This window comes from Sapajus apella, unplaced genomic scaffold (genome assembly GCF_009761245.1).
Source record: "Sapajus apella isolate SASKATOON/1434 unplaced genomic scaffold, GSC_monkey_1.0 scaffold68, whole genome shotgun sequence".
NCBI lineage: Eukaryota > Metazoa > Chordata > Mammalia > Primates > Cebidae > Sapajus > Sapajus apella.
This window is the reverse complement of record NW_022437008.1, coordinates 7,051,377-7,300,375: the sequence shown is the minus strand read 5'-3', so window position 1 is coordinate 7,300,375 and position 248,999 is coordinate 7,051,377. Positions and strand designations below refer to the sequence as shown.

Sequence of the window (248,999 nt, the reverse complement as noted above, 5' to 3'; positions counted from 1 at the left end):
TGCCCATCTCAGCCTCCCAAAGTGCTGGGATTACAGGTGTGAGCCACTGCGCCCAACCTGGAGCAGTGATTCTTGACCTAGGTTAATCTTGTACTCTCAGGGGACATTTGGCATATCTGGAGGCTTTTTTCTAGGAGAAGGGGTCTCACTATGAGACCGACGCTGGAGTGCAGTGGTGTGATCACAGCTCACTGAAGCCTGAGTCTCCTGAGCTCAAGCAATCGTCCTGCCTCCGCCTCTCGAGTAGCTGGAACTCCAGGTGTGCACCACCACACCTGGCTAATACTTATTTTGTTTGAGGGGTCTTGCTATATTGCCCAGGCTGGTCTCGAACTGCTGGGCTCAAGGGATCCTCCCATTTCTGCCTCCCAAAGTGCTAAGATTACAGGCATGAGCCACCGTGCCCTGGAGACATTTTTGATCATTGCTACTGGTGGTGGTGATGGGAAAATGGTTCCTGGTATCTAGGGGATTTAGGCCAGAGATGCAGTTAAATATCTTATAATGCGCAGAATGACCCTAACAACACAGAAGCATCCAGGCCCAAATGTCCACAGTGAGTGCTGAATCCCCAGAGGCTAAGTCCTCTGTCTGCTCTGGGTGGAAGGACAGAGGAGCCGGCTAAAGCCCTGATCACAGGGCATTTCCTGGGGTGGTGAAGTTTGGGGCTGACAGTGAGACTGGAGAACGGGTGACTTTCATCAGATCGGGAGGACGCCAGATATCCCTACTGCTCCTGGCTGGCACACGGAGCCTCATCTGAGCCCATGAGCCAGGGTGCCTCCCACATCACACCCTACCTGCCCACGAGGCCTCCTGCCCGGCCCCTCCCCAGTGCAGCCCTGCACACACGCGCCGGCCACACGCACGCCCGTGTGATGTGGTGAGCAGCCCCCGTATGATGTGGGGGACGGGCATGTGGTCGTTGGAGCAGGCCAGGCCCTCCTGGGGGCGGTGAGGACATATCTCTGGTGCCATCTTTCCTGTTCTGATAAATAACTGATCTGTGGTTGAGGCAAGAAGGTCACCTCTGCCCAGGGAAGCTCAGGAACAAACCACTTGTGACCGGTGGGAAGAGCCCGGGGGGGCAGCGGGAAGTCTGTCTTCCCTGGCCACCGGGCTGCTGGGGGCAGATTTCAGAAAAGGGAAGTGCTGAGCTGGGGCAGTGCTTCCTGTGGTCGCGGCAGGCAGGGCATCAGGGCGGGCATGACAAATCAGAGGGGTGGCTGCCCTCGCTTGGAGGGGCAAGGAGCTGGGGTCCCTGGCTGGGCCCCGAGTGCTGCCAGCCTTCATGGGTTGGGCTGAAGGCCCTGGGGAATGGAGGAACATACTAGAAAACCAATAGCATGGTGGCTCCCCTGCTTGGGAGTGCCCTTGGTCTCCTCTCTGTGCTCAGAGTGAAATCCCCCAGGCTTCGTGATTTGCTCCTTGGCCCCTGCTTCTCCCCGGGAACCTTCTCATCAAATTCCCTCTGGAAAGGGCCCCCTTTTCCCACCAGCTCTGAGCACTGGGGTTGGGGGGCAGGTGCCTCCTGCCCCTTCCCCTCTGCTAAGCCTGAAGCCCCTGGCCTGGCTGCCCTGGGAACCTCTTCGTCCCTGAAGGAAGGCCTGAACCCAGAAGCCTGTGAGATTCCTCCCAGGCCCTGGCACCCCTCCGGTGGGCAGCTGTCTGCTCTCCTCTTCTTAGGAGCGAAGGAGTTGGCTGGGACCCGATAGCTCCTGCAGCTCCTATTTCCTCTCCCACTGAACTCTCAGCATCACCGCAGGACCCAGGCTGTGACCCCAGGGATGCTGGGTCAGGGAGAGGAGTGGAGACCGGCTCCCTTGTGTCCCAGCCCTGAGCACCAGCACTGTGGTTCCAGCTCCCTGCAGGCGCTTCCTGCCTGCTCTGGGAAAGCACAGATGGCCACCACACCATCACAGCCCTGGGGTTGAGCCCAGATCCCCCACCTCGACTGTCCAGCCCCACCGGACCCCATCAGGATCCATGAAGATCCCGATGGGTTGCTCTATCTCATTGGCCCTTGCTGAGTCCATGGACGCGGAGCATGGTTCCCTCTGCCCCTCTCAGCTCTGTGCAGCCCACAGCCCTGCCTGCCCCACCTGAGGGTTGGGGCTCCCTGGACTGGTCAGGGGTGTATGTGTTTAGGGGGAGGGCTGAGGCTGCTGTCCCTGCCCCCCATCCCAGCTGAGGCCTGTACCTGGCAGGGGCCGAGCCAGCAAAATCATGGTCCTGCCCTGACCCATAGTGTCCAGGCCGTATGGGCAGTGCCAGGAGGGCCCGGCCAGCCTTGCGCCCCACCCCTTACCCTCCTGCTCTCTCCTTTTCACTCCCTCTGTCTCCTGACCTTGGGTTGCCTCTTCTCTTTCTTGCTCTCATTCAATCCCTTCTGTTTTTCTGGTTCTTTTTTTTTTTTTTTTTTTTGAGACAAAATCTCACTCTGTTGCCCAGGCTGGGGTGCATTGGCGAGATCTCGGCTCACTGTAACCTCCACTTCCTGGGCTCAAGCAGTTCTCCTGCCTCAGCCTCCTGAGTATCTGGGATTACAGGCACGTGACACCACACTGACCTGTTTTTCTGTTTCTCTCTCACTTTAGTAAGTCCCTCCAGCCCCCAGGACCCCCAACCCCTCTCTGAATATGCACACACTTGTCAGTCTGTCTCCACCGCTGTCCTTCCTTCCTCCCTCCTCCTCATCACTCTGCACTGACCTCAGGGGTTTGTGTGCCTGTCTTCTTGTCTCCATGTCCCCATTATCCTGTCTCTCTGTCTCTCATTTTCATTATTTCTCATTCTCTCTCCCTCCCTCCCTCTATTTATTTATTTATTTTTGAGACAGAGTCTTGCTCTGTCGGCCAAGCTAGAGTATAATGGTGTCATCTCAGCTCACTGCAACCTCCGCCTCCCAGGTTCAAGCAATTCTCCTGCCTCAGCCTCCTGAGTAGCTGGGATTACAGGCACGTGCCACCAAGCCTGGTTAATTTTTGTATTTTTAGTAGAGACGGGCTTTCACCATGTTGGCCAGGCTGCTCTCAAACTCCTGACCTCATGATCCACCCACTGCGGCCTCCCAAAGTGCTGGGATTACAGGTGTGAGCCGCCGTGCCCAGCCTATTTGATTTGATTTGTGTGGGTCCACAGCATGTGCATCTATTTACAGGGTACACGACATATTTTGATACAGGCATGCAATGTGTCATAGCCACATCAGGGTGAACGAAGTCCTGTCGCTCAAGCATGTATCCTTTCTGTATGTTACAAACATTCTGATCATACTCTTTTAATTATTTTTAAATGTACAATAAATTCTTGGTGACTGTCATCACCCTGTTGTCCTGTCAAATACTAGATCCTTTTTTCAGAAAAAATGTGAAGTTCTGGGATACATGTGCAGGATGTGCAGGCTTGTAACACAGGTAAACGCGTGTATGCACCAACACTAGATCTTAGTGATTCCACCTAACCATATTTTAGCACCCATTGAGCGTCCCCACTGCCCTCCCCTCCCTCTTTGTCCGCTTCTCTCATTCTGTCCCCATTTTCATTTTCTCTCTCTCTTCTCATTCTCCCTCTCTCTGTCTCTGTCTCTGCAATCACCTCCCGTCTTCGCCCTCCCTCAGTCTCTGCGGCCCGGAGCCCTGCACGCTGCCTGACAGTGGCCTTGGTAGGACCCACTGGGGCGTTTCTTTGTCGCCCACGGGCCCTCATGCTGTTATCAGTTGAAAATGAATCAGTGATTAGGAAGCAGGGGGGGTGTGGCGTGTTATCGCCCAGTGCACACGGGGCTCTCGGCTAATCTCTGGCGGCCCTGGGTTCGAGAGGAAATGCAGTTGCAACACTGGGCCCTTCTTACTGTCACTGTCATGTCCACGGTGAGGCTGTGGGGGACACGGGCAGGGGATTGGAGAGGGGAGAGGGCCTGGCCTGAGCTCCCTGCCGGCATTTGCACAGGCTCACGTGTTCATGCACACACAGCGTGTACACCTCTTGGCCCTTGCATACCTGAGCTGTCGCCAGGCCTTGCCTGTCACCCTTCCATTGCCTCTGCATGCCTGCAACCGCCCACGTCTCCCCTGCCTCCCAATGTCCCCAGCCACCGTCACTCTTCACAGGATGGCAGCTCTGGCCTCATCCAGGCTGTTAGCTAACAGAATGGCCGTATTAATAAATGGCCATATGATCGGGTTCCTTTCCTAACTTCAACTTCCCATGGAGCATCCACCACAGTCATGGTGGCCTCCGGCCTTGCGTGTCCAGCTCCTGTCCTCCCTGCCCTCACCTCCCACACCCCTCGGCTTCCTAGCTCCTGCAGTTCTGCCTCGACCCCTCCACAGTGCCTGAGCTTTTGCAAATGCTCTCCCTTCTGCCTGGAAAACTCTCCTCTCCATGACAAGTCCCATGCATCCCAGGGCACTCGGCTTTCCACTCCCTTCCTGAAAGCGTCCAGGGGCCCCCGAGTGCCAAGCTGCAGCAAGACCCTTGACTTGGGGGTTTCTACCCTCAAGGCTCCCCCGCCTACGGTTTATGGGTGTGATTCCTACCTCCTGCCCACCTCCTGCCAGACTGTGGGCCTGATGGGGCAGGGACTGTGCCGTCCAGTCTGTCTGGGGCCTTGTCGCGCCAAACAATGATTGAATGAACGGACACATAAACAAACCAAGAGACCCCAGGCACAAACACACAAATGCTGTTACCAGCCTTGCACGGAAACTCCCACAGTGACAGACACGCAACCTCACAGACGTGCAAACCAGTTACCTAGAGAGGCACGTGGAGACCCAGACACACACATGCCCATTGTCTTCTGTCTACGCTCTGGGCTCACCGCCTCTCATCCAGCCCTGCACCTCAGGCAGGCTCCCGGCTGGGTGTGGGCCTCCTGAACTGCAGCCCCGGCCTAAGCTGGGGCCTGGCCACACCAGTGATTGAATGAACAGATAATTGGCGGGGGGACAAATCCCAGGTTATGGGTCCCTGGCAGGATTCTCTGGGCCCCAGCAGTAGTCTTGCCATGTGACTACTTACAGGTGGCTTTTATGCTAAATGCACGTAATATCATATGCACATAGTATCACGTTGGCATGACGTCATTGCCAATACTCACAGGTACTGCAGTTCACACAGGGAGCACGGGGTGAATCTCCTCTTACGGGGCTTTTTAGAGGAAAATTCCAACTCAGGCAAAGGCTTGGGACGGAGCGCACGAAGCTCCAGTTTGGCCTTTTCCTCAGCAACATTCCAGAATCACTGCTAAAGTTAACCCAGGTGAGGGGTTCTCTTCCAGCCTCCAAGAGGCTCCAGCTGAAGGCAAGCCACCAGCCTGGGAGAGGAACAGTGGCCAGGGAGAGGAAGGGCTTCAGGGTGGTGTGGGTGGTAGGGGCCGAAGGCAGGGGCAGTGGGGCAGGGCTGGCGGCCAGCAGCACAGAGGATCCCCACTTGGCTTCATTTTGGGGGCGGGGGCTGGGCGGGGCATCTGGCGGAGAAAGCAAGAAGGGGTGGTCTCAGAGACAGGCTTGTGGAGACAGGGCTGCATTCCCTGCAGCTGGGAATGAGGCTGCGAGGCTTCAAGGCCGTTTGTCATCTAGAGCAGCTACAAGCATCTTCTCTCTTCCCTCTTTCGTTTTAGAGACAGTGTCTCACGCTGTCACTCAGGCTGGAGTGCTGGAGTGCAATCATAGCTCACTGCAGCCGCAAACTGCTGGGCTTAAGTGATCCTCCCACCTCAGTCTCCTGAGTAGCTGAGACTACAGGTGCACACCACCACGCTCAGCTAATTTGTGGTGTGCACCTGTTTTTTTTTTTTTTTTTTTTTTTTGAGTTGGAGTCTTGCTCTGTCACCCAGGCTGGAAGGCAGTGGCATGATCTCGGCTCACAGAAACCTCCACCTCCCAGGTTCAAGCAATTCTCCTGTCTCAGCGTCCCGAGTAGCTGGGACTGCAGGCGCTGGCCACCATGCCTGGCTAATTTTTGTATTTTTAGTAGAGATGGGGTTTCACCATGTTGACCAGGCTGATCTCGAATTCCTGACCCTGTGATCCGCCTGCCTCGGCCTCCCAAAGTGCTGGGATTACAGGTGGGAGCCACCATGCCCGGCCTAATTTGTGTATTTTTTTTTTTGTAGAGATAGGGTCTGGCTGTGTTTGCCCAGGCTGACCTCAAACTCCTGGCCTTAAGCGATTCTCCTGCCTCCGCCTCTTAAAGCACTGGGATTAGAAGAGTGAGCCATGGTGCCCAGCCTCTCTTTCTTAAAGAGGCTTTAACCAAACCATCACTTACAGCACAGCTGTGTCTCACCTCTCTGAGTGTCTCATCTGGGTGCTTGCTCAGTGAGAGCCAGCCTTTCTGCTATAACCAGGCCCTGAATGAGAGAGAACCAGGGCCACGAGCTGTGCACCAAATGCAGTGGGAAGACACGCGGGATGCCTCAGTGACCTTTCAAACAGAGGGGCCTTTCCCTGGGAACCTGCCTCTGACCTTCCATCAGCCAGACATTATCTTCCCGAGGCAACAGTGTTCCAGAATTCTCTCTGAGGCAGCCCTGGCAACTTCTGGGTCCTTCTATTCTGATTTCCAGTTTTCTTTTTCCTTTTTTTTTTTTTTTTTTGGTGAGGCAGGGTCTTGCTTTGTTGCCCAGACTGGAGTGCAGTGGGATGAACACAGCTCACTGCAGCCTTGAACTGCTGGGCTCTAGTGATCCTCCCGCCTCAGCCTCCTGAGTAGCTGGGACTATGTGCGTACACCACCATGCCTGGCTAATTTTTTATAGAGATGGAATATCACTGTATTGCCCAAGCTGGCCTCAAACTAGTGGGTCCAAGCGATTCTCCTGCCTCAGCCTCTTGAGCAGCTGGGATTACAGGCATGTGTCACCATACTGGGCTAATATTCATATTTTTTGTAGAGACAGTGTCTCACTATGTTTCCCAGGCTGCTCTTGAACTCCTGGGCTCAAGTGATCCTCCCGCCTCTGCCTCCCAAAGTGTTGGGATTATAGGCGTGAGCCACCGCACCTGGCTCCAGATTCCTTTACAAGGCCCAGGCCTTACCCTTTCTCCAGACCTCACATTCACGGGCTCCTGGATGGGAGCAGGGTGCTTCAGGGCAAACTCGGGGCTCGGGTCTCCAGGTACTTGGGGTTTTCTTGTCCCCCAGCGCTGGCAGCTGGCCTGGCTTCTCTCGGCTGGAGATGCTGAAGACTCCTCGGCTGAGAAGCATGAGAACAGAGCTGGGAAAACCGGCCGTTTTTGTGGTTTGGGGGTTTGATGCAAGTTTCACAACTGATCTCCCAAGAACACGGTCGGTCCGGTCAGATGCGCTCCCCGGCCAGGGGCCCGCTTCCCTGCTGACACCGGTGCTGACCGTCTGAGGTGGGGCTCCACTCGCCCTCCCCACCCTGTTCCCCACTTTCCTTCTTTGGGGAACAGCATGGGGCGTGGAGAAGATGGCTTTGTTTTGGGGGCTCTAGTGGTTTCTGCCTCATCCTTCAGCCTTGGGAGAATTGATGGCCTGGCACCCCTCACTCCCATCCTGGAGAGCTTTTTCAGATGCCTCTGGGCAGCTGTTCTTAAAGCATTCATTTTGGGGGGACAGCGGGCTGAGGATGTCTTTCGTGGTGATGATCTTGGGGTGGAGCGGATGAGTGGGAAGTCCTGGAGAGACCTGCTCTAGGGCTCGGGGAGAGAAGAGGGACGCCAGGGAGGCGCATGCCTCCACACCCAGCCCACCCCAGGACCCCAGAGCTGCCTCCCCTATAGACAGCTGGGCCAGAGAGGGGGTCCTCCAGACCTGGCCCTGCCCTGCAAGTGGCCTGGCCCCCAGACCTATCCTTCCACCCTGGGAAGTCCCGAGCGGCCTCAGGCCAGCTGGGGCAGAACTGAAATTGGTGACATGTGCCTCTCTGGTCCCCTAGCTCCCGCCCCTGCTCCCTCGCCCCCAGAGTCTTCCTGAAGGAGCCTCCAGACCCAGCAAGGAGCCAGGGGCAATGACCACCCTGAGTGGGAGCCGCTGTCCTGACTTCCTCGTGGCCCCAGCCCAGCCGGCCATGCTGGGAGCTGCCCCAGCTCCAGAGGTTGGCGCGTGGCTCTAGATCTCGCCATCCCTCTGCTCGGGGGCACAATGCACTGGGGCCCATGCACGTTCCTCAGACACTCTCTCTCTCACCCCACAGAGCAGGAGGGGGCTGTACAGGGCAGGCTGGCTCAGGACACCGTGCGAGGCAGGGGCCCCCAGGGGACAGAGTCTGGGCCCCACCTCTGCTGAGCGGGGAGTCCTGAGTGTCGTTACCGAGTTGAGGCGGGGGCCTGGGACCTCACTTCATAGCTGGGGAAACAGCCAGGGCTGGGACTCAGTGGCGAACAGCAGAATGCAATAGGAAGCCGCACAGGCTCACGGCCAGGGGGCTTGGTCCGAGGTGGGCACAGAGGATGACATGGATGTGTGAGTCAAGGAGTCAGGCCAGTGCATAGGAGAATCCACAGGTCCACACTTGGCAGGGGGCAAGGGGAGATGCGTGGCCAGGCACATGTGGGCAGACAGAGGGGTTCCAGCGACCCACAGAGCCCTCTCAGTCAGAGACAGATAAGCCTGGGCAACTGAGCCACCCAGGCAGGGAGCTGGCCAGCATCCGAGGCCCCCGAGAGTTCACCCTCCCTGTGGGCACAGCTGGGCCCAGGTGAGGCCCACAGCATCGGGGTTGGGGAGAGACACCCAGACACGGCTGCTGCTATGGGGCCCAGAAAGGCCCGTATTCGGGGTGCATCTGCCGGGTGCCCACGTCACCTTCCCGTTCCCTATCCCTGTGCCCCCTCCCAGCTTCCTGTTTCTGTTTTGGGGCTGCAGGAACTTCCTCTTCTCATCACGGATCAAAATGGCTTCTTGGTCTCAGCTGGAGGCCCGGTGGGGGGCTGGTCATCCCTTCCCGAGGGACAGCCACACAGCGAGGGGGGCTCTGAGCCCTGGGGGGCAGTGGCATCTGCGGAAGGGTGAACCTCGGCCCCTTCCCAAAAGGCTCCCACAGCTCCTCCGATGGAGCCTCTCATGTGAGTGCCTGCCCAGGCCACGGAGGGCCTGGGTCTGCTGGAGGGACCCTGAACAGCCCCTGTGTGCCCTTCCTGCCTTGCATGAGGGACCCAAAAGATGGGTTGCCTGGCCTCCCCTTCCTCCTGCTTTCTCCCAGGCACAGGGTGCAGACACTCATGGGCACCGTGTTGGCCTATATGTGCAGATGAGCAAACACACACATACCCGGGGGGTGTCCTGAGCCTGGGACCCCTGCCCGCCAGGGAGCAGAGCTGCAGATTCCCGGACCCCGAGGGAGTAGAGGGCCTGGCCGGGCCTGGGCAGTGCATGCCTTGGTGAGGGTGTGTTTGCGTGTGTGGGATGTGCACACATGTGTGAGTGCACGTGTGCGTGTGGCTCTCTGAGTCAGCGTCCTCTATGCATATCTAGGGGGCACCATCCCTTTCTTCCCAGTCCCCCTGCTCCCGACCCTGAGCAGAGCTGCTCGCTTAAAGCTCAGCTGTGCCCTATTTAGCCCCTGGGCCCTCAGGGGAGCACAGGGTGAGAGAGTGGGCTCCCCTTCCTCCAGGGACTCCTCACTCACAGGGTGACTGTGGGGGAGGGCGTGGGAGGCGGACACACGCCAGGGTGGGTACACAGTGTGGTGCCCCGTGGTGCCCCTGATCCACTGGAGTTGTGATGCCCACAGGAGGGGCAGCTCTACCAGGCTTGGGGGAGCACCCTGAGCCTTGGGATGGGGTGCGGGGGTAAATATGGGGGGGCACTGCTGAGAGGCCAAGCCCCGGCCCATCTCCCTCCCCATCCAGGTGGCCCGGGATAGAGCTGAGGAACCAGATGCTTCCTCGGGGGGGTTGTGGCCTGGGTCCAGGTCAGGACAGCACCAGGGAAACTCCTGCCACCTGCTCCCCGAAGCCCCATGCTGCTGCTGCTGTCCAGAATTGACTCAGCACTCACTCCATGCCAGCCACCAACATGGACAGCTCCTTTAATGCCCGGTGCCCATCCTTGTCACAGACAGGTAAGTACCCTATGGCCAAATGGGCAGGAGGTTGTGGAGCCTGGGACTCACACTCACTGCAGAGATGCCAAACTCTGGCCAGCTGCCTCCCTCCCTAGGGCCCGCCCCACGGGGAGACAGTGAGGGGAACCCGTGAAGACTGGGGTCACTGAATCCCCCTGGCTGGCACCTAGCTTGTGCCCCCATTAGCATGGAGAGGAGGCAGTAAAACAAACACTCCCGACTGTTTACCCCAACGTCTCGGGGCCATAATTAAGCTTCTTATCAGCCCGGTATCTTGAGCAGCCTCTGAAGGGGAAACATCCCGGAGCATCTAACGAAGAAAAGTTGGACGCCTTTTTAGACTTTTTAAATCCTGAAGAATAGGCCTTTGTTGCCAGCTCCCCGCCTGTGGCAGCCTGCTTCGTCTCTGGACTCTGCCGGCTGCCCCAGGGGCAGGGGCAGGACCAGGCGGCACCAGCCCTGGCACCCTAGCCCTGCTGGGTTGAGTCCCCAGGCCCTGCCCACCAGCTGGCTCCTCCAATGGCAGGGGCCCTGCTGGCCGGCGATGGGGTCCTGAAGGCACTCTTTCCTCTGCCCTCAATGCCCCACCTCACCCTGCCAGATGCCAACATCCACCCTTGGCGGGCACCCTTGCCAGCCTGGGTCAAACCCAGGTGTTGGGTGGGGCTGGTGATGAAGGGTGAGCTCTGATTGCCCACAGCCCCCCATCACCTGGTTCTATGCACTCTCCACCAACCAGGTCGAAGCCTGCCACTCTTTCCCAGCCTCTGAGCTTTGCTGAAGCTGTTCTCGCCACTTGCAATGCTTGTCCCTGCTCCTTCCCCCTGGACAATTTCTACTTATATTTTAAGACTTAGCTTGGGCCAGATGTGGTGGTTCATTCCTGTAATCCCAGAACTTTAGGAGGGTTGAGGGGGAAAGATTGCTGGAGCCCAGGAAGACTGGCCTGGGCAACATAGTGAGACCCTGTCTCTACAAAAAATTAAAAAATTAGTCGGATATGGTGGTGCACGCTGCAGTCCTAGCTACCTGGGAGGCTGAGGCAGGAGGACTGCATGAGCCCAGGGGTTCCGGGCTGCAGTGAGCTATGATCACACCACTGCACTCCAGCCTGGGCAACAGAGTGAGGCTGCCTGCTTGCCCGCCCACCCGCCTGCCCTCCCTCCCTCCCGGACAGGTATGTACCCTATGGCCAAATGGGCAGGAGGTTGTGAAGCCTGGCACCGTGTGTGGGCCCAGCTCACACGTGGTAGAGGTGATCGGGGTGCAGAGTGGCAAGGACCTGGGCTGGATTTGGCCTGGGGGCTGTAGTTGGCTGATTCCTGGTGCAGAGTGAGAATCAAAGATATGTTTCTCCACCTGGTCCAGGGCCAGCCGGGTCAGTCCTGCCCCAGGCCCCAGCAGCTGCTGGGAGGAGGCAGAGTCACTCTACCCCAACAAGTGGAGGGCACAAATGAATGAACAGACTCACCTACTATCTAACCAGCTAACCAGTTAACTAAGCCCTTATCTCCTAGATTCAAAGTTACCCCCGCCTCCTCTCTGTTTTTTATTTTATTTTATATTTTTTAAGATGGGGTCTAACTGTGTTGCCCAGGCTAGAGTGCAGTGATGCAATCATGGCTCACTGCACCCTGGGCTCACGTGATCCTCCCACCTCGGCCTCCCAAAGAGGTGTGATTACAGGCATGAGCCACTGTGCCCGGTCCTCTGGGCTTCTCTGGGCCTGACTGACCCCTTGTCCTCTGACCTATCTCACTGCCCTCTGGCCAGGCCGCTTATCACCCCCTCAACCTGCCCAAGGTGGTGGGAACCTCAAGAGAAGCCCACTGAGCACTGGAAGCTGGAAGCTGAAGGCCATTCACTACTGATGTGGCGTGACCTGGCCTACAGCCTGGTACAGGCTAGCAGAGGAGCTGGGCACGCCTCAAGGCTGTGTGTGATGGGGAGGACACTTTGGGGCTGGGAGGGGTGTCTGGCTGCACCTGGGATGGGGAGGGGTTGGCCAACCAGACAGAGGAGACATTCCAGGCAGCTGAATGTCCTAGGCAAAGGTACAGAGGCAGGAGCTGGTAGAGTTCGGGTGTCTGTAAATCCAGGACACTAGACGCAGGGGGCTTCTCACATGTAGGGCCAGAGCCAGGGCAGAGCTGAGCCCAGCAGGAGCAAAGGCTGTGGCTCTACATTCCCGTCCTATGACCAAGAGGTGCAGGCAATGCTATACACCTGGGCAGGGACCAGGGCCGGCTTCAGGAAGGCTTCCCTGCGGAGGGGCTGTAGATCTTAATGAAACCTCAACAAGGAAAAGGACCAGCCAAGGAAGACTCAGTGGGAGCTGCCATGCGATGTCCTGGGGGCAGGAGGCAGCCGCTTGAGGGACAGAAAGGAGCCCCAGCAGCCAAGGGAGGTGCAGAGTACTGAGGCCGGTGTCCGGTGGGTGGCTAGGAGCACCTTGCAGAATTCATGGGGTGGCCGCAGGCAGAAGAGGCTGGAAAGCCTTTGGGGGCTGGGCCAGGGACTCGATCTGATTGACATTGCAAGGATCCCTGGCTGCTGTTGAGAGGCTGACGGTGGGACCTGCAGGACGGGAGGCTGGTGCTCCTGGGAGGCTGCTGTGTGGCTAGGGGCCGGGTCTCCTGCTGGAGCAGCAAGGAAGGTTGGGTCGGACGTGGGCGGTGGGCGGGCCCCGGGACTGCTGCTCTTGGCCTGGCTCTAGCGTTGGGGCCGCGGGGGAGTCGTGTGTGGGCACGTCCCATGCTGCCCCCCCACCGCCACCCCAGAGATGCAGCCACGGGTAGGCTGGCTCCCCTGGGCCCAGCTCACACGTGGTGGAGGTGATCAGGGAGCAGGGTGGCAACCATCTACAGGGCCCTGAGGCCAGCCCAGAGGACAGAGGGCTCCCCTGCCAGGCGCTTGTTCATTCATTCCCCCACTTCCTATAGTGAGGCCACTGTGAGCCACACACAGCCCTACCCCAGGGGTCAGCGGGAAACAAGTGTCTGTCTCTGGTCCAGGGCCAACCCCAAGGTGGGTGTCCCCTCCTGCAGCAGGGCTACGGGCACCTTCCAGTCCCAGCTCCAGGCCGGCCAGGCTCTGAGGGAGTCTGAGGCTGCCTCTCCTCCATCAGGTTCCTGTTTCCCCAGTGGCCCCAAAGACAGAAGATGGTGTGAGGTTCAAGGGCTCAGTCCCAGTCTCGGATTTCCTGGGCGTGTCAGATTTCCTGGGTGCTGTGTGACTGCTGTCTGCAAGGGAGGCCGCTGAATAACGTAAAGGCCACTGGGAAAGCATAGCAGAGTGTGCAGCGGGTGAGTGTGTGTGTGTGTGTGTGTGTGTGTCTGTGTGGGGTGGGGTGTGACTCACACAGGCCTGGGCTTCATGATTTCTCCTGGGAGCACGAAGGCCTGTGTGAGTCTGTGTGAGTCTGTGTGTGCATGTGTGTGTACCCGTGTGACGAGCATGTGTATAAGTGCACACAGCTGGTGCAGGTGTACCTGTGTGTCCGTGCACATGTGTGTGCATATCTATGAGAGCGTGTGCACGTGGTTATGAGTGTGTCTGTGGGCACGCATGTGACTACAGTGTGTGTGACTGTGTGCACGTGTGTGTATGTGTGTACAACCCTTTCTGGCCTGCACTCCTGGGGCCTGTTTTCCTCCTCCACCGGCCTCCTCGGCAAGTGTTGACTCAGGGAGGGACAGGCAGCCTGCATTCAGGATTTCCTGGTCAGGCAGAAGCGGTGTCTTGAAAAGGAGCAACTTCGTGCTAAAGTGGACGCTGCGAGTCCGCATGGTGCAGTGCTCTCTAGGGCCCCCAAGGCCGAGAGGGCTCGCGCCTGCCTTGCCTGGGTCTACAGTGTGGGGGGGGGGTCCCAGAAAGCCTTTGCCCCTGGCATGACCCACAGGACGTGCCCTCAGACCTTTTCTAAATGCTCCCCGAACTAGGCTGCCCGGGGTTGGGGCTCTGGAGCGGGACACTCCTCTAACTGCTGTGGAGGCAGAGACAGCACCCCTGCAAGGCATACCCCAAAAGAAAGGAGGCCCCTCAGTGTCCCCAAGCACTAGCTGTCCCAGGTTCCCTTCCGCTGTAGGCAGCTTTATCCCTGTATCACCCATCCGCCAAAGCCTTAACAATTAAAAATGAAGCTTTTGGAGGCTGAGGGTTGATTCAAGTTCGAAGAGCTCTCGGCCATGTGGGGCAGGGTGGGCGAGGGGAGACGTCTAGAAGCACTGCCCCTCTCCAGGGCTGGGAGGACTGACCTCACGGGTGCTCCTGAGAGATGTAGTGTCTTATTCAGCATCCACCTGCCACATCCACATCTGGGCTGTACCAAGGTCCCTTGGAGGCACCACCGTCCCTGAGAGACGCTGCGTGAGCCCAGGGCCCCCACACAGCGGCCACTCACTGTGCAAAGGCCGGGCCCTCCCCACCCCCACCACCTTGATTCCTCCCAGTGTGGCCCTGGGTCTTGGGACAGGCAGAGGGCATAGCTGCCCTGGGGCAGGGAGGCTGAGGCGGGTGGGTAGCCAGCATGGCCACCATGCCCTTGTCCCCCTGATCCACTGGGTGCTCCCTTCTCCAGCCCGGAGCTTCGGGCCTAATTCCCAAGAAAAAACAGGGGTTTGCAGCCTAAAAGCTGCTAATGCGGCGGCAGCTCCTCTGCCAGCACCTGCTCCTTGGAGAGGAAACATGCTCTTCCCCGGGGCGCGGGGAGCCTCCTGACTCAGCTGGTTATAGGGATGATAACCCTCCGAGCGGCATGGAGCTATGCTATCCCGGTCAGAGACTCCAAGGGGGTCCCCGAGATCCTCTAGCACAGACTGCTCAACTCTGGCCTAGGCAGCCTGTCTCACTGCAGACACGACCCCAACCCCCCCAGCCCCGAGTGCTGCCACCACACTTGTCCCCTGCCAGTGACGTGGACACGACCAACCCCTCGCACCCACTGGTTCTCTTCTCCTGCACAACGTCCCTGCCCTCACTGCCGCTTCTGCCCGTCCCCTCCCTGCTGGGTGTGACACCCGGAAACCGGGCTGTGGGAGGCAAACATGGGGCTTCCTTGAAGAGCTTCAGACCTCCATTCTTGCCTTGGTGCCCCCGGGATCCTGGCATAGGCCTGCCCTAAGTGGGGAAAGAGGCCGGTTGCAAGGTGGTAGGGACTCACAGAAGCACGGAGGCCCTGGGGCTGCAGAGAACGCAGTGTCCTCTGAAGTGAGCCTGGGCCCCCCTGGTCCGGGTGGCAATGGGGGGCAGTGCCTGTGCTCTGTGTGCCGGCCCCCACCATGCTGGGCGGCCATGAGTGGGGCTGGCTGGGCGACCATTAATGATTAACCTGGGGCCTGGGCCTTGACCTCGTGGGCCTCTGAGTAAACAGGCCTGCTGGAGCCTGCCGGGCCCCTCGTGGCCTCTCCGCCCCCTGCCCTCTCCTGCCCTCCTGGTCCCGGCCTCCCTCCCCCTCCTTTGCTGCTAAGCTGGAGCAGTGGCAGGTGGTCTGGACTCGCTGGTCTTTCTCACTGCCACCCTGGATCAGCCACCACTGATTCCTGCCTCTGGCCCTAGCCCCACTCTCTTTGCAGACTTTGAGGGGGCTTGCCCACTGTGGCGTCTCAAGCCCTGGCCTCAGGGGCTTGTTGAGACGGGCCGCATGGAGCACGCTGTGTAGACAGGACTGGCTGTCAGATGGCCTGTGTTCTAGCTTCAGCTCTGGTCTTATCATCTGTGTGACCCCTAGACAGTGCCCTGTCTCTCTGGGCCTCAGTTTCCCCATCAGCACAATAAAAAATAGAGCGGGAATCCCACAGCTTTCTAGCTCCAGAATTCTAGACACCAGTCTGGTTTGGAGTGAGACTGAGGATAGGAACAACACATGTCCCCACCTTGCCCCAGGGGACCACTTCCCACAGAGTCACTGGGGTGGGCCTCCACGTTCCTGGCTGCCCCACTCATTTCCTCATTTCCTTCTTGTGGGATAGCCCCCCACCCCCCACCCCATGTTCCCTTGGAGGATGAGCTCTCAAGCTCTCAGACCCCAGGCTTCAGGCAGGGCAGCCCCTGCTTAGGGCGCTGGAAGTGGGTCATGTGACCTGGGCCTGGCCAGTGGGTGTCTGCCCTGAGACTTTTGCAGGAAATACTGAGAAAACGTCATTTTCTCTTCTCTGGCAAAGCAGGAGAATGAGCCCCATGGCTATCTTGCTAGGCACAAAGGAAAGGCTTGCTGAGAGACCAACACGGGTTTTGACAACGGAGCCCCAGCTGTGCCTGAACTGGCACCTTCTGGACTTCTCCATGACAAGAAGCAGTGGATTCTTTTTCTGCTCAAACCAGTGAGAGTTGGGTCTCTTCCCTGATTCACACATTCACACGCTGGACTCCCACCATGCAGGGACAGATGCCACAAATGCACAGTTGTCACAGTTGCACACACACTGCTAAACATCTGCAGAGAAAACGTGAGTGAAGAAAAAGGATGAGGAGCAAACCCAGCTGGCCGCACTGGGCAGGGGTGGCGGGGTGGGAGAGTTGGGGCACAGGGTGCCAACCCAAGCTCTCTCCTTGTCACCTCACCCGCCATTCGCCCATCATCCCCGTATCCAGAACCCTCAGCCAGCCATCACGGATGATGGGTGAATGGCAGCTGAGGCGGGCAAGCTGAAGCTCATTGGCTAGGGACGGACATGAATGCTCCTGTTTGCCCGTGTGCACGCGTTCACACGCATGCTGATCTTTGCATGCAAGAAACACGCTGTGGCCCACTCGGGGAGCACTTTCAGTCCCTTCCCACTGCAGAGGCCTGAAGCTGGGGCAGGGGTCTCTGGTCAGTCAGGCCGTCCCCCACCCTGGGACTGCGTGGTTCCTGGGAGCTCAAGGACCACCTGGGTGGAAGCAACCCGAGGAGAAGAGACTGCCTCTTCTGCTCCATTGTGGGATAGGAGGGTTACCAGGGCCAAGTGCTGGTCTCATGGAGCTGGACTCGGGGAGAGGCTTTGTTCTGGGGCACAGGCTGCCTTTATGACGCCAGGTAGTCCACGGTCCTGGATGCAGATGGCTTCAGGCATATTGCACATACCACGTGCACATGCAGACACACACACGCATGCATATGGGAACATGCAGACACGGCTATCTTGTGTGAGCTCTGGGGATGGAAAAGGAGGCCTTTCTGTGGACAGAGGACAAGGGTGGCAGAGGAAGACTTGGACCTCCTGAGAAGGCCCCACCTCACAGCCTGGCTCCTATCAGGCTACTTGGGCTCTGGCCTGGGGAAGGGCCCTCTGCCAGCAGCAGGAACAGCTGGATCGGGTGTCTGGAGATGACCCTGGCTCCCTGCTGCTGGCTAGAGGCCCTTCCCCCAGAGCCCTGTCCTCCCCTCCTGCTCCTCTTCCTCTCCCTGCCTCGTTTTTGGAATTTCAGGCCACATCCTATTCCTCTTTCTTTTTCTTATGTTTTTTTGTAGAGATGGGGTCTTGATATGTTGCCCAGACTGGCCTCCAACCCCTGGCCTCAAGGGATCCTCCTGCCTCTGCCTCCTAAAGTGCTGGGGTGACTCTCTGTGACTGTTTCCTTCTCTCTCTGTCGGGCCCAGTTTCTGTCTCTCTAATGGGTCATCCCAGGAGAGGGACAAGGCTCAGGCCTCAGGGCTTAGGCCCCCGGCCACTGGGCTGGGCCTTCCTCTTTCTGCTGTCTGTCCCCTGCCCTGCTTCCTTACTCTGGCCAGAGCCGACTTGCCCTTTGCCCTGGAGCTGCGGTACCTCTGGTTGTGGGGGAACTGATGGCCTCACCTCCCCCACCCCCTGCAGCCCCTGCTCCTCCCCACAGGAGTCCAGGAGTCTGGCCAGAGAGTTGGGCCCTGGGGAGGCCACACAGCCAGGACACATGTCCTGGCCCCAGGCAGAACCCTTGCCCTGGATGCAGAGCTACACCAGCCAGGTCAACTCTGTCCTCTGAAATCCCTGGAGACTGGGGAAAGCCCCCTCCCTGGGGTAGCTTCAGACTCCCACTCTCCTCCAGGTTGGGAAAACTGACCCCCAACCCAGGGCAGGAGGCAAGGGGAGGGAGGATATGGAGGGGCCTCTGGCAGAGCGGAAGGCTAGCCGGCCATGCGGGGGGAAGGACGACGCTGCACCCTGTCATTCCCCTCACAGGGTGAGGCCCCAGGGAATAGCCTGCCCTGGCAGGGGAATGAGAAGCAGGGGCCGTTTCCCAGCTGTGGAGTGTGCTGGGTGGGAGCAGACACGGGCATCCGTGGGGGTGGGGGAGCCCTCCCTGCCTAGGCCGTCAACTGTCTGGGGCCAACACTTCCCACATTCTTACTCTCTTTTCTTTTTCCTTCCTTCCTTTCTTGCTTCCTTCTTCTTTCTTTCTTTTCTCCCTCCCTCTCTTCCTCCCTCTCTTTCTTCCTTTTTCTTTCTTTCCTTCTTCTTCTTTTTTTTTTTTTTTGACAGAGTCTCACGCTGTCGCCCAGGCTGGAGTGCAATGGCATGATCTGGACTCACTGCAACCTCCGCCTCCCGGGTTCAAGCGATTCTCAGCCTCCCAAATAGCTGGGATTACAGGCGTGCGCTGCCACATCTGGCTAATTTTTTTGTATTTTTAGTAGAGATGGGGGCTCTTCATGTTGGCCAGGCTGGTCTCGAACTCCTGACCTAGGTGATCCACCTGCCTTGGCCTCCCAAAGTGCTGGGATTACAGGTTTGAGGCACCGTGCCAGGCGCTTCCCACGCTCTCACTACATTCACTGCTGTCATCCAGGCCAGAGTCTGCCAGTGCCCGCCTCCAGGAAGCCCTCCAGAAGAGGGAGGAGCCTGAAGCAGCCGGCCTTCTTCCCCACCATGCACCGGACGTGGGCTTGCCCTCACCGCACTGGTTAGGCTGGAAGTCATGGGGACAGGGTCAGGCTTCCCACTTCTGGAAGACCCCACCTGTCACCCAGCCTGCCTGAGGCTCAGGGCTGCATTGGAAAATGCCGCCTTTCCATCGCAGAGTCCAGGGCAAGGCCCGACTTCTGATCGCCCTGGGCTGCTGTTGGAGCAAGTCCCCTAGGAAGAATTCCTCAGGCCTCACTGAGCCCGTGCTGCTATTGCTACAGCAGACGACCTGGGGCAATGTCCCTGGGAGCTGGAGAATGGGCAGGTGGGACAGCCACCAGGAGGCTCCAGCGGTGTCGGCTGCCTGGGTGTGCGGTCCTCTGTGGCTGTGTCTACCTGCTGCCTTCCTCTCTGGGTACCTCCAATGATAGCTGGGAGAGGCCACCTCTAAGTGTTGTGAGCACTTGAATGAGGCAACATGGGCAAGTGCCTGGCCTGCTGCTTGGCACACACTGAACCCTCAATCAATGTAGCCGTCAGCCCTGCTCAGGCCAGCAGCGTCGTGAGAACTGGAGGATTCAGGTCACCTCTGCAGACCCCAGCAAGGTCTGCTGCGGGCCAAGGGGAAGGCTGGGGACTAAATCTTCGCCTTCCTGGCCCCCAGAATCCACAAGGCACAAATGTTCACTTGCATGCATCACACACACACACACACACACACACACACACATACCCCTACACACACACACACACACACATATACATATGCACACACACACATACACATGCACATATACACACATACACAATACACACACATATACACATACACAATACACACATATGCGCACTATACACACATATACACATACACATATACATACATACACATATACACACACATACACACATATACCCACACACATACACATATACACACATATACACATACATACACATACGCAATACACACATACACACACATATACACATACACACATATACATATACACACATATACACATACATACATACACATATATACACATACACAATACATACATACACATGCACACGGACATACATATACACATACACACACATACACAATATACACACATAGACACACAACACACACACACCTGGCTTAGCTCCCCAGGACCCAACCACCTGCTGGAAAACCAAGAGCTGCCTCTTCAAAAGGATGACTAAGAACCAGCCTTGACTACTCAAACTGAAACTCCAGACCCTTCTCTGGAGTACTCAGCTCCTCTGGAGCCTGTGGGCGAAAAGCTCTTACCATAGTGGAAAAAATATTCTGCCGAAACGGAAGTCTTCCTCAGTTTAGCTGAGTCATTTTCTTGTGGTTAAGGAAGTCCGGGTTATCTCTGGCCCTTCCCCTGATGCCCATGGTCTAGCCAGCCTGGGGGACCCCAGTCCACCGTCTCGTCCTGGCAGGGGGCATGCCCATCTGAACCTACAGGACCTTGATTGTAAGTCACCCCACTCACCCCAGGCTGCTTTCCACAGCTGTTTCCGGTGCTCAAGTGGGAGTCCAGACCCCTGAGAACCAGGATCCAGGGTCAGTCATCACCGGGTCACCAGGGCAGCTCCTACAGCCCTGGGGTCTGCCTGTGCCTCCTGTTGGGGATGGTGGCACCTTAAGGATAGAGGCCTCGTGGATTGACACTGTACCCCTGTGTCCCCATCTCAGGCAGCTCTTAGCACGTGGCAGGTTTCAGGAGCCCAGTCTCCCAGCATACACGGCTCACAGATGCCCCAAGGAGCAGATAAGTCGTGATGAGTTCCTCGTGGATGGGCAGTAGAGGGGGTGGGAGCTAGGTCCTGCTTAGCTCTCGGACCCAGCGGGGCTCATGGCAACCATGGATGGAGCCTCAATTTCACTTTGGATCCCAGGAGCCTGAGCCTGCAGGCTAAGGCACCTGGCTCAGGTGTGGCAGACCCCCGCCCAGTCGGGGCTCCCGCTGGATGGAGGCTGGTGCTGGCGGCAGCCTCCTCCCTGGGAGACCCTTTGGAAGCTGCCAGGGGCCATCGTGGGGGAAGATGGAGAGATGACAGGGCGGACCACCTGAGTGGTGCAGGGAGAGCCTTGAAGGTGCCACGTGGCAGCAGTTGCAGGTGGGGCGGGGAGGCCAGCTCTGTGGGTGCTGCGTTCTCCCCGTGCAGCCACGCCGTGTGCCAGGAACCAGAGACCCCCTGGGCCGTGCCTTCCACCCGTGCCCTCCTCCGGCTGAGCCTGGGCTACCACAGAGGCAGCAGGAGACAGGGCAGGCTGCTTTTCTGAGCTCAGACTTCTGATCAGCTGACGGGGGTCACGTGCTGTCTGGGCTTGCCTGGGGCCTGAGAAATGGGGATGCGGGCCGCCCTGGCCAGGGCTGTTGGGGAAATTCAAGGAATGAAAGTCAGAGGGAGTCAGGAGGCCACGACTCAGGGTGTGTGCAGGGGCACTGAAAGCCCTGCTGGATTTGGGGGATAAAGGACCGCCCCATGTCACTTGTGGGGTGTCAGGGTGGCCGAGGGGGTGGGGTAGGGCTCAGGGCTGCTCTTTGCTGGGGAGGGCAGTGGCTAGCAAGGTCTGGGGCTGAGTGAATGAGGCCACGCTACACGGCTGCCCTTGTCTCAGGGTTTGGAGAGCCAATAGCCGGACTTTACCTGCGTCCGTGGAAGCGACCTGGCAAGACTGACGGGCACTGGAGGGGCCCGCGTGGGACCTGGAACTCAAAGGATCGGGTTCCCTGAAGCCTGGGCTTGCCTGCAGGATCTCTCTCAGTGGCTGGCAGGCATCGCCAGCTGGGCCCTGCGGGCTGCACTGCCCGTCGACTCCAGAGTCCTCCCACACCCACTTGGACTGGGTCCTCCTGGGGCTCTGGCAGCCAAGGTTTGGGAAATTAGGTGAGGGGGCCCTGGGACGAGGGTAAGGAGAGGAACAATTTATGTCCAAAAGTCATCTTGAAATTTTCAGCATATTTTTTTTATTTTTCAAAACAAAAGCTCTACATGTTGGTGTGGGGGGTGGCGGTGGACCTAGCTTTGTGGGAAGTGAGTCAGACGGCCATAAAATGTGTTTTTCTGAGCCGAGGGGATTATTTTACATCTTGTGGCATGGAGTTGCCGGGAGGAAGCCCTCCTCCTGGTCCCTGGTGGGGCTGCCTGCTGCTGGGCAGGGCTGAGTCTCAGCACTGATCTTCTTCCTTGAGATGGGGGCGCCTGCCCATCCAGGACACCTCCCCAGGCCTGCCCCTCTCTGACCTCACATCCCATTCTTTTAGGCAAGCGTGAGGCTGGGAAGGTGGTGGCCTCATGGTGGGGCCTAGTACTAGCTGTGCCATCTCAGAGAATCTGGGTAAAGTAGGCCTTGGGAACCCCCCAACCCCTCATCTAATGGACAGGCTGATGGCAGGAGACCACCTCCTAGAGCAGCCACCAGCATGGAAGGAAAGATTTGAGAACGTGCCTGGCAGGCCGTCAGGTGGGTGCCCTCCCACCTTCAAAGAGCATCCTTGAGTGCAGGAGAATAAATAAAGGGCAAAAGGGGCAACTGGGCTCTGTGGAGACCCTTCCCAAAGCCAGAGGGGCAGGGGTCCTCCCCTAACCTCCACTGTCACCAGCATCCTTTCCACCACTGCCCCACTGTGGTCCCAGGGAGAGGACGCTGCCTCCATCCGAGGGACCGGAGACCTCAGAGGGGCTAGGGTCAGGGACTCCAGGTGCCCATCGGGACAGGACCTGGTGGCTTCAGAGGCCTCAGGGTACAGGTCCCCCCACCCAAGGCAGGGACCGGGTGGGAGCCGTAGGGAGAGCTCTGCCTGGAGCCTCCCATGCCCTCTGCCTCGCTGAGGCTGCTGTCCGTGGCCATGTGTGTCCCCCGAAGCCCTGCCTCCCTGGGCTGGAGTCACAGGCCCCATGAATAGCCTGGGGTCCAAGGGCCTACGCTGCCTGTGAAGAGAAACCCTTGGTAGCCTGAGACCGGCAGAAATCGGGAAGAAATCTGGGGCCCAAACCACACTGGCTGCTTCCAGAAGCCCACTACCCTTCTCTTGAAGCAGCAGTAAAGGGGTGTCCCTGAGTCCTCCCCACTCACCGTGTCTCCGCGTCTTCCTGCGACCATGGCCAGGCACAGTGGACACCCACTGTTTTACCTGTCTCAGCATCCATTTCTTTCCTTCCAGCCAACACATGGATTTTCCTCGGAAAACCTCCCTCCCTCATGCTCATTCCATGCAGTGTGGCTGGGGCTGAGCCCCCAAACTCTGTGTGTGTGTGTTGGAGGTGTGGGATAAGGACGTGACTCAGGATTGACCAATCAGCATCTTCCATGCTCCTGGATACAGTGGCTGGTTCAGTGATGAGCCCATGGTCCAACAGCATCCGGTTCTGGAATTTTTTATGGAATTAATCAGAAATGGAAGTTCTGAGGCTGGGCGCAGTGGCTCAAGCCTATAAACTCAGCACTTTGGGACGCCAAGTCAGACAGATCACTTGAGACCAGGAGTTCGAAACCAGCCTGGCCGACATGGCAAAACCCTATCTTTACTAAAAATACAAAAATTAGTCAGGCATGGAAACACACGCTTGTAATCCCTGCTACTCGGGAGGCTGAGGCGTGGAGGTCGAGGTTACAGTGAGCTGAGATTGCATCGCTGCACTCCAGCCCAGGTGACAGAGTAAGACCCTATCTCAGAAGAAAGAAAGAAATGGAAGCTCTAGTCTAAGTTTCTGGGTGTCTGTTTGGAAGCTTTGAGTTACTGGGAATCCCCAACAGGTGGCTGAAGCCAGTGCAAAGGCTGGCAAAACCAGGAGATGGAATGAGAGAGGACTCCAGATGACACAGTCTGGGCTCCTGGGTCCAGCCATGCCTGAGGATGAGTCCTGATTGGTTTCCTCATTGCACCTGGCCCTGTTCCTGAATCTCCATCCAGAGGCAGCATTTTTGGAGAGATGTGCCAGTGTCGTGTGCCCTTCTCTGTTCAGGCCACTCGAGCTGGGATCCTGTGTGTATTTGTAAGCCGGTTACCGAGAGCTAGAACCTGTGTGGAACGAGCGGCTCGTCAGGACAGCCAGCGCACCGCTGAGCTCACCAACCACAGGAGCTGGATACGTGGGTGAGAATGGGAGTCAGGTAGCTCCCCGCAAAGGCCTCTCCTGGGGGGGGCGAGTTTGGGAGAAGACTTCATGAGAAGTAGCTCATGATTTTCCAATTATTAAACCTAGAAAAAGAACCAGCAGAACATTCTCTTTGCCTTCATCTTTCTGTCTGTCCAATGGGCACCTTGACACGTCCAGGGCACCGAGTTGTGCAGAACTGGTTCATTTTGTCAGACATCTGCTTTCCTAACACTGGAACATAAGCTCCCGATGGCAGAATTCCTGCAAAACCTGGCTCTGACACTGCTGTGTCTCCAGCTAAGGAGGGCTCTCAGTGCTCAGTGAAGACTTGGTGAATGAGGAAAAGGGGTGATGCTGTCACTCTCTCAGTACACTCAAATGCCTTCCTATTGCAGCGAAAACATAAAATCTAGACTTCTTGCTCTGCCCTGTTAATAGAGTGACTGTGTCATTTGTTGAACAAGCAGGGACATTTTTCTTTTTGCAGGTCAAAGGGAATGCTACCAATTAGGCTGAAACAATGGGAGTAAGCCAGCATTGTTCCAGGCAAAGTGGGATGCATGGCTTCCCCAGCTCCAAGACCCCCAAAATACTGATCCCCATCCCAGTCTTCAGCCTCATTTTCTGCCCCTCCCTGTCATGGGCCACACTGACTCTTCATCAGAGCTTTGCACTGTCTGTTTCTCTATCTGTAGAAGTCCTTTGTGCGACTCGGTCTTTTCTGGCACCTCGGTTTCCACTGCACACCACCTTCTCAAAGAGCTCTTTTCTGACCGCCCATCCTCACCCAGGCAGCCTCTACCAAGAGGCTGTATTTCCTGTTCCTCATTGCACTGGGCTCTATGCAGGCAGGCAGGTAGTGAGCGCTGAATTTCAGGACACAGCTCCCAAGCCTCTGTCATCCTCTGAGTAGGTGCTTGTGTGCCCAGCACGTGTCTTCAAAGGGAAAGTGAAGTGAAGCCAGTATCAGCGCAGGATCGGGGTGGGACGGATGGGAGGGAAGGACAAGAAGGAATGAAGCCTGTGGCAGGGTCACAGCTCTATGCACAGCCTCAAAACCAGTGAGTCCACTCCAGAAATCACATGCACTTTGACCTCAATCACTAGGGCGCCTCTTTTTTTTTTTTTTTTTTTAATTTTTTTTATTGCACTCTTGTTGCCCAGGCTGGAGTGCAATGACGCAATCTTGGCTCACTGCAACCTCCATCTCCTGAGTTCAAGTGATTCTCCTGCCTCAGCCTCCCAAGCAGCTGGGATTACAGGTGCCTGTCACCACACCTAATTTTTGTCTTTTCAGTAGAGACAGGGTTTCGCCATGTTGGTCAGGCTGGTCTTGAACTCCTGGCCTCAGGTGATCCACCCTCCTCGGCCTCCAAAACTGCCGGGATTACAGGGGTGAGCCTCCATACCTGGCCTGGGACACCTCTTTTAAGACCTGTTTGGAAACGGCATTTGAATGCAGTTTGCAAAACCTCCCCTTTACCCGCCCCACAGCTGAAATTTTTGTAGACATATGCAGGGATTGTGCAGCCAGAAAGGTCACCACATACGTTTCTAATTTTCCTGATTTCCTCTGTCCTTGATGCTCTTGGGGCTCCATAACATTGTCCCAGCTGTGTCTGTCACTTGGCTCTCGCTCTCCATGCACACCTGTGGGTGTTCGTTTATAGAATGCAGACACCACCCCTTTGGCTGCCACGAGGGACTAGCACCCCTCCAAGATGCCCAGACAGACATGCTTCTCTGCCTTCTTTTTCCTTTTTTTTAGACAGACAGGGTCTTGCTATGTTGCCCAGGCTCACTGCAACCTTGGCCTCCTGGGCTCAAATGATCCTCCAACCGCAGCCTCCCAAGTAGCTGGGACTACAGGCATGTATCACCATGCCCAGCTAAGTTTTGTATTTTTAGTGGAGACAGGGTCTCACCATGTTGCCCAGGTTGGTCTTGAGCTCCTGGCCTCAAGTCATCCGCCCACCTCATCCTCCCAAAGTGCTGGGATTACAGGGGTGAGCCATGGCACCCGGCCTTCTCTGCTTTCTTTAAAGCAAAAGAACTGGAGTAGCAGGGAACACGCAGGGTCCTGGATGAAACCAAATTCACCCCTGATGATTCCGATAAAGGGGTATTAACCAAAGGGCTAGTTTATGGAGGTGTGAGCAGGGGTAAGGGAATGAGGACGGGATGCTGAGGCCACCAGAAGTTGGCCGTGGCAGCTGTCATCACCACCTGCCAGGCTGAAGGGACGAGGGGAGGAATCAGTGCTACTGGAGCCCCGTGGAGGGCGGAGAACAGGCCACCTGACAGGGGCTGTAGTCTTGGGGGTGCCGATGAGGCACGGATGTAGGAGAGAGCGAAGAAGAAACACCGCAGCCTCTCTCTCCTTCCTCTGTCTGATTTCCTGCTGGTGCCGCCCATTGGCCAAACCCAACAGGAAGCCAGACGGCCTGGGAGGCCCTAAATGTGGCCCACGCAGAGCAGACTCCAGAGCCCAGGGCAGGATGTAGAGGGGTTGGGGGCAGAGAAACAGCATAGGCGGGTAAGGCAACCGGGAACAAGTCTGTGCTCAGTCTTGGGGCAAATCCTGCTTCTCCGTAGCCCCATCCACCTCTAGCCACAGAGCTGCCTCACTGAGCTGACAGAGGTCCCTTTACCAGCCACAACCCACGCTCCAAACACCAGCAGAGTGATTTTAATAAGCAAACCTGGCCGGGTGCAGTGGCTAAGGCCAGTCATCCCAGCACTGTGGGAGGCTGAGGTAAGTGGATCGTTTGAGCCCAGGAGTTTGAGACCAGCCTAGGAAGCATAGCAAGTCTCCATCTCTACAAAAAATTTAAAAGTTGGCTGGGCATAGTGGCACATGCCTGTAGTCTCAGCTACTTGGGAGGCTGAGGCAAGAGGATCGCCAGGGCATGGAAGGTCAAGGCTGCAGTGAGCTATGATCACACCACTGCACTCCAGCCCGGGCAACAGAGTGAGACCCTGTCTCAAAAGCAACAACAACATCAACAAGAAACAAAAAGCAGCCCTGTCCTCCATGTTCTCTACGGTTCCTGTTGCTCTTGGGATATTGGCTAGAGTCTGAAGCCCTGCACGTGACAGCCTGTGTAGTCTGACCCAGCCGATCCTCTGACCTCACCTCTTTTCCTCCACCTCCCTCAACCCCCACTCCCTGTTCTGTGCACTGTGGCCACACCAGATATTTTTCAGGACCTAAGAATGTCATGCTTCTTCTCACTTCTGAGTTTTGTATATGCTGTTCCTCTGCTTGGATTCTTTTGCTCCAGCTCCCAACTACTTATAAATCCCACTTCAGATCTTCAGATCTCAGCTTAAAACACACACACACACACACACACACACACACACACACACCCCCATAAGAGTGACTTCCCTGAGTCTACAAAGCAGGTGAGGACTCTGGGCAGACACTCTCACCACCCCTGAATTTCCTTACTTCACAATATGTGTCACAACTGTAATTAGCTAATCAATTGTGTCACTCTCTGTTTACCATCTGTCTCCCCAGAGAAACTAGGAGCTCCACAAGATCCCGCTCTGTCTGTTTCACTGCTGTGCTCACAGCACAGTGCCTGGCATATAGGAGGCACTCCACCAACATTTGAAGAATGAATGAAAGGAGGACTTCCAGTTTCCAGGACTGGCACACTATATATTTGGGCTTATCCTCTTGCTAAAAAGAACAGCTGGATTAAAAAAAATTAAAATGTATTAAAAGGAAGGGAGGGAACCACCAGGTCAAAACTGAGGAGAAAAGGAATCCAGACAGGTGAGCAAGAGAAGAAGCCACTTTTTCCCTAGGGCACATTCTGCTCCCCAAAAATGCAAATCTTGTTTTGATAGCCTCATGGAATGAAAGAGACAGAAATCAATCTTTGGGGCTCACACAAGGTGGGGCATATAATTGGACACCCATCCCATGTTGATGCAGAACTTCAAAGGGCTACACCCTCAGGATAAAGGTGAACCAGAAATAAACTGCCCTCACATAAACTTCCCATCTAAGTTCTCATCTCCTGGGTGGGCTAGGGACCACTAAACCTTAGTAGTTGATTAAGGTGGTCCTAGAATGTCAGTATTCCTCAGTGTTTGGCAGAAGAAAATGAAAATTATCTCCAATGGAATGTACCTTTGTCCTAAATCCTAAATTTTTCTTATAAACAATTTATCACAACAATGACTAGCACATAGTCAAAGATAATCAGACACACACACAAACAAGATACTGTGAGTGAAAACTGGAAGAATCAACAAACAGACTTCAAATTATTGACTATACAGTAACTGTGCCTATGATGTTTAAAGAAATAAGACATGCTTAAACGTAACTGCAGAAATGGGAATCTATAAAAAGTGAAATATCAGATCTGCAAAAGAATCAAGTAGGGTCTCTAGAAATGAAAACTACAATAACCAAGATCAAGAACTTTAATGAACAGGTTTAATAGATTAAACACAGCTGAGAAGAGAATTAGTAAACAAGAAAGGATGTCAGAAGAAATTATCGCAAATATAGCACATAAAGACAAAAATAAAATACAAAAGAGAAGATATGAGATAAAGAAGAAGACCTAACATATTTCATATTGTCCTTGAAGGTGAGGAGAGAGGGAATGGAGTGAAGCCATTGTTTTAAGGATGAATGTGGGTAGACGTTTTCTAGAACTGATACATGACTGAGTGAGAAGAAGCACTGAGACATTGGGCCTTGGTGACAATCAATCCATCTCCATGTTTCAGACAACCTAGAATTCAAAACATACTAATAGGAGATTCTGGACCTAGTCTACTCTTGGCCAAAGGCCATGGTGTTGTACAATACCAAGTGAAATATAGCAAAGGACACATGAAAACAAGATCAGGAGTGAGAAATCAACTCTTGCCTGTCTCCTGCCTCTGTGCTTCATCCCTGCCTTCTTAGGAGCTATTTGGACAGCTCTGAGATGACCACAGCTGCATCCTCCTGTCCCTTCTTCCCTCCCATGGGCCTTGCTGACCAGCACTAGGAGGTAGCAAGACAACATTCCACAGGCAACTGGGGGTCCAATGGCATGAGTGGGTGGGTGAGGAATGCCTCCCTCCCAGCTTGACTCAGTGCTGATGCTGATATGTTCCTCCTAGACACTGTTCCCCTTCTGTCCCCTGACCTCTGTCTCCCCATTCTGTGCCTGGGCCCTTAGGGGTACTTGGTGGAGACTCATTCACTAGCTGACTGATATGAATTGGTCCAAAGAAGCACCTATGCTCCCTTGCTTCCCAGTACACCAGCATCACCTAGGACCTGGCTGGCAAGGACCTAGGAGCTAGGTTCCAGGGGCAGGGAGGGCATTACCTAATCCTGGGTCCTGCCACCCTCTACCTCCCAGCCTTGTGCTTTCTTGGGCGAGCAAGTGATCTGACTGGCAGGTGGGTAGCTTGTTTGTGACTCACACTCCCCACCTTGACAGCCAGATGGCCTGGTCCCTGGCCTCCTCATGGTGACTCGTTCTGGAATCAGGTTCTCGCTGTTGCTCTGTTCTGGAGGGACACAATTCATCATCTTGCCTCTGGGAATCTCGGCACGCCTCTCAGACATGCTCAAACAGAGAGGCTGCCAAACCTGCGCCGTGTCACACAGCAGGTGTGTGTTGAGGCCGGGGCGCACACACGGTCCCACGCCCCCAGTGGGTGGGAAGGTGGGCCCAGCCCTTGTGTAATCAGCGTCAGGATCTGGGTGCTGTGAGCAGCTCCATGGTGGAGCTCAGGGAGGCCCTGGTCTCACCCTTGTCCTCAGGCATGTGCCAGATTCCCCCACCCCCAGCAGCAGCTCCCTTCAGGACCCTGTGCCGGGCAGGACACCAGACCCAGGGCGAAGGCAGAGAGGGGTAGCCAACTGGTGGTTGATCTCCCAGCCCTTGATGAGCGAAGCCTGGGGTATCATCCGGTCCCCCAGATCTGGCTCTGCAATGTCTTGGACATGCCATTCTGATTTTGAAATTCTCAAAGATGTTCCAAACAGCATGCAGTTGATTTAATTTCATAAATTGAAAATTAAAGGAAATTGAGTTGAGGAATGTTGAATGGAGGCCGTGGCAGGAGGTGTGATGGAATTGAGCCAATCATAAGAGCTTTGGAGAAACGGGAACATTTCACTCCCCTGCGTGGATCTGGGGGTACAGAGGGTTAGACTACGCCACTGGATGGGGAGTCTAGAAGCCCAGGTGCCACTCCTGCCTATGTCCCAGCCCTGGTCTTATCACTGCTCCCGGTGAGAGGGATCCCTGAGGGGCTTAGGCTCTGTGGCACTGGGCGCCTGGCTGGGGCACCTCCTGGGATGCCTGGCTCTTGGGTGAGCAGCTGGGACCCTGAGGAGTCTGGTCCCTCCCAAGGAGGCAAAGGAGCCCAGATTGACTGCTGTCCCTCTAGCATGGCTCGCACACCCCCCAGGCAGTGCTGCCCCACATAGCGACATCACTGCCTCACTCAAGATGCTCATCTCACCTCTGACACATTTCAGGCTCGGGGCCATTGTCCCCACCTCCCTTCGGCTCAGGGGCCTGGCCTGTGACTCACACCTCCACCTCACCCAGCCAAGATTGCTCCTTGAACAAAGGAGCCCAAGCCTTGGTGAACTTGGGAATTGCACATGGGGAGACTCTGAGCCCCGGGGTCTGACCCCTCCAGCCCTGCATCTGCCTTGAGCTTGCATGCAGGTGGCTTGTGGCTGTACTCACACCGACACCCCCACTCCGCCCCTCTCCCCGGTTGCTCCGGTAGCCACCCACACCCCAGCCTCTCCTCTGTCCTTTCTGCTGCCCAGCACCGAGCCCAGCTGATCCGCAGGATGAAGAAGCCGATGACTTAAGACCTCCCAGCCCCTCTTCATAATTGTGGCCCTCCCTTGGGTTAGCAAGTGGAATCCAACTGCTTTCTATGCTTGAACAGGGAGGCGGAGGGGCCTAAGAGCTGCCTGCCTTTCTCGTCTGAGGAGTTTGCTCATTAACTTGAATTACCCTCGTGGTAGCATTCCTGGCAGGGCAGGGAAAAGCAGGGTCGGTTTCTAGAACCTTTTCCTGTTGGTGGCCCCAGCACTGGGGAAGCTTAGACAGGGCTTTCTCCTGCCTGCCTTCGTGCCCCTCCTCAGGACACCCCAGGACCCCAGGGGCTTCCCTGGCTGTCGGAAGCCCTGCCTGGGCAGCTCTTCTGCAGGGCTCAAGCTGACCTCCTGGGCCCTAGTTGGGTTGGGCAAACGGAAATCAGCTGTGATGCCAAGCGCTGAGATGACCTCGTTGGGAAGTGAGGGGGCAAGGGAGCTGGATGTGTCCCCCACCCCTGACACACGCAGCCCATGTCTCCTGCTATCTTCTTGCCAGCAATGGGAAGGCAGGACCCCCCCAAAACCCCGCTGCCCCTCTACTTGCTGAGGTCACAGCCTTCCAAACAGAAGTTAACCAGGAGGCCCATGGGGCAGAGGACTGTCTCAGGGCCTGGGGAGGCCACCACCCCAGTGAGAATGGTTGTTTTCTCTTGGACACTTGATGAGTCATCACCTGGGATTCTGCACTTGTATGAAGAATATTTAAAAATAAATTGTAGGCCAGGCGCGTGGCTTGTGCCTATAATCCCAGCATGTTGGGAGGCCAAGGTGGGCGGATCACAAGGTCAGGAGATCGAGACCATCCTGGCTAACATGGTGAAATCCCATCTCTACTACAAATACAAAAAATTAGCCAGGCATGGTGGCACACATCTGTAGTCCCAGCTACTTGGGAAGCTGAGGCAGGGGAATTGCTTGAACCTAGGAGGCGAAGGTTGCAGTGAGCCAAGATTGGGCCACTGCCCTCTAGCCTGGGCAACAGAGCAAGATTCTGTCTCAAAAAAAAGAAAAATTTGTAGAGATGGGGGTCTGGCTATATCGCCAAGTCTGGTCTCAAACTCCTGGCTTCAAGCCATCCTCCCACTTCAGCCTACCAAAGCACTGGGATTACAGGCATGAGCCACCATGCCAGGCCCATGAAGAGCAAGTGGGGCACCTGTACCTTCTCATCTGAGTGTCAGACAGGGTTTGGCCACTGTGCTGAGCCTTCAAGGTCCCTGGCAAGGAGTCTCTACCCCCAGAATGAGCTTATTAAGTACTTTCTAAGCAAATGAAAGGCATTCTTTGGTGGGGGAAATCTAAGCAACATTAAAATGACTTCAGTTCTTTGGTTATTTGGATACAAGCATTTTGCCCTAAATTCTTAAGAAGGCTGTCTCCTTCTACTGGTGTTTTTCAGGGACCAAGGTGTGCCCTAGCCTCCCGCTCTGCCTTCTGCCCCAGCACGTGGGAATCGTTAGCTGGAGCCAAGTGTCTCACAAGTTTCCCTGTTTACCTTTCACAACTCCATGACATGCTACTTGTTTTGCATATATTTTACATAAAAGGAAACTGAAGCATGGGGAAATTGAGAGACTCAGTGCGGGCCACCCAGTCAGCAGGAGGCAAGGCCAGGATTCAGTCTGATGCCAGGGCGGCACGGCCCTCTTCCCATGGGCCATCTTCATGGGATGGGAGAAACGGGAAATGCCTCCTTGTCACCCGTGAACAAATTGCTTTGCTCCAGAAACCAGCTCAACACATACCTTGAGTGTGCACCATGTCAGGGCGTTCGGGCCTCATTTATGTGTCCAGTATGAGACTGAAGGCCCACTGTGAGCCAGGTTCTGTAGCCTTCAGCTCCATGCCTAGTGGTCCTGGCTCCAGGCAAGTAGCGCTCGCGATGCCAAATGAGGCATATATTTCAGCGTGACAGACCTCAGTGCCTTCAAATTGTTCTGGGATATGTCCTGTGGCCTCCTGGGCTAAGGCCAATTAAACGGCTGCCAGGTAGGGCTTATTCCCTGTAAATCAGTGGGAATGTGGCCACATGAATTTTAAATATCAGATTAAAATCAAATTAGTGGGAAAATTTGGAACAAATTGCCTCAAGTACAGTGAATGAGTCTATTTTTAAAACGCTGCTGCACCAGGCAAAAGAGTGAAGCAAACACACATTTCCTAACAGCGAGCAGACACCGTACTGGGAGTGCTCTGTCATGCTTAGTCACGGTAATTGCTCTAGCAAAACTCAGGAATCAAAAACGTGTTTGTAAATTGTAAATCGCTCCAGGAGGCTACTTCAGTCAGGTCCTAACCTGACACTGAAGGTCACGGCAGCTCTCTTTGGAGCAGACACCCAATCCTGACGCCCCCACCTTGACCCATCCCCACCTCCTTTCTCTGAGCAGGGGTTGAGCCAGCTGAGACCACTGCCCAACATGTGCACGGGAAAGGCCGCCGTAAATCAGTCACATTTCCGCATCTGCATGCTGGAGGGCACGGCATCCTTGCTGGGTGCCGGGGAGGGCGCTCTGGTGGGCTGGAGGGAGGTGAGGGGCTCCCCAAGGCCTCCATGGCCGAGGTGGGGAAGAGATGGCTGTGGTGGCTCAGGGAGGAGAGGCTGCATTTCTGGAGAAAGATTGGGCTGCCATTTGGCTGAAAAAAAAAGATCTTCAGATCCCAGAGGGCTTGGGGCGGGCAGTGAGGGCTCCCTCAGGTCCTGTCCATGTCCCTGAGTGACATGCCCTGGCTCTAGGCCACCACATTTGGTCCCCAGCGTCCCCACCCTCAGGCTGTAGTCCCTCAATGACAACCTTGCCGGTCTAGTCCTAGAGTGGAGATAGATAAGAAGAGAGACACGAACGCTTGAAATAGCTTTTAAAGAAGAAATGCAGCCCATCTGGCTCCCCTGTGCTTACCTGCGGCTCAGGCAGCTTGGGGGCAGATGGGACTGCTCCTTCCCTACTCTGTCCCCTCTTCTGGAAATCTCACTTCCTCCCCACACAGTCTCCTGCAGAGCATGACTGTCTCTCTAGAGCCCAGCCAGAACTCCGATTCTGGTGATAAACTAATCACATGATGGCTCGGAAGATTATCGAGGACTGGATGGGTTACTTTTCTTGGGATTCTTGCATGTTAAAAGTAACTTCATGGGCCAGGTGCAGTGGCTCACGCCTTGTAATGCCAGCACTTTGGGAGGCCGAGGAGGGAGGATGGCTTGAGCCCAGGAGTTCCAGACTAGCCTGGGCAACAAAGTGAAACCCCTTCTCTACAGAAATATTTGAAAATTAGCCTGGTGTAGTGGCGTGTACCTGTGGTTCCAGCTACTCAGCCTCCTTGAATCTAGGAGGTGGAGGTTGTGCCTGGGTGACAGAGAGAGACCCTGACTCAAATAAACAAAACAGGCCAGGCGTGGTGGTGGCTCATGCCTGTAATCCCAACACTCTGGGAGACCAAGGCGGGTGGATCACCTGAGGCTGAGGTCAGGAGTTCGAGACCAGCCTGGTCAATATGGTGAAACCCCATCTCTACTAAAAATACAAACAGTAGCTGGGTATGGTGGCAGGTGCCTGTAATCACAGCTACTTGGAAGGCTGAGAGAGGAGAATCATTGAATCCGGGAGGGGGAGGTTGCAGGGAGCTGAGAATGCAAAACTCCATCTCAAAAACAAAAACAAAAACAAAAACAAAAACAAACAAAAACAAGGCCGGGTGTGGTGGCTCATGCCTGTAATCCCCAGCACTTTGGGAAGCCGAGGCAGGCAGATCACTTAAGGTCAAGGGTTCGAGACCTGCCTGGTCAACATGATGAAACCCTGTCTCTACTAGAAATACAATAAAAATTTATCCAGGCATGGTAGTGCATGCTTGTAATCCCAGCTACTTGGGAGGCAGAGGCAGGAGAATCACTTGCACCTGGGAGGCGGAGATTGCAGTGAGCCGAGATCACACCACTGCACTCCGGCCTGGGCAACAGAGTGAGACTTTGTCAAACAAAACAAAACAACAAAGTAACTATAGAAGCTACAACATTTAAGGCCACCATAGGGGAGCCTTATTTATTTATTGTGCTCTGTGTTGCCTCCCACAATGGTGCAGCGTGTTTGGTGGACCTCGGGCCAACCCCAAGGACCCTTGGATAGAAAGGAGAGGGTGAGGATGTCTTGTAAAGAAGGAGAGAGTTGGAGAGAGAGTCTTGCATTCAAACGCATATATTCAAGACCTGCATAGCCAGACACTGAACGTCTGCTGCAGCCAAGTTCAGCAGGAGGTCAAGACAGGCAGGAAGGACCCCAGGAGCGTTCCGTTGATTTGGCTTTAGGAGTTAGTGTGACCTTGGGAAGCAGAGTTTCCAGGGAGGATGAAGGTGGAGGATGACGTCAAGGAGAGAGTGAGGATGAGTGTCAGTAAATGGCTCCCTGGTTATGTGACAATCACAAAGCATGTTTCTAAACAAGCTTGTTTCCACCCGAGCTTGATGGCTGCAGGAGAACCATGTCTTTAAGTTGGGGGGTGAGCCTGCAGACTAGTCTGAAGACCGGGGTGCTATAGAAGAGTCTCACTTCTCAGCTGTGCCTAGAAAAGCCTTCTAATTAGTAGAGAATTCTTTGCCTATAGTCCTGGTCCAGCCTCTTCTAGGCCCCTTGAGGCAGCCGAACAGTGTGAACCCTGGTCCCTGCTGCCCACCTGAGGTGAGGAGTTCGAGACCAGCCTGGTCAACATGGTGAAACCACATCTCTACTAAAAATACAAAAAGTAGCTGGGCGTGGTGGTGTGTGCTGATCTCGAGAGCTCTGCTGGTCTTGCCCGAAGTATTTACCACTTTGCATTATAGTTTTTTCTTTTTGAGACAGGGTCTTACGCCAGGCTGGAGTTCAGTGGTAGGATCATAGCTCACTACAGCCTCCAACTCCTGGGCTCAACCGATCCTCCCACCTCAGCCTCCTGAGTAGCTGGGACTACAAGCATGCGCCAGCATTACCTGGATAATTTTTTAAATTTTTGTTTGTAGACACAGGGTCTCACTAAGTTGCCCAGAGTGGCCTTGAACTCCTGGGCTCAAGCAATTCTCTCACCTCAGTCTCTCAAAGTGCTGGAGTTACAGGTCTGAGCCACTGCACCCAGTTTTTGCATTCTAAGGGGAGTTTCTGGGGTTCAGGCCCACTGGGGTTCCCCAACACTGTCTTCTGCTATTGTCAAGCACAGGCAGCAGATGTGGGGCACAGCAAATGAGGAGAAAGGGTGTCTATGCCAGCCATACACCCGGAGAGGCCTGTTCCTAGCGGGTGGGGCCAGAAGGCTAGAAAAATAATAAATAAAAACAAACTGAAGGGAAGCAAAGCTCTTGGGTGCCAGAACGGGGCTGGCCAGGCCTGCAGCTGTCTGAGTAATGGGTTCCACATTTGTCTGGCTCGGTCTGCAGCCACCAGGATCCAGGGTGCACTGTGGGCTTTGCAAGAGCTAGAGGGGACAGCCCAGCTGCAGCTGGACCTAGCACACCCCTACGGCGGCCCCATCCCCAGCTGACCACAACAGGGCTGAGATGTTGCTTTGAGCTTCCACTTGGCACCCCAGCTTCCCTCCCCCAACAGCCCACCCCTGCCTGAGGCTCCTGGGTTTCCCCCTGGCCAACACAGATTGTTCGTGTTATTAATGCCGTTTTCCCAGAGATTCCATCTGGCTTTTTAATTGCTCTGGGATGGGGCTAGGATGCTTTGATAGTGAATCGGTATCTTTCCTGGGCCTTGGCTTACGTCAAACACTCCATCCGCAGAGAGGGGTGTGGTGCGGGGAAGAGGTGGGGTTGTCCAGAGAGAAGAGATCGCAAGAGTCTTTCACAGAATCAAGAAAGAGCTTTCAAAGGTGCTGGTGGGTTAGTTTTACCTAAAGAAAGGAAAAAGAGGCTGGGTGAGGTGGCTCACTCCTGTAATCCCAGCACTTTGGGAGGCTGAGGAGGGATGATTGCTTGAGGCTGGGAGTTCTGAACCAGCCTGGGAAACACAGCGAGACCCCTGTCTCTAGAAAAAATAATTTATTTTTTTGGAGATGGAGTCTTGCTCTTGTTGCCCAGGCTGGAGTGCAGTGTTGTGATCTTGGCTCGCGTCAACTTCTGCCTCTTGGGTTCAAGCAATTCTCCTGCCTCAGTCTCCTGAGTAGCTGGGACTGCAGGTGCTCGCCACCATGCCCAGCTAATTTTTGTATTTTTAGTAGAGACAGGGTTTCACCATATTGGCCAGGCTGATCTTGAACTCCTGACTTTGTGATACACCCACCTCGGCCTCCCAAAGTGCTGGGATTACAGCGTGAGCCACAGTGCCCAGACTACAAAAAATAAAATTAATCCCAGCAGCTACTCGGAAGGCTGAGGCAGGAGGATTGTGTGAGTTCAGGAGTTTGAGGTTTTGGGGAGCGGTGATTGCACCACTGCACTCCATCTGGGGTGACAGGGTGAGACCCTGTCTCTAAAAAAAGGAAAGAACAGAAAAGCCTTCCCCTCCCCACTAGCATAGGAAAGAAACAGCTAGAATATCAACACCGTCTAGGCAAGGACTTCGCCCCCGTGCCTAGAGAAGGGCTGTGGGTACCCTGGAGCGACCCCTCAGCTGAACAAATTCGGGGGCTTCTGCTCTCCCTTGACCTTCCCCATGAGTGGCCCCCTCCCCTCCTATGAGATCAGCAGCTCCTGGAGGAGGCCTGGCAGGTTCCTGCCTGGGAAGGAGCGGGTGGGAAAGCTGGGAGGGGCAGACATTCCTCACCAGGCCCAGTGGCTCATCGCAGGTGTCAGGGCCAAACCCCACGTTCACAGATTCCCAGGAGATCCAGGAGATAAGAGTAATATCCATGACAGCACTAAACCATCAGGACGCATCTGGTGGCAGAGGAGATGCCTCCCTCCTTTCCACCCTTGCTTTTTCCTTGAAGGCGGGCTAACCCTGAACAGAGCTGTCACGGGACACAGGGCTCAGGAGTGGCCTGGCAAGGGGGGAGAGGTCCCCCGGTCAAAGGGAGATCAGACTAAAGGAGAAACATCTAGGGCAGGCGCTGCCTTCAGCAGTGCTACCACCTCCAGAAAGCCCTTCCTGGTGGATCCCGTTCACACTCTGAGCTCCCCCTCGTTGTACTTGGCACCCCTAAACCACAGCTTTGGGGCCTCAAGGCTGTGAGGTCCCCTAGAGCCAGAGCAGAGTCTGTTTGTTCCCAGCCCAGTGCCCCATCTTTGACGCAGGCCCTGGCATACAGTAAGCATCTGATAAATATTTGGGGTGTGTTCAGTGCTGGGCTCTTGGAGTGGTTCTTCGTGAAGGCTGCAGTCAGGAGGGGAACTGTGAGGAACCCCACAGGAAGCGGTGGGTGGCTAGGGGCGACTCTGTTCCCGGGAGTCCTCCACAGCTGGGCACGGGGTGCATGCTGGGCAGGTTCACCCCACGCTGCCCAAAGGTCCTCCCTCCCCTCTACTTTGGCCCACCCTGGGGCCTCGTCCTCCCCTTCCCTTTCCTGGGGCTGGATGTGATTGGATCCATCTTGTCCCAAATGAAGCCCATCCTGGAACTCAGGACCAGGAGGAGGACTCAGGGTAGGAGGGATCTCTTCCAGGAGCTGATAGCTTTGAAACAGGAAGCCCCCAGCAGGCTGGCATAACAGAGAGAAGGGGAAGGAGTGAGGGCAGGAGGGTCGCCCCTCCCCCACCCATCCTAGGACTTGTTCTGGGGGGAAACGGGGAAGCTAGGGATCAGCCCCCTCAAACAAGAAAAACTGGAATTAGCACTGAACTCAAGAGAGGGTTTGCTGGGACTTAGCAAGCTGTGGCCTGCCCCAGGCCTCTGGGCACGCGGCGGGGCTCTGCCTCCTCTGTTCCCAGGGTGGCGGGGCAGGCACCGCCTCCTCACTGGGCTCGTGGCCTCTTCTCTGCCAAGGGTGGCCGTGGGTGAGGAGGCAGCCAGACACAGGACAGAGCCGGGGGCCGGAAGAGGTGCCAGCTAATCACGGGGGCAGGTAAAGCTAAGCTTCCGAAATATAAAAGGAACGTGTAACTTCTCGAAAATGCTCCAGCCTGCATTGGCACATACAGTAAGCCGCTCAGTGAACACTGTCTTGGTGCAGAGTTAAACAAAACAAAACCAAAAAATACCCTGCAATTTATCTTTTACCCTCCGAGAGAGTAAAATCTGAAAAGCACTATCAACCTCCTGGGCCGCTTCCTCCTGGGCCTTGTTAGTTCAGAGATGAGGGCTGCCCTCCCTTGCTTGGCTGTCACTGCTGTTAAGTGGGTACCAGGGTGCCTGACCTCACAGGGTGCTCATCAGAGTTGGGGGCATGCCAGCACTCAGTCCCCTGCTGGGTGGGGGATGAATGCAGTGGGCAGTGTGGATGCTGGGGCAGTTCCTGAACAGCCAGTGTGTGGGGCAGGGCTGGATCGATGTTGCAGGTCTGCCTGGGTCCCCTTTCCTGTGAGGGCTGGGGCGGGGCAGGTGTGGAGGGCTGGATGGAGGGGTCTCTGTCTTCAAGTTGCCCTCGGGGCTTCACAGTGTAGGGTGTACCCACATGGTCCAGGGAAAGAGGGGAGGGTTGGAGGGTCCTACCACTGGGGGCCTCTTCCTGCTGGCCAAGGGTCCTGCTGGAAGCTGGAGCTGCAGTGGGTATGAGTGAGGCACTGGAGCCCAAGGTGATTTGGAAGGAAGTCTGGACAAAGGGCGCCTTGAGCCTGGGGCTGCTGAGCTCAGGTAGAGGACTCTCTTCTCCTCCCAGGGGCAGATGAGAGGCCTCGACAAGACTTCAGCCCTGTAACCCCCACCATGGCCCCCTCCCATGACCCCAAGAGACTGCCTTCAGGCTCTGGGTATTCTCCATTTGGAGACTTGTACTCTGCTATTTATTTGTCTTGCCTGAGGGAAGTAAGTCCCTCCCCACTTAGGGTAAAGAGGGGCTGGGGATGGATGGAGAGCTCATGAAAGTCAGGATCGCAGCCAGGGAAAATGCTGTATTATTTACAAATGTGACCTGGCCCACAGACAACCTTGGAAGCAGCTTCTTTCTGGTTTTAAAAAGACACCAACATTGACTTCGATATGTTTATATTATAGATATAATACATAAAACATCTAGGGTGAGACTCTATGTTCTCCCCAAAAGAAGAGAACCAAGCCGTCCTTCCCTGCTCCCAGCCCCAGTGATGCGTTGGCGGGAGGCCACCTCCTTCCCGACCAGAAGCCAGGGCCTCTGGGGGACAAGCCTTGCGGGCAGCCCAGGCTGGAGGAGCCGGGGAAAAGCTGAGGGCAAAGGAGACCCCCCCTCACCTCATTGGTCCCCCAGGATCCAAAGTAATCCCAAAACTAAAAGGAAAGAGTCTCAGACCCTTCCCCCAGCTGCCGACGGAGAGTCTCATTTTGGCAAGTATCCGAGCAAAACCAAAACAAAACAAAAACCAAATAAAATGGTGGTTTAGCAGAGACGCGCACATTCACATTGCACAAGGCACTGCTGGGGCACAGAGGCCAGATACAAGTGTTGATATCGGCTGATAAAGCAAAATATTTGGAAAGCTTGTCATAACTCCGGTCCCTCTGGGATGGACTGATCGTGCTTTGTGTTCCTATGGCAATGCTGAAGGCATACAGTACAAACAAGGCTGAGGGTCCCAGTGGCCCTTCACCCCCCACGCCGGCCCCACGGCCAGATCTCCAGGTCCCCCCTCTCCCGCCAGGGGAGCTGACCTTAGAGCTGACCCATCCTTAGAGCTGACCCACGATCTAGCTTTCTGGTCTGACTGGGGGTGGTGGCTCCCCTTGGTCACCTGGTGACCCCCATTTCAGTGAGTTCCGCCCCACGGGGAAGCCGAGCCTGTGGCAGGCTGGGGTGGGGTGTGTGCGGAGGGATGGGAGAGGTGCGGAACTAAAGACCCTCCACCTTCATGTAGACCAGCGAACCTTAGGTTCAAAGCCCCAAGTCCCTATGTTTCCACCCCTCTATAAGACAGACGCCGAGGAGCGGCTGGGGCTGGCTGGCTTGTCGGGATCTCAGCTCCCTGAGCCCTCCTCCTCCAGCCACGGGCCGCTCCCCTCCTTCTCTCATGGGGGCCTGCTGTAGCCTTGGGAAGGAGGCAGGAAACCTCCAAATAAAATGACAAGGCACGATTTGCTCCCCCTACTCGGTAGGCATCGGAGCGGTGAGTTTGCATTTCCAAGGCACAAGGTTATCCTTAATACTAGAGTTACCGGGCTCCCAGCTCAGCCCCAAGAATTCTCTCCTCCTCGCAGGGAGAAGCCACCGCCTGGCCCCCTCATCTTAGACGCACCAAGTCCGGCGCAGAGGAAGGGAGGGGACACGCGGAGCAGGCCAGGCTTTCAGGAGGCACCGGAATCTCCTAGTCCTGGCTCGCAGGTCCCGAGCAAGCCTCGAGATCCGGCGACCCCAAACCACTCCCCGGGTCCCCGCCAGAGGCTGGCCCAGGGCGGTCCCGCAGCCGCGCGCCTCACGCGCAGTTGCCCATGGCCTTGACTAAGGAGCTCTCTGGCAGCTGGCGGAAGATGCCCCGCAGCGTGTCTAGTTCGCGGCTCAGCTGTTCCACCCGCTTGCGCAGGCGGTCATTGTCACTGGTCAGCTCCAGCACTTTCTGCTGCGTCTCCACGTTGCGCTGCTTGGCCTTGTCGCGGCTCTTGCGCACCGCAATGTTGTTGCGCTCGCGCCGCACACGGTACTCGTTGCTGTTCTTGTCCACCGACTTCTTGGCCTTGCCTGCGCCGCCGCCGCCACCCGCTCGGAGGTCGGGGTGCGCGGCGCCCAGCCCCTTAAGCGCGCCGCCGGGGCCCGGCAGGCCTGCGGCGCCGAGCGCGGGCGCGGGGTGCGGACTGGGCACGGGCGTGGGCGGCGGCGTGGGGTGACCGGGCTGCAGGTGCATGGTGGTCTGGCCGCAGTGCGCGATCTGGAACTGCAGGTGCGGGGCGGCCAGATGCGTGGGCGGCGGGTGCTGGTGCGGGTGCGGGTGCGAGGGCGGCGGCGGCGGCGGCGGCTGGTAGGGGAAGAGACCGGCCAGCGCCAGCTGCTTGGCTTCGTCCTCCTCGCGGGGCTCCTGCTTGATCACAAGCGGCCGCAGCGCCGGCGCCCCGACGCGTTCGTACAGGGGCTCCAGCCTGCCGTCCAGGTAGCCGGCGGCCGCGCACCCGTAGCCGGGTGGGGGCCCGTGCGCTCCCCCGGGCATGACTGCGCCGCCGGGGCCCGCGGGCGCGCCCGGGTAGTCAAAATCGCCGCCGCCGCCGCCCGCGGGGCCCGCGGCCGCCTTGGCCTTCTCCTGCTGCCGGCTGTGCTGGAACAGGTCGGCCAGGAACTCGTCGTTGAAGGCGGCCGGGTCGATGTAGGCGCTGATGTCGATGGACGTCTCGTGCTCGCAGATGCCGCCCAGCGGCTCCGGGGCGGCAGGTGGGGCGGGAGGCTGCGCGGGGCCCGCGCCCCGGGGAAAGCCGAAGGCGGCGCTGCTGGGCGCGTGCGGGGGGCTCTGCAGGTGGCTGCTCATCAGGGGCTGCGGCTCCGCCTCGTAGAAGTCGGCCGACTCCATGGGGGAGCTAGAGTTCTCCCGGCATGGCGAGCCTCGGCGGCCTCCAGCCAGCGCGGGGCGCCGCCGCCGCCGTGCACCCGGAGCCCCTGCTCGCCCGCGCCCGCGCAGCTCTGGGTCGCGAATGGCCCAACCCGTGCAGGCCCCGCTTTTATACCCTGCAGTACGAGTCGCCCCCTAGAGTCCGAGGCGGCCTCTGTCCCCGGGCGGCGGCGGCGCGGCGTCCGCTGGGTCCTAGCGCGCAGCCGGGGGGTGTGGGGCGGCGAACCAGCGGGGCCCAGCATGGCTCTTCCCGGGCAGGCCGCGGCGAAACGCCCACCCCCTCCTGCTCATCCAGCCCGGCCGCGGCGCTCGCTCCAAGCTCCGCCCCAGGCCGGCTGTCGCCCCCGCGCCCACGTGGTCGGTGGCTGGGGCCCCCTCCTCCGGCCTCCCCTAGGCGCCCATATCCAGCCATGGCCGGGAGCCCCGGAGCATCCCGAGGCTGCATGGGGTAGGGGTGGAGCGCGGCGGAGGGCAAGTCTTGGTCTCGAGCTACTGCGGCGCGGACTCGCTTTCAAAGCTTAAAGCAGGCCTGTCTGGGACCCGCGTCCCGGGGAGGCTGCGGCGCAGAGCAGCGGGGCTGGCGGGGGCCAGTGGGGGGCCGTTTGGGACGCGGTGGCTCTGCGTCTCCTAGCTCGATCTGCAGGCGACCCCTGTGATTCGGAGCAGAGGCACCTCTCCGAGGACGCCGGGGTCCTACGAGCAGCGCAGCACGGCGCTAGGACCCCGCGGGGAAAAGAAGCGGCCTCGGCCGGGGAGCCCGGAGGATCTGGCCGGTCGATCCGCCCGGGCTGGAAAACTTTCTTTGTAATTACTTCCCCAGGCCGGAGCGCGCGGCTGCCTAGGCGCGCGGGGCCGGCGCTACTACTCAGCGTGGTGTTGCCGATTTTTTTCTTGCCCGGACGGGCGGGATCCCCGGACTAGCGGAGCTGGACGCCAGGGCGAGCACCGGGAGGGGCGCACCGAGGGAGGAGACTAACTCCGGGCCGGGATCCTTCGAGGCGGGGGCCGTAGCCCGCGAGGCCCGAAGCCACAGCTTCCTCCCCCAACTCCCTGTTCAGGTGGACGCCAACGGCTGGAGCGAGGGTGTCCAGGTCGCCAAGTCCGAGAACCCACGGGCAGAATTCTGCCCTGTGGTTCGCTGGACGCTGGAGTCCCCGGGATCTTGGGTGCTGTGGCGGCCAGGCTCTGGGGCCCCTTATGTGCGGCACGCTGACCCTCTCACCGCGGCGAGGGAAGGAGCTTGCCACCGAGACCCCCAGCCACGTGCGTCCCTCGCATTCTTTACCGCAGCCGGGGTGGGGGCTGCGGACTGTCAGCTGGGCCCCAGTGGGGTCTTGGGGGCCCTCAAGTGTCTCCTGCCCTTGCCCGCGCCGCCCGTCAGGACGGGCGCTGAGGCCGGACGCCGCCCGGGTCCCGGCTAGAGGCGCGCTTGCCTCCAGGTGAGGGAAGACCCCTTCGCCGACTGTGGCCTTCTTAGGCCTGGCAAGGCGCCACTACCCGCCCAGAAACCTCCAAGGGGGTGCAGCTAAAAACAACGCTGGAGAGGCTCCGAGCTTCCACAGCAATCGCAGTAAAGCAGCAGTTTCATCTGGGCAATGCACACTGCGCTTTAATCAAGTTCCTATTCAACATATTCCCAGTGATTAATAGCCCAACTGCTTCGTATTCGGTCCAGAGCTCATAAACAAGATATTTTTAGCTTGACGCTTTTGGACGGGAGGGAGTAAAAACTAGATACGTTAAATAAATAACCCGATCTGAGCCGAAGAGCTGCTTGCTGAGCCAAATACAGAACCGGTTCATACACCGTCCACCTGTGGAGGGAGACTTGGACGAAATCAAAAAACACCCAAAGCGACTTGCATTTTTTTCTGCGGTGCTAAAACTAATGGCTTTTCCTAGGTAGGAACAAAGAAACGCCGCTGTGCATGCACGATTCCTGGCCCGTGCAGTGCAGGGAGGAAGGCCATGTCTGGCCTCTTTTGCACAGCTTGCTGTTGCCTGCCCAGAGATCGAGAACTCTGCCGCTTAGGACTGGAAGAAACCTCAGTATGGGGAAAAGATTGTCCAATAAGGGGCTGATGAATGTGTGGGGGCGACAATAGCAAGGAGTGGAGCTCCCTGCCTGGGAGTCTCCAACTCCAAGGGCCCTAGGTCCTCCTACAATTGAACCAGAATTCACCCACCCAGGTCTGCACTGTGCAGGGTGCTGAGAGCCCAGGGATTCGTGAGAAGGTGGTCCCTGTCTCTAGGAACTGGAACAGTGGGAGAGACTAATAAAGTGTCACGCAGAGGCTGCTGGGAGGAAGGAGGAGGAGTAGGGGATGAGACTTCATTCATTCATCAAATGCACAGGAGGCACGAATGGGAATCAAGGGTGGATGTGCTGCCATGAATAGACGCCCGGCCCTGAATAAGGTAGCGCTATGGAGGAGGCAGAGATCAGATCTGTCTGGGGAGGTGCTGTGGATGGAATTGTGTCTCTGCCCCAAATTCCTGTGTTGAAGCCCTAGCCCCCAATGTGACTATTTGGAGACAGGGCTTTTAGGAAGTAAAGTGAGATGAAGTCATAAGGGTGGGGTCCTAATTTGATAGGATTGGTGGCCTTATCAGAAAAAGAATGTCACAGGAGCACACTGAGGAAGTGGCCCTCTGCAAGCTGGGAAGAGGCCCCTCACCAGAACCTGACAGGGCTGGCAGCCTGGCCTTGGGCGTCCAGCCTCCAGAACTGTGAGAAATCAATGTTTATGGTAGGTCTATTATGGTAGCCTGCATAGACTGAACCATGGGGTGAAACAGGGCTTCATGCAGGAGCAGACCTTTGAGCTGGGCCTTGAAGGCTGAGCAGGAATTTGCTGGAAGGATAAGGGAGGAAGGCTCTTCTAGGAGGAGCGAATGGTAAGTGCAAAGGTGGAGAGCCTGTGACTGCCTGATGTGTTCTGGTAACAAAGAACAAGAGTGGGGGGAGGAAGGGAGGGGCCTAGATAAGGCTGGATCCGCAGACAGGGCTGGGCTGATGGCCAAGGCCACTGCAGGTGAAGGAGGAACACTTATCTCCCAGGATTTTGACCTCCAGTTTTTAGCAGGGGAGCTTCGTTGTCAGATTTGGGATCCTGAGAGACTACTCCAGCCAAGACGGAGAGCGAGTGTTGACCAGATGGGAAAGGATGGAGGCTTGAGGCCCCAGTCTAGAGCGGGCAGGGTAGATTTGAACAAGATGTCAGGAGTGGGGGCTGAATGCCAGGCTTCTGGCTGGGATGACTACCCCCTGACATATGTAATGCCCAGGAAATTGGGAGCCCCTCTACAAGCCCCCATGAGGCCATGGGGGACTCATTCCAGGGTACTTACCTGCCTGCTTTGTGATTTAGGAGGGGAGGATCTTGGAGAAGTTGCTAAGATCCACCTACCTTGTTCTGGTTTTTCCTTGAAAGCCTAAGTGTATACCTTGGGATGAGGAGGAAATGGTTTTGAGGGCAAGTGGTAGGTCTCTGGCTAGGCCCGACTAGGTGCTGAGAGGACGGGGGTGTCTGGGGCCCTGAGATAGAAGTGTCCTGCCCAAGCCCTGAAGCAGGAATTAGCTGGGGATTTGAGGTGAGACCCCGGGGTCAATGGAGACACTTTCCATGGGAGATGCCCACGGGGTAAGAGAGGAGCAGGCTGATGCCTGGCAGTCTCATAGACAGTTGGCTGGTGGCAGGAGAAGTGGGAACGAAGGAGAAATCACCTTTGATTGAGAGAAGTGGCTCTGTGGCTTGTGTGCAATTGAGACAAAGCCAGTCATAAGAGCAGCTTGTAAATTCTTCTGTGATCACCTTTAAAATCCTTCCTGAGGCTGTGGATGTGGGTATGCACAGGCCAGGTGGGGAGGGGGTGAGCATGATTCCCTGGGAAATGGGGGTCCTGAGTTTTGGGTGCTCCAGGATGAAGCCTGGTTCCAGAATCAATCGCAGCTCTAACCATTTTGAGAAGACAACAGCCCTCTACATGTTTTACTTTACTTTGGTTCAATCTTCCTAAGGCAAGGCCCATGAGAGAATTAGTACGTAAGTCTGGAAATCAATCAAATTCTGAAGAGCAAAAATGGAACTAACCCTTCTGAAGTAGTTTTCTGACTTTATCTGAAGCTGAAGTGTGTGTGTAAGATTGGTCGCTCCAAACAGGACCAATTCAGATAAGATAAAAGTCCAGAACTATGATTTCAGACACAGCTGAGCTCTGGCTAGGGGCAGGAGTATCTAACATGGTCTGTCTGAGAGTGTTTCAATAAGATACCCTCAAAGGCCTTCCTCAAATTAGACAAACAAAACAAAATAAAAACACTAGTTACTTTTTGTTACAAATGAGTTTTATACTAATTCATTTTAGGCTTTAGATCTTGATGTGTAAAGCTATGCACTCAACGCACAATCAACCCAAACTCTAGTGTTCCCTTTTTCTTCTTCCTCTTCTTTTTTTTTTTTTTTTTTTTTTTTTTTGAGACAGGGTCTCACTCTGTCGCCCAGGCTGGGGGGCAGTGGTTCGATCTCAGCTCAATGTAACCTCCGCCTCCCAGGCTCAAGTGATCCTCCTACCTCAGCCTCCTGGGTAGCTGGGACTACGCACCACCATGCCTGGCTAATTTTTTTTGAAGAGACACTATTTATTTTGTTACAGTCAAGCAGGATGATCTGTTGATAGGTGAGTGGTAAGTGTCAAGCACAAAATCTATACACATTTGCTGCGGTGGACTGAAGGATACAAGCCACAGGCCACACCCCATAGGCAGAGCCCTCCACAGCCTCGCTATGACAGGGTGAGGGAGCAGCTGCCACATAAGAACACCAGGGCCAACCATTAGCACCAGATTGCTTTTCTATGAATAATAACAACTAGATACAGTTATGGATATTAACTCACTAGAATCTTTGGGTCCCCACTAACCAGACATTTCAGAGGCAAACAGGGGAACTGACAGGACAGCTGTGACTCTATGCAATTTGCTACAAGGATACTCGAATGCTATGTATTGCTATGTAGAAGAGAAAGTCCTAAAGACCTCAAAAGGCTGGGTACAGACACACAAATTGGATTATTCACATTTTACACACATATCATCAAAATGACCACAATACCGTATTTGAGGGCAAAGAATAACAGGTAAAAGCTCTATCAAACAAAATACTCTGAAATTCCTTGGGTCGTCTCCCTGGGGGAGGATGAGGGTAAGTGCACAGCCAGTTTCACCTTTTCAGACGTGACCAACATTCACAGCAAGTGACTACCAGCTGGAGAGGAGAAGGAAGCTTCACTGGCAAAACAGGGATATTCCAAGTTAGCAAGAGCTTAATTTAACAGGAATACACACTTTTGGAAGGGCATTTATCCTTTTGGCATTGGTAGGCTGCCAAAAAGGTAGTTTATTGCTTGCATCATTGAGCTTGCCAGTTTGGACGTGGCTCTATGGAATGCATTGCTGTCAATGTGGCCTGGCTAATTTTTTGTATAGACAGGGTTTCACCATGCTGCCCAGGCTGACAAAGCCAATGAACTCTCTCGAACTCCTGAGCTCAAGTGATCTTCCCACCCCAGCCTCCCAAAGTGCTGGAATTTACAGGCATGAGCCACTGTGCCCGGCCTAATGTTCTTTATCAACAGATACCCCAGCTCTTGGAGAAGCCATTCTTTTATCCATGAGATGACTCATCCTGTCTCCCCAGGAGGCTCAGTGGTGTTGGGGGCTGCTGGGGGGATTAGGGAGCATGGCATGCCAAGGCCAGTTCCTGGCATATAGGAGACACTTATTTAGTAAATAAGAGCTTGATGTGTTCTTCCCTACCCTCCTTGTCTCTCCATAAGCACACTTTTGAGGTTCTAGTTTCCCCCAAAACTTTGATTATTAAGCAACTAATTTCTTTCTTTTTTTTGAGATGGAGTCTTGCTGTGTCACCCAGGCTGGAATACAGTGGTGCAATCTTGGATCACTGCAACCTCTGTCTCCCAGGTTCAAGCGATTCTCCAGCCTCTGCCTCTGGAGTAGCTGGGATTACAGGCATGCACCACCATGCTCTGCTAATGTTTGTATTTTTAGTAGAGACAGGGTTTCACTATGTTGGCCAGGGTGGTCTCAAACTCCTGACCTCAGGTTATTTGCCCACCTCGGCCTCCCGAAGTGCTACGATTACAGGTGTGAGCCGCCATGCCCAGCCTAAGCAACTCATTTTAACACATAGTTATGGAATATTCTGGCAGTGTATTAGGCTGAGGTTCTCTGAGGTTTTGGGAAAAAGCACCTAGAAGTCATGGTACTCTCTGCAGAAAGTTCCAAGGCATAATGAATTCTGTCTTCATACACTAGAGGCCATTTAACTGTTAGGAAGAATAACTATATTGTATGTATACCATATAAAATCACAACCATACATACTCAAGTCCATAACAAGTACATTCTGTCAAATTCACAAAAATCAGCTGTTTCCAGTTTTTTTCTCTCTCTCTTTCTCTGTCTCTCTTTTTTTTTTTTTTTTTTTTTTGAGATGGAGACTCCCTGTCACCCAGGCTGGAGTACAGTGGCATGATCTTGGCTCGATACAACCTCTGCCTCCTGGATTCAAGCGATTCTCCTGCCTCAGCCTTCCAAACAGCTGAGATTACAGGTGCCTACCACCGTACCCAGCTAATTTTTGTATCTTTAGTAGAGAGTAGAAACGAGGTTTCACCATGGCCAGGCTGGTCTCCAACTCCTGACCTCAGGTAATCCACCCACATCAGCTTCCCAAAGTGCTGGGATTACAGGCAGGAGCCACCCCGCCTGGTCCCCAGTTTTCTCTTAATATTCATCTACTATACTATGTGTAATTTCTTTAGTCATTTTTTGTGTTTGTGATATGGTTAGGCTTTGTGTCCCCACACAAATGTCACCTTGAATTGTAATCCCTGCAATTCCCGTAATCCTCATGGGTCAAGGGAGAAACCAGGTGGAGGTAATTGAATCATGGGGCAGATTTCCCCCAGGTTGTTCTCATGATAGTGAGTGCGTTCTCATGAGATCTGATGGTTTTATAAGGAGCTCTTCCCTCTTCTCTTGGCACTTCTCCTTCCTGCTGCCTTGTGAAGAAGATGCCTTGCTTCCCTTTCGTCTTCTGCCATGATTGTAAGTTTCCTGAGGCCTCGCCAGCCATGACGAACTGTGAATCAATTAAATCTCTTTTCCTTTTAAATTACCCAGTCTCAGGCAGTTCTTTATAGCAGTATGAGAAAGGACTAATACAGTTTGTTTATATATTTTTTGCTTCCCACTGCTAGTAGGTAAGCAGTAGCGGGCATCAAGCATTCTAGAAAAAGAAAATTGAGTCAAAATTTTAAAATCAGGCCTGGGCACAATGGTTCATGCCTGTAATTGCAGCACTTTGGGAGGCCAAAGTGGGAGGATGTCTGGAGGCCAGGAATTTGAGACCAGCCTGAGCAACATAGTGAGGACCCGCCTGTACATAAAATGAAAAAATTAACCAGGCTTGGTGATGCAAGCCTGTAGTCCCAGCTACTCGGGAGGCCGGAATGGGAGAATTATTTGAATCTAGGAGTTTGAGGCTAAGGTGAGCTATGATGGCACCACTGCACTCCATCCTGGGTGACAGAGCAAGATCCCGTCTCTAAAAAAATAAAAGTAATTAAAAATTATAAAATTCTATCTGTTAATTTTGTTTAGCAAATTGGGAAGAGCCCTTTATTCTATTTTGGTGGAAAACTTCTTTGGTAAATGAGGGGTCCCCAAACTCTGCATCTAGCATTTGGGGAGCACTGCAGAAGGCAAGCATTGGATGTGGCAGGTTGCCCATGCTTCTGTGGGATCTGAGACAAGAGTACAAATGGCAGCCCCCATAACATCTGTTTAAATATGAAAAGTTACCAATCAAACTGAAAAACTGTTAGAGAAAATATGTTCTACCTTCTTGCCTTAACACATACATCTTTATAATGTCTTAGAAGACCAGATAGAATCTGGTTTGGGAACATGGTGGTATGGGGACAGCCAGCCACACCAATTCTCTTCCCATCCCATCCTTTGTCCCATTCCCTGCCAGAAGGGTCCTGGGTCAGGGGTGTGGATTCCCTGCACGGGGCGAGAATGCTGTCTGTGCCCGCTGAAAAATGCCACACCCTCTTCCTTCCCACATCCTGGGGCTTGGGGGCCTGACAAAGAGGCCCACGAAGGCCCAGGCAGCTGGCCCTGGGCTGCAAGGGCAGGAAACTCCTTGACCCATGGGGAGGGACAGCCAGAGGGGGACTGGCAGGTGCCCTCTCCTGTGAGCGTCCAGCATGGGAGCCCTCCTGCCTGAGTCTAAGGGTGGGACTACGCCAGCACGCACAGGGCAAGCAGGAGAGCAGGGACCCTGCTGGTTCTGTCCTTGTCTGGGGGCCCCTGGTTCTGCTTCTGTAGGAGGACACGACAGTTGGCAATAATCCCATGCCCATGCCCCCAGTTCTTCCCTTCCCTCCACCTCACTGTGTACATCCTGCTTCCAGCTCTGGGGCTTTCTCACCTGGATCACTGTGCCAGCCTCTGGCCTCCCTGTGGCTTTCCCTGCCGCCATGCCCGCCCTCGCCCACTCTCTCCACAAAGTAGCCCGAGTTATCCCTCAGACATGCACTCAGCCTGTAATCCCAGTGTTTTTGGAGGCCGAGGCGGGAGGATCACTGGAGGCCACAAATTGGAGACCAGCCTGGGCAACATAGCAAGACCTCCATCTCTATGAAACAAATTAAAAACAAAAACAAAAACAAAGCAAAACATGCACTCAGATCATGCCAATCACCAACCTAAACCCTCCTGTCAGCACCCATTGTGTGTGGGAGAAAACGCACGTGAATACAGAGGGCCACAGACCCTGCCTAAATTGGCACTCATTTCTGCTCACACCCCATCCGCTCTTTGATTCTCCGAGCAGAGTGCCCCCCAGCCACAGTGCTCCCTGGAATGCTTTCCCAGCTTCACACAACTCCTTCCTTCCTGCCGTTTGAGAAGAGGTTCTCAGGTGCCTCACGGGGACGTGCTGCACACTCATCACCCCTCCCCCATTGTTCCGTAAGCCACTGTGTGTTTTATTTTCCTCATAGCACTCTAAAAATGGTATTTTATGTGTTCCTTATCAGCTTCCCCTACTAGAGTGCCAGCTCCACAGACGCAGGGACCTTGTCCGTCCTGTTCTGCCCATTCCTAGAGCTAGGGCTGGCCTCGGCCTATGGGAGAGGCTCAAATATTTGTTGAATGCACACAGATGGATTTGACTGCAGAAAATGGCTACCCAGCCACCCTCCTGGAACTGAGTCTATTCCTAAGCCTAGAGTTGCTCAAGGGTGGCCCTGAGGATGCTGGAGAAGACCCGGATGACCCCCTGGGTCAGGGATCCCCACAGCTGACTCAATCCGAAGCCTCCTGAAGCTGTTTCAGGGAAGGCTGCCAGGGCCTGGAGTGCCTGCTTAGTGCCTTTGGGCTAACTCCAAAGACGGCCCCTTGCCAGGCAGCTGTGGCCCCCGGGAGCTTGGCTAAGAAGCACCTTTGTAGGGAAGAAAATAGGCTCTTTTTTGGGGGGGAGCTGCAATCCAGCCAGGATACAAGGCTTTGTGAGTAGAGGTCACCTGAAGTGCCCCCTCCACTGTGGCTCCAGAGCTCCCCCTACCTGTAGGGCACTGCCAGGATGGGCACTGAGGGGAGCATGGACATGGCTGGGCATCAGACCCACACAGGGAATGGGCCTGCTTCCCAGCTGGCTCATGGGGGTACAGGGGCTGCTCTATCCTGCAGACTTGGCAGACCCCACTGCTCCTTGGAGCCCATTCTTGCACACCCACCGTTCTGACTCTATTTCTTCTCTTTGCCGAATTCCAAGGATTTCTGCCTCAAGATGCATCTTTTAAAAAAATTTTAGCTTGGTGCCTTGGCTCACATCTATAATCTCAGCACTTTGGGAGGCCAATGCAAGAGGATCTCTTAAGGCCAGAGTTCAAGACTAGTCTGGGCAATATAGTGAGACCTCATCTCCATGAAAAATGTTAAAAACTAACTTGGTAGGGCCAGGTGTGGTGGCTCATGCCTGTAATCCCAGCACTTTGGGAGGCTGAGGCAGACAGATCACCTGAGTTCGGGAGTTGGAGACCAGCCTGGCCAACATGGTGAAACCCTGTATCTACTAAAAATACAAAAATTAGCTGGGCGTGGTAGCACATGACTGTAATCCCAGCTACTCAGGAGACGGAGGCAGGAGAATCCCTTGAACCCAGGAAGCAGAGGTTGCAGTGAGCCAAGATCGTGCCACTGCACTCCATCCTGGGTAACAGAGTAAGACTCTGTGTCTCAAAAAAACAAAACAAAAACAAAAACATATTTAACTGGGTGTGAATGTGGACACCTATAGTCCCAGCTACTCAGGAGGCTAAGACAGGAGGATCGTCAGAGCCAAGGAGGTCAAGGTTACAGTGAGCTATGATTGTGTCATTGCACTCTAACAGGTGACAGAGCAAGACCTCATCTCTAAAATTAAAAAAAAAGTCATAATAAGGCGAGAAGCCAAATCTTTTGAAAAATCAAAATAAGAGTGTCTAGGGGCTGGCTGCATGAAGGCCCCAATTCTAGCCCCTTTTCCTTGTGACTCTACTCAGCTGCCTCAAGTTTAAGCCCCTCGATACTGTGTAAAGTAGTCCCCAAGGGCAGACACTGAAGCTATGGGAGCAATGAGTGGGCCACTTAGACATTTCCAAAGGCTGCATCTGCTCTAGCACATTAGTTGGAACTCAATTTTTCCCAAAGGGAGCTGGTATCAGGTCCTGCTGTGCCTGTGGAAATACACTATCAACTTACAGGTTAAGAAACTGAATTGCAGAGTGTAAATTAGTTCAACCATTATGGAAAGGAGCATGGCAATTCCTCAAAGAGCTAAAACCAGAACTACCCCTTCATATACAGAGGAATATAAAGCATTCTATCATAAAGACATATGCATGCAAATGTTCATGGCAGCACTATTCACAGTAGCAAAGACATTGAATCAATGTAAATGCCCATCAATGACAGATTGGATAAAGAAAATGTGGTATGTATATACCATGGAATACTATGTAGTCATGAAAAAGAATGAGATTGTGTCTTTTGCAGGGGTACAAATTATCCCCCTTCTCACAAAGTGGGAACCACCATTAACAGTTTAATGTGAAGTCCTCCTAACTTCTTTCTATACACCTATACATCTATAAAGATAATAGTTTTCTATTATCTTTAGCAAACTAACATAGGGACAGAAAACCATGTTCTCACTTATAAATGGGAGCTAAATGATAAGAACTCATTAATACAAAGAAGGGACAATAGACACTGGGGTTTACTTGAAGGTGGAGGGTGGGAGGAGGAAGAGGAGCAGAAAAGATAAGTTTTGGCTATCAGCCTTAATACTTAGGTGATGAAATACCAAACCCCTGTGACATGAGTTTACCTATGTAACAAATCTTCACATGGACCCCCAAACTGAAAATAAAAGATAAAAAAAAAAAAAACAAATTGCAAAAGTTACCATTCCTGACATCCAAGATAAAACCTTAACTGAAACAAAGCAAGTTGCAGAACAGCTTGCAGCTTCCATTTTCTGGGGGAAACAAAAAAAACCTCTTTAAATATACATTTGTGGGTGTATAGAAAGAAGTCTGGAGGACTTCACATTGAACTGTTAATGGTGGTTCTCACTTTGTGAGAAGGGGGATAATTTGTACTTTTTAACTTATACACTTTTGTATTTTGGACTTTTTAAAACAGATGAGTCTATCTTTATTAATTTTATAGTTTTTAAGTTATAAAAATATGTTGTCACTTGGGTTTTATAGTTTTATAAACTGTAAACTGTTTTAAGTCACCTTAATTTACTCTACAAGTTATATAATGCCATAGTGGATGGTATAGTTTTATAACAACTTCAAAATGCTTTTCAGTGATCATATTTTCTAAATAAAAAAAATCTGGAGATCGGTGTGGTGGCTCATGCTTATAATCTTGGCACTTTGGGAGGCTGAGGCAGGTGGATCACAGGGTTAGGAGTTCAAGACCAGCCTGGCCAAGATGGTGAAACCCCATCTCTACTAAAAATAAAAAAATAAAAAAATTAGCTGGGTACAGTGACAGGTGCCTATAATCCCAGCTACTTGGGAGGCTGAGGTAAGATAATCACTTGAACCTGGGAGTCAGAAGTTGCAGTGAACCGAGATTGTGCCACTGCACTGCAGCCTGGGTGACAGAGCAAGACTCCATCTCAAAAAAAAAAAAAAAAGAGAGAGAGAGAGAACTTTTAAAAATCAGTATGAAAAAGAATTGCAATCCAAAAGAAAACTGGAGTATAGCGAGAGTTTATTTTTAAAAGTAAATGCAGGGGTGTGGCGGCTCATGTCTGTAATCCCAGGACTTTGGGAAGCCAAGGTGGGAGGATAGCTTGAGGCTTGGAGTTCAAGACCAGCCTGGGCAACATAGTGAGAACTTGTCTCTACTGAAAATAAAAGCTTAGCCAGGCGTGATGTTGCATGCCTGTAATCCCAGCTACTTGGGGGTTGAGACAAGAAGATCCCTTGAACTCAGGAGTTCAAGGTTGCAGTGAGCTATGATTGTGCCAGTGTATTCCAGCCTGGGTGACAAAGTGAGACTCTGTCTATTAAAAAGAGGGAAATGCAAATAGATTTTAAACATGCTTAAAAATGCTAATACTCTGAAAATGATACACAAATTTAAACTACACCATTGGACAGGTAAAGATGAAAACATTTAATATGCTGGACTGATCAATGAATAGGGCAAATAGGTAGGATTCTATATTGATACAACCTCTTGGGAGGATAATTTAGCCATACTTATCTAATTTTAAAATGTCATTTTTATTTCAACTTGCAATTCCACTTCTAAAAATTACATCCCGTAAACTCTTATGTATACGCAAAGGGTACATGTTGGATATTAACTGGGCTACAAGGAATATTGACTGTAACTTTTTTTTTTTTTGAGACAGAGTCTCGCTCTGTCACCTAGGCTGGAGTGCAACAGCATGATCTTAGCTCACTGTAACCTTCACCTCCTAGGTTCAAGTGATTCTCCTGCCTCAGCCTCCTGAGTAGCTGGGATTACAGGCACCCACCACCAAGCCCGGCTATCTTTTGTATTTTTAGTAGAGACAGGGTTTTACCATATTGGCCAGGCTAGTCTCAAACTCCTGACCTGAGGTGATCTACCCACCTTGGCCTCCCAAAGTGCTGGGATTACAGGCGTGCGCCACCGCGCCTGGCCAACATTGTTTATAATTATAAAATAGAACAATTGTTAAATGAACATGGGATAGCTGGCTCATAATCTTCTGTGTCTTCGAAAAGGAGGAGAAAAAGGCTGTCTGAACACTTAGAGAAAGATCTCTGGGCTGGGTATGGTGGTTCACGCCTAGCACTTTGGGAGGCCAAGAGAGATCACTTGAGCCCAGGAATTTGAGGCCAGTTTGAGCAACAGAGTGAGACCCCATATGGACAAAAAATTAATAAAATATATATAGCCAGGCATGGTGGCACATGCCTGTAGTACCAGGTACTCAGAGCTGAGATGGGAAGATTGCTTGAGCCTGGGAAGTTGGGGCTACAGTGAGCTATGATTGTACCACTGCACTCCAGACTGCTAGGTGACAGTGTGATCGTGTCTCAAACCAACCAACCAACCAACCTCTGGTATTACACGAATACATACATGTGCCTATGTAGATGTGGAAATATGCTCTAAAAATGGATTGTTTAGTGATTTGTGAGTTTTCCCATATGAAGAACATACACAGAGTCACAGATTTTTTTTTTAGATGGTGTCTCTGTAACCCAGGCTGGAGTGCAGTGCAGTAGTGCGATCTCGGCTCACTGCAACCTCCACCTCCTGGGTTCAAGTGATTCTCCTGACTCAGCCTCCTGAGTGGCTAGGATTACAGGCACACACCACCACACCTGGTTAATTTTTGTATTTTTTGTAGAGACGGGATTTCGCCATGTTGGCCAGGCTGGTCTCAAACTCCTGACCTCAGGTGATCCGCCTGCCTCAGCCCCCCTCAAAGTGCTAGGATTACAGGTGTGAGCCACTGCACCCGGCAAACAGTACCTTATTTTTATTGGTGGCCCTAAAAAACCTTATGCAGTACTCAGTTACAGTAAGGTTTTTCATACAACGTGAGCCCATTTCTCTCAAATATGGAATGGCGTTTCCTGTCGTGTTGATTTGGCAGTTCGGGGACTGTAGGTGTGGCAGGATTGTCCCATCCCACCTCTCTAATTACTCTCGTCTTTACCATTTTCAGTCAAAACTCCAAAGGTCACTTGGAAGGCACATAGCCCACAAAACTGTCCAGACACTCCCTTTTGGCCAAATAACACCCCCATGGCCCAGATTTCAATGCAGAGCCCTGGGGACCAGGGGCACGCTCTTTCCTTTTTTTTTTTTCCCCCCAATCCTTGTCTGCTTAGCCAAAAGGGAAAGGCAACACTGAACAAATAGAGTTTCAACCAGCATATCTTTAGAACCCAATTTTTATTATAATTGATCTAGCTAACATTCCAAATGTACTCTTTTTTCCCCCCTTAATCTTAGTCAAGGTGCAATAACAGTTAAATGAAAACCAGCATGAGTCATGCTCCTATAAAACTGTCTGCTCTCAGAGTTCAGCGTTTTTCTTGAGCCCAGGAGTTTGAGGCTGCAGGGAGCTATGATTGCGCCATTGTACTCCAACATGGGCGACAGAGGGAGATGCTATCTCAAAAACAAAGCAACAAAACAAAACAAACAAAAAATTCAAGAAAGTGAAACAACTAACACAATGGCAGAAAATATGTGCAAGTCATCCATCTGATAAGGGACTTGTATCTAGTATACATAAAGAACTCTTAAAATGCAGGAATAAAATTACCCCAGTTAAAAAATGGACAAAGAATTTGAATAAAAATTTCTTCAAAGAAGCTCTACAACTGCCCAGTAAGCACATGAAAGGATGCTCAACATCATTATTCTTCTGGGAAATGCAAATAAAAACACAATGGGATACTCACTTCACACCTACTAGGAAGCCTCTAATAAAAAAGACAGCTAATAAGTGTTGGCATGGGGAGACTGATACCCTCTTACACTGCTGGTGGGGATGTAAAATGGTGCAGCCCCTTTGGAAAGCACTCTGGCAGTTTCTCAAAAAAAGCTGCCATTTGACCCAGCAATTCCATGCCTAGGTATATAGGCAAGAGAAATGAAAATATGTTATAATAGTCTGCTTTCATGCTGCTGATAAAGACATGCCCGAGACTGGGTAATTTATAAAGAAAAAAAGAGGCTTAATGGACTCACAGTTCCAGTTGCCTGGGAAGGCCTCACAATCATGGCAGAAGGCAAAAGGCATGTCTTACATGGTGGCAGGGAAGAGAGGGCTCATGCAGGGAAAATCTCCTTTATAAAACCATCAGATCTCATGAGACTTATTCACTATCACAAGAACAGCATGGGAAAGACCCACCCCCATGATTCCATTATCTCCCAAGTCCCTCCCACAATACTTGGGAATTATGGGACCTACAATTCAAGATGAGATTTGGGTGGGGACATAGCCAAACCATATCATATGTCCACACAAAATCTCATACATGAATACTTATGGTAGTATTATTTATAACAGTCAAAAGGTGAAACCAACCTAAATGCTCACCCACTGCTGAAAGAATAAACAAAATGTGGTATATCCATATGCTGGAATATTACTTGGCTGTGAATAGCAATAACATGCTGATATGCCCTACCACACAGATGAATCCTTTTTTTTTTTTTTTTTTGAGATGGAATTTCGCAAGATCTTGGCTCACTGCAACCTCTGCCTCCTGGGTTCAAGCAATTCTCCTACCTCAGCTTCCCAAGTAGCTGGGATTACAGGCTGCACCACCATGCCCAGCTAATTTTTGTATTTTTAGTAGAGATGGGGTTTCACCATGTTGACCAGGATGGTCTTGTTCTCTTGACCAAGTGATCCACCCACCTCGGCCTCCCAAAATACTGGGATTATAGGTGTGAGCCACCACGCCCGGCCTGAATCTTGAACATATTATGCAAAATGGCAGAAGAAAATTACAAAAGATGACACAGTTTATGAGTCCATTTATATGAAGTGTCCTGAACATGCAAATCTATGGAGACAGAAAGGAGATTAATGGCTGCCTAGGGTTCGGAGGAGGGGGTAACTGGGGATGGCGCATGATAGCTAAAGGGGACAGAGCTGGTTTTGAGAGTGAAGAAAATGTTCTAAAACTGGTTGTGTTGATAGTTGTACAACTCTGTGAATAAAAAAAGTAGTCATTAAATTGTACACTTAAAATGGGCGAATTTTATGGTATGGGAATTATATCTTAGTAAATAAGTTACCAGTAAAATTACAAAACAAGAAAAAGAGTTTATTTTATTTTATGAGAGATGGGCTTTGCTGCCACCCAGGCTGGAGTGCAATGGCACACTCATAGTTCACTGCAGCCTCGAATTCCTGAGCTGCCTCAGACTCTTCCTCAGCTCAAGCGAACCTCCCACCCCAGCTTCCCGAGAATCTGGGACTACAGGCATGCACCACCATGCCCAGCTATTTAAAAATAATTTTTTTTGTAGGCGGAGTCTTGCTTTGTTGCTTACGCTGGTCTCAAACTCCTGTCCTTGAGCAATTCTTCCGCCTCAGTCTCCCAAAATGCTGAGATTACAGGTAGGAGCCACTGGGCCTAGCCCTTTTAATTTTTAAGTTATACAGATGATATATGTGTATTTTATCTTTAAGGAAATCAAAGTATAGTGAGGTGTAGCGGAAAACATTTTAAATTACCCTCTTATCCCAGATTTTGAATCCTACCACAGTCCTAAGAGGAAGTCACGGCTACCAGTTTGATGCAAAGCTTTCTTCACATTTTTTTTTTTGTGATATATAAGGATGAACGTAAATAACAAGATGTAGATACGTCATTTAGTTTTCTAACTTTAAAAATAAAAGGGTTGGTGAGGTATGTATTGCTCTGCTGCTTGCTTTTTCACTTAACATTGTGTTTCGGAGATCTCTCTGTGTTATTACTTAGAGATATTCCTTTGCTTTAAAAATACTGCATGATACAATATTACATAGTAAAGTTGTGTGTAGGCTTAATACTTAGTAGTGAGATTGTTGGTTCAAAGGGTATGAGGTTTAAAATTTAACAGAGGCCTGGAGCAGTGGCTCACGCCTATAATCCCAGCACTTTGGGAGGCCGTGGTGGAAGGATTGCTTGGAGCCAGGAGTTGGAGACCAGACTGGGCAACATAGTAAGACCCTGTCTCTAAAAACTTAGCTGGGTGTGGTGGCACACACCTGTGTTCCCAGCTGCTTAGAGGCTGAGGTGGGAGGATTGCTTGAGCCTGAGAGTTCAAGGCTGTAGTGAGCTATGATTGCACCACTGCACTCCTGGCTAGGTGACAGAGCAAGGGACTGTCTCTTTAAAAAAAAAAAAAAAAAAAGGAAGGCCAGGAGCAGTGGCTCATACCTGTAATCCCAGCACTTTGGGAGGCCGAGGCAGGTGGATCACGAGTTCAGGAGATCGAGATCATCCTGGCTAACACAGTGAAAACCCATGTCTACTAAAAATACAAAAAATTAGCCGGGTGTGCTGGCGCATGTCTGTAGTCCCAGCTACTTGGGAGGCTGAAGCAGAATTGTTTGAACCTGGGAGGCGGAGGTTGCAGTGAGCTGAGATCATGCCACTGCACTCCAGCCAGGTAAGCAAGACTCTGTCTCAAAAAAAAAAAAAAAAGGAAAATAAAAATAAAATTTAACAGACACACATTATTTTCCAGAAAGGCTTCACAGTTTTATACACTCACCAATAATGAATACATACATCTTTCAATAATATTTCATAATATCAAATAATCGATATTATTAATATTTTTTAATTCTGCTTGTTTGATAGCTCAGTGCTGCTTTAACTTCTATTTTCCTGATTACTTATAAGGTTAATGACTATGCTATTCCCTAATGTTTCTACTCTGAACTATTTTTCTTAGGCTGTCTGGTGTATTTTTTACATCTTTTTATTTCAAGGACTTTATTTTTAGTTTGTCTCACCCATATCTCTCGTAAACAGCAAGTAGCTGATTTTCTTGGTTGAAGTTCTTATAAATTTACCTGATCTGGGAGCTGAAAAAAAAAGGAACTTGCAAAATTTAACAGCTTGTTAATGACAAATTAGGAGAGAGAGCAGAAGAGACAGAGAAAAAGGAGAGAAATAACAGTGGCCATTATCAGAATTTAAAATTTACTCAAATCTTATAACTTCCCTAATATTCCTCTCAATATTTTGCCAACCACCCCAAGTGAATCCCAAAAACAAATCACTAAGATTGTTTAAAATTTGTCTGTATGCCGTGTATCATCTTTGTTTAGTATATTATCATGTGCTGTAGAATTAAAGTTTATGTATATAGTGTATTTTAAGTTTTTGTTTGTTTTGAGACAGAGTCTTGCTCTGTCACTCTGTTGCTCAGGCTGGAGTGTAGTGGCACAATCTCGGCTCACTGCAACCTCCGCCTTCTGGGCTCAAGCAATTATTGTGCCTTAGCCTCCTTGGTGAATAGCTGGGATTACAGGTGTGTACCACCATGCCTGGATAATTTTTTGTATTTTTAGTAGAGATGGGGTTTCACGATGGTGGCTAGGCTGGACTCGACCTCCTGATCTCAAGTGATCTGTGCCCCCTTGACCTCCCAAAATGCTGGAATTGCAGGTATGAGCCACTATGCATGGCCCATTTTAAGTTTTACCAAAAAGAATTCCATTTGGTCATTATGATGGTTTTAAAACATGTCCACAAATTCTTTGCCACTTTTCTCACTAAAGGTGGAGTTTAATTCCCCTGTTCTCGAATGTGAGCTGGCCTCAGTGATGTGCTTCTAACAAGCAGAATGTGGTTCTGGTGCTGTGTTCTGTTCCTGCTTCCATCTGGCTCTTTTCCTGTTGGAATCCATGTCCTTGGAACCTAGCTACCATGTTGTGAGGAAGCCCAAGCCTCGTGGAGAGGAAAGGAGGCTCCCAGGCAACAGCCAGTATCAATTGCCAGACACATGAATGAACCAACCCTGGGATGACTGCAATTCCCAGCTTGTAAGTCTTCCAACCAAGTCCCCAAACATCCTAACGCAACAACAGGCCATCTTCATTGTACTCTGTTTGAATTCCCCATCCATAGAATCCATGAGCAGAATAGATGGTTGATGCCATTAAATTTTGGGGTAATTTATTATACAGCCATAGTAACTAGCATATTTATCGATAAAGAGAATTAGCCAGGCATGGTAACTCACACTTATAACCACAATGCTTTTGGAGGCTGAGGTGGGAGAATCACTTGAGGCCAAATAGGTAAGACCAGTCTGAGCAACATAGTGAGATCCTCATCTCTTAAAAAAAATAGCTGAGTGTGGTGGCACGTGCCTGTGGTCTCAGCACAGGAGGTCAAGACTGAAGTGAGCTACGACTACCACTGCACTCCAGCCTGGGCAACACAGAGAGACAGAGTCTCTCTCTCCCTAAAAAAGAGAGAGAGAGTTTTAGAGGTGTTTCTCAACATCTTCCAAAAAAGACAATCTTGACCAGAAATGTAATTATGTTTTTCTAGTAACTCACTTCTCCACTGTCCTTAATGAGATATGTTTGAAACTGTTTGTACCATCTTATTTTATGTTTCTTATTTTTATTTCTATATAGAAGTATTTTTCTTTTGTTGTCTTTCTTTTTTCATTAAAAAAAATCTTTTCCTTTCCTTGAAGAATAGGATTTTCTTTCTTCCATTCTTTTTCCCTCTGGGAATTAGGATATATAGAATTTATACATCTTTTATTCTTCTAGGATTACAATCACATTTTTTTTTTTTTTTTGAGATGGACTTTTGCTCTTGTTGACCAGGCTGGAGTACAATGGCGTGATCTCAGCTCACTGCAACCTCTGCCTCCCAGGTTCAAGCGAGTCTCCTGCCTCAGCCTCCTGAGTAGCACAGGCATGTGCCACCACACCCGGCTAATTTTTGTATTTTTAGTAGAGACGAGGTTTCACCATGTTGGCCAGGCTGGTCTCAAACTCCTGATCTCAGGTGATCTGCCTGCCTCAGTCTCCCAAAGGGCTGGGATTACAGGTGTGAGCCACCACACCCGACCTGCAGTTACGTTTTTAGAACACATTTTTTTCTACCAGTATTTAGCGATACCCAGTATCTTTCCTGCCCTGAACAAGACAAGGAACTTAGTAGCCTCTCCTCCTTCTCTTCCCATCCATCTCTCATGTTACATCATCTGAACCTGAGTTTTGGACTACCTTTAAAAAAAATAAAATCCAGTAATTATCTTTAATTATAAGTTCATGTCCCCACCCTAATTTTTTTTTTTTTTTTTTTTTTGCTTGTCACTGTTTTTAATATCACTTATCTTTCTCATGGATTCATTTTCTGACTTGTTGGAATTTGTCTCATAAGAAAATTTTCAGGGAATTCTTTAAGGGTCTTTGGATGACTAAAAATGTCTTTATTTTGTGCTTTCCAGTTGCATGCTGGTTTGACTTGGTGTAGAGCCCTGGGTTTAAAAATTGTATTTATTTATTTTGAGACAGAGTCATCCTTGTCACCAAGGCTGGAGTGCAGTGGTGCAATCTCAACTTACTGCAACCTCTGTCTCCCAGGTTCAAGAGATTCTCATGCCTCAGCCTCCTGAGTAGCTGGGATTACGGGTATCCACCACCACACCCAGCTAAATTTTGTATTTTTGGTAGAGATGGGGTTTCACCATGTTGGCCAGTCTGGTCTAGAACTCCTGATTTCAAGCGATCCTCCCGCCTTAGTATCACAAAGTGTTGGGATTACCGGCGTGAACCACCATGCCTGGCTTAAAAGTCGACATATTTCTTTCAGAACTTTTTGTTTTGTTTTGTTTTGTTTTGTTTTGAGATGGAGTTTTGTTCTTGTTGCCCAGGCTGGAATGCAATGGCGTGATCTTGGTTCACCACAACCTGTGCCTCCTGGGTTCAAGCGATTCTCCTGCCTCAGCCTTCGGAGTAGCTGGGATTACAGGCATGCACCACCATGCCTGGCTAATTTTTGTACTTTTAGTAGAGACAGGGTTTTACTATGCTGGTCAGGCTGGTCTTGAACTCCCAACCTCACATCTGCCCACCTTGGCCTCCCAAAGTGCTGGGATTACAGGTGTGAGCCGCTGCGTCTGGCCTTCTTTTATAACTATCTATAGTGTGTTCCATCATCTCGTAGCACCCAGTGCTGTGAATGACAGACACGATGCTAATATAATTCTCATTCTTCTGTGCCTGATTTCCTGTCTCTGTTTGGCAAGATTTTCTCTTTCTCTTTGCTATTCTGAAATTTCATGAGATTGAACTTTATCTTCATTCTTCTCCCTTCATCAATCTTCACCCATCTTCTCTTTTGTTCCTTCTAGTGTGACAAGGGAGGCGATGCTCCTTCTGCCCCCGGACAAGCCCTGTTGTCATGCTCTGGAAGAATTGTCTTCCACCTTCTCAGGGATACCACCCCACCCGCAATGAATTACACTCTAGGGTCTCCCACTTAAGAAAACAAAATGCCTGTCTCTGACTACACACCTTTCCACCTATCTCCCTATTTCTTCTTCTTCTTCTTTTTTTTTTTTTTTTCTTTTTTGAGACAGAGTCTAGCTCTGTCTCCCAGTCTGGAATGCAGTGGTACAATCGCGGCTCACTGCAGCCTTGACCTCCAGGGCTCAGGCTATCCTCTCACCTCAGCCTCCTGAGTAGCTGGGACCACAGGCATGCACCACTGCACCCGGCTAAATTTTTTTTTATTATTTGTAAGACAGGGCCTTGCTATGTTGCTCAGACTGGCCTTGAACTCCTGGCCTCAAGCGATCTTCTTGCCTTGATTTCCCAAAGTGCTGAGATTATAGGTGTGAGCCCCCAAGCCTGGCCCTTACTTCTTGACTCTTCACTCACAACTCAACTTTCTGACAGTTGTCTCCAAACAATGTCTCTGCTTACTGACCTTTCATTAATTTCCCAATGCAGTCTCATCTGCTCCTCACACTTTACTGCAGTTGTTGTTGGAAAGGCCCCTCCCTGTTCTTAGACCCAGCAGCGGCCTCTCCCATGGTCCTTGGTAGCGTGCCACGGCCTCCCGTTGGTGAAATGCTTCCTCTCTTGACGTCCACCTGATGTTGCCAGGCTCCTGCGTCAGCTCCTCTCTCAGGGCCAGCCTCACTTATCTCCTCAGTCTGCACTTTTCCTCTGAGACTCTAATCCTCTCCCCCAACTTTAAATATAATCACTTTGCTATTTAGTCCCAAATTCGTGTCTTCAGCCGAGGCCAAGTCTAAGCATCACCCTCTCACATCCGATCTCTCCATCTGTCTATGTCACAGGTATCTCAGAATTAACAAGTCTAAGACGAGATCTTGTTTTCCCCTGAACTTACGTCCTGCCCCCAATCTGCCCCTTCTTTCCAGCTACTTAACCCAGAATTTGAAGAGCCAGTTTCTACCTCTCCTTCTTTCCTATGGCTCCATGCCTAATCTCTTGTAACCTATTCACTCCTCTTTGGCTCAATATCTCAATATACCTATCGACTTCCTCTTCTTTTTTTTTTTTTAGATGCAGTCTCACTCTGTCGCCCAGGCTGGAGTGCAGTGACGCGATCTAGGCTCACCACAACCTCCACCTCCTGGGTTCAAGCGATTGTCCTGCCTCAGCCTCCTGAGTAGCTGGGATTACATGCACGTGCCACCATGCCCAATTAATTTTTGTATTTTTAGTAGAGACGGGGTTTCATCATATTGGTCAGGCTGGTCTCGATCTCCTGTCCTCATGATCCACCCACCTCGGCCTCCCAAAGTGCTGGGATTACAGGCATAAGCCACCACACCCGGCTACCTATCAACTTCTTATCCCCACTGCCAATACCCTAGTCCAAATCACTGCAGTCTCCCACCTGGACCGTAATGATGTCCTCCTAACTGGGCTCCATGCCTGCCTTCCTGTTCCCTTCCAACACATTCTCCATCCAGAGGCACTGCTGTAAAAACATAATCCAGTGCATAACTTCCCTTTGCACTTAAATCTACCCGTAGCCCTAGCAGGTCCAGCATGATCCAGCCCCTGCTTCTCTCTCTCCAGACACACCTGTGTTCTTCTCCAGCCCACCCAGCTTCACACCTTCATTCATGCAGGGACTTCGGTCTTTCAGTTCCAGCCTCCACATCAGCAAAGACTCTTTCCCATTTTGAAGAGAATCAACCAGTTGAGGAGTGGATAGATGATGGAGCAAGTTGCCCACAGAGGCAGCAAATTGGACTCATTCTCCTTTCCAATGATGAAGGGTACTTATTTTTCTAACTCAAGACTAAAGGGGGCTGAGGGGCCCATGCTGGGAAAAGTACTTGCAATACATATGGCAGAGGAAGGGCTAACATCCTGCATCCACAGACAGCCTCAGCTTGAGACAAAAAGCACAAAAAATTCAGTGGGAAAATGGGGAAGGAATTTAATAGGTTTTTGAGAGGTAGAGAAATTTAAATAGCTAATAAATACATGAAAAGATCAGGTTAGTAATCAGGGAAATGCCAATTAAACAAACTGGAGCAGTTTTTTAAAGAAAAAGCTCATCAGATTGGCAAAAATTAAAGAGTGGCTGGCCGTTAAGAATACATGAAATCTGACACTGTGTACCTGGTGGGTAGAAACACAATTGCAGCAATGCTTTGGGGAAATAATTCGGCAATGTCATTCAGATAAAAAGAAAATACATGTGGCTGGGCACAGTGGCTCATGCCTGTAATCTTACCACTTCAGGAGGCTGAGGCTGGTGGATTGCTTGAACTCAGGAGTTTGAGACCAGCCTGGGCAACATGGCAAAACCCCATCTCTACAAAAAACACAAAAAATTAGCCAGATGTGGTGGTACAGGCCTGTAGTCCCAGCTACTCAGGGGTCTAAGGTGGGAGGACTGCTTGAGCCTGGGAGGCTGAGGTTGCAGTGAGCCGAGATTGCGCCACTGCACTCCAGCCTAGATGACAGAGATCCCGTCTCAAAAAAAAAAAAGTTCCCTTTGACCCAGAAATGACAACGCTTCACAATCTATCTTCTGAAATTATTTTATAAAATTACCAGCCTACAAGTATATTTATACCAAGATGGCATTTTAGCAGTGTTTGCAACGGCAGAAGTCAGAGGGGAGGGCGGGAAAATATTCTACCAAGACAGAAAATTACTCATGAAGTCATGTTAAGTAAGATAGGAAGAAGAAAATTCTATTGCTATTATTCCAAATCTGTAAACACTGACTAAATGTATGGACGTAGGCTAGAGGGCACCATGAATCAACAGAAATATTGATTTAAACAGCTGATAGAACTGTGGGGAGCTTTTGCCTTCAACTGTAATATTGTTTTGCCAATTGTGTAAATAATTGTTAAAATTTTATTTATTTATTTATTTTGAGACGGAGTCTTGCTCTGTCACCCATGCTGAAGTACAGTGGTGCCATTTTGGTTCACTGCAACCTCCACCTCCTGGGTGCAACAGATTCTCTTGGCTGTCTCCCAAGTAGCTGGGATTACAGGTGTGTGCCACCACCCCTGGCTAATTTTTATATTTTTAGTAGAGATGGGATTTTGCCATGTTGGCCAGGCTGGTCTTGAACTCCTGACCTCAAGTGATCAGCCTGCCTCAGACTCCCAAAGTGCTGTTTTATCTTTTTTGAGACAGTTTTAGTTTCTCCCCCAGCCTGGAGTATGGTGCAGCAATCATAGCTCGTTGCAGCCCTAAACCCATGGGCTCAAGTGATCCTCTTGCTTCAGCCTCCTGAGTAGCTGGGACCATAAGTGTGCACCACCACACCTGGCTTATTTATTTATTTACTTATTTATAGAGATGGGGGGTTTGCTATGTTGACCAGGCTGGTCTTGAACTCTCAGCCTCACGCCATCCTCCCTCCTAGGCATCTCAAAGTGATGGGATTACACAGTGAGCCACTGTGCCTGGCCTTGAATGACAAATTAAAAACAAAAACAAAAAACAAGACATAACTGAGCATTCTTCTCCTACTTGATGGATCTGTAGAAAGATGGAACTTTGCTTTCAATAAGACAAACTACTTTCATCAGAGAGATTTCCAAAAATAGTACTTCCTCACTTTCTGGTGAAACTATTCCTCATTTTGTATTATGCTAATATTTTTTGGTTTAATATTGAACTCAACTGCTGTTTCCAAGTCTTTGCAATATAGCTAGTATATACTCCCTACTGAAGACATCCTTTTCCTTAAAAAAATATTGCTTGGTTGGTTTTGCTCATTATATAATTGTAAACAGTGGACACAGATGACCCAAACTACCCCTTGGAGCTTTAGTCTTTCGTGATGGACCAATTCCTCCATTCTTTTAATAGCTTTGGTTCCTCTTTGCACGCTGCCAGCCAGAAAACTCTACATGCTTGTGGTAGAAAGCTGCCCTAGCTAAGCACAGTTTTCTGGGTGTGGCTCTACTGTACTTCCCTCATCTGGGCAGCCGTGCCTCTCTCTGGCCTTTTCGGGTTCTCTGGCACTAGTTGGTCTGTGGCCATCTCCTGTGGGGGCCTCTTCAGTGTCTCTTTGTGGCTGTGCTACCACCAACTATGGCCACAGTCTCTGCCACTCATACTCTCTGCCATTTATAGATTCCACTAAATAGGTCTATAATTTCCCAATCACACGTGAGCATTAATACATCCAAGCTTACTTACTATGATGGCTATTATCATTTTAAAAAAGAGAATGGGCCAGGAGCGGTGGCTCACGCCTGTAATTACAGCACTTTGGGAGACTGAGGTGGGCAGATCACGAGGTCAGGAGTTCAAGACCAGCCTGACCAACATAGTGAAACCCTGTATCTACTAAAAATACAAAAATTAGCTGGGTGTGGTGGCATGCACCTGTAATACCAGCTACTCAGTAGGCTGAGGCAGGAGAATAACTTGAACCCAGGAGGTGGAGGTTGCAGTGAGCTGAGACTGTGCCACTGCACTCCAGCCTGGGTAACAACAGAGCAAGACTCCATCTCAAAAAAAAAAAGAGAGAGAGAATGACAAGCGTTGGTGAGGTTGTAGAGAAATTAGAACATTCACATATTGCTGGTAGAAAGAAACGTCAAAAGGTGGCTGGGCACAGTGGCTCACACCTATAATCCCAGCACTTTGGGAGGCTGAGGCCTCACCTGAGGTCAGGATTCCAAGACCAGCCTGCCAACTTGGGGAAACCCCCTCTCTACTACAAATACAAAAATCAGCCAGGTGTGGCGGTACACGCCTGTAGTCCCAGGTACTCAGGCGGCTGAGGCAGGAGAATCTCTTGAACCCAGGAGGCAGAGGTTGCAGTGAGCTGAGATTGCACCATTGCACTCCAGCCTGGGTGATGGAGTAAGACTCCATCTCAAAAAAAAAAAAAAAAGGTGAAAAGTTGCAGTCACTGAAGAAAACAATATGGTGGTTCCTCCAGACATTAACAATAGAATTCCTATATGATCCAGCAATTTCACTTCTGAATACAGACCTGAAAGAATCGAAAGCAGGGTCTCAACAAGGTATTTGCACATCCATGTTCACAGCAACATTATTATCAATAGCCAAAAAGTAGAAGCACCCCAAGAACCTATCAATGCATAAATGGATAAACAAAAGATGGTATGTCCATGCAATGGAGTATTATACAGCCTTAAAAAGGAAGGAAATTCTGGTACATGCTACAGTATGTATGAATGAACCTTGAGGATGTTATGCTAAATGAAATAAGCCGGTCACAAATAGCAAATAATGTATATTCTAAGCAAATGCTATATGAGGTACCTAGAGTAGCAAACTTACAGAAACAGAAAGCAAAATGGTGGTTGCCAGGGGTAGAGGGGAGTGGAATTGTTTAGTGGGTACACTTTCAGCTTTGTAAGACGAAAAGAGTTCTGGAGATTGGTTGTACAACAATATGAATGCATTTACTACAACTGAAACATACACTTAAAATTGGTTAAGGTGGTGAATTTTATCTTATGCATATTTTACCAGGATTTAAATTTTTTCTTAAATTAAAAAAAAAAAAGCCTTGGAGCTGGGATCCAAAGCCATCATCTGATGGCAGTGCTAACTCTTTTTTTTTTTTCTTTTTTTTTGAGACAGAGTCTCTGTTGCCAGGCTGGAGTGCAGTGGCACGATCTCAGCTCACTGCAGCTTTTGCCTCCCGGGTTCAAGCAATTCTGCTTCAGCCTCCTGAGTAGCTGGGACTACCCCATCCTTTTGAGCCCAATTCCAGTTTATGAAATTGGTAAATCCTCAGACTCTCTATGCAAGTCACTTTCTTTTGGCAAGTTCTATTTTCCTATTAACTTACTTACAATATTAAAGTTGTGTCGTTTTCATTTTTGACTGTTCTTCAGTAAAGACTGGACATGGCTATGGGATTGTCTCATGAGTTAGAAGACTACCCCATGTGAGATCCTGTAACACTACTGCTTCAATAAAGCTGTTTTCTTTTACCTTTGGCTAGCCTTTGAATTCTTTCCTGGGCAAAGCAAAGAACCTTCCTGGGCTACACCCTTATCTTGGGCTCACCTGCTCTGCATCAGTACTGGCACAAGGACAGACAAAATGACCAGTGGAAAAGCACATAGAATCCAAAAACAGACACATACAGTCAACTGATTTATGACCACAGCCACCTGCAGTGCAATCAGGAAAGAAAGAATGAGCTCTGCAGCCAGGCACAGTGGTATGCCCCTGGGATCCCAGCTACTCAGGAGGCTGACACGGAAGGATCCCCTGAGCCCAGGAGTTTGAGACCAGAGTGGGCAACTTAGTGAGACCCTGTCTCTAAAAAAAGGAGACATTATCTTTGAGAAATGATGGAGGTGATGGTGGATCAGACTGCCCTCTCCTATGCGGATGGGCCTCATCCAATCCACTGAAGGCCTGAAGAGAAAAAAAGGCTGCATAAGAAAAATTTTCTCTCTGTGTGATTGTCTCCAAACTGGGACATAGTCTTCTCCTGCATCCAGACTTGGGAACATAGTGAGACTGCCATCTCACATAAAATGATAACAATAATATTTTGTTTAGAATTTTTACATCTAAGTTCATGGGAGAGATGGGCTAATAATTTTCTTTTCTTACAATGTCCTTCTTAGTTTGGTGATAAAGGTCATTCTGTCCTCATACAAGTTGGGAAGTATTCCTTCTTTCAGCAGTCCCTGGAAAAGCAAATATTTATCCTCCTGGAATACTGGGTAGAATCCACGGGTGAAGCCACCTGGACTTAAGTTTTCTTTGAGGGAAGGTGTTAAATCAGAAATTAAATTTATTCAATAGATAAGAGATTATTTAGATTTTTTTACTTTTGGTAGGTTGTACTTTTTTCCAAGTTTCATCTGAATTTTCAAATTCATTGGCATAGGAGCGTCATTGTTGATCATATCCTCTTCTTACCTCTTTAATGTTTGAAAGATCTGTGGGCATAACAAAGTACCACAGATTGGGTGGCTTAAGCAATAGAAAGTTACTTCTTCACAGTCCTGGAGGCTGGAAGTCCATCAAGGTGTCATCAGGGTTGGTCTCTTCTGATGCTCTCTTTCCTTGGCTTGAAGATGGCTGTCTTCTCGCAATGTCTTTACAGAGTCTTCCCTCTGTGTGTGTCTGTGTCCTGATTTCTTCTTATGTGGACATCAGTCATATTGGATCAGGGTCCACCCTGATAAACTCATTTAATCTTTTTTTTTTTTTTTTCTTTTTTTCTTTTTTTGAGACGGAGTCTTGCTCTTGTTGCCCAGGCTGGTGCCGTGGTGTGATCTCAGCTCACTGCAAACTCTAACTCCTGGGTTCAAGCAATTCTCCTGCCTCAGCCTCCTGAGTAGCTGGGATTTTAGGCACTGACCACCATGCCCAGCTAATTCTTGTATTTTTAGTAGAGACGGAGTTCCACCATGTTGGCCAGGCTGGTCTCAAACTCCTGACCTCTGGTGATCTGCTCACCTTAGCCTCCCAAAGTGCTGGGATTACAGGCATGAGCCACCATACCCAGTTAATCTTAATTATCTTTTTAAAGGCCCTATTTCCATATACAGTCACATTCTAAGGTAGTAGAGGTTAGGACTTCAGCACATGAATTTGGCGGGGGCTGCCATTCAACCCAAAACATCGGGTGACTGAACGTCTCATATGCTTTGAGTGTAGGTTGATAGAACCACTTTGGGAAATGGTTGGGCAACACGAAAGCTGAACAGGTACACATCCTGTAACCTAGGGATTCAATTCCTAGGTGTATATGCAACACAAACGCACATGTGCACATCAGAACATGCAGGACAATATTCATGGAGGTGTTCATAATAGCCCCAAACTGGAAACTAACCACGACTCCAATGGATAAATTTTGGGATAGTCACACAACGGAATTACACGGAGTAGCAAAAATGAGCTATCTTTTGCTACTCCCAACATAGGTGAATCTCATGAACATAATGTGGAATGACAGGAGCCAGATATGAAAGAGGACCATCTGCACATTCCATGGAATTGCATTTACATCAAATTTTATATCAAAAGGCAAAACTACCTCATTGTGTCTGAGGGGGAGGGAGGGTAGAGACTGGGATAAGAGTCACAAGGGGATTTCTGTTCCTTGATCTGGGTGCTAGCCTTGTGAAATCTGAGCTGTACACTTATTAGTTCATTGAAAGAAAGGTAAAGCAAGGCCGGGTGCGGTGCTCATGCCTATAATCACAGTAATTTGGGAGGCTGAGGTGGGAAGATTGCTTGATCCAGGAGTTCGAGATGAGTCTGGGCAATATAGTGGGAACTCCGTCTCTACAAAAAAATAAAAAATTAGCCAGGCATGGTGTTGCACAACTGTAGTCTCAGCTACTTAGGAGGCTGAGGCAGGAGGATCGCTTGAGCCCAGGCGTTTGAGGCTGCAGTGAGCTATGATTATGCCCTGTATTCCAGCCTGGGCTATAGAGCAAAACCCTGTCAAAAAAAAAGAATGAAAAAAGAAAAAGATAGCACCTCAAACAAGCCTGATACTGATTTGCTACTTATTAAACAAAGAACACTTTTGTCAGTACAATGCAAATATCCCCCAGGCAGGTGGCGAAGAGGTCAAATCAGCGTGATTCTCTCCCTGCTGCTGACAGCATTTCTAATTCAACTCCTCATCAACAGTTCTGAAAATTTCCCCCAAGAGACTACATTTTTCATGGTCAGAGGAACATTAAATTGACTATTTTTAGAAAAAGGAGCTTTGATAAGAGACTACTTTTCATTATGGAATTGAGAAGAGAGAATTCAGGAGAGAAAACAACTTGGGCAAACAAGACAGAAATAGACCCAAGCAACGTACCCAGATGTGGTCTTGATCCCTTAGGAACCCAAAACTAATTTACACCACGGATTCTTCTTAAGGATGTGATTTCCTTATTCCCAACTGATCTTTTTTTCTTTTTCTTTCTTTTTTTCAGACAGAATCTTGCTCTGTCACCAGGCTGGAGTGCAGTGGCACAATCTCGGCTCACTGCAACCTCTGCCTCCTGAGTTCAAGTGATTCTCCCAAGTAGCTAGGACTCCAGGCGTGTGCCACCATGCCCAGCTAATTTTTGCATTTTTAGTTGAGACAGGGTTTCACTATGTTGGCCAGGGCGGTCTCGATCTCTTGACCTTGTGATCTGCCTGCCTCAGCCTCCCTAAGTGACAGGATTACAGGTGTGAGCCACCACGCCCGATCCCCCAACTGATTTTTTTTAGGAGAATTTGGGCATGAGGTGTCCCAGAGCTGGCTGAGTCTGCAGTTGCCATTCCAAGCCCCTCCCTTCTGCTCTCCCTTCCCGGATACCATGGAAACCCATAATCAAAAGCAACGCCAACAACTCCTCTTCCTTCTCCCACGGGGCAGAGCTCAGCGCTCAGAGATGCAGCTTTGGATGGAAAATGAAAAAAAGAAAGAAAAGATATTGAGCTCACTGGAGATTCACCCTTGGAACTCTTAACAAGATTTGTCATCTGTGTACCTCATGTGATTCTCGGAGAATTTTAATTCGGAAAGTTTTTTTTTTTTTTTTTTAAATGACAATCTTGGCTTGATGAATATACCAGTAATCAAAGATGGGGATTTCCTCATATGCTGGTGCCTCTTTTTCCCTTCCCTCTAAGGAGAGCAAACTCTTGGCAGATCTCATGTGAGTTTTTAGAAATAAGTGTGGCTGTTACTAAATCCATGCACAGGAGAACACGCTCTATTCTCGGGTGGATCCCACTGGCTCTTGTTTGCACGTGTTTTGGATTGAGAGGCCCCCTTTAAAAGATAATTCACTAAGCATGTTGTTTCGGTAAGTTTTACTTAAATTTCAGTTACAATAAAATTCTCCCCACAGGAACACATCTCTTGTCAAGAGAAAGGAACTCAACGTTTTCCTTTGTAGGAGTCTAGCTGCCTCAGTAAGCACAAATCCTACATATACTCCTTGAAGAGAAGGTGGAGAGGAGGGGAAGAGACATTTCCCAAGGGAGTGACTGTGATTATATCTACGATAGCATGTAGTAGGAGAAAAAGGGAATTTGGCAGTTTTAAGAGTAATAAATCTCTAGAAAGCCATTCTAGATAGTCCAATCTCATGGCCCATTTTGGGGGCTTTGATCCTACTGGTGGAAATCTAAGTCTTTAGATCCTATTGATGGGACCCTAAGTGTGGTTCCATATGGCCTTCTCTCTGTGTCCTCGGCCATGCTATTTAAAATGTACTTTATCCCACGCCTGTTCCTTGTCAGCCTCCTCCACTTTCCACCCCCACGGTACTTACCACCTTTTAACACAGCGTGCACTGATAGTGGGAGTGTAAATTAGTCAGAAATAATGGAAAACAGCATGGAGGTTCCTCAACAAATTAAAAATAGCACTGCCATATGATCCAGCAATCCCACCAGAGGGTACAGATCCAAAGGAAATGAAATCGGTATGTCAAAGAGATTTCTGCACTCCTATGTTTATAACAGCATTATTCACGATAGCCAAGATATGGACTCAGCCTAAGTGTCCATCAGTGGAAAAATGGATAAAGAAAATGGGGTGTATATATACACAGAATACTATTCAGCCTTGAAAAAGAATGCAGTCAGGGCCGGGAGCAGTGGCTCACGCCTGTAATCCCAGAGCTTTGGGAGGCCAAGGCAGGTGGATCACGAGGTCAAGTGATCGAGACCATCCTGCCCCGTCTCTACTAAAAATACAAAAATTAGCCGGGCATGGTGGCATGTGCCTGCAGTCCCAGCTACTCAGGAGGCTGAGGCAGGAGAATCACTCGAACTGCGGAGGTTGCAGTGAACTGAGATCACACCACTGCACTTCAGGCTGGCAACAGAGCAAGACTGTGTCTAAAAAAAAAAAAAGAAAGAATGCAATTTTGTCATTTGCAGCAACATAGATGAACTTTGAGGACATTGTGTTAAATGAAATAAGCCAGGGAAAGATAAATTCTATGTGATCTTACTCATATGTGGAACCTAAAAAAGTTGATGTGGCTGGGCGCTGTGGCTCATGCCTGTAATCCCAGCATTTTGGGAGGTGAAGGCAGGCAGAACACCTGAGCACAGGAGTTTGAGATCAGCCAGGACAAGCTGGTGAAACCCATCTCTACAAAAGTACAAAAACGAGCCAGCTGCAGTGGAGTGCGCCTGTAGTCCCAGCTACTCAGGAGGCTGAGGCAGGAGAATTGCTTCCGTCTGGGAAGCGGAGGTTGCAGTGAGCTGAGATCACACCAGGGCACTTCAGCATGGGCAACAGAGGTAGACTCTGTCTCAAAAAAATAGTTGATCTCATAGAAGTAGAGAGTAGAATAGTGTAAGTGGTGGAGAGGGCAGGGAGTGGGGGGGATAGGAAGTGATTGATACAAAGTGACAATTAAATAGGAGAAAAAAGTTCTCCTATCTATTGGTGATCTATGCACAGTAGGATGATTATGTTTGTTTAGCAATATTGTGTATTTCAAAATAGCTAGAAAAGAGAATTTTGAATGCTCTCACCACAAAGAAATTATAAATGTATGAGGTGACAGATATGCCAAATATCCTAATTTGATTATTGCTCAATGCATACATGTACTGAAATATCACACTGTTCCTCATACATATGTGTAATTATAACATGTTAATGAACGCCAAAAATAATACAAATAAACAGTGTTCAGTTTACTTCTGTTTTCTATTGTTTGTGGTCTGTTTCCCCAGCTAGAATGGGACCCCAGGAAGGCAAGGAGCTCTCTCTCTTTTATCCCCTGGTGCATACTAAATGCTTAGTATGCCTTGCATACAGTGTGCCTTGCATACAGTGAGCACTCAATAAATACTTGTTGGCAGTTTAAAAAGTCAGTACCTTAATTAACCAAGCACCAAGGCTTTTAATCTTTTTGCCTCAAATCCAACTAAAAACCTTGATTAAAAATCTTACCCTGTCTCTACAAAATAATTTTTAAAAAATTAGCTGGGCATGGTGGCACCTGCCTGTAGTACCAGCTACTCAGGAGGCTGAGGTGGGAGGATCTTCTGAGCCCAGGGGAGCTATGATTGCATAACTGCACTCCAGCAGCCTGGGCAACACAGCAAGACCCCATCTCAAAGGAAAAAAAAAAAAGTCTTTGCTGTTATCCAAAAGGATAAAACAGATTTTCCAGACAGAGGGTCAAGTTATGCCATCTTTTTCCATAATATTGTTTAAAACAAATTATTAAGAAATATCAATTTTATAATATGAAGGTATACAAATTCTGGATATTAAAAATTATATCTGCAATACTTACATAGTCTATGATATAAAGCAAATTTGGGGTTAATCAGTTTCTCTAAAGAACTTAAAGACACATTTGTCTTTAATCATGGCATGAAGTGTCTGATTGAGGAAGATCATATGAAAAAATCCACATCTGATTATAATTATTAAACTGTGTATTGAACGCTTGATATGTGCTGGCATTTTTGCTTACGTTATCTCCAGTTTTGCCACCAACCCTTCAAGGTAAATATTATTGTCCACGGATGAAAAAGTTGGGACCCAGAAAGGAGAAATAACCAGCCAAGGTCACATGGATCTCAGACGGGGACATGGGTTTGCTCTACTCCCGGGCTTCTCCCCAGACACTGCGCTGGGTTTTCCAGAGCACAATGCAATGCAATTTCACATGTGTCACTGGTTTTATATTCACAGTCAACACACATGTTTTGAGTAATTGTTATGTTCCTGGCACTGTGCAGGCTTTCTTGGAGATCACTGTAGGAAGCTTGATATCTCGCTGGGAGGTACTTGGGAACCCTGGGCACATTTTGGGATGTGACAGCCACTGTAGATGCTTAGGGACTTGGGAAGAGGGAGGGGTCCTCATAGGCTGGGCTCTTGAAGCCTAGTCACGATGTCCTTTGGCCTTTCCAGTCAGGCAGGGACCATTGGTTGGGTCTGGCTGCCCTGCAGTTGCATCCCCTGGTAGGGGCACCTCAGTCCTCAGGAGCAGTGACCTGTCCCCTCCTGTGTGGTCTTGGCAGAGGGGTAGCTTCAGATCGAGGTCTCCCACTGTCCCCTGCTGCCTCGCACCTGGCCTCTGTGGAAGCTAAAGAGGCCAATCTTCCCTCTTTGGGATGCCAGAGACTGGGACCTGTGACCCATACTTGGCCAACTGCAGGTGCAGTCCACTGCCTTTAAGTGGATTTTAAGACCTTGGATCTTAAAGATGGTGGAGCATCTGCACACAAGAATGGCAGGACATCCACAGGCAGTGATGGCCGTGGTGGGAAGATGTCAAAATGGAAGATATATAGCTGCATCTCCTGAGCTGTTCCTGAGATGACACAGTGACCAAGTTCTCTGAGAACAGGATCATCTTCCAGCTCCCACCAAGGCTGTGAGCCCACGATGGCTTCCCAATCAACCCATTTTGGAAACAATCTTAAGTCTGTTGTCCAGCTTGTACTGGAAAAATAAGCTTTTTCCTTTACCCTTTATTCTAAATTCAACATGGATGGATAAAGGTCATGAAAAAACATTCTGGGGACAACCCCAGAATCAGAAGGTAAAATCAGCTTTTAAGGAATTTTTCTTTACCTACTCTGATGCTTTCTCCACAGGCTGATGACAGCTGTCTGATTCTTACTTAACAAAGCTGGGAAATTTCGTCAGCCTGGCCAATATAGTGAGACCCTGTCTCTACAAAAAGAAAAATCAACACAACTTAAAAACTTAGTGAGGCGTGAGGCAAGAGGATCACTAAAACCCAGAAGTTCAAGGTTATAGTGAGCTACCATTGCGCCACTGCACTCCAGCCTGGGTAAGAGAGCAAGACCCTGTCTCAAAAAATAATGATTATAATAAAATGCTGGGAAGTTTCAGTGTTTTCTTCAACCTCCAGAAGCGAGGGAATCATACATCAGGACTCACCAGGACAAGAGAGAGGGCCCATCAATTTGTCACAGGAGAGTTCAGGCTATCCGGGTTGGGCTGGGTCTCTGGCTGAGGGGCATCAGGAGCTGGGCATCAAGGCCTTGGGCTTCCTACTGGGTTTGCTCAGTGGATTGCAGAAAGAGGCTTTCCTGTATTTTGGCCCAGAGCACATGATCTTATCTGCAAAACCGCAGCACTGTGCCTGGTGTTAAAACCATGAGAGAATTAAGCTTTGGATGACCCAGTTATCGGGGCAATGCTGTCCAGCTCCAGGGCTGCTCATTGCTCCCACAGTATGATGTGTTAAATCGCTGACTGTATTTTCAGAGTCCATCCGCTGCCCTAAACTCTCTGCACCCACAGTTCCAATGGGGAGTGGTAACTTGAATTCATCAAAGCCAATTATTCCAGTTCTTCTTTTTCAGCGTGGACTCTTTCATTTCAAGTCGTCATGGGAAAATAAGTCTTAAGAAATCCCTTTATGCACGGAGAACTAGGGAAATTACTGACATTTTAAGAATTATTGAAACAATTTTAAAGTTTTTTGATTAAAGTTCTGAAGGATGTAAGTAATCCTTTTTTTGTTTTTTGGAAGGGCTTCAATCATTTTCAAGGACAGACGTTGGGCACATCGGCTGTTCAAATCTAATCAATCATCTGGCTGTGCCCACAGGAGTCACACCTTCCAAACACTGAGGTTATAGCTAATCATCTGAGATTCTCCCACACTGGAATAACTGTACCCACCCTCTGGGGCCATGACAGATACATGTACAGGGTGCATTATAGGAACTCAAGGCACACCTCTGCTGGGAAATCAAGCTTTGTTTGTTAGTGACTCAACAACTTAGTCGTGTATTAAATATTCAGTATCTGATGCAAAGCATTTAAAATCCTGAGGTGGTACCTGGGAGCAAAAAATACACAGGCTGGGTTAGCCAATCGCATTACTATTTTTGTACCATAAATTAAATTAGAAATCCTGCAGCTGGGAAAAGCCAGGATGGAAAGATCCCAGGGAATGGTATGGCTCCAAAAAATCAGTGGCAAGCAAACTCCTTGAGGCTAGAGGGGGGTCTGTTTCGGTTTAGGATCAACAGGAAACTGAAGGCAGGTAACCTTCGACCACTGGAGAGACATACTCATGCCAACTGGAGTTCACTGGAGTTGACTTACTGCCCTACACTATGCACTAAAAATGAGCACATAGTTTGACTCAAACATGCATTTAAGTAAAAAAAAAATATTTATTTATTTATTTTTTTAGTTTACCATGCACTGGTAAATTTTGAAAAGAGGATAAGAGCTGGGCAGGAGGATCACTTGAGGGTAGGAGTTCGAGACCAGCCTGGGCAACATAGCAAGACCCTGTTTTTAAAAAATTAAAAATAACTTAGTTGGGCATAATGGTTCATGCTTGTAGTCCCAGCACTTTGGGAGGTTGAGGTGGGGTGATCCCTTGAGACTTGGAGCTCAAGACCAGCCTGGGCAACATAGTAAGATCCTGTGTCTACAAAAAAAACCTTTTTCTTAACTTAGCCAGACGTGGTGGCATGCAACTGTAGTCTCAGCTACTTGGGAGGCTGAGGTGGGAGGATCACTTGAGCCCAGGAGTTTGAGGCTGCAGTGAGCCATGGTCATGGCACCGTACTCCAGCCTGGGCAACAGACCAAGACCTAGACTCTAAATAAATACATAAAAACAGGATAAGAGAAAAAAATACTTGACGTTGAAACCCCTCTTAGAAAAGCTGCATAGGTCACCTGTAGTGAGGCAAAGGAGAGAATGGAGCAGCCACACCTCCATCATTGCTGAAAGCCAAATGCTATTGATTCCAGAGGAAGACATATTATGCCAGGTTTTTAAAGCTGCCATAATAAGAGTCACAGTTGAGTAGTGGTATGTAAAGCTGCAGTACAAATACAAAAATAAGTGTTTGAGCAGGATAAGGCATGCCCGTGCATCTTTTCTTTGGCAGAGGAGTTTGGAATTCACGGCTCCAAGGAAACAACTGTTTGTCAGTCCAAACCTTGGATGCCGATACTGGTGGACGGTTCAGTGATGATGTTCCTGTGTGACTCAAGTGGTTTCTAAAAGGCAAGAAGCCAACCCTGTGAGCATACGGTGACCGGCACTGCATCTTCCTGCCCCATTTCCCACAGGGATCAATTGTAGTCAAGAGAATCTGTTTTTTTTTTTTTTTCAGAAGAGGACACCCTATGTGAGGGAAGAGAGGCATGAGCAGCTGAAGGAAGGAGAATGAACAGAAGAGCTGCACACAAGGCCAGGTTGTGGGGGCGGGGCTCATGCCTGTAATGCCAGCACTTTGGGAGGCCCATGGGGGCAGATCGCTTGAGCCCAGGAGTTCAAGGCTAGGCTGGGCAACACAGCGAGACCCTGTCTCTACAAAAAAAACCCCACAAAAATTAGCTGGGTGTGGTGGCGCACACCTGCAGTCACAGCTACTCAGGAGGCCGACGGGTGGGAAGATCACTTGAGTCCAGGTTGTCAAGGCTGCAATAAACTGAGATCACGCCACTGCATTCCAACCTAAGCAACAAAGCGAGATCCTGACTCAGAAAAGAAAGAAAGAAAGAAAGAAAGAAGGAAAGACAAGAAAGAAAGAAAAGAAAGAAAGAAAGAAAGAAAGAAAGAAAGAAAGAAAGAAAGAAAGAAAGAAAGAAAGAAAGAAAGAAAGAAAGAAAAAAAAGAAAGAGAAAGCAAGCAAGCAAAAGCCAAAGCCGGACAGAGCAGGCCAAAAGACTGAGTTCCACTTGATCATTGTTGATGACTCTAGGAAAAGTGGCATTTGGACCCAAATGTCTGAGATCAAGTATAATACTGCCATCAGGACCTATGGCTTGGCTACAAATGGCTTTCCATTTTCCGGTCTGTGGTGGGCCAGACAAAACTGAAGTTGCCAGTGTGTGCCCTCTACTCTATGTGTCCCCTACTCCAAGGCCTCTGGCAGCACCTCGCCTTTCTGAGCGTGGGCAGGGAGCAGGGATGCTGCTAACTCCATATCTCAGCTGCCCGACTCATTCTGAAAGGCCCTCAGCTTTTCGCCTTTATCTTTTCAGCAATCAGAAACAAAAATTCATATGATGAATCCCATTGCTAATGCAAGGTTCATTTGTGGGAGGTCCTCCTTATCCTAGGATAAATAGAATGACAATAACAAAAGAGGAATTGGATTGAATCCACTTAAAACAGGAACCCATATTGCATATACAGTGAAAAAAGATAAGATTGGAACTTCGCCTCGAGAATTAAACAAGCATTACAAAAAGTCAGTTTTATTTTATATTTCAGAAAGCTAGGTTATAACTGCAGTTATTCACGGTTCTTAAAATGAAGGAAGAATTAGTCAAGTGTTGATGGAGGAGTTCTGATTAAGGCATGTGATGATATTCTATGGATTTCCCATTGGACTGTCACAGTGTAATCACAAAGAGAGCCACTTTATTAATCCTCCCAAGAGCATCTGAATCCTTTGCTATCAAAGTCATTCTCTTTCGTCAGTGTCCTGTATCCATCGATTTCTCTTCTACAGTTGTTAACCTGTCTGAATCTTGTCTCATTCACCTGTCAATGGCTCTGCTCCTGGTACAAGCAATCAATATGGCTTTCACAGGCTGTGTGTATTCTGGCTTCTTTTGCAATTTCACGTATGGTAGACCTGTTATATGTGTCTTGCATCCCACTCCATTGCCAGGAAGAGACTGAGCCCTCAAAATGGTCACATGATAGGGAAAATGGCTCCCCTATTGGGTCAGGTGTAAATAAAGCCTTGACTATAACCTCAAATTGTAATGTATATATTCTTTAACTCTACTTTTTTTTTTTAAATAGCTGTAGAGCTCAATAAAAAAGAAAAAAAACTCTCTGTTTGGTCATACAGAGTTTATTTATTTTTTGAGACAGAGTTTTGCTCTTGTCACCCAGGCTGGAGGGCAATGGTGTGATCACCACAACCTCCGCCTCCAGGGTTCAAGCAATTCTCCTGCTTCAGCCTCCCGAGTAGCTGGGATTACAGGCATGCGCCACCATGCCCAGCTAATTTTGTATTTTTAGTAGAGATGGGGTTTTTCCATGTTGGCCAGGCTGGTCTTGAACTCCCGACCTCAGGTGATCTGCCCACCTCAGCCTCCCAAAGTGTTGGGATTATTTATTTATTTATTATTTTTTGAGACCGGGTCTCACTCTGTCACTCAGGCTGGAATGCATTGGTGTGATTACCACTCACTGCAGCCTCGACCTTCCCAGGGTCAGGTGAGCCTCCTACCCCAGCCTCCCAAGGAGCTGGTACCACAGGTATACACCACTACATCTGGCTAATTTTTGTATTTTTTGTATAGACAGGATTTTACTATTTTGGCTAGGCTGGTCTTGAACTCCTGGGCTCAAGCAATCTGGCTGCCTTGGCCTCCCAAAGTGCTGGGCTTACAGGCAAGAGACACCACGCTCAGCCTATTTTTTAATTTTAAGTGATCAAATATGTTGATTTCTCTTTTTTGGATCCTAGGTCTCATGAGATAATTACTAGAACTTTCTCTAACCCAAGTTTATAAAAATATTTCCCTCTAATGATATAAAAAGGGTTTTTAAAATGCTTAGATATTAATTTTCATCTAGAATTTCTTTTTCATGTGCAGTGCATGGTAGGTGTCTAACAAACAGCAAATTGTCACCTTATCATTTATTGACTAAGCCTTTCTTTCCCCAGTAACTAAAAGGGCCATATTTTTCACCCTATATATTCCCATACGTAACTATCCGTGCTTTGGGTTGTCTGTTCTGTTTCACTGGTTTCTTTGTCAACTCTTGGGCCAATATCACATTCTTTTAATAATTATAACTTACTAGTGTATTTAGAGTTCTGCTAGAACAGTGTCTCTTCATTATTTGTTTCCCCTAGCCTATGGCGAATTCAGACGGTACTCACTAAGGCCTTACAAGTCTAGCTGCACTGGCCTAGGCCAGGCAAAGCTCTTAGGTCAGATTCCAAGAAATATCTTTGATGGTAGGGTTCCTAGAAACAACCACACAAATACACTGGACAGAATTCTATCTCCAGCCCCACACTGCCCTGAAGTCCCACTTTTTCAGGGTCCAGGGTCAGTTCTTCTTCTTCTTTTTCTTCTTTTTTTTTAGATGGAGTCTTGTTCTGTTACCCAGGCTACAGTGCAGTGGCGCGATCTCTGCTCAGTGCAAACTCCGCCTCCCGGGTCCAAGTGATTCTCCTGCCCCAGCCTCCTGAGTAGCTGGGATTACAGATGCCTGCCACCATACCAGGCTAAATTTTGTATTTTTAGTAGAGACAGGGTTTCACCATGTAGGCCTGGCTGGTCTCGAACTCCTGACCTCAAGTGATCTGCCTGCCTTGTCCTCCCAAAGTCCTGGGATTACAGGTATGAGCCACCATCGCTGGCCCAGGGTCAGTTCATTCTTTCCCCTATTCTTCTTAGCTCTCATTTCCCACGTAACTCCCTCTGTAAAACCCCATCTCTCCATTGCCTACTCCAGGATGAACTTTCCTTCTATTTTACAGAGCAAAACCCATGATGTGGAAACTCCTTAACTTTCTAAGGGAAAACCTACAAACTTACACTTAAATCCATCTGTTTCTTTCCCTATAATTAAAATAAGAGTGGAGTCCTGCCCTCTCTTCCTCCTAAGCTAAAGTAGTTCCACTGAGTGAGATCTGGTTTCCTTCCATACCCTTAGGAAACAGCTCGGCTCTTCTTCCCTGTCTGTGTTGAAACATGCCTGTCTCGCCCACTCTAACACACGCATGTTCACACACACATCTTTGGGTTCTAGATTCTCCTGCAGCCATCTTGCTATCTCCTCTTGTTCAAAGCTCTACTTCTAGAAAAAGTTGTCTAGCTCGCTGTTTCTTCTCTCATTCATTTCTCAGCCTACTGCAAGGGCCACCAGTCACTTCCTTACTGTTAAATCCTTGCTACTATTCTTGTCTCCAGTCTTGCTCTCCTCCAAACTGTTTCTCACCATAGAAGCCAGAATAATCCTTTTAAGATGCAAATTTGGATATATGATTCCTCTCCTTAAAAGCTTTCATACTCTTATTGATCTCAAGATCCACACTCCTTGACAAGGCCTCCACCTCCAGTCTCCTGAATCCCATGAGCCTTTTCCAACCCTAAACCCTGATCACACCCAACCATTCCCTGCCCCTGACTTCCTCACTATGCCTTCACCTGGTTTTTCATTCCGCATGTGTGCCTTGCTAGCTCCTACTCACCTTCAGTACTCCAGCAAGAAGACACGAGTGACCACCCTACCACTCCTTCCCCCACTCCAAGACCACAGGAAGCACCCCACTTTGTATCTTCCCAGCACCCAGTACTTATTCCCACTACGTAGAACATTCCTTACACTCTTTATTTCTCTCTTTCTCCAACTAGATGGAAAACACTTTGACAAATGAGGTCATTTCTTAATTACCATTTAACTCCAACATTTAGCAAAGTGCCTCTCATACAGAAGATGGACTGTGGATGTCAGAAATAAACAAATGGCTCCTCTATTAGCCACAGAGCTCAGCATCACTTGTGACCTTTTTTTTTTTAAACTAAAGCTATTCATTCATTCACTTTATTGTGGTAAAAACACATATCATAAAATGTACCATCTTAGCCATTTTTAAGTATATAGCTCAGTAGTGTTAAGTATATTTACAGTGTTGTGAAGCAGAACTCCGGAACCTTTTCATCTTGCAGAACTGAAACTCTGTACCCACCAAACGATTCCCCATTTCTCTCCTGCTCCCAGACCCTGGTAACTACCATTCTACTGCCTCTGTCTACGAATTTGACTGTGTTAATACCTCCTATACTGAAATCATTTGGTATTTGTCCTTTTATGCCTGGCTTATTTTACTCAAGGTTCATCCGGGTTGTGGCATGTGATGGGATTTCCTTCCTTTTTAAGGCTGCATAGTATTCCATTGCATATATATACCATATTTTGTTTATCTGTTCACCTGTGAACATCCATGAACATAATATTTTCACCAGTCTGTGACTTTTTATAATTTTCTATGGTATTTATAATTTTGTTTTTTTGCAAGTTTCTGATTCCACAACATTCAAATATAGTATTACAAAGAATATATGCAAATATATGCTTTCTATAAATACAAAGGGCTTTTTAAAATAGAAGCTTTAGTTATTATCATAAAGCTGTTCATGCTTTTTGTAATAAAAAGCTCTTTTTATTAAAATGTCTTATATTTTAACAAATATTTCACTGTACTAGTCCTTATTAAAAACAAGAAAATTCTATGTAAGATTTGGTATCAATTTAATTTGTATAGCGGAATGAATCTAATCAAATTGATCTGAGGATCAATGTTTTTAACTTAAAACATTTAACCTAAAAACTTTTATGCTTTTAACTTAAAAGCATAAAAATTCTTACTTCAGAATTACTTAAGAGCTTTCAACTAGAAATATATGTATATTTAATTCAAAGCTAAGGGTATACCTCCTTCTGAAAGAAGGAACACAAGTAATTAATCATGGTTTTGTTCAAGTAACAGACAGCCCAGAGGAGAACATTTTTCATCCACACCTGAGGTCAGGTAGGGGTGGATAGAGTTTTATGCACTAATGGTCAAATTACAGTGTAATCCATCCAACAAGACATTTAGTCATGATTTCCTCAAGGGATAAAAAGACAAAAGGTGACCAAAAAAATCCAGTAATAGACTCTGCCATAATCCTTTTACTTTAAGGCAATTACCCGCCTTAGGCAAATCTCTTCTTTAAACAATCACTTTATTTCTTCTTGTTGATTTTGAGGATTTGGTCACCGTTGTCTGGAGTTTCTTCACTTGGACCTTTAGATAGAAGCTCTCTTTCTGCTATTGTAAACAATAATATAATTTACTTCCTTGTATAAAGATACATGTACTATATCTTTATACATGTATCTTTATACAAGGAAGTAAATTATATTCTAATAGTCTTCTCAGAATACATGACTGAGTTGAAATGGCGAGGTCAAAAGGTATGCACACTTTGAGGGTTTTTATTACAAATCGTCAAGTGGCCTTACAGGAAGATTTTACCAAATTATTTTCCCACTGACCATATATGGAAATGCCGGCTTCCTTATCTTCTCCCTCACACCGTGTGTTAACACTCTTTTTGATGATTTATAATCAGATAGACAACATATCCTATCTCATTGATTTAATCTGCATTTGTGTGATGAGAACATATTTTTCCATTTCAGACCATTGGTATTTCTTTGTGAAATGCTTTGCTTGTGTCTTTTGTCCTTTTGAAAATTGTGTTCATCTTTTGATTATTGGTTTTAAGAGTTCCTTGTACAGTAGGGCTACTATACTTTGGTATAGGTTGCAAATATTTGTTTCCCATTGGTGGCTAATTTTATTTATATTTCTCTACCCAGAAGATTTAAGTACTTATGCAATCAACTCTATCGATTGTTTCATTTATCTTTTCTGCCTCTGAAGTCAAGATTAAGTAACCTCCTGTGGCAGGTTCCTGTCCCATGGAGGAGCAGCTTGCTTGCTAATCTCTGTGAGAATCTTGGGGTAGGGGTTGGGTGCTAACTAGATAATTGTTTCACACTGTCTTGCGTGCCTTGGAAGACTTATCTCCTGTTCTCTGGCTGTGGTAACCACTGCTATGTATAACCCTGCCTAGCACAGGGAGGTGAGGGAGGGGAACCTGTCTCTTGAGCACAAAGCTACTTCCACTCCCCACTCCCAGCAAAAGCTAATCAGACCATGGAACAATAATCAAAAGTAGGAAAATAACATTGGCCAGGTGCAGTGGCTCATACCTGTAACCCCAGCACTTTGGAAGGCCGAGGCAGGAGGACTGTTTGAGGCTGGTTTGAGACCATCCTGGGCAACATAGCAAAACTCCATCTCTACAAACATTTTAAAAATCAGCCAGGTGTGGTGGCACGTGCCTGTAGCCCCAGCTACTTGGGGAGGCTGAGGTGGGAGGATCACTTGAGCCCAGGAGAGCCATGACTGCGCCACTGCACTCCAGCCTGGGCAACAGAGCAGGACCCTGGCTCAAACAAACAAACACAAATAATAATATAAAAAAAAACCCAAACCCACCAAAAAAAAAAAAAGACAAATGAAAAAATTAAGAAAAATAACATTGACATACTACTATTAACAGACCTACAGACCCAATCTGATTTTCTCTAGTTTTCCCACTGACGTCCTTTCTGTTCCAGAATCCATTCTGGCAGCCTACGATGCATCGTGGTCATGTCCTCTTCATCTCCTCCACTATGGAGCAGTTTCTCAGCCTTTCTTCCATTTTCATGACGAGTATTTTTGAACAGCACTGGAAGTTATTTCATAGACTGTTCCTCAGCTTGAGTTTCTACGATATTTCCTCATGGTCAGATTGAGACTATGCATTTTGGCAAGAATGCCACACGAGTGAGACTGTGCACTTCTTGGTACATTGCAGCAGGGGGTCCGTGATGTCTCTGTGTTTTATTCCTGGTGATGTGAACTGTGATCACTTGGTTAAGATGCTGTCTTCCGAGTGCACCACCACTCCCGGCTAATTTTTAAACATGTTTTGTAGAAACAAGGTCTTGCTATGTTGACCAGGCTGGTCTCAAACTCCTGGCCTCAAGTGATCCTCTTGCCTCGGTCTCCCACCAGAGTGCTGGGATTACAGATCACATCTGACAACTCTCCCACTGTTTCTACCCTGTTCCTATATATGTCTTGTAGGTAATCATCTCATTAGCTTCTGGCTTATTCTTCATATTCTTCTTTTTGCAGATATGGTCCCCTGCCCAATTTTGATGGTAATGAACAGGTACAGCAGCCAAGGCTTGAGAAGGACATGGGAATGAAGCATACAGACTTCTTAGAGATGAAGGTGTGGATCTAAGTAGGTGAACTACTTAGACCAGGAGAAGTATGCTAGCCAAGGGTGAGGAATATACAGTGCGCAGTAGGGGAGACATCTGATGAAAACCAGCTACAGCCTTGAGGCTAGCTGTAGCAGTAGGGGCTGCCATTCATCCCGTCATCCCACTAGCTATCCTCTTGCAGGTTTCTCCAGGAAAGGAGACCGTCCAGAATCCCAGAGAAGCTGTTCACAGATGGGATTAACTTAATATGATAAGTAATAAGTAGATCTGAGTGACGCAAGAGGTGGATTGTAGTGGATGTCATTGTGTGCCTCCCAGATCCCACATTCAGGTTGGAGGGACCCATTTCCCCAGCTGTGTTTTCTAGAGTCTCATAGGTACAGAGCATGGCAGTATGTACATACAACAGAGCCGTGCCAGGTGCAGTGGCTCACACCTGTAATCCCAGCACTTTGCAGGGCTTAGGTGGGAGGATCACTTGAGCCTAGGAATTTAGGACCAGCCTGGGCAACATAGTGAGACCCTGTCTTTACAAAAAACTTAAAAATGAGCCAGGCATGGTGGTCCACAACTGTAGTCCCAGCTACTAGGGAAACTGAAACAGAGGCTCTCTTAACTCGTAAGCCCAGGAGGTCAAGGCTGTAGCAGGCCATGACGTGATGGTGTCACTGCACTCCAGCCTGAGTGACAGAGCAAGACCCTGTCTCTAAAGTGTGCACGTGTGCACACACACACTCCTCTCCATAAGAACAAGGTACAAGCACAAGCCAGTACTGAGATGGGAGTGTGGGGAATGGGAAGGATTTGGGTACATGGAATTGGGAAGAAATGGCCCACCAGATGGTACATCAGAATGAGGTGGGCTTTTCTTAGGTCATCCTCCACTTCCCTCTCCCTAGAAGGAAGAATCTTCCTCCTTCCCTCTCCCACCTCTCTCTTCCCTAGACACACTCTGATCTCACAAGCTGTTCTGGTTGCTGTGACTTTTAGTTTCATCCATTGTCTAGCCAAGATTAAGTTAGAATGTTTTGGAAGGAAATTTGCTCTTTTGGCTCTCAAGCTGGCCCAGGGCTTCCCACCTATGGGTGCAGTTGGATCTTTTCCACTGTAATAGAACAAATGCTCTGCCACAAAGTGTTTCTGAGCCTTTCTGAAGGTGCCTGGCTTTAGTGAGCTCCTGGGCACCTCCAATAATATACCCAGGCCATTTATATCTACTGTCCCCAAAGTCTCCTAAGGGTCTCAGTGGAGGCTCCGCTTCAGCTCCTTCTTCACAAAGTTCCTACCCATATGCCAAGGGCACTGATTCCTGATTTTTACAAGAATCACTTCTAGAGGCATCTGTCTTCACTACAGTTCCCACTTGGCTGAAGGCACAGGGGACTGTTCACAGAGGTGGGGGGAAAGTCACTCTCTTTGTAAGTACTTCAGAACAGCACTTGTCTCTCCCCAAATCCCAGTTTATTTTGCACCCCAGTTTCCCCACAGAAACCTCTGCAAAGGGAAAAACAAGCCCACCTTCCTCTTCCAGCCAAAACCCCAACATTTATGCAAATAGAATGGTGACTCTACCTGCCAAACACAAGTCACCATGAATCCTAATTGAGGCTGATACAAGAACTGATTATTACCATGGGAATCTAAAAGAAAAATAAGATGCAAAAGAAAGGAACAGTGATGGTGGCCTAAGGGTGGACACAGATTCCTGACGCTAAGCACAGGGATTCTAGGCCACAAGCCCACCCGGCCTGGCTGTGTCTCCTCAGCCCTGTCTCATATGTTGGGCACCAGCTCCCCCCAACCCCCCTCCCCAGCCCCAGCCCCTTGGCTTGGTCCTCACAGGACTCCCAGAATTTGGGACAGGGCCTGGCTCAGAGCAGGAATTCAATCAACATCTATTGACTGAGACAGAGGAAAGAAAATGGGAGAATGAGTGCTGGGGACAACCATGTCCCTTTGTCTGTGAAGCTTCTCATTTCCTTCTCAGCTTAGTCTTGCAGCTTCCAGGGGTTGACCTGGTGTCAGGACCTTCAGCTGAGGATGGAGCTTCCCCCACTAGGACCAAAGATGGTGTCCTGGGCCTCAAAGTGCGCCCGTCCACCTCCCCTTCCTTCTTTCTATCCCTCTCTCCTCCTGGAGGAGCTTCTGTAGTTCTGTTCTCCCTTTTGGCTCCATTTCTCTGCATGTTTTGGGTTTTACGGCAGAAGCACGGTCACCACTAGCGGATTGAGGGAGGGAGTGGGGCCCGAGGCTCTTCTGCTGCGTTCTTCTTTCCCCGTTTGGCTAAAATCTGGCCTTAATCTGGGTTGTTCTGTTTCAAAATGGTACTGTTTTAGGTTAATGTTAAGACTGCAATGCATCCCAAATACTTTAAGAAAATTTCTCAGAACTATTTTATTTTTAATTAATTATTATAAGAGACAGGGCCTCACTCTGTTGCCCAGGCTGGAGTGCAATGGAGCTGTCGCAGCTCACTGCAGCCTCAATCTTCCAGGCCCAGACTGTCCTCCCACCTCAACCTTCCGAGTAGCTGGGACCACAGGCACACACTACCAAATTAGCTTGGCTAATTTTATTTTTTTAGAGATGGGGTCTCACTATGTTGGCTAGGCTGGCTTCAAACTCTTGAGCTCAAGCAATCTTTCTGCCTCGGCCTCCCAAAGTGCTGGGATTACAGGCACTGTGCATGACTCAAACAACTTAAGATTTACATCGCACACCAGGGCCTGTCGGGGGATGGAGGGCTAGGGGAAGGATAGCATTAGGAGAAATGCCTAATGTAGACGATGGGGTGATGGATGCAACAAACCACCATGGCACGTATATACCTATGTAACAAACCTGCATGTTCTGCACATGTACTCTAGAACTTAAAGTATAATAATAAAAAAGATTTATAAAAACTTGCAAAGGCAGTACAGAGATTTCCCAGTTCCCCTATTACTCACACCTTATACTCGTGTATTTGTTATAGTTAATGAAAATATATTGATTCATTATCACTGACTAAAATTCATTAATATTGCCCATACATCACATCTGGATTTCCTTAGTTTCTAATATCCTTTTTCTGTTCCAGGATCCCATCTAGGATACCACATCACATTTAGTCATCATATCTCCTTAGGATCCTCTAGACCAGGTGTCCCTAATCCCTCAGCCACAGACCAGTTAGGAACCAGGCTGCCCAGCAGGAGGTACGTGGCGGGTGAGCAAACATTACTGCCTAGGCTCTGCCTCCTGTCTTAGCAACAGTGGCATTTGACTGTCACAGGAGCGCGAACCCTATTGTGAACTGTGCATGTAAGTGATCTAGGTTGCACGCTCCTTATCAGAATCTAATGCCTGATGATCTGAGGTAGGACTGTGGCATCCCGAAACAGTCTCTTCTCTCCTGCTGCCCCGTATCCATGGAAAAATTGTCTTCCATGAAATTGGTCCCTGGTGCCAAAAATGTTGGGGACTGCTGCTCTAGACTGTGACACTTATCTGACTTTCCTTGTTTGATGACCTTGACAGTTTTGAGGAGTCCTAGGCACGTATTTCATAAAATGCTGCTCTATTGGAATTCAGTGTTTTTCTTAGACTGGAGTTCTGAGTTCTCAGGAGGAAGACCAAAGGTAAAGGGCCATTTTCATCTTATCTTATCAAGGATACTTGCCATCAACATGGTTTATGACTGCTGCTGTGGACTTCGATCACCTGCTAGTCTTTGTCAGGTTTCTCCACTATAAAGTTACTCTTTCTTCTCCTCCATATTCTACTCTTCGAAAGGAAGTCACTATGTGCAGCCCACGGTTAAGAAGCAGAGAGTTAAGCTCCCCAGCCTGAGGGCAGACTGTCAATTATTTGATGTTCTGTGTGGGAGATTTGCCTCTTCTCTGCCATTTATTCATTTATTCCATCATTTATTAACATCTCTAGGGACTCATGGATAGTCATCTCATACTTTGGGTTATAATTAAATACTACACTATTTCCAGCTTTGGGCATTGGGGGCACTTTCATTTGGCTCCTGTGACCCTTTGATAGAGGGTTATGGATGGAATGTTTATGTCTCCCAAATTCATATGTTGAAGCCCTGACCCACATGTGACGGTATTTGGAGATGGGGTCTTTGGGAGGTAATTAGGGTTTGGAAGAGGTCATGGGGTGGGGCACTTGGGATGGGATTAGCACCCTTATATGAAGACATGCTGGAGAACTTGGTCTTTCCCCGCACCGACTCCCAACAAGTGCACAAAGAAGACATCATGTGAGCACACGGGGAGGCTGCAGTTGACTCCAAGCCAAGAGAAGAGGCCTCAGAGTGAAATTAACCTCGCCAGCACCTTGATCTTGGACTTTCTAGCCTCCAGAAAGAAACAAAGTTGTGTTGTTCATGCCCTCAAGTCTATGGTATTTTGTGATGGCAACCTCAGCTGACTGAGACACATGCCCCCAACTGTTTCACTTTCTGAGGACTTCCTTTCCGACACTGCAGGATGCTCCAGGCTTACCTTGTATATTTCCTGCCCCAGCCCTAGAATCAGCCACTTCTGTAAGAGGTCTGGCTCCTGTTATTGGAGAATGATATTGGAAACCAATAACTGGTTCCTAGGTAGCAACTTATTCTTGGACACACTAGAAAACACTTATTTTGTGCCTCTTATGTGCCAGGCCCTATGCTAGCTCCTTTTCATGTTGGTTTACTTAATCCTCATAACAACTCTATGAAATATTTACTGTCAATCCTCCCCAGATGAGGACTGGAGGTTTAGCTGGGTTAAATGCTAGCCAACACCACTCTGTTCTGTCTCCAAAGCCCATCACACTGCCTTGATGGAGACTGGTGTCACATACCTCACAAACACCATTTTTTTTTTTTTTTAAGACAAAGTCTTACTCTGTTGCCCAGGTTGGAATGTAATGGCACAATCTCGGCTCACTGCAACCTCTGCCTCTCGGGTTCAAGGGATTCTCCTGCCTCAGTCTCCTGAGTAGCTGGGATTACAGGTGTGTGCCACCATGCCCAGCCAATTTTGGTAATTTTAGTAGAGATGGAGTTTTGCCATGTTGCCCAGGCTGGTCTTGAACTCCTGGCCTCAAGTGATCCCAGGTGGCATCACATCTCTCCTTATGTGCAGAGATGACAGGCACCTGTGTGTGCACAGATGCATGCGGCTTTCCTCATGTGTGCAGGTGATATGTACCTACTTTCATGTGCTCACATACCTTTGTGTGCAGAGATGACATGTACTTATCCTTAAGACAGATGACGTGTCTCAACTCATGGGATAATGCAATCTGGCAAACTGAAAAGTGCTTTAGAATGGACATTTGCAGTACTTGCCAACTGCTGAAGCTTAGACTGTCAGATTTTTCTCTATCATCCACAGGACTCGCTTATGAGATGTGGGGATATCCTAAGACAACCACCTGGCATCGCAGCTGTTATGATTTCAAACACTGTTTCATGCTTCCAGAGAGAAAACTGCAGGTCTACATTTTGCCCTCAAGCACAGGGATCGTATCACACAAAAAAGAACAGATCAGTCGGCCAGAATGAGCGACCGCAGTGATCTGCTACTTGAAGTGCATATTGGGGGATTTCTCTGTCCAACACTTCTTTTTCCTCTGAGATCAGCCTCTGCCAACCTCTCCAGAGCAGCCATGTTCATCCATCACCACCCGCTCTTAACCCTCGATCATTCCCAGATGAGTACGTGACCCAGCTGTGCGAATCCGAGAGTCCTCACCTAGGACTGCTGGAACAGGAGCTTAAAGAGTTGGCCTTTCTTTAGGGACTGAAGCTATGAACACTGAGGCTGTCATTAGCCATGTGGAGGTTTATGTGCCAGCAAAAAGCATAATGAAATCAGCAGGAAGAAACACACACACACACACACACACATACACACACAGACACAGACAAAGACATCTGTTCTTGGTTCTGACATGACCTGGGTATTTCGTGGAGTGCCCTAATGTCTTTCACCAAGGCCTTGTTTAGTGCTTAGGCTAGTCGGAGATTGTTTTCACTTACTTCCAACCAAAGAGCCTTAACCAATGCAGAATGATTGATAATCACATTATCACTCACACGCTGCAAGACACATCAACGGAGACTCAAACCTCTGATGCGCATTTTCCCAGCTTTCAAATATTACAGATACAGTCCGGTTCTCCTATCAAAGGTGGTTAATTTGGTACATTGGTTTTTCAGAAACTTTCCAAATATATATTAACTTATTTCAGTTTGCACAGTAAACTTCTATTGATCTGGTTTTCAAATTTAAAAAATTCAAATTACTAAGTTGTTTTTCCACTCTACTTTGTGGAAACAAATGAAATAAGATGTGATAACTAAGGAACTTATCTAAAAAACACCTTCTAGGATACAACATAGGGTCAACAACAAGACCTTCAGCATCATGTGTGTTTAGTGCCTGAATCAGCAAAGCAGTATAAGCACAGCTTGGCCTCATTTTACAGTGTGTTTCAGTCTATATGATTCTGTAGATGCAATTTGTTTGTAATTCATGTATGAGCACCATGGTAATAACAGCTAATACTTTTTTTTGAGACAGAGTCTCACTTGGTTGCCCAGGCCAATCTAGGCTCACTGCAATCTCTGCCTCCCGGGCTCAAGCGATCCTCCTACCTAGATCTCCTGAGTAGCTGGGACCATAGGCGCACGCCACCCATCATACCCAGTACTTTGGGAGGCTGAGGTCGGAGGATCATAAGTCCAGGAGTTTGAGACTGACGGGGGCAGCATAGGGAGACCCCATCTCTACAAAAAATTTAAAAATAAGCCAGGTGTGGTGATGCATGTCTGTAGTCCTAACTACTGGGGAGGCTGAGGTGGGAGGACTGCTTGAGCCTAGGAGTTAAAGGCTCCAGTTTCGCCTTCCCAAAGTACTGGGATTACAGGAGTGAGCCACTCTACCTGGCCATGTAGTTAATACTTTTGAGGTTGTACTACGTACCAGGCAGGTACTGTTTTAGGGGCCTAACACACTCATTCCTTTAATCCTTACAGTGACACTGCTGTCTTTTCCATTTACAGATAACAGAGAGGTTAAGTAATTTGCCCAAGGCTGCACATCTAGTAAGTGGTGAAGCTATGAACATTAGAATTCATATCTCTTAGGTAACTAATGCAGCGAATCATAGTAGCAGTGAACAGGACATCCTACTTCCCAAGTCCTTTGGAGGGGATTTTATCTTTTTATTTTTTATTTGTTTTAATTAAATAGAGATGGGGGGTCTCACTATGTTGTCAGGCTGGTCTTGAACTCCTGGCCTCAAGTGATCCTCTCACCTTGGCCTCCCAAAGTGCTACAGAGTTTACTCATTCTTTGGATTTGTAGAATATATACTGATTACCAGTGAGGCAGAGAGATACGCAGGAAATTTTTCTTTTACTGTGACGGCTTGGGTCCCTGTGGCTTGTAAAAAAGCTGCATAGTAGACCTCGAGGCTTCACCAGGCTCTCATTTCCTTATGGTGAGAGCAAATCTTTCTGAAGCTTCCATCTCTTAGGGTAAAAATCTGAATGCTTCCCCTGGCTAGCTTGTTGGTCTCCACTTTACTTTCAGCCAGTTTAGCCTTAAATTTCACCCATCATAGAACTCCAAACAAGAATTCCCTGTGACTGCTGTACCCATGTCCTCTGTGGTGCCTAGCCAAACCCCGTTCATCTTTCAGGCCTCCCCAGACCCATCAGACCGGCTTGGCAGAGCGCCTTGCAAACCAGAGGATAATTGAATATACCTATATAAGTTTTTTTTTCTATACATTTTTTAAGTGATTAGGAAATATTCAGAGTAAAATTACAATTTTGTGAGCAATAAATCACAATCTATTTTAATAGTACTAAAATCTTGCTCGAAGCAATTTCAGGCAAGGCTCAGTTGCTCACACCCATAATCCCAGCAATCTGGGAGGCCGAGACAGAAGGATCACTTGAGCCCAGGAGTTTAAGACCAGAGTGGGCAATATGGTGAGCCCTCATCTCTATAAAACATTTTTTAAAAATTAGCTACATGTTGTGGTGCATGCCTGTAATCCCACCTACTTTGGAGGCTGAGGCAGGAGGATGGCTTGAGCCCAGGAGGTCAAGGCTGCAGTAAGCCATGATCAAGCTGTAATGGTGCCATCGCACTCCAGCTGGGGCAACATTGCAAGACCCTGGGTCAAAAGAAGAAACTTCAGCTCGGAATACCGAGAGCCAGTGTGAAGAAACACACTTGTTTCGGTGACACTGTTATTTTCCCAAGTGTACATCTGTGAGCATTATTCACTTTTGTTTTTGAAGGCAGGGTCTCATTCTGTGGCTCCGGCTGGAGTGCAGTGGCTCAATCTTAGCTCACTGCACCCTCCCATCTCAGTAGCTAGGACCACAGGTGTAGCGCCACTACACCTGGCTAATCTTTTGTATTTTGGGTAGAGATGGGGTTTTGCCACGTTGCCCAGGCTGGTCTATAACTCCTGACCTCAAATGATCCACCTACCTCGGCCTCCCAACGTGCTGGGATTACAGGCCTGAGCCACCTCGCTCAGCCCACTGTTCAGTTTTAACTGTGACCCCTTTTTAAATTTCTTGCTTTATCATATTACTGATTCCTCGAAACAATCTTACGGGGCAAGCTGGTTCCATGGGCGCTGAAGCAACATTTCCTCTTTCAAAGTCTCAATTTTTTGAATAATATGCACTGCTAAAGAGGAAGCAATCAAACCTACCAGACGAGCTCTGCCCTCCGCCCAGCGAGCTGCTGCTTCCTGGTGTTAAAACGCTTTCAGGTTCTCCTGGTGAGTTCTAAGTCACACCGGATTGATGTGTGGAGATCACCTCGCACACGTCCACCTGGAAGGCACCCAGAGGGGATCGATTTCGGAAATTCACCCTAACAACAAAGCACAGATGCAGCTTTCACGCATGTGGCATCAATGCTAATCCTATGTGCAAAATATTTGGCTTCATACATGGATGAACATGGAAACCATCATTCTCAGCAAACTGACACAAGAGCAGAAGATCAAACACCGCATGTTCTCACTCATAGGCGGGTGTTGAACAATGAGAACACATGGACACAGGGAGGGGAGCACTACACGCTGGGGTCTGTTGGGGGGAAATAGGGGAGGGACGGTGGCGGGTGGGGAGTTGGGGAGAGAGAGCATGGGGAGAAATACCAGTTATAGGTGATGGGGAGGAAGGCAGCAAATCACACTGCCACGTGTGTACCTATGCAACAATCTTGCATGTTCTTCACATGTACCCCCAAACCTGAAATGCAATAATAATAAAAAAAGAAATGAAAAATTAATAACAGAGATGGGGTCTCGCTATGTTGTCCAGGCTGGTCTCCAACTCCTGGGCTCAAGCCATCCTCCCGCCTCGGCCTCCACTCGTTTTTCCGTGACAAAGCCCGCCCGCCTGCGGGGCGCTCCGTGCGGAGAAACTCTGTGAAGGACGTCGCCGGGGAGGCGGGGTGGACTCCCATGGGACGCCGCAAAACCAAAACAGTCACCCGTGTTCCCAAAAACACCTCAGGAAATGCTTCCAAAGGCAGGACTGGCCTCCACAGGGTGACGGCTCTTGAGCCTCCGACTCAAACCTGAGTCGTCCACGCTACTGGGCCGCCGCCAGCCCGTGCGAGCCGCCGAGATACCGCGGACGCCGCAACCATCCGCCGCCTGCTCCCGCCACACCCGCCGAGCCAGCAGCACCGAGCCCACGCCCCTGCCGCGTGCCCGCCTCCTGTAGCCATGCGGCTTGCGATTGGTCGAGAGCGCTGCCCGTCGCGAGAGAAGGCCGTGTCTCCCGTAGGCCGGCGCTCCCATTGGTCACGACGGCGGCGGCAGCGCGCGCGGCCCCGGCGAGGCGGGGAAGCCGGTGGCCGCGGCTGCGGAACGGGCGGAGGCTACCGGTTTCGTAACCGTCGCTCCTCCTCGCGGACTCGCGGGCTGTGAGGCCTGGGTCGGCTCGGGCCGCGCCGCGCGGGGCCGCTCTGAGTGGAGGCCGCCTGGGGGCGGGCGGGTTGGAGGCGCAGGTAAGGAGGTCGCGGCGGGCGCCCTGAGAGCGGGGAGGAGGAGGCCGCGGCGGCGCCTGCTGCTTGCCTGGGCGCGGGCCCGAATCGGGGAAACCCAGCCCCAGCCCCAGACGGCCGACTGGCTCAGGAAGGCCCCGCGAGGCTGGAGGCGCGGGCGGCGGCGCCGCTCGGCGTCTGATGCAACCTGCCGGCAACACCCGGCGGGGACGCTGAGCTCATTCCTGGCAGCGGCCCAGAGTCGCGGCGCCGCCCGCCGACCCCCGCGCTGCCCGGGGCGCCCCTTGCTGCGGGCCGGGAGCGCGCGGACGGCCGGGGAGTGCCCCCTGCGGAGCCCGGCCCCCTCTCGGTGAGACGGGCGGTGTGACTGGCCAGGCTCGCATTGGCCCCCGGGGATGAAGGGTGTTCCCAGAATAGCTGAAGGTGGACCGAATCGGGTTTTAGAGTCCTGCTCCTCCGGAACGGCTCAGCCTGCGGTGATCGAAAATCTGTTGAGCAGTTCAAAGACTGATCAATAAAATAGGGAAAGCAATTGGTTTTTGAATGCGTGAGTTTGCAGATAGAATATTTTGGTTCTTTCTGGAGCTGTTTGAATGTCCTGCACTTTACTGCTGAACGTAGTTTAGAAGAACACGCAACACCCACGGGTCGAATAGGAGGAGAAGAAATGAAGCACTTTGCGGGCATGGAAGGAGCGAAGCAGGGCACACAGCCAGCAGAGGTGCCCAGATGCGGAGGATGGAAATGCATGTGTTGGGGGGGAGGAGAGTGTTTTCCAGGGCAGCTTGTGCGTTGCTGCTCTTCCGCAGGTTTACGGGTTTGGTTTTCCTCTTGTTTGAGGTTTATACTGTACTCTGGCATCCTGAAATGTGTAAGATTTAGAAAGGTCTCAGTGTTGGTGGGTGGCACCCGAATTGGTAGTCGTGTCAAAATTGACTGCTTAGATGAATAGGTTGTCTCTTAAGGCCGACTTCTCCCCGAGAAATTTGACTCCCAGAGAAAATTTTAAGAGAAGATCCTATAAGGGCATAATTTACGAACACATTCTACGTCTAGAAGCTCTTGATGTTTAAGATGTGGTCATCTGTTAGCCCTTGAGTAGTATTTGGGATAAGCTGGTCATAAGGTTGATTCTGCTTCCGGAAAAAGTTGCTGTAAACAAGGCTAAATAATTATAGGGTACCAGGGAGCTGAAGCATATTTCAGCTTCTTGATTCCTGCTTCTGGTGGGCACACTTGGCTGGTTTAGTTATTTTTAATACCTGCTTTTTAAAAAAAGTAGGTGGAAACAAAACTTCATTGAGAATGTCCTTTAAATTCTCAAGAGCACATTCTGTCTGTCCGCAAGGCTCTCTGGTCTTGGAGTGACAGTTTCATCACTGGGAAATTAAACACTACGTGTGGAGCCCTTGGTCAAGACAAATAGGACCTCATGGAACTGAATTTGGTCTTAGGGTCTAAGATTGCCTCACTTTGTCACAGTAATGGTAAATACAGGTAGCCACAATTCCAGGTGTATTGTGTGTTCTTGGGAGGACTGATTCTATGGGTTGTTATATTGATAGGTACACTGGCCCCCTGCGTTTGTGGCTTTCTAGCTCGATCAGTAAAAAAGTAAAAAAAGAAAAAAAAAAAAAAAAGGAGCGTGAACTCCTAATGGATGTTTATTTACAGTCTGTTTGTTTTGTGTGTTGTAAATCACTTCAAAAGGATTGGGTTAGAAAGACGATGTTGATGTTCTTTCTCATGCCCCAGTGACCCGCTTCTGTACTCCCACAAGGGGGACGTCCCCTTCCTCATGGGCTCTAAACTAGATGTTTGTGAATATCTGCAGGGAGACACACGATGCAGCTGGAGCTGACAGACCTAGAACAAATCTTCCCAGAAGCCCAAAGAAAAGAGAAAGCACAGACCGTGGAGGATATATATAGTGGTTTAGTACTGTCAAGATGGGATGTGAGGGAGGAGAGAGGGTCAGGACCTTGGATTTGATCCTGTAGACTGGAGCCAGGGATGAATTTTCAGCAGGAGAGTGACTCAGTCAGGTTTGAGTGATGACTCTAGAGATAGAGGTTGGAGGAAGCAGGCTAGACCAGAGACCAGTGTCCCTGAGAGATGATAGTGGCCTAAGGTGATTTCAATGGCATTGGGATGGAGAGGAAGGGAAGATGGGAAATTGGTTTTGTTTTGTTTTTTGTTTGTCTTAGGTAGAATTGTCAAATCCCAAAGCCTAGACAGATTTAGGGCCAGGAAGAAACATCTATGACTATTTTGAAATGCTGACCTTCACTGAGGAAATTGAGTGAAGAATTTATTTTGGTGGGCAAGGGGAGGAATATTGGGTTCTAGGTATGTGGAAAAAAGGGACAAAGGGATTAGGAAAATTCTTGCTAGGTTTCTTTTCACAGGTGAGACTTGGGAAAAATTTAATTTTCTTTTATTCATTCTAGCATTCTGCGCTTTCAGTAAAGTGACTGACATGAATGAACATTACTTGAATTAAGTTTGAATTAAAACAAAGCCTGTTACCCAGTTAGTGCACCATTCTCAATATTCATGGGGAAGCAACAGCAGAAGCTCTCAGACTTCAGTGTCATCAAAGTTACTTGGAGGTCCCCTTATGAAAAGATGGCTCAGCCCTGTTCTTGGAACTCCCGATTCTAAGTCTGGGGCAGCCTGAGAAGTTGTATTTCAAAGGAGTTCTAGATGATGGCGATGCTGGTCCAGGGACTACACTTTGAGAACCACTGCTCTTCAGCTTTCCTGCTGTTTCCTACTTGAGTGATTCACATGGAAGGAAGCCAGGCACCGCCCTGCTTCCTGTAGCCTGAACTTTGGAGTTGTGTTTATCCGCAGAGGAGCCCCATTTCGATTTAGGACTGACTATCCAGCTTTGAAATAAACATTTTTTGCTTGTTGTAGGTGTTCAGTAAATGTGTGTGGAAGGAACAAAAGCATAAATGAGAGCCCCCTTTTCAGTGTAAAACCACTTAGCTCTTTGATTCCCTTTTACTTGGTTATTTTTCCTCTTCACTCTAAGAGCTGTTTATATGGTTAAAGAACTTTTTGAACAAAACATTCTTGGAGCTATTTTGATTATCTCCAGGTTTCTCCTTCTTACATTTTCACCAGTTTGTAGATTCCGTGAATACTCTTTTCAGGCCAAAGAGCTTACCTTCAAAACCTCGCCTACCACACATGTTCAGCCTAGTAACTTGCAAGATGAGTCAGACAGAGATAAAAGAGCCCTTCCCTGTTCCTGTATCTTTGGATACAGAAACAGGCATGAACATCGACCCTGTAGTGAGTAAGAGCTATTAGTGACTGAAGGTCGTGGTGTGTTGTCTGTGAGAAAGTGTCTTACCATTCCACATCCCTCATTTGCATATGGGGAAGAGATGTCCACGGAAGAAAAGAGATTCACCGAAACTAAAGTAGGGGGAGCCACAGCCAAGACAAGAACTGGCCTGGCCACTGGTCTCTACCACTTTGGATCATTGCTGTCTCTGAGCATGGCCAACTTGACTGTAGAGAGCTTAAAGGCTAAAAATATAATGGGTATATAAAAAATATTAAAAAGTAGAGAGATAAGGTGAACATGATCATGATTGTTAAGACAGTCTTAGGTGTTACATTAAACAAGTTCTTAAAAATTGAGTAAAGCACTTCTGCTCACTCGACACCAAATAGATAAGCAATAATAATGTTAGGTGGCACTAAGCGTGGCTCAGATCAATACCAAACAGCCACTTTTCTGCTGGAAGAAAAATTAGGCAACCAGATAATGATCAAGGGAAATTGTGAACTGTCCATTACTATAGGCTTGGAGTGGATAGCCCCCACGCTTTGGAGGGACGCTTTCTGTCTTGCCTTAGTGTTGGAGTGAGAACAAATGACCTACTAGCTCAGAGCCAGCTGTGTGGCTTTGAAAACAGTTGAAAGTAGTGACACATGGATTTTTTAAAGCAACGTTTTTTTTTTTTAAGAGACCAGTAAACAGTGTACAGAATTGCCTGGCTGAAGGTTTGGGTGTAGCAACTGGTGTTTGCTAACTGAGCTTTCTCTCATTGTGGGATCACTGCATAAATCTGACTCCAGATTTTTTCCACTGACGTAATTTTAGCAGTTTTGTTAAAAGAGAACAGGATAGTTTTGTGTACCTAACAGTGCTTTCTAAATTTCTAAGAGTGCCGTGACTTCTTGGTGGATACTGTTTGCTAAACTTAGTTTGTCTTGAAGTGGTCTCATGATGATAGGATAGTGACACTTTTATACTTCTTGGGGCAACTGTGGGGACTTGATTGGATTCAGAGTAGTCCCCATGTGACTGGGTTTTCGAAACCGTGACTTAATTTCTGCAGGCAGCTGCACAGGGATGCTTCAGAGCTGGTGCGTCCTCCGAGTTCACACTAGCTCATTTGGTAGCGTGATGTGGCCACAGGCACCATCGCTGCTCGACCCCTTTGTCCAGCCTGGGCCCCATTAGGATGCATCATTAGGGCTTCTGTTTCTTTCCTTGTGGTTTCAGATTGAATGTATTTAGAAGTTGTATTAATTGTGTCAAGAAGGAAAAACACATACTTTTTACAAGCCCAGTGGGATGGGGAACAAATTGAATCTCAGAGCTCCTAAATTCAAGAAACTAACTCAGTAAATTTTGTTAAAATGTGGAATTATCATTTGAGGTCATTAAAAAATAAAGCAAAAAACTACCTTTTCAAAATCTCCCATAAAGAGAGCTTTGGGAGAGAACTTGAGACCTCGATGACTCCTTCTCTGCATATTAGAACATGGAACCCATAGAGGCAGTAGCATGATATTCCTCACGAACACTCGAGACAGGGGCGCCACCCCAGCCTTCTGTTTTGACTTGAGCCAACAATGGAAAGTTTCCCCCCTTTCATTGCAGGTGTCTTTCTACCACAGTCAGCTGCGGCCTCTCCCTGGCAGATTGTCAGTGCTGTTAGTTCACATGCGCTACCTAATTAGTGGCAGTCTTTTGTTTTCCTCCCATTTTTGATAACAATCACAGAGGGGCAGTGCCCTCAGGTATCCAGGTGGGCTGAGTTCGCCTGATGGTGCCTTTCTAAGTGAAAGGATTTAGACTTCTGAAACATTGCAACAGTTGGCAGTTGCTGTAGACTTCTCAGCAGAATCAATTAATGTTGCCCTAATGTTAGGTACATACAAGTTTAATCTCATTTGATCCTGTCATTTCAAACATTTTAATGCAATTTATTTTTTAACTAGGTACATGTGAAGAGTTTTTGGCAGCTTAGCGTGGAAACCATTGATCACCTTGCCCTCGTTTTTGCCTGTTCTGTGTTGGCAAGGGAGAGTGGCCAAATGAGCAAGATATCGCAGCAAAACAGCACTCCAGGGGTGAACGGAATTAGTGTTATCCATACCCAGGCACATGCCAGCGGCTTACAGCAAGTCCCTCAGCTGGTGCCTGCTGGCCCTGGGGGAGGAGGCAAAGCTGTGGCTCCCAGCAAGCAGAGCAAAAAGAGCTCACCCATGGATCGAAACAGTGACGAGTATCGGCAGCGCCGAGAGAGGAACAACATGGCTGTGAAAAAGAGCCGGTTGAAAAGCAAGCAGAAAGCACAAGACACACTGCAGAGAGTGAATCAGCTCAAAGAAGAGAATGAACGGTTGGAAGCAAAAATCAAATTGCTGACCAAGGAATTAAGTGTACTCAAAGATTTGTTTCTTGAGCACGCACACAACCTTGCAGACAACGTACAATCCATTAGCACTGAAAATACGACTGCAGATGCCGACAGTTCAGGACAGTAGACCGCACCCTTTCCAGACTTCACAGCTTGTGGCTTGAACGTTAAAGGTGTGACCGCCGACACCATTCATGTCAATGGCTGAAAGTTGTCCTTTTCCATTATTCAGAGACCCATTGGAGGCTGTTTTCTAGGATCAGCACTGAAGAGTTGATTAGCTAAAACTGGTAGCATGTAATTCAAATATCTGGTTTTAAATGATAGAGATTTTTGTGGGGATCAGAATCCCCCAAATGTTAAGGTATATGGTGAAAACAAAATATCCAGGATCCCGATGTTTTTAATAAATCCTGTCGTCCCAAGAAATGCTCCTTTTTTAAGTTGACAAAAGAAATGGGAAGCTGGCAGGCCATGCAGAAGGTTCTTGGTTTTAATGAATAGGCTGAATTAGATTAAGAAAAGTTGAATGCCACCTACGATAATCTATTTGTGATTTTTCTTCTAAATTATGTATTATAAACTCCTAGAGATATAGAAAGCAATGAGTGTGTAATTTGGTGTGATTTTATGTATGGCACAAACTTTGTTTTAACATAATTAGTGCTGTGTTTCCCCAAAAGTACAGGTTTTTGAATAGTGATGTCCAGTTAAGTAAAGAAACCTCATCACATCTTACAGGCAGTATGTGGCCAATTGACTTAAAAATACAAATAACATTTAGGAAGCAAATAGATTAAACACAAAAATAAAACTAAAGCATAGGAATGATATTTTTGGGATAACTTTGGGCTTAGGTTGGCATTATTTTATTCTAAAAAACCAACTCAGTGGTATAGAGAAACTTGTGTACCAAAATTTTAGTTTCTGCAGATGCTAATTAAGTAAGTGTTTTTTTGGATACAATTTTGACAGCCAAGTTAGTAAGCAGAATGTCTTAACAGTTTGATGACACAAGCTGCTGATTAGGGTTTGGAATATTAATTCAGAAGATAGTTTCTCTTGTGTTCAAATTAGCTGCCATGGGGCCATTATTTTTAAAGTCAAAAATGTCTTTTGAAGGCTCATTCTGGTATCTGATCTTAACCAAGTGATTATTAGAGAAATGTATCAACTCCATGCCATCTCCCAAAATAATTGTCTAAGAAAACTTGAAAGTGTAAGGTTTTAGCCTTTAATTTATTTCACTTAAATATATCTTCTGATACTGTTTTTGTGAGATTTCTTTTTCTGGTTAGTGGGCTTTCCAGACTTTGTACCACTGCTTCTGTTTATTCATTTATATGCTTTTGTGTCCCATAAATTATTTTAGAAAATGCTGATAAAACTCAGGATATTGACATTTTTGTTGAGACTAAAAAATGGCAGTCACTGAAGTAGGGACTCTAGAGTCTGGCTTATGTCAGTGTTGGTAGTTTAGATTGTCTTTGTCAACATTTTTTCTCTCTCTCTCTCTCTCTTTTTTTTCTTAGCACAGTTCTAGCTCAAATTTTTGTATTTTTGTGTGTTCCTGGGCTGGAGATGAGAGACTGAGTCATATCAGATCTAAAAGTTTGTGTTCCCAGGTATCTTATTTGAACATGGTCATTTTTGGCCATGTTGCTGTTTCATACCAGGACTGGGGATGATGTAACCAGAATGAAACTCAAGTAGCACCCTCGGGTTGGTGGAAAAGTGCTGATCGTGCCATTCTTCTGGGCAGGAGAAGACATCATGGTGCCCAGCAACTCAGCAAAGCCATTCTTAGGGTCACAAGGCCCTTCTGAATGTAAGACAGGAGCCCAGGAGATGCTGTCCCAGGAGGGCCATTAACTCCCAATAGAGCCAGGAGACAGGATGGTGGTTTCTAGGGTCCAATACCAGCTTACCTTGGAATATGGATCTACCTGTGAAGGATGAGAGATGTTTTGAATAACTAGCCAGGACACACCCACAGGATCCTATTGGATCCTTAGCAGCTGATTGGTGTTACATAATTAATTGGAGATACATAGGTCACTTGAATCTATAAGCACCTATGGTAGATGCTACAGACATTTAAATCTCTTATTTACTAAAAAATATCTTTGGGAATTTGATGCCCTCATGGAATTTATGGTTACCAGTTACATGAATTGACCTTGCCAGTTATATGAATTGACTTAAGTATCTTTAAAAAGAAACTTTAGGAAAATCATCGGAGGTGTGTACTCAATATTTCAAATCAGAACGCAAGATTGGAACTTTTGGAAAAATAATTTGAGCTTTCCTTTTACCCATGCATATCCAAAGTTTAGCACAAGCAAGCAATTCGGCAGAGAACAAAAATGTTAAGTATTGTGTTGTCTGTCTTTCTGAAGTGGTTGGAAATGAAAGCTTTTAATTTGATAGATTTATCAGTATAAAATTAGGGAAACCAAGTGTGGGGAATGAATCCGTTTAGAGCTTTGGGACTTGTAAGGTGACTTTTGTAACTTTCGTTCTGTGTGTGACCTATGAACCATTAGGATGTGATCTGCCGTGTGGGCAGGTCCATCATTTTAGGAGTTAGGCTTTAGTGTAAATTTCTAGCACATCTGAGTCTCCTGGGATGGGTGCATTTTGGCTGGGTTTGGCTGCAGGTCGTGAGATCAGAGCAGCTCTTGCTCCTGCTGGCCCCTGAAATCAGCTGTTGGGATGCCAGTGCAGATACTAAGTAGTAAGATTTTAATCAAACACGACCAGGTCTGAAATGCAGGTCATGTGTGTGAAATTCTCAAATTTACATAAAAAGTAGAAGCATAGGCAATTTAACATTTGATATGAAAGGAGAGGAAATTGTAGCGGCTTTTCACGTTTTCTAATCGCCATTAGAGGGCATGAGACCTTTTACCCGAACAACCCATTTCGCACTCAGTGCTTTTTGATGCCTTAGCAATAGGAGAGTTGTTTTGCTCGACAAAAGCTGGGAAGGAAAAAGTCCATTCTGCAGCTGTTAGATCTGCCTCTCAGGAAAAAGTACTAACTTGTTCTTTGTGTTCCTGGCTTTCTTCAGTTTGTGAGATTTCTCTATTTTTTTAAATATAATTTTATTTCTTTCAACAAACTTAAAATAAAAAACAACTTTGGAACAATGACTTGTCTTTCATTGTGGCTTTCTTTGTATTAGATACTGAAAAGTGATTCAGATGTTGAACAGCTGGGATGCCCAGGCAGGTGCCTTGCTGTCTTTCCTGTTCCCACACTGGACACAGGGAGTGGGAGTGGGGAAAGCAGGGAGAAGGCAGAGGTATTTGTGTCTGAGCCTAGATTTCCCCAGTTGCCCTTAGTGGATAGGAAAATAGTTTTCTCTGAAGATGGGATACATCTTTAGTTATGTGTTTAGTCACTTGGTCTAAATTAAAAACTATACCAGAATAGGGAAAGGAACAAGTGAAGAAATGAGTTCCCACTTACAGTAATCACCTAGTGTCTCGGAGCATGGTTTCCATTTAGAGAGGGAAGAAATATGTTTTAAGGTAGAAAGTAAAAAATGCAAGGCCTTTCCCCTCTCTGGAGTTTTGTAGTACATGTAGACATCGTCTTCATTTACGTTTTACTATAGAGTGTCTGTAGAGATGAATTCGCTGATTTCGTAAACATTGTGAGTCCAGGGAGCTGAGGTGAATTGAATATTGCAAGGGAATGCCATTTAAACGTTTTTCTTCTGTGATCCCTCAATTATTTTCATGTCTTGGGAAATAAATTTCTGCTTGCTGCTATCTTAGTGAAAAGTGGAGGTCAGGAATGACTTCTATGGGAAGTGTGGCCCGTTTCATTTTTTTTAATTAGTTGTAATTTAGAATCCAATAACGTGTCTTGGGGAATTTTTTTTTCTTGAGACGGAGTCTCACTCTGTCGCCAGTCTGGGAGTATAGTGGCGGGATCCCACCTCCTGGGTTCAAGCGATTTTCCTGCCTCAACCTCCCGAGTAGCTGGGACTATAGGTGTGTGTCACCCAGCTAATTTTTTGTATTTTTAGTAGAGATGGGTTTTCACCATGTTGACCAGGATGGTCTCGATCTCTGACCTCGTGATCTGCCCGCCACAGCCTCCCAAAGTGCTGGGATTACAGGCGTGAGCCACTGCACCCAGCCTGTCTTGGATGATTTTAGGGAGTGATGACATGTTTGTGAGGGGCCAGGTCTTTTTCTAATGAAAGCACTGTTGGACCTGCTCATCCACTGCCTGTGCCTAGCCAGAGAGTTCATATGTGTTTTATGTCCACTCAGAGAACAGCAGTGCCTAGGTTTTCTTCTGCAATATCCCACTCCTCACAGAGCTCTAGGCCTGAAAGCTGTATAGAGGCATCTAGAGAAATGGGGGTTATAGAATTGGACTTGGAATAGGGTTGTCAATGAAACAGTCACTCGTTAGACTTTTTGCAGCCCAAACACCACCTCCCGTCCCTCCCTTTGAAGCAGCTGTTAGAACCAGATGTGCTTCTGCATCACTACCTTTCACTTCCGCCTTCTGAGTATAGCTCCTATACCTGTACCTGTCTGCTTCACCCACCCTGACCCCCCATGCAGAGCCATCCTCTTGCCTGGACTTGGTGACTGGCTCCTCGTTGGTGATGAGGACTTGGTGATGGCTCCTGGATGGCAACATCACTGCCTGCTCTCCAGAACCATCTGTTGCTCCCCATTGCACCCGGGGTGAGACCTAGTCTCCTTGTGGTATGGCGTTTCCCCTCGTCAACTTAATTTCCCTTCATGTTCCTGTGTCACTTTGCTTCAGCTCTAAGGCTTTTCCGAGCTCTTTTCTGCCCCTTCTGGGACAGTTCCTTTGGTCTGGAGTGCAGCATCGTTTCTGGCTTTTCACTAATAAGCGCATTCCTCTGTCTCAGCCCCCTGGCTCTCTACACAAAGCCTATCCTGTTGCTTGAGACAATATATTTGTTCATGTGGGTTTGAGGTGAAGCCTCTCAGGCGACTAGAGGCTCTGGAAGGAGGGCTCATGTTTGTATTCTGCACTAGCAGAGAAGATGCTCAATTATTGAATGAATACCTAGACACAGAGTTTCTGGAGGGGTCTCTAATGCATTCCTGAAGCTACATGAATTTCTGCAGGGATTAGAAGAGACAGATAAAAACACAGGGGTAGAGGAGGTAGCTACTGCTGGCCCTCTAGACCTGTGCTTCCAAAGAATGAAACAGGTAGAGACTCACACCTATAATCCTAGCACTTTGGGAGGCCAAGGCAGGAGGATTGCTTGAGGCCCCTGAGTTCAAGGCCAACTTGGCCAACATAGCAAGACTCTATTTAAAACATATTTTTAAAAGAACACCCTTTGACCTACTGGCTCAGGAAAAACACATGACCTCTATGTTCCTAGTGACCTTCTTGGATAGAGTGTTTAGATGGAAATAGAGATGTCTCCTTGCTCCTTTTTTGTCCACTTCTTGATAATCAGAGATGTTTATGGAACGGGCAGCTTTGGTATGGAATGTCTGAAAGGAGAAAGGTGTACGATGCACTCAGCTGTGTTTCTCAGTGGACAGAACTCAACCTGACTGAGTGGTTTTATCCTGAAAGTGGTGGAAAATTAAAGCCCTGTACACCAGACCGTGTCTGTCACGGGGGAGCAGGGGTGGAGGAGTGCTTGGTGTAACTTTCCGTATGCTCAGAGGACAGTTTTTTGTTTTTTTTTTTTTAAGGGACAGGTTCTCGCTCTGTTGCCCAGGCTGGAGTGCAGTGGTGGGATTATAGCTCACTGCAGCCTTGAACTGGGCTCAAGCGATTCTTCCACCTTAGCCTGCAGGGTAGGTGGGACCATAGGCATGTGCCACCACGCCCAGCTATTTTTTTTTTTTTTTTTTTTAAATTTTTGCAGAGATGGCCCAGGCTGGTCTTGAACTCTCAGTCTCAGATGATCCTTCGGCCCTGGCCTCCCAGAGTGCTGAGATTATAGGCATGAGCCACTGTGCCTGGCCAAAAAGACACAATTACTACTGCTGAGTGTCACAAATGGTTAGCTTAGGGAATGTATTTGTACCAGCAGAAAACCTTCAAGAATGGATATTATAAATCTAAGAGGCAGATCAGATAAATGGTGATTTGGAACTGAGATTGGCTTTTATTTTAACGTGACCACTTTATAAGCACTTTTGTGATGTTACTATGGGAGGAAATCAACTTGTAGTCAACTCTTTGATGACTCTTTTTTTTTAAGGCAGTCTCACTCTGTTGCCCAGGCTGGAGTGCAGTGGTGCAATCTCGGCTCACCACAACCTCTGCCACCCAGGTTCAAGAGATTCTCCTGCCTCAGCCTTCCGAGTAGCTGGGATTATAGGCGTATGCCACTACACCCAGCTAATTTTTGTATTTTTAGTATAGACGGGGTTTTGCCATGTTGGCCAGGCAGGTCTCAAACTCCTGACCTCAAGTGATCAAATTGCTGCGATTGCAGGCGTGAGCCACCATGCCTGGCCTTTGGTGACTTCTTAAAATGTCTCTCTTGAGCCACAGTTTTCCACCCCCTCATGGTTTCATCTGTGGTATCTTTCTCACTTGTCCTTCACCTTGGCGTGGGAACCTCCTGGACGGAAGCTCTGTGAGGAAGCAAATCTGGAAGGGTGTACAGAATTCTAGAAACCAGCTCTAGGGGTGGGCTGTTCTGTGGGACCCTGGGAGAACTGGACAAGCAGAGGCAAGGATGGATACTTCACCGGCACTGCTGGGTGCTGGCTGGCTTCCTGCCTGGAGTTTGGTACACTTAGGGAGGACAGTCTCTGCAAATTCGCGGTGGCGCTGCCTTTGTTGGGAGTGTCTCTGACAGATGCTGGCTTTGCTAGTGTGTCCCACATGAAAAAGAAATCAAGGACAAGAGATCCCTGCAAGTCTCAGCTTTTAAATATCTGTACTTCAAGCTCTACATAATTCTACCACCTTCAGAAATCTAGTTTGGAGGCAGTAACCATATCAGAAAGGCTTGTTACCAGTCTGCCCTTTAACGTGCGCAAAGGCATGGCACGGGGTGACTCGGCCAGTCTGACCTGAGTGCCTAGGATCTTCCTGCAGGATTGCTTGCCCCCACCTCAGACCGCGGGCTGCGCTAATACTGACAAGTTAAAGCCGCCTTGCCTGGGAGTACTTCTCACACTTGTCTGTCAGAAGCATCTGGTGGGTGACAGTGAAATACACAATTTTTAGGCCATTGCCCCTAGAGATTCTGAGTCAGATGGTCTGAGGGGGTCCCGGGAATCTCTTACCAAGTGTCCCACTGGTTCTGATGCCTGTTAGGCTTCGGAAACCTTGCAGCAAGTGACAGGGTGACACTAAAGCCCTGAGTCCCAGGGGCTCAAAACAGGCTCCTTGGGGAGGACACTGCCCTTGTCCCACCAGGCCAGTCTGAGGCAGAAGCAGCAGTTAGGGTCTGCGTCGCCAGCACCATTTTCCTGGAACTGACTTCATGCTGATACCAGGTGAGCCATCTTTTCAGGGTGCATGGGTCCCAAATGCTGTCTGCAAAGGAATAAAGGGGAAGCCGTGCACAAAGGACCATTTTAGGAAACCTTTTATTGCAAATGCCATTCTGCATATTGATTTTTGAGAGAAAGCATCAGAAATGCTCCTTTCCTGGGAAAATATAAATGACAGCAAGACACATTTTAGTTGCTACTAAAGAACAGCATTACTTTCAATCATTTTAAGTTGCTCATTTAATAAGCAAGGTATAAAACAGATTAAAGGTGTGAGCCTGCAAAAGGGTAATTAAGAAAGTGTTTCCCCCGCAGGAAACAGCGCTGTTTGGTCTGATCAAATGCTAAAGCTGGGATCTGATTCTGGGTGCCATCTCTCGCCGCTGGAGTGCTGACCAGCAGGCTGCCCGTTGCGAAGAGAGGTTGCAAGGCCAGGCACCCAGGTGCCCTGGGATTTCTGGCTGGCTTTACTTGGGGCCAGAGAAGGATGTAAAGGCCTTGTCACAACCTGCCATGCACGCTTCAATCTCTTCTACAGTGCGGGGCACGCAGGTCAGCAGCTCGATGCCACTGTCAGTCACCACAACGTCATCCTCGATGCGGACCTGGGTCAAGCCAACAGACAAGTATTATCAGAGAGCAGCCTCATGTGCCAGGCTGGAGGGCCAGGCCTGCTCCAGGCCCACCCCACCGTGGGGTGGGAGCAGCTGACATTCCCTGGGAGAGATGGGTAGCCTCCCGGGCTCCATGAAGCCATCCGTTCACATCACCTGCTCACCCTGTCCCTGCCAGGTGGATGGGAGCCCCTGGAGCAGACAGGTTTTGTAGGATCTCTGTTCCTACTGAGGGGTGAGGCTCCATCCCGTGACAGACCACACGAAGGGGCAGGCTGACCCACCTCAAGGGAGGGCATCACTAGGGTCCCTGCCTTGGGACTGAGGAGTCTGCAGCTGCAGTGGGGGTGAGATGTTCCGGGAGCTAGAATGGGGCCTGTGGGCACTCACCCCGCCAAAGCCTCGGAAGCGCTGCAGGACCTCGTGGTTAAAGAAGCAGGCGCGGGCCGGGTCTGCCAGGGCCTCGTCCAGGAGGTGGTCGATGAAGTAGATGCCCGGCTCCACGGTGAGCACCATGCCTGGTTGCAGGCGCCGTGCAGTGCGCAGGCTCCGCAGGCCGGGCTCGTCGATGCGCTCCACGCCCTGTGCAGAATGGAGATCAGAGGCCCAATGAGCAGCTCCAGGGCTCGCCGTGCCCTCATCAGGAGATAGACAGGCATGTGAGGGCCGGCGCCAGTCTTGTGGGCTCTCTGACCACTGGGGTCCCCAGCCTAGACTGGCCCCTGCTGTGCTGGGTCATGGGCACCCTGAAAGACCATCTACCCTGCACATTCAGTGTCCTGGCCACGCTACCGTTGGGCTCGCTTAAGGAGCCCTGTGGCCGCCCACGTGCACGCACCCAGGGTGAGCTGTCCAGACAGGGCTGTGGGGCTGGCCGAGGGTTGGGCTGCCCTCAGCCAGGCCCCGCTCCTGGCCAGAGGAGTGGCAGATGCCAAACTGCTGACGCCAAAAAAGCTCTTAAGGCAGCTGTGAAGCCCCCCAGGGCCACAGCTTTCCTTCCAGGCAGCCCAAGTGGAAACTGGCCCCAGGAGTAGTAGTCCTGGTTACCCTAGGCTGAGACCCAGGTTTTCCATGTGACTGTCCAGGGAGAAGGACAGGTGCCATCACCAGGGTGGGGCCGCTAGCCTTAGTGCGCCAGTACACATGTGCTGTGTGTGTGTGGCTTGAGGGTGTGATTCCCAGAGGAGCGCTCGAGGCCTTACAGCCCCCAGCCCTGGAGGATGCCTCATAGTGGCAGAGCTACTGCCTTCAGGGGCCCCTCTCTGCACCCCACACTGCCTGGGCGCACACCGAGCCTGGCCTTGTCCACTCACAGGCACAGCTGAGGGCAGCAGGTGCTCGGGGCAACTACAGGAGAGCTCCTGCTCGCCCCAGGTCCCCAGGGCACCATCCAGCCTGAGCCAGTGGGCATGAGTACGCTTTCTGGTCAGGGTTTGAGTCTGCCCTGCCCAGCCACGCTCCCTCCCCCAGGAAGCCCAGCAGCTGGAGCAGGAGCTGTCATTTTTGACTGTTTGGGGGCCAAGAACATCAGACTCCAATTAGTGGTTCATGTAAGGTAACCAGCAACAGGCTGGCTTGGCCTCCATGCTGGGCACAGCCAGAGAGGCTGTGACAGATTCCCCCCGCCGGGGCAGGGACAGCAGGCTGGGCGGGAGGCCATGAGGAGACACCACAGCCTGGCTGGTGTGGCCCCAGCCCCACAACACTTGCTTCTGGGCTGCTGATGGGGAGGTGAGGCTGGAGGGCAGGGATGCCCCATGGCCAGGGGACCATCGAGTGACAGTCCCTGTGGGCAGGTGAGAGGTGCATGTGGGTTGGGCTGGGGCTCGTCTCCTGCCCCGAAGCTGCTGGGGGTCCTGGGGTCCCTGCTCCAGGACCTTCCTGTCCCTGTCATCCAAAACCTGCGCTGGGCACCCCCACTGCACCGCCACCCATCTCTCTCCTTCATGCTACTCCCGAAGTGACCGTTCCTGTTTCCCCACCCCACAGTGGTCGAAGCCAGGGGCCCGGGGGAGGCAAGGGCCTGCCGAGGTCAAGTTCCTTCTTCCCAGTCACCCCTCCATTCCCATGGGCTGATGCTCCACTGCTCTGTGGTGCACGGTGGGGGGGCACTCTGGAGAAACAAACTTTTCTCTCCTCTGAAATCTTGAGGTTCACCACTGAAGTTGGGGGTGGGGGATTAGAAGGGATCCCGAGGGGCACAGGGGCAAGGCCTGCTTCAGCCCAGCGACGCAGTTAACCCTTCAGGGTGTTGGCTCCAGGGGCCTGCCCAGGGACCCGCTGAGAACAGGGCACAGGGGCGGGCATAAGAGAAGGGGAAGGGCTGGGCCCCGTGGAGGACAGAGCCAAGTGGGGAGAGCACGAGCCCCTGGGGCCCAGGAAGCGCAGCCTTCAGGGTGCGAGGTGCCCATGCCCGCCTCTGCCTGGGCACAGGGCTTGACGAGGCCTCAACTTTTACTGGGCCCCAAGCAGAGGAGCCCCAAATGTGTCTGCAGGCCTTAAGTAAAACAAATGACTTTTATAGGAAAAACCATATTTTTTCCACAATGTTTATTTGTCAGAAGAATAGACTCTGTGAGCACAAAGAGCTGCTTACTGGAAAAGATGAAAACAGTTTGCTGCCAACTTTTGCTGCTGGAAAAAAAGCGCTTTGGCGACTAATGAATAAGAACCTCAGCTAACAATGTCTGGAAGGCCCAGCTCTTGGCTCCCCACACACAATGGGATGAATAGACATTAGGAAATTAAAACTGATTTTGTTTCTCCAAATTTAACTGTTTACACTTGAGGAAAAAAATAATTGAATAATAATGCTTCTCTTAAGCAATTCCCCTCGCCACCCCCCTCCCCAAAATTGTTCTTAGTGCTTTCAAAACACCCTGCAGCCAAGAGGCCAAGCCTGGTCTTGGCTAACTGGCTGGGGGGCCCCAGGGTGTGCACAGATTGCACAATCAGCCCCCTGCATTGGGCAGACGGCCAGGGGCAGGGACCCGCCCCGCCTGCCCAGCCAAGAGGCTACAGCCACCTGCCCCGTAGGACCTCCCCAAGCCTCACACACCCTCTGGGTGGTCCTCTGAGGGCTGATAGTCGGGGAGTCTTGTCTGGAGATGGCCCCCCAGCCTCCCTCATCTGCCAAGGGTCCCCAGAGTGCCTGGGGATGAGGAGGCTACAGCGTCACAGGTGTGCAGCCCAGGGGCCTGGGAGGCAGAGGGCACACCAGCAGCAGGGCAGGGCTGCTCCGGGCTTGTGAGGGGCCAGGACAAATTGCCAACGGGTGGGGCCTCATCAACTCCCAGCACCCCATGTCTGAATGAAGCCAGAGGCGGCAGGATGCAAGGGGTGCCACGCAGCTCCATCACAAAGACCTGTCCTCGGCACTACTGTCCTGCAGGGCCCCATGCATCGTATCCTGACTGTGTGCCACCCTTCTGGGCAGGTGACACCTGGGCCCAGTGTGTAGACAGCAGCACCTCTGTATTCAGGCCTGTGGAGCGCTCACAGGTATACCCTGCCTTGGCCAGGGCCCCAATTCCTCCCCTCATGCCCTCTGTGTACCACAGGGAGCTGGGGGCCCACCTCTGCTGCCTCCTAGAGCCCCAAACTGCCCTGGGGGCCAGGCTCAGCAGCAGCTGATGGGCAGGCCACTCCGCCTGCCGTGTCCACACTGACCTCTGGGTAGCCTCCCACGTCGTGCACGTCAATGCCCAGGAAGTGGCCGAGCCCGTGAGGCATAAACACAGCCCCCAGGTGGGCCTGGACCATGGCGTCCACACTGCCTCTCAGGAGGCCCATCTGGGTCAGCTCCTCCAGGTGGATGCGGTCAGCCAGGCGGTGCATGTCGGGCCACCAGACACCTATGGACCAGAAGGAGCTGCCGTGAGCCAGAGCCCAGCAGCTAACACCAGAGGGCCAGGGGCTGGGAGACCCAAAGCCCTCACACTGACTGTGGTGGGAGGGCCTGAGGTGGGGTGAGGGGGGCACCACACTGCAGGCCCAGGGGGACAAGGCCTAGGGTGGCCCCTCATGCTGGGCTTTCCCAGCCAAAGCCCTGGCCCTTGGGACCCTTCTTTCTCCTTCATTCTGCCCTTAGGGGCAGGTTCCTGTCACTAAGGGGCCCAGTCTGTGCTTCTGGGCCCAGGAGGAGAAACGCGCACATCTCCCCAGTGGCAGACACAGGGAGACTCTGTGGGCCCTGGGCCTGAGGTTCAGGCCCAAACCCTGGCTGACAGCTCTGGTGGGGTTTTGCTGCTGTGGGCAGCAGGGAAGCCTGAGGCTGGGGGAGGGGGTCCCTGCACATCCCAGAATGGGGATGAGTCACCCCTGGAGCTGCTGCAGGGAGCAAGGGAACAAAGGTGTCTAGGGCAAAGGTGCGGCTGGCGTGGCCCCATGAGCTGGCTGGCAGGGGTCCGGGCCCCACCTGCCAACAACAGTGGCACCATCTCCAGGGGAGCCCAGATGTCCAAGGCTCGGCTATGAATTCAGCTCATCCCCACCGCATGTTTGTGGGGCAAAGGCCACCATAGGGAGGACTTCCTAAGCACAGGGCTTCCGGGGCCACACAGGCTCTGTGGGGCTCTGGGGCATGGCCCCTGGGAAGGAGGCCCTTGGAGAGCTCCCCGCCTAGAGCCTCAGCAGCCTATGGGTGCGCCCGTCCCACCCCCAGGCTCTGCAGAATCCCAGCATTAGCTTCACCAAGGCTCCCACTGCTGGACAGCCTGAGCACCAGACAAGGACCTGAGGCCGGTGAGGCTTCCTGTCCTGGCCCCACAGGGGCTGGGGCTGGGCAGGCCATGTGTTGGCAGAGGCCAGGGCCCCAGGACACCCTGGCCAGGGACATGACGGGGGGCCCTTATCAGTGTGTAGCTCGCTGGCCAGAGAGAGCACTTGGCACAGTCCCTGTGGCACCTCCTGGTGAGGTCCAGCCCTACCAGGTGGAGAGACAGCTTCTGAGGGCCTCCCTGCCAGGCCCTGCCTTGGCGCAGAGCCAGAGCCTGCCCTGCATGGCCCTGTTACTGCTGATTGCTGCTGTGGGAGGGGCTCGGGAGACCCTGAGCTGGCAAGGGCTATGCTGTGAGATGCAGGCCTGTGAACCTCTGTGGCTGGTGCAGGGCAGATGATGGGCTCAGCCGGTGAACAGGGATGGGAGTCCACACTGGGACACAGGCTGTCACCCCTGACATGCACGGGGCACACGTCCCTCATGCTGGGACCCCTTTAGTGCCAGAGTTGGCCTTCCGGTGCTGGCGTCTCAGGCAGGCTGGAGGCACACAGCCGAGGCACATGGCTTTGGGCGGGCAATAGGGCTGTAGCCTGCCATTCACAGCACAGCACCCCAGCCATGGCTGTGGCCTCAGGGTGGCAGGGGTGGAGATGCCCAGACCTGTACCCCCTCCCCCGACACACACAGAGTGGGGATCCTCAGAGCCCAGCTTCCTGTCAGCCCAGCCTTCTGTCCCAGCCTCTGAGGGGCTGAGGTGGGGATGGTCATCCTAAGGTCTGGGGTCTGGCATGGGGGAGAGCCCCGGCAGGCCTGGGGCAACTCTGGCTGCCACTGCTTTGTATCTGGGGCAGCCCTGGGTGCACACACCCCTGGCTGGCCTAGTCTGCACCCCTGGGGGTGGAGCCTGGGTGGGGGCTTTTCTGTGGGGCACAGTATTCCAGAAAAGGAGACCTGGGTAACTAGAGCAGCCTCCGTCAGCCTCCGCTGCCGCCTGTCAGACAGCCACAATGCAGGCCCTGGAGTGCTGCTCTCACAGCCGCTGGTGTCACCTGGGGGCTGGGGACAGCACCCCGGACAGGGGCACTGGCCGCCACTCCTCCATCATGCATGACCAGCGGGGCCCAGGTCCACACTGAACATTCACTTGTTCCTGGGGTGCGAGCCAGGCCTGCCCAGCCTCTATTGCTGCTCTTCTCTGAGGCCCCAGCCTGGACAATTGTGGCCCACCTCCCCTCCCTCCCTCCCACTGCATCCTCCAGAGGCCAGGCCACCCTTCTGTTCCAGAGGCACACAGGCCTTTCTACCTCAGGCCCTTTGCTTTGGCCTGTGACGCCTCATCCAAGGAGTCTCTGGGTAAAAAGCTGTCCCTTCCTTAGCCGGGTGCGGTGGCGGGCACCTGTAATCCCAGCTACTCGAGAGGCTGAGGCAGGAGAATCCCTTGAACCCAGGAGGTGGAGGTTGCAGTGAGCTGAGATTGCACCATTGCACTCCAGCCTGGGTGACAGAGTGAGACTGCATCTCAAAAAAAAAAAGCTGTCCCCTCTTGGGGGAAGACCCTGGCTCGCTGTTGCAGGCCTGGTAATTTCTCCTCACACCGTCCAGCCTGCAGCCCTCCCGGGGACAGATCTGCTTGCCTGCTTCTCATGTCTCACTCCAAGGGTGGGGGTTTCCTGAGTGCCCCTCAGGTCCCCCAAAGCTGGTGCCCTGCAAAGCTGGCACGTGGGGCTGGGAGGCCTCCTTTGCGTGACTCGTGCCCCAAGCCCAGCTCAACTGCTTCCTGTTCGACGGACCCTTCTCTAGTCACCAAAGGGGAGTCCCGGGAAGTTCAGCCGGCCTTCCAACCAGGCTGACTTCAACAGCTGGCTGCGCTCTTGGCTCAGCCTCCACAGAGGGCGGGAATCAGGTATAAATCATGCTCCGCGGTGGCCCTTCCCGGGGGCAGGCCCGGCGTCGCCCGGACGTGCCGGCCCGGGGGTCCCCTCGGCGCCGCTGGTCTTCCTCGCCTGCCTACCCTTGGGGAAGGCCGTGCACACAGCTCTCTTGGCCGGGAGTGCGAGTTTCTGCCTGTGTGTGGTTAGGGTTGTGACAGTGATTCAACCTCCAGCAACTTGGCCTCAGTGTTGCGGTTACGACACCCATGGCCTGGGCGGGGTCCCCTGGAGTGTGTGAGGGTCACTGTCCTTGCACTAGGCTGGCGGGGTGGGCACCAACTTGAGGGCTCCCTTGCCTGCCTGGGCCCACTCTCAGGCCCCTCCCACCCTGGCAGCCTGGAGGCACCGTCAAGCTCTCTAGTCCAGGCTGGAAGGCACCCCGGCTATACCCGGATGCCACACTGGGAATCACACAGAAGCTGGGCATCAGCTGCCCTGCATGCCCCAACCCCCAGCAAGCACCAAACCTCATTCTGGCTTTCCTGGGGCATCCCTATGCCTGCCCCACCCCTCCCAGAGCCTGCCCGGCCCCTCCTCTGCTGCACACCCCTTGGATGCCATCTCTTTAGAATGAATGGGGCAAACAGGGCCATTCCTGGCCCCGGACAAAGCCCAGGTTCTCAGCCTAGCTTGCTCTTCAGCTTCTCCCTCACTCACTCCTGGGTGGGGTGGCCAGACCAAGACCACAGGTCCTAACAGCTGGCTCTCCCTACCAGCTGTTTCCTTAGCTGGGGCCACCCCCTAGGAGCCCCTATTCCCAGATGAGCTTCCATTCTTCCTGTGGGCCTCTGTGTTGAGGCTCCTCCTCCAGGAAGCCCTCTCTGACTGCCCCTTCCTGTGCTTTCAGAGTTCATAGCACACACAGCACAGCTGGGTCTGGTTATGACCTCTGGGCTTTGCAAGGGTGGTGCCCTTACCCTGCTCTTCGCCTGGCACACAGCAGGTGCTCAGTAAATGCCTGGATCCAGGGGAGCCCCGGCCGCCCTCATGGCTCTCTTGCAGCCGGTGCTGTGTCCCCGTCCCCGCCTCCTTTGTGTACTCAGACCCTGGAACGGGCAGGGTGGCCTCTAGGTTAGTGTCCCGTCATGCGCCTCACGAAACGGCTGGGCTCCCAGCGCTCAGGCCCCAGGTGTGGCCAGAGTAGCCCCTGGGTGGTCTTCTGGGCCCACTTGGTCTCCTCAGGCAGCACCCGCTCTTGCTGGGCATGGGGCCCCGGCCAGCTCCTTAGAGCCTCAAAGCATCCATCACAGCCCCAAGGCCTCCTGCCCCAAGTGTGACAACCCCAGGGGGCTCCCGGGCCTGACCGAGCTACGAAGGCAGCATCCTCACAGCCACTTCCAGACAAAGAGCGCACTTCATCTGCGGAACACAGCCCTCAGGGGATGGATGGGGAGGGAGCCAGGCCCTGGGGGTGCGGCACAGCAGGCTCGGGGCTGGGGTCCCAGGGCAGGACCTGAGGGCTCAGCCCGCGAGTGGGCAGGGGGCTGTGTTGGCCCAGGCTGCTCCTCCAGTCTCCTCCCCTGCACCCTGGCAGAGTGCCCCGAGGAGGAAGAGGCCAAGGAACTGGCTCACCATTGCAGCTGGCAGGAGGGTGGCCATGGGGTCCACTCTGAGGGCAGCACTCCCTGTCCTGGTGCCTGCCGCAGAGGGCACCTGTGGCTGGGGTGGCACATACCTGCCATGCCTGTCTACCTGAGCCCTGCACTCCACGCCAGCTTGGAGGATGAGGCCTGACCGCAAGTCCAGCCGCTCGGCCCCTGGCCCTGGAGCTGGCTGGGAGGGGAGCAAAGCCAGTAGAGGCGCCCCCTGACCACAGGGCTATGGGAGACAGTCCCTCTCCTGCCCACCTGGTCATCCTGCGGCTCAGTGCCCTTCTCTCACCCCGTCAGGCCTGTTTTGGGAAATGGGGGCACTTCCTGCCACTTCTTTCCCCTCCTCTGACCTCACATCGGCAGCACCCTCCACCCCTAATAAGTGGCCAGGACCCTGAGGGCAGGGACAGAACCAGGAGTTGGGAATGGACACGGAAGAGCTCACGGAGCATGGACCACCCCTGCTGTTCCAGGCTGATAGAAGCGGGGCCCCCAGTGACTCCCAGGTGAGCACAGGAAAGGGGAGGAAGGCGGGGAGGCTGGCGGGGGGGGCGCGTAGGCGAGGAGGAGAGGGAGCTGGGTGGGGGCTGGGAGGCGAGGCTGCAGGAAGCTCGGGGGCTTGCAGGCGGAGGGCATAGGGCCCTCAGTCCTGGGGTCCTGCAGAGCTTCAAGGACTGTGTCCGCAGGTCCAGGACAGCTGTGCTGCTGCTAGGAACAACCTTCCTGCTGTGGCTGTGTCAATGCAGACCCTGGCTCACTGCTGTCCTGCTGGGCTCGCCCACCTGTCCCAGCAGTGCCTCCCCCCGCTCCCCTCACCATGCACGCAGGGTCTGCATGGGGTGGGCAGGAGCCACGCTGAGCTTGGATCCCACCCGGCCTCCGGTGCATGGCACTCCCCGAGGTCCTGCAGCTGCCAGGCCTGCCCTGCCACCCGCCTGTGGGCTCCCGGCCGCCAGTGCAGCCTCCCTCCCTGCCGACTGTGACTGTGAGGAATGCTCCCCCTCCGGCTCTAGGATCAGGGTCCAAGGCCTGCATTCCTCAGCTCCCCGGGGTCCTGATCGTTCTTTCCTGCCTCTCCTTTGGGCATAGCTATGGGGTTTCCTGCTTTATTTACTCTCCCTGGAAGGTCACACGATGCAGTCGGGCAGTCTCGGTGGGGTGTTTGTCTTGGCTCAGGAACTGAACCCACAAACTCAGGGCATTTCCGCTGGGACAGGGCAGGGGGCTGACCTGGCCACAGCCTCCTCGATGCTATGGGAGGCGACCCGCCCCATCTGGAGGGCAGCTCTGTGGGCCCAGGGCCCGCCTCACTGGCCTTCACTGTGTGTGATCCAGATGGAGTCCGCCTCTGTCCTTAGGGGACATCAGTGCCACACAGCTCAGTGAGGGTGATGGGTGGTAGGGGGGCTTGCTGGGGGTCTGCTCCATCCCCTCACACAGGGATCTTCTAGACCCCACACTGGTCTGGGCAGTGAAGCCCAGAAGTGGGCGGGAGTGGGGCTGGGGAGAGGACCTGGCTCCCATAGCTGGGCTTGGCATGGTGACCCAGACACCCCTGAGAGGCCTGAGGCCTATGCCTGCCCCAAGAGTAGGCATGAACCAGGTAGCCCCACAGGACAGGAGACCCAGCTCAGACCTTTCTCAGTGGCACATGGGGCTTGGGGACTTGCTCACAGGCCTGGCCGATTTCTGGACAGAATTGGGGCTGCTGACTTGGGCCACTGAACTGGCCAGGATGCCAGCTGTGGAGATGCCACCCAAGTCCTGCCCGGGCCGCAGCAAGCTTTCCTGCAGGTGAGGACAGCCAGGGCTTCGCCACCACGGTCTCAGCCCAGGATGAGGGGTAAGACAATGGCTTTCCCATTAAACACTCCCCAGGCCTCGGCCCCTCCTGCTTCCCGTGGCCTGGTGCTGCCTCTGGCTCCCTGATGGGCCTGGCACTGCTTGCTGACCATGCTGAGTTCCTTGACCCGATGCTTGGGTGTATAGGGTTGCTGGATGTGGGGTCGGCCCCTCACAGGCCACAGAGCTCTGCTTTGCTGCTGGGAGCCTCAGCTCCTTCCAGCCCGGGGCTTTGACTTCCTGGACATCCGGATTTCACAACTGCCCGTGGACGTCTGACGCTACTACTTGATGTGATGGTGACACAGTCTGCAATGACACAGCCCACCTTGGCACAGCTGCAGAACGGCAGTCCAACCCTGCACGTGGAGGCTGTCCAAGAGACCCTGGCCCATCTGAGAGGCTGTGCCTGGTGGAGGGCCCTCCGTGGAGAGGGCCGTCCTCGCTTCTGGGTAGAGGGGCTGTGCTCACAGATACCACGTGAATACACCGCAGCCCACGCTCGCCTGCCAAACCCTCCTGCCAGATCTGAAACACTGATCATTCATTCGAGTGACTAGTGTTATTCCAAACTGAGCGAGAAATTAGGATCCCTAGAGTGAAGGCAGGAGGAAGAGCAGTGCCCCTTGGGTGACTGCTTCAAAGACGCTAGAATTGACAGCTAATCGGGGATGCTTCCCATAGCTGAAGAGTCAGAGAGGAAGAAGGAACGCAGTGAGCACTCTGCCCCGTCCCTTCCTGTACGTCCTTTGTGGATTTCACAAGCACAAGGGAATTCACACTCCCTCCCTCTTCCTTTTACCCACAAAGGCCCACTGGCCATACCCTCCTGAGCTCTTCTGTCCGCACCCACTCATCTGCCTGGAGACACCTGTGTATTCAGACTCAGGTGTGGCAGCTACTTTTTTCTTTTTTTGAGACAGGGTCTCTCTCCATCACCCAGGCTAGGGTGCCGTGGTGTGATCTTGGCTCACTGCAGCCTCCGCCCCTCCGGTTCAAGCAATTCTGAGTTCAAGCCTTCTGAGTAGCTGGTATTACATGTGTCAGCCACCACACCTAGCTAATTTTTGTAATTTTAGTAGAGACAAGGTCTGTCCATGTTGCCCAGGCTGGTCTTGAACTCCTGACCTCAAGTGATCTGCCCGCCTTAGTCTCCCAAAGTGCTGGGATTATAAGCATGAGCCACAGTGCCCAGCCTGCTGCTTTTTAAGCAAAGCAATTCCACACAAAATGCTGTTTTCCTTGGCAGTCACTAAACCAGGTGAGTCCCATCAGCACTGACACCCATCGAGAGCTTACTGACTTTTGGATTTTCTGTCTTGCCTTCCTTTGGGGGCATACCTGAGGTCCTGCTGCTTGCACTCCTGTGTTTGTCAAGTTCTGTTCCGTTGGATGCGTGAGGATATAGGCCTGGGGCCTGGCACTGCCCCCAGTGTCCCTCCTCGGCCTCTGGTGGGGGCTCCTGAGGCTGGACTGGGCACCCTCTAGAAAGGCCTGCCCACAGTCTGCCTCCTCTTAAAGCAACAGTAGCTGAGGGCCCCTGTGAAGCAGCACTTGGGCCAGCGGTTGAGGCTGCAACTCATCCCAGCAATGGGCAGTGGGGCCACGGGGACTGTTTAGTCGATTGCCGAGACATTGAGTTTTGAGGCCCCGAGACGCCATATCCTGGAGGCTCCCGATCTTTCTTTCCTCTTTTTTTTTCCTGAATGCTGAGAGCACACTGGGCAGCTGCCAGCTCTCTGTGGGTCCTTAACAGAGGGCACTCCATCTCTAACCAGATGCCGCAGTCCAGAGCTGGCTGAGACCACCCTGGGGTAGACTCTTGGGAGAGCAGGGGACTATCCCTGGCCTGTTGGGGACTTAAGTAAGGTACCCCACCAGCAGGCGGCAGAGCTGGGGCTGGGCTGGGGGCGCTCATGGGTCTGGGGCCTGCATCCTGGACTCTGAAGCCTCACTCTACTGCATTGTCCCCTCTGCCCGCGGTCAGCCCACATGGTTCCTGGAATACACCTGAGCTCCCCTACATGGGCCGCCTTGGGCCTGCCTGTCTCTCTGGAGGTGTGTATAGCTGGGGGTGGGAGGCAGTGGGCAAGGGTGGGAGCAAGCTGGAAGGCCAGACTACAGCCCGGGCTAGGCCAACACGAAGTGCTCTCTGACCTCGACCCAGAGGGAGGGACTCCAGGCTGCAGGGGGTGGCTGGAGCCTGTGTGCTGAGGGTGGGCCCTGGCCGGGTAATCCAGCTGTGAGCGAAGGCCACTGTCCCGTGCTGCTGCGGCCCTGGCCCCAGCCCAGACCTGATTTTCCACCTCTGGGAGTTTGTGGTGGCACCAAATGACCGAATTGGCTGGAGACTGTTGCTTACAACCAAAGACGCAGAGCCCGGGTGCCTTGGGGGGGCCGGCTGTGCCGGGGCCGGTGTGTGCAGGGAAACCCCTCTGCACTGCAGGCTGGAGCCTGGCAGCTGCCACACAGACCCCAGCCAGGCTCGAGGGAGCCATGTGTCTGTAGAGGGCCAGGCCTGGGGGTTGGCCGGCACATGGTGACCCACAGGACCCTGCCCAGGCTCTGGGAATCCAAAGACTGCAGCAGTGGGGCTGTGCTGAAGCCCTGGAGGCCTGAAGCAAGAACATGTCCAGAGCACATGCCTCAATCCTCTCCGCCAGGCAAAGGGGACAAACAGGGACCTCCCATCCCTGCTGGGAAAGTTTCCATTATTGCAGGGCAGAGAGCTGGGGTTCGACCCTTTGGGTGCCGGACTCCACCCTGCCAGGGCTATGGAGGGCCCGGGGTCACCTGGAAGGAGCCTGGCTGAGTGGGATGGGGAGAGTGGGAGGTGCCCGGGGGAACGCCTGAAAGCTGGCCTTGTTGGCAGGATGCTGGCCCCCCTCCAGGGGACCTCCTCTGCCAGCCCCGCCAGACCTCAACAGCATGCGGTGGGAGGTCAAGGGGCACAAGTTGGGCCTGTACAGGCTGCCCGGGGTTGGGAAGGGCGGGGGCAGGACAGGTTGGCCTATGCCGGCTGCTGGGAGAGACAAACACCAGGCCCACCCTGGCCTCAACATGACCATCATGTGGTGACTGACCCCTGCAGGGCACTGCCACATGGTGGGCGGCCTTGCAGGTGCTTCACATGGCTTAACTTAGTTTCCCTGAGCCGCTGTCTTCCCATGTACAGACTTGGAAACAACCACCCAGAGGAGGGCTTTCAGTCCAAAGTCACAGAGTGCTGAGTGGGTCTTGGACCTGCTCTGACCCCATGTCAGTGTCCACAGTGGGCCGAGTCCTCCCTGGAGTAGATGCTACTTAAGGATATAAGGATAAAGGCAGGGGACAGGCTAGCGTGCTGGCAGCCAGTGGAGACACGCAGGTGGAAGCCACCAGATGGAGGGGGGCTTGGTCTGAGCCCCCAATTCCTGGTTCTGTCTGTCCCTGCCTGATGGTCTGCCTTGTTTCCTAGGAGCGACCCTGGAGACCTGACGCCACCAGAATCTCAGGGATTAAGCATCTGGAGTGTGGACAGATTCAAGTCACGAAATGCAGGCCCACTTCCCGCAGGCACCTGCCACACGGCAGCCTCCGCCGCCCCCACCCCTCCACGCCAGGTACACCTTCCCCCACCACCCTGCTGCTCACCTGGCTTCATAGCGCCCATGACGGCGCGGGAGCTCCGCAGCACCGCCTCGTAGATGGCCTTCTGGTCTGCAGTGAACTTGCCGTTGGCGGGAAAGGAGCAGGTGATGTCAGATGCAAAGCAGTAATATTCACCGCCCATGTCGAACAGGCTGCGGGAAGAGGAGGGCAGGGCAGGTGGGTACTGGGTGCCACTGCCCCTCTTATCCTTACAGGTCCCCGCCTGCCCTGGACTCCAGGGCAGCCCAGGTCCTGGATGCAGCAGAGGCTCCTCCCCTTCACAATGAGACTGGTGTGGAGAACTCCCACCTGCTGTCTCCCATGGGTGTGTGGGCAGGAAGGAAACCCGAAGCCATCCTGAGAGACCTGTGTTCCCAGGAAAAAAGGGGCTCAAGGCTCAGCCTGGGCAGGGAAGACTGAGGGGAATGGCACAGTCCTATGCAGGACCCTGCCCCTGAGGGCTGGCCTCCAAGAGCTCAGCCATGGAGACTTGCCTGGAGAGCTAAGGAGAGGCAGAGATGCCCCAGGACCCCGCCCTGTGCCTGGCCTCCAGCCAGCACACAGCCCAACAGGCCCTCCAAGGTCTCCCTGCACCCAGCACAAAGCATAGGCTGAGGCTGCGCTTGTGGGAAGCAGAGGAGGAGGGGGCAGGGTGGGGGCTCCGGGTATGATGCACAGCCTAGAACCCAGTGCCTGAATCACACCACCTACTTCTCCCAGGACCCAGAGCATCTGGGTGGAAACTCAGGTGGTGGCTAGGGCCCCCTAGCTGGAGAGATGTGCCTGCACTACCCCTCTGCCCACAGGGGTGGGACGGACAGACTCTGCCAGGGCCCATGGGGAGGGCAAGGAGGAAGTACCAGATGGCCTCAAGTCCAGAAGGCTTTCCCAGTGCCTGCTGGCCACACGCCCCCAGAAGCCAGATGGGCCCTCTCACCCTGTCCACCTGCACCCTGGTACCCTCCAGTGGCAGGCAGAGACCAGCAGGATGCAGGCAGGGGCAAGAAGAATGGGGCAGAGGTGCCAGCTGTCCAGGACAGAAGGGGCCTGGGGGCCAGCAGAGGCAGAATGGCGTGGGACAGACGGTGTGAGGCAGATGGCGTGGGACAGACAGTGTGGGGCAGACACGTGGGACAGGAGGCATGGGACCGACAGCAACAGATGACAGGAGGCCTGCTGAGGCAGGAGGAGGGTGGCTGAGGCTGCCCTCGAGATGCCCCGTGAGAGGGGCCCTTGGCACAGCAGGGCCAGAAGGAGTGGGCCTGTCTTTGCTGTGCAAAGGGCCTCAGGGCCCTCTCTGGGCAATGGCAGAGAAGCCGCCCGTGACTCATCCTGCAGTAAGGAAGACACAGGATAAGGGAAGGGATGCTGGACCCAAACCTGGCTCCCAGGACTACCCGGAAGCAGCCCAGGTAGACAAGGCTGGGCCTGGCTGAGGGGTGGAGGGGTACACATGGTGCCCCTTCCACTGCGTCCTGCCTCGGGAGGCTGCAGGCAGCAGACAGAGCAGAACCCTTGGGCCCACTCAGCCCCTTCACAGGTCATGGCCAAGTCACGACGCTGGTTCAGCCCCAGGACCAAAGCCCGCCGCGTCTGCAGGGTCCAGAACCAGAGCCAGGAGGGGCTGAGGAGGTACAGCTGTCCCTCTCTGGCTCCACCCTGGGCTTCCCACGGGGTCCATCTGCAGCCGCGTGAGTCCTGGCAAGTCTGAGGCTAGGGGCACAGCCGCGGCTTCCATCACGAGAGCCTCTCACCCAAATCCGAGCTCTCATGGTAAACACGGCCACTCCGCAAACATTCCAGAAGCTGCCTGTGGGGGGTCCTGTCCCATGGGAGGCAGCCGGGGGTGGAGGACCCTGGCCCCACGTGGAGCAAGGAGTGGGGCCACGTGGCCAGACAGGCAGCATCAGCCGACCCACACAGGCAGGTTTCTAAAGGAGAAACTTGAATGCACAACCAGGACGCTTTGCTGAAATCCAAAGTCCCCAGCCGGGCGCTTTTTAATCTCCTATGTTTTCTGATTGCAAAACACCATCAGCAGTGTCAACAGGGCAGAAAGGTCCAGATAACACCTCAGGTGACTCTCTGGGTGGGGGATGAGCCCCGCCTGCACAACAGGGAGCTTCAGGTTGGGTCAGAATCACAGGATCTCTGGATGTGGTGGGCTGCTTGGGCCAACATCTGCCTGGAAGTTTACTTCTGCTCAGGGCACAGGCTTCCCCACGGCTGGCCTGGAGGGTGGGGCATGTCGGAGCCCTAAACTGAAGGGAAACTGAGGCTCAGAACATGGGTCCAGGAAAGCCCTGAGTCAGGAGGGTAAACAATTTGGAGCCTGGAGATGGGTTCTCCTGTCCTGGCTACAGCGCTCAGCCTCCAGGGCCTCAGTCTCCCCATCTGTAAAATGGGACCCTCTCACCACTGTAGTTCTGTGTCCTCTTGGGGCCAGCAGTGGGGAGTGGAGCTGTATGGACCATGGCCTAGTTTTGCCTGGGGACAGCTAAGCGTTTTCATTTAGGTTCCCCAGAGTCGACCAAGGAAAATGGTTTGTGGTTTGTTGGTTTGAGAACATGCAAGAATGTCCTGGGCAGAGAGGACAGGGCCATGGGGGACACGGATTCCTTAGGAGGCACCAAATCAGAAGGTGACCTGCAGCAGCAACCAGGACAGAAGGCCCTTCAGACTGTGCTGATACAAAAGAAAAGGCAGAAACTGAACTATTGTTAAAAAACAACAACAACAAAACAGACAAACAAATCAGGAAGCCCACAAGAATACCCCGAACGCTGGAATCATCTAGAAGCGTCAAAACAAGACTGTTCTCCAGTGCAGATCAGACTCGGATCCAGTTCCCCAAACTCTTGTCAGCAAAGCAGAAAGAGCATGGGCTAGCGGGTGCCTAGATATCATTGGTCAGTCTGACTTTATCTTCCAGCTTCTAGAAGGCTCCAATTGCATTTCTTGTTTGAAAATCATCTGCTTTCTGGAGAGGGAAGTATACACCCAGCCAGCCAGCTCCATCCCGCCCAGCGAGGCCCGGGCACGGAGCTGAAGTCTATTTTTGTGCTCCTCTCAGTTCCCTATCTTTTTCTGCCTTAAAAAAAAAAAAAAAAATCCCCCTAGCGTTTCTACACACATAAGTTATTCAGATGCAAGCCTTTCTGGAATCCAGGGACGAAGGCCATGGCTTTGATAAATCATCTCCCTCCCACTCCTCTGTGTCCACTTTATCCATCCTCTGAACGCAAACCGACAACGGAGGATTCGGTCATACATTGGCTCAGTGGAGAACAGGAACACAGGATCCCTCCTTCCTGGCTGTCTGGGGACCCTACCATCTTTGGCCGAGAGAGTCTCTGATAATACAAGACATCTGGGAGATGGGACGCATCTCCAAGCAACATGCTGGCGTCTCACTCCCCACATGTGTTCTGAGGGCTCTGTTCTGGCCGGGAAGAGAGGTTCTGTCTTCCGCTGGCTCCTTCTGGGTAGCTTTGGGCCCGGGCTACCTGCCACCATTGGCCCACCCAGACCCTCCCTGGGCCCCACTGCAGGGACTGGCCAGCCCACAGGCAGAAGGCCTCCAAGATGGGACGGCCACTGTCAGAAGGCTTGGGAACAGTTTTTCGGGGGAAATGCTGCAATGTTTACATGAGAGCCACTTTGGACTTGGTGTGCAGTTTCATTTGAGTCCCCTGAGTCGTGGCGCCGCTCTTAGCTGTTCAATCCAGCATTTTACGCGTGCGGGAAATTCAGGCCTGAGAGAGTTTCAGACTCCTATGTGTAGCCGCCCTGATCAGTGTCCCAGGCCAGGCTGGGGGATTTCTGAGCAGCAGGAAGCCCTTGCTTCTCCTCAGTGTGAGACAGAAAGGAAGGCGTACGGGTCACCCACAGCGGGCAGCCCCTGCAGACACGGCGGCGAGCTGTGGTCTCCAGGGTGCATTGGGTCACTGACTGCTCCCAGCCAGGCCTTCTGTGGAGTGCCAAGCTCCAAGTGTGGCCAGCAGGGGCAAAGGCCACCACTCAGAGTCCTTGAGGCTCCCCGTGCCACCGCCTGACCCACCAAGGGGACCTCTCTCGAGTGCCTTCTTGGGCATCTCTGCTCCCCTCCTGTGTGATGGCCGCTCCTCCAGGGCCTGGGCAGACAGGAAAGTTGCCCGTGCCACCAGCACATAACCACAGCTTCTGGTCCCCGGAGCCAGCGATCACTGGTGCATGCAGTGGGTGACAGGGGCAGCTGTGTGCTGTGGGCCTCCCGGGTGCCTGGAGTGGCACTGCCATTTTATATATGACATGGACAGCTAGGGACCAGGGTCCCGGAAGAGCACACAGGGTGCCTCACGGAGAGGTGGGTGAGACACAAGGACAGCTGCCAGGAAAGCACAGTGGGGCGAGGCCCGGGCATCAGGGCAGTGGCCTTGGCAGGCGGGAGGGAGAGTCACACGCACAGCACATGTTGCATTTTGCTTTTTTTGGTGACCAGTGTCTCATGATGTCTGGGAGCACCCAGGCCGTCTGGACAAGTGCTGTGGGTCATGACATCAGCTGAGGCGGGTGCAGCCATGAAGCACAAACAAGAGACAAATGCAAAACGTGTGGGCAGGTGTCTGCTCATAACCAGGCCTGTCCATGTGTACGAGGATGGGTGAGAATGGAGAGCGTGCTGCTAACTGGGAGGGGATGAGACGGTCACGGCCTGCAGGTCTGGGCAGTGAGCTGGCCGGGGCCTGGGCCCTCCCGAGGGCATTCTCTGGCCCCAAGAGCATGCCTTTAAGACGGCAGAGTGCTCAGGCCAGGGCTTGCTGGTGACAACAAGCCTCCCAGGGAGGAAACAGCAAGGTGGCAGGGGAGGGCTGGGCTGGGCTGGGCTGGGCCGGGCAGCAAAGAACAGGCCCAGGGGCAACACTCTACCCTGGAGCTCACCAAGGCATCGGGCCCCACGTGGAGCGGGGCGAGGGGGTCCCCAGGAACTTGCCACCTGTGGGGGCTGCAGCGTGCTAGTGGCACACAGGCTCAGGCTGAGCAGACAGCAGGAGCGGGTACCCAGGCTGCAGGGTCCCCACATGAGGCCACAGTGGCTGCTGAGGTCCTGGGTAAGCAGGGACCCCGCAGCCTGCAGGGGCGAGGGATGACTGTTGTCTAGGCTGGGAAGTAGGGGAAGAGGGCACTGGTGGCTGCTGAGTGTGGGGCTGGGACAGGTCTTTCCACCTAACCAGGCTGGCTGCCCACCCCCGCAACCAGGAGCAACACAGACCAGGCCCAGACCCACCGTCCTGAGACAACGCTGCCCTCTGCTGGCCAGTGCTGGAAGGACCGGCTCGAGGCCCACTAGCGGCATACTGACTGGGGCAACCAAGGCGTGGGGCGTGCTGGGTGCTCTAGAAGCTCTTCGAGGGGCCACAGTAGGTTAAGGCCCCCACCCCCACCACCTGATCAGGAAGTGAGGGAGGCAGGACGCATGTCGAAGCTGCTTTCCCAACCAGAGCCCTTCACCACTGCTCCACAGGGTGAGCCTGCCTGGGGCCTGGGGCAGCCTCAGGCCTGGAGTGCTGCAAGGCGTGGGCCCTCTCTGGGTGCCCTGCTTCCCAGAATCATGGATCATGCGCCCCCTGCCCTGGCTGCGAAGCTCGCCGGCCTACAGTGCCTCCGCCCACCTGGGGGGCCCTGGTACCCACAGCCCAGGTTGGTTGTGGAAAGACAGAGCATCACACAGGGGCTCAGAAGATGACCAGGAAGAGCAGGGAGAGGAGTCCTGGTCACCTCTGTGCTCACACAAACCCGCTCATGGCTGGAGTGAGTGGGGAGATGTCTTCTGGGGCCTACCACTTAGGAAGGGCCTCCAGTGACCTCAGGCTCCTCGCTCCGTGTGAACATGTTGAAAGCTTTAATTAGCAAGTGTGCTGCGCTTTTGTAACCCTGTCCTTGAAGATCTGCCTGAATGCTTTAAAAAGGAAAACAATAAGCAGCAAATAGCCCCTCTAGTACAGGGATTTGCAGATGGGGTTCATGGCGAACCACAGGGTCACAGCGGGAAAGGGCTCTGAGAACAACAGCAAAACCCCCAGAGGCTTGGCGGCTACAGGCCCACACAGGACCACGTGGCTCTGAACCACGCCGAGGGGGTGTAGCCACAACAAAGCCCGGTCCCTCACCACTGCGCACATGCAAGGGGTGGGCAGGATCCTGCCCAGAGACGCGGGAAGGCGCCTGAGGGGCGGCTGGCTGGGTGTGAGGAACAGCCCTCAGGATGCCCGCCCGTCTCAGTCCTTGGCTGAGAAGCCTGACCCTGATGGAACCAGCGTGTCTGGTTCACAGCCCTTCTCTGGCCATGACCGTGGCCGACAGCGAACTCAGCCCAGCTCCAGGGAAGCTCCTGGAAGGGTAAGGATGGAGGACTGGGAGCGGGCCTGGTCGACTCCAAACCCCACCTGGCACACACATCATGGAGGACACTTTTGGGGCTGAAGACACAGAATAGGACAACCACAGATGGGAGCTGTCGGAGAAAAAACCAGGCCTGGCCCCAGCTCTGCCGGTGGCTCTCACCTCCAGCCTGTGCTGCAGAACCAGCTGCTGGAAGTAGGTATTGGGAGCTGGTCTGCCCAGCTTGGTGAAGACACCGGGGCTGCCGCTGCCATTCTCGCCCAAGGAGTGCCCACGCTGTGCCAGGCCCATGCCCTGCGCTGTGCACAGGTGGCCACTGCAAGAGAGAGAGGGAGGCAAGGGCTTGCACTGTGCTCACTGCCACGCAGCATGGCCTCAGTCAGCTCCGTGTGTGTATTCATGTGTGTGCGTGTTCGTATCTGGGAGTGTTCATATCTGGGACTGTGGAGAGAGGGATGGAAAAGGCTGGCCTCTCTTAGGTATCCCCCATCCTTCTCCAGTACAGCTGTATAATCTGGCTGCCCTGGACCAGCTCTGATTCCCTGCAAAATCCCACTTGTAGAAGCTAAAATATCTCTGGGGTGTCCCCACTCCGTCAAAGGACTGCAACGCAGAGCATGCCATTGTAGCAGGCGCACTGCTCTGGGAGGCTCTCGGCTTCAGGAGGAATTCTACGCTGGGCCCGTGTTTTGGTTTCATACCTTAGGATGAAGTATTGTGGCTTTTATGTTGGGATAACAGAGTGATTTATTATTTACCGAACGCAGTAGGCGCTGAGCAGATCAATTTCAATACAACAATGGATTATAAATGCCGCCAGCAATCCGGCAGTAGCAGTAATCAACAAAACATGTTGTTCTAAATGCTGCATAATAAATTGACTATAATAAACTCGTAATTATTCTACTGGCTACATTTCAAAGTTAGCACTAGAAAAATCAAATCACCAATTTGGATTTGGCATTAACATCCTCGAATCACTCCTGCCTGTTCAGCTGCAGCCGGGAGACGCAGGTGCCATGTGCTGTCCCAGAGGGCCGAGGCCACAGCATCCCGGCTATGTGGCCTGATGTGCCCAGAACCCTGGCCTGTCAGGGGCCGGCGCAGGAGTACAGCTGGGATTAGCCTCTCACGGGGTAAGGACCCCCTCCCCTCTCTGGGGCAGATAAAGAGGGTCATGGAGGAGTAGCCACTTCCTCCGGGGTGTGCTAAGCCCATAGAGGAGAAAAGCTCATGGCCATGTGGCTGGCACAGGGCTCTCCAGCCACCCAGAGGTGTGCCCTGGACAGTGAGGACCCACTGGTATGGCTGGGTCCCTGCCTATGCCTTGAGACTGGGTTCCCCTGTTCTCCAGGCCCAGCCAGAATGGGCCACAGGGTTAAACAGCTTTAGAAAAGCTTTCAGGGCTGGGCACTGTGGCTCACATCTATAACCCCAGCACTTTGGGAGGCCGAGGCAAGAGGATCACTTGAGCCCAGGAGTTCCAGGACCAGCCTGTCTTTTTAATATGAAAAATGAAAAATTTAGCTGGGTGTGGTGGCTTGTACCTGTAGTCTCAGCTACTTGGGAGGCTGAGGTGGGAGGATCACTTGAGCCCAGGAGTTCGAGGCTGCAGTGAGCTGTGATTATACCACTGCACATCAGCCTGGGAGGCAGAGCAAGACTTGTCTCTTAAAAAGAAAATTTTCAGGAGGAGGCCAGGTGGTCTCTAGTGCCACTGGTGGGTCCACGCGTGGGGGCTGGGCTGCCACCCTCTCCTGCTCTGGTCCCCGGCTGAGCCAAGTCTGAGTTTGCCAATTCCGTCCCTATGTCCCTCTGCCTGGGGCAGTGGCCCAGCTGCTCTGCCTCGCACACCAGGGCCTGTGGGGAGGATCGCGAGTCCTCCAATGGGAGAAGAGCCTACCAGAGGGCGGAGGCCGCACGGCCCTGCCCGCATCTCCTTGTCAAGGCTTCTATGAAGAGCTGTGAGCACAGCAAATGGTGCTCAGGAAAGCCCTGCACGCGGCCGCGGGTCAGCACCGCTGAGTTGTGAACGCAGGGCCACATAGGCCAGGGGCTTCTGTAGCAGGAGGATGGCAGGTTTCAGAACTTGGGAGGCTCCCTGGGGTCTTCCTGGCTCCAGATCAAGGGGCCTGCCCTCTTGGCACCAAGACATAAAGATGTGAGCGTGGAGCCTCCTAAATGGAGAGGACAGCCTGGGAAGAGGCTGGAGACAGTTCAGGCCCCTGCGGAGAGCCCACAATCTCATGGCCCACAGGAAACCATCAGAGGTCCCTCTCCTGTGCCCTGTCAGTGCTCCCTGAGGGGTGCCTAGTACTCCCCATGGGGGTGCAGGCTTTTTGCTCTGGAGAAGGCACCACATAGGCTGATGGCCTTGGCAGAGAAGTCTGGGCCAAGAGGCCCGGGGACTTGCTGTGGTCAGCCCTTGCAGGGCAGGGACCAGACCTTGGGGTTGAGTCCAACCTTGGCTGGGCTATTCACACACAGAGCCAGGGCCGGTGGCCCAACTTACCACATGTCTCCATTCTGGATCGTTCGGTCGTTGGGGGCCCCGGCGTGTCCGTAGTGTAGCACAGCTGAGTTCTCACCGCTGCAAAGAGCCAGGGGAGGGTAATCAAAGCCCGTCCTTATGCAGCAGGCTCTCAGGGAGGGGGATGGACGGCTAATCCCATGCCCCATGGGCAGCACCATCCCCCCTCCAGCAGAGGCCCGGGCATGGCTGGACCACGTCCACAGTGAGAAGTGAGGCCGGGAGACGTGGTGGCCCTGTCACACTGCAGCCACGTGGCTGGCGGCCAGCCTCTCAGTCTGTGGCAGGTCCTCCCAGCTGAAAAGTGTGGTGAGGTGGCTGCCCTCTGGGCTGGGGATGTGGGTGCCATGTGGAGCTCAGGTAAAGCTTAGCAATGGGCTGGGTGCGGGGTTCACGCCTGTCATCCCAGCACTTTGGGAGGCTGAGGCAGGCAGACGGCCTGAACCCATCAGTCCGAGAACAGCCTGGGCAGTATGGCAGAACCCCACCTCTACCAAAAATGCAAGAAAAGATTAGCCGGTGTGGTGGCTCACACCTGCAATCCTAGCCACTCAGGAGGCTGAGCTAGGAGGACCACCTGAGCCCAGGAGGTGGAGTCTGCAGTGAGCTACAATCGGGCCACCGCACTCCAGCCTGGGCAAAAGAGGGAGACCCTGTCTTTACATTTTAAAAAAAAGAGCAAAAACGGGGAACTGGGCTGGAGAAGGGCCCTATGGAAGCCCTCCTTTGCTGGCGGCCGCGGGGAGAGGGCCTCCGTGGGAAGGGCCCTGGCTGTCTTGGAGCCACCCTGGTGTCCTGGCCAGGCTGGAGACAGGAAACCAGAGGCTCCTCAGCTCCTACGCCCGAGAGGGCTTCCCTAATGAACGATGCCTTTAAGAAAAAATGGACTTTTAAGTCTGTCCATAGAGGGGAAAAAACCCACCTGGGCGTAATATTTATGGCCCCACTCAGGAGTCTCGGGAATCATAAAAGTAGAAATAATGATTTTTTCTCCGTCCACCAGAGAAGAACATTTCCAAGGACTAAGATGTTCACATGTATTATTCATGTGCCGGGGACGTGCACATCGGCAGAGCTGCCCAGCTCCATCCTGGCTGGGCAGGGGCCAGACCTGAGGGGCAGAGCCTGGGCAGAGAGCAGGGAGATGGCTGGGAGAGCCTGGGAGACAAGGGGGCCATGCCCACAGCCAGGTTGCATGTGGGGGCAGACACATCCACATGGACACGCCCCCGACAGCATGGCAGCAATCCCGTATCACAGTCATTTCTACCACGTGTGCGCCTCCAAGCACACCCAGCATGTGTCAATGGCGCAAACCCAAGCATACACACCCACACAGAGCCCTGCCCCTCGCCACCATGTGCCATGCGCAGCCACACCCACACACAGCAGCATTGGTCCCTATGCAGCCACACCCACACACACACTGCCACGGCTTCCTGCACTGACACGGCCCCTTCCACACTCCACTCCTGCTGCACACAGACACTGTCCAGATCAAGCTCACAGCCTGGTCCCCACATGCTGTGTGAGTGCCCATGTGGAGGAGTGGCCTTCCTGTGCTTAGCTGCTATGCTGACCAGCTGCGGACCAGAAAGGGGACGCCAAGCAGCCCCTCCGCAGTAGGCCAGCCCTTGCCAGGTCCTGCAGGCAGAGGTCACCTCAGCTCCTGGAGCCTTGGGAGGGAAGAGCGACTCCCATGCTTGGGCTGCTGGGTGCTGATGTGAGTGTGTGAGTGAGCCAGTGTGGCTGAGCTGGGGGATGGTGGGGCCCCCTACTCACCAACTGCCCTACTTCCTCCCGCTGGTCACCCCCAGGGGAGCCAGGGTGCCCTGCTTACCTGCCGCAGATGCAGGTGTAGGAGCTGTGGCGCATGCCACCCCGGGAGTAGCAGTAGTGCTCGAAGAGGCTGCAGGGGGAGAGATGTGTCAGGGTGGGGGTACCAGAGCAGGCACACCCCACTCCATGAGCCCCATGAACCCCAAGGGAAGGCCCTCAGCCCAGGTCTTCCCCTTCTGTGGCCCCAAGATGGTCCAAACTCCCAGTGTGAGTCTGCGAGGCTTATATCCTGGAGCCTGGGCTCAGTCTCAGGCTGCAGAATCGCAGAGGCCAGTGTGGAGGGATGGGGAAGCCACCTGCTGGAGGAGCTCGCCAGCCTCCACAGCCATGGCGAGTGGCTTCCCAGGCACATCAGGGCAGACAGGACTCCTGGAGCCCAGGCCCCAGAGAAGCCAGGCTGGGGCAGAGGCCACACATTTCTGTAGAGCTGGAGGAAGTGACTTCCTGTGACCCTGTGCCCAGTGGCTACCACCCACCCTCCCAGGAGGGGCTGGATACACAACCTGCACTCACCCAGGGTGAGGGCGCAGGAGCTGTGGGCAGAAGGGGCGAGGGGCAGGCCTCCTGCAGGTGTGGCATGGCAGGGTGGTCTCTAGGGATTTGGGTGAGGCAAGGCCTGGGGGACACATCCTGTTTCTCCCTCCTTGGAACAAGCAGCATGCCGGCTGGGCCCCCCCGACAAGCTCCCACTGAGTAGGTTGGGCCAGAGCCAAGTTTGGAGAGAAAGATAAACCCTGGCCCCAGGCTGAGCCCAGAGCCCGCACCGGGGAGGCCTCTAGGACGGCAGATGGCAGCACAGTTCCTGCATGGACTTTGAGCTTCAAGGGACTGAGACATTCTGCCCTGGTCTTCCTCAGGAGAACCTGGTGATGAGGGGTGTGGTGGTGGGGAGCTGCCCTCACCCTCTCCTGAGGCCTAGGCAATAGCCTTCCTGCCAGACCCCAGCTGGCCCACCTGCTACCAGGTGAGGCAGGCCCGGGTGACCCCCACGCCCCACCAGGGCAATTGTCGTGGCCGCCCAAGGGCACGCTACGCGGCGGTCCTGCCCTGAGCGTTCCAGGCCCGCCTTAGAGAAAGTCTGTACAGGGAGTTTCATCTTCCAGGCACTGTAAACACAAATTATGTATAATTGTCATGATTGGGTATTAAGCAGTTGTTACGCAGGAACAGCTGCGCTAGATTCAACCAGCTTTCAGGTTTGCCTTCCAAACCTCACAGGATAATTGTTTATCATCAAGTGAAATATTTCCTGAAAACAAAGGATTTCAGGCACTGCCAGGGAGGTAAAGAAGCCCCACGCTCCCCTCCTCAGCCACGCCCATGTTCATGGTGTGAGCCCTCAGGAGGTCGCTTCCACCTCGATCCTGGGAGTCTCAGCGCTGAGTTCAGCTACAGCCCAGGCATGTTCCCACAGAAGCGGGCAAGGCCAGTGCCCCATGCAGCAAGCCCTGTGCGCCAGGCTAGATGCGCGGCCTCAGAAGCTGCTGCACACCTCCGTGGCGCCCTCCCAGACAGCCCGAGAAGAGGCCTGAGCCACGCTGTAGGGCAGGGGTCTCTCTTGGCTTTAGGAGATGTAGCCCTGCCCCGACAGAAGTGAACCTCAGGGGCCACATGGTCATTCTCGAGGTGACGGGAACAGCGGGCCTCTGTGGGACAAGTGACCTGCAGATAACCATGGGCTGCACTGGGACTGGCTGGCTTCAGAAAAGACAGGCAGAGGCACAGAGATGCCACCCACCTGTGCAGGGGAACTCACATATTCTACGAGAAAGGAGAGGCAGGCCAGGTGCAGTGGCTCACACCTGTCATCCCAGCACTTTGGGAGGCTAAGGTTGGAGGACTGCTTGAGGCTGGGAGTTCAAGACCAGCCTGGGCAACATAGCGAGAGCTCATCTCTACCAAAAAAAAAAAAAAAAAAATCAACCAATCAACACAATATATAAAAATAAAAATAAGACAGGGGAGGCAGTGAGGAAACCTGGTTCTCTCGCCTGCAGCAAGCTTCCCCCTGCATAACCCACTCAGTGGAGACAACTTTCTTTGAATGCTTTTGCTGCTTTTTAAGAAAAAAATAGTACTTTCAAGAAGGCACAGCTCACAGAAGCATCCAGCTAAAGAAAGGCTGACCCAGTTTTCACCTGCAGAGGACAGTCTGACACGGGTCACCTTTGCCGGCCACGCTGACGACTCCATGCACTATTCCACAGGAAGGAGTTACACCATGTGCTGGATATTCGCATCAGCCTAAAAGAGGCTGAAGTGCTTCACACTGGACTTCAGTCCTGAACTGTGCTTTAAATGACCTTTTCAGGTACAACTTGAGGACACCCTGGTGCTTTGGTGGCAGTAACAGGTGGGCAAAGCGAGCCCGCATTTTCTGCAGACGTTGGGCTTGGGGTGTGGATGCACAAGGGCAGCCAAGTTCTGGGCAGATGTGGAGGCACAGGAGCCTGTGGATACATGTGAGCCCAGCACAGTTTGGATCCTCAAGGGGTGAGGACTGAAGGGTGGATGCTCCAAACTGGGACCCATGCTTGACACGGAGGTGGCATGCGGCCCCTGAACAACTGGGCCAGAGCTTGGCGAGTGGCGCTGGGATGGCCAGGAGCAAGTGTGGGCTATGAGGACAGGCTGCAGGTCAGCAGGGCTGGCTGACGTCCCATGGACGGCCGACACACCACAGCAGCGGCAGCGGGTCACCTCATCACAACTCCTCCAAGTGCGAGGCAGGAGGGGTCCAGCCAACTCATCCCTGAAGCAGGCTAGCAACTAACCCACCCAAAATAATTAACACCTGGAACAGGCTGTCCATCAGGGGGCAGCAGACAGCAAGACAGGCAGGAGTGTCACCGCCCCCCAGTGGCCATCTCTGCCAGCTCCTTCCATAAATATGTGACTCAGGCAGCATGGGTCCAGCTGGGTCTAACAGCCCCTGCTCACCTGGAAGGTGACAGGGTGAAGTACAGCCCAGCCAGGGTCAAGCCCAGCGCCCAGTACGCACCTCCTCCCCAGCAGCAGGGAGGGCTTCCTGATTGCCTGAGAGGGGACCAGGGTCTGCCTAAGTCCCGGCCAAGGACGTCTCAGCTGCTGTATGGGCCTCATTGTTTTACCCTATGTGGCCATTCCTCTAACACCCTTGCCTATAAATTTCTCCCAAGCAAGACTTGAGTAGAAGAGGCTTGTCTCCGGGCACAAGTGAGAGCCTTTAAGCAACCTGGGGGAATCTGCATGCGTGGTGAATAACGAGGTGGACGGAGTCACTGCAGTGTTGAGGGGAGGGTGTTGGGGGGCAGGCACATCTGTCAGTGCCTGGAGATGAAAAATAGGGCGGGAGCAGCAAGTTCCCAGGCCCAGATCTGCAGGAATGGGGCCCCCACGTACTGCGACGCTGGGCCTCCTGCTGGGACCCACAAATCCAGCCCGTGGAGTGCTCCCGGGCACATGGCCCAGCTCCTGCCCTCAGAAGTTTATCACTGAACATGAAGACAAGCCACAGTCCCATAAAAATGTCGCAGCTGCCCAGACAGCAGTGGAAAGGGCTGCCCCGGCCGCAAGCGTCGGCCAAGCTATGTGCCTTGAGCACAGGTGGGGTGGCGCTGCAGAGGTCCGCGAGGCAGTGCAAGGGGTGGCCCCGGCCACATCATCCCCTTTCCCAGGCTGGGCCTCAATGTATCTCAGGTACTCAAGAGGCAGAGAGGAGAGGCTGGCCCCGGAACAGGAGCTTAGGAGCGAAAATACGCAGGGCTGGTGGAGCCTGCTCAGCTGAGTGGAGGGCTTAGGGAAGCGGGTAGTCGGGACATGGGGTAACAAACTTGGGGTGGGGAGAGTGTGTTTTGCATCCCTGGGGTCCCTGCTCTGGGCCCCACACACCCAGCCTTCTGGGACTCAACACCAACCTCAAGGGCAAACCTTGGCTCTGCCACTGGCCAGCTGAATGGCCTCTCCGTGCCTCAGTTTCCTCATCCATAAGATGGGGATGATAGCGGTGCCTCCCTCCCAGGGCTGCTATGCCAGTCAAATGATTTAACACACATGGAATATACAGAACAGTGCTTGGCACCCAAGGAGCTCTGTGTTCAGGACTGTATATAGTGATCTAGCCACGTGGTCACTGTTCAGAGGCTTGGAGGGAGCTTGGAGAATGGGGATCCCTCCTTGGGTGGCAGGAGAGGAGGTCGTCAGACTTTCAGAAACAGCCTCTTGACTATTCCTTTAAAACCAAATAGAATCTGCAAAGGTCCTCAGCCTGGACACCCACTCCAGGACACCCACTCCCGCACCCTCCAGGCAGCCAAGCTCTCTAAGGAAGTCCTTCCTGGGCCCACTCACTCCTAACATCTCTGCGATGTTCATGAGTAAAATCGCGGAGGTGTGTTTTCTGCACCAGCTCCTGGGACATGTGCGCACAGACAGGCTTCTGGCTGGACAGAGGGTGCCTGTCCCATCGTCCCTTCACGGCTGCCCCTCACCCTCACAGAGCTGATCTAGGGTTCCTGCCTTCCCGAGATGCACCCCAACTTGGGCCTTTAAGAGGGGGAGAGCCACAGAGGGTGAGAAGTCCCTCATGCTGTTTGGGGCCAAACGGCTGTGCTGTGTATAGTCGTCTTAGCACTGAGTTGCTTGTAATTCACATTTATTTAGAGTAACTGCTGCGATATTTTCTTATTTTAAGTAATTGCCGGAATATTTTCTGGGTATACGTGACCATAATTGTGCAGTTAACGCAATACACCAGTTACTAAAGGAAAATCCTTTTCAGAGTAAGGGCCATGCAGTCCTGCAGGGGGCGCCTTGAGACACTGCGGGCTGAGCAGGAGAGTGTCTTACGGGTTCTCCAAGTGGGAGCAGCCACTATGGAGGACTCAGAGCCAAAACCAGATGTTTCTACCAGTGGAACCCCAGCATAGCTCCTTTTGCAGGGAACCGGAAGCACATTCTTGAATTCCCAGGGAAGGAGAGGAGCTGCTACATGTTCTTCTTCTGGGGTGACCAGTGGGTCATCAGAAGGCACAGGTGATGGTGCCCAAGCCCCACCCTTGGAATCGCCACTGGGGTGGTTCCAGCGACCTATCCAAGGCCCTGTCCCAACTCCCAGGCGGGTCCCAGCTCCTTCAGCACTGTTCCCTGTGGGTTTTCTGAAGAGCAGGTACTGGGACTTGGCAGTGAACTGGGGGGCTGCCCTGTGCCTCCCCTTCCCCAGGCCCCAGTGTGGAGACAAATACAGAGAAAGCTAGGAATGAGCACCCAAGAGGTCCCCGAGTGTCTGAAATGAGCAAGAGGCATTCACATGACGTGTCGCCTAGAAGGAACAGATCTGAAACCTCGGGCTAAAGCCAGAAATGCGTGATTAATAAAACTGGTGTTAGCGGAGGGCTGGTCAGTGCCATGGTGTAGCCGGCACCAACATGGCAGCATCAGACACAGGCTGTCTGCAGCAGATGCGGTGCTTGGTTTCAACAGCTTGCTCTGCTGCCTGGAGCTCCAGCGGAGCTCCTCACTCCCTCCTCCTGCCGCCCCCACCCCAGTCCTGGCCCACAGACAGAGACTGTTTTACCTGGGGCAACACCTTCCCACCAGGGCTTCCTGAAGGCCAGCCAGCAGGGTCACAGGGTGTATGGGGCCAGATGTCTTGGGCTTACATGGACCATCTCCACGTGGCCAAGCAGATGAAGTCAGAATCCGGGAGCCCTACTGCCGCCCAGACCACTCTACCCAACTACTCAGCCCCGGGGGGCCCCACAAAGCATTGCATTGCAGGGAGGGGTGGGCAGACTGAAGCAATCCCAGGCCCTGATGCCCACTCAGTCTGAGGCTTGGGGCAGGTTGCGTAGCTGCTTCATTAAGACAAACTGAACAGCCAACCACAGCATTTCGCATGGCAACCATCCTTTGAGGGCCGAAGGATTGTCCCACTCCACAGAGAAGGGTGCTGCGGCTCAGAACAATGACGGGTTGAGCCTGAATCCGTGTTCGGGCTTGGAGTCCACGCAGGGTCTCCAACTGCAAAGCTTATGATCTTGACCCGGATGCCTCTGAAGCCTCAGGTCTGTCAGTAGGTAGGGGCCGGAACAGCGCTGACCTCGGGGCTTGCTTTGAAGACTGAAGAAGACGCAGGGAAAAGCTTCAACTCTATAACCACTGGCAGTGGGTGATGCCATGGCTGAACTTATGAGGCCCCAACCTCGCACCCATGCACGGGGGCCTGAACTGAGCCAAAAGGGGTCTGGCAAGGTTAACTGGCCCACCCAGTCCTGGGCGAAGGAGCCCCAGGCCAACTAGTAGATAGCAGGAGCTGGGGTCTGGGAGAGGCCCGGGATGCTGAGGCCCCGCCCAGAAGGGGGGATCTGCCAATCACAGGCAAGGGCAGCGGCCAAGCCGGCAGCGGTCACAGCGGGAGGAAGAGTGGCTACAGATAGGAGCAGCTTACCCTCTCTCCGAGAGCTGCCTTATCAAGGCACATGTTAATTAGCATTTTAATTGGATAATTGGGAATTCTAAATTGCCTATCTTGTATTAAGCATAACTGAGGACATAACATGACATTCAATTAACAAATCTTCCCCTTTATTTTCAACGTGCTTGATTAGGTTGAGTTTCTGAGTTCCTTGGATCAGTTACAGGATAAAACATTCTATCTCCTTCTCAGTCCCCAAAGCCCAGGCTCATCAGACTGTAACATACTTATGTTTTATATGTATATGGAGAAGTCTTAGAAAGTCTCTTCACAAAGAAAAAAGGTCACCGATCATCCTATCGCCCAGAGGTCTTCTCTAGCCAGTATTTTGCTGAATATTCTTCCAGGCATTTTTTAAAAAAAAGTATAAGCACAGATTTTAAAAATCATTTGCTGTGGCCAGGCGTGGTGGCTCACATCTGTAATCCCAGCACTTTGGGAGGCCGAGGTGGGCAGATCACCTGAGGTCAAGAGTTCGAGGCCAGCCTAGCCAACATGGTAAAACCCCATCTCTACTAAAAATACAAAAATTAACCGGGCTTGGTGGCGGGCGCCTGTAATCCCAGCTACTCGGGAGGCTGAGACAAGAGAATTGCTTGAACCTGGGAGGCGGACGTTATAGTGAGCCGAGATTATGACACTGCACTCCAGCCTGGGTGACAAAGCCAGACTCCATCTCAAAAATAATAATAATTAGTTGTAATTTTTTAAAAACTCACCTTTTTACAGAAGTAGGATGTACATAGAGAAGAAACCCCAAAGCCTACAGACACAGCACAACGGCCCAGTGCACCCTGCACATGCCCTCCTGGTCAGTCTCTCTTCTCCAGGGGTAGCCTGACTCCTATCACCATAGGTTACTTTGCCTATTTTTGAGCTGTATATAGATTGAGTCAAACAATACGTTCTCTTTTGTGTTGGCTGCTTCTGCTGCTCATGTTTGTGGACTGTCTAGGTGGGCAGCAGTCGCTGGCTGGTTCTCACTGCTGGGTGGTGTTCCGCTGTGGGGGTGGGCCCCGTGTGTTTCTCTGTTCTTCTGTGGGGGAGCACTTGGGTTGTTTCCAGATTGTGGCTATGATGGGTAGCGCAGCCATGAATGTTCTTGTGCAGTCTTTTGGGGCCCATGTATGTGTCTCTGGCTGAGCAAACAGCTAGGAGTAGAAATGCTGTGTCACAGGATTTTTGGGGGGTTCAGCTTTAGTAGGCAAAGCCCAACAGGTTTTCTGAGTAGTTGTATCCACGTGGTCACTGTCCTGAAACTTCCTCCCCTCCACACCGTGAACGGGGCCCAAACCAAGCTGAAACAAGTCTGCAAGGGCAAACAGCCTCGCCCAGTCAGGCGCAGGGGCTGGGCTGTCTCACAGAAGGTTCCTGCTGAAGCAAAGAACATTCTCCTCACCAACAGATACATGTCTGTCCTTTTCATTTTTGTTTTTCAGTTTTATTTGTAGAGATAGGGTCTCACTCTGTTGCTTAGGCTGGAGTGCAATGGTGCAATCATAGCTCACTGCAGGCTCAAAGTCCTGGGCTCAAGTGATTCTCCCTTTTCAGTCTCCTGAGTAGCTGGGACTACAGGCGTGCACCACCATGCCCGGCTAGTTTTTTTTATATGTTTTGTGGAGATGGGGAGTCTCACTGTGTTGCCCAGGTTGGTCTGGAACTCCTGGGCTCAAGTGATCCTCTTACCTCAGCCTTCCAGAGCTCTGGGATTCCAGGTATGAGCCGCTCTGCCTGGCCTATTTTTATTTTTCACATGGTCACTACGTCCAGAATCTGACCACTTCTCCCCACCACCACTCCCTCTCTGGTGCAGGCCATGGCCCTGTCTCCCCTGGGGGATGGCGACGGTGGCTGGGGATGGTGAATGGTGATGGTGGTCTGGCTGGCCCCACTGCTTCAGCCCTTGTTCCCTAGGGTGTGCTCCACAAAGGGATCCTTCCACAACTTAAGTAGAATCATAGGACTCCTCTGCTCACACTAACCCTGGCTTCCTATCGGCAGCCCGCCTCCGCCTTACTCCCCCGTCTCATCTTGGCTTCTTGGTCGAACTCCTCACTGCTCCTGGAACTGCCGGGCAAGTTCCCATCAGGCTGCTGGGTCAGCTCCTTTTCTCTGCCCGGACCGCCCACCCCAGAAAGGCATAGCTTGCTCTCTCGCCCTTTCAGGTGTCTCCTTCAATGGCCCTTTCACAGGGAGGCATCCTGGGTCCCTGGATAAAGGGTAGCTCCTTCCCCTGTAACCCTCACTACCATCTGACATATTTATCTAGCTATCCCTATCTAGCATCAATCAATCAACCAATCATCTGTCTACATCTACCTACTTATCACCCATCTACCCATTCATCCATCTATCATCACTTTATATCTACCTACCTACCTACCTATCATCTACCTACCTATAATCCATCTACACATCTATCCATTCATCCATCTATCCATCACTCTATCACTCCATTCATTCATCCATCATCTATCATCCAATACCTACCTACCTATTATCCATCTACCCATCTATCCACCCATCTATCCATCCATCCTCTACCTACTTACCTGTCATCCATCTACCCATCCATCCATTACTCTATATCTACCTATCTACCTACCTGTAATCCAAACATCCATCCATCCATCCATCACTTTATCACCTACCTATCATCTATCTACCCATCCATCCATCACTCTTCCATCTACCTATCCATCCATCCCTCTATCAATCATCTATTTTTGTCAACTACCTACTTATCCATCCATCCCTCCCTTCCTCTCTCTCTATATCTACCCATTCATCTGTCCTTCTACATCAATCTATGTCCACCCATCCCTCTGTATCTATTAATTCATCCATCCATCCATACATTCATCCATCACTCTATCAATCATCTATTTCTATATCGACCTATGTACTTTTAATGTATCCATCCATCATTCTGTCTACCCATCCATCACTCTATCAATCACCTATTTCTATACCTACTTACCTATCATCTATCCATCCATCCATCATCCCATCCATCCATCCATCCATCCATCCATCATCTTTCAAGGTGATGATCATCTATTTCTGGATCTATCTACCCACTTATCTACTTATCATCTATTCATCTACTCATCCATCCATCCATCCATCCATCCATCATCTTTCAAGGTGATGATCATCTATTTCTGGATCTATCTACCCACTTATCTACTTATCTATTCATCTACTCATCCATCCATCCACCCATCCATCCATCTCTAGCATCCCATTAGTCTTGAGGTTTATCTTTTTGTTCCCTGTAGTATCCCTCAGACCAGAACGGTGCTTGGCACATCAGAAGTCGTCAGTATACCTCTGTTGAGTGACTGAATAAGTAAATGGCTGTATGAGAGCACCACGGCCTCTAATTTACTTAACCAGCTTCCTGCTGTTAGAGATCGAGGCTTCTTCCACCTCTCTGTATGATGGTCATCCACGGCCTGATGCCTCTTCACTGCCTTCGGGCTAAATTCCTAGAAGGGAGATTATTGAGCATATGCACATTTTCAATTCTCAGGGCATGTTCTGCAAAAAGGACCCCCGAACACTCATAAGGATTTTGGGGTCCTGAGCAGTGCACTGCAGGGCCCGTCTGCCCACAGGACTGGGAATCTGGTGGGTAAAACACAAAAGTATTTTACTGTTTCACTGATGAACTGGCAAATTTTAACCTGCTTGTATGTCTATTTACTCATATTTCTTTCTTTTTGAATGGCTTGTTCCTTTTTTAAAAAATGCGAATGTTCATCATTTTCTTATTGATCCTTAAGGGATTTATACAGGAAGAACACAGGCAGTGGATCTATCATTTATGTAACAAGTTTCCCCTTTGCTCCTTAATTTTCTTTATGGCATTTCTGGACAGATAATTTACATTTTTATTGGCTAGATCTGTTACTTTTTTTTTCTTTATGGTTTCTTCCTTTAAGAAGTCATTCCCTATCCCTATGATTATATAAAGTCTATCACCTTTTGTGGGCCTTCTATTTGCACGTTTACTTAATCAATCAACCTAGAATTTATTGTGATGTAGGTCATGAGGCAGAATGCCATTTGATTATTTTCTTTGCTTTCACTAACTGTCCCTTGTGTGCTGGCTTGGAGCACTGTCTTGCTGAAAGAGAAACCCTTTACACAACAAGGGTGGTTGGGGGCTGCACCTGTTACCTGCTCCTATGCCGGGACTTCCCACTGCTCTCACTGGGGCTTTCAGAGTGAGTCTCCCCAACTCACTGGAGCTGGCCCCACTGTGACCCCCTCTAGTACCTTCTCTGCTGGTTCCCAGGAAGAACAGGGCACCAGAGGCAGGACTTGACCAGTGCCTGGGACAGTGACAACACAGAGCAGGGAGACATTCAATGCTCATAGTACCCACCTCAAGAGAGAAATTCTAAATCTGTGACTCTAGACCTGTGTTTGGCACCTTGAACAAGTGAGGGAGCTCCAGCTTTGGAAGGCCTGGGAAGAGCTGTGTAAACACAAGCACCATTGGCCAACTGTTCTCTGACTTACTCTGGGGTCAACACCTGCTCACGTCTGACCCAATCTTACTAGTCCATGCCGACCACAGAGATAACACCTTTCTTGGCCCTAGAACAAAAACTCCCCCTTTAAAAAGGACCAGAAGGCCAGTGTGGTGGTTCATGCATGGGGGTGTACTAGGAGGATGGGGCAGGAGGATCACTGGAGCCCAGGAGTTTAAGCGCAGCCTGGACAATATAGTGAGACCCTGTATTAGTCCGTTTTCAAGCTGCTGATAAAGACATACCCGAGACTGGGTACTTTATAAAGAAAAGGAGGTTTAATGGACTCCCAAGTTCCATGTGGCTTGGGAGGCCTCACAATCATGGTGGAAGGCAAGAAGGAACAAGTCACATCTTACATGGTGGCAGGGAAGAGAGAAAATGAGAACCAGTGGAAGGGGTTTCCCTTTATAAAACCATCAGATTTTATGAGACTTATTCACTACCACAAGAACAGTGTAGGGGAAATCAGCCCCATGACTCAATATCCACACAGTCAAATCCTATCAGACCCCAGCTTTTAAAAACAAAACAAAACAGGTTACCCTCAGATGCATCCAGAGAGACTCAAACCACTGTCAGAAGCTGGGTGCAGTGGCTCACACCTATAATCTCAGCACTGTGGGAGGCTGAGGCAGGTAGATCACTTGAGGTCAAGAGTTCAAGACCAACTTGGCCAACATGGTGAAACCATGTCTCTATTCAAAATACAACAATTAGCCTGATGTGATGGTGCATGTCTGTAATCCCAGCTATCTGGGAGGCTGAGGCAGGAGAATTGCTTGAACCTAGGAGGCAGAGGCTGCAGTGAACTGAGATCGCACCACTCCACTCCACCTGGGCGACAGAGCTAGACACAGTCTCAAAACAAACAAACAAACAAACAAACAAACAGGCTTGCTAGAGTGGCACATGATCCTAGTTCAACACAACCCAGAGGCCTCTGTCTCTCTCAGGCATGCTGGTACCCTGCCTCCATCCTCCCCAGGAAGGTGTGGGGGAAGCAAGCCAGGTGCACAGGAAGCTTTCTGGAGGGGCAACCAGGGCTGAGGGGAGGGAAGGGGTTGCCTTTGAGCTCATATTTCCCAAAGCACGACACAAGTCCACGGGATGACATTACGTGGTACTCCGCTAAACATATTTCCCTCATGTACTAGGTATTTATTTTAAAGCGTTAACTTCTCTTAATGGCAAATTAGATTGGGTTTCATTATGACAAGGGTAAAAAGCATCTTAAAACATATATTTAAAGGAAAAAAGTGAGTCAATTGAAAGAAAACGATTCAGCAGATAATAGGAGAGGTGGGACAAGAACTTGACGGAAACTGCCAGGGTGTCCTGAGAAATGACTGACTCTGGGAGACCCTGCCTTACGGCTTATTTCAGGAAAAGCCTGGTTTTGCGTTCTTGGGTGAGCCCTTTGGTTAAGAAACTTCCTAAGTCCCCAGATGGCAGGTGGTGAGATGTAGCCTCAAGCTCCTGGGCTCAAGCAATCCTCCTGCCTCAAGGCAGATGCGGTTGTGGACACCTGTAGTCCTAGCTACTCAGCAAGCCTCCTGAGTAGCTAGGACTACAGGTGTCCACAACCACACCTGGCTAATTTATTTATTTTATTTTATATCTGTAGAGATAGGGTCTTGCAATGTTGCCCAGGCTGCTCTCGAACTCCTGGCCTCAAGTGATCCTCCCACCTCGGCCTCCCAAAGTGTTGGGATTACAGGTGTGAGCCACCGCGCCCTGCCCAGGTTCAATATTTAGGGAGCATACTTTGGCAGAGGATCTTGGCTTTCATGCCACTGCACTCCAGCCTGGGCGACCATGGGAGACACCGAGATCCCATCCTGTAGAGTCAGGACAGAATCCCCAAGTCACCCCTTCTAGAAAAAAGAAAAAAGTGCTTTGCTTTTGATTCCCTCCAGGGCATTTTTCTGAGTTGCCTTGAAAGAGTCCAGCACTACTTTATTTCAAAACATCAAATTCCTTTTTCAGCCTTACAATCTGAAAATACTTCGCAAATGTGTCATTTCAGATCTAACTTTCTCTGGAAAGTGCTGTTTCCTATCAATGCCTTTCTAAGCACTGTTGCACCTGGGCCCAGCTCTGGGCGGCCCCTGCAACTCACTCGGTTCATCCTGAGGGTCTAGTATCCAGCTCCCACCCTATCGTCCTCCACTGAGGGCCCTGGAGAGGAGAGCAGAAGTAGTCCATCCATGTGGACGGACAGCCACTCTCGGTGCTGTGAGCACAGGACACTGGGTACAGGGACCTGGTCACCCGGGAGGCAGCGCCAAGCCAGTGGACAGTGCACAGTGGGTGACTTTGGCTACCCTAGGCTGGAGGGATCCTGGAGGCGCTGGGTCCCTGCAGCCCCAGATCCCCAGCACCTGCAGGAAGCGAGGACCACAGACGCCTGTGAAAGACATCTCCTCTCTTAGAAGGTTCTTCCAAGCATCCAGGAACCACAAAGCCCAGGACGCAGCCAAGCCTGCCGTGGAGTGAGTCCCAGACACCATCTGGCAGGGCCAGCCTGGGCGGGCCCTAGGTGGGCAGGGCCCCTCCGCCGTGTGTGGCTGTGTTTTATGGCAGCAAACTGGCTGTTAAGCGTGAACTGCCGACAACCCCTCTTCTAATGAGCCTTTCCATCCTCACTCACGACTCCAAATGTTATTTTAGTCACAGTTGGCTGAAGGAACAACAGGACCGCTATTTATCACTTTGAAAGTCTTTATCTACTTAAGATGATGAATAGGGGTGGCAGTCACGCTGCCCCTACAGAGATCAGCCCTGAAAAGAGGAGTGCCTCGGCCAGGGATGCGCTCCAAGCATGGAGCCAGGGACGGGAAGGCTGTCGTGGCTCAGGGCATTTCTAGCGCATTCTAGACCTGTGCCCCCTCAGGGACCTCTTGGTGCAATGCCACCATTCAGGTCCTCAGCACCCTCTCATGCCAGAGAGCACAGAGGTAGGAGGTAGGGGAAGTGGGTCAGCCCCAGGCGCTCCTCCAATAGGTCCACCTGCAGCAGGATGTCCACTTTGGCAACACAGAGGATGGGAGGGGGTGATTTAAGAACTAGCTTACTTAGCTGGACCTGGTGGTCCATGCCTGTAATCCCAGCTACTCGGGAGGCTGAGGCAGAAGAATCACCTGAACCCAGATGCGGAGGTTGCAGTGAGCTGAGATCGTGCCATTGCACTCCAGCCTGGGCCACAAGAGCGAAACTCCATCTCAAAAAAAAAAAAAAAAGAACTAACTCACATGTCCTAAACCTTTGCTGCTGATATCCCAGAGACACACGGTAGGTTCCAAAAACTACTCCTCCAGCCAGAGGATGCCAGGAATAACTCCTGCGAATTTAACTTTTGGGTAGCATAAACCTATTTATCAATAGCTAATTAATAAGGTTTAAGTCCTTGGATGACAGGATGATTAAACTGGTTTTCAAATAATCCATTTTTAATTAAAATGCTACCCTCTTTTGGCTTCTGGATATATTCAAAGGGAAGCCTTAACAGATGTCTTGTTTTTAAATATACATTATACAAAGCCAATAATTAGAAGAATTTGTGCTTTTAATTATATTTTAATTATTCTTTGCCTACTGATGCAAAGTTAAATATCCTTTCTTTATGGCACCAACACTACTCCCCAAAGCCGGTAGATCGCTAGCAGGAATTCTGTGTGTGAAGCCCGCTCCAGGAGATCCGTGCAGCAGTGACAGTGCCTGCAGACAACCCATGCCACCGTCCTGGCAGGCGTGGCAAAATCTGACCGTGGCAAAGCGCTGTCTTGGGGCAGCACTCTCCTGGCCCCCACCTTGTAAGAGACATGCTCGAAGGCAGAAGTGGTCGTTATGTGATGAGGGTCTGGGCCCCTCTCCTGTGTAGCCAGGAGCCAGGAGGTTCCTTGACTTTACTTGCCAGCGTGTACACACGCTGAAGCATCTCACCGGTGCCACCCACTGAAATTTAGAAAATTCCTACAGTGCCGAGAGGGCTTGGAGGATGCGGAAGAGGGAGCCACGCCTGGGGACACCAGGCTTCCCGCAGTGCTTCGCTGCGTCCCTGCAGGGAGCCTGGGGATCATACAGCTGTCCAGCATACCCCGAGCTCCCTCTTCCGGGGTCCACAACAACACCCATCCCAAGCCCACCCACTTCTAGCTCCTTCCATCAGACACCTTCCTCACTGATGCTCATCCACCTGCCAGCCTTTAACAGGTCCCCTCCTGGCCTACCTGCCCACCAGGAGGTCATGGCTAGAGGGGTCTCAGTGAACTCTTGGTACCTGGTGCCCCTCGGAAGCTGGGAAGATGTCCATGCTTCACCTCCTGCTCTCTGCCAGTTACCACCAGAAACCACCCGCACGCCAGACTGACACCCATCTCCAGGAATCTCCCTGGGTTCCCCCAGGGGGCCTCTCCCTCCTCTTACCACCAAAAGCCCTCTGTAGGCACATTCTTACACTACAAAGCTTTCGGCCTGGTGCCTGCCCATTCCCTCCCAGTCTTGAAGGGCACTCCTAGAGGCAGGTCCACGTCACCCATACCCAAGACTGGTCACAGTGATGAGCACACAATAGGTCCTCAGTAGACATGTGAAGATAGGGTAATGAGTGGCAGGAACAGCAGGCCTGAACATGCCCAGCAATCAAAAGAGAACATTCGCACATCCATGTGTACGTGCATATACTCACACACACACAGGCAGCCTCAACCCCGTCTGTCCAGGACCAGGCCTGACTGAAGATCTAGCCCTGCGTCCACTGTTTCCTCTTTCTGGGCACGTAGCTTAGCCTCCCTGCAGCTAGGTTGGGACCACAGGACTGACTCTCACCCCAAGAAAAATATGAAGTGACATGTGCTGCTTCCAGACCATGGCTTTTAAGAGTGGGTGTGAATTCTCTATGTTCTCTCTCTTCCTTCTCAGAGGCGGCAGAGTTGGGCAGTGGAAGCAGCCCTGTGTCCCTGCTGGAGGAGAGCCACTGGGCCAGCCACAGATGGCAGCATGAGCAAGACATGAGCCTTCACTGTGCTAAGCCACTGAGATCTGGCTTTCTGTTGTTACTGCAGCAAAGGCTACCCTATACTGACTAATACACCCAGGAATTTGGAATATGGCAGATGTGGAATTTTACAATGGGGGGCAAAGACTTTATTCCAAAGGCAACGGGTCGCCTAGTCATTATGTAGGGGCAGAAAAGCCAGAATCCTTGTTTATATATTATTCTTAATGTAGTTTAGATCAAGTAATGTGTTAAATATAAAAAAAGAACCATGTGGATACATGGATATCTATTAGACTATATATGGTAGTGTTTGAAATATTTCATAATTATGCAAAACCTTTTTAAAAAGAAAGTCATAAGGCTATAAAAATAGAAAAATCATGCCGATAGCTGGATTATATATTGAGGCAGTAGAAAAAGCAACTTTGCAAACACATAAACTATACAGGAAAGGACCGACATGACAACTGATATTTACAATTTCTGTATATCCAATTGGGAAAAATACTTCCAACACATAGAACCATAATACAAAGAGCCCCATTACAAAGCAATAAGTCACGCGCAAATGTCCCCACTGCAACTGGGCAAAGGACTGACAAGCCACAGAGATAAATGCCCAAGAAATATCTACGGGAGAAGTTTAGGCTCGCCAGTAATCAAATAAGCAAAAATAAAGATGGGGTGCTACTTTTCCCTTAACAGAATGACAAAAGTGAACAATAGGAGAAATAACGCAATTAACCTTGAGGCCCGGGTGGGCACACCAGCACTCATGGTTTGGGAGGGTGGGTGTCCTGCACCCTGGCTGAGAAGATGTCCTCTGGAGAGAGGCCAGCTGGCTCCTGTAAGACCCATCTGTCCACTGTGGCGTCTTTACAATGCAGAGAGGATGCTACATTCCTCCCCGCCTCCCTCAGGGAACTCAATAAGAACATCCCTGGGAAGCACATGGTATCTGCTCACCAGACACGAACCCAGCCCCAGCCATGAAGGGAGAACAACTTTTTTAGAAGGGACTGTGCTTGGGGCATCAACATTTTCCCAGCAATTCCATTTGCAGGAGGTGACCCCAAGGAGACGGTCAGTTCGACACCCGAGAGACAGCAAGGCAGGCCTGATGGTCGCGGTGTTGGTCACGCTGGGAACCACCTGGCTTCCGGGCACAGTCTGGGTAAGTGGATTATGATGCAGCCCCAGTGTGCCCCAGTTCACTGCCGGGAAGAGACTTCCGCTGCACAAACTCTGCCCAGTGTGAGCCCAGCAGATCAAAGCCCATCTGTCTGTGCCCCAGAGAGACCCGGACGCCTGTGTGCTAGAGCAATAAGGTTTTGTGCGCTTCTGCATCAGAGGGTTTTTTGGTTTTTTTCCCTATCTTGTTCATAATGTTCTGTACTGACTGGATTTCCTACTGGCATATGTGTCTTTTTATCAGAGTAAAGCTATTTTCATTTTGAAAATACTTTTGGGAAGAAATGAAAGCTACCTGTCAAAGACCTGTCCCCCTCGCCGCAGCCTCGCCCCACTGGCCCCACGGGGCTTCTTGTCCTGATGTGTTCTGCCCAGCAGACAGTGCACACTCCCCAAGCACAGCCGCCATCCCGGACGACACTGGGAAGCTGCCACCAGGGGTCGCAAGTGTACACCATCTGCCACCCACAGGGAGCGCCTCGAAAAACCTTCAGCCTGGCTCGAGAAACCACAGTGTGTCTCTGTTTGTATGCCATTGTTGTGGACAAAGTGAAAAATAAGCAACCCAGCCAGGTGCTGTGGCTGCACACTTTGGGAGGCTGAGGCAGGAGGATTGCTTGAGCCCAAGAGGTTGAGACAGTGAGCTATGATTGCACCACTGCACTCCAGCCTGGGCAACAGAGTAAGATCCTGTGAAGGAAGGGAGGAAAGAGGAAGGGAAGAGAGGAGGAAGGGAGGGAGGAAGGGATGGGAGGGAGGGCAATTCAAGCCCAATTCCTTTCTGACTCTATCAGGAAACTCTACCATGGGTTGAGATCACCCAAAGTCTGAATGTCCAGGTTCCCCCTGGAGGCCGGGGCTGGGGGCCCCTCTTCATCATCCCAAAACTCATTTGGGAAATTTCCCTAAGAGAAGGGGACAGAAAACAAAGCAGAGATTTCCCCTCCAAATTCTGTCCAAGACAAAGCATCTGAAATTCCAGTCTTGATGTTTCCTTCATCACCTCCCACTTTCCACCTCTGCTTTTTGCCATGGGGGGAAGATTCCTCCTGGGAAGGACATCCTCGGAAACTCTCCCCTCCCAATTAACACCCACCTGGTAGCAACTCGGCTTGAAGATGGTGGCAAACGCTAGTGGAGGACCACTCTTTTCCTGCTTCCTGGCCTCATCTTCAAAATGGGAAGATTAGGCAGGGTGCAGTGTCTCATGCCTGTAATCCCAACACTTTGGGAGGCCGAGGTGGGTGGATCACCTGAGGTCAGGAGTTCGAGGCCAGCCTGGCCAACATGGTGAAACCCTATCTCTACTAAAAATACAAAAATTAGCCAGGTGTGGTGGCAAATGCCTGCAATCCCAGCTACTCAGGAGGCTGAGGCAGGAGAATCGCTTGAACCTGGGGGGCGGAGGCTGCAGTGAGCTGAGACAGCCACTGCCCTCTAGCCCGGGCAATAGAGCAAGACTCAGTCTTAAAAAAAAAAAAAAAAAAAAAAAAAGGGGAAGATTAAACCCAGAGTGGCCATTACCAGTCTAAGAGTCATAGGCTGAGGCTAAGAAGTCTTCCCAGGTAAGGGACACTCTGGGAAGAAAGTACCGCCCCATCCCTTCCTCCACCCAGAGCTCCTGAGCTGCTCCACTGCGCCGGCAGGTTCAGAGCAAGCTCTGTCGACAAGGCTCTCTGGAATGCAGCCTGGAGAATCCAAGCTCCTAGAATGCCTGCTGACTCCTGCTTCAGGAGCCCACTTGGCCTTCTTTTCTGGAATCAGATTCTTTGGCAAAACCTCTGTCTGCACACGGAGGTATCCCATTTGCATGGGGAGCTAGAGAAGTCAGAGACTGATTGGAAAACAGCCTTGCTTGTCTCCTCTCCTCTTGCTAAACACTCCACACATGCTGCACGTCACGCTGGGGACCACCCACCCAAGCAAAAGGAGCCCACCCCACCCCGGAGGAACACCGACCGTTCAGGCTTCTGCTGCAGACAGGACGGAGCAGAGCCCACAGCTCTGAAGGGCCGATTGAAAAAGCAAATGTCCCTCTGGTGCTGTCTCTGAAAAAAACCCTGACAGCTCTCTCCCCAGGGAGCAGGAGGAAGCCTCTCTGCCCGGGAGGACTGTGCTGTTCCTTGGAAACGAGCCTGCTGCTGCAAACAGATCCAGCAGGTATGGGCAAATCACCTAGAATGCATAAAACATTACGTTCGCCAAATCCCCCTGGACAGAAATCTCAGATTCAGCAAACAGCTCAGATCTGAACGGATTTCCACTCACAGCTTAGAAATCCCCCAATTAAAGGCACAAGCGCATGGCAAAGGTGGAAGCTTGGGGCTTCCGGGCTCCAAGTACCCACAGCCTGGAGATGGTGGCAGTGACATGGCCCAAGTCACATGCACACGCCTTCCAGAGGCACCTCAGCTGCCTCCCGCTGTACCAGCCTGCGGGTGTGGCTGGCCTGGAGTGACAGGCTCCCTCACTACCACGCTGCCTGCAGCTGGGTACCCTTGAGTGAAAATGCTTTAAGGGAATTGTTTCTGTCCCTCCAGTCCTGAACCAGCCAGTGGGTCCCCAGGGACCCAGGAGCTACACACCCATTTGCATGTTGCCCCTAATCAATTTCCACCCATGTCAATCAGGGCCTTACTGGTCTCGGCCACAGAACATGCTGGGTGATGCCTCAAAGCGCCAACCTCCTCAGAAACTTGACTAAGGAAGAGGTTTCTTTATAAAATGTCTGATGGCTGGCTCTCCCTTCTTTCGGCGGGAGCAGCTGTTTTCTCCTTAAACTACAGAGCCAGAGCTCTCTTCTCCCTGCACGCTCACGCCACAAACACACAGGGTACACCAAAGCCCTTGAGACACTCTTGGAATAATGATGCCCACTCTGTACCTCCAGGGGACTTCGCTAATTTATAAGACAATTTTAATAATAACCATATATTAATTTTACATCCCCTTTTTACCTATTTCAGCGGCTATGAACCGTTAGGAATTAGGTAATATATTACAATGGGCTCCTGGGGTCTTTTTATTAACTAATGCCCCATATTTAAAAACCTTCTTGTCAAATGAGAAACATTAAGAAGCGCTGTCCCTTTTATAATTGCTTCTAATAGACTCAATATTCAGGTCCTGCCCTGAACAGACAGCCCAGGCGATACTTCCCTAAATTGCATTTAACTTTTCATTTTCTTTCTGTCAATCGGCCAACAGAATAATTCTGCAGGCGCACAAATGGTCATTTTACCATGTCGGCCTGTAGCTCTGGAGATGTCTGCAAGTTAGGAGGACCACTCGGGTCAAGGGATGCACAGCCTCTCTGGCCACAGGAGCAATGCTTGGCCATTCTGGTGTGTGCACAAGCCTGTTTACCAAAATATATGCCAGTAAAGCACACCCATCTTAAACGTCCAGACTGATGACATCTCGCAAATGTGCCCCCTCGGTGAAGACCCAGGACATTTCTATTCTCCTAGCAGGCTCCCTCACTGCCCCTTCCCTTCCCCTCCCCTCTCCTCTTTGGTCACCGAAGTTTTGCTTGTTGGGAACTTTATGTCAATGAGACTGTCCGTGCCTTTCTGAGCCTGGCTTCTTTTGCTGGATGTCACTTTCAGGGCTGTCTGTGTCCCTGAGTGTGGCAACAACCTGCGCGTTTTCACTGCCCAATTCAAGCCCAATTCAACTCAAGACTAATCGACCTGAGAACTTCTAATGCACTAATACACTGGCCAAGCACCTCGGCTTGGTCACTGGGATGCTCAGGTGCGTCTGAGGCCGGGGGTGCCCTCCAGGCTCTCAGCAGGTCCTCCGCCTTCCCAGAGCTGCAAACCCTGGGGGAAGGTGGGGGTGTGGGGCAGGCGCACTGGCCTCTAGGAAGGGATGACAGCGCATCTGGCCTCCTTTGGCCTCAGGGTGAACTTCACAGAAACGGAGAGCTTATTGTAAATGACGGGAAGGACAATAAAATGCAACTCCATTCAGCCAGGGGTGAAAGCTGCCACCCAGGGTGTCCAGAGCAGCTGGGAAAGGTCATGTCCTTGGGGTGGGCCCTGGGCCTTGGGAGCAGGGCCAGAGGCCAGCCAGGTGGAGCAGCAGAAGCCCGGCATATCACAGGTGAGGTCCAGCCCTCCTCGGTCCCTGACCCTCCCTGTTCTGGGAGTGAAGGCATAAGACAGACAACTTGGGTGCTACAGGCTGTGGGGGGAAGGTGCAGACCCTTGAGGGCAGCCTGGAGGGAAGGCAGCTGAGTAGACAGTAGCCTCCATGCCCAGGGACTCAGGGAAGATCAGAGTGTACACTGGAATGTGATGCCGGAGGAAGACAAGGGATGGAGGAGGCGGCAAAGAACCTTGGGCACCGGGGAGGCCGAGTGAGGGGGCCAAGGCGGCGGCTCCCTCCTCCATCCGGCATCTCCAGACAGAGGAGAGCAAAGGCTTGGCCACCTGCGGCTGCCGGAAAACCACCAGGCCAGGATCCCTTGTTTTCATTTCCAAACCCAAAGGCCCCTCAGCTAGGCTAGTGTCTGATCCCGACTCAAAGCCACAGGGAGCCTCAGCCGGGACACAACCGGGGGGCTTGGAAAACAGAGGCCCCAGAGCCAGTTTTAGCAGTTGATGAATAATAAATGTAATTAACATGATGGAAAACAGAAGCTGGAGGCCCAGCTGAGGCCCCGGGGAGTGACTCATCAGCTGCCTCCCTGTCACTTCCCGCTGCCCAGGCCCCTGGGCAGGGACAGGTGCCAGGAGGTGAGGTTCTCCGAGTCCACAGTGAAGGACAACTGGACCAGATGTGGCTGGGGACAATAGTCCCTCCAGAACTAACCCCCATCATTTGGTCCCAGCAGGGCCTACCCTGGTACTGGGGTCCCTGGGCCCTGCAGCAGACCTCTCTGGCTTCAGTGCCATGCCTGTCAAGTGGGAGTGGCTGCCACGCTTTGGCTGTTGTCATCTGGGTACTGTGTGAGAATCTGCTATTGCTCGTATGGCCCTCAGTTCTCAATCATGACAGGATTGAGGGTCAGAACCTCCCAGGGCCATGGGCAGAGGCCTTGCAGCCCAACCCACACTCCCATGGTGTCCCTGGCTTGGTCACTGGGATGCTCAGGTGAGTCTGAGGCCAGGGGGTGCCCTCCAGGATCTCAGCAGGTCCTCAGCATTCCCAGGGCTGTAAACACTGGGGGAAGGTGGGGGCATGGGGGAGGTGCACTGGCCTCCAGGAAGCCGTGAGTGGGGAAGTGTGTGGCCGGCTGCTGAAGAATATAGGTTTGAGTTTAAAGCGGCCCAGGGCTCCCTCTGACATCTCTGCACCCACCTTAGTTTCAGGGCACTGCTTTTGGCCTAGAGGAGCAGAGGAGAAAGAAGTAGAGGAGTGGGAGAGAGAGGGGAGAGGAGGGAGGAGGAAGGGAGAGAGAAACGAGGAGGTCAGAGGAAGAGGAAGAGGAGGGGGAAAAGGAGAAAGGAGAAGGGGAGGGAGAGGAGGAGTGAGAAGAGAAAGAAGTGGGGGAGGAAGAGAAGGAATGAGGTGCTCACTGGGCAGCCTTCCAGCAGGCCCCAAGCCCTGCCTAGGAGGTAGGCAGGAGCCGTCCTCAGCATCTCCCGATGGCCCAGTACAAGGGTGAACCTGCCTCACCATGATGGACCTGGTCTGAGGGCTCCAGTCCCACCTGGGCTGCAAGGCTGCACAGGCTATGAGCCAAGTGCCTGCTCAGCAGGCCCCACCTGAGACCCACTCCACTATCCATGCAGGGGCTGCGGGAGAAGATAGGTTAGGTACTGCCAGGAAGGTCCTCTCACCACAAATTCCACGTTTATGGGAAAATCAATGTTATTACCTCCTCCATCTTCCCACCCTTGCTGCTGGACTAAGGCAATCACCTCATGGGCACTGCGCCAGGACTGAGTTAGTGCTCCTGGGGTCACTGGCCCGCCCACCCTTGCCTCCTGGGAGGGCCAGGAAGGGAATCAGTTGAGTGAGCCAGCACGCCCATCTCTCCAGGTGTGAGAGAGGCTGCCAGGGCCGGTTCATAGGGTCTGAGCACCAGCCACGTGGTGCCACACTCACAGTACCAGCAAGGCAGGCCCCTAGTCCACAGGGAGGTGGGTGATCTTGCTTAACTACGAGAGCGTTAAAGTCAAACAAGGCAGAAGCCACAAGGCTTGATGGAAGACTTCCTGGAGGAAGAGGAAAGAACAAGTGGAAATCCAGAGAAGCTGGCACAGAAGGGGAGCAGCAACCAGGCAGAGCGGTAGTGCTCTAGGGGCCACAGAAGAATCAAAGCAAGGGGGTCTCTCTGAGAACATGGCCCGGGAACCTGAAGAAGAGACACACCCCCAACCACTGGGCTCTAGCCCTTGGAAAGGCTGTGTTGCCCGACCCTGCACACTACTCTGAATGTTAATGTCTCAAAATGGTCAACTTTCTCCTTTCAAGATTCTTTTAAATGATAGCTTGTTTAACTACCTGCATCAATTGGCTGGCAATTCCATGAACAAATGGTTCTCTGCTTGTCTCTGGGTTCAGCCACTTTTATTTGTCCCCAAGTATTTGGCAGGAGCCAGCTGCATCAATAAAGAAATGTCAATTTTTAGCAGCCACATGAGATGCTGGGGTTCAGATGGATTTTGCGTCGGCAGACAGGGCGCCTGGAGGAGCTGTTATTAACAGCCAGGGGAGACACGGGGGCAGGCCCGGGAGACAGCGCTCCAGATTTAGACCAGATTAAGAAGATACTGTAGGCACCAGGCCTCGAAGCATCATAAATAATGTTAAAATTTTAGACTGTGGTTGAACTCTCTGCTGTCACAATCGTTTAGATCACGATGCGTTTGACGTTTTGTAGCAAGATGACAAACATCTCTCTCAACTGCTGAGTGCGGAGAGCCCGCTGGTATAAATCCAACCCAACTGCCCACCACAGGTAAGTAGGTGGCGTCATCAGGAGGGGACCGGGGGAGCAGTGGTGTCGGAAACAACTCAGGCAGTGATTTCCAAAGGCGCGCCCCGACCGTACAGTGACAGCCATTTTTCTCAACCCTCGCCAGTTCCTGGCACATAATCTTGTTGTTGGAAGAGGCGGGGTCCAGACTCTGAGTAACACATGGAGTCTGACACCCTGGTTCTCCCCACAACAACAATAAAGTCGCAGCAGAGCCAGAGAAAGGGACAGAAAAGCAATGCAGGAAGGACAGTGTGGTGAAATGTCTAACCACGAAGCAGGAGCCGGGTGCATGAGAGCAACAGGTAATTCTCCTGGACCCCTCAAGTAGCCTCCAATCACACCAGCTGGCCCACTGCCCAGAAGCAGGCCACAGGGACGTTCAGGAACCCAGTGGGGATCTCAGAGGGCAGACCCAGGGTGCTGGGTTTCTAGCACGGACCCTCTGCACGGGCACAGAGTAAAGAGAGCCGCCTGCTTGCTGGGCCCGGAACGACTCCCATCACTTCTCCCAGGGCACACACACACTGTGCCCCCTCTGCAGGGAAAACAACACCCATCTTACAATCCTGCTCTGCAGGGGCCCCAGAGCCACACAGCTGGCTGTCTCTTCCCTGAGCCAGGCCAGGGTGATTCTTGTGGCTGCCAGAAAATGGCAACTGCTGGACATCAAGAGAGAAGGCAGGTCCAAGGGTCTCCCTCCCCTGCCCTTTGTCCTATGAGGTTTGATGCCAAGACCTACTCCAGGGTACTCTATGCCCCCAGCCTTGCCAATGGTGAGTCTTTCCACTGCCCAGGTGCCCAGATCCAGGACTGGAGTGGCCCTGAGGTGATGGGGATGGGGGTGGGCAGGGTTCTGCTGGAAGCCAACAGCCCAGCCCTGCCAGGGGCAGCTGTTCTGGAGTAAAACATTCTCCTGAGGCTGGTTCTCCTCCTTGGAGCACAAGTGTGACAGCAGAGTGCCAAGCCATGGTAACCCTGGAACAGAGGAGTGCTTCCTCCCCATTCTTTCTATGTGTGTGTGACGGAGTCTCACTCTGTCTCCCAGGCTGAAGTACAGTGGCACGATCTCAGCTCACGGCAATCTCCGCCTCCTGGGATCAAGCGGTTCTCCTGCCTCAGCTTCCTGAGTAGCTGGGATTACAGGCACGTGCCACCACGCCCAGCTAATTTTTGTATTTTTTAGTAGAGACGGGGTTTTGCCATGTTGGCTAGGCTGGTCTCGAACTCCTGAGCTCAAGTGATCCACCTGCCTCGGCCTCCCAAAGTGCTGGGACACAAGGGACAGGTGGAGTGCCTCCTAGTGAAACAGGGGCCTGTGATCAAGGACGGGCCGGCAGCACAGTCCTCCTCCCTGGCAGTACAGAAGTGGCTGCCCAAGGACAGGACATGGGGTTGAGGTTGGAGGGGCCGTTTGAGATGTCACAGCCTGTTCACTCCACGTGCTTCCCCTGAGGAGGGAAAAGTGTGACTTGGCCAGGACTCCCATAGCCTGGGCACATCTTACATGCGTCACAGCCCGGAGGTGCCCCACCAGCACCTGAGTCCTGTGCCTCCTGGCCTCCTGCCTCCCTGCCCCTGCCTCCCTCTGGGCGGGCACCTGAGCCGAGGGCTCTTGGCTGTTGGTGGCCATGACTTCTGGCAGGACCCTGAGGAGCAGCACCAGAGCCTGCGGATCCTCTCCCAGAGGGGACCAGACCTCAGGCACAGGCAGGTCCGCTTAAAGACTTCTTCCCTCTGTGCACACAGGCCTAGGAATGTGCAGGCCTAGGCCAAGACGGGCCAGCCTCTGGTGTGGGCGGGCTGTAAGGCCCATTGGACCTCCCCAGCTGCTCTAGCAGGGCTGCCCGGCAATGCCTCTGGGGTCCAGGCCATTTGTTTTAGCTCCTTGGGGGCTCTCAGCAAAGGAGACAGCCCAGGTGAGAAGGACCCAGCTGAGGGATGACCACCACAGGGGGTTCCTCAAGTGTCTGTGGGTTACACATCCCAGCATTGTCCTAGAGACGCTGTCCCCAGCTTATGCTGGGCGGCTGGCACCCCCGACTGTCAGCCTGTCCTGTGATTAAATGAGATCACAGCCTCCAGGGTGCTACCACCCTTGAGGCTGATAGATGCCTTTTATAAACTTCCTGGAGCAAAGGCCAAACTTTCCAAGGCAGGGTTCCAAGAAATTTTGTTTTTTTTTTTTATTTGTAGAGATGGGATCTTATTGTGTTACTCGGGCTGGGCTTAAACTCCTGGCCTCAAGCAATCTCCCTGTGTCCTGGACTCCCAAAGTGTGAGCCACCGTGCCTGTCAGAGAGGTTCTTAAATGATTTGACACTGGCTTTTCCTCAAGCGTCTCTAAGCCTTCTGAATGACAACCATTGGGGGCTGCCGCAGGATGAGTGACCCTGGAGATAAACCTCTGAACCTCTCCCCAATGCTCTTCTGTTCACCCCTCTGCTGCCTCAACTTCCCCTGGCATAAGGGGTCTGGACTCTTCTCCCTGTTTTCCCCACCTCACTCAATAGCAGCTCCATCCTTCTGGTTGCCCAAATCCAGACCCCTGGAGCCATTCTGGGCTCTTCCCACACCACCCAGTCCTGATGGGCCGCTGAGTCCTGCTGACTTTGCCTTCACAACCTACCCAGGGCCTTCGGGCTCCTTCCCCATCCACTTTGACCCCAGGGCTGCAGGAGCCTCCTCCTGGGCTTGCTGCTCCTGACCCGGCCCCTCCATCTCTGCTTTGGACAGCAGCCAAATGGCTAGACCGCGGCCCTCCTCTGCTTGGCCCCTCGCCTCTCCGGCCTCACCTCCCACCTCCAGTCCTCTCCTCTGCCCCTTGGGTCTCCTGGCTGTTTCTGTTCTCTGCCACCCCAAGGCTCAGTTCCCCACCCGCTTTGGGTCTCACTTGACTGCCAGCTCTGCGCAAGGCTTCCCACATCGTCCTACTCAACACTGCCAGTCACTCCCAGGACTCCCTCTACTGTCGTCCCTGCTCTTCTTTTTCCACAGTGCTGGTCACTATTGAATGCACTATGTATCTGACTTCTTTATTTGGTTGATTTCCGTTCCAGAGCTTTACAGTTGGGTTTCTTTCCGTTGCGCCTCCCCAGCTCCTAGAAGAGTGCCCGGCATCTGTCGTTACTCAGCACATGCATGTAATCCTGTGAGGGGCACTAGCAGGCTGGAAATGAGGAACACTCGCCAGCCAGAGGCCAGGGCAGGTCCACGGGCAGCCTGCCTTCCCAGGATGGGTGGTGCATAGTGGGCGCCCATCAGCCTGCCTGGCTGGGAGACCCATGCTGTATTCCAGGCAAACCCTCTGAATGGTCAAATTGGAGGTATCTGAAATGGACAACCCTACATGTAATGTTTAGATGGTTTGGCCCCACCTACGACATCTGGAGATGATGCCGGTCACGCCTGGTCCTGAAGGGATGATGAGCCTGGTTTTGCTGTCTCCACCAAGCTCAGAGAGCTCAGCCCTGGATCCAAGGCCTCCTGAGATGACACCTTCAGAAACATGCCCTGGCATTTAACATCTTTCCAGTGAGATTGGCCTGTGTCTGGCCCTGGGACCATCTGGGAATGGTTGCCACATGAACCTCATTGCAACACCAACACGTGTGCCTTATCGGCCAGCCCAGGAGTGCAGACTTGATTCCCAGATAACCACTGGGCCGTCGGGCTCACCAGGGCTGGTGACCACATCCCCAGGAAATGTGGCTGCCTGGAAGAGTGTACAGGGAGGCCGCCACCTTGCTTGGACCTGCACATCTTTGCACCCAGCCAGGCTGAATCCTCTGAGTGCTGACTGAGGAGCCTACCTGGTCTTCCTTCCCCACCACCAGTGGAGGAGGCAGCCCTGTTCCTTTTCTTCACTCGGGAGCATTTACGAGCGCCTGCTGTATACCTGGCTCTGCCACAGAGATGACAGTGCTGGGGCCGCAGCGATAGCCCCTGGCTTCCTAGCCGAGGCCAATCTTGACCCAGAGGTGGATGGGGGAGCTGAGCCCCTTGGCAGTCTCTTTCCACTTCATCAGGCAGAAACTTTTCCCTTACGAGAGCTGCCCTGACTCTGGTAATATGTTATTTGTTATCATAATTCATAATGCAATAGGCATTTGTCCTTTTTATGGGTATTTTAAAACTTCTCGGCAAGACAACTGTGCCTTTCCAGTGCCCTGTACTGAGACAGTAACTACCAGGTCAGAAGACACAGGTGCCCTTCCGTCGGGCAGAGGTCACCGTGGAAAAGTGGAGTGCAGGCTCTGGGGCCAAAGACCAGGGTTCAATGGCGGCCTCCCCCACTAGCTTGTGGTGTGATCTTGCATGGGTTATTCAGCCTCTTTGTTCCTCACCTATAAAAGGGGCTTAATAAAGGTCCCTGGGCCAGGTGCGGTGGCTCATGCCTGTAATCCCAGCACTTTGGGAAGCCCAGGTGGAAGGATTACCTGAGATTGGGAGTTCGAGGCCAGCCTGACCAACACGGTGAAACCCTGTCTCTACTAAAAATACGAAAAATTGGCTGGGTGTTGGGGGGTGGGGCACCTGTAATCCCAGCTACTTGGGAGGCTGAGACAGGAGAATTGCTTGAACACAGAAGAAGGTAGAGGTTGCAGTGAGCCGAGATTGTGCCATTGCACTCCAGCCTGGGTGACAGAGTAAGACTCTGTTTTAGATAGATAGATAGATAGATAGATAGATAGATAGATAGATAGATAAAATAATGGTCCCCGTACTCAGAGGGTTGCTCTGAGGATTAAATAGATCTTACCTGTCATTCAATTATAGACAAGCACAGGGCTGGCATGTGGTCAGGCCTTGGGAAACGTCCACCAGGGCTGTCCACTGCCTCCCCCCACAGAACTGTGCTCCACGGAGCTGGGCCTTTCCTTCACCACTGCCTCCCCAGGGCCCAGAACAGCGTCTGGCATACAGTAGGTGCTTCATAAATGTTTGCTGACAAAACCAATTTCCTAACATTTTGATTACCCTCTCGAGAAACTCACAACCCATCTACAGCCACTCCTCCCTGCTTCCTCCCCCATGTTCCTGGAAACTCATGCCCCATCTCTGTGGACTTGCCTGTCCTTGACACTCTGCACGAACAGAATCACGCTGCATTTGGCTGCCTGACTTCTGACACTTAATGTCATGCTTTCAAGCTCTATTGATTCTGTCCTAGGTACCTGTGCCTCATTTTACAAACCGCTGAATACTATTCCCTTGTATGGCTGGACCGCATGCCACATTTTATTCATCCAGGTAGCAGCTGGTGGACATTTGGACTTTTTTCCACTTTGGGGAGAATGTGATATTGTACTGTACCTTTCTTGATACATGACTGAAGAAATTAATTTAAAAAATTTAAATAGAAAACTGAAAATTATTACTGATTTAAATTTATTCATAAGATTATATGCTTATTTATGATTCTATTTCCTACATAATTGCTGTTTAGATACATGAACATAATTACTACGTACACAGTACCATTCGCCAAGATAAACTGCACATTTCTTTAAGGATTTAAATTTAAAAAGAAAACAATACAAAAACAAGTGAAAGATTGGAATTTTTTTGAAAACACAAATAAAGGCCTTTTAAACTCTAATTCAAAAAAACAAAAAGTTTGCTGAACAAATGAATGGGCTGAAAGAGGAGTGATCTGACAGTCAGGCAGGTGCACAGTGAAGGGGTGTGCGTAATGGGTGTACACATCACACGCACATGCACACACGCACACATACAGTGTGTCTTCAGGTAGGGTGAGAAGAGTATGTAATGGGTGTATATATCACACACACACACGCATGCATACACACACACACAGTGTGTCCTCAGGCAGGTAGGGTGAGAAGAGTATGTAATGGGTGTCATATCACACACATGCACGTGCACATACACACAGTGTGTCATCAGGCAGGTAGGGTAAGAAGAATGTGTAATGGGTGTACACATCACATGCGCATGCACAGAAGCACATCCACACACACAGTGAACCCTTAGGCAGGTAGGGTGAGAAGAGTGTAATGGGTATACACATCATGTGCACGCACACACGCCGTGTATCCTCAGGTAGGTAGGGTGAGAAGAATGTGTAATGGGTGTACACATCACATGCACATACACACACACACACACACACGCTATATGTCCTCTGGCAGGCAGGGAGAGGGGTGCATGCAGTAAGTGCACACACCACACACACGCACACCCTCAAGGCTGGGACACGGAACCCTGCCAGGCTGGGACAGAAGGTGCAGCGCCAGCGCCCTGGGGATCTCTCCTTGTTCAAAATCATGGGCTTCATAAGAAGCACAGCCTGTGGGCAGAGCCTCTGAGGCTAAGCAGGAAACAGCGACTGTGAGACCGGGATAGAGAAGGCAGCAACTGACACAGCCCCGGGCTGTGTCCCAGTAAGGGGCCAGGCAGCAGACGCATGCCAGGTGGGACCTGACTCAGTGTAGACACTGGCTAAATACCACTGGGTGGTGGAGACTCAGGGCCTCTCCCCCACTGCCTTTCACCCTCTGCATCCAATCCATAGGTGAGCACTCTCAGCTCTACCTCCAAACTCACCCTCCAGCCCCTTCCCTCCCACAGCCAAGCCCACCAGTTAATAAAAAAATTTGAAATAGAAAACTGAAGTTTTTCTATTTAAAACGGCAGCCTCTTCACTGTCCTCCCATGACCACCTCCGTCCACTCGCCCACCAAAGCTAAGCCCCAGGGCCAGGCACTCCCCAGCTCCCAGAAACCGTTTGGTGTCTCATGGAGACTTGGCTGTGCAGCCCACTCCTCTCTTACCCGCCATGCCCCAGCCACTATGCCCTCTCTCCATATGGCAAGTGCCAGGGATTCTCACCCTTCTCAGCCTCTGCTCAAGGGTCACCCTGTTTTCCTGGACAACATTTTATCACTGCCTGTAATCCTCCCACTTGTCTATCTCCCACTCTGGGATATTGCTGTGCATCCAGCCTGAGGCCAGCCCAGCCCTTCAGAAAGTTGGAGGTCACCACAGTGAAGCGGAGCACAGGCTCCAGGGCCAACGCCAAGGTTCAAATCCTGCCTCCCCCTCTAGCTCACAGTGTGATCCTGGATGGGTCATTCAGCCTCCTCAATGGTTCCACACACAGAAGGTTGCTTCAAAGATTAAAGGAATCTTGTTCCTCATTTAATCACACACATGCAGAGGGCCCAGACCAGAGGCTCCGGAAACGTCCAGTGGGCTGCGGCGCCTCCTGCTGACTCAGCGTGTATGAACCAACATGTGAGCGACCAGGTCTGGCTTCTCCAGAGACTAAACACACTACTTCAATCAGCTCAACGGTGTCTCCCCAAATTTGTACATCGAAGCCCCAATTTACAGTGCTTCAGGATGTGACTGGAGACAGTCACATGGGGAGGAGTTTTCTATTTCAAACTAAACAGAGGCCCTTAGGGCAGGCTGTACCCACTCCGACTGTCGCCCTTATTTGAGGACATTTGAGCACACGAGAGACCCCAGGGAGGCGTGCGCACAGAGGAAAGGCAGTGTGAGGACAGGGTGAGAAGTCAGCAAGCCCAGGTGAGAGGCCTCAGAGATTACCAGCCTTGCCGACTCCTCAATCTCAGACTTCAGCCGCCATGAGGGTGAGACAGGCTTCTGCTGCTTAGGCCAGCAGGGCTGTGGTCTTCTGTAGGGCAGCCCTAGCACACTCACACAGCCACCTTCAGGCCAGAGGGGTAGAAGAGAGGACCCCAGATCCATCAGAGAGTGTGCGAACAACCAGGGCCTGCACTGCCCATGACCTGAGCTCTGAACTCAAGTCCCACCAGGCTCAAAGCCAGGACCTCAGGGGACGCCGGACAGGTGTGAGGAGTCCTTTCCCCTAAGCCGGTTCTGGACACGGCCTGCTGCCCACCAGGAGGGGCCCGGATTATTCCCTGTGGCAGAAGAGAGAAGTCCACGACCTCCAGCCTGCCTGCCCCCTGCCCCCACCCACCAAGGAAGGGCCGCCGGTCCAAACCACCCAGACCCCGCAGCCTGTTCAAGATTCATTTCTTTCCTCTTCAAAGCATTACAGATTGATTGCCAAGTCTTGCTGTAAATCAAAAGACAGTCACTACTCATTACCTACTTAGAATTCCCTGAGTTCTTCCTGGGAAGCCATTTCTCATCTGTTTGATCTCGGGAGCCCCCGGCACTATCTCCAGGCACGCCACCCATCACGGCAGCCGCCAGACACTTTTTTCTTCCAGGCTCTTTCCTCACTACCTAGATGAATTTCCACCTTTCTCCAGCTTTAAGAAGAGCTGCCAAGATAAATGATTCAAAGACTCCAGCTCATGCTGAAAATATATGGACTGCATAAAGCCTATTCCGAATCGGCCAGCGCTGGGGAGAGACACACTGGCCGCATCCTCACCGGACAGATCATCCTGGCTGCTAAGCCCCAGACCCACCAAGGCATGCGGACGCTCTCTGGAGTCTTTTCACCTGTGAGATCATGACACTTGTCTAGCTTCGAGCAGTGCCAGGTACCTGTGCCATCCCCAAGCCTCTGCAACCTCTCAGCACAGGGGGGCCGGGAGCCCCACGGGTACATGTGGCCTGGCAGGAGTGAGGGGAGGGGTCCCCTGTTTGTACCGCGCATCCAGGAGGAACGTCCCTCCCCAGCCCTGAAGCTGGGACCCCTTTTGCAAAAGCGGCATGCTCTCAGCCACAGTTGCTCACCGCCCAGAGGGGAGGGCACAGCGGGCCTCAGGACCCCGCACCCAGGGTGGTGAGGCTTTTCTGCCACCTCTGCTGATAGAGTCCCAGGACCACGACTTTCTGATGTGCCTCCCACTGTCAAACCCATGCGCCTGTCTCCATGGCCATCAGCAAGCCCCACCAAGGGCATCTAGCCCCTGTTCTCTTGCTGGGACAGACAGTAAGAAAGTAAACAGCACCAGCAAAGCCCAGCCAGGCTCTGACCTAACCAGCTACCCAGGCATTGGCTGTGCGGGAGGCTAGACTGCCAGGGCTCTCCAGCAATGAGCTGCGGTTGCCCAGGCTGGAGAGGTAGCTACCGTGCACTTCACCCTAGCCGAGATGCCCAGGAGAGCCACGTGTGCGGGCCACGGCGCTGCATCTGAAGGCTGTGACATGGGAAGAGCTCCACCCCTGCGTGCAGACGTGGAGTTCAGCAATCGCCACTCACCAACAAGGGGACCCCAAGTGCTGTCACAGGCGCACCCACAAGGCTTGTGGCACACTCACGGAGGGTGGTCCCAGGGAACACTGCTGTACCAATGCAGGATGGCTGGGGGTGAGGAGGGACACAGACTCATGGACCCCGGGGCTCCGCCTCCACAAAACAGGCTTTTCTAACAAGAGGGTGGAATTCACATGAAGGCAGCTGGCTGGGTCTGTGGACAGTGGTGACAATGACCCCAGACGTATTTCCCTCTGTCCCTCTGCCAAGTTCCCGCAGGTGCAGGAGCCCAGGATGCGTGACGATGGCAACACCATCTGTGTAGGCAGGGCAGGAGCGCACCAGCCCAGGCCCAGCCTGAGGCCTGACACTGACACGGGATGGGGCCCGCGCCCACCAGCAGCCTGGCTCCTGGGCATCCAGGCCCATTCAGACCCTGTAGCACAGCAGCAAGCAGAAATCCACAGCCAGTAGGAGCTTCAAGAGGACAGCGGCTGAGTGGGCAGGGCCAGGCCAGCTTCCTTCCTGCCCAGCCACCCCCAAGACGCTTCCTCACCCTGGGCAGCTGAAAAAGGAGGCGGTTGTGGCCAGGCCCACGGCTCGCCCCTGGGAAGACCCACGCTGCCCAGCCTCCACGCCGTGGACAGAGGGTCCAAACCCTCATCCTGAACCACACAGGCAGAGGATGGCCTGGCTTGGGAGCTTCCTCAGGATGCAAACTCAGCTTCACAGCCCCGGGACATGAAGCCAGCTGTTGGAGTCTCTAACAGGGGTAGGGAGGAGCCCCCCGCTTTGGTTTTATCACAAATTACCTCCAGGCTTCAAGAGCAGACATGCCTGACGGCAGGTAAGCCCTTCCAGGATGAAACTCTTCATGACATACACAGAATTCAGAGCTAGGAGGGGAAAAACTCACGGCCCAGAATAATTACTCCCGCAGGGAGCGCCCTTCACACCAGCAGGTGATAGGGCTGGATGAGGATTTTCTAAAAACCTGCACGAAACCTCGCAGCATAATCACTACTGTCTGGCTGCTGTGGGAGCCAGACCTACAAAACTGCTCCTGCGGGGCCGCGCCTCACCAGACGCTCCCAGGACCTGGAGTCACGCCTTCTCATGTGGAGAACCAGACACAGCGTCCTCGGAGGTGGGCATCTGGTCCACCTGCCAGCTCCACGCCCTCCCATCTACCACAGCTCCTTCAGGCATGGAAGAACCGGAAAGGCTCCTTTGGAGTCAGGGACCAGCTCCAGAGGCCTGGAGGCACCTGCGGGAGTAAAGCCGGCCAGCTTGCGTGCAAAACAGACAAACAAAAAAAACCTCCTTTCCCCACAGCTCCCCTATTTTTCCTGAAATCCCTGACCCTTTCCATTATCTTTTTTCTTCTCCTTTGATAGAGATGCTGGTATGAGAAGTTATTCTCATCTCTGAAAGAACCGACAGCATGAAGGCCATGAAAAGGGTCGGCTTCAGTGCCCGGGGAGGTGACAGGGAGGGGTGGGGCCTGTGGCACGCACCCCGAATGAAGGCTACTTAGCAACCACCATGCTGCTGCTCTGTGGAAACTCTAGTCCACATTACCAGCTACTCTGATTTTGCAGGAAAAGGCCAAAAAAAAAAAAAAATACCTCCTGATTTTTCAAATTTGGTTTACTTAGATGAACCAGAACGAACTTTTAAAATACCCATTGCCTGGGCCAAACAGAAACTGCCCATGTACTGGATGTGCCCAGAGGCCACCAGTATATCAACTCTGGCCTTTGTCTTGCTAGAAAATTCGTCCTGGGGACTGAGAGGTAGAAACCCAGGGTTTCCCCATACTCCCCAACCAAGACCCTAATGGAACAGAGGCCCCCAGAGGCTGCAGTCCACTCTCACAGGGGCCTCTAATGGGAGCTAATGGGAGTGTGGCCAAAGCCAACGCCAGGCAAGAAGCCCACGGTAGCGAAGATGCCATCCACTTCCACCACGGCGTCTCAGTACTGCCTGGACCAGCCAGTGCAACTTCACAGCCCCCTCCTCGGCGCCTCTGGGGTCGCTCATCTTGCACAGTGAACCTACGATCAACCTAAATGTTCCTCCCACTTACTTCTGGGCCTGTGCCATTGCAGCAGAGCCCTGCATGGTGGGGTCAATCAGACAGCTTTTGGCCAGCTGTGCAGAGGGAGCCAGAGAGGTCTCCTGTGTACAAAATGAGAGGAAACCTAGAAAGAGCCACCAGCTCCTGTTTTCTCAGGATCTATGAGGACAGCTCACTGGAGGAGCCTGCACCAAAACGGGAAGGGACCAAGTCACAAAATGCACACATGGAAAGAGTGGTAGAACAAGTGCGTGGGGTCACAGCAGGAGAATGGGAGGCGGGCCGAGATCACGCCACTGCACTCTCAATCTAGGCGACAAAACTAGACTCTCTCAAAAAAAAAGAAAGAACAACAACAACAACAAAAAGTAGAAGGTGGGGGGAAGGGAGACCATAAAGTAAAACTGAGGCAGGAGGCAGAACTTGACTCTGGAGGCAGGGCTCGGACACCAGACCAAATGAAGGAGCAGCTAAAACAGGTCCTGAGTGGAAGCACCTTTCCATAAGACAGTTTACCACTGGCAACACCCAGGAGTTACCACCCCTTTCCATAGCAATGACTCGATGAACCAAAGTTACTGCCCCTTCCCTAGAAATGTCTGCATGAACTGCCCCTAACTCTGCGTGTAATTAAAAGTGGATATAAATCGGGCCGCAGAACTGCCCCGAGCTGCTGCTCTCAGCACACTGCCTGTGGGTGGCGCTGCTCAGGAGGGTAGTCATGGAGCGGTCACACTGCCCGAACTCTAACACCGCTGCTTTAATAAAGTGGTTTCTTTCTACCCTACTACCGGCTCACCCTTGAGTTCCTTCCTGGGTGAAGCCAAGAACCCTCATGGGATAAACCCCACTTTAGGGCTTGCCTGCCTTGCACCAAAACTATGCTAAGTTTCTAATTTTTTAAGTGAGGAATCGATACTGTCTAACTTTTTAATATAGGTAGAAAACAGAAATAAAGGTCTTTTTTCTTGATTTAAAGGTGATTCTACATTTAACATGGCGTACATATAAAAGAGAACAAAGGAAATTTCACCAACATTCCAAAGATAAAAAAAAAAAATGTTTAAAGCTACAAGGGGAAAAAAAAAAAAAAAAAGAAACCAGAAAGCAAAAAATAAGGCTGTAGAAAACGGAACAGACGCTGATTATCACTGTGAATTCAAACAGTTCTTCTAACACAGGGAAGGCTCTCTATTTGAACAATGAGTAAGCTGCACCTTATAAACAACCTATTTTAAAAAGTTAAAAATACAGGGATAAGCAAAGACATGCCAGGGAAATGTAAGAAAAAGAAAACAATAGCAATACCAACGTCAGATAAAGTCAGATTCAAGACATAGATTAAATAGGTTAAAAGCGGTTTCTTGAAAGGTATACAAAGGCAAAATATATAATAATGACATAACAATCATCCACCTTTATGCCTCAAACAATTTATCATCAAAATGAATAAAACAAAATATATTATGAATCACAAAGAATTATAAAACCATCTCTCTAAATCTTAGAGCAAATATACAAAAATAGGGGAGGAGCAGAGGAGTGGAATTAGATAATACATCTGATTCATGTACACCAAAGTGCATATTCTAAAGATGAAAACTAAACACTTTCCAGTATTCTATAAAATATTGACCAAAATATTTTTAAATAGGCCACAAAGAAAAACTTCAAAATTAAAAACCAAAAATATTCACACCAGCTGCATTCTCTAATTCCAGTGGTAACAGAACCAGTACCTAAAAACCATAAGGTCACCAAGAAAAATCCAACTACATCTACTGGGAAATGAAAAGAAATATACTAGTTTAATTAGTTCTTGGGTTCAAAAACGAATCACTCTACACATATCAGGATACAGCTAAGGCAGTATTCAAAAATAAACTAGCCAAAATCTGTTTACTACCAAAGAGGAAAAAATAAAAAATAAACTAAGATTCAGCTAAACAAGTTAACACATAGATGTGTCAAAACAAGGTTCAGGAAGAGAGGAGAAAGGAATTAATAATAAAAGTGGAAATCAATGAGTTTGACCAACAGTAGAATTGAAAAATAAATTTAATAACTGATTTTATGAAAAGAGCAATAAAGAAGATAAAATTCTAGCAATTCTCTAATCCATAGAGAAAAAGACACAAGTTACATTAGGAATGAGAAAGAAAATACAGCTACAGATATAGAGGAGATATTTTAGAAACATAAGATTTTTAAAACATAAGAGAATAAATTAAATTGTTTACTTGGTTCCAATTTAAGATCCTGGATGAAAACAAAGACTTTATAGGAAAATATACTGTGTTGGCTCAAAGAGTGATGAATTCCGACTCAAACAATCCATAAGAAAATCTGAAAAGTTACCAAAGCAATGTTCCCCAGAGAAACAAGAGTGTCTGAGAAAGCCAAAGGACAAGAAACCTTCAAGAAACAGCCAAGCCCGGTGCTTTCTAAGTAGTTCCAGGAATCAGAAAAACGTGTGGGGCTTCCCAAAACATGATCTCAAAAACCCTGGTCTCAAAATATGGCTAAGAGAGTTAAAGGAAAAGAAAAAAATAAGAAAGAATTTATAGCTCAATTTCCTATTTTGAGCCTATATAAAATGCCAGTACAAGAATAACAAAAAAGGCCAGGCATGGCGGCTCACGCCTATAATCCCTGCACTTTTGGGAGGCCAAGGCAGGAGGATCGCTTGAGTCCGGGAGTTGGAGAGGCGATATAATGAGATCCGAAATCCACAGAAAAATAAGAAATTAGCCAGGCATGGTGGTGCGTGCTTCTAGTCCCAGCTACTCAGGAGGCTGAGGTGGGAGGATCACTTGAGACTGGGAGGTCAAGGCTGCAGTGAATTGTGATTGCACCACTGCCTTCCAGCCTGGGCAACAGAGCAAGACCCTATCTCAAAAATAAATAAATAAATAAATAAATAAATAAATAACAACAAAACAGGCATCATAAGAATGCTTAGTGGATGCCCATCTGTTAGATGTGCTATGCATACAGGCACGCCTCATCTTGCCATGCCTTGCTTTATTCTTTTTCTTCAGCAGCTGAAGATTTGTGGGACCCTGTGCTGAGCAAGTCCACTGGTGCTATTTTCCCAACAGCATGTATTCACTTTGTGTGCATCAGCTTTTTTTTTTTTTTTTTTTAGCAATAAAGTCTTTTTAAATTATGGCATGTACATTGATTTCTTGAGACATAATGTTATTGCACCCTTAGGAGACTACAGTATACTGCAAACATAACTTTTATATGCATTGGGAAACTCAACAATTTCCAATACTTGCTTTATTGCAGTAGTCTGGGCCCAAACCCACAATATCTTTGAGGTATATCTGTATATCCATTTGTCTGATCCTCCTAATCATCCTATGAAGTGCTATTAATTTTTTTCCAGATGAGGAAATTGACGTAATGTTATCAATTTGCCCAAGCTGGTAAGCAGCAGAGCCGGGACCCAAACCAAGAATGCCAGTCTCTGGGGACCATGCTCCACGAACTCTACTATACTGCCTCCTATGTCAGCTTTTTTTTTTTTTTCCTGAGACAGAGCTTCACTCTCGTTGTCCAGGCTGGAGTGCAATGGTGGGATCTCGGCTCACTGCAACCTCTGCCTCCCAGGTTCAAGTGATTCTCCTGCCTCCCAAGTAGCTGGGATTACAGGCATGCACTACCATGCCTGGCTAGTTCTGTATTTTTAGTAGAGATGGGGTGTCTCCATGTTGGTCACGCTAGTCTCGAACTCCTGATCTCAGGTGATCCATCTGCTTCAGCCTCCCAAAGTGCTGGGATTCAGGGTGTGAGCCACTGCGCCCAGCCTCCTATGTCAGCTTCTTAAAGTCCTGATGTACCACAAGAAAGCAGGGTGTGCGCTGGGATGCCTCACTGGCTCTGCACCAGGACGTCTGGTCATAAAATTCATCTAAGGTGCACCCAGCACCCAATCTTGGTTTCAAATACCATTCTCCAATAAAAGGAACCAGGATCCTTGGTGAAATGGCTGATTCTGGGTTGCAGCAGGGAACAGACAAGATGAGCCCAATGCAATTTGCAGTGCCAGAAAGTAAGGGAGTGCTCAAAAAGCAAAAGGACAGGGTACATCAGAAAGACACAGGAGTCAAATGAAAGAGCCCTCGATCCCCAAAGCTGCAAGGGCTTGAGCATCACGAATACTGGATTATAATTTAAAGTATACAATAAATATCCATGGTTCTATACAAATATAAGTTTAAAATAAAGACGCCAGGTGCGGTGGCTCACACCTGTAATCCCAGCACTTTGGGAGGCTGAGGCGGGAGGATCACCTGAGGTCAGGAGTTGGAGACCAGCCTGGCCAACATGGTGAAATCGTGTCTCTACTAAAAATACAAAAATTAGCCAGGCATGGTGGTGGGCACCTGTAACCCCAGTTACTTGAGGCTGAGGCAGGAGAATCGCTTGAGCCCAGGAGGCGGAGGTTGTAGTGAGCCGAGATTATGCCACTGTACTCCAGCCTGAGTGATGGAGCAAGACTGTCTCAAAAAAAAAAAAAAAGACAATTTCAAGTTTTAAAAAAAGTTGAACAAATAAATAAGGGAGAAGGGACAAATCTGTACAGATGGATCACAAATAGCATAACTATAACTCGCATGCCTTAAGTGTGGGTGGTACACAGTGACTGCTTTCCAAGAGTGCAGAAGAGCGGGTAGGGGAGCGACGTGATGGTAGAGAAACCTGAGAGGCAGTACCTTTCAGGTGATCAAGGTCAACATCATCAGTGATAAGTCATGCTGACGTGATGGAATGACAATGGCACTTCTGCGCTCTCCCTCCTAGTAACCTATAACTCCTGTCTTATGATGAGAAAAACTACAACTGAAAGGCATTGTTCAAAGTACCTAGCCATACTACTCGAAATTGTCAAGGTCATCAAAACCAAGGCAATTCTGAGAAACTGTCACAGCCCACAGGAACCTAAGGCGATGTGACAATGGAACATGATGTAATCTCCCAGATGGATTCTGGAACAGGAGGAGGGCATTAGGTAAAAGCTAAGGCCACTGGAATAAACCATGGACTTAATAATTATGTATCCATAGTGTACATCAGTGGCTAACAAATGTTCCAAAGTAATGTTAATAATTTTACTGATAAATAATAGGGAAAATGGGCCGGGCGTGATGGTTCCCGCCTGTAATCCCAGCACTCTGGGAGGCCAAGGTGGGTGGATCACGAGGTTGAGGGATTAAAACCATCCTGGACAACATGGTGAAACCCTGTCTCTACTAAAAATACAAAAATTAGCTAAGCGTGGTGCACATGCCTGAAATCCCAGCTACTCAGGAGGTTGAGGCAGGAGAATTGCTTGAACCCAGGAGGCGGAGGTTGTAGTGAGCCGAGATCGCGCCATTGCACTCCAGCCTGGAGACAGAGCGAGACTTCATCTCAAAATAGTAATAATAATAAGGGAAATGGGTGCCAGATACATGGAACTCTCTAATGTTCCTATAACTTTTCTGTGATCCAAAACTATTCTAAAATAAGAAGTTTATTGATTGCTTAAACACACACGTGCAAAAGGCCAAGGGAGATGCCAAAAACACAGCTGATAAAATTCGACATCCTTTCCTGATAAAATCTAGTAAGCCAGGAAGACAATGCTACTTCCTTAAACTTGTGATAAATAATATTTATCTGAAATCAACAGTCAGCATCAGGTTTGGGGGGGTTTTTTTTCTTTTTTTTAAGAGATGGAGTCTCACTCTGTTGCCCAGGTGGGAGTGCAGTGGTGTGATCACAGCTCACTGCTGCCTTGATCCCCTGGGCTCAAGCGATCCTCCTGCCTCAGCCTTCCAAGCAGCTGGGATTACAGGGGTGCGTCACCATGCCTGGCTAATTTAAATTTTTTTTTTTCTTTTTGTAGATACAGAGGTCTCCTATGTTGCCCAGGCTGGTCTTGAACTCCTGGCCTCAAGCAATCCTCCTGTCTTGGCCTCCCAAAGTGCTGAGACTACAGGCATGAGTGTGTAGTTACCATGGATGGTAATATCAGGTTTATGGTGAAATGTTGGAGGAAAATCCATAAAGGTGTTCACAGGCACCACTGTTCCTGATGATTCCTACTGCGATTATCCAGGAGCAATTCACTCAGCATTGAAAAGCTGGGTGAAAACCACTATTTCCGTTGGTTTTGCCCCAAATCTCTAATTAGTCCTTCATCGAGCAGGCTACATGTCTGCAGAAAGCTCTTCTCTCTGGTTCTCTGTCCAGCTTTCTGGCTGGATACCATGCTGGTTTTCTCCAAGTTCCCGTTCCTCAGTTACTCTAAGAAGCAAAATGAGCCATCCCTGCTTTAAGCCACAGGGTCCCACAGACTCTCACCCCCACCCCAGGAACCCCAGCTTCATTCCTGGATGCCTGGCTCTGCCGAATCTCAGGCGGACAGACTCTCTACACTCGCCTGCTCCCTGGCTCCCTCCCGCATGTCAGGTGGTGTAGACAGAGCGGGATGGCCAGGCACACAGGACCTGCCCTGCCAGCATCGGATAGCTCAGATAAGTTAGAACCGGCTCTGGGCTCAGGAATTCTCCACCCAAGACAGCCCTGGCTTTCCCAAAGGGCTCAGCTCAAATGCCCCAAGGCATGGCTGGCCAGGGTGCAGGACTCAGGGACTGCCCTCCTAGGGCGTGGGCATGCACATGGAATTTCCTGGCTGCTCTAATGATAGGCTGGGACCCATCTCCAACAGCCCAGTGCATGTGGGTGTGTGTGTGGGTGTGGTGGGTGTGTGGTGTGTGGTATGTATGATGTGGTGTGTGTGTATACCTGTGGTGCATGTGTGTGGTGTGGGTGTGTGTGTGGGTGTGGTGGGTGTGTGGTGTGTGGTATGTATGATGTGGTGTGTGTGTATACCTGTGGTGCATGTGTGTGGTGTGGGTGTGTGTGTGGGTGTGTTGGGTGTGTGGTGTGTAGTATGTATGATGTGGTATGTGTGTATACCTGTGGTGCATGTGTGTGGTGTGGGTGTGTGTGTGGGTGTGGTGGGTGTGTGGTGTGTAGTATGTATGATGTGGTGTGTGTGTATACCTGTGGTGCATGTGTGTGGTGCCGTGTGTGTGGGTGTGGTGGGTGAGTGGTGTGTAGGTGGATGTGGCATGCGATGTGTGGGATGTGCGGTGTGTGTGGTGTGTGTGGCATGCCATATGTATGTAGTGTGTGGTGTATGTGTGGTCTGTGTGTGGTATATGCTGTGTGTGGTATGTGGAGGGGATGTGTGGTGATGTGTATGTGTGGTGTATATGGTGCATGGGTGTGTGTGGGGTGTGTGTAGTGTGGGATGTGTGTGGTGTGTCTGGTTCATATGGTGTGGGCAGTGTGTATGTGTGGGGTGTGTGTTGCATCTGTTGTGCTGTGTGTGGTATGTGGCATGTGTGGTGTGTTTGTGGTGTGTATGGTGGGGGTGTGTGGCATGTGTGTTGCATGTGGCATGTGTGGTATGTGCTATGCAGCGTGTGTGTTGTGTGTGGTATATGTAGTGCGTATAGTATGTGTGGGGGTGTCGGATGTGTGTGTGGTATATGACGTGTGTGTGGTGTGTGTTATGTGTGTGTTGTGGGTTGTGTATGTGGTGTGTATGGTGTGGCATGTGTGTCATGTATGTGGTGTATGGTGTGTGCATGGCATCCGGGGCATATTTACGGTGGTGGGAGACCCTCAGGCCACATCCCCTCTCCCCAGCCCATCTGCACTTGAGCGGCGCTGGGCACACAGAATCACAACTTGCCCCATCTGGCCGAACAGCAAGAAAAGCACCAAGACCTTGAACGAGAAGGAGCACAGCTGGGCAAGCCCTTCACCCACAAGGGACTGATGGGGACAGGAGGCTGCAGTTGAGGACTGTTGCCTGTGACAGGAGCGTCCAGAAAAGCCCGGGCCTGCAGAGGGTCTCCGGCGGGTCCCAGCTGGGGAGGGGACAGTGCCATATGGTCCTGGTTACACCACACAGATCCTCTCCCTTTCCCATGATTCTCACGACCCCCTGGAAACGAAAGAGCCCCAAATGCCCCACTCACAGCTTGGAGAAAAAGAACCTAACTTCAATTAAGGCCCCAGGCTGTCAAACACATTGAGTTATTAATCTCCTTGTGGCAAATGTGAGCTGGGACCCGCTTACACAGCCAATGGAGCATGCTCTAAATTAGCGTTTGCAGGTAATGGATCCGGCTGTGAGCCCCCACGCCAGCTGGCTACAAGCTGGTTACACCACTAACATAACAGGAGGCAGAAAAACGGACGGCCTGATTGGGCATGCTGTTAGCGCCCGATTTACCCAACGTGGACGACTTATTGGTTTAACACAATTTACTACACCCCAATTGCGGAAAATGATTTTCACTTCCTCTGAACCCTCGCTCCTAGGTGCCGCACGGGGGAGGAGTCTTCGTAAATGCCATCCACTCACCTTTTTAACATGCCCTCAAGATTTTATAACAAATCATAGATAATAAAACAAACAAACAAAAAAGATGAGGCTTAGAACTGGGGCTCCGGGCCAGCATCTCTTGAGTCCTGGGCTGGGTAGTATGCACACCTCGAGAAAACCAGCCCCACTCTTACCCCTAGTCCTGAACTGGAGAGCTCCCTGCCTTTCTGCCTGGTGTCCCTGTGCAGGGCTGAGGTCTTAGGGACGCCCACCTTGTTCGCAGGGTGCTATTAACATATATAAAAGAGCAGCTGGCTTCCTTTGAACCCAGTGAGTCAGCGATTGGCACAGCAGTAAATAGCCGCCCCCCCTCCAAGCCTTCCCTGACAGCAGTTGAGCCTGTGTTCAAAGGGCCACACCCCAGGCAACCAAAAACACTGGCTTTAGAAGAGATTTTTGTTCCCCGACTAGTTAAGAATTCGCAAGTTCCCAGTGACACAGAAGATGCCAGAAAAATGGCTTAAAACCTTTTCTTCTCTTTTCCATCCATTTATCGAACCCACCCACACGTTTCCGGACACCCATGGTAGGTCAGACACCATGCAGATAAATGAGACGTGGTCCCCAAGAAGGCGCCTCCAGGCTCTCCAGGACAAGGACCACAACACTGCGTCACCGCGTGATCCTGCCCTGGAGAGGGAGATCAAGGTGGAAGAAGTGTCAGCCCACCTTCCTGGCTGCAGATGGCCCCAGGGGCTTCAGCCTGGGCACCAGCAATCGGAGGCACCCTCCTCAAATCTGGCCAGGGATACCCCATGATGTGACACTTTTCCCAGGCACCCATCTTCCCACCACCTTCAGAGGGGGTGACCCTTCTCTCCCCACTCGGTCCCCTCAGGAACAGACTCCATCTCTCATTCTTGCTTTCTCAGTCCCCATTCCCACCCCCTGCTCTAAGCTCTCAGGGGCCCACAGATCGGACAGCTTCCCCGGCAGGCACTGTTTCCCCTGTATGTCCTGTGGTCAGCCTCAGGTGAGCGCGCACGGCAGGTGCACAGCATGAGCACAGCAGGCACACACGCTGACCCAATGCCACTAGTACCCTGCGGGTGGCTGCTCCCAGCTGAGAGCTTCCTGGCACACTCAACTGTAGCCTCTGGCTTCGAGATCATCTCTCCATGAGCCACCCTGGTCCACACAGGAGGCAGCAGCAAGGCCAACCCGGGGTCTTGGGATGGGGGTGGAGAGAGGGTTTGCAGACAGGTGAGATCTCCCCAGAGCTCACCTTCACAACACCCTGCTCCCAACAGCAGCCAAGTGTACTGTGTAGACTCTGTGTGGATCCCGACTTGAACAAACGAATGCTAAAAAGAGTTCAGCATCAATATGGACTAGATATTCACGACATCAAGTAGTTACAGTTCATTCGTGATAGTGGATGTGATATTGGTATGGTGGTTATGTAAAAGTAAAAAAAAAAGTTCTCATCAACTGAAACACCTACCGAAGTATTTACAAATACCATGACATGATGTCTAGGATTTGGCTTTAAAATGCTCTACAAACAAAACTAAACACAAAAATCTGATGGGGACTTCGGAGTTCATTATACTTTCCTATTATTTTGAATATAGAAATTTCTTGTTAAAAAAAAAAAAAAAGAGAGAGAGACCTCCATTGCCTGGAAGCCAGGAGGGCTAAGGAGCAGGGGGTATTTCAGGGCCCCCGGCCCCTGACCCAAAGCCCATGCAGCTTACGAGGCCCTGTCTCCAGGCTGGGCAGGGTCAGGCTCTGGGACGCTGTGGGGAGGAAGGCTCTGGGTCCCTCCTAGGAACCATCTGGACGGCAGGGCTCCACACGGGGCTCAGCTATTCCTGCCCCAATTTCTCAGTTATTTTTATTTGAAGCATCAGCTATGATTCAACTCAAGGCAGGGCGGGTTTCCAGGGCAGTGCCAATCTGAGGGCCCCACTGTCCAGCGCACCTTGCCAGGGGAGCCCCCCAGCACACTTCCCATCCCAGATCCTTGGAGGGTGCGGGGGTCCTGGGAATGCCGGGCCACAGACGCTGCACTGCAGCAGGAGACCGCACAGAAGCCAGTGCTGGGGTAGCTCTGCCAGCCCTTCCCAACCTCCCCAGCTGACAGAGCTGGGCTTTTGATGAACGTGTGTTACATGCCCCCTCCTGGGGTGCCAAGCATCCAGGCAAGGCCATTTCAACCTCCTCCTGGGTAGGGTAAGGAAAGGGGCACACAGCTGACTGCTCAGAACTCCTTCCAGGGTGAGACTTTAGAAAGACACCCATCCCCCAAGCACAGCTACAGTGAACGAAAGCGTCCAAGCAGCCCCAGCGCGCTCCATCCGACCTCGGCCCTGCACTCCACTGATGAAGCAGGGAGGTCAGGAGGGCTGGGAGGGTGATATGGAGCCAGCACCCCAAGGGCCAGGGCCCTGCCAGAGAGTAGGCCCTGAGGACATCTAGGGGGGACTTGGGCTCTGCAAAGGGGGAAGGGACACCAGAAACCAACTTTCACAAGGACAGGCAGGAAAGGCAGGCCTGGGGTGGGGACAGGGTAATGGCAGCCTCTTCAGAGTCACCTCCCCAGAGCTTCCAGGCGGCACCAACACTGGTGGGAGGTCCCGGACTGGGGGCCTCTTGCCCCAGGGGACACAGGTGGGAAGGGAGCCACTGAGCACTGAGGCAGTTTGGGTCTGACCCAAAGGCTTCCTCGTACCATGGGTGGCAGCACACTGACCCCTGGGTCCTGGAGCGGGGCTGAGCTGGCCAGGCCACACCTGCCACGGCTGGGCAGCCGCGGGAAGCTCCCTGGGTGGCACCAGCTCACTGCAGGCCTAACAGGAGCGGAAGGCCGATGGAGCTCTGCAGAGCTCTTTATGGGCCGTTGAACCATCCCTCGACCCAGTCGCCTGAGCACAGCAGACACAATGGCAATGTTTACACATAAAAATGGCAAGCTGTTTTACTGGAGGCTTTCAGAGTCACGAGAGCGGCAATTTGGTCAAGTTTCCTGCAAATGGCAGAAACCAAGTCCGAGAGTAGAATGGTAGAGCACTAAACCACCCTGAAGAGTCACTGAAGACCGTTATATCAAACACTGCCAAGAGTCAGAAGAAAAATAATCCTTGCCTGTGATCCTGAAGCCCTGTTCGTAATCGCCATTCGAGGTGTATGTGCCGCTGTGGCGTCTCATCTGTTACTCACTCGGGGAACATAAATTACTGGTTTTTACCTTTTAATCTTTACACGGAGAAACATGGTGGCTTACCTTTCCAACTCATATTCTTTCATTCCCACTTTTACAGCTTTCATTACCTGGAGGACAGATATTAAGCAAAGACATTTGTATCAAGCAGATCAGTAACACAGTGTGATAAATAACACGCAGCACTTCTTCAAAAGCACCTCTTCTTTAACAAAAGAAAAAAGGAACGATATGTGCACGCAGTGCTACAGTCATGTGACAAATTAGAACTTTTTAAAAGCTCCATAATCCACACGGTTTATTTAAACTGCAACGAAGCACTTCCATTTGGAAGCCGATAAATGCCAAGGCTCAAGTTAGGGCTCAGAAGCCACCAGCAGCCCAAGGACAGTGAGGATTTAACCATGAGGCGCTTGGTGAATAGTTAATGCTATGAAAGCGATGATGATCACTAAAAGGACTCCTTTGTTTAACTTTCGTAAGACATGGAGAACATTAACTCGTACAAGAGAGTACGCTGCCCATCAATTACCTTTGTCTGTTTCCTAACACAAAACTGCAACGTTCCCGAGCAGACGCTGGGCCATATTCATCTTTCAAGACATGTGTTTCCTTATTTGGTCTCATTCCTCCAGTAAAGTGGGAAGGTATGGAAGAGTGGGAAGGTTTGGAAGAAGTTTTCAGAAAATGGATGATGGTAACAAGTGTGCCTGAACCATAGTTAAGGACAAAGGATTCTTTAAAATGAGCCGAGAACTGCTGGGATATCAGGAAGGAGCACCCTACCCTCCCAGATTTGGGACTTTTTGTTGGACAATTTCCTGAGGATTAGTGTCCATGACAGCCATGATGGGCAGGTGCCCTAAGCTGAGGAACTGGGGCAGAGCCTCTCCTGTCCCTGCCCTGTGTCCACCAGGGAACAGAAAAGGGAACCATCCCTGTGTAAAACTTCCTACCTCTTGTGTGACCTTTGGGGATTAGAGCCCACCCGAAAACCCTTCATCCTCACTGGGTTCTCTCACCCCACACAGCAACACCACGCTTCCCACTCAGCCAGACCCAGTGCTTACCTCACAGTGGGCCTCACTGGAGATTTTATTGGTGTAGCGCAGAACCTCCAGCTCCATGTCCGTCTTAAACACTCGGCTTCAGAGACAGAAAAAGAAAGCAGCACGTCAGTGACTTTCAACTTTCAAGAGGCGCAGGCTGGAGCCCTCCAGGGAGACCTCAGGGCTCGCCACACCCTGCAGAGCCAGGAAGGGGTGCTGTGTGAGGCCTGCTGGCAACCACTCGGGGCCAGAGTGGGGCCACCAAGGCCCAGAAGTGACAAGATGCATAGAAGAGTCTAGAAGAAAACCTCTAGCGGGGAGCAGAGCTGCTGTCCACTTGTTTTAACACCAGCCGGCAGGCAGGCTGTTTCCAGGGATAAGATCTGGAAGCTGCTATGGGTGGGGAAGAAGCCCAGTTGCTGCAGCCTGCCATAGGCTGCTCCCTCAGTCTCAGTTTCCCCATGCATGGAAAGGGGATGAAATCTACATGGCAGGGCTGTTGGGCCATAATCCTAAGCCTGCCACCTTCCGAGGCTCTACCCTGTTGGCTGAAGAGGCCTCGTTTCCTCCCCACCCTCACCCACCTGCCCACAGGTGGGAGACAGGGTCAGATGAGGGGACCGAAGCCATTCCAGCTCCGTGTGTGCAGGTACAAATGTGGGAACAGCTGGTCTGCAGACAGGCAGGAGACAAGGAGTAGATGAGAAGGAGGCAGCCACAGATGAGAGAGTGGTGGTCTATGTGCGCAGGGGAGTCACAACCGGGGGACCCTGCTGTCCCTTCCCAGCTGGGCTGTGCCTCCCGCAACTGGACTCCTGGGGCTCCCAGGTCCTCCCAACAAACTGGAGTTAATTTGCCCAAATGTGGTTAGGTTTCTGGTGGTCGCAATCAAGCTCATCTGCAAGTAAGACCCACAGAGAGGAGCTGGATAAGTATTCATTTTCTACCTCCAACCATTGAAAATAACCCTGGATCTGTGGGCACCGAAAGGGCAGCCATGCTCCAGTATTCAGAGTACGGGCCCGGAAGATAGGCTCTGGGCTCCAGTCCAGCTCTGCCCCTTCCCAGTGGTGTGGCTGAGAGCCCTACTCTGTGCCCCGATTTCCCCATCTGAAAAACGGAGATATGAACATTGTTTTCATTGTACGTTTGCAGTGAGAATGGAGTTGGTGTTTTTACAGCACTAAGGACAGTGCTCGACACACAGTAAGTGCTGGGTACGCTTGTTCTGGAAACCAAGTGAAATGAAGAGCCTGCAGACACCACCTCATCCACACCTCCCACCCCAAAGCCAGGCGGAGTGCTCTGATGTCCTTAGGTAGGATGTCTTAATTCTCATCAAAACATTACCCCCCAGTATTCACGACACGCCTACGAAGCTAGAGAAATCTCAGCAGACAAATATAGCCTCTCTTCATTTTAAATTGCCATTTACTGGGGATCCACTCCATGCTAGGTCCTGTAAGTTGCAGTGGATGCTGGGTGCACTGCCCAACTCATTCCCTGGGGCCACACCCCTTGACTGATCTCCTTGATTCAATGGAGGGAACGAAGATTCAGCTCCCTTGCTTCAACTGCGGACATCTCTGGGAGCCACTCCAGTGCCAAAGGTCCCCATGGGATCAGCCAAGATGCCCTTGTGACAGTATCACAGCCCAAGCCTGCTCCCTCACTCCACCACATGCGCTGATCCCGAGAGCACTTCTCAATATGCTTCCTGCCTACTCGGCTCAGAGACTCAGCTTCTCATGGAACCAGCCTGGAACGGGTACCACGTTCCCATTTCACAGATGGCCACATAGCTGAAACAATGTCAAAGGGCACTGACCCGCTGTGTCACACTCACCCCCTATTCGTTGCACTCCGTGCAAAAATAATAGAACTTCACAGCCAGACAAACTACTAAGCAAATACAGAAATAAACTAGTCCTTTTCGGACTTTCGAAAACTCGGAAGTGGGGGAAGTACTTAAGGATGTACTCCAGCAGAGACAGAAGGGTAGAAGAGTGGGGAGGGAGGGACAGGGAGAAAGCACAAGCCAATAGAGAAAGAGGTGATATAATGGGATATTTTTAAAAACTAGAGTCAATCCAAAAGTATAATCAGATGCTGGACAGCAAGCCTAGAAAGCAATCAGTAGAAATGAGAACTCAAAATATGTGGATGAGAAAAACATCCACAAAAAGAATGGCATGGATTCCTTTCTGCAGATAAAGTCAATAGGAAGCTTAAAGTTCTCAGTGATATGGTGAAGAAGATATATGCTTCTTCTCTCTATAAGAAAAAAGAAAGGCAAATTAAAACTCTAGGAAAAACAAAACAAATATATGTATTATGAGGGCTGCATTTATTCACATGGTACCAAAGTAACACCAGGCAGATGACTTTGCAGGTCAAGGGGGAAAATGTAACCCAGTGATTAGTCTTAGCATCACGGATTGTGGGTCAGCTAAATATTATTTGTCTGAATGTCGTGCAATAAGAAGTACACATCACCTGGGATGTATTCCTGCAACTTCCATGGCTTTAGATCTAACTTCCAGTTTGCAAGAAATATGGGGATAGAGGAACAAGCTAACTGCCACCACAAGGGAACGACCATACAAATCCAGAACTGGGATGCTGTGGTACAGCCCAGTCTTTCAGTATCTGGGGAAAAACCATCACAATACCCAGATAAGAGATGGGAACTATACTGGCTACATCTGGGATATTTTAAAAAGAACTGGAGGAATTCTTGTTTATGTGAACTTTCTAATTTTCAACAATACACATGCGCTGCTTTTGTTCTAATGAAAAAAAATTTTAATTAAAAAAATAAAGAAAATCATTCTTTAAACAGAGAATAAAATACGAAGTGATTTTGTACAACTGATGGTTATATAAGAAAAACAATCTGTATGCTCTTAATGCTAGGAGCCTCCTCTTGAGAGAGGCCCTGGGCTTGTGACATGTGACCCAAGAGAAGGCACTCCTGCCCTGATATATTCCTTAGCTCTGCAGAGACCATGGTCATAGTGATCATGGAAACACAGTTTTATTTATTTATTTTACCTTTTAGAGTTAATGTCTCCCCCAAAACAGGTAAGATTTACTGCTCACATGAATGCAATGGAAATGTTACATACCCTAACAAGGAAACAGCCACAGAAGTCAGGTGAAGACAGGAGTCGGAGAAAAGATGTGCAGAGAGAGCAGGGCCCCACCTGTGCAGCCTCAGCTCACCCAGGGCAAAGGCAAGATGGGGTGGAAAGTTTATGGAGCAAGAACTAAAGGAGGCTCAAGTGTGTATGACAAGAAGGCAAATGGAACCTGTGGAAGAACCAGCAATAATCATATGATTAAAAGACAGGTGGGGGCAACAGAAATAGTCCAAAAAATTCACTTTGGGGAGGGCTGGGGTGGAGGGAGATGGGCTGGCAGGAGTCGCTGGTTTCATGAAAACCTAGCTTTCCTGTAGTGATTTTGTACTAGTGGCTTTTTAAACCAAGGGCACACATTGCTTTGATAACACTGTAAAAACCTTAATGAGCTGCTGTCCATAACGGTAAATGTCCATTCATTCATTTCACATCACTAATAAGTACGTGCTGGCTGGATGTACCAGGCACGAGTGATGGAGTGGAGTGAAAGGGCCACGTCCTCCCCTGATGGAGCACAGAGACTTTGGAAGGAGGAACGCAGTGCGGGTAAACACACAATGATGGAGCAGAAAGAGGGCTGCTAAGGGCAGGAGCTGGGGTGCTATGGGAGGGAATGATGGGAGCAGCCTGAGCCCTTTTGGTTTGGGGCTGGCCACCCAGTCAGAGAGGTCTGTAATGCCGAGACCTGGAGAACGGAGGTGGGCAGCCCAGCTGAGTCCCTCTGCACAAAGGTCCCTTGTGCAAAGGCAGAGAGTTCCCGGTGCACCCCCTGGCCAGCCCCTTTCTCTTTACTAAAAATGACCCATCTGCAGCAAAGCTCCCAAATGCCCACCTGTGGCTCTCACAAAGGGATCAACTCAAACACCCTCAAGGTCAGCAAAGCTGGAGTGTCTGAGGATGTAGACCAGCACCCACCCCTCTGTCGAAGGGCACTTCTCCTGCATCTCCTCTTCCTCCTCCTCAGCCTGGCCAGGAGCCCACCTGAGCTGGCCTCCATCAAGGCAGCCTAGACAGAGGGCCAGAGGTAGGCAAGGATGGCAGGAAGGCGAGGGGCCCAGCAGCTCCCCCTATCCCCATCAGAGGCAGCGAGGCCTTGGGGACGTCACGGGAGCAGCCCACGCTAGCCTGCCGCTGACTCACACGGTCTCCATGACACCACACAGCTGGGACAGCCAGCCATTTGTCACTGGGAAATGAGGCAGGCATCCGGCAGCACAGCAACACCTTCCCGACACCACAGAACCTTCTGGGGAATGTGGAGAAAACAAACCCGTAAGCCCAGGGAGACGTTCTCGAATGAACGCCCTTCCTCTCTGGCGGCAGCAGCCCTGAAGCCTGACGGTGTGCTGTTAATCATCGTGAAGGTGCCTGTGATGCCGCTGCATGGCGGGTGCAGTCCCGTCTGGGACCAGAAAGCTTGCTCCTATCCCCAGAGGGCGAGAGTTCAGAGCCATGGGTGGGACTGGGGCCAGCAGCTCAGGCTCCCTAGATCTGAACCCATTCACGGTCCCTTGGGTGTCATTCCCACTGCCACTGTCCATGGCGCCAGCCCGGGGAACCCGCCATCAGCGAGCAGGTCTCTCTTCTCAAATGCAGTGACCATCACTAGGTGACAATACAGGTGAGGGCCAGGAGCCCCCACCCTCCAACTCCTTACTTTTTCCTGGAGCCACCTTCTGCCTCCGTTTGGCTTAGATCCCTGTCCTTCCCTGTGGCCACTACTCTTTCCAGCGCTGTAGACTCCTCGGCCCTGTGCCCACCATCCCCATGGGCTCAGCCTGTGACTGCTCCAGGAACACTGAGAGCTGCTGGGGAGGTCACGCAGCTGGCGATGGCCAAGCAAGCCCCAGTCACCAGCTTCACCCACCTCAGTGAGGCCCTAGCTCTGCTGTGAGCTGCAGGGGAACCCGCGAGAGGGCTACTCTCAACTTCCCACACCTTCTTAAGATTTCTACTCCCCACTTCTGCCCACCATGGGAGCCGCTGCAGATGAATGAATTCCACTCCTACTTCTTGGAGCGCACAGCAGCCAGCAGATGGGCCCACTCTCACCTCTCCTCCTCCAAACTCCCAGGACTCCCCAGCAGTCCTCTCCTCCCTCCCTTTCAAGAGAAGTTACGTCCTCTTTCCAAGTTCACACACCCACCTGGGGATCCCAGCTCCAACCTCCACCATGCACCCGCCCCTCCGGCAAGCAGCTCCATCGCCACCGAGATAACAGCTTCCTCTACAAGTGAAGAATCCTCCCCTCACTCGCCCCTTCTTCGCCTCCAGCCAGGCCTCCCCTACGCTGCCTGCCGGGCCCTACCAGTCCTTGCCTTGGGGAGGAGGGAGAGCAGCTTTGGCGTTCTATTTTGAACTTACTCCCCATCTCTTCCCCTCCCCTCTCCCCTTTCTGCTTCTCTCTTCAGCCCCCATCACACTGCCAGCCCTCCCCTTCCCTCCTCGCAGAAGATATGGTTCCCTCCGCCTCTCCCTGCTTTTCCTCTGCACTCACTTATAGGTCCTGGGCACCCTGGAGCTCAGCATGTGAGAACCCCCACCATACCCTCATCTCAATGCGGCTGCCATCTTCCTGCTGCTTCAGCAGGGACCCGGTCATCATCCTAGACGCCCTCTCCTATCGCATCCATCCATCGCTTCCCCATCCAACCCATGGCCAAGAGCTGCCATTGCCTTCCACAACCTCCCTTGGCACCCCCTATAATCTCCATCGGCCGCCCCCCCATTTCTCTCTATCTGGCCCCAGCCTCTCCAGCCTGGATAACCCCTGCAGTCTCCAGGCCTCCAGTCCACCTGCCCGGATAGCAGCTGGGGGTCTTTAGGAAATGCAAACCTCATCAGGCTTCCCTTCATGTCCAGTGGCCTCTAGGTGTCCTCAGGATGAAGGTAAACCTCTAGTAGAGCACAACTCACTGGTGCAGGTCATCTGCACCACCCACCCCACGCGCTCTCCCAGCCCCTCCCTCCTGGAACTGACTCCTGCCCCCAAACACACTTTTCTGGGGGTCAGGGACCACCCCCTTCTAGCCCCCACCCTGGGCTAAGTCCCTTCTCTGTGTTCCCTGAGTAGTACAGATGAATCTTCAGAGACCTCTAACACTTCCAATTCTTTTAATTTAAGTCTCTTCTGAAAGGCCATATATAGCCCTGGAGGACAGGGTCCCAGCACCAGCACAGACACGCAGTAACTATGTGTCATCAAAGCTACCTGGCCTTCCACCGAAGCCAGACAACAGCTCATTTCCAACAAGGAGAGCTGATGGCTTCATTTCAAAGAGAAAAGGAGGCCTCTCCACCCAACCCTCCCCACCCCATGGAAGCTTAGCCGGGCAGCATGAAATGTTGCCAAACCAGGCACAACAAGGCACAGCTTCCCCAGGCCTCAGCACTCCCCCAACCTCCCCCTGCCACTGCCTCAGCCAAGTCCCACGGGTAGGAAGAGCAGCCCAGGGTTGGCGCCAGGAGTCCACACCCCAGGCTCTCCACTCCGCCTCCCCTTGCAGCTGGGGCATCTTCCTACAGCGATGAACGGGAAGACGTCGTTATCTGCCAAAGGAGAAAGGACCACATCCTCCACGCAGCAGAAGCGATAAGCATCTCTGCCATCAAGGCCCAGAGGCCTGCTTGCTTTTCTTACTTTGAGGAAAGTGGCAAACTGGGCTTCTAGCTGGTTTACTCAGGATATTTTTTTGACTCAAAAAAAAAAAAAAATCAAACTGAACCAGGGCAAATTATTCTACAAAGGTACTTCTCTGATGAAACCAGCCTGCCTGGGCTTTGGCCTGGCCCAGTTGAATCTATGCTTAAATAGACGTCTGCTGTGTGCTGGCTTAACCAATTATCTATAGGGCACTGTGGGCCTGAAGTCTCGCCCAAGCGCCAGGCATAGAGGGCTGCGTCCCAGCCTGGCCCGGTTATCTCAGAGCACAAATGCCAGAAACTGTTTTTACGATGACTGCAGAAAAGAACAGCATTTTCCAGCATTCCGTGTGGTTTCTCCTCTTCAGGAGGAATGCACCACCGTGAATATGATGAGCCAGTTTCCGCTGTTGCTGAGCATGAGTGGGCAAGGTCAAAAGGGTGCCCCAGCCTCCATGGGTCCACCGGGACCTGGAGTGAGATAGGCATGGTCACACTCAGTCCCAGCCTTGTCTGCCCCGGCAGGGTGTGGGGTGGTTGTTATTAGTATGATCGACAAGGCTGACAGCCCCATGAGAGGACAAAGGCCCCCTCCTCCAGGAAACAACAGAGAACCATGACTCATGACAGGATGACAAAGACACCACCTAAGAAGTTTGGGCAGGCCAGGTATGGTGGCTCACGCCTGTAATCTTGACACTCTGGGAGGCCAAGGCTGGAGGATCACTTGAGCCCAGGAGTTTGAGGCCAGGCTGGGCAACACAGCGATAACCTGTCTCTATAAAACATTTAAAAATCAGCCAGGTATGGTGGTGTGCACTTGTAGTCTCAGCTACTCGGGAGGCTGAGGCGGGAGGATGACTTGAGTGAGCCTGGGAGTTCGAGGCTGCGGTGAGCCATGATTACACCACTGCACTCCAGCCTGGGCAAGAGAGCAAGACTTTGTCTCTAAAAAGAGAAGTTTGGGTAGAAGTCAGCTCAGGCTCTTTGGCAAGGAAAACATGTGCCAGGAGACATGGGCACTGCACAGCCTCACAGAGAGTCCCCAGCTCATGGCCATGCTATGGGCATCACCCTGCCTGGAGCACCACACCTAGAGCACCATGCCTGGAGGCTGCTCAGACAGACAGGGAGGCTGGGAGGCAAAGTCTCCTACCCCACGTGGGCCTGCTCTCCTGCTATAGACCTAAAATAACAAAAACTAGATGAGGCAAAGATACATTTGAGCAACCTTATATTTTTCCTTAAATATTCACAAGTCACAGAACTGCCTCTGAGCATTAAACCCTGAATTAAGACATCAATTAACTGAGGTCTAATATCCCACTGATTAAAATAGTAGTGAGACAAGGATGAAGGATTTCCAAAATCAGCCTCTAAGCATCAAAGTGCCACCGTGTTGAACAAAACTCATTTAAAGAGCCAGGAAATCCATCTCTCCTGGAGATGGATGTGCAGGGAATGGTTGGAGCCAGGTGGGCGGAAATTCAACACCACCGGACCGCCCCTCCGCCAACTATCCCTCCCATACTCCATGACCCAGTGATGCAAAGGATAAAATCCCACAAGGGGAAGGACAGAAAGAAAAGAGCTGGTTGGAATTACATATCCTCCAGGGGATCAATCAATAAGTCCTCTCAAAGAAACTAGAGCCATGAAGAAAATGATGGTTTAGCTCAGCTGTGCGCTGAGTGTGCCCGAAACCTAGGCAGGGGACGGGCAGACATGGGGCAGAGGTCTACCTCCACGCTGGACCAGGGCCTGGCTACGCCTCTCCTTCTGTCTGATGCTCCCACATCCATCTCCTGCCTCCTGGCGCACAGTGACTCAAGTTCTCACTCTCCCCTAGAAGTCCCACTTCCCACGTGGCTTTCTTGCTGGCGTAGGGTTAAATGCCTATTCATGAAGACACAAAGATGAGCAACGCTAGCTACTGGAATCCTTTTCACAGACGCACCGAGAATTTAGGTCATCATCTACGTATCTTTTCTAATTTGGGACACGTTACCCAGGACGTAGAATCCTGGGGCAGGTCTACCTGTGAACCAACCACAGCTTCCCATCTCCTATGCACACAGAGAGGCCGGGGAGCAGAAATAGACACTTTACCCACCGCCTGATTAATGCATGCAGGACACTTTCGTTCTGTGTAATTAACAGCTCTAAAACCGGTGAATGACTCAATTTAATACAGTCTTGCTTAAAACCAAGAAGGCACACGGCAATTGCTGACATGCCCGCTCTCCCCTGATACTTCCAGAGGTACTTAACTGAAACCCAAGGCACCGAGCTATCAGGCGGTATGAAAGCATCTCCTTTTATTTCTCACCTTGCCTTCAGATCAGTTTAATCATCTGCAAAACAGTAAAGCAGAACCACATCCTAAATTATGGAAGTAAGACGCCTGCTCTTTTTAAGTTTCAACTTTTGACCTTCACATTCAAACTGCACTACCCAGCACAAGAAAAGAAATTATCAGTTATGATCTCATGTTTGTGGGGAAGAGTATGATTATAAAGGAATTTACAGGAAATCAAAAAGGCGCTCCTTGAGAGAATAGAAAACAATAAAACAGTCACAGGCAGGAAATGAATGACAGCCGAACAAAAATGAGAAAGCGAGTCTGCCCGTGCTAGGAGAGGCTGCATGCTGCCTTCCAATCAGACAGGCTCCGGAGGAACCCCACGTCTCCAGCCAAGCTGCTGGCAGGAGCTGGGGTGCACATGGGTGGCAAGGAAGCCAAGCATCTGCCCCCTGGTCCTCCACCCTACTATACCCTGGCCCCAGAACCAGACCATTCCAAGGGTGCTGGACCGTGTGTTCAGTGGGACCAGCAGTGAGCTGGGAGGATGACTGACACTCAGGCAGACCCACTTCAAGAGTGCCCCCTCAGAGCTGCAAGGAGCAGTGCAAGAGCCTGGGACCAACAGTGTGGGCTCAACTGGCGTTTTCTTGGACAAGTCACTAACTTCCCTGCGCCTCAGTTTCCTCATCTGTAGCATGGGGATAACTAGAACACTGACCTAATACACCACAAATAAAATATCTTTACATACAGTGACATGCGTTAAGTGCTTAGCACAACACCTTGTACACACGGAGTCTCAACAGGTGACAGTCAGTGGTATTAAGATGTGCTTAATATTAAGCGAGCTACAGCCTGGCTAAGATGGTGAAACCCCATCTCTACTAAAAATACAAAAAGTAGCCAGGCGTGGCAGTGTGCACCTGTAGTCTTAGCCACTCAGGAGGCTGAGACATAAGAATCACTTGGAACTGGGAGGTGGAGGTTGCAGTGAGCCAAGATCATGCCACTGTACTCCAGCCTGGGCGACACAGCAAGACTCCATCTCAAAAATATATATATATTAAAAAAAAAAAAAAAAAAAAAGACATGCCAGTACTTGACTTAGACTCTCATTCAATCTTTGAGCCTACTTTGCAAGTGAGGAAACTGAAGGTGGGTCAATCTTCACGTCCGTACCGTGAGTGAGGTTTCACCATGTCCCCATTTTACAGATTAAGAAGCTGAGGCTCAGAAAAGTCAAGTGACTTCCTGACGGGGAGGAGCTGGGGCTACAATTCATATGTGCCCGAGTTGATTGTTTCCCGTTACCCCCATGACCCTCCACAGGGCCCAGAGAGAGGGGGTGGTGAAAGCATTCAGGCCATTCAAAAGATGCATCCCTGAGTCATAATCTAACATCATGTAAATAACGGACCTGCCCAACACCCCACAAAGAAGCCTTCCTCCAGTTACCCAGGGAGTGTGATGATCATGGCTACAGTGGACCCACCGAGAGTGACTGGGACCTGGGCTATTAAAACATACCCCTGAGAAGCAGGGACGATGTGACATTTCTAAAACAGTTCTACTGCCATCAACTGTCAAATAAGTCCTTTCTGCTGCTTGCTTTAATAACATTGGAGGTATCCTTACGAACACAGGCTCGACCTCAAAGCCTTGAAAATGTCACTAGAATTACAGCATGCTTCTTCCAAAGTGACAAATTAATGACTTATCCCTTAGGAGATGCGGGAGTGCAGGACCCAGCCGTGGTCTCCAAGGCACCCAAACTGTAAGCGACCTCAAGAGAATGTCCCATGTGGGGCAGTGTAAGTGGACATGGTCCATTCTAAGTACCCAGGATTTATTCTTCTGCCAAATGGGTGCTACAGACAGGATAGGCTCTCTGGTTTCTCTTTAGATTCTATAAGTCTTTCACCCTTTATGAACAGGTCAGGCATTTGTTACTTCATTTTATTGAGACAAGGTCTGGCTCTGTCACTCGAGCTGGAGTATGGTAGCACAATCATGGCGCACTACCGCCTCGACCTCCTGGGCTCAAGTGATCCTCCTGCCTTAGCCTCCCAAGAAGCTAGGACTACAGGAGTGTAACACCACGCTTGGCTAATTTTTAAATTTTGTTTTTGTAGAGATGGGATCTCTCTGTTACTCAGGCTGGTCTCAAACTCCTGGCCTCAAGTGATTCTCTCATGTTGGTCTCTCCAAGTGCAGGGATTACAGGCATGAGCCACCGGCTCAGCCTTGTTACTTTATAAAAACAAGAAGTGGCTGTAAACGTGAAGAACACCAGCCTCGTCCTCAGAGTGCGGCTGTGAGGGGCATGGGGGCCTCTAACCCTCCTGAGGGTCAGTGTTAGCACCAGTCAGCAGCCCTCAGTTCTCCATCTCGAGCTCAGCCCTCTCTCCCACTGGCCCTGCCTCAGACTCAGTATATTCCAAGTCCCAGATCTGCCCCTCCCAGTTGTCCCCATCTCAGTGACACATCGCCCAGCATCACCTTCAACTCTGTCCTTCACTCACGCATCACAACTGGTCCTTCCCAGGAGCTTTCCCTCTTGACTGTGACCTCACCGCTCAGATCAGTCCTGCCACCGCCCTCCACTGCCAGCTGGACCCCTGCAACAGCCTCCTCACTTACGTGCTGTGCCCACGCTTGTCCTACAACTGAGTGTCCAGTCTGAGGCCAAATGATTTTTTTTTTTTGAGACAGAGTCTTGCTCTGTTGCCAGGCACCAGGCTGGAGTGCAGTGGCGCGATCTTGGCTCACTGCAACCTCCGCCTCCCGGGTTCAAGCAATTCTGCTTCAGCCTCCCAAATAGCTGGGGCTACAGGCGGGCGCCATCACGCCCAGCTAATTTTTTTTGTATTTTTTAGTAGAGACGGGGTTTCACCATGTTGGCCAGGATGGTCTCAATCCCCTGACCTCATGATCCGCCTGCCTCGGCCTCCCAAAGTGCTGGGATTACAAGCGTGACCCACTGCGCCCGACCCAAAATGATTTTTTAAATGCAACCCAATCCTACCAGTCTCCTGCTTAAGCCCTTCAAAGGTTTCCTGTGTTTCCCATCCCTCTCAAGAAAAAGTCAAAATGGACACTGAGGCCTACCTAGCCACTGCCTGTCTCTCTAGCTGTTCTTAGGCTCTGCTCCCTGGCTCTGTGCTGGGTCCGCAAAGCCACCATCCTTTCTCTTGTTTCCGTGAATAAGTGGTCCTTTGGCCTGGGCCACTCTCTCCTGCTCCTTCCTTTTCCCCAGCCGATGGCCATTCAACTTTCAGGATACCGCCTTGGTCCCAAGCTCTAAGATGAGGTGAGTCAGAGCTCCCAGCTAGAGGGGAAAATGTGATTGCACAGACTCAGGGTCGGATGTGAGAAGGCTACACGTCTCCTAGGCAAGTGATGATGTAGCATAGGCCTGGCCTTGCCCCCTTCTACATTCTCAGTAAGTGCAACCATCCATCAAAGAAAAAATGCCTTGCTGCTGTCAAAGAGCAATTTGATGGCTTAGGAAGAAAACTGGTGGCACGTGAGAATTGGAAGGCCACCTCCAGGGCCCACAGAGTTGACACTCAGCGTAAGTCGGCTCACTTCGTAGGCAGCTAGGAGAAGCCAGTTGTGCTACAGGTAAGGGCTGCCAGTATCACCAAGGGAAGAAAGAAGGTGACAGAAGAATGCGTAGAACAGAATGCCACCTTTGTCAAGACACATGCGTGACATGAGGAAAACATGGTTACCTTTCTGGCAATGGGATTATGTGTGATGTTTATTTCTGTGCTTTTGACTATCTACACTGTGCTGGAGCTATCTAAGTTGGTTTTACTTATGGTGGGAGTTTTTATATGATTGCAAATAAGGGAAATGATCAGTTTAATTGATGTTTAAGTGACTCGTGTCCTTTCAAAAAAAAGTACAGCCAGCCAACCAACAACAAAGTACATGCGAAACAGAAAAGACTATGGGAGAAGGTTCTGGAAATTTGCTTTCTGAGGGGCTCTCTGAGATGGTGTGGGTGGGAACAATGGGCATTCCATCCCCATGAGCTGAGCACAACAGGCACGGTGACCACAGGCTGTACTCACCACTCAACGATCTCCGGGTGAAGAATGGTGTTGTTGACTTTGAACCTGTAGGGGGAAGAGATATCAAGGCCATTAATCCAATCTATCATGTCCCAGCAAGAATTACCTCATTCAAGACATGCACACATGACAAAGGGAGGGTCCCACACTTTAATTTCATCTCACACTTTCATTTCAACAGGCCACAAAAGACCTGTTGCTCCTTTCCTGCAGCAGACCTGGCAGCCTGGGCCTTGTCCTCCAAATGCAATCAGTTGGAGAGCAGGCTTTATGGCTACAGAACACCAGCCCCGATCCCCAGTAGGCAGACAGCATAGCCTCTTGTGTCAGGTATACCAAAATACACACAATGGGAGTACCAGAAGGAAAGAATGCAGAGAAAGCAGAAGCCTCACCAATTTGATGAAAAACATGAATCTACATATTCGTAATGCTCCATGAACTCCAAGGAGGATATTCGAAGATATCCACACCTAGATATCCACATCATAATGAACCTATCAAAAAAGTATCTTGAAAGCAGCAAGAGAAAAGTATTAATAATTCATCACTTACAAGGGATTCCCAATTAGATTAATACCTAATTTCTCATAAAAAACTATGGTGAACAGAAGGCAGCAGGATGATATTCAAAGTGCTGAAAGAAAAAAAAAGTCCATCAAAAATTCTACGTTCAGCAACACCATTATTAAAAAATGAGCGTGAACTAAAACACCACAGATAAGCAAAAACCAAGAGAATTTATCACTAGCAGACCTACCCTGGAAAAAATACTAAAGGGAACTGTTTCAACTAAAGTGAAAAGATACTGCAGAGTAACTTGAATCCACATGAAGAGAAAGCAAATACTGGCAATGGTAACCATACAGACAAATATAAAGAGAGTATAAATGTATTTTTTGTTAGTAACTCCTTTTCTCTGACTTAAAAGACAACTGAATAAAGCAGTAATTGTAAATCTGTATTGATAAGTACAAAATGAATGAAGACACAATCCATATGCAATAACAGCACAAAGGCGAAAGAGGGAAAGGAGACACACAGAGGCCAACTTCTGCATGCTATTTAAATTGACACTAATGAAAACTAGATTTTTACAAGTTTAAGTAGTCAACTGTAATCTCCACAATAATCATTAAGAAAATAGCTAAAACATACAGAAAAGGAAATGAGAAAGAAATCAAAACACTACAAAAAAAAAACCAAACAGAAAAGAATGTAATGGAGAAAGTGAGGAGCAAAAATGTTAGAAGACATAGAAAACTGATTTTAAAATGGTAAAGTTTTTCCTTATCAATAATTACTTTAGATGTAAGTGGATTAAATTCTCCAATTACAAGGCAAGGATTGCAGAATTTTTTTTTTTTTTTTTTTTAAGACAGAGTCTCACTCTGTTGCCCAGGCTGGAGTACAGTGGTGCAATCTCGGTTCACTCCGCCTCCAGGTTCAGGCAATTCTCCTGCCTCCACTTTCCAAGTAGCTGGGACTATAGGCATGTGCCACCATGCTTGACTAATTTTTTGTTTCTTGTTTTTTTGGGTTTTTTTTGAGTTGGAGTTTCTCTCTGTCAGCTAGGCTGGAGTGCAGTGGCCTGATCTCAGTTCACTGCAAATTCCACTTCCCAGGTTCAAGCAATTCTCCTGTCTCAGCCACCTGAGTAGCTGAGACTACAGGCGCATGCTACTACGCCCAGCTAATTTTTGTAATTTTAGTAGAGACAGGGTTTCACCATATTGGTCAGGCTGGTCTTGAACTCCTGTCCTCAGGTGTTCACCCACCTCGGCCTCCCAAAGTGCTGGGATTACAGGCATGAGCCACCATACCTAGCTTTTTTTTAAGTTTAGGGGTACATGTACAGGTTTCTTTATTGTACAGATTATTCTGCCATCTAGGTATTAAGTTATTTTTCCTGCTCCTCTTCCTCCTCCCACCCTCCACCTTCCAGTAAGCCCTAGTGTGTACTGTTCCCCTCTATGTGTTCATGTATTCTCATCATTCAGCTCCCAATTTTAAGTGAGAACATGTGGCATTTGGTTTTCTGTTCCTGTGTTAGTTTGCTTAGGATAACAGCCTCCAGCTCCATCCATGTTCTTACAAAAGACATGATCTCATTCTTTTTTATGGCTGCATAGTATTCCATGGTGTCTATGTACCACATTTTCTTTATCCAGTCTACCACTGAGGGGCATTTAGGTTGACTCCATGTGTCTGCAATTGTGAACAGTGCTGCATCCAACATACACGTGCATGTGTTGTTATAATAGAACAATTTATATTCCTTTGGGTGTATACTCAGTAATGGAATTGCTGGGTCGAATGGTATTTCTGTTTTTAGGTCTTTCCGGAATTGCCACACTGTCTTCCACAATGGCTGAACTAATTTACACTCCCACCACCAGTGTATAAGTGTTCCTTTTTCTCTGCAACCTTGCCAGCGTCTGTTATTTTTTGACTTTTTAATAAAAGCCAGGCAGAATGAATTTTTAAAATATGATTCAACTATATGCTCTAAAGAGACACACTTTAGATTTAAAGAAAAAATAGGTTGAAAGTAAAGGGATGAGAAACAATATGCTATACAAACTGAAACTAAAATGGAACTAGAATGGCTATACTAACATCAGACAAAATAAGCCCTAAGATACAAAGTTTTACTTCTTTGTCTTTAGACAAAGAAGGACATTTATAATGATAATTAGGTCAATCCACAAAGAAGTTAAAACAATTACAAACATATGCACTTAACAGAGCCCTAAGATACACGTATCAAAAACTAACAAAATTGGAGAGAGAAACAGAGACATCAATAACCTACTTTCTGTGATGAAGAAAACAACTAGACAGAAGATTAAAAAGGAAACAGAAGACGTGAACAAAAACAGGGTGGCTCATGCCTGTAATCCCAGCACTTTGAGAGGCCCAAGCAGGCAGATCACCTGAGGTCAGGAGTTCCAGATCAGCCTGCCTAACATGGCAAAACCCCGCCCCGTCTCTTCTAAAAATACAAAAATTAGCTGGGCAGTGGCTCGTGCCTGTAATCCCAGCTACTCAGGAGGCTGAGGCAGGAGAATCACTTGAACCCAGGAGACTGAGTTTGCAGTGAGCCAAGATCGTGCCATTCCACTCCAGCCTGGGCAACAAAAGTGAAACTGTGCCCCTAAAAAAAAAAAAAAAAAAGAAAAGAAATAGAAAATCTAAACAGACCTTAACAAGAGAACAAATTTGTAATAAAAAAACTTCTCATAAAGAAAACCCAAGGACCAAATGTCTTTACTAAGGAATTCAATCAAATGCTTAAAGAATTAACACCAATCCTTCATAAACTCTTACCAAAAACCCAAGAGGGCCAGGTGCAGTGGCTCACACCTGTAAACCCAGCACTCTGGGAAGCAGAGGCAGGAGGATGGCTTGAGGTCAGGAGTTCAAGACCAGCCTGGCCAACATGGCAAAACCCCATCTCTACTAAAAATAAAAAAGTTAGCCACGCATGGTGGCACATGCCTGTAATTCCAGCTACTCAGGAGGCTGAGGCAGGAGAATCACTTGGACTCAGGAGGTGGAGGTTGCAGTGAGTTGAGATCACACCACCACAATCCAGCCTGTGACTGAGCGAGACTGTCTCAAAACAAATAAACAACAATAACAAAAACAGAAGAGGAGGCATTACTTTTCAACCATTTTACAAGGTCAGTATTACCTCGATGCTAAACTAGACAAAGACACCTTAGAAAAACAAAACTACACACCAAAATTACTTGTGAATAGAGACACAGGAATGTTTCAACAAAATACTAGCAAACAGAATCCAGCAACATATAAAAAGGATATATATGCGTCATGACCAAGTGGGAGATTTTTCCCAGGAATGCAAGATTCTTTCAACATACAAAAATAAATCAATGTAACACATCAATCATATTAATAGAACATGTAACAAAACCATATGTTTGCATCAATACATGCAGAAAAAGAATCTGATAAGATCAAACACCTTTTCATAATAAACAAGGAACTAGGGAGGGAAAGGAACTTCCTCAACCTGATAAAAAGCATCTAAAAAAAAAAAAAAAAAAAAAATCCTCAACTAATGTCATAGCATACTGAATGGTAAAAGATGAAAAGCTTTCCCCTAAGATGAGGAACAAGGCAAGCACGTCTGCTGTCTCCATGTCTATTCAACCTTGTACTGGAGGTTCTAGCCAGGGCAAACAGGCAAGAAGAGACATGAAAGGCATCCACATGACCCTGCAATTCCACTTCTAGATACATACCCAAGGGAATGTGAAAGCATATGGTCACACAAGAAGTCGGACATCAATGCTCATAGCAGCATTAATCAGAACAGCCCAAAGTTGGAAGCAACCCAGGTGTCCACCAACTGATGAATGGACAAATCAAATGTGGTATGTATCCATAGAAAATAATACTTTTCAGCCATAAAATAAAGTAGTAGTGACAGAATAAGCAAGCAGAGAAATCAGGAAAGATGGAGAAGGCATAAACAATACATTAACCAACTTGACGTAATTGACATATACAGAACACTATGGCCCATAACTGCAGAATACATAATTAGGTGTACGTGAAACATTTATCCTAATGGTCACGTGCTGGAAGGTCAACATGTTTTAAAGGGCTGAGATACAGAGAATGTTTGTTAATCACAGTAGAATTAAATGAGAAATCCATAACAAAAAGGAAACGATAAAATCTCAAATTGTCTAGAAATTAAGTGACAGACCTAAATACTCATGTTTCAAAGATAAAAATACAATGAAATTAGAAAACAGCAATATGAAATATCAAAACCTGTGAGAAATGCAGCCAAAACAATGTTTACAGGAAAACTCATAGCTCTACACATATACAGCAGAAAAGAACACTGAAAATCAGTGATCTAAACATCCATCCTAAGAATGCCCCTTGCAGACAGCAATGAAATAAAAAGGAAACACATAAGAAAATTCTGCAAAGCCAAAAGCTGTCCTTCAATAAGATGAACATCATTGAAAAGCTGACCCCAGGAGACAAAAGGATCAGGTGAGGGCACATCTCTGATACAAGAGAACCATGTGTGATCCAGAGCTCAAGCTGGAGAGGAACAAGGTAGCCTAGCACAAGCTACAGGCCTCAGCAGAGAAGCCTCAGCAAGGCTTCAACTCTCTGGATTCCAAGACCTGCTCCTTAGCCAGGTGCAGTGGCTCGTACCTGTAATCCCAACAGTTTGGGAGGCCAAAGCAGAAAGAACACTTGAGCCCAGGAGTTCAAGACCAGCCTAGGCAACATAGCGACACCTTATCTCTACAAAAAATTTAAAAATTGTCTGGGTGTGTTGCTACACACTCATACTCCCAGCTACTCAGGAGGCTGAGGTGGGAAGACGGCTTGAGCCCAGGAGGTCGAGGCTGTAGTGATTCAGGATTGCACCACTGTACTCCAGCAGCCTGGGCAAGAGTGAGACCCTGTCTCTTTAAAATAGAAAAAAAGACCTGTCCCACACAATGGTACACAAGCACATGCAGGATCGTGACCTCCGGTCCTGCGAGCCAGGGACTCTCCAGGGCTTTGTGAATGGTGTTGAATATACCTACGTAATGCCATGGTTGTGAGGCCAGCAGCCCTATTCCCAGCTGAGCCAGGTGAACAGGGTCACGAACAGAAGAGGAGAGAGAAGGGGGTACCAGCAAGCTGAGAGGATTCCAGATCTCTGAAGCGTTCAGGATCCTCAACTATACAAACAGGACCATATGATTCAAAGTCGACCTAAATGTCGTGGAATCAAAGCCCTACTTACGAAATATCAAAGAGACTACAGGCAGCCAATGTGGTTCAGAGTGAAGAACAGGGCAGCAGGTGACATAAATCAAGACTACAAAATAGACTGTGGCTCCCACTGCACCAAATTCGACTTTGACCTCAGGAAATGCAGTGGCTGATCCACTCAGCAGCCAAACACACCGACAACATTTCATTTTACTCCATGTACGTATGCATACACACGTGCACATGCACACAAGCAGCAAAGTGACCCAGGACAGAGTGACTCAGCACACAGACACAGACGCACATACACAGACACACAGAGACAGGCATATGCTTGGAAAAGTGGCACACACGGACACACACAGCCATGTGCACAACAGAGGCATGCTCAGACACACACAGACCCCAGTGTGTATGCAGAGACACACACGGACAGGCAGACACACACAGAAACACACACACACACACACACACACACACACACAAAGGCACATGCTTAGAGGAATGCAGACACACAGATACAGACACACATACTCCGACAGACAAATACTTAAGACAAAAAAAAGATCCACACCCTGATAGACACACATATAGGTACACACAGACACATACAGATCAATGTATATACACAGATACACATGTGTACGCGCGCACACACACACACGCACACACTCAGACACAAAAATATACTCAGAGAAACATGATCAGACACACACGGAAGAATCCAAAAGACACGGCTAATAGGTTGAACCATGGGTAATGAAATTCATATAGTTCTTGTTTTTGCCTCCACACTGGTTAGCATTTCCTACAATGAGCATGTAATTAATCGTGTCAAAGTATCAATGAAACCCCTCCAGGCCTGTGAGGGTAGGAGTGCCCTAGAAGCAGAGTGTAATTTCCTGATGAGCTCTATATGCGGCTGGGAGACGAAAGGGCCAAAGTCCCCATCCAGGCCACTGGCTTCTTCCCGGGAATTTCTCACCCAAAGATGAGGCAGCCCCTCCACTCCGCTCCCTGCAAGGCAGCTGGGTCAGGTTCTCACCTCTTGAGGGTCCCTGCCCTCACTGAGATCTCCACAGGTCCCAACTAGAAAGCCAATCCTGGCAGGGCGCAGTAGCTCACGCCTGTAATCCCAGCACATTGGGAGGCCAAAGTGAGTGGATCACCTGAGGTCAAGAGTTTGAGACCAGCCTGGCCAACATGGTGAAACTCCGTCTCTACTAAAAATACAAAATTAGACAGGCATGGTGGCACATGCCTGTAATCCTAGCTACTCGGGAGACTGAGGCAGGAGAAATGTTGGAACCCAGGAGGCAGACGTCACAGTGAGCCGGGATGGCAGCACTGCACTCCAGCCTGGGTGACAGAGCAAGACTTCATTTCAAAAAAAAAAAAGAAAATGAAAAAGAAAGCCAATCCTAAAAATTAACTTGATGTTCAAGTTAATAGTAACCAGAAAACCATGGTCCTCAAATCACAAATTGGCATTTTGCTATAATCGTCAAGTTTTAATAATGTCCCTGTACTTCCTGGGTTTTAAAATTCACATCTTCAGATATTAATATTCCTGCATTAATCCCCAAATTCAGCATTTCAACTTTAACTGCTTGCTTAAATTTGTGGGATTAATTTGTAACCAACTGTCTTCAAATACTCAAGGCCATGTAAGTAAATGCCAAAAGATAAGAAATACGCTTATCCTGAATAACGGGCTGATGTAAAATAAAATACCGACTGTATTTCTTTCTCAGACAATGGCAAGAAACGGAGTCCCTGTCACTCGCTGCCCCTGCCCAGGGCTCTTGCACACAGCTTCTGCCTGTCTAGGAGGTGACTGTCTTGTGCCAAGAGGGCACCCCTGCTAAGGCATGGAAACCTGATGGACAGGCAGCCCTCAGCTCAGGCCACCTGGCCCCTGCAGCAATCCCCCAAGAGACCATCTCTTCTTCACGGTCAGTCTCCCTCTCTCAGGAAAACCTACCCTAAAGTCCACCTCCTTGGATGCTCTCAGAGATCTACCATGTCTGACTTTGCTCCCAGTCTTCAGGAACCAGGAGTTCCGGGGAGCCGTGGTGCCTGCCATCCACAGGAGGAAGTCTCAAGTCTCTTCCTGCAGGGTTCCCCTCCCTAACTCAGCTTCCCTCAGTTCCCTGCCCCCAAAACCAGCCCCCCATCATGGCCCCGCCAGGACCTGGCAATAAACATCCAGCCCCACACCCACACCCACCCCTCCTGCCAGAGCCTGCAGCAAGGCTTACTCTTCCCAAACCTTCCTTGGGACTACTCCAATCAAGCTACACACGGAGCTGTAGCCTGGGCCAGATCCCACTCAGAAGGCCCTACAGACTGTCCCGGCCTGCGCCTTTCACGCTACTGTCATCACGCTGAGCCACGCCCCTTGGTAAGCCCAGGGGCCCCAGGCTACAGGGAGCTCCCTCTGGTCTCTCTGGCCATGTGCATGCCCACCACCCTCAGCCTGCCTTTGCCCCCATCCCCTCTGCTCCCTGTCCTCTGCTATCCCCACATCTCGAGACCCCGCACACTCCTGCTGCAGGCAGTAGCGCCCTGACCCTGATCTGAGGAGGCAGACGGAGGTCTGAGACTAAGGCTGAGCCCAAGTGGGACAGACCACAGGCCAGACACCCCGAAGAGCCCCAAATGGTAGGGTCCCAGGCCAACTGTCCAGCTGGACCAGGGTTCCGAGAATCTAGGCTGGGTGGACAGGTGGGGGTCACTGTCTACCACAAGCTCCTCTTTTTTGCAGGCCAGGGGATAAGGGGAGCTGGAGGGACCCATCAGCACAGACCAAGAGACTAAACCTGAACTTCTGTTAGAGCAGGAGGTCAATCGAAGCCCAAGGTGCAAGGTGCGTCAGAGACATTTGAAAGGGTCAAAAAGGACAACCCAGGAGCACGGAGCTTCATCAGAGCGGTGAGAGGCAGCTGGGGCGGAAGCAGCTGCGTACCGGAGAGGACGACGACAGCAAGATTCATCTTGCTTGGGAAACAGGCTATTAATATCCCGGCTAGCAGCTGGAGGTGCACCCGGCAGGCTGGGGAATTCGGCTGCTGAATGGCAGAGGCCCTTGGGGACATGGTCTCTGCCCAGCCCGGCACAGAAGTGCTGGTGGCCTGGGTGAGTGGAAGGCAGGGAGATGAGCTGTATCCGGACCCCAGGAGTGCAGATGAGACTGTCCACAAGGAAGAGGCTGGGGGCAGCTGGAGGTAGAGGCTGGGGCCCCATGTCAGGGCCCACGGCATACAGGGTAGTGGGCACCAGCCAGAGGCTCCTGCCCCAGTGAAGCAACCCTGGTGACATGGTGAGGTAAGGCCACAATGGAAGAGACACGGGTGGAGGACCCCCAGCAGGGGATAAGGAGGGAACGGAGTAGAACGAGCAGGCCAGAGATGGCCACAAGGGTTCTGACCTGCAGCACGTTGCATCAGCCAAGTCAGAGACTCAGCCAGCAGCCTGATGGGTGGGTGTGGAAACTGACATGCCAGCCCCCAGACGTGGTCCTGGAGGGGCTCAGCATTCTCTACAGCAGAGACCTCTGGAGGGGCAAGCAAAGCTCTCAGTGCTGAGAAGCCCCACAGCTCCCTGACATCTGGGAAACTGGGAATCAGCGATCCTGGAATCCACCCGGCCCACCACGCAGATGGGGAGACTAAGGCACAGAGGAGCGATGGGATTTGCTGGGGTTTGCTTGTGGGCAACTGTCACTGAGCACCAGCTCTGTGCCAGGCCCCAGGTGAGTGTGATCTCCTCCAGTGCCCACCACACACCCAGGCAGCACCAGGTCACACATGGATGAGCTGAGGGTCCCCCTGCTGCAGAGACCCAAGCAGAGGCCATGCAGAGGTTCCATGGCATGGTCGAGGAAAGTGTGCAGGACACTGGAGCCCTGACACCAGGTAGGCTGGGGGGATTCGGAGAGCCCTCGGCCTGGGGCAGGCAGCAGCTGGCTGTGCCCGTACCTGATGTGAGGGCCTTGGGGACTGGAGAGAGAGAGCAGCTCCATGGCCAGCATTTCAACAAGCTGGGCTAATTGCTGCCAGGCGTGGGAGGCAGGGCCGCTTTGGGGAAACTCCCGGGAGGACAGAAAGATCGGTGCAGTGAAAAAGAAGCAAACCTACTCCCCGCCCCCCCAGGAGGGGGAGGTGATACATATTTATGAGCTCATAATCCCTCCTAATCACCCCTACATCACACATAGAGATTCCAGCAGCTTGGGCTCATACATAATTATAAGGCACTTCCTCCGTCACTGCCTTGGCCCACCAAAGGACAAGAGAGGACATGTAGGCTGCAGGGGATGCATAGTAGGGGAGGGGCTGGGGATCCAGGTCCTGGAGTTGGGGCTGGGAGCTGCCCACTGTCCACGCTCAGCAGTCTCGAGCATGGGGGCCTTGTTTGCTATAGCACCAGCCAGCAATGCAGGCCACAGACCCCAGGGCCAGCCACCAGCCAGCCCAGGGACGCAGGCACAGCAAGGGGGCAGGGCTCTCCCACCCTCTCCAGGCTCTCCCAGAGGCCATGGGTGAGGGATGACAAACAGGAGAGGGGCTTCTTTCCCTGTGCTCAAGGTCTGTCCTTCTGCCTGGAGAGAAAAGGGGAACTGCTTCCCAAGCAGGGTTTAGGGGCTCAGCCTGGAGCTCGGTTAAGAGAAGAGATTAAGGGGACCCTACCTGGGACTGGGATAGCAGGGGGCATGAGGGAGCTGCTGAGAGCCGGGTTGGAAGGGGATAATGACTAGGACTAAGAGAGATGGCTTGGGCCAGGCACACATCCGGTGGCTCACATCCCGTGGCTCACATCTGTAATCCCAGCACTCTGGGAAGCCGAGGTGTGCAGATCACCTGAGGTCACGTGGCCAACATGGCAAAGCCCCATCTCTATTAAAAATACAAAAATTAGCCAGGTATGGTGGCACATGCCTGTAATTCTAGCTACTCAGGAGGCCGAGGCAGGAGAATTGCTTGAACCCAGAAGGTGGAGACTGTAGTGAGCCGAGATCCCGCCACCGCATTTCAGCCTGGTGACAGAGTGAGACTCTGTCTCAGAAAAAAAAAAAAAGACGGGGGGTGCTTGACGCATGGACCACAGGGGCTCACAGCCAGTCTCTAGAGGGTAAACAGCCCCGCCTGTGCCTGCCCCTGCTCCTGCCAGGTGGCCAGGGCTGCCTGAGCACTTAAACAGAGACGAGGTGCCTTTCCTTCAAGAAAATGTTTTCTTTCAAGGTGATTTTTTTTCCTTTCCTTCAACGTGATTTTTGGCAAATTATCCTTCTAAACATTTCCTCAAAATGCCCAAACCCCTTAAAAAGAAGTTTGCATATTTCATGTCTTATTTGTAGACTGGGAAGGACCTGCTGGTGGAGGTGGGAGTGGGGGAGGGTGAGGAATGAGTCCCCGGGGCCCACAACTCACTTGCTGATGCCCTCGAAAGAGGCCTCTCTGCAGATGCTGCCACTGTCCGTGTTGACACCACGCTGGGGAGAGAACACAGAAGTGTCACACGGGCCGCACGGCACCCCGACAGCCTGCACCCCTGTGGCCTCCTGTTGGGCTGAGGACAGGAAGAACAGGTATCCGCTGCACCCCAACCAGCCCATCCCCTCCTGCCTTCCCTTGACAAATGAGCCACCCAGCCAAGTAGCTCCAGGCCCAGGCCCAGCACAAGGGCAGCCCTCCTTTGCTGCCACATGCCAAGTGGAGGAAGCGGGGGCCCCGCAAACACCGCAGCATCCCAGCTGCACAGCGAGGCCTTCTCCACGGAGGTCAGAGCTCTCTGCTGAAACATGCCAGGCTGTCCAGGGACAGGTGAGGGCCCGGGGCCACTCCCACCACAAATCTGCTCTTCCCACCTGGCCCATCTTCCCTCTCCTGCACACCCCCCCCACTGGCTGTATAACATCCAAAAGAGCCCTGTCCAATTCAGCCCTTCTGGGGAGGCGTGCAGGACCCGACTCTGGCAGGACTGCTGTGAAGCAGGATGACATCTCTTAACTCCAAGGAAACTCCACGTGGAACTTGGACAGGAGTAGAGACACAACAAGGGATCTAGAGAAAAACAGGTCCTCCCCAGAAAGGCCAGGCATTTTATTTATTGATTTTTTTTTTTTTTTTTTGAGACGGTGTCTTGCTCTGCCACCCAGGCTGGACTGTGATGGTGCCATCTTGGCTCACCGCAGCCTCCACCTCCCAAGTACAAGTGATTCTCCTGCCTCAGCCTCTTGAGTAGTTGGGATTACAAGTGTGCATCACCATGCCTGGCAAATTTTTGTATTTTTAGCAGAGACGGTGTTTCGCCATGTTGGTAGGGCTAGTCTCGAACTCCTGGCCCCAAGTGTATCTGCCCACCTTGGCCTCCCAAAGTGCTGGAATTACAGGTGTGAGCCACCTTGCTCAGCCTGGGCAAGACACTTTTAATCACCATTTCTTTACCCAGAACTTCAGCTTGATGTCTAATTGTATAACCAAATTAAACACACTGGATCATCTATGACCATAATCATCTCATATAAGCTTCCCTCATAACCATCAAGACAGCAAAGGGGGAAAAAGAGGCCCAAGTGCTGAAGAAAACAACCAAGAAAAACTATTTCTGTAAAAACCAATTAAGAAAAGAGAGAGGCCAGGCACAGTGGCTCACATCTGTAATCCCAGCACTTTGGGAGGCCAAGGCAGGCGGGGTCACTTGAGGTCGGGAGTTCGAGACCAGCCTGACCAACGCGGAGAAACCCCGTCTCTACTAAAAATAAAAAAATTAGCTGGGCGTGGTGGCGCATGTCTGTAATCCCAGCTACTTTGGAGGCTGAGGCAAGAGAATTGCTTGAACCCAGGAGGCGGAGGTTACAGTAGGCTGAGATCACGCTATTGCACTCCAGCCTGGGCAACAAGAGTGAAACTCTGTCTCAGAAAACAAACAAACAAACAAACAAAAACAGAAAAGAGAGAAAGGTCACTTTGGAAGAAGAAGGCTTGTGAACGTGCCTCTTATGTGAAACTCCCAGGCTGAAAGAAGTGTAAGAAAGCACACTTCTCTGAGAAATTCCAGAGAACTCTTTGGGGGCACGCCACCGCCCAAGTGCCCCTAAAATCCTGCCAGCATACCCGGAGGCCACCTTGCACTCCCCACCCTACCCCGGGCCTTCAGTCAGTCACTGTGCCCCATACCTCAGCTACCTTGAGGGTAGACGCCAAGGGTGTGTTTTTCAGATCCCATTAACAGGAGAGATAGAGGGTAGGAGTAAACTTTCTTTTTTCCTTTTTAAATTTTTTATTATTAATTTTTGTGGGTAGATATTAGGTGTATCTATTTATGGGGTACATGAGATATTCTGATACAGGTATGCAGTGTGGCATAATCACATCAGGATACCTGGAGTATCCATCACCTCAAGCATTTATCCTCTCTATTACAATCCAATTATATTCTTCTGGTTATTTTTAAATACATAATAAATTATTGCTGACTGTAGTCACTCTGTTGTGCTATCAAATACTAGATCATTTTTTTTGAGATGTAGTCTCGCACTGGGCTGGAGTGCAGGTGATCTCAGCTCACTGCATCCTCCGCCTTCTAAGTTCAAGCGATTCTCCTGGCTCAGCCTCCCAAGTAGCTGGGATTATGTCGCCATGCCCAGCTAATTTTTTGTATTTTTTTTTTTTAGTAGAGATGGGGTTTCGCTATAACAGCCAGGCCATTCTCAAACTCCTGACCTTGTGATCTGCCTGCCTTGGCCTCCCAAAGTGCTGGGATTACAGGTGTGAGCCACTGTGCCCAGCCCAAATACTAGACCTTATTCATTCTACCTAGCTATATTTTGGTACCCACTAAACTGACTTTACACATCCACAAACTCTATGAACTGAGCCTGACACAAATACATCTTCTAGCCAGGTTTAACCCTAAGAGTGGGTGTGGTGTCTCGTCCACGTCCTGATGACAGGACACAGCAGGTCCCAGGGAGACTTAAGGCTGGGGTCCCATCAGCAGTTGGCTATTCAGACTGGGCATGTGTTGCTACTTATCACCAATGACCATTCCTCTTGGTTTCTTTTTCAATTTTTTGAGACAGGGTCTTGCTTTGCGGCCCAGGCTGGAGTGCAGTGGCACGATTATACCTCACTGTACCCTCGAACTCCTGGGCTCAAGCACTCCTCCTACCTCAGCCTCCTGAGTAGCTGGCACCGCAAGTACATGCCACAAGGACTGGCTAATTTTTTAATCTGTTGCAGAGACAGGGTCTCGCCACGTTGCCCAGGCTGGCCTGGAACTCCTGGCCCCGAGCATCCTCCCAGCTTGCTTCTCAAAGCACTCGGATAACAGGCATGAGCCACTGCACCCGACCCCTCTCAGTTTCTTAATCCTCCCGTATGGTCCTGACCTCTGCGGGAGAGGTGGCTGCCTAAAAACCTTCTCCAGAGCCAAGCACTGCTCCACCCCTGGGCACCAGCCACTTACCAAAGTGAGGAGGACAGAGGGCTTCCTTGATGTCAGGACACTGGCAATCTAGAAGGTCGGAAAAAAAACCCAATTTAGACCAACCACAAAGCCTGATGACGATGACATGCCACCATTCCTTCATAATGACAGTGCATATTTGTTAAGCAGATCCTCATGACAGGTGACACGGGTGCTGCCCTCCCCTTGCAGGTGAAGAAACCCAGCTTCCCCCAGTTGAAAGACTTCTAAAAGCCACATGGCCATTAAGGGGCAGAGAGGATAATAAACCTACATCGGGCTGGCTTCCCACCCTGCCCTGCTTCCATGAGGCACACGTATCCCTGGCTCCAAGCAGCCAGCCTCGCCCACCCCCCAAGGCCAACCCCTCTGCCCATCTGCAAAGTCCTTGCTCAAAGACCTGGCCCCAGGAACCCTTCAGGCTCCAGCCCTACTAGGCTCTGGTTCCTAGGGCAGAGGCCTCCCTAGACCCAGGGGAGTTGGCATCCCCAATCCCACCCTCTGGCCCCCACCCCACAGCCCACTCTCTGTCCCTCCACCATGACACACTCAGGCCTCCTGCCACTACAGGCCAGTTACTTCCCCACCTAAGCCCTTGAACCTGAGTGCAGGGCTCGCCTCTGCTCCGGCTCTTACCTCTCCCTGAATGCCTTCTTTCCATCATAGCGCCTCATCAATTCACATTCAGGATGGAAGCCCCAGCCCCCTGGGCAGGTTCATTCACTCCCTCCTCTACTGCCCCACTGACAGTCACCACTCCCCCAGCAAAGTGCCAAGTGCCAACCATCCTGCCAAGAGCAATTTCTTCCTCTCCTAACCCCTCCTCCTCAGTCTGCCCTGGATCTTGGCTACTGCAGATCCTCCTGTATCTGAGCACCCCCAGGGCAGAGAATGGTCTCATCTCCATAGCCCTCCCCCCTCCCCACATCCCTATCCTAACTCTTTACACCAGCATCAGAGGGGGAGAGTGAGGAGAATGTGTTGTTGTTTTAACAGCCTGATTGAGTGATCACTTATGCTGCCTGTATTTAACATGGACATTTTGATAAGTTTTGACATATGTATACATATACCTTTTTTAATACGGAGATGCCTCCCAAGAAAACCTGGAACGCACTGAAAGCTATAAAAAGATAAAACGCACGTACAATCCTATCTCCAGAGACGTTTTAGCTTTGCACATAAAAACAGAGATCTGTAATGACATTCGGATCATATGAAATTATATGCTTCACTTATTTCCTGTCATTATATATTCTTCAAACATGCAATTTTTAGCAGTCACTACTGCTGGGGACGGTAAATGTCCCATAAGTCGCTGATGACGGCCTGTGCCAGTCATCTTACACACAGCATCTCATTTAACCACACGGGGAGACAGCGCGGCCAACGTGCAGGTTTCGCAAATGAGGATGGCTTACGGGTTAGAGAACCTGCCTGAGTCCAGTTAAAAAATAATAGCACAGCCCAGATTTGAACCTTTGGCTGTAGAATACTCTCTTAGTGGAGGCCACGCATTCCTCTATGCGACACTTAAATTCCATCTAATGATTCACTATTATAAATAATGCTGTGATGAACATCCTTCCACATAAGGCTTTATTTCCTGAAAATTAAATGTTTTTAAAACTGCTGGGTCAAAAGCCACAGACCTTGCCAAGGTTTGCCATGCTCCTCGCCCAGTGCATGCCTCCAGACATGCACCAATCATCTCCCAGGATCCTTGAGAATGGCCGTGTCCTTTGGCCTCAGTGTTCCAAAATACAAAAGGCTCGGCCGGGCGCAGTGGCTCATGCCTGTAATCCCAGCGCTTTGGGAGGCCGAGGTGGGACGATCACTTGAGGTCAGGAGGTAAAACTCCATCTCTACTAAAAATGAAAAAAAATTAGCCAGGCGTGGTGGCTGTAATCCCAGCTGTTTTGGGAGGCTGAGGCAGGGGAATTGCTCGAACCCGGGAAGCCAAGGTTTCAGTGAGTGGAGATCGCCCCATTGCACTCCAGCCTGGGAGACAAGAATGAAACTCCATATTCAAAAAAAAGAAAAAGAAAAGAAAAGAAAAACAAAACAAAAAACGAAAGGCTCATCTGTGTTCCTCCACACCCGCGGCCCCTCCTGAAGGACAGGGAGGCTTATTAAAAGGAACAGGGCTGCATGTGCTGGCGCTGGGTGTGTTGTTAGTTGATGTGAAGGCTCTGCATCATCGGCACAGGAGGAGTCCTTCAATTACAGCAGCAGAATCAGAGAGCCAGGAGGCACTTGGGGACTGTATCTGCTACTGTCCTTGGGAGGGAGGGGCAGGAAAACAAATGGGGGGGCTGACGGTTTTTCTTGGGGCGATGACTCTCGGGAGATGCTGGTAAGGAATAATGGAGGAGAGGAGGGCAGCCGGCTCCACGCAGCCTGGTGCTCAGACAAGCCAGGCCTCCCAGTCCTGGCAGGGCATCTTTTATTGATCACAACTGCTTGAGTGGGCCCTGGTTACTTCTGTGGCTGCAAAACCTCTCCCGGCCTGGCAGCTCCACCCACCCTTCCCCACGGAGACCCATTAGTGCTACGCTCTCATCAGCACACCCTGACTCCATGCCTCAAATATTAAGGGAACGTGACGTGCTGTGTGTTGCTGGCTCCCAATGCAGCCCCAGCACACACGACAACATGGCTCTGTCAACCCAGGGCCTCGTTTCCACGGAGTGCTGGCCACTGGGGACCTCTCACACCCCCACCATTAAATGGCCCTGCCTTGCTTCGTGCCACTGCCAGCATCGATTTCTCAGGCAGCCCCCGGCCTCTGTGGCAGATGGAGCTGGATGGTCACAGGCAGAATTCATTGGAGCCCTGTGGGTGTACATCCTCCCCCAGGGACAATCAGAGACTTCTGCGCTTTCTCACCCACCTCCTGTGCTTTCCTATCCAGGGCCCAGACCAGGCCCGAGGGCTGCTCTTCTTTTGCAGGGTGATGAGCTGGAGAAAAAAGCTGGATATGCCTTTGCCAGCGCTGGGAAAGCCTGCAAGGCACCAGAGAGCAGGCTCTGCCCTGCAAGCACTGAAGGTTTTGAAAATAAGCTTTCTTTCACAGCATTCTCCTCCAACGGTAGTGCACGCCAGTGGCCTGCGTTAGGGACAAGCTGCCTCAGAAAACCCCCTCCATGCAAGCTGACCCCCCAAACACTGACTGCTCTGCAGCTGCATTCCTGAACTCATATCTAGGTACTGCAATTGAGCAAAGTCTGAATACAGCCGTCTGGGCAGCCCGGGGGAGGACAGGGAAAACAAATGTTTGTTATCCATACTTGTAAATTCCTGTTTGACACGTACCTGTAAACTCCTGTTTAAAACTGCTGCCACAAAAGTCACAGGATGATGTAGTGTAAGTCTGTCACAAGTTAACAAACTATCTCTGTGCCTGTTGCAAGCTGACAGATGACCTCAGTCCTGAAACTCCATTATGCCCCTCTCACCCCATATAAACCCCTCATTCTGTAAGCTCGGGGCTGCCGCCTCTGTTATGGAGCAGCCCAGTGGGTTAATAAAACTTGCTTGTCCGACTTTGGGTCTACTCTCCTTTCTCTCGGCTAACCTTACAGCCTGCATTGCTTTTAAATTATTGAATTTGTTTCTCAAATGTAAACATCAGGAAACATCGCCAACAGTCTAGATGTACAGCTAGTCTTCAACAATCAGGTCCCAGGGGCCCTGGGCCGGCGGTCCCACAGAGTGACAGCCCCTGCTGACCTCATCACTCCTGACGCCTGTCCCTGTGCTGCCGCAGTTGTCCTCTTAATCTGCCCTGCCTGCAGCAGACTCAGTGACCCTGGGACCTTCTGCCTGGCGCCATAAAGGGAAGCAAGTGTACGGAATGCGTGCTCCACCTGCCAGCTCCCAGCTGGTGACCCCGCCAGCCTTTGCGTGGGGCCTTCATGGCAGAGCCTCGGGGCCCCTCTCAGGGTTCTGCTGAGTGCCCCCTTCCCAGGGGAACTCCCTTCTCAATAGTTAAACCCAGCATCATCTGTGGGGAGGAGGGAACCTTGGAGCCAGCTGTGCACCATCAGACACCTGCATGTCATACATGCTGTCACGTGACCAGCCATGGCATGGAGGGCTTCCTGCCTTTTTTCAGAGGAGACGAGCACTGGCTGTGATTTGTCACTGACAGCTGAGGCCACCCCAACTGAGAGGGGGCTGAGCACTGTAGAAATGGCCTAGGGATCCCTTCTCTGCATAAAAAGCCTCCTGTCACCTCCCACGATGCACCAGGCCCTGGGTACCTTGAGCAACCTGGGACGCCTCCCAGTTTAGGGGGCTCAGTCCAGCAGGTCTAGCTTTTTGGCAGGCTCCCTTCTGAGCCACAGAAAATCAAAGGCATGGGGAGCCTGAGTTGCCTCTGCAGGAGTGTCCGACAGCAGCCCTCCTTTCTGAGGGGCAAGGGAGGCCTGGAGGGCAGGCCCCTGGGTCCAGAGGTCCTGGGGTCGCATCCCAGCACCACTCCCTTCCAGCTGTGCGACAATGGACCAGGCCTTTCTCTCTGAGCCTCGGCCTCATCTATCAACGGTGGTGGGGGAGGGGGTCTGCGGCTCAGCACAGGACATAGCAGGAGGGACAAGGGGCTCTGGGAGAGCTGCCGGTGTTACTGGAGCCCATGGGGGCCACCCTGGCGTGAAGCGCCTGCCCTGCTGTCAACATGAGCCTTGTTTCCAGTAAAAACAGCAGCAATATTAGAGCATCAACACCGATCCGCACTGGCAGTGGCGGTGACAGGGTGACTGTTCGCTCATGTGGTCACCACCTGCGCCTGACTGTGCCCCCGGCTGTTGAGGTGAACCCTGCATCTCAGCCACCTCTGATGCCCCATATGTCCCTAGGACTGGGCAAGGAGAGGAGCAAGAGGCATGTCTGGGGGAAAAGAAATGGGCATTAAGACAAATACAAGACAGTCAAGGGCAGGATGCACATCAGAACACAGTCAGCGTCCACAGTGTCCACAACGTGTCCTAACGGCTCAGGGAAGGGGCACCAGTGAGGACCAGGGTCCACAGTGGATACAGAGGGCTGGTCCAAGGCCTCAAAAGATGGGTCGGGGAAAAACTGTCAGAGACCTGGAAAATGTATTCCAGGGCAGCAGAACTGGAGGCAGAGCTGGGCCTGACTGTGGATACGCGGTGCTGGCCTGCCTGGAGTCAAAGAGAGCTGGCCACCCCCAGCTGGCTGGGCTGGGCTGGGCCCCAGATGCTAAACAGAGACAAACTGGCCCCTCACAGCAGTATGCCCAGCCATGATCCCTGCGAATCTGCCTCCCACCCAGTGCCATCATCCTTGGCCAGGCTGTATCCTGCCCCGGGGAAGGGGGAAGCTGCCTGGCCCCCAGGACTGGCTCCCCTAGGCACTTCCACACCGCAGTCCCAGCTCATAGCATGGCCCACACGTGACCTCTATCTAGGGAAATGTAACTACAGGAGGGCCCCGTCCAAAGCTGATGCTACTGGGTCCAGGCTGGACTCCCAGTGGCAGGCACGGACTTCGGGTGCTTCATATTCTACACGGCACTGACCTGCACAGGACGTGGGATTATGACAGCGCCCAGGGCTGGAGCACAGGGGCCTCCTGTGTGCCAGGCAGTGGTTCAGTGTCAGGGCCTTTGGTCATTTAGACCACAGGGGCTCCCAGCTATGCTCTTGCCTCTGTCCCAGCCCTGTCCCATTGGCAGGAAGGACAGCTGGAGTCAAGGAGTCAGGGCAGCCCCTTTCACCTACCTGGACTTAGGACAGATTCAAAGCCCCAAGAGGACAATCACTCGCCAACCCAGGCCACAGGACACCCGCTGGACAACCCCACTGAGAAGTGGATTTGAAGTCAAGGGACCTCCAACGCCACTCGACAAGCCTTTCACAGCCTCGGGTTTTTCTGACAGCGGCATCTGCAGCCAGCCGGGGCTGGAGACACACGAAGGCCTTGGCCCAACCTCGCAGTGACTTAGACCATATGCACCGCTGAAAGCAGGCCCGCCTCTCAGAGACAACTCCTGTATCTCAGCAGCCACGACCTAGGTCACCAGACATTTCCACCCAGAGTCAGGGGCCTTCCCAGGCAAAGCAATGGCTCTGCAGAGAAGCCTGAGGGGTGGGTTGCTGCCTACTCCTTCCAAATGGGAGCACCCCCTGAGTGGGGGCCCGGTGGCCAGGCGATAGTGTCCCCGACATCCAGGCAAGCTGTGGCAGTGGAAGGAGGGGAACTCCAGGAGTGGAAGGGGTGCTGGAAGCCCTGGGCCGCTCAGAGGAGGGGCCAGCTACCCACCTCATCTGTGTACTGGACGTCGTCCACGGCATACTTCTTCTTGAAGTGTTCCTTGGAATGGATCCTCAAAGAAAAGCACAAGGAATGCCAGGGTCAGCGCTTGGTAATAGCTCAGCGTGGCCACCTTCCTGCCTGCCAAGCCCAGGCCATGGAGCCCCAGGCCCATCCCCATCACAGCCAGCACCCAGCAACCAGCATCGAGCAGGTCTGCCCAACACAGACTTGGAGGGAAAGGGCACTGGGCCGTGAAGTGACCGCTGAAGCACACCTGCTTTCTTCAGCAACCCCTGCTCCTCCAAGACCCTAGCCACCTGCAGCCAGCCACTGCAGACAAAACCCCTATCATCCCCCTTCACTGGGGGGTTCGCCAGGGTAGCCAGCCAGTGCACCCTCTACGGCATAAAATAACTTGCCTGCCAGGTCTTCATGGAGCATCCGTAAAGAAAAGTTTATTTTATTTTCTAGAGACAGCATTATGCTCTGCTGCCCAGGCTGGAGCAGTGGCACAATCAGAGTTCACTGCAGCCTCAAAGTCCTGGGCTCAAGTGATTTTCCCACCTCAGCCTCTCAAGGAGCTGGGACTACAGGCATGCACCACCAAGCCAGCTCATTTTTTTAAACGTTTCAGAGAGATGAGGTCTCACTATGTTGCCCAGGCTGATCTGGAACTCCTGGCCTCAAGCAATCTTCCTGCCTCAGCCTCCCAAAGGGCTGGGATTATAGGTATTAGGCACTGCGCCCAGCCAAAAATTAACATTTTTAAAAAGTCATTATCAGTATTACTCAATGTGATGAGAAAAACTCAAGCTTACTCATTATTCCTGAAAAATCTACCAGTGAGAAGACACAGAACCGATGAGGTTGGGCAGCCCTCGTCCACCTCCTCACAGGCTCTTTGGTCACAGCTGTGCTAGGCAGACCTCCAGCCTGGGTCCTGCAAGCCGCCACCCCCAGGCTCTTGGTCAGCAGATGCGTCAATGTCTCTGCTGGTGACAGAAGGGAAAGGAACACGAACTGCACAAGGGAGACGCTGAGAGCCAAATCCACTGACACAGGTGCACACTGTCCCACACCGTCCCATGCCATCCCACACCTGGGCCCCACCTCATCACAGGGGCTCTATCCCCAGCTGTGTTCCAGGCCCCACCTCACCGCTGTCTGTGATCTCACTGCATTACAGTCAACAGGTGCTGAGTTCCAAAAAAGCCTCAGACAAAAAACCGCAGATGGTTTCTAGATGGTGCTTCCAGGGCAGTCAAGGGATGGTGGTGAGGCAGAATAGGGTCTGGAGGCAGGGAACCTAAGGCTCTTTCACCAGACTTCCTAGAACTAAATTGAAAGGAAAACCCTAACTTTCCATGCCTAAATTACAAAGGACCCAAGGCTATTCCCTAACCCCTTTTCCAGGCAGATGGGAAATTCAAAGTACCTTTGATTACAAGGGAGTCTTGATTTGCATATAAGTGCAACTTTGTAACTTCACTCTAGCCTCTGATTGGTGGCTTTCTGCAACCAATCACATGTTTGCACAGGAGTGTGACTTTTGTAACTTTACCTCAGTCTCTGATTGGTTGCTTTCCACAACCAATTGACTGACTGGGGGCCACCACTTCATTTATAAGAGGTGAGTATCAAGTGGCCAATGGGGAACCTCCACGGGGTATTTGGACCTCGGAAGATTCTGTCCCCAGGCCCTTCAGCCGATGCTTGGACGGCTCCCACACTGTGAAGTGCACTTTCATTTTCAGTAAATCTCTGCTTTCATTCTTTCCTTGCTTTGTGTGTTTTGTTCCAATTTTTTGTTCAAAACACCAAGAACCGGGACAACTAGCAGTCAAGACCCTCTACCAATAACACTGGGGGGTATGGAGGACGCTGTGCCCAGGGAGCCCCACAGAACACAGTGGAGGGAGAGAACCTTGGATTCAGAGGTGACAAACTTCACGAGTGAGCTCCTGAACTGGTGTCCTATGTGCCAGTCTCGGCTTCTGTGACACCAAGGACCAGCATCACTCCCAGGAAACAGAATCCACTCCTTTGAGTTCTCCACCACTTCCCTCTCCTCCCAAAACAGGAAGTACTGGCCACAGGGCCCAGGGACAGACGGGAGGGCTGCTGGGAGCAACACTAGGGACACCAAGGACCCAGCAGACGCTGGTCTCACTGCAATCAATCAGCTGCTCAGTGCAGCCCACAATGCCCTTTGCTTTCTCTCCCTTTTGGCTTCTCTGAAATAATCACAGGGTATCAAGCGCCTGCTGTTAATTAAATTTGCATGATTCAGTCACATTCACTTGTGCTTTGGAGACAGGACTCAAAAGTTAAATGGCCAAGGTCTGACACCTCCATTAGCACGGCCTCAAGCAGCTACGGGGCAGGAATTGATGACAAGCACCTCGTCTGGACTCCAGAGGCCCCAGACTCAGGGCTTACTGTGCAGCCGGCTCAAAGGGAAGCCTGCAGACCCTTTGCTACTGAACAACGACAGTCTTGGCACCAAGTTGACCCCACAGCCCGGCACAAAAGCACGTGCCAGAAATACAAAAGGCAGGGCCATCAGTGAAACACATGGCTGAGGTCATCACATCAACTCAGACTGCCCAGCTCCATAACAGACACCCTGCGTCCTCCATGCATTCCCAGCTCTGCCTCTAGCCCCTTCCTTCATCACCTCCAGCTGTGACAGGTGTGGAAAGCAACTTCCCAGCAGACTGGGGAAGTATAAAGGAACTGCTTTTGAGGCCAGCGTCCTACAGAGGGGCATCTCAGCCAACAGTGTGGCACCTGACCTTGTCACCTCCACTCCCGTTAGGAGTGAGGTGACAAGGTCAGGTGCCACACTGATGTCTAAGACCTCCCAACTCACCCCAACTGTGCAGAGGGAAGCCACCAGGAAATGCGCTCCCACCCCTCCTGCCAAAATGCACCTCCCGAGCAGGAGGCCTAATTCTCAGCAGAAGAGCCATTTGACAATAAAACCTGAAAAGCTGCAAGCAGCTCTTCCAGCACTGCACGTTTCAGTCTTTTAAAGGGCAGAGATAATTAAGTTTGGATAGTACTTATTTTTCGTGTTTGGGGGCTAATTATAGTAAAAACCATTTAAACATCACCCTAAGGGATATGCGTGCCAGACTCCCACACCAAACCAGCCACTGAAGGCTTGGCAGCCATGATTTGGTGGGGCTGATGAATAAAGAAGTGGTGTGGCCACATAAGCCCTGCAAAACTGGCTGGAGAGGCCCCTGGTGGGCTCTGGATTCCCCAAGGGCCGGGTTGGCCAAGGCAGGAGGCAGCCACTCAGAGGGAGGGCCAGCACACTGCCCCACGGGGAGTCTGGGCCCAGCAGTGGTGCTTTATGTCAGGCCCCATTGCATGGGAAGCCTGGATAAAAACAACTGGACTGGTGGCCGGGCCTGGTAGCTCATGCCTGTAATCCCAGCAATTTGGGAGGCCAAGGCGGGCAGATCACCTGAGGTCAGGAGTTCAAGACCAGCCCGGCCAACATGGCAAAACCCCGTCTCTACTAAAAATACAAAAAAATTAGCTGGGCATGGTAGCTGTAATCCCAGCTACTTGGGAGGATGAGGCGGGAAAATCACTTGAACCCAGGAGGCGGAGGTTGCAGTGAGCCAAGATCGTGCCACTGCACTCTAGTCTGGGTGATAAGAGCAAAACTCCATCTCAAAAAGGAAAAAGAAACAACTGGACTGGAGAGGATGGGTCAGCAGAGAAGCTGCTATCACCCCACACACTCTCCCCTCAAGTGCCAAGGATAGCTCTGGCAGGAGAGAGAAGTCCTCCTACCCAAAGAGGCGCTCATCCTCCACGGGGTCAGCATCCAAGGACCCCAGCTGGGCCCTGGCATGAATGAGAGAGGCCTTTCTCAGTGCCCAGAGTCAGCGCCCATACCTGGTTACTCTGCAGTGACCGTCAGCACCCATGGGGGCCTCGGGTGGGAAGGAGACATTAAATTAATGCCACACAGTGCAGACACGGGGAGCCCTCTAGAAAATGAGATTTCAATGAGCAGGTCTTGTCGGCTGGCTGACCACCTGCCTGTGGTTAATGAATAAGTAATAGGGCCAAATTATAGCCGTCACCATCCGTTTCCTGCAGCCGGGCCTGCCTTCAGCTACAAACAATGCCACCTTGCGACTCTCTGCTCACGGTGGAAGGCAGAGGCACTTGCTCCTCTGCGGTGGAGCCGGCAACCATCTGAGGATGTCATCAGCTGCTCAGAGACAAAAGCAGACCTCGCCACAGTGACACAGGTGCCTATGCCCAAAGACCACTCCCTGAGCAAGGCTTCCTCACAGGGGCCACAGAGGGGACAGCGATGCCCAGGAAGCCGGAGAGCAGGACCAGTAACCAGGCCTGCCCAGGGTCAGCACCCCAAACCATCCAGGCAGCAGCCAAGAGAGTTCCTCAGCCTCTTCTCAGAGGCCTGCGCCCTGCAAAGGGAGCCCCCCACACCCTGCTGATCACAGGGAGCATGGGAGGGAGCCACCAGAGAGCCTGGGGAAGCCTTGGTCCTTGGGGCAGTGCCAGGAAAAACACACAACACACCCTCATCACAAACACCCAACACACCACACACACCCACACACAACACAGCACACTCACACCTGCCACACCCCATCACAAACACCTTACACACCATTCACATACCCTCATCAGAAACACCCTACACACACACCCACACACAACACAGTACACTCACACCCACCACACCCCATCACCCTGCACAACACTCACAAACCCCACCACACACACCCATACACACCCTCTTCAGAAACACCCTACACACACACGACACACCCCATCACAAACACCCTACACAACACTCCCATACACAACGCCCACACCCACACCCCCTCACATGCACCCTATACCACACACCCACACAATACAGCACACATACACTCACACACTTCCATCACAACCTACACACCACACACACACTCCCATCACAAACATCCTACACACCACACACAAAAACATACCTCATCACACCTACATACCACACACACTCCCACTCACAACACAGTACACACACTCTCCCATCACAACCTACACACCACACACACAACACACCCCATCACAAAAACGTACACACCACACATTCCCATCACAAACACCCTATACACCACATACACACCTACTCACAACACAGCACACACGCCCACACACTCCCCCTCACATGCACCTACACACCATACACCCACACACAACACAGCACACACACACCGACATCACAACCACCTACACACATCACACAACACAGCATACAAACACCCATATGCATCCTTCCTCATAAACACCTTACACACCACACCCCATCACAAACACCCTACACACCACAAACACAGCACATGTCCCCCCAAAAACAACATACTCTACATGCATCACACACACACCTCACACACACAGGTCCTCTCCACACCACATCCAGACATACCCACCCCTTCACATGCACCACACCACACACGGGTACACACTCCATACACACACACAGCCCCCAACACATACACCATACACCCACCATATCTGCATCCATCTCTCACACAGGAGGTGGGTATGGCCCTGGGGAAGCTGAGCACCTCTCCCTACACACCCAGGGCTGGGGATGGAACATGCTGCAAAGGTTCCAGGAGGGTCCCCCCACCTGGTCCAAAGTGGCTCCCAACCCTGGGCTCCGAGCTGCCTGGGGCGCTGACTCACAGAGGCCCCGGACACCCCACAGCCAAAGCCACCCTCCGCTGCGCCCGACTCCAGTGGAAAATGGTGGAAAACGCTCTCACATCAAAAAGATACCACACTGTTGTGAGCAGAGACTGAATAAAAATGCATTTGAAGCTACCACCCTCCCCTCCCAGGACCGGCCTGGGGTGAAGAGTGGGCCGTCCCCAGGCTGCCCACGGTCCCAGGCGTCTGCAACCCTGACAACAGCAAGAGCGGTTCTGCAGGAAGTGGCAGATCCTGCAGACGGGGGTGTCGTTTCCCTGGGCGACTTTGGATCGCAGTATCTGCCAGCTGGATTTTCAAAAGCCATCAGATAGGGACTCAAAAGGAAGCTGAGGAGCTGAAGGTCAAATGTGCAGTCTGGTGGGTTTTGCTTGCAAAGGCCAGGTACTCCTGTCAGCCCCGCTCCAGGTGCCCTATTGATTCCAGGAGCCACTGGAAGCAGCTGCATGCAATCAGATCTGGCCACTCCCCAGCTCCAGTCCCACACAATCAACCCCGCCCCTACTGCCCTGTTACAACTGAGCCTTCTCTCCCAAGGGCTCAGGCTGGGGAGACTCAGACGGGGTTACCCCAGGACAGAGGAACAAAGAGGCCTGCCGGGGGTGGCCGTGGCAGGGAGCCAGGACTACAGGCACAAGGGTCTACCTCTCAGCTATGGGGCCAGAAGACCCCTTGGGACCAAGGCTCCCTGATCTGACCTGCCCAGCATGCACACAGCCTTTTCCAACAGGGGAGAACCCTGCTGGAAACTCCTAAACAGAAACACCCAGTGGGGCCCTGCTTAGGCCCTGATCAGACCTTCCCTGAAGCTGTTCCTCCTTCTCAGTCCACTTCTCACAGAGGAGGCATGCTCCCCAGCTGCTTCTCTGAGCAGTGGGACATGTCAGCAGGCTCTGGGCCAGCAGCAAGGGCCATGAGGAGGCTGAGAGGGCAGCCAGCTCAAAACTGCAGATGTCACCCAGAGCCAAGAGTCACCTGGCACAGGGGCCCTAGCTAGTCCTCAGATGTGCCACTTGCAAGAAGGGCTGAGGCCACAACTCTGCTCTGGGTGGCGAGAGGATGCTGGGAGAACGCTCCTGCAGAAAGCAGGTCTAAACTCTTCGTCACTGCTGTCCCAGTTACAAGGGCTGGGGAACAAACAACTCTAGCATTTAATGGAGTGCAAAACCACCAATCACGTTCATGGACTCTGAAGGCTGAGAATTCAGACTGAGCCCAGAGAAGACAGAGAAGCTCTGCTCCACGACACCTAGGACCTCAGCAGGTAGAAGGCGGGGGCTCAGAACCACCTGGGGCTCATGCACGCTGGCGGCTGCTGCTGCTGGCGGCAGGGGTCCCCCTGTGGGGGAGAGTTGTGCTTCCTCATGGTGTGGTGGCTGGGTTCCCAGGGCGAGCACCCCACAGGAGAGAACCAGGTGGAAGCCACAGTGCACTTTACAGTCTAGCCTCAGATGTCACACAGCAACACTGCCACATCCGTCATGAAGCCCAGACCTGGGTCAGACAGGAGGGAAATTAGATGTCACCTGCAGACAGCAAGTGGCCGGAAACACTGCTGTGGCCGTTTTTAGACAAGACAACCTGCCTCCTGGAACTATCCTCACCTCATGTCACTGTCACAGATGTAACCGTCCTCGGAGCGGCCAGCACTGTAACTCCAGTTCTGGGGGGGGCCTCCCGAGCAGCATCACAGGGAAGGAACTGGAGCCCCAAATATGACCAGCCCCACTCGCAAGCCCCACAGCCTCCCAGAAGCCACACTGAGCCAGCAGGCGAGCTCAGCTTCTGACTGCAGCTCCAGCAAGACCTGACGGCAGGACCCGCATGGGTCACATCACCACACTGAGCCATTTCCTCTTTTATAACAGGGCAGTCATAAGGGTTCCACTGGGAATGGGATGAGGGTTGACAATGAAGATCGGATGAGAAGGCACCGTCAGGTGGGGGCTCCAAAGGGCAGCCTGGCAGGAGCCCCAAAGGCGGCCAGCCCAGGTGTGTCTACTCCGTGTGCTTCTTCCCAGGGGCCGAGCCAGGAGGCCACCCCCAGGAGAAACAGGCCTCTTTTCTTCTGCTGCCAATTGTGCTCCAGGCTGAGTCCTGCCCAGGAAAGGTCCCAGTCTTGCCTGGCTGGGATCCTGCCAAGTGGCCCAAGAGCAGAATGATCACCAACTTGTAAGCCTGAACCCCTCGCCCTGAGACAGCAGAAGCAGCACACACCAACAAAGACAGAAATGAAGTCGGCACTGAAGGGAGGGGCGGGCAGGGGAAGCCCCGCTATGGCCCCGGCCCTCGGCACAGAGCCCAGTCCCTGTGGCAGCCAAGGGCCTTGTCATTCAAACTAGCCACAGCCTCTCTAGCCCACCTGGTAATGAGCGTTCTGGGGCACCAGGCTGCAAAGGCTGCAATTTATACATTAGCCCGGAATAATCACTCTCCAGGCAGAGACGACATGCGGCGAGGTGGCCAGTATTTAGCGGGATCCTCTGATTACCTCAAACCTCCCTGGTTAAGCGTCTACCCCGGCACATCTGAGCAGGCGGAACAGCTCTGGGGATGGGGGGAACCTGGAATAGCAAACACCTTGGAGGGTGGAAGGTGCCCAGTAGCCTGAGCCTCTGCTCTGTCTCACAGGTGAGCCGAGAGGCAGGGCCTGTGCAGTGTCCAGAGGCAGGCGGCAAATAACACGCCCAGCATATCGGCGACCCGCCTCAGAGAGGGGATCCCGAGACCCAAACCCAACCCACCACCCTCAGGTATGCACAGGGCCAAGCCATGCCTGTCAATGCCATGCAGGAGTGATGACACCCCAGGGCCAAAGCCTCCCACATCTTTTTTGGGGTGTGGGGAGCTAGAATTTCAGGATTAACAAACCACTTCCAAACAAGCAAGGCCCCCAGCTGATAGGCTCAGATTAATAAAGTAACACCAGGGATTTTGGTCCCGAGTCCAATTAGAAAAAACGACACGGACACATGTGGAGTGGTTTTAAGGAGCGGAGAGTTTAATAGGCAAGAAGAAAGGGAGAAGACAGGAGGAAGAAGCTCCCCCAAGCCGAAAGAGGAGGTCCCCCAGTGCAGTGGACACCTGCCAGGTATACACGCAGAGGCTGGAGGAGGCGATGTCTGATTTGCATAGGGCTCAGGGAATTGGTTTGACCAGGCACGTCATTCAGGTAGCCCTGGGAAAAAGCTCGCCCTTCTACCCCAGCCTTTTAATACGCAAATGTAGGGTGCCAATGATGTTCTACACTCTCAGGGGTATGTGGGGATGGCTGTGTTGCCAGGAACTTGTGGGGCAAGGGCAAGAAGGCCTTGGGAATTGCCAAGTTGGGTGGACCCAGGTTCTAAAGGCCAGCATTTGCATATCAAAGGTTGCCAGCCTGGCTCTGAGAGGTGGGGCTTTCCAAGAAAACTTCCCAAGGACCCCTTTTCCCCTCTATCTGCCTAAAACAATTTAATACCTCCCACCACACAGTAATAGCTCCAGCTCTGACATCCCTTCCCAACCAAGGGTGCAGGGCTCTGGCTCGAGGCAGGCTGTGACAACCTGACTTCATCCCCTTCCTCCTGCAGCTCTTCCCTCCAGGCCATCCCCAGCCCCTGCCCAGCCCTGCCCTCCTGCCCTACCTCCCTTCCACCTCCCCTCCCTGCCCCCACCCCGTGGTTGGTAGCTGCAGTACCCCAGCCAGATTACTCCTTACTTTCCCATCCAGGTGGCATGGCTGGCAGGAAGCCTGGGCACAAACAGGGTCGATTTCCCAGTGTCAACATTGATGATGCCATAGCAGCTTGGCTCGGTGACACCGAATGCCCAGTGAAAGAAGGACTCCTATGGCGGGAATAAGAACTCTCGTTAGCCAGTGGAACGTGAGGTGCAAGCAGGGACCAGGTGACTGCATCCTAGCCCTCCAGAGAGCAAGTTCGGGCCAATCGGCTCATGTAACTGACCCTAGCCCCACACATCCCTTCCCCTCAGCACCCAGCTCCTCAGCTCATCCTCCCACGGTTTGGCAGAGGGCAGCCTGGGAGCTCCTCTCCCCTGCTGGGAGCCCTCCCTGATGATGCGGGTTTCAGGCAGGTACCCGAGCCTGCCTGTGTCCCCACCCCCTAGACCCACGACAGAGCGCCCTGGGATCCCAGCGCCGAGCAGCACCACACAGTCTAGCTCAGCTCTGCCTCTCTGCCACACACAAGCAGGCAAGATGCCCCCCGGATTCTGACGCCCAGGCCGGATATCTGCACGGAAATGGATTCCTCCATTTAGGGCTTCTTACTTCCCTCTCCCACCGCCGGGGCGGCTGATGACTTCAGTGTTTAGCAATGAACGCTGCGCTAAAAGGACGTCATATAGGTATGAAGTGGAGGAGGATCTCTTCCAAAATTAGCCTTGCATACCATCAGAAAGGGAGCCAACAGCTGAATTTAGGAAATCGGTTTTTAAGCCACAGAATATTTAAACCTGGAGAAGCATCAAGACTAGCCAGAGAAAACTCATTTAGACCTCCACGTCTTTCGCAGCCATGGGATTGCAGGCGTGCAGCTGCAACAACGGAGCAGAGAGACAGGACTCTTTGGGCAGGAGGTGCTTTTAGTAAAGACAAAAACATAGCCTGCGGTGGCTCGGCAATGGATCTCAGTCCATCTGTGGCCTGCTGGGGCAACAGGGTCCAGCTGGGGAAGCCACGCCATGCCACATCCTCTCCACGCTCGGCTTCCCTTCGCATTCCCATCTCTTCTCTCACCAGGACTCTGCATGGACACGTCCCCTAGGCTCTGCCTGCCCCAGAGAGGTTCTGAAGTCAGGCTCCAGCTCTGGGCATGGCAGCGGGGAGAAAACAGCACTAGATTGAAAGTTGGAAGACGAGGTTCTAATCCCAGCTCTGCCTCTTGGTAAGTCATCTCCCCTCTAAGCCTCAGTTTCCTCATCTGCAAAATAGGTTTAGTGCTAAGATCTGTGAAAGTGGGCCCAGCTCAGAGCCTCACAGTCTTCCTGGGTGGGTGTCCTCGTGTTCCTGTGCCTGGGGACTGAGTGCTGCCAGTGACTCTCAGCCACAGCCACCACGGCCAGGCTGGCTTCCTGCAGCTGGGCCACCCGCCGCCCCCACAGGATTCTGCATCTTCAAGGAGCCCCCAGAAAAATTCCCACGTGAGGAAACAGAGGCTCAAGGAGGGCCACGAGGGGCAGCACTGGCCAAGCTGGGGCCTCCGACTCCTGCTCAGGGGAGCAGCTCCAACCCACCTCCACCTGCAGCCAAGGGTGGCAGGCTCACCTGGCGGAAGAGGACCCCAGTGTCGGTGCAGTAGCGCTGAGTCTCCTCCCCACCCTGCAGGACCACGACACAGCCGGCCTGCACAGCACGGTTCTTCCGCAGCCGCTCACACAGGCGCTGCCGGTTCAAGGCAAAGAGCACCAGCGGCACCTTCAGGGTTTCGTTCCCCAGCCAAAACGAGGGTCTGCAGAGGCAAGAGCACACACCGCCACGCAGGCCTCTGTTAGTACCTCCAAGCACGCCCACACCCAGGGTCGGGGTGACCAGAGGCCCAAGCCTGCCACGAAAGCCCCATCAGCATGGGGCAAGCTGCCCGAGCTCTACCTGCTGAGGACCCAGAAACAGCCCCTCGCTGAGCTGCCTGAGAACTGCAGGACCTTGTCTCCCCACCACCACCCATGCTGTCCTGAGTCCACCTCCCTGCTCCTCTGCCCCGCTACCAACTGCCCAGCAGGCCACAGGGACTCCATGCTTCCCGATCTGCAGCAGGTCCCCAGTCCTCACTGGCCACTGGGTGCCCATGACCCTGGGGGCCACTCTGTCTGTGGAAACCCTGCCCAACAGCAGTTGGTTCAGGCTCCCCACCAGCTGGGCCCCTGGTCCCTGGCTCAACCTCCCTGCTGGAGCCCAGCTCGGCCCAACCCTGAGGCCTCTTCCCTAACTGGCTCCCTCCCTCAGCTCAGCTGAGCTCACCTAGTCCCTCAGCTCAAAGGACCATCTGCATCTGCAGACTGATGACCTCCAGCTCCAGACTCACAGACCCATGGGCCACCCTCAGTAGGCATAAGTTGGGCCCGCTGCCATGGGCCCAACCCCATCAAAGCACATCCCCATCTCCAGGGCCACCTCCCCATGTCCCGCCTGGACAACTGCAAGGCAGCTCTCAGCATCGCTCTTGGCCCCAGCTTCCCCACGGCCTGGTCTGCACCTTCTACCAGAAGGGCCCTTTTGAAATGCCAATCTCAGCACACACTCCCTGCCCAACCCTGAGCCAGCTGGCTTCGCTGAGTGTAGACCGCTCCCCAGCCATGAGGGATCCAGGCCCCCACTTACACTTGGTTTCCTCCGCTGCAGCATGGGCATCCTCGCTCTTCCCTAAACACCCAGAACACTCCAGCCTTTGCTGCTGCAGTGCCCTGTGGGGAATGCTATTCCCAAGGGCATCCCATGCCCTTTTACCCAGCCTCTGCAAAAATGTCCCTTTCCTACCTACCCCATCCCCCGGCACTCTTCAAGTCTCTCTAGAGCCCCCAAAACTTTTCACTTATTTGTTTGCTGGGCCTCCAGGTAATGTGTAAGTTCCCTGAGGGCAGGGACAGAGCAGGTGTCAGTATCTGCTCTGTTGAATGAATGAATAAATGGATGCTGGTCCCAGCAAGCAGGCTGGAGGCCAGGAGTGGAGAGACAATGGGGACTAGGTGGAGGAGGAGTCAGGCAGAGGAGGGAGCCCCCGCAGGCTCTCCAGCCAGGGGGCAGTGGGTGGGCATGGAGGTTGAGGAGGCAGGGACATCCCAGAGCCAGTCCCAGAGCAGAGCTCGGTCCGGGAACTGCAGTGAAGCTGCGGATGAAACCTGCCGTCACAGCGCAGCAAGGTGAAATGGCCTGGGGCACCTCTCACACTCACCTCACGTGGGACCCTCAGAGGCCCTGACCCTCCTGCCAGGGTCACATGAGCAGGTGATACCTCCTGCACATCTTGGCTCTAATATGACCTCAGGATGCTCTTCCTCGGCCTCCCTCTTTGAACCTGCAGCTCTTCTCCCTGCCCAACCCTACTAGTCCCTGGCCTGAGGTTTCCCCACTTGCCCTCCAGATATACTCCGATGCTCTGTGCCCAGAGGCCGACCTACCCAACCTCCTCAGCATGCACCCTGCCTCCTGCCTCCAGGTGGGCTGAGCCAACCGCAGGCACAACAGGCTGGGGGCAGGAGGAGAGGGAGGACAATGGATCCACCCCTCTCCTCCCGCCCTGGGGACCCTGGGACTAAATGGCTGGGGGTGCCCCTCCATCCAGGGCCACTACTCTGATGAGGCTGCCCTGCCCCACAGCACCGCCCTCGCTGGGTTTCTGACCAGGTTCCCCCATCTTCTTTCCAGGGTTTCCTTAACACGCGCACAGCTCTGCATATGGTCCCTGCTCTCAACTCTCCTTAGTGGCCCCCTGGAGTGAACTCCTGGTGTGGGGCCAGGTCCCCGGCCAAGACAACACTTAGCACTCGGCGGGTGCTGCCCGGTGTTTCCTGGTGTTCTCCGGCCCACCCCTTCGGGTGGAAACACGAGGAGATGGAGGTCCAGGTTGCCTTAGTCACTGCTGTGCCCCGCCTGGTGCCCTGCCTGATGCACAGCAAACGCTCAAGACATATCTGCTGAATGACACATGGGGTCACACACACAGCTGTGAGATGAGAAGATGCCACATCAGTGGGCAGGAAGCAGCCCTCGAGCCCCAGCCTGCCCAGGGAGGGCGGAGGGTCAGCCGCACATGCTGACATGACTAGAACCCCCTCCCGCTCCCCCACGTGCCCATCCTACCCTCCCAGGAGGGTGAGTAGGTAGCTGGGTGGACACCAGCGGCCAGCGCTTCCTCTAGGTCAGGGCTTTCCTGCCACACTCAGCCATACAGATGAAAGGGCAGAGGGAAGTCACTGACAGTTTGTAAGTATAACCACATCCCAGCTGGCCATGCTGTCGGGAACTGAAAGTGCAGTCGCCAGCGCCTCGTGCTCATGTGTCCCCCACGGACTCCCACACCCTTTCCCCTCACTCAGGAAAGCCTACGGTGGGGGGAGCTCCAGGTGCCTCATTCACTGCTGTGTTCCTGCCTGGCACCTGGCCAGCGGTGGCGCAGGGCAAAACTCATCTCTGCAGAGTCCCCAACAGCACAGGGGCAATGACACCGAGGCTCCACTATGGATGGCCTCAGCCACAGTCTTCGAACAGCATGACTGGCAAAAAATACCCACCCTCAGCCACCAGCCTGCAGAGCGCAGCCCTGCCCACCTCCCCCACACTCCCCTCTCCCTGCCTGGCCTCCCTCCTTAATCACACCAGGTGCTGGCTCCCCATGGCCTGACACCATGCTCCCACCTGTAATGCTTGCAGAAGAGCTGGCCCTCCCCCTGTCTAGAATCTTCTGAGAGACTGAAATTTCTCAGGGCACCCGGACTGGGATCCCAAGAGCTAAGTAGAAACCTTGATAAGCCACTTGGGCACTCAGCTACCACTGAAAGGAAAACCTACAACCATGCTTACTTCTCCATGGGGCTCTGCCAGAACAGAACCCAGCCACCCTGTGCAGGGCTCTGGACATGAGAAGGGCTGGCCTGAGCCACCAGACAGGACGACACCCTACAGTCATTAATTACAGGACACCACGGTATCAAGTTTTATAGACAAGCCCTTTGATTTTTCATGGCATAAATCAAACCCCCAGAGACTGTCAGGCCCAGAGCCAACACACATCAATTCTTCCCGCAAATTCAGCAAATTCAGCACCAGTAAAACATCTCCAACAGGTTTCTGCTGCAGCTTTTGCGAATTTAAAAGGAAAAAGCCATATCATCCCCAAGTCCCAGGGTAAATAAGCCATGCTGCAGACAGCCGAGGGCAATAGAGCTCCACAGCCTCAGAGACTCACAGAACAGGTCTCTGACTCCCTGGAAGCCAGGACTCCCGCTGCCCTGGCAACAGCCAAGACCCAGTAAGCAGCCCAGGACCAAAAACAGAGTGACCAAGACTGAGGCCAGTCCCCAAGGAGGTGATGATGCCACTGCCCCTGCAACCCATCCCTGCCTCGAAATCCACGCCCCATATCAGTACTGGGCCACCCTCTCCTCAACAGCCACCTGCAGGCTCTCACCTAAGGCCTAAGGACCCCTGAGGATTCATCATCAAATTCAGGGGCTCCATCTACTTGGATGGGAAAAAGCTATACCTTTATTTTCTCTAACCTCTAATTCAAATGTACACTTTCTTCAATTATTAACATAAGCAACAAATTGCTCAATGTCAGCAGTGCATGTGAATGTGTCACCAACAAAAATCAAAGGTATTTTCATATCACATTATTGCTGCTGCAGTATCTCAAAGTATCACTTCTGCTCCTCATAACTTCAAAATGAAAGTAGTTAAGGCAGGCACAGTGGCTCATGCTTGTAATCCCAGCACTGTGAGAGGCTGAGGCAGGCGGATTACTCAAGCTCAGGAATTCAAGACCAGGATGGGCAACATGGCAAAACCCCATCTCTACCAAAAACACAAAAATTAGGGAGACGTGGTGGCTTGTGCCTGTGGTCCCAGCTACCAGGGAGCCTGAGGCAGGAGGATCGCTTGAGCCCTGGAAGTAGAGGCCACAGTGAGGTGAGATCGTGCCACTGCACTCCAGCCTGGGGGAGAGGGTGAGACCCTGTCTCAAACTGATGTCACATTTTGATAACTGTATTTCCATAAAATTGTTTCTTTTTTTGTAATCTTCTGTACTTATTTCATGCATTTAAAAATATTATGCCCACTGGGCATAGTGGCTCACACCTGTAATCTCAGGCAGATCCCCTGTGGTCAGGAGTTCCGTACCAACCTGGCCAACATGGTGAAACCTGACTCTCCTAAAAATACAAAAATTAGTCGGGCATAGTGGCACACACCTTTAATCCCAGCCACTTGGGAGTCTGAGACAGGATAATCACTCGAACCTGGGAGGCAGAGGTTGCAGTGAGCCAAGATCGCACCACTGCACTCCAGCATGGGTGACAGAGTAAGATTCAGTCTCCCAAAAAAAAAAACAAAAAACAAAAAAAAAAACACCATGATGCTGAGAATGGCGCATAAGCTTCACTGATGCCCATGCACAGGCAAGAAAAGATCCCTGCACTAGAATGTGGAGCCACTGGCCAGGCGCAATGGCTCACACCTGTAATCCCAGCACTTAGGGAGGCTGAAGTGGGCGGATCATGAGGTCAGGAGCTCAAGACCAGCCTGGCCAAGATAGCGAGACCCCGTCCCTACTAAAAATACAAAAAATTAGCCAGGCATGGTAATTATAGGTGAGCACCTGTAATCCCAGGTACTTGGGAGGCTGAGACAGGAGAACCACTTGAACCCAGGAGGCAGAGGTTGCAGTGAGCCTAGATTGCACCACTGCCCTCCAGTCGGGCAACAGTGTGAGACACCATCTCAAAAAAAAAAAAAAGAAAAAAAGGTTGTGGAGCTACTTTTAGATAGGGCCACACCACTAAGCTCCCAGCTGGAGAGGCCAGCGAAGGACCAGCCACCTCCTACCCCCAGCCTCCAGCATGGGGCCAGGCACCAGGCAGACGCTCAGGCAGCTCACTGGCTGCCTGACCATAAGCGCCAGGCTGGAGACGGTCATCATAACTGGAGAGGACCTCAAGGCAACTGGTCAGCATCCTGCACCCTGCACCTCTCTCTCCTGGGGAGGATCAGGATGCCAAGTATACACAGGAACCAAGAGAGGGATGTGTGGAGTCAGGAGCTGGAGGAGAGCCAGGGAAGGCACAGGAACACTCAGTGGCCAGCCTGCCTCCCACAGGCCCACCGGTCCCCAGCCCCCAGAGTCAGCCTAAGCATTCTGCTCCAGGAGTACAAGGTTCACATTAGGGCAGGGTCGGGCTCTTGACCCAGATTGTGAATTCCGAAGACACTATCTCCAGGAGAATGCTGACTCCAGTGTGACCTATATCCCAACAGATACACGCCCAGGGCAGCTCAACTGTTGCCTCTTTCTGGCTCTGCAACAGCTCCTGGGAGCTACTCAGTTAAAGAATTAAAGCTATTTCTTCATCCTACTCCTCAGAATTCTGTCCCCACCACAACTCCTTTCCTCAATCACTAGGAGTCTCCCATGAAAGCAGGATGGGATGCTAGACTAATTTAGAGTAAATCCCCTTTTCATTCATTTCACCAAGCACCAATCACAGGGCAGCCACAGACTGGCTGGGGATACAACAGAACCCCTGCGCTGTAAGGATGCTAGGAGAGGCATGAAGGGAAGCAACTCCTAACCCAAATGGGAAGACATGGAAATGTATCTGGCTAGGGGAGAAAACGGAGATTCTCTGGAGCTCTGAGCACCAAGCCTTTACCGGAGGGTTGGGAAAGGCTTCTGGGAGAGGGAACCATCTAAGCTAGGGCTGCAAATATGTGAACAATCACATAGAGGACAAGGGCATTCCAGGGCCAGCAGATGAGTGTGCAAGGGAAAAAGGGAATGGAAAAAGCCATGTGGGGGCGCAGATGCAGACAGGTCTGGCTGGAGCTGAGAGATTACAAATGATCAGCCCTGCCTGTGGAAAACTCAAGGAGACAGCAGTGCCATCAAGTATCATGGGATGGGGACCCCTCTCCCTGAGGGGATGGGAGGTGACCTCAGAGCACTCTGTATCAACCTGAAGCCTATGTCCAGGCTAGCAAGAGAAAGTAGATTCAACCCTGAAGCACTCCCAGAGTAGCATCTTGAGTTTCAAGTTAAATCTGAGATGCTAGCTTAGAGCTTCCCCTACTCCCCAAATCATATGGTGCACACCCCAATCATCTGGAACTCTCATAGATCCCCTCTGTCCCAGACTCTGGTAGGATTCTACAGACAACCAAATCCAACTCCCAGGGAGCCCATGGCCATGGCCGTGACTTGCTGGCGTGAAGCCTCGTTATGCCTGACTCTGTGATCTGTGAGTGCAGCTGGGAGCTGAGCTTTGCAGGAAACATACTTAATCCTTCTACTCTTACTAAGGAAGCCACTAGGGTCAACCTCAGGCTCAAAGTATCCACGGGAAAGCCCTATACCAGACTGGGGCGGCTCTTCCCAACGAGACTGGCAGGCTCTGGAAGCTCCCACACCTTCTCAACAGCACACCTCTCTAAGACCTGCCGCTCTGTTTTGTCTCCCTCACCCGCCCTATGCGGTGGCCCAGAGAATCAGTTCTGCTAGAAAAGCTCTCATTCTGGGGCCAGGTGCGGTGGCTCATGCCTGTAATCTCCGCACTTTGGGAGGCTGAGTAGGGCGGATCACCGGAGGTCAGGAGTTTGAGACCACCCTGACCAACATGGTGAAACCCCATCTCTACTAAAAATTTAAAAAATTAGCCGGGCCTGGTGGCGCAGGCCTGTAATTCCAGCTACTCAGGAGGCTGAGGCAGAAGAATCACTTGAACCTGGGAGATGAAGGTTGCAGTAAGCCGAGATTGTGCCACTGCACTCCAGCCTAGGCAACAAGAGCAAAATTCTGTCTCAGAAAAAAAATAAATAAATAAATAAATAAATAAAAAACAGAAAAGCTCTCAATCTAGGATCCAATCAGTTCCAGATTTGCTCTGATCCAGCTTGGTTCCTCCGGGAGAGCAGCGGGTCTCAGGCCAGCTTGAAGCCCTGAACCCAAATGCAACCCCTGGCACTCCCTGTGAGCACCTAGCCAGCCTAAACAGAGAGAAAGCATATCCACTGCTAGATACCAGCCTGCTCACTCTACCCTTTAAAAGGCTCACAGGCTGGGTTCAAGGATCTTTACACCCATCTGAGACTCTGTCCGCTCTGTTCTCTACCTAGAGGGAGTCTCATCGCTGAAGTACTAGCACAAAAGTCATCCAGGGAGTGAAGCCTTCCCACACATTCCCTGAGCTCAGAGTCAGTGTCCCTCCTTGTAAATGCCAAGACCACAGGCAAGCAGACAAGCAGATGGATGACAGAGTCCCATGGGTCCATCTGCTGCAGTGGCCTGTGAGTACCAAAGGGTAGGCCCAGTGCTATTCTTGGAATACAGCAGTTGCCCACAAAACGTTTGATTTGTAGGTTCTAAGCTCCCCCAATCTTGGGGGCCAACTGAGAATCCATTTTCTGCTGCCATTTTCCCCACATCTTAAAAAGAGAGATGCAGTCAGTCCATTAGTTCCCCCATTCTGACCTCAGTTCCCAATCTGGCATCTGGAATACTGCTCCCTCCTACACCAGCTCCCCCTACCCCACTGCATCACCAGACCTGCACCTTCTCCCACTGAGAAGGTGCTCAATGGAGCCTATTCTTTAAAAAACAGATCCAGCAGCTTGTAACAAAACCCTTCCAGCGAACCCCTCAGGGCAAAGTCTGAAGAGGCCACCTGGAACACCACACCTTCCAGCCCAGTCTTGCACCCCTGTCCCCAGAACACTCTGAACTCTCAACCTTTGTCCCTTATCCTGTGCTCAGATGCTCCCTATCTGGGACATTCCGCCCAACGCTCCGGTAAACCCATCTATCCACCCTTCCTCTCACTAGGACCACTCAGCCTTCTTTCATTCAGCTCAATATGGAGCACCTACTGTGTGCAAGGCACTGGGCCAGTGAGAACCAGGAAACCACCCTGCCCTTACACTCTAAATGGGGAAAAGACAATGAACAAGTACAAACAATGCTCTATATAGTTTATCAGGTGATGATGAGGGCACAAAAAGTGGAATAGATGGTGAGAAGGATTCTCTGAGGAGTGACATTTGGCCCCTGAAAGAAGTGGGGATGTCCCCTGCTGGGAAGGGGGAATTCCAAGCCTGAATCAAACACTGCCTCCTCCGGGAAGAGCCCGGGTGCCTGGAGTCCTCGCAACGCCGCTCCCACCAGGGGTCTTGGCAGCGAACATGCGTGTCGACCCGAGCCCCTACCGCGACCGCACAGTGGGGCCGCCAGACGCGCGCAGGTGGGCCTGAGCCAGCCGGGAGGGTGGAGAGGAGCTGCGGCCCCTGAGCCGACCCTGGCTCGGGGTGTGCAGCTCCCAGCCCCGCGCTCGGACGCCGGGCCCACGGGAAGAGGCGCCTGTCGGCGGCACTCAGTTAGCCCGGCTGGGGCTCTCACCCGCGGTCCGGCCGGAACACCCCTGCCCCTCTCCACGCCAGCAGGAAAGAGCGAGGGAGAGGCTGCACTCACCCGGCGGCCGCCGCCATGTTCGCCTTGCACCGGCGTCACGTGAAGTGCGGCGTCAGCTGAACCCTGCGGGTCTCACTGCGGGGGACGGGGGTAAGGGCGGGGCAAGGGCGGGGAAGGGGCGGGGCATGGAGTCCTTGACCCGCCTCCTCCAGGGCCAAACTCCACGGGACGGGAGAGGGCTGGACCCGGAGAGGGGCGGGGTTCCGGAGAGGGGCGGGGCTCCGGAGAGGGGCGGGCCCGGGAGCGCGGCCAGGATACAGGGGCGTGCTGCAGGCGAGGTAGGGGCAGCAGGCAGCATGTGCCGCCCTTGCGTGGTGCGTGGGAGGTCCCGAAGCAGAGGACATACACCTTGGTTCTGGTTTAGCCCCTGATCTGGCGTCCCAGCCCTCCAGGGAGAAAACTCGTAGTAATAAAGAAACAACGTGGGGCCGGGCGGGGTCGTTCATGCCTGTAATCCGAGCACTTTGGGAGGCTGAGACGGCCTGATCACGAGGTCGGGAGTTCGAGACCAGCCTGACCAACATGATGAAACCCAGTCTGTACTAAAAATACAAAAACTAGCCGGGCGTGATAGCGCGCCCTGGTAATCCCAGCTACTCGGGAGGCTGAGGCAGGAGAATTGCTTGAACCCAGGAGGTGAAGGTTTCAGTGAGCCAAGATTGGGCCACTGCACTCCAGCCTGGGCAACAAGATCAAGACTCTGTCTCAAAAAAAAAAAAAAAAAGAAAAAGAAAATGAAAAAGAACGTAGGAAGAGAGGGCGGAGACCAACCCAGGCTAGGGTGGGGGTATAGGTGGGGATTTTTGCTTAAGAAGGGAAAGGGCTTGAGCAAAGGCCAGGGGGCAACTGGAGGAATCCAAAGGTTCAGTGTGCAGAGAGAAGTGCAGCCTAAGGGAAGCAAGGGCCAGACCCTGCAGGGCCTCCACTATGGGGCCTGTGAGTTGGATCTGGTAGAATCTTTTGTAGTTTCCCTGGGCTGCAGAATGGAGAAGCTGGAGGAAGGGAAGCCAGGGAGGAGAAGTGGGCACAGCAGGGAAGGGTTTAGGAAGGAAAGTCTGCCAGAAGGCTTGCTCCTCTGCACCACTGGGCACTGGGCATTACAGGCATGGCCCAAATGCATTGCAAATGTGAGCTCATAGAAACCTCGCCACAGCCCTATGAGGTCGGGACTATCTTTAAGTCCATTTTACAGATGAGGAAACTGAGTCCAGAGGGTGCTCACACAGGGGCTAGCTCGTGCAGCCATTCCCTGAGGAGTGACCTTGCTGCCCCTGTGAAGGAAGGGGGCCTAGTCCCAGATGTGTGTGGACAGGTGGATGGGTGGCCCAGCATAGGCCCGTGGGGCTCCTGACCCCAGCCTGCAGCTGTCCCACAGCTGAAGTGGCTTCTGATCAAAGATCGTGGGTTAGAGGATGCTTATTGTTTCTTTGTCGAGACAAGGATGTGGGTCACCATGGCCAGGCTGGTGGGAGCCAGGGGCTATGACTGGAGAAGCAGCTGCTGTTTGTCCCCACAAAGCAAGGAGGAGAATAGCCCCCTTATACAGGAAGAAGGGAGCCAGCCATAAGCAGGGTGGTGAAGGGCACCTGAAGTCCAGTACCATCCCTGGTGTCCTCATCTGCCAGGAGGGAGCTAATGGGGTCACCTCACAGGGCCCCATACTCAAATCTGTAGGCACAGCCGGACAGGCCAAAGCTACCAGGAGTAGGGTGGCCCCTCCCACCTCCCAAACCCAGATAAGGAAAACAAGAGTTGATGGAAGATGGGGGCTTCATCCCTTCTACCCCTTCTCACCACACATGGGCACTTTGCACGGGTTCCTGACCTCCAGACAAGGTCCAAGAGGAGCTCTCTCCACCCTCTTGCCAGTTTCCAGGGAGGAGAATAGAGACAAGGGTTCACACCCCCTGCCTGGCCCAGGAACCCCCCCCCCCCCCAGAACTTGGAACAGCCCCCCATTAAGCAGTAGTTCTGCCATCAGCTTAAGAAACTCAACTCCCAGCCGGCCACGGTGGCTCACGCTGTAATCCCAGCACTTTGGGAGGCCAAGGCAGGTGGATCACAAGGTCAGGAGTTCAAGACAAGCCTGGCCAAAATGGTGAAAGTAGCCAGGTATGGTGGCGCATGCCTGTAATCCCAGCTACTTGGGAGGCTGAGGCAGGAAAACTGCTTGAACCTGGAAGGCAGAAGTTGCAGTGAGCCGAGATCGAGCCATTGCACTCCAGCCTGGGTGATAAGAATGAAAGTCCATCTCAAAATAAAAAAAGGAAAAAAGAAAAGAAACTCTACTCTCTAATAAAGGGCACTTAAAATATATATAACAAAGTGTGAGCAGAATGCATCGCACCTGCCCCCACCATTTCTTTTGACATAAAATATGACAAAATTAAGCCAGCTGCCAGCTCTGAGTTCTTACTAATATGAAAAAGAAGTAATTATCCCAAACACTCTCAAACTAATAGGAGGAAGGCACCTACCAACTAAGTGGCACTCCCTTGTTTGTGGACAGTAATATGGAGGCACTGCCCATGACCCCTGCCCACCCAGATACCCCCCTTCCCCTCCCCTTCAGGGGCTCAGGCAGGGCTACTGCCCCTCACCCTTCACCCCTTCCTATCAGAGGCTCCAGCAAGGCTGCTCCTCACTACTCACCCCTCCCCATTAGAGGCTCTAGCAGGGCTGCCCCTCATCCCTCATCCCTCATCCCTCAATCCTCACCCCTCCTCATCAGAGGCTTTGGCAGGGTTGCCTCTCACTCCTCACCCCTCCCCATCAGAGGCTCTGGCAGGGGCTCCAGAAGCCGCCCAGATTGTGGGAGAAGACTGCGTAGTTACTCATGCAGGGCAGACCCAGGACGTTGCTGGGAGCCAGGAGGCAATTGGGGGAAGATTGATTTTAGAGAGTCGAAGTGGGAGTGTGTAAATCAGCCGAGGCAGCGCGCCAGGCAGCACTCTCACGCAGCATTGCCTCCGAGGTCATGGGACTTTGGCTGAAACAGTCTCCCCTCGTCAAGTCCTACAGGTGGCTGGGATATGTCTGAACTCAGTCAGCCTCATAACCTGGTAGCCAGCCCAGTGTTATTCTCCAGAAGGGCCCCGCCCCTGCCAGGACCTGCAAAAGAAGCTTGACCCTGAGAAAATGCCTGTGTCCCGGGGGATACTGTGTCCAGCCATGTCTCCCTCCCCTGCCCATTCCCCACAATCTAGCCCCCATTCTTGCAGCTCCGTGGATGCTGCTGATGGCTGGCTGTCTGGAGACAGCGGGCCCAGATGTGGTGACCTGCCAGGCTCTGAGTCATGAGCCACCCTTGGGCCATGAAGGGGAGGTCCCTGGGAAGAGCCCTGTCCATCTTCTGCTGTGCATTGAGTGCACTGGTCTACCAGAGGCTCTGTGGGACCGCGCTGGAGGTAGTGTGGATGCTGGTTCTGCCCCGCACTGCCTAGTTGTTGCCCATGATGCCAGTCTGGGACTGGCCATGCTGTGAGGGCCAGGGGCCCAGACCCTACCCTTGCCTAGAGTATCTTCAGTCTGGGGACAGAAAGGAAGAGGAGCCCTCCACACTGTCCCTGGGGGGCCCACCATCTGGGAGGGATGCAGAACGGGGCTTCGAGGCTCCTGCTTCCTCTTGGCTACTAGGGAGATCCTGGGGGATTCTGAGTTGGAAGCTGCCGGTCCAAGTCCCTTTCTCCAGCAGGAGCTTGGGAGGATTAGCAGAGAGAACTGAAAAGAGCCAATAGGAATCAATAAACCAGTGGGAAGCAACAGCTCACACCTGTAATCCCAGCACTTTGGGAGACCGAGGCGGGCGGATCACCTGAGGTCAGAGTTCAAGACCAGCCTGACCAACAAGGAGAAACCCCGTCTCTACTAAAAAATACAAAATTAGCTGGGCATGGTGGTGCATGCCTGTAATCCCAGCTACTCAGGAGGCTGAGGCAGGAGAATCGCTTGAACCCAGGGGGCGGAGGTTGCAGTGAGCCGAAATTGCACCATTGTGCTCCAGCTTGGGCAACAAGAGTGAAACTCCATGTCAAGAAAGAAAAAAAAAGAAAAAGCCAATAAACTAACTGGACGGGGCCTCCGGCCTCAGGTGGTAAAAGCCCTTACAAGGTGGCATTTGAGTGTTTTGCGATTGTCTGATTTTGCTGAGAATAGAAGACTGGATGCAGAAAGCCAGCACCAACTGAACAGAAGAGGAAGAATAGAGGGGGCTGTGGGTGTGAGATGGGGGCAGGGTGGCATATGACAACCCAATGTCTTCCCAAGTGGGAAGGCAAGGAGCGTGATGGGCGTGGAATGCCGGAGGCCATCTTTCCACCCTGGTTCTGGCAGATCCCAGCCTTGGGCCTTTGCAGGGCCTACAGCCACAGCCACAACTCTCCCACTCCAGAGGCCTGTGTGGCCTGCTCCTTCCTCCGGGGCTATACCCCAGCTGTCACCACCATCAATCAGCCCCCGCTCCTCCCAGGAGCCTCACACCACATTCTACTCCTCCTGTCCTTTCTCCCCCAGCCCAGCCCACCTGGGCATCTATCTTCCTGCAGAAAAGAGGCAGGCAGAGCTGAGGGGCCATCCCAAGGAAGCCCCCGTCACCGCTTCAGATGAAGTGGTCCCTGCTGAGTGCTTTGCTGAGGTCTGCGAGGCAACTCAAGATGAGAAATGGAACAGTGGCTCCGGAAAGGCAAATCATTCCAACAGCACCTGAAAACATCGAAGGAAACAAGCTCTTTTTGTGTGTGTGGAAATGGGGAATATATTGTTTCTCACTGTGTGGAAGACTGTTTTCCCATCTTGAAATCACAAGCTGTTTTCTTCCAGAGAGACGTATAAATACATCCAATTATCGACATTCAATATAGGAAATAAAGTTCTGAAATGGCTTTCTTCCGCACACGCGGAGTGAGCCGGCCACGTTGGGCAGGTGATAATTACTTTTATTTCTTACGAGTAGGTATCACTGCGGAGTGGCTGGAAGCTTCACCTTTTATTGCCTTCACCTTTTATTACATTTCCCATGTTGTGCAGGGCTATTCATTGGTAACTTTATTATCCCATTTCAAGATCTTGATAAAAAAAAATGGATGAAATTTCTAATTTCAAAAAGTATGGGATGGGCGCAGTAGCTTACAGACAACCAAATCCGACTCCCAGGGAGCTCATGGCCATAGCCGTGACTTGCTGGCATAATGCCTCGTTATGCCTGACTCTGTGATCCGTCCTGTGAGTGCAGCTGGGAGCTGAGCTTTGCAGGAAACACACTTAATCCTTCTGCTCTTAAGGAAGCCACTGGGGTCAACCTCAGGCTCAAAGTACCCACGAGAAAGCCCCAGAGCAGCCTGGGATGGCTCTTCCCAAGGAGACTGGCAGGCTCTGGAAGCTCCCACACCCTCTCAATAGGACACCTCTCTAAGACCTGCCGCTCTGTTTTGTCTCTCTCACCCACCCCATTCGGTGGCCCAGAGAATCAGCTCTCATTCTGGGGCCAGGCTCTTTGGCTCATGCCTGTAATCGCAGCACTTTGGAAAGCCAAGGAGGGCGGATTACCTGATGTTGGGAGTTCAAGACCAGCCTGACCAACATGGAGAAACCCTGTCTCTACTAAAAATACAAAATTAGCCTGGTGTGGTGGCACATGTCTGTAATCTCAGCTACTCAGGAGGCTGAGGCAGGAGAATTGCTTGAACCTGGAAGGCAGAGGTTGTGGTGAGCCGAGATCATTCCATTGCATTTCAGCCTGGGCAACAAGAGCAAAACTCTGTCTCAAAAAAAAAAAAAAAAGTATGAGTATACAAAGTCCCAGAGTATCGGGGTTTGGTTCTACACCTCATGGCCTGGAGAGCAACCCCCTGGGGGGGATGGACTGTCCCTGTGCCCAGCTCCAAGTGACTGAATGCCACTGACTGGACAGTGGGTCTCTGCTGGCATTCACAACTGTTCCTTTCTTTCTTTTTTTTTTTTCAAATAGAGACGGGGTCTCGTTTTGTCACCCAGGCTAGAGTGCAATAATGTGATTACAGCTCACTGCAGCCTCAACTTCCTGGGCCCAAGTGAGCCTCCTGCCTCAGCCTCTTGAGTAGCTGGGACTACAGGTGTGCCCAGCTAATTTTCTAAATTTTGAATTTTTTGTAGAGATGAGGTCTCTCTGTGTTGTCCAGGCTTGTCTCAAATTTCTGGCCTCAAGGATTCCTCCTGTCTCAGTTTCCCAGAGCTCAGGATTGCAAGGCATGAGCCACTGAACCTGGCCTCAACTGTCCCTTTTAGGGACTCTGCTCAGGGAGTCATTTTAATTTAATTTAATTTTTTATTTTATTTTTTTTTAGATGGAGCCTTGCTCTGTTGCCCAGGCCGGAGTGCTGTGGCATGGTCTCGGCTCACTGCAACCTCTGCCTCTTAAGTTCAAGCGATTCTCCAGCCTCAGCCTCCCAAGTAGCTGGGATTACAGGTACACGCCACCACACCAGGCTAATTTTTGTATTTTTAGTAGAGACAGGGTTTCGCTCAGGCTGGTCTTGAACTTCTGACCTTGCGATCTGTCTGCCTCGGCCTCCCAAAGCACTGGGATTACAGGTGTGAGCCACCCCACCCAGCCCAAGGTGTCATTTTAAGAAGGATACTTGCAGCATTTCATAAAAGCACCTTCCTGTCCTGTCCATGCCACCGTCAAGATGAGATCACCTGTGTCTCCTCCCTCTCTGTCCACTGGAACTGCCCTGACCCCACTCCTGTCTCCACTTTTTCCTCAATGTCTTGTCTCTCCTCCAGCCTCTCCCTTCCCGTGACTCTTTTGCTGCTTACCTGCACGACTACTTGGCTGCAGTCTCTTCCCATTCTGAGCCCTGACACGTCAGGACTTTTCTGTAGCAAGCAGCCCTGGAGTCTCCCCTCAAGTAGAAGAAGGATGTATTAGAAGGCTGTCCGGCTGCACAGTTGCAGGAGAGGCAGACTCAGAAAACAGGCAGTGCTAGGAAGGCTGGCAGCCGAGTGCACCACCATGCTACCCCCAGGACATGGCAGCTGGCACGGCTGCTCAGACCCTTGCCACCACCTCTGCCCCTGGGCATAACTGGGACTGATACAGTGCCCTGGCTTCACCCCCTGCATGGCCAAAGCTCTTGGTGGGCAGTATAGCCAGTTGTAGCGCCCAAATCTTATGCCCACACTCTGGCTATCAGGTCCTTTTGGCTTCTGCAGGGGGTGGGGATGTGTGTGTATGGGGTTGCGGGGGGAGGTTAGGTAAATGACATCTCACCAAGTTCCATTTTCTGAATACGAGGGGTTTAAGATGCTGGTAGATATACACAACCCACCCCCACAAGTAAAACCTCGAAAAGTTTAGCTTGGAGAAAAGCCTGAACGTTTCAATCAGAACATCTAGAATGCAGATATTTTCATTTTAGCATAAGTGTGAGTTTCTTGTTTGATGGTTTGGTATAATTTAAATTTTTGACGTACAGGCTGGGGGATGGAATACACAATTTTCTTTCTTTTTTTGAGTGGTGGGGGGACTAGGTCTCCTTCTGTTACTCAGGCTGGAGTGCAATGATACCATCACAGCTCAGCCTCAAACTGCTGGGCTCAAGTGCTCCTTCAGCCTCCGCCTCCTGAGTAGCTGGGACCACAGGTGTGTGCCACATCCCAGCTTACTTCCAGTTTCTTGCCTCTGAAGTTCTTACTTAGCTCTACCTCCATAGCATTGCCAAATAAATATCCCTGAGCACAAAGTGCTCAAATAGAAACTGTGTGGTAGAGAAAGAAGTGCACAGACAGAGCTCTCCCAGGGCTGGGGCCAAGAGGACACTCGGGGCCCGTGAGAACCAGGGGCTGCCATGGCTGATGTGAGTTCAGACGCTGCATGTCCCCGCCCCACTTCCCCACTCTGGCCCCGCCACCTGCCTGCTTCACTCCAATCCCAATGCCCAAACTCCATCTCTCCCTGCTACTGGCCACATCTTCCAACCTCCACCTCCTGGCCCCAGAGCCCCTACACTCAACCCCAGCTTTACCCCTGAACCCCACCTCCACCATGCCAACCACTACCTCTGGCTCTCATCTCCCCGCCGCTCCCCTTGCCCTGCCCCTTGTTCCCCATCCCAGGGCCTGCTAACTCCTCCCACCTCATTTGCTCAGCTCTGGAGAGAAATGGGAACTGATCTCTTGGCTGGGTGGCTGCTGGTGAGAAAGAAAATTGTATCTGAGGCTTTTACTCAAGGAAGGGAATATCCCCCTCCCCCTCCCAGGACTTGCAAGGCAGCGCCCAGCCCCCTCCTCCTCGCCAGTTTTCAGCCTCCTGTGTGGTTTCCATGGATTCGAAGATTTCCTTCCAGCACCTGAGCCCTGAAGCAAGGGGCAGGGGAGGGAGGGGAAGGGCCCAGCCATCTTGGGGAGGGTGGTGGAGAGGCTGCTCCAGGATGGACCCCACAGGTCTGCTGGCCTTACCCCCTGCTCCTAGAGACCCCGAGGCTGGGCACCCAGGGGACTTGCTGGGGACTCGCTGGGAGTCCAACAAATCCCACTCTCCTTCTGGATGGTCCAAGGGAGGGCATCCCACTGGGTTATGTTGGTGAGAAGAGCTGTCCCAAATCCCAACCCTGTCCCTGGCCTCGACCTCTATAATACCCAAATCCCAAGATCTGGCCCCAGAACACAAGCTCTGGGTTCTGACATTCAGTGGACTGTGAGGACGACGGTTCAGGGAAGGGACGGAGGACATCCCTGGGTCAGCCTCCATCCTGCCGAGAACTCACTCTGGTCCCCTGTTTCTGGGGCTCTGGTGCTGGCTGTAGATCGGGGACCTAGGAGAGAAGGTGAGAATGGTTTACGGTGGGGAGTCAGTGAGCATCAGCCATGCGAGGGTCTCCATCCTGCCCAGCATGGTCCCTTCCAGAACAGGTGCAGGGTGTTCATGACCTCCTCCGGCTCTGTCAGAGTCCCTGGGACATGCGTGGAGGGTGGAGATGCTGCAGGCACTGTCGTGGTGGCTGCCCAGAACCTCACCACTCTTTATCTTGCAGGCAGCTGGGGTGCAGGCTCAAGCACGGCCTGTCCCATGCCCCTGCCCAGGGATTAGCTCAGCTGGAAAAGATTCATCGTGGCTGCAGCAGAGCAAGAATCAGAGCTGGGGGCCAGGGCAGCTGTGCTGGCTGCAAGGGCAGAGCCAGTTGCCCATGAGGGAGCTTGGTCCAGGCAGGGTTCCTTCCCCAGCCCAGGGTCCCGCAGGTTCTGAGAGCTGTCCAACATCCTCCGGATGGAGTCCTTTTCTACATACATTTGTCTGCGTTCATTTTTATTGGTTGCAGTCGAGAGCTCATCCTGGCCTGATGTTTGCCGGTGGTAGGTGGTCTACGCTGGGCAGCTAGGTTCTTGGAGACCAAGTGAGATCCAGAGGAACCACCTCCACGTGAGGGCCCAGTGGTCCTCTGCCCTGGTTTCCAGTAGAACCTGCTGGAGTGTCTTTATTTATTTGTTTGTTTGTTTTTGGAGATGAGGTTTTTTGTTTTGTTTTTTGTTGTTGTTGTTTGTTTGTTTGTTTAGAAGGAGTCTCGCTCCGTTGCCCAGGCTGGGATGCAATGGTGCGCTCTTGGCTCACTGCAACCTCCACCTCCCTGGTTCAAGCAATTCTTCTGCCTCCTCCTCCCAAATAGCTGGGATTACAGGTGCGCGCCACCACGCCCGGCGAATTTTTGTATTTTTAAGTCGAGACCGGGTTTTACCATTGTTGGTCAGGCTGCTCTCGAACCTCTGACCTCGTGATCCACCTGCCTCAGCCTCCCAAAGTGCTGGGATTACAGGTATGAGCCACCACGCCTGGCTTTAGAGATGAAGTCTTGCTCTGTTGTCCAGGCTGGAGTGCAGTGGCACAATCATGGCTCACTGCAGCCTTGAACTCCTGGGCTCAAGCCATCCTCCTGCCTCAGCTTCTCAAGTAGTTAGGGCTACAGGCATGTGCCACCATGCCCAGCCAATTATTTTTTGTAGAGACAGGGGTCTCACTGCATTGTCCAGGCTGGTCTCAAACTCCCAGGTTCAAGCTCTCCTCTTGCCTCAGCCTCCCAAAGTGCTGGGATTATAGACACAAGCCACTGCTCCTGACCTCTTGGAGAACATTTAAAAGCTACTAGTGGGCAAGGCACAGTGGTTCACACTTGTAATCCCAGTACTTTGGGAGGCCATGGGAGGAGGATGGCTTGAGGACAGAAGTTTGAGACAAGCTTGGGCAACATAGTGACAGCCCCGTCTCTAAAAAATTTTTAAAATGAAACAGTAAAATAAAAGCTGTTAGTGCCTGAGCCTCAGTCCAGACTAAGTGAATCATAATTTCCAGAAACAGGAATTTTTGGAAACTCCCTGGGAGTTTTCATGGGGAATATTGGGATTTTTGACAGCTCTGTGGTTGATTCTGCTGGAAGCCAGGACCAAGAAAGCTTCAAGACAGAGTCTTCCCAGCAGGGACAGTAGGTGCTGGGGGTAGGGGAGGGAAGGCAAGGGGAGTCCCTGGGCATGGCCTCCTCTCTTCCCACCCTCTGCGTGACAGCTCCCCCTTGGTCCCCACCCTCTCCCCTGCACCTGCCTCCTAAAGGCTGCCCACGGGTCCCTGCCCCCTCGTCCTCTTTGTCCCTTCATTGCTCAGCCCAGATCCTGTCTCAGTCTTCACAGTCAGCCCAGATGACTCATGAAACCTGGAAAGGAAACCATTCATCTGCAACCTTAAAACGGTGTTCTTCTTCGACCCAGAAACTCCACTCCTGGGTGTACGCTCAGCAGAAATGTGAGCCGGCGTCCGCTAGCGGACACAGGTGAGAGGTGGCTCATAGCTGCACTATTCAACATACCCCCAAACTGGAGACTCCCCAAATGCCCATCCACAGTAGACGAAATGAATAAAGCGGTGTTTTCATCCAGTGGAATTCACATCACAAAGAGGATGGATATCAGAAGCAAGATGCTGAGTGAGATCAGCCAGACACGAAAGAATCCGTGTTGTATGACCCCCTTTATTTAAAGTTAAGAACACAGGAGCCGGGCGCAGTGGCTCACACTTGTAATCCCAGCACTTCAGGAGGCTGAGGTGGGCAGATCACGAGGTCAGGAGTTCGAGACCAGCCTGGCCAACATGGTGAAACCCCATCTCTACTAAAAATACAAAACATTAGCCAGGCATGGTGGCAGGTGCCTATAATCCCAGTTACTCAGGAGGCTGAGGCAGGAGAATCACTTGAACCCAGGAGGCAGAGGTTGCAGT

The 248,999-nt window shown here is 51.7% G+C and overlaps 3 protein-coding genes and 2 pseudogenes across 5 annotated transcripts; 3 read left to right on the top strand and 2 right to left on the bottom strand.

Annotated features, from left to right (window-relative positions):
• The window catches only part of LOC116530771, a 22,057-nt pseudogene extending 19,949 nt beyond the window's left edge, over window positions 1-2,108 (top strand).
• Window positions 2,109-39,877: 37,769 nt separating this feature from the next.
• On the bottom strand, window positions 39,878-42,560 carry CEBPA (CCAAT enhancer binding protein alpha). The gene has a single exon (XM_032249126.1). It carries the CDS (start codon window positions 42,369-42,371, stop codon window positions 41,292-41,294), a length of 1,080 nt encoding a protein of 359 aa, XP_032105017.1. The 5' UTR covers window positions 42,372-42,560; the 3' UTR covers window positions 39,878-41,291.
• On the top strand, window positions 42,395-44,983 carry LOC116530829 (annotated as a pseudogene). The gene is made up of 2 exons (XR_004260151.1): window positions 42,395-42,858; window positions 42,938-44,983. The product of XR_004260151.1 is annotated as a collagen alpha-1(III) chain-like (transcript).
• A 52,335-nt stretch (window positions 44,984-97,318) lies between these two features.
• Window positions 97,319-106,703, top strand: CEBPG (CCAAT enhancer binding protein gamma). Of its 2 annotated transcripts, none has more exons than XM_032249125.1 (2): window positions 97,319-97,879; window positions 103,127-106,703. In XM_032249125.1, exon 2 carries the CDS (start codon window positions 103,223-103,225, stop codon window positions 103,673-103,675), a length of 453 nt encoding a protein of 150 aa, XP_032105016.1. In that variant the 5' UTR covers window positions 97,319-97,879; window positions 103,127-103,222; the 3' UTR covers window positions 103,676-106,703. The 2 variants fall into 2 exon arrangements, with proteins under 2 accessions (XP_032105016.1, XP_032105015.1); XM_032249124.1 differs by lacking the exon at window positions 97,319-97,879 and adding an exon at window positions 98,196-98,597.
• A 4,406-nt stretch (window positions 106,704-111,109) lies between these two features.
• Window positions 111,110-237,922, bottom strand: PEPD (peptidase D). The gene is made up of 15 exons (XM_032249123.1): window positions 237,761-237,922; window positions 228,853-229,036; window positions 227,284-227,411; window positions 217,839-217,902; window positions 211,551-211,598; window positions 208,511-208,572; window positions 197,316-197,360; window positions 184,168-184,243; window positions 183,161-183,207; window positions 136,110-136,178; window positions 134,252-134,329; window positions 125,362-125,510; window positions 115,313-115,497; window positions 112,034-112,225; window positions 111,110-111,634 (listed from the first exon to the last, which is right to left on the bottom strand). The coding sequence occupies exons 1-15, from the start codon at window positions 237,775-237,777 to the stop codon at window positions 111,497-111,499; spliced, it is 1,482 nt and encodes a 493-aa protein (XP_032105014.1). The 5' UTR covers window positions 237,778-237,922; the 3' UTR covers window positions 111,110-111,496.
• Window positions 237,923-248,999: the final 11,077 nt, after the last annotated feature.

Coding starts and splice junctions, on each gene's coding strand:
- PEPD (XM_032249123.1), bottom strand. Junction 217,903..227,283: donor CATGCCACCTGGATGGGAAA/GTAAGGAGTAAT, acceptor CTTTTCTTTGAG/GATCCATTCCAAGGAACACT. Junction 184,244..197,315: donor CACCCGGAGATCGTTGAGTG/GTGAGTACAGCC, acceptor CTGTCTCTGAAG/CCGAGTGTTTAAGACGGACA.
- CEBPG (XM_032249124.1), top strand. CDS start 98,544: ATGAAGCACTTTGCGGGCATGGAAGGAGCGAAGCAGGGCACACAGCCA. Junction 98,598..103,126: donor AGGGCACACAGCCAGCAGAG/GTGCCCAGATGC, acceptor TTTTTTAACTAG/GTACATGTGAAGAGTTTTTG.
- CEBPA (XM_032249126.1), bottom strand. CDS start 42,371: ATGGAGTCGGCCGACTTCTACGAGGCGGAGCCGCAGCCCCTGATGAGC.